At 41.7% G+C, this 288358-nt stretch overlaps 1 protein-coding gene across 3 annotated transcripts; it reads left to right on the top strand.

Annotated features, from left to right (window-relative positions):
* The first annotated feature begins 95610 nt into the window (after positions 1-95610).
* On the top strand, positions 95611-269502 carry runx3 (RUNX family transcription factor 3). Of its 3 annotated transcripts, XM_055656319.1 has the most exons (7): positions 95615-96136; positions 96354-96478; positions 197795-198048; positions 199627-199783; positions 205932-206036; positions 246922-247095; positions 264224-269502. In XM_055656319.1, exons 2-7 carry the CDS (start codon positions 96421-96423, stop codon positions 264745-264747), a joined length of 1272 nt encoding a protein of 423 aa, XP_055512294.1. In that variant the 5' UTR covers positions 95615-96136; positions 96354-96420; the 3' UTR covers positions 264748-269502. The 3 variants fall into 3 exon arrangements, with proteins under 3 accessions (XP_055512297.1, XP_055512294.1, XP_055512295.1); XM_055656322.1 differs by lacking the exon at positions 246922-247095 and having other exon boundaries at positions 95611-96136; XM_055656320.1 differs by lacking the exon at positions 95615-96136 and having other exon boundaries at positions 96171-96478.
* The last annotated feature ends 18856 nt before the right edge of the window (positions 269503-288358 follow it).

Here is a 288358-nt window from a genome sequence, read left to right as displayed (position 1 = left end):
ATTGCCCACCATTCTCAAAAGCCGCTGTGCCTCCCTGTCCCTCCAACTCCAGAGGAATCCGCTCCCCGATGGGCCGCTACGGCGACAAGTGGCAGTTCGCCCACAGCCCGAGCTGTGCCATCCCAAGAACAAGACGTACCTTGCACACCATCAGCTTCTGCCCCTACAGGGAGCGTGTTCCTCTGGATTTGGAGCGGGGATGGGCTGAAGTTGCTGATCTGGGATCTCCGTGCTTGCAGTGGGCCTGGGGTTCAGTGTCCCGATGAGGGGGCGCAGCTCGGGCTGTGGGCGAACTGCCACTTGTCGCCGTAGCGGCCCATCGGGGAGCGGCTTCTGGTGGTCATGACGTCTCTCAGCTCCTGTCCAGGGGGGTGGCCAGAGATGTCAGGACCAACAGGAACCCGCTCCCCGATGGGCCGCTACAGCGACAAGTGGCAGTTCGCCCACAGCCCAAGTTGCGCCCCCTCATCCGCAACCCGGGTTCCTCTGGAGTTGGAACGGGGCTGGGCTAGAGTTGTTGCTGGCTGTGGGTCTCTGGGATCTCCGTGCTTGCAGTGGGCCTGGGGGTCGGTGTCCCGTTGGTCCTGACGTCTCCGGTGACTGGCACTGACCTGCTGGCATCGCCGACGTGAAGACAGTGCAAAGCCCCCGCGCCAGTGCAATGGACGGGGAGCTGGAGATGGGAGGGAAGGAGTCACACACATGGCCGGGAAGCAGAGGGGTGTAGGTGGGGTGAAACTGAAGGGAGCGACAATCTGCTGCTGCCTGCCCGCTGAGTTAAAAAGTTCCCACGCAAGACTCACGATACACTGTGTATCGTGAGGCTACCGTGGGAACTTTTTAACTCAGCGGGCAGGCAGCAGCAGATTGTCAATTATTAACCCTCCCGCGCAATATACCCTCACCTTCTCTTTTATGAATGGGGATTTAGTTTCCCTTTCTTCGAGGACCGACCGGAGGTTCCGCTGTCACCTCTGCGGGCCGCCCTCGGTGAACGTCTTCAAGGACCTTTCTTCAAGGACCGAAAAAATATCCGCTATTCGGAGCTTTTCGTTACTTGGAATTGCGGATAAAAGGTTGTGCACCTGTAGTGGCAAAAATACTTCACCACTTCTTGACTTTTGAATGATTATTTCACAATAAATTGAATGTAAATAAGTCAGGGTATGCCTGTAATTGACATGTACACACTTTTCAGCTAAGTTCAATGCAGAGCAATTTACAACTGGGATCTTAGCTATGTTGTGCTTTTATCCTCCTGACATCTCCTCAATTTCCCCAATCATCACCCCACTAACGTCTGGTTCTTCCCTTTTTTGCATTTGGGGTACAAATGGCACAACAACAAGAGTCGATGGTGAGGGGCCCGAGCACAGCACAAACCGAAGGTCAAAGCTAGTCTCTTTTATTTAGTAAGGTTTATCACTAGAGCCAGGACTTTGCCATAAATGCCATTAGTGCCTTTTCATGCCTTTTTTGATGATTTCAAGAAGATAATGCCTTTTTCACAATCGAGTGCCTATCAACCTTTTTTGTCGTTTTAATGTAATTTACAAGAAAATTTACACCACCGGGGTGAATCGCGGCTGTAAGTGGGTGCGAAGTGGTGATTGAAGAGAGGTGTGTGGGGAAGGGTCCAGTCTTTGCAAACTGGAGTCATGCTTTAAGTAGGTAAGAAGTGGTGATTGAGGAGGAGTAGGTGAAGGGTCCAGTCTTTTCAAACTGGAATCAAGCTGTGAGTAGGTGTGAAGTGTTGGTTGGGGTTACCAGAGTTAAGCTTCTGTTTATCGAAACTGCAGTTGAACTCGTTCAGGTCGTTGGTCAGCTGACAATTGTCCAAGGAGCGGGGGTTTTTCCTCTTGTAGCTTGTGATTTCTTGCAAACCTTGCACAGTGAAAAAGAGTAATTTGCTGAGAACTTGTTCCTCAACTTCTCAGAGTACCTTTCCTTGGCAGCTCCGATTCCTCTTCTCAGCTTGTACTTGACCTGCCTGTAGAGGTCTGCATACCCGCTCCTGTAGGATCTACCCTTGCAAGCGTCAAAAATACCTAAAGTCAAGTCAACACCTTGTAAAAAACGGAACGATTTGGTGAGGGTGTACGGGAGTGATATATTTCATTCCCCTTACATGTTTTTCCTCCACCTGCTAAATTTTTGTAAGGTGTCCTTGAGACTCTTGAAAGGCGCCCATAAATAAAATGTATTATTATTATTATTATTATATTCTCTACTGACAACTGTGTGCTGTTTTGCAATGCATGTGAGAAAACAGTGAATCATGAGAAAAAATATTTCATCTCCATGCATGCATAGACAGCTAAACACAAATTAATGGCAGAGAAACAGAAGGTAGGAAATACGCAAGCTTGTCTCCTCACAACATTTATTGCTGGCTCCAATCGCATATCTGAGCTTTCGATTGATCTGTGCAATGCATTCTTTGATGCTGGATTTGCACTGTAGAACTTGGAAAGCAAATCTCTGAGGTTTTTTAGGGAAATACACAGAGGAACATATACCAAGCGAGTCAGCATTACGGAAAATTTGTGTTGACAGCAACTTCAACATTGTTGTGCAGAAAATTAGAGATGAAGTTGCATGCAACAAAATATGGATCCCAATAGACGAGATAACTGATGCTGTGGGGAGATTTGTTGCCAATGAGGTCATTGGTACACTGGAGGCAGGTCAACCATCAAAGGAGTATTTCTTGACATCTGAGGTATTGGAGAAGTCAAAGATATGAACTTGCTGTACTTTATACTTAAAGTTCCTGGCGATGTAGGTGAAGACATACAAGGAAAATGTGAGAGGGTGAATATTAGCTAACAAAAATCTTGAAGAAATACAAAACCTAGCTAAAGTTCTTAAAGGTAGTTGTAATGCACAAGATATCGACATGAATGTAGAGTTTGTAGCTTGTTTCAGGTATGCATCAGTGATCCCAGCTGTGGTAGAAAGAGGTTTTTCACAACTGTAGCATATTCTGTCTGACAGGGCATAGTTTAACACCAGATAATTTGAAAAAATGCTGGTAGTTTTGTGCAATCAGGCAACTTTGGTCATTTAATGTAGTATACCTTTATAATTATCATTTTTAAACATATTCTGGTGGTGGAAATAAATGCCTTTTTTTGTCAATAAATGCCCTTTCCGTGCCTTTTTTGTAATTTTATTATGCCTTTTTGCCTGCCTATTTCAGAGATTTTTAGCGCCTAAACATCCTGGCTCTATTTATCACCATTTAACATTTGCATGACCTTCTAATTCTTATGGGGGCAGTTTTCAACTAGAGACACTCAGCACAATGACATATATGGAAGTTGCAGGAAGATTCAAAGATATTTATTTTCCATCCTCATCATCTGCGACTATCCTCCAAACTTCTTCATATTCTACAAAAAATGTTCTATCCCTTAGAACTTGAGTGTATTCTTGAATCTGAGGCAATCTCTCCTTTGGTTTTCATGTTTTTGGTTATTCGTTGGGTCAGCAAGTTTCATTCTTCTTCTCTTTGTCACATTGTTTTTCTGTCTAATTCTCCATTCAGTATCACATTGAGGATGTGGTCTTTCCAGCTGACATTTGAGGGTTTTCTGGACAGCCTTGTCAAGGACTCACCAAGCATTTTCCAGTTTCTTAACAAAATATCGACGAACAAACATATTGAACAAGTGCATAACACTAAAACCTGGTGTAAAAAAATCTGAAGGTGGTCGAAATGGAAAGGGAAGGAACTCAATCCTGGCACAAAGCTCAAGTTCTGCAATGCAGCAGTGATCGATATTCTCCGTTATAACTCTGAATCATGGATTACCGACAGTCCGCATTTCTAAGTACTGGAGATGGGCCTTCAATGGTGCCCAATTATTATCGTTTTCTCTCTTTAATAAAATTGTGCACTGAATGGTGACATGCAATAACTGACTAACATTTGGAAATTTAAACAGTGGTAATCCTTGTCCCAACTAAAACTAATGAATAGTACTGTGGCTGTAATATTTCAAACTATCGTTTTCACCGACATATACGAAGTAATAAACCTTATAATTTTGGATCACATTAGCCTTGGCAGGTATTATTACCTGTAAGTTACAACTTACAATGATATGTTTTTCAATAATCCATCAGACCTTTCACATGTTGAGGCTCCATAATGTTTCTTTTGTTATTTGCTACTTATCTATCTTAGTTCCCAAGTGTAAGGTGCCTCCATTCATGTTAGCTTACGTGATAAAAAAATAAATTCCATTCTCTACTGATTGATGTACACACCTAATGCAATTTCTGAGTCACTATTTCCTGAGAAAACCCTGAATACATAGAATGGACATAGGCTGTGGCAACTGACTCACTATGATAGTTTTCTCAGGGCTGGTGTTAAAAGCAAAATCTAGTTAACAAATTCAATCTGTATTACATTGTTTATTATACAGCAAAGAAAAATTGCACAATTTCATCTTTAAACAGGTTTTATAATTAATTGTAACAACATTTAGCCTAATGATTGTCCTATGGCTCTATAGAAATATACCACGGCTTAAATTCAGATAGCTCGGAATAATGCTCTGTTCTTAATATCTAAATCAACCAAGTCAAGTCAAGTCAAGTTTATTCGTCACATACACATACGAGATGTGCAGTGAAATGCAAAGTGGCAATGCTCGCGGACTTTGTGCAAAAAGACAAACAAACAAACAACCAAACAAACTATAAACACAATCATAAACACACACATATTCTTTTACATATTAAATATTGGAAAGAAAAACGTTCAGTAAAGTTAGTCCCTGGTGAGTTTACAGTCCGAATGGCCTCTGGGAAGAAACTCCTTCTCAACCTCGCCGTTCTCACAGCATGTCAACGGAGGCGTTTGCCTGACCGTAGCAGCTGGAACAGTCCGTTGCATGGGTGGAAGGGGTCTCCCATGATTTTATTGGCTCTGGAGTTGCACCTCCTGATGTATAGTTCCTGCAGGGGGGCGAGTGAAGTTCCCATAGTGCGTTCGGCCGAACGCACTACTCTCTGCAGAGCCTTCTTGTCCTGGGCAGAGCAATTCCCAAACTAGATGGTAATATTTCCGGACAAGATGCTTTCCACAGCCGCTGAGTAGAAGCACTGGAGGATCCTTGGAGACACTCTGAATTTCCTCAATTGCCTGAGGTGGTAAAGGCGCTGCCTTGCCTTACTCAACCAGTTAATCGTCTAACATTAATATTGTACATAATGCATTTTACACAATGCCTTTTCTGCTAGTTTAGTTTAATTTAGTTTAGTTTAGTTTAGTTTAGTTTAGTTTAGTTTAGTTTAGTTTAGTTTAGAGATACAGTCCGTGGTGACCAGCGACCCCGCACATTAGCACTATTCTACACGTAAGGACAATTTATATTTATATCAAGCCAATTAGCCTACAGACCTGTACGTCTTTGTGTGGGGGGAAACTGAAGGTCTTAGAGAAAACCAACATTAGTCACGGGGAGAACGTACAAACGCTGTATGTTCTTTGAATGTGGTAGCCTGAAAGTTATTGATTGGATTTCAATACAGCAGCCTAATTAAAATGATCTTGTAATCCATAGCATAAATAGAAGATTCAAGAGCAGGAGTTCAAATTACACCACCTCTGTGAGGTCGCTAAAATTTGGTGAAATAAATTCTGGAATGAAAAAGCCTGTAATGGAGCCAGGATTTGTTATTAAAAACTCCACAGCTTATGTCCGAAAGCCCATATCTAACATGTCCTGTACACTGAACTGATTTCCTGAATTTAAGGAATTTTGGAAAGGGAAACCATCTTTCCCCCACCAACCCATTCTCATAAGACCCAAGGATAAATTATCAGAAACCAAAGACTTATCAGCCTGCAGCTGCAATCATTTGCCCAGTATCTCATCCCCGGTGATGGTAATTTACCCGACTCCCACCATTTTTTCGCTAATTCTTGATTTAAAGCTAATTCTGAGATGTAATTTGTATTCTCTATAATGAAGATTGATGTAAAATAATGCAATGCTATGCCCACGCTTGCTATTATTAATTTTCCTGACTCACTTTCTATGAGCCCAACACTCATTTTGTGAATCTTTTCTTTTTCCAAATACTCTTATTGCCTCTTTACAAATTGGCTAGCTTTGTTTGTTGCTCTGAATTGCCTTCCTTATCAATCTTCAATCATTTATTGCTGCTTTTTTAATATTCTGTATAATCTTCTGACATGCCTCCCACATTATAATATTTTTTTTCTTTAAGTTTGATATTTAACTTGTGCAGGAAGGAACTGCAGATGCTGGTTTAAACCGAAGATAGAAACAAAAAGCTGGAGTAACTCAATGGGACAGGCAGCATCTCTGGAGACATTTCGGGTCGAGACTTTTCTTCAGACTAACTTGGTTAGTTAGCCAAGGATGGTGGTTAAGGACAGGTTCTATTTCGTTGTTTGTTCTCATGGGTATGTTTCCATTCAGTGCAATCTGAATGATCCTCTTAAACATCTGCAAATGCATCTTGACTGGATGGTGGGTATGTGAAACGAGCTTCAGAGGAGATAGTTGAGGCAGGTACTTTAACAATATTAAAAAGGTATTCAGACAGGTACATGGATAGGAATGGTTTAGAAGAATATGAGGAAAATGTGGGCAGGTAGGACCATCATAGAAGGGCATGTTGGTCGGCATGTGCATGTTGGGTCAACGGGCATGTTCCCGTGCTGCTGACTCCATGATTCTTTGACTGACAAATCCCTTAAGCTAATGTAGCAATATACTTTAGCCAACTCTTCCTGTATGCCTTATAGTTGTACGTATTTAAAGCTAAAATAGTAGAGTTGGAGCCTTTCTTCTCCTCCTCAACTGAATGTAAAATGAAATTTAATTATGGAAAGTTCATTTATTAATCATATCTCTGTGTAATATCATCTCAAGTAAAGCCTGCTCCGTGTTGGGCCTAGAATTGGCTGTTCTTGTCTTGTACTAATTCACAGAAATTACAATTTGAGAAAATGTTGCTAAGGAGACAAATATAACATCTGGTTATGCAAATAGTTCTGGTGTTTTATTTTTTCATTCAAGAAATCTGCTACTTAATGATGTTCTTTGAGAATATCACATGACTAAAAAGAGAAGGGAAGGAATGGTTGGTTCAAGAAATAAATAGTCATTCCTGCATGAAAGTTAGAGAGGGAATCGCAACTAAGCTCTCGTGATTATGTATAAATGCTGACCTCGTCCATTTGTGTGATGTGATCTATAAAATGTTGAAAATACCCAACTTCAATGAAAGCATTAGTACCAGTAATATTGCTGCAAATGAATTGATAATTCCCTTTTGCTCACCACAGATGCTGCCTGACCTGCAGAGTATTTCCAACATCCTCTGAAACCCATGCACATAGTAAGTAAGATAGGTGGAGGCCATTTACATTGATGGTGACAGGATTCTTACATGATGGATCATGATGGTTAGCAAGAAAATGGGAAGCTGCCCAGTGAGAATTAGAACTGCCCAACTTAATAACCTAAATTGTAAATGTGTCTTCCTAGCACCATATTATTTTCTCCACAATTCATGGGAGTTTCAATATAGCATACATTTCACATCTACAATAAAAACCATCACGATGATCCCCAACCATCTCAACAATTTTAACAGCTATGTGTGGTTTTCCAATACTGAAACTATGTACCCCTCATCAAAATATAGATCTAAGTTTTCCTGCAGCATACCAGAACCAATCAATTGAAAGTGGCTTCATGAATTACAATCGGTGCAATTATATTTATTTTTCTTTCTGTCTGCTTTTCCTACCACCTGTACAAAATTCTGGTTTGCATTAGGAAGTTCTCTGAACAGCAACATTTTTGCTGAATGGTTTATTGAGCTTGTTAAGTAGCTGTGAAAAGCAAATAAAGGCCCCTTTTCTACACTGGTGTCAGGTACTGTTGGAGAAATACTTCCAGTAAAAAATGAAATAAGACCTGGAGAAGGTAATTTCACAGGACAAGAAACTTGCATGGCAATTGTAGAGGGACCAGTGGTAATCTGATGTCAGGTGTGGACAACACAACTCTACAGCCTGTTGAACTCAACACAAAGTGCTGGAGGAACCCAACGTGTCAGGCAGCATCTGTGAGGGGGAACGGACAAACTATGTTTCGGGTTGGTATCCTTCTTCAGACGGATCAGTGTCAATTCCCTCCACAGTTGTTGCCTGAATGGCTGAGTTCAAGATTCCAGCATCTGCAGTTCCTTCTTCTTGAGTATGCTGTGCACAGCTTAAAGTTGTAGGACAACTATTTGATCTTATTTGATTGTGCACACCGGGTTGATTGCATTCATCGAAACAGGGCGGACAACGTGAAGGTTGCAATCTTCCACCCCTGCAGTTCCTTGTGTTGGCTACATTAACTCATTAGGTATTACTCTGCTCTTCCCCTGTTAAGCCCACCACTGCCCTGACACTTGTTGAGACTGAAAATAAACGCATTTTCTCACTTCCTCAGATCCAAAATTGGGTCTTGGACCTGCAATGTTATCTCTGCTTTTCTTTCCACAAAAGCTTCCTGACTTTGAGATTTTTCCAACACTTTTTAAATTTCGTATTTCCGGCATTGGTGTGTTTTTTTTAAAAAACATTGGTGTGTTTTTTTTAAAAAACATTTCACCTCAATCCCCCATTCATTTCTTTGTAACCTATTCTCTTTTATGTGCTAACCAACTCTCCACTGACTTTTTGACCACTCATCCATTCCGGGGATAACTTACAGTAGCTAAACACAAAGTGCTGGAGGTTTGCATTGAGTCAGGCAGCACCTGGGAAGAGAATGGACAGCTGCTGTTTTGGGTCAGGAGCATTTTTCAGGCTCTTTGGCTACTTACAGCAGCTAATTGACTTACTGACATGTTTGGGATGTTGGAGGATACCAGAGCAATCGCGGTTTCCCAAGGGGAATGTGGAATGTGGAACATCACATAAACGGCACCAGAGGTCAGGATCATATCTGAGTTGCTGAGTTGCTGGAAGCAGCACTACCTGCTGCGCCACCATACCACATCTTTCTCCTTGAGTTGCAAGCTCCTGAAATCTTAAAGTCTTTCTACAAGTAATCTATCTATTTAAAACTTTTGCATGATAGATCTTAAAGAATATACTTTATGCTCGAGACAAACACCCTAGGCCACACAGTGGTAGATTTGTTGCCTCATGGCCCTGTCCCACTTAGGAAACCTGAACTGAAACCCCGGGAGACTTTGCGCCCCACCCAAGGTTTCCGTGCGGCTCCCCAAGGTTTTTGTCGGTCTCCCTACCTGGTTCCACTACCTGCAACCTCCGGCAACCACCTGCAACCTCCGGGACCGCACGGAAACCTTGGGTGGGGCGCAAAGTCTCCAGAGATTTCCTTTCAGGTTTCCTAAGTGGGACAGGGGCATTTCTGCGTCAGAGAGCCAGGTTCGATCCTGACTACGGGAGCTGTCTGTATGGAGTAAGTGTGTTCTCCCTGTGACCTGTGTGGGTTTTCTTCGGGAGCTCCAGTTTCCTCTCACACTCCATAGACGAACAGGTTTGTAGGATAATTCGCCTGGTAAAATAGCAAATTGCCTTCAGTGTGTGTAGTATGGTGCTAGCACGTGGGGATCGCTGGTCGGCGCAGACTCGTTGGGCCGAAGGGCCTGTTGCTGCACTGTATCTCTGAACTATACTAAAACTGAACAAAAACTTGACATGAAGATCCTTCCTCTCTCTGGATGGTTGTAAATTTAGAGTGTGGTGGGGGGGGGGGGGGGGGGGGGGGGGGGGGGGGTAGAAATGGTCCTTTAGTACGTGGTAAACGTTTTAAAACCTACTCGGTTATCAGTAAGAGAAATACTTTTAATAGGCAGCATCCGTTATGCTGGGTATGTGGAGACACTTGTAACCCTCCATTCTGTCTGATCCTTTTCCTTCCTATTGAGATGTTATCACACTATCCACGCTATCTCTAACTGACAACTGCTTATCCTTTTGCTTCCGTTTTGCCCGGTGTGAGAGTTAGAAAGGGTATATTAATCTCCTCATTACATTACACAGGAATCATTCATCATTGTTTGTGAGTGTCTATTGATGACCAAAAGTAATTGGGCTTCCAAAGTTTATCTTGTGATAATGCTGATTGTCTATCAGTAACGCAATCATTTATATTCAATTCATCCTATATTATATCTAACAATATCTCCAGCATTATATATGCAGTATTATTCACTTCTACCATACTACATTAATGATATTATTTTATATGTTTTATTATTATGATCTTATGAGCTTATTCACTGTAATGAACTATGATGCACTTTAACACAGCTAAAAATGGCATAGTTCAATTACCTTGTAATAGTTGAAGAGGAATTCGCAAACGTATTACTTTAAATGCAAAGATATATATGCCTTTTATCACATTTGCAACCATCGGGATATGTAACCAGGATGTAATCCGATCAAATCAATGGGACTTTGGAGCATAGAAGAATTATAAGAATATTTGCACTAAGCCCAAGTTACCGTGAACTTTTCATCAGCCCATCAAACTCTTCATCCATACAAGGTTGTGCCACATACCCAACTCTTAAAAGCAAGTTTCTTGGAAGTTCTTTTGTCCGGTAGATTCTCTTAATATTTGACTAGATTTTCAGTCACTGTGCCATTTTTCTGGAATTTTAATTGAAAGTTCTCCAGTTTTATTTTAACTCACCTCTACAAATCTTGCTCTGTATATTTCCTTTCTTCAAATGGATTTTGTGTGAAATAGCATGCCACATTAAAAATCAAAGAAGCTTGCAAAATTCACTATTTTTAATCATGGTGTGTGGATTATGTGCATGAGTAAAGGTTAAATGAGCTGAAACCTAAATATTCACAGTTAAGATTCTTCTGAATTTGAAATTTACATTGGCCCCAGTTCTTTCCCATTCACGCCTGTTTGTGTTGAGACTGAAGGGACAACTTGTGGATAAATCCACCTCCTACGTAGACTGCTTTGGGATAACTTCTGGGTCTAACTTTCAGGAATGCATCCAAGGAAGTTAACTCAGATAAAGCATTGCAGAGGCATAATTTCAGTTTTTAGGATGTTCACATGTTTATTCCTATTTTCATACCGTCAAAACCATTTTCTTCATGATGGAAATGTCAAAGACTAGAGGGCATGGCTTTAAGGTAAGAGAGGCAAAGTTTATAGGAGATGTGCAGGGTGAATGTATTTCACAGAGGGTGGTGGATGCCTAGAATGCGCTGCCAGGTTGGTGGTGGAGGCAGATACAATAGTAAGATTAAATGAGAACTTACCAGTTTGAAGTTTGATCTTTATTTTATGAGGAGTAACATTGAGGGATTACGTGAAGAACCCGCCATGCGTGTCAATCTTCAAAGCAGTGGTGTGAAATCACAGATAACAGTAAATTAACTGGACATAGTAAGATTAGAGAAATAGGATACCAGTTGAACTTTGTGATCGAGGGTGGGCGTGGAGGGCACGTAATCCCTCAACGTTACTCCTCATAAAATAAAGATCAAACTTCAAACTGGTAAGTTCTCGTTTAATCTTACTATTTTACTTCGGAGTCACGTGAGTGACTACGTGACGGTTTTAAAGCTCTGTGATTTCATGCCGTCGGAAACGAGTCCAGGCATCATACACAGCATCAGTGGGCCAATGATGAGTGAACATTAATACAGCATTCAGACATGACATAGATATAGACATGTTAATGCTATTGATGAACAATAGTGGGAATCGTAACCTCCCTCAACCTGGAGGAAGTATGAACCATACCTAACATAGGGTTGGCAAATACCCCCCAATCTGGCAATGGGTTTATTCTGAATATTTGTACAGGTTAATAGTTTGACCATCCTGCAGCCACTAGGATGTGGTCCATATGCCTGCTGCTGAGGTATAGCAGTCCTGGTAGAATGAGATTCAATTTCAATGCACACTCCTGTATATGCCAGACCCATTTAACCCTCTGGAGAAGGTTAACAACCCATATCTCTGCGTCCCTAGGCCTAGGAGGTTTTTAGTTGATGATACCCTTCATAATCTAGACATCAGAGGGTGAGACCGGAAAGTGGTTTATATACTCCGCAGCCAAATGATGAGGAGATACTTCAGGCACAGTAAATTGAATTTTAACTTGATGTTATAATCCCATAAAACTGAATTTCAATGTGTCAGTCATCCTTGCCGAGTTAAACGTAAAGAAGAATAAACAATACTTCCCATCTCCTATTCGGTTTGCTGCTATTTGGTGCTATCCCTGCAATCTGCAGTGGGCACCCCTAATGCTTATGGTTAGACAAACCAAGCCACAGGAAACGGTCTCTCAGAGTCTGTAAGTCTATGAATTGATTAATCATGCAGAGGATGGTTTCAACATCACAACTGAACCAGCATCTTTTTTATCCGGAAATAACCATGTACAGTTTTATGTTCATTCCCCACATCAGCGGGAATCATGGGTATATAACCCAGGCAGGGACTATGAAACCCGGAAGCGGGAATCTTGCTGAATTTTGCAAGGCCCGTCTATTGAGGCCAAATGGAGGAAGACATAAAGAACATTCCTCCCTTGTGTAGCGAGAATGCACCCTTCGCCACTAATATGCCTTGTATTTTTTGCAACTGTTGATTGAGCCTGGATGCAAGCATCTCAATCGTTAGTGTTCCATCGATCCACAATGTTATTAAATGCTTTGTGATCACTCATTCATAGAAACATAGAAACATAGAAATTAGGTGCAGGAGTAGGCCATTCGGCCCTTCGAGCCTGCACCACCATTCAATATGATCATGGCTGATCATCCAACTCAGTATCCCGTACCTGCCTTCTCTCCATACCCCCTGATCCCCTTAGCCACAAGGGCCACATCTAACTCCCTCTTAAATATAGCCAATGAACTGGCCTCAACTACCCTCTGTGGCAGAGAGTTCCAGAGATTCACCACTCTCTGTGTGAAAAAAGTTTTTCTCATCTCGGTTTTAAAAGATTTCCACCTTATCCTTAAGCTGTGACCCCTTGTCCTGGACTTCCCTAACATCGGAACAATCTTCCTGCATCTAGCCTGTCCAACCCCTTAAGAATTTTGTAGGTTTCTATAAGATCCCCTCTCAATCTCCTAAATTCTAGAGAGTATAAACCAAGTCTATCCAGTCTTTCTTCATAAGATAGTCCTGGCATCCCAGGAATCAGTCTGGTGAACCGTCTCTGCACTCCCTCTATGGCAATAATGTCCTTCCTCAGATTTGGAGACCAAAACTGTACGCAATACTCCAGGTGTGGTCTCACCAAGACCCTGTACAACTGCAGTAGAACCTCAGTAGAACAATCATTCTGTGTTGTCATTGATTTTGCATGATTATACACCAGTGCTAAATGCGGTTAGGTAAAACTATCACTGGATACTTTGATTTGATTGTACCTTTGTGATTAACATATACCACCACCAAAGTGTATCACCTTGGACTTGTGCTTGCAGGTTATGCATATCCACATGCCCTTTAATGCACAGAATGCACCTGGTGTCCATTGGCAGTTGATACCATAACTGAACACTTGATAACTCATGCTAATCCCATCTGCCTCCGTAATTAGAGATGGTATTAGTAGATTCCCATCTTTGGGCAATAGCATCAGTTTGGAAATGACTGAAGATTTACAGATGAGAGATTTTTAGTGGAACAACGCTGAATACTGTTCGTCCATCATTGTGACTTTGTTAGTTTCAGCTGAGAATAGCAGAGGTCTAATCTTTTGTCTCAGAGCTGATCCCAGACAAATAAATGGTTTGATTGTATCCCAATAATCAATAGTTGCAGTTGGAATCAACTAAATTTGAATTTAACTGAACGGGTGAGAACCTCAATTTCTCAAATATAGCTAAGTAGCTGATAAGGCTAATTTAGTAAAATACAGTATGTTCAATATCATCCAGATTGGCCATGCCACTTAATTGTTAGCTCTGTGCAGTCGAAGCACTGATCGTAGTGATTTGGTAATAATCTGGAAACTGACGTTAGCCCATTTTACAATGGCGCTGAGTGTATCATTGCCTCATCCAGTTACATTTCAAATATCTTCTGTGAAAGGAAATGATCACATGGAAGTTATTCAGAAATGTCTATACTGCACATGCGGGTTAAGGCTGTTGACATTGATCAGTCCATATCCCATATTGTGAGCCTGCCTTGAAAGGCAAACTCCACCATACCCGTTGTGCAGTATAAACTAATCTTATGTTATCCCAAACCAGTGTAAATATTCAAACCAGTTGAAGTATTACCAACTTGTATCCATGACGGGAGACGTCATCGATGTGGCTCCATACCTTTATCCGAATGGGAGGACTTATGCAACCCGACCCAGGAGCTGCCTCAACCATGTGTGCATGATTTTGCACTTCTGCTCCTGGGAGGTAGAGGAGCTCGAGTACGGCATTGGCGCATCTTCCAGGAAGGCCGTTCTGGGCTATGGCCTAAAAAAGACCTCTGTCCTGGTTGTACGGCCTTCAAGCTTTCACCAGCTTCAGTGCATCGTGGTTTGCTGGTCGGCGTGTAGGGGTGCTGCCGCCGGAGATGTGAGGTCTTGTGTGATGATGTGGCTTTCCTGAGCCTGATGGCCCTCGTCGAGCTCCTGCTGCTGGTTGTGTTATTCCTGCACCCTCTGCACACTTGTGGTATCTTCAGCCAAAAACCCCTGGCTTCAGAGTCAGCCCAGAAGTGACTCCTAATGCTCCCCTCTGTCAAGGGAGATGCACTATGCAGCCCTCAATAAGGTGCTGCCTTGGGCATCCTAGGGCCCCATGGTGACTAGACTCCATACACCAGAGCATGTCACGTTGGAGCATCTGCCCCATCAACCGCTCCATGCAGGATATGCGATCACAGTGCTCCCGCCGGCGGTGAGTCTTCACAGCCCGACTTGTCCAAGTCTTTGGCCTGTCCGACTTTGCTTCGCCTTCCCGTCAGTCTGAGGTGTCGATTCCGACTGTGCAGATGCCAGGTCGGAGACTGATGACCGATTAGCGATCCAGGTGTAGCCAACCACTGCTGACTGCCCGCACTCCCGCGGTCCTCCGCAGTCAGTCTCCATTTGGACTTAGTCCATGGTTCCTTTCCTGTAACACATCCTCACAGAAATAGAACTAAACAACCTGAGAGTAAAGAATTTCCCTGCAGGTCCTGTTTTAAACCTTCTGCTGCGGGGGCAATGCTCCATCCCCCTTCGAGCTTGGTCTGGAGGTCGTTGTTTGCAACCGGGGTTCCCTAGTAGACGGGCCTTCCCCCCCCGCCGTGTTGGGTATCCCCGCGGTCACTGTGAAAGGGATAGCCAAGATATACATTTTCGGGTGGTATCCCCGCTGTATAGGTACCACTGGCACCAGTATGAAGCCGCTGGCTCCAACGCCAACGGCCGGAGAGACGACTTCTCCGCCGCCCTCTACCCATATTTCGTGGTCTTTCAAGCGGCTGTGTGTCGGGGTATTCCCGCTGTGTTTCCCAGGTGCTGGTAATATGAGGCTGCTGGCTCCAACACCAGCGGCCCTAGAGGTGAATTCACCGCCGCCCGCTCCTGCATTCCACGGTCTTTAATGCGGCTATATGTCGGGTATGCCCGAGGTCGTGACCGATATTCCCTTGACTGGGTCCTCCGGACTTCGCCCCGGGCTTTAACAGGACCTCTAGGTAGAGGTTCCTGTAGGAAGATAAAACCTGGAAAAAGTTTTAAGAAAAACATACTTACCTTCAGGTCTGACTGTTGGCAGGAGAATCACGTTCACCCTGCCAGTCGTACACAATGCGTTAGACGATATGACACGCATGTGTCCTGGCATGTTCTTCACTTAGTCACTCACGTGACTCCGAAGTAAAATAGTGGTGTCAAAGCCACATGGATAGTCAGGGGAATGGGGGGATATGGATCATGTGCAAGCAGATTATATTAGTTGACCTTGGTATTACGTTCAACACAGACATTGTGGGGCAAAGTGCCTGTTCCTGTGCTGTACCTTTTCTGTGTTTGATATTACATTTCATTTTGATCACAGCAGGTTTATTTGAACTCTTTTTGCTTTCTCGAGTTCTCTTTCTCAACCCTGTTTTGATTGCATCTCCGAATAATTGTCAGGTCTGGTTTCCTATTTGCATAGCTATTGAAAATGAAAGACACGATTGTGTAAATAAAAGGTTGCTCCAGTTTGCAATTGAGCTGCGTAAATTCTTCTGCGCTAAATTAGGTCCAGGTGGGGGGTTGAGTAGAGGGACTGAAAACAACCTGGAAGGCACATGGAAGGAAAATCAGCGCCTTTCTTGGCTACTAAATCATTTCTGCTGGAGAGTGTCAAGGGAAGACGGAAACAAATGCATTTGTGATGCATACCATGATTGGATTATTTGCCAACATTCAACACCCACAGTGGCACAGCGGTAGCACAGTGGTGGAGTTGCTGTCCAACAGCGCTTGCAGAGCCCGAGACCCAGGTTCGATTCCGACTACAGGTGCAGCCTGTACGGAGTTTGTACATTCTCCCGTAGACCGCATGGGTTTTCTCTGAGATCTTCGGTTTACTCCCACACTCCAAAGACGTACAGGTTTATATGTTAATTGGCTGGTCTATGTGTAAAATTGTAAATTGTCCCTCGTGTGTGTAGGATAGTCTTAATGTGCGGGGATCGCTGGTCGGTGCAGACTCGGAGGGACAAAGGGCCTGTTTCCTAGTTGTATCTCCAAACTAAACTAAACAAATACATAACTATATATATTTGTGAGCAATATGGGAATCAAGAACCAGAGGGCATAGGTTTCAGGGGAAGGGGGAATCGTTTTATAGGAATCTGAGGAATAACTTTTTCACACAAAGGGTGATGGGTGTACGTAAGGACCTGCTGGAGGAGGTAGTTGAGGCAGGGACTATCACAATGTTTAAGAAGCAATTGGATAGGTACATGGATAGGACAGGTTTAGAGGTGTATGGGCCAAATGCAGGCAAGTGGGATGAGTGTGGATGGGACATGGTGGTTGGTGTGGGCAAGTTGGGATGAAGGGTCTGTTGCCACACTGTATGACTCTGTGACTATGATTATAACCAATTATAATATTTCAAGCATTATTGCTGAAGCAAACCATCTGATTGGCATCACAAGGCTGTTTGCGGGACTTTGCTGTCCACAAGTCAGGTGCTGCATTTTCCACATTACAACACTGACTGCGCTCTGAATGCACTTCATTTGTGTGGAGCTTTAGGACATCTTGAAATCATGAAAAATGCTAAATAAAGTGTTGAACAAAATTTCTGCTCATTCTATGTGAGGAATAATATTTCTTAATAAAATCAATGAGGTGCTTTAAGGGTCTGCCAAATTTATTATTTGACAGCAATCCTTTAAGACGAACTCACAGATATTATTAATGTTAATATCAACGTTATTAAGATCACTTAATTTGAGTTGCCTCTCTAGTCTATCAAGAATAAAAGCAAGCATCTTTCCAAATCATATAGAAATATGTTACAAATCCAAGTTTAGTTGTATTCTGAGTTATCTCTCCTCAACCACCATGGACTAATAGGAGGGTGGATTAACCAAATTCCCAGTTCCTTGAGCAATCTTTGTTACAGAAGAAAACTTTGGCTTCACTAGAGAGATATTTGGGAAAGTTTATCCTGGGATGAAATGACACCTTTTGGAATGGAGGAGTGTGGAGAAGACTGGTTAAAAAACCAAACCTAAGGCAGACAAAATTCAACAGCAGGAACACTATCGTCATTTTGAAGAAACAAGGGGTTTTCTTGACCAAGCATTTAATAATTTAAAATCACACCACAAAGTTCCGAAGGAATTCAGCAGGCCAGGCAGCATCTGTGGAGGGAATGGACAGGTGACGTTTTGGGTAGGGACACTTCTTCTGAAGAAATGCCCTGGGCTGAAACGTCCCCTGCCCATTTCATCCACAGATGCTGCCTGACCAGTTGAGTTCCTCCAGTCACTTGTGTTTTGATCAAATTCCAACATCTGCAGTTTCCTGTATAGCTAGCTTAGTTTAGTTTAGAGATACAGTGTGAAAAGTGGCCACTGAGTCCGCATCGACCAGCGATCCCCACACACTAACATTATCCTGCACATAGGATAGAGTCTTTGGAGTGTGGGAGGAAATCGAAGATCTCAGAGAAAAGCTACACAGGTCATGTGGAGAATGTACAAACTCCATACAGACAAGCACCCGTAGTCAGGATCGAACCCAGATCTCTGGCGTTGTAAGTCAGTAGCTCCACCGCTACACTACCGTTTATTATTTAAAATACTTGACTTACTATTGCTTACAAAGAAATCCACTAGCTTATGGCCCAGTTGCAGTTAGAAGACATCTTTAGCAGAGCGTAGGCAACTGAACCATTCTATCAACAACTAGAGAATGGTCACGAGTTACTATCCACCTCATTGGCGACCGTCGGACTATTTTTAATTGAACTTTACTGGATATTATCTTGAACTATACGCTATTCCCTTTATCTTGTATCTGCACCTGTGGCTGTACCAATGGGTGGCTCAATTGTAATCATATATTCTGCTGACTGGTTAGCACGCAACAAATGCTTTTCACTGTACCTCGGTGCACGTGACAATAAACCAAACTAAACTAAACTATTTACCCTATCTCATATCAGAAAACGTTTCTTACCATGCAAGACTAAACCAGCTCAGACCACCAGCTTCCATAAAGACCCCTCCCCACCATCCTCCCAACTCCCATCAAGTCCCTCTCTTCAGCAGCAGTGCAGCGAGATCATTTGAAAAACCAAATGGAATAATTCCGGGTAAGATCGGATAGGAAGTAAATCCCCGCTATTTGTGTTTTTCTTTGAATACGGTTGGAGTTTGTTATATTGCTTCATCTCACTCAGATGCTTACATTTACCCCGCAAATTCTTCACTTAACTGCTTGAAGGAAAGGAAATGATCACGTTTTTCGTCTGGGTCAAATTGAGATGTAAAAGGTGAAAAGGACAGAGTGACACATTGCTCCACCCAGTTTCTTTATTAGAGAGATGTGTTATCTGTTTTTTTCTCTTGTCTGGTTTGGATGCAAAGGTGCAAAAGTGTTGTTTCAAAACAATGCACAATACTCAGAAACAGTGAACATACGGCAGAATGGGCAACAGAAAAAAATGTGCTATGATTTGCTTGAGAACATTGCTCACGCACCCAGTTTTGCCAGGCAGCTGAGGATAATTAGGGAAAGTAGATCAAATTATTGTTGGCAGTTACTGAAACCTACACACAGACCAACAGAGAGTGCATTGTATTTCAAATAAAACGCAGACCATTGCAATACATCAACTTTCGATCTTTATTGAAGTCACGTGGCTTATGTTGGGGTCGGTGGTAAACATTTTAAAGGTGAATTCGGAAAGCAGAATACTGACAAGAAGAAGAACTTTGGCATTAATAGAAACACTGAAAATCAAGTCAAGTACCCAGAGTTGGAATACAAATAGATAATGTAGGGTATATCCAGCAGTTCAGGCAGGATTTATGTAGAGACAAATAGTTAACGTTTCAGTCCATGATCTTTCAACACGGTGGCGCAGTGGTAGAGTTGCTGCCTTACAATGCATGCAGCGTCGGAGACCTAGGTTTGATCCCGACTACGGGTGCTGTCTGTACGGAGTTTGTACGTTCTCCCCGTGACCGCGTGGGGTTTTACTGAGATCTTCGGTTTCCTCCCACACGCCGAAGACGTTCAGGTTTGTAGGTTATTTAGCTCGGTAGAAATGTAAATTGTCCCTAGTGTGTGTAAGATAGTGTTACTGTGCAGAGATCGCTAGTTGGTGAGGACCCAGTAGGCCAAAGGGCCTGTTTCTGCACTGTATCTCTAAACTAAACTAAACGGAACTAAACAGAAATGTCCTGCTCCGTTTTTTCCCTACATAATGTCTGACCTGTTGACTATCTCCAGAGGATTCTAGTTTTAGTTCAGATTTTTGACATCTGCAGTCTTTTCGTCGAGTAGACAAGAACACAAACACCAAGTCAGTGATACTCTGAAAAGGAGGAAAGAGAAAAGAGCGGAATTGTCATAATTTGGACATTCCTGGAAGATAAATGATGTGATTTACAGAACAGCATTTTTCCTCTTTCACCTTTGTTGATCAGATAAAATCATTCCATTTAACCATTCATTCCTTCGCCAGCTTTGCTCTGCATTTTACAACTTGTTTGCTCTCTAATTTTTCCACGAAGATTTAATGAAAGATTATTGACCAAAACGTTAACTGTTTCTCCATGGATGCTAGATGAATAGTTGAGCAGCCCTTATATTTGTAAGCTTCTACATTTCAATTCATAATTCTTTCTCTCGAGGAATGTCACAGTTCCAATGATAGATTTATAGCATTGGACAATCACTCTGGCATATCACATTAGATAACCATTCCATTCAGTCGGGTAAATTTGGAAGTTTGGGCCATCTACAGGAAGCCCTTGATAAAAGGGCCTACCACCATCTGCTCTAAATTTCTATAATCCTCAACCCCAGTTCTCATCGGCCATTGATCAAAGTCCTTTTCCTCAGGAAGAACATATCCCTGATCACAAGCCTTGTTTTTTTAACCACTAAATTAAGTTTCCAAATAATTTGTTCAACTAAAAGGAGTTTCAGAAGTAACATCATCAAACACCTTTTAACATTTTCAATAGCATTGAATAAATCCACAATGCCCGCTTCTTAGCTCCCCTTGAGATATTCATCTATTTTTCCTTCCCATGGACTCAGACGAAGCAGTATCTGAAAATCCTGGTGATTTATCTTCGATTTCAAACAAAACATTTTTTGGAACTGATACTCAATGGGATGTTTTTTTAATTACGTTAACCACATCATAAAGTGGCTGATTAATAACTTTGATTTATTGCTGATTGGTCCCTAGTGGCGCTCAGTGAGACTGTGAGAATCGCTGTCATCATTATGTATTTGTACCTGAAAATTCATTTCCCATTGCCAGAACTAATTGTGCTGTGTTATGTTGTACTCTGCCTCGAAAATTCAGTTCTGTTGATTTCAATGGAATCACATTCCCTGGCAGTGAATTCCTGGCACCCACCCGCTCTGTGTATAAAACTTAAATCAAATCAAATCAAATAAACCTTTATTGTCATCTTGCAAACCAACAATTGTACAGAGCAAGATATGCTCTGCATATCTCAATTATATATACTTCTGTTAGGTCTCCCCTCAGCCTCCGACACTCCAGAGAACGCAATCCAATCTCTCCATTAAGCTGAAGCGTTGTAATCCAGGTAGAATGCTGGTAATTGCTGGTAATTGAAGGGAGATCAATGATATAAGTAACTGAAGATATTATGAGGTAGAACCATGCACTGAGGAACTCCTGCAATGATAGCCTGGGACTAACATAATTGACCTCCACAATCATCTTGCTGTGCTATGACCCCAGTCTTTGAAGCTTATTCCCTCTGTTGCCCTCAGTAAAGCTGCTGAGATGTCCCGGAAGATCTCTCTCCTCACCTCTAGCATTCGGTTCGTGGACCAAGGTTAAACTGTAGTCTGGAGCTACATGGCCCAGGAGCATTCTCAACTGGTCGTTGGTGAGTAGGTTCCTGGTGAGTAAGTGCAACTGGAGAGCACTGTTAATGACAGCTTCCATTACTTTATTACTGATGATTGAGGATAGACCGATCTGAAGGCAATTAGCCAGATTGAATCTTTCCAGCTTCTATGGACATACCTGAGAAGCTTTCCACATGTTTGGCTAGATTCCGTCTGGATTAGCTCAGCTAGAGGTACAGCTTATTTTGGAACACAGCCCTTCAGTACGTGGTTGGGATGTTGTCTTTGCTGCAACTAATGTCTTCAGACATTTCCTGATATCATGCAGAGTGAATTGATTTGCTACAGACTGGCTTCTGTGCTACTGGGGATCTCAGGAGGCAGCAACATCTGGCCGAACATGTTTGTGAATTCTTCAACTTTTCGTACCAGCTAACATTTACCTAGTCCTGTATTACGGCTTTACTAAGTTGGCACCCCACCCACCATCTTTAGGTATGTCTGGTGCTCCTCTTAGAAAGCACTCTCTGTGTCTCACTGGGTCAGGGTTGGTCCACTAACTTGATAACAAGGAGGAGTATGTTGAGCCGTGAGGTTACAGGTCTTGGTGGTGTACATGTCTTCCACTGTCCACAGGGATTAATGGAAGCCAGCTTTGAGCTGCTATAACTGTTCTGAGATTTAGTTTAGTTTAGTTTAGAAATACAGCGTGGAAGCAGGTCCTTCAGCCCACCGAGTCCACGCTGACCAGCGATCGATCACCTGTACACTAGTTCCATACAACACACTATGGATAACTTACCGCCAATTAACCTACAAGCTTGCACATCTTTGGAATTCTGGAGGAAACCAGAGCACCCTAAGGAAACCCTTGTGGTCACAGGGAGAACGTACAAACTCCTTACAGACAGCACCCAACAGTCAGGGTCAAACCCAGGTCTGTAAGGCAGCAACTCTACCGCTACGCCACAACGCCACTCTGCATTGTCTGAGTGTTGGATACATTTTGTCGGTTCCAAACAACCCCTCAAGAACCATTCCATCTGTAATGCATAAAGCGACTTTTGCAACAAGTTTCCACAATGAGTCAGTTGTTGTCTGTCACATTACTTTGTGCACATAGTAGTTTAGTTTAGTTTAGTTTAGTTTAGTTTAGTTTAGTTTAGTTTAGTTTAGTTTAGTTTAGAGATGCAGCGTGGAAACAAGCCCACAGAGTCCACGCTGACCATCCATCGCCTATTTACTAGTTCCATGTGATCCCACTTTCCCACTCCCAATGCACTATGGGGAATTTACAGAGACCAATTAACCTGCAAACCACACTTCTTTGGGATGCGAGAGGAAACTGGAGGACCCGGAGGAAATCCATGCAGTCACAGGGAGAACATGCAAACTCCACATAGACAGCACCCAAGTCATAGAGACATAGAGTGATACAGTGTGGAAACAGGCCCTTCGGCCCAACTTGCCCACACTGGCCAACATGTCCCAGCTGCCACCTGCCAGCATTTGGTCCATATCTCCCCAAACCTGTCCTATGCATGTACCTGTCTAACTGTTTTGTAAATGTTGGGATATTCCCTGCCTCAACTACCTCCTCTGGCAGCTTGTTCCATACATCCACCCCCCTTTGTACGAAAAAGTTACCCCTCAGATTCCTATGAAATCTTTTCCACTTCACCTTAAACTTATGTTCTCGATTCTTATCCTCGATTCACCTACTCTGTGCATCTTCCCGATCCATTCCTCTCATGATTTATACACCTCTATAAGATCACCGCTCATCTTCCTGCGCTCCAAGGAATAGAGTCCCAGCCTACTCAACCTCTGACTATAGCTCACACCCTCTAGTCCTGGCAACAGGTCTGACCCGAGGCCAGGATCCAACCCAGTTCTCTGGAGCCTGGGTCTCTGGTGCTGGGAGGCAGCAGCTCCACCTGCTGCGCCATTATGCCGCATCTCTAAGCCACACTAAAACTAACCTAAAAGTTGAATCTCTGTGCACTGCATTTACATGTGAAGCAACCTACCTCCTTTTCCCAACTTCATGTTACATGTAAATAACTCCAGACAATTTTACCGCAGTGCTTTCCCTCAGTGCTGATATATCACGAACATTATCTGACCCTCTAACTTCTTCTTAGTAAATCCTCAATGGAAACTGTAAGATAGGTTTGTTGGCTGCATGGGTTTTCACCACATCTGAAACTCCTTGGTTAGTTTACCTTACCCACTTTCTGGTACATCTTATTTGCTTGCAAAGAACTGTACATATCTTCGCATTGACTGGAAGCAGTCTATTCAGCCCAGACGTCACTGGCATCTACTGGTACCAATTCTTCATTGTATGCTGATCTGCAAAGTTTGTGGGTTTGTCACCTGGAAAAGGCAGTTTCCTGTAATTTAGAGTGCAAATCCTTCATAACAACTGACTTGAGTTAAGAGTTGTGCCAGAAAGGGCTAGGTTGCAGATATCTCTGATCTTATTATGCACAGTAATAAGAACATGAGCAATAGGAGCAGGAATAGGTCATACATTCTCAGTAAACTCTTTGACAAGGTCCCACACATTAGTAGTTTAGTTTTTAGTTCAGAAATACAGTGCGGAAACAGGCCCTTCGGCCCACTGAGTCTGCACCAACCAGCGATTCTCACACACTAACACTATCCTACACACACTAAGGACAATTTACATTTATACCAAGCACATTAACATACAAACCTGTACGTCTTTGCAGTGTGGGGGGAAACTAAAGATCTCGGGGATCTTTCTAGGGGAGAACGTACAAACTCAATACAGATAAGCATCCATAATCGGGATTGAACCCAGGTCTTTGGCGCTGTAGGTGCTGTAAGGCAGCAACTTTACCGCTGGACCACCGTGCTGCCCCAGTGTATCCCGAGTAACAGGACCAAACAGTAAGAGCCCAATGAATCCAGCACAGGTTGGCAATTTGAATCGTAAATTGGCTTGGTAATAGAAGGGAGAGATAGTGGAGGGTTTATATATTGTTATTGAAAATCTGTAACCTCTGGTGGACCAGGAATTTAACCCTGGGACCTTTACTATTTGTAATGGACGTTAATGACCTGGATCTGACTGTAGAAGGGTCGGTTAGGACGTTTGTAGATCACGTGATGTTGCTGTTGCTAGTGAGAGAACTAGTTGTAGGCTATGGGATTATATTGATTATAGGAATTATATGGCACAAGACACTTGGACAGACTAAAGATGGGTCTCAACCCGCTAAGAACATGTGCTACGGTATTCTGATGCAGTACATGAGACTTGTCCAAAATAGTGAGCAACTGGATTTCCAACCAACTGTTAGTTATAAAAGTGCAACAGATATAAAATAAAACAGGTTAACCAGTTTAAAACAGGCTTCCAATGTGGGTAAGTTTGAAGAAATGTTTTTTACAAGTAATCAGAAAATGTTTTATGATCAAGTTTTAACTTCTGAGTTGTCAGATCTGAATCATTCACATGAAAATAACGTGGGACAGTTCCAACAGCAAGTTGTCCCATTCTGTAGTGGGACATGTGCATGTCCTTTAACACTTGATGTTTGAATTTGTTGGTGTCAGTGTTTATAAAGAATTGTTATTTTTGAATGCAACTTTATAGAACTTCTAATTAAAGGTAATCGGATATCACGAATGAAGCTAACACCAATTAGCAATAAATCAATTAAGCGACTAGTTTCTTCCCTTATCCCCACAACATGTGGGTTGGCAGGTGAATCAACCACAATGAACTGTGCAGCGAGTGGCAGAATCTGGGGAGAGGTTAATCGGAAATGTGGCAAGAATAAAATGGAATTAGTATAAAATAGGTTCTCGATGGTTCGTGAAGTCTCAGCGGGCTAAAGAGTTCATTTCTGTGCTGTATGACTCTACATCAGTTTATGATCTAAATGATTCATTTGTTGCTTTTGTTTCACCAGTACATTCTAAAAATTGTGAAAAATGTATTTGGTTGGTTTTCTAAAGTTTTATTACCACTGATTTGTAAAATATCTATTCTTCAGCAAACCAACATCATTCATTAGCAACTGCCAATAATTGACTCAAAACTGTAAGGCATGTTATATTGTTTTAAATGCTACATGGAGTTATAAAGGGTGATGTGTGATGTGCCCACCTGTCAAGACCTTTAGCAACATCTTTCGAATACTGATAGGTTTCACGTGCCATCCATGATCATCATCATTCCAACCCGATACGTCTCCTGTTCTTTATCTCAGAGATGCTGCCTGGCCCGCTGAGTTACTCCAGGATTTTGTGTTTTTCTTCAGTATAAACCAGCACCTGCAATTCCTTCCTACACATGATTGTTGTCGGGGTGGTACAGTAGCGCAGCACAATGTCAGAGAGCAAAGCTCAAGCATGATCAACACTGTCTGTTTGAAGTTTGCACCTTCTCCCAGCATTGGCTTCCTCTGGGTGTTCCAGTTTTCCCCATATCTCAACGACATGTGGGTTCGAAAGGATAATTGTTCACTATAAATCGCCCCAGTGTGCAGACGGATAGTAGAATCTCAGGTGAGCCTAGGAAAAATAGGAAAAATGTTAATAGAGATGAATGTAACATTAGTGTAAATGGGTGGTTATGTTTGGTGTGGGCTCGGTGGAAAGGACTATTTCTATATGATTCATTGACCATGTAGATGCGTCTCATAACAACTCAGGTTATGAATCATGGAACATTAAAGAACTAGGAAAACATGAATTCCATGTCAAATGCAATTAACTGTCAGATGTTAAATGATCATCCAGAAACATGGGTCCAAATTATTTCTGGTTTGGGAATTGCTCTGCCAAGGACAAGAAGGCTCTGCAGAGAGTAGTGCGTTCGGCCGAACGCACTATGGGAACTTCACTTGCCCCCCTGCAGGAACTATACATCAGGAGGTGCAACTCCAGAGCCAACAATATCATGAGAGACCCCTTCCACCCCTGCAACGGACTGTTCTAGCTGCTACGGTCAGGCAAACGCCTCCGTTGCCATGCGGTGAGAACAGAGAGGTTGAGAAGGAGTTTCTTCCCAGAGGCCATTCGGACTGTAAATACCTATCTCACCAGGGACTAACTCTACTGAACGTTTTTCCTTCCATTATTTATTATGTACAGGTATATGTGTGTTATGATTGTGTTTATAGGTTGTTTGTCTTTTTGCACAAAAGTCCGCGAGCATTGCCATTTTCTCTTCACTGCACATCTCGTATGTGTATGTGACAAATAAACTTGACTTGACTTGACTTGACTTGAAACAGCTTACACCCTGCAAACATTTATACGTACAAGGCTTGCAACTGGCAGACTGGCTGGAGTTTCAGGTAAGAAGAAAGAGAACAGGCCATCAAAAACTATCCAAACATACACAAAACACACAACTGGGAAAAAAAAACTTTTGTTGCACTCTCGGTTAAACTTTTTCTGCATAATTTGACAATTAGCGACATTGTTCTCAGGCAATTTCCTGCCCTGCTTATCTTGCTCATCTCTGGCTATCTGTGTGCTTATACAGCTGCCTGGTTTCACATAAATCATATGCGTACCAGCGCTGCTCAGATCTGAGTGACTAGCTCCGCACGTTCTCCCATTTTTATCATCTTGCTACAAGCTGAGAATCATGCACGTTATTTTGTGCTTTCAACTCTTTGAATTCTGCAGCCTGTTTGCAGCTACACGAAGATATACTTGGAGGCATATTCTGAGTAAACTGTAGCAGTACTGAGCTTGAAGCTATGCTTCTATTCAACGTTTCCACAAGGTGAAGACAAAGTGCGAAGGAAGATCAAACTATGTTTGTAGCTGTGACCTTGCCACAAACTATGTGCAATTCCCACCAGTACAGTCATTGCACTTCAAATTGATTCAGAGTATTTATTTTTATTTGTTAGGACTATATGCAAATCCAAATGTTATCTCCTTATCTATGAGTTTGTGACCATCGTTAATCTATGGACTAATATTGCTTGCTTATTTTGGTGGTCATTGAACAGCTTTGATATGGAAGAACACATTGTGATCAACTGAAAAACAATTTAATAAAACTGTCTGTTTCACCCAATACACACAACCATACACCAATACATATGCATCCACACAGCACTTAAGATTAGCCACTCTGTTTAGGTTGCAATTATGCTTTTCAAATCATTTGTTATTGTCTTTATTTCACTGGGCTCTTAATTACGTTTTCCCTTTTGCAATTAAGGACAAAACAGGGCCAGCCCAAGTGATTAGAATAAAGACAGATTCAAGAAGGGTCTCGACCCGAAATGTCGCCCATTCCTTCTCTACAGAGATGCTACCTGTCCCACTGAGTTACTACAGCTTTTTGTGTCTGTCTTCGGTTTAAACCAGCATCTGCAGTTTCTTCCTACACATTAAAGTTTACTTGCAGTGAAACATTGATTGGAAGCACAAATCTGAATACAAAGCTTTCTTTATTGATCACGTGAGTAGCAAAGGAGTGTACGTCAAATCACTATTGAAGTGCAGCTATCTGATGCCATTTCATGCTTGCACATGAAAAGCGAACGTTGGTTATAATTTTGGCTGCACAACAACCAAGGCAGAAAGGATGATCAATAAACAGTTAACAACATGCAGAAGAGATGAAGTATCTTTGCCCCAGATCAAACTGTTCACAGCCTTGGTGTTGCATTTGTCTCAGAAATGATCTGCAAAGGCATTATCAGCATGTCATCAAGCGGAGAAGCTGAAGAAACTGCTTGTTTTCACACTACTAACCTCTAACCTAGCTGAGAGTCAGCCTTTTACCTTAAACATAACCTTTTAAGGTGAGGTGGGAAAGATTTAATCGGAACCTGAGGGGCAACTTTTTACACAATATATGATAGGTATGTGGAATGAGCAGCCAGAGCAGGTGGTTGATGCAGGTACTATCATAACATTTAAAAACACATTTGGACAGGTACATGGATAGGACCGATTTAGAAAGATATGGGCCAAAATTAGGCAGGTGGGACTAGTGTAAATGGGGTGGGCATGGACAAGTTGGGCTGAAGGGCCTGTTTCCACACTGTATGACTCCATATCTCTATTTTCCTGATTCAGCAAGCTGGAGAAATAACAGCCTTTTGTGCTTTCATTGTGGCCACCAGGTGAAGTGGAACAGGGGAAGCCAACAGGTGTAGGGTGGAATTAGAAAAAGAGCAAGGATCCATTACTTGGGCCCTTGCTCCCATTTCATTGCTTCAGAGATTTCTAGGCTCCCTCATAAGGGGAAATGGGGCTCTCACCAACTGCGGGCAAAGGCTGTGTTGACAAGGTTGTGAAGGTGAAGGTGCAAGAGGCATTGGCACCCAATTGCTTTTAGAATACTTGTGGGACACCAACTACAAAAATGTACGTGGAAACCTGCCATTAAGGATTGCGTTTAGACCTGTTATTTGCAGGACTTCAGGAGGACACAAGGCCAAGCCAAAGAAATGGAGGCCCCTACATGGTCATTTATATGAGCCCACACTACACATCCCCCTTGACCTCTGGGTGATATGAGGCACCAAGTAACAATAGGAGCATACGCAAGGACAAGAGGGCACAGCCTTGGAATAAATTGACATATATCTTTAGAAAGAAGATGAGGAGACATTTATTTAGTCGGAGGGTGGTGAATCTGTGGAATTCATTGCCATAGATGGCTGTGGTGGTCAAATTTATGGATATTATGGATAAAGTGGAGATTTACAGATTCTTGATTAGTAAGGGTGTCAAAGATCATGGAGAGAAGGCAAGAGAATGGGGTTGAGAAGGAAAGGTAGATCAGCCATGATTGAATGGTGGAGTAGACTTGATGGGTTGAAAAGTCCAATTCTGCCCATATGACATGAACATGAAATCAGTTGGCCACTAATAACCATCAGCATGCAGTTGACCTCAATAACGGTGACAACATTTTGTGACTGACTTAAAAGCTTGTTGCTATTCTCTGATGTCTTTCCAATTCAATTGGTTTTCTTCCATGTAGAAATAGTGAACTGCAGATGCTGGTTTACAAAAGATGACACAAAATGCTTGAGTAACTCAGTGAGTCAAGCAGCATTTCTGGAGAACGTGGATATGTGACGTTTCAGGTTGCGACTTTTCTTTAGACTACCATATCAGTGTCATGAGTGAGTTTGGGTATACAAGACAACCTAGGCAGCAGATGCTGGAATAGGTGATGTTTTGGATCGGAACCCTTCTTCAGATTCTGAAGATTATTTTTCTCCAGAGATGCTACCTGACCCGTTGAGTTACTCCAACATTTTGTATCTATCTTCAATATTATTCTATGCTGGATGCACTTATGGAAGTAAAAGTATTGTTTTGACATTCAAATTAAATGCGCTCATAATCAAATTGTGTAAGACTTTCTTTATTCTTAAGAGGGGATACAGGGAACTGCAGATGCTGGAAACTTGAGAAAAACTCAAAGTGCTGGAGTAACTTCAATGGGTCAGACAGCATCTGTGGAAGGAATTGATAGTTGACGTTTTGGGTCGGTACCCTTCTTAAGACTGGATTTGTTTATGATTTATCAGACATTATTATTAAATTAATTTTAAACACCTTTCAAAATGTCATGTGGTAAATTCCCAGAAGGAATATTTAACCAGAAATCTCCGGATTGCCCATAATGCTCAGGCAAGGGGACATTGGAACACATCCTGAACTGCGGCCCAAAGGCTCTTGGGCAGGGCTGGTACACCTGGCATCATGACCAGGTTCTTAAACCCATTGCAGAAGCCATCAGCATGGGAATCAGCAGCTTCAGACGAGCACATCCCTCCACCCAGATGATCACCTTCGTGAAGGCCGGAGTGCAACTGCCAAGAACCACAGCAGCCAGGAATCCGTCAGGAATCCTGGTGACTGCGCAGGACTGGCAGCTTTCTGTAGGACCTGGTGAAACAGCTGAAGTTCCCACAACACATTGCCACGGCTACCCTGAGGCCAGATATCCTCCTGGTCTCAGAGGCGACCTAACACATTGTCTTGTTGGAATTGACAATGCCGTGGGAGGACTGACTAGAGGAGGCCCACGAGAGGAGGAAGACCAAGTACGAAGAGCTGATCATAGGCTGCCGTAAGCAGGGCTGGAAGGCAAGGTGTATGCCCATCGAGGTTGGCTGCAGAGGTTTTGCAGGGCAATCACTCGACAAAGGCTTCAGTGCGCTGGGCATCAATGGAATGGAGAGGAGAAGATCCATCAAGAATACCACAGAGGCAGCGGAGAAGGCCTCGAGATGGCTCTGGGTCAGGAGAGGAGGTCCATGGGGAGGAGTTAATGCCACTTGAACTCAAGTCGTGGTCTGATCAACCACGGCTGGGTCGCCTGGGTGAGGGTGTCTGATGTTGAAAGACCTGAAACACCCAATGACCCTCTCCCTGCACGGGAGACCCGACCTTTTCTTGTCGGGTCTCCGTTGTCGTTGGGGCTGCAACGAGGAGCGGCCTCCAACAGGAGAAGACCGGGGACTCTGGTGCCGACGACTCACCTCACCTCACCGTCGCGGAGCTGGCCGAGTCCAGAGCGGGTGGAGCGGTGGTGGAGCGCTGCTGCTGCTGCGGCCCGACCTCCGGAGATTCGGCGGTTGCAACTGCGGGTCTGGCGGACGGCGGCACCGGGAGCCTGCGGGTCCCTGGAGGGAGACCGCTTTTCAGGGCTCTCACAACGGCGACTTCTCCCGCCCGAGTTGCGAGGTCGAAGAGCTCCTGGAGCGGGGCCTACATCACCGCCCCGCGCGGCTTGGAATGGCCGCGGGACTCTGCGGGCGCACGCCGGGGGCTTTAACACCAAGACCCGGTGTGCGACCTTGCATCACCCGGCGTGGCTTTAATGGCAGCGGGACAATCGCCATCGCCAGCCGGGGGCTTTGACTTTGACTCTGACATCGGGGGGGGGGGGGGGGGGGGGGGGGGGGGGGGGGGGGGGAGAGTGAGAGTGGAGAGATAAGATTTTTTTTTTGGCCTTCCATCACAGCGATGTGATGAATGTTTATGTAAATTATGTTGTGTCTTGAGTCTATTTGTTTGTAATGTATGGCTGCAGAAACGGCATTTCGTTTGGACCTCAAGGGGTCCAAATGACAATTAAATTGAATCTTGAATCTTGAATCTTGACCCCAGGTTACGTCACTGATGATGTGTTCAGGAGCATCAAGAGATGTTAGCCCTAAGAAAAAAATGAACTCAAAAGAAATCTGTCTAGGTATTTTCACAGAAATGAGAACTGAGACCTTTCATGACCTCTTATTCAAGCTCCTGAATTCTCCAAAACAACCAAATAGTTCCACAACATTCTTAATGAACATGGTTTATTCTTGGGGTGAACTAGTATCTCCACTCGTTTACTGCTTTTCAAAATCAATTTTCAATGACAGAGTTGTGCTAAGAACTTTGCGCTGCCTCAAATCAGCGGGTCTAGCTGGCAACCATGAACTCCTTGATAATTCCATAGCCAGGAAAATAGTTTACATTTCCAGCCAGTTTATTCTCACTATTGTTAATAAGTCACATATTTGAGATCAGTAGCTATCACTAAATTAAACTGATGGAAAATTTTGCAAACACTGACAATTGCACTAAACTGCACATTTTAGTGACGTACAAGGTGTGAAACTGACACATTTGAGAAGGGTTGCATTTGCAAAGGTGCAAATGGACTCATTAAGCTGTCATACACTGACACTTTCTTTGCATGACTGGGTTCCCTTTGAAACCAATGAGGAGTCTAATGGAGATATTTAATTTCAGGAAGGATCTAGGCCAAAGATCTTTGATCTAGGCTGGGTAAATAGAACAAATCAGTTCCCATTGATGGAAGGTTCAGTAACCAAAGGACATGAAATGAAGGTAATTTGCAAAAAGAACAAAAGGTGACATGTGGAAAAAGTTTTTTTAACACAGTTGGTGGTTGGAATCCAATGAGTAGTGGAGGCAGCTTTAATTGTGGCATTGAAAAGTGAAGGAGATGAGTACTTGAAAGGACAGAAGTGCGGGGCTAATGGGGAAAGGATGGGGAAAGTGGATCCAGTTGAATGCTTTTATACATTGCAGCATAGACATGATGGGATGAATGACTACAAATGACTAAAATAATAAGGCTGTGTTTAAGAGGGAACTGCAGATGCTGGAGAATCGAAGGTTACACAGAAAAGCTGGAGAAACTCAGCGGGTGCAGCAGCATCTATGGAGCGAAGGAAATAGGCAACGTTTCGGGCCGAAACCCTTCTTCAGGCTGTTGATTTTCCATTGCAGGCTTCACACTACTCCATTGAACCAAACTCACTTCAATGAAAAGATTTTAAAAATACAGCGCTGGAAAACTGAAATAAAAACTGAAAACTCTGGATAAACTCTGCAAGTAAGGCAGCACTCGTGGAAAGAGGAATGGTTAATATTTCAGATCTTCGACCCGTCATCGGAACTGGAAAAGAGAGAAAAACTTAGTTTTAGATAGCAAAGAAAGTAGGGGAGAGGAGAGGTGGGACAAAGGGAATATTAGTGTGAGAGGAGGTGATCGAATGAGGTGATTGAGAGGCAGTTAAAATCAGTTTAAGATTCTCTGTCTGGAATTTACTTCAATGGATTTCTCTCAATTATGGACCTTCTACTGACATGAAAAGTCACCTATCCATGTTCTCCGGGGATGCAACCAGACCCGCTGAGTTACTCTCGCACTTTATGTTCTTATTGTAAACCAGCATCCTTGTTTCTACTCTCATTTATGTTCGTTGATGACTGTATAGGCATGGACACAAGGAAATCATTTAATTTCAAATGCTGTGCTCCATTAAATAACTTTCAGAATAACTAGGCCCAAGAGACTGCCGATGTTGAAATCGTGAGCAAAGAACAGACTGCTGAACAGTGGACCAGGCAGCATTCTGTTGAGGGAAATGGGAAGAGGAGTTTTCGGGACGGTACCCTTTTTCAGACTCATTGAGGAGATTTTGCAGTAAATCCTCTCGCTATTAAGGCCAACATGCCATTAACTTTCTTCACTGCCAGCTGTACCTGCATGCTTACTTTCAGTGATTGATGTGCAAGGACACTCAGGTCTTGTTGCACCTCCCCTTCTCTTAATGTGACACCATTCAGATAATAATCTGCCTTCTTGTCTTGTCACCAAAGTGGATAACCTCATATTTATCCTCATTATACTGCATCTGCACTCTCACCCGACCTATCCAAGTCACACTGTAGTCTCATAGCATCCTCATCGCAGCTCACATTGCCACCCAGCTTTGTTTCATCCGCAAACTTGGAGATGTTACATTTAATTCCCTTGTCTAAATCGTTAATATATATATTGTAAATAACTGAGGTCCCAGCACTGAGCGTTGCGGCACCCATATAATAATAACCATATAACAATTACAGCACGGAAACAGGCCATCTCGGCCCTACAAGTCCATGCCGAACAAATTTTTTTCCCCTTAGTCCCACCTGCCTGCACTCGTACCATAACCCTCCATTCCCTTCTCATCCATATGCCTATCCAATTTATTTTTAAATGATACCAATGAACCTGCCTCCACCACTTCCACTGGGAGCTCATTCCACACCGCCACCACTCTCTGCGTAAAGAAGTTCCCCCTCATATTACCCCTAAACTTCTGTCCCTTAATTCTGAAGTCATGTCCTCTTGTTTGAATCTTCCCTATTCTCAAAGGGAAAAGCTTGTCCACATCAACTCTGTCTATCCCTCTCATCATTTTAAAGACCTCTATCAGGTCCCCCCCTTAACCTTCTGCGCTCCAGAGAATAAGGAACTAACTTATTCAACCTATCTCTGTAACTTAGTTGTTGAAACCCAGGCAACATTCTAGTAAATCTCCTCTGTACTCTCTCTATTTTGTTGACATCCTTCCTATAATTTGGCGACCAAAATTGTACCCCATACTCCAGATTTGGTCTCACCAATGCCTTGTACAATTTTAACATTACATCCCAGCTTCTATACTCAATGCTCTGATTTATAAAGGCTAGCATACCAAAAGCTTTCTTTACCACCCTATCTATATGAGATTCCACCTTCAAGGAACTATGCACGGTTATACCCAGATCCCTCTGTTCAACTGTATTCTTCAATTCCCTACCATTTACCATGTACGTCCTATTTTGATTTGTCCTGCCAAGGTGTAGCACCTCACATTTATCAGCATTAAACTCCATCTGCCATCTTTCAGCCCATTTTTCCAAATGGCCTAAATCACTCTGTAGACTTTGGAAATCCTCTTCATTATCCATAACACCCCCTATCTTGGTATCATCTGCATACTTACTAATCCAATTTACCGATTCATCCAGATCATTGATGTACATGACAAACAACAAAGGACCCAACACAGATCCCTGAGGCACCCCACTAGTCACCTGCCTCCAACCCGATAAACAGCCATCCACCATTACCCTCTGGCTTCTCCCATTCAGCCACTGTTGAATCCATCTTGCTATTCCTGCATTTATACCCAACAGTTGAACCTTCTTAACCAACCTTCCATGAGGAACCTTGTCAAAGGCCTTACTAAAGTCCATATAGGCAACATCCACTGCTTTACCCTCGTCAATTTCCCTAGTAACCTCTTCAAAAAATTCAAGAAGATTAGTCAAACATGACCTTCCAGGCACAAATCCATGTTGACTGTTCCTAATCAGACCCTGTTTATCTAGATGCTTATATATATTGTCTCTAAGTATCTTTTCCATTAATTTGCCCACCACTGAAGTCAAACTAACAGGTCTATAATTGCTAGGTTTACTCTTAGATCTGCTAGAATTGCTAGGTTTACTCTTACCCCACTAGTCACGGCCTGCCATTCTGAAAAGGGCTACTCTTTACTTCCTGTCTGCCAACCAGTTCTCTATCCATGTCAATACCCTACCCCTAAAACTATGTGCTCTAATTTTGCACACTAATTTATTGTTTGGGACCTTGTCAAAGGCTTTTTGAAAGTCCAGATACACCACATCCACTGGCTCCCCCTTATCCATTCTACTTGTTACATCCTCAAAATATTCCAGAAGATAAGTCAAGCATGATTTCTCCTTCATAAATCCATGCTGACTTTAACCGATCCTGTCACTGCTTTCCAAATGCGCTGCTATAACATCTTTAATAATCGACTCAAGCATCTTCCCCACTATCGATGTTAGGCTAACTGGTCTATAATTCCCAGTTTTCTCTCTCCTTCCTTTCTTAAAAAGTGGGGTTACATTAGCTACCCTCCAGTCCAGAGGAACTGATCCACAGTCTATAGAATATTGGAAAATGTTGGGAGGATTCACATTAACTATTCCAGTCACCATTACAAAAAGGGCTACCTAACTATTGGGTGTTAGTTTAGTTTAACTTAAATTTACAGCCTGGAAACAGGCCCTTCGGCCCACCGACTCCATGCTGACCAGTAACACTATCCCACACACACTAGAGACAATTTACATTTATACCCAGCCAATTAACCTCCAAACCCGTATGTCTTTGAAGTGTGGGAGGAAACCGAACATTTCAGAGAAAACCCACGCAGGTCACGGTGAGAACGTGCAAACTCCATACAGACAGTATCCGTAGTTGGGATCGAACCCGGGTATCTGGGGCTGTAAGCGCTCAACTCCACTGCTGTGCCACCTTGCCGCGCTAACTAGTGAGGGAGCAATCTGAAGGAAATCCAGGGGAGTAAAGTTCTTGCAAAAGTGAACCAGAGTAATCTGATTTCTTGAAAGATAAGATTCACCCATAAACAGGAAACTATATTGACATCAATTATTGAGTAGGTTGCTGAACAAGATACCAATCAGTCTCACATAAATCAAATGTGCAGCCTCAATGGCACCTCTGCCACAAGACGGGTTGCAGCAGTAACAAGATATGATGCACGGAGCATGTTTCCCTCGTTAATAATGTTGTTTTATGAGAAAGTTGTAGGTCGCATACCATTAAGTGGCTAGCCAGGGAACCTGACAAAACCACCTGCTTAAACCATGCAGAGCAGAGCAGGGATTGGAGCTGTGTCAAACACCTCATCGTGGTTCTGAAGTTGGTTTTCTGTAATGACAGAGGATTGAGGTTGAAGATTTAGTGGCTTGGACACTGGTATTGAGATATTAAGGGTTACAAACCAAATGAAAAGCACATTCCCACAAAAAAACCACTCACCTCCACCCATCAAAGCCAGTAAATTATGCAGTAAGAGCTTAAATGCTGCAAACTGTTTCATTTCAAGATGTTTTCTCTAGATAATATTAAAGGAAGTTAGTAAAGCACTAGGGCACCACATTTTGTTTCAATCACACTAATATTACAATGTTCGTTTCTGTTTTTCACCATTTAATATGTCACTAGACTAAGTGGGACCCGGAGGGCTGGTCCCCAACTCAATATTCCACCTCTCCACCAGTTCCAATATTGGTGGCCAATGGGGGGGGGGGGGCTTTCTGCAGCGTTAGTATGGGTGTTGTGAGCCAAATGGACTGGTTTCCAGAGGGTTAGCATGGACATTGTGGGCCGAATGGATTCTGGGGCTCAGTCACTCAGACCTGGTGGGCTGGCAAATCAGTCACAGAGATACAGCGCAGAAGCAGACCCTTCAGCCTGACCAAGTCAGCATCGACCAGCGATCCTCATACACCAACACTATCCTACACACTAGGGACAATTTACAATTTTTACCAAAGACAATTAATCTACAAACCTGTACATCTTTAGAGTGTGGGAGGTAACAGGAGCACCCGGAGAGAACTCATGCGGTCACGGGGAGAACGTACAAACTCTGTGCAGACAGCACCTGTAGTCAGGATTGAACCCGGGTCTCTGGCGCTGTAATGCCCCTGCCCCACTTAGGAAACCTGAACGGAAACCTTTGGAGACTTTGCGCCCCACCCAAAGTTTCCGTGCAGTTCCCGGAGGTTTTTATCAGTCTCCCTACCTGCTTTCACTACCTGCAACCTCCAGCAACCACCTGCAACCTCCGGGAACTGCACAGAAACCTTGGGTGGGGCGCAACGTTTCCAGAGGTTTCCGTTCAGGTTTCCTAAGTGGGACAGGGGCATAAAGAGGCAGCAAATCTGAAGGTTCATGGTGCCAGGAGTGAAGTGCTACAGATGAAGAGATAGTGATTCTTTATTTATTCATTCTGTGGACATGGAGGGCACTGGAATCGGCAGTATTTGATCCCTGTCATGAACTGATCCTGATTTAAGGTGTGAGCCGAGAGTAAATTGAGCGATGCTCATGAGGCTGAAGAATGTGGAGCACAAGGCGTGGCGGATGTGGAGCTCGCAACGGGCAAACTGATAACAAGTTGTCACAGGGGTCACAGAGGAAGGAAGCCCAGAAGTGTATATACGGAGAGTCAGGACATCGGTTGATGAAGACACAAAATGTTGTGGAGCAAAAAATGAGCCACTGGAGGAGCTCGATGAGTCAGGCGGCATCTGTGGAAGGAACTGGTTCGAACCCTTCATCAGGACTGACAGAGTAGAAGGGAAATTCCATCCAAATTGGATGATAGACGTGGTGGGTGTGACAGGAGCAGCACAGATTAGCTGTAGGAGAGATGGGGAAAGAGCAGAAGCATTGACCTGATATCAGATACATTAATGTTCACTGGCTTCATGTTGGAGACTACCCAGGTAGAATAGGAGGTGCTATTCCTCTAGTTTGCATTTGGCCTCACCCTGGCAGTGGGGAGGGTCGAGAAGCAGCATGTTTACTTTGGGAATGGGGAGAGGAATTAAAATGGCTTGCACCTGCGAGCTCCGGACAGAGAGTAAGTGGTCGGCAAAGCAGTAAATAAAATCAATCAGTCAATAAAGATCAGGATCCGGAGAGGAGTTATATGGAAGGATTTGCTACTGGGTGGTGAGGTTGTGGGGGATGCGAGGGTGCGCTGAGGGTGTGTCTAGCTTGTAGGCAGAGGTGGGGTGAGGAGGAAATGGTGAGGCACATGACTAGGAGTTGAGATACCTGGGGGATGAACACAGCCCTATGTATGTGTGTTATTTTATTTATAAAAGTATGTACTTTATTTGGAAAAATCCCCAACTGTGGTCGGTTCCAAGCGATAGATTCCACCTCTGGACATCGGTTCAGTCCAGTACCCTTGAACTAATAACACAGCAAAAATCACAAGCCGTGTCTGCAAGACTCACATCAATGGACTATATTGACAGAGGTGGCAAACATGCACATCAGGTCTGTTTAGAAGAAAGGTCTCGACCCGAAACGTCACCCATTCCTTCTCTCCAGAGATGCTGCAAGTCCCGCAGAGTTACTCCAGCATTTTGTGTCTAAAAGCAGGTTTGTTCCTCTCTTGAAAAATGCTGCTTGGTGCTGTATTTTTCCAGTTCTTCCATGTTTTTGCTTCAGTTTTCCACCATCTGTTTTTCATACGCACCTTGCGTTGCCTGTTAATAAGCATGTTAGCGGAATATTGGGAACCTGCAAAATAAATATCACTAACTTTGTCCTGTTATGTCGAGGGCTATCCTTTATTATTGAATCTCTTCCTCAAAACGGAATTGTACATCACAACAAATACATTGAATAGTCTTAGAGAATACAATACTGATTCTGACAAATTCCGACTGATTCTGATGCTGCCTCACCCGCTGAGTTTCTCCAGCATTTTTGTCTACCTTCGATTTTTACAGCATCTGCAGTTCTTTCTTAAACATACTGATTCTGACAACTCCCATAGAATCTACCGGTCCCCACGTGACAGAGGGTGATTCACAACTAAAGATTGATTGCTACAATGTCCCTGTCTTGTATTTGTGACAGTGAGTTTGATGAACAACAGTAAAATATCCACAATATGGACCATTAGCTTAAGTACCTTTTAACATTTACAATTGCAACACAAAAATATATATATTTTAAATCAGAAAACATATTCTGCAAGTTTTGCATTTTGCATTTTGCAAAATGTTGCCACTCTTATTTATATTGCCACTGTTTTTGTATCTGTAAAAAACAAGTTCAAAGATGGAACTTTAATGATTTCATTGCTCAAGCAGGGACAGATAGTCATTCATTAAAATGTTTCAACTTAGCAAGAACTTAAGTTCAGTAATTATAGACCATCTCTTTTGCTAAGCCAAACCCATCATCTTGGTTTGCAGCCATGGTGAGGTGCTCTGGTTATATGTCTCAGCAACTCAGAAATCAAATGTGTGCCAGCAGGTCTGTGAAACAGCCTTAACTGCTGCACAAGTCAAGCCGCCACTGAAAACAGACTGCTTGGGCACTTGCCACATAACAGTAGGATTCCAGCATCTAGTCCCTACTTTCTTGCAAGCCAAATTGGGCCATGGAGGGAGATACAGAGGTTGTTTCACCTACAATCTTCATTATGTTTTAATTCCAGACTATTATTATTTTAAACCGTGCTTTCCCAAGCTGGAGTGGAGTGGTTACTTTAGATTACAGATTTCATTTTTTTTTTTGTGTTTTTTTTGTTGTTTATTTTATTAGAAGTTAATACAGTACAAAACAGTACAGTGGAACCTAATTTTAGGTTCCAACTATGTCATACCATAATCCATTCTATGTACAACCTCTACTTTTATGTTTTGAGAAGGAAGTATGCAAGACAAGAAAAAGAAAACAGTAGAAAGGGGGAAAAGAGGAAAAATAGATGGTAGAGGATAGAAAAAAGTGAAGTGTGTATATATAAAAAAAAGAAAAAGTAGAAAGTAGAAATAGGAGAGAAGGCCCCTTAAAAGAGAAATTTTCAAATCTTTATTCGGAGATGTAGATCTATCCGCGGCATGAACTGAAATCAGCAATCTTTACGGTACCGCTGCATCACATGATTCCAAAAAGTCGAAGACACCAACTCCTTAAGAATTGGTCATATTTATCTATTAGTCGGAGTTCAGATTTCATTTTTTTTAATTGGCTTTCTCCATCATCAGAGAGAGGGACTGAAGTATTAGCTCAATTTAATAGCCCAAGCTGGTTTATTGATCAAATGCAGCTCAGATATTGTCCATTGCTTCTTCTTGTGCATTCACTATTATAGAATTAAGATTTGTTTCACGGTTTTTCATTACCAGTTTTTTTTTCAAATCTGTAGAATTACTTCAAGGTTTCAAGGTCAGTTTATTGTCACATGTACCAATTAAGGTACAGTGAAAATTCAGATACCATACAGCCATACTAAGTGAAAAGCAACAAGACACACAACCACATAAAAGTTCCCATAAACATCCACCACAGTGGATTCCACATTCCTCACTGTGATGGAAGGCAATAAAGTTCAATCTTCTTCCTCTCTGTTCTCCCGCGGTCGGGGGAGTCAAACGACCCGCAGCCGACGATCGAAGCCCCCGTCGGGGTGATCAAAACTCCACAGACCCCGCGGTTAGAGCTTCGCTCCCCAGCAAAGGGATTGCAAGCTCCGCGATGTTAAAATTCCCGCGACTTGGAGCGCCAGGTCGGCCTCCAGGAAAGGCCGCCAACTCCATGATGTTAGGCCGCAGTGGGGACGGAGTTACGATCACATCTCTGTCAAGGTTAGAGTTTGAAAAAAAAGTTTTCTCCCAACCGACTCCTCCTGGCGATCCCCAGGAAACGACGACACGATGCACTCTGTGACCAATTCGATCAACATGTTGGATGATGACAGAAGCCGGCAGTGAGCTATACGTTGGCTGACACACGAGCGACAAAGTACCTTAGCCTTTCACACAGGTTTCTCAGTACGTGAGTATAGAGGGTAGGAAATCCAAAACGACTATCGTATAGACATGGAAAAATCATAACTAAATTAAAAATTATGAATGAAAATCTAGGAAAACTTGCTTTCTCACTATTTTAGTTCTGATGAAAGATCTATGATCCGAAATGTTAAATGTAGCCACAAATAATCTGTTGGCGAAACTCATTGGGTTGAACAGTATATATGAGGGAAAGGAACTATCAATGTTTAATGGTCAAAATCGTGAGAATGGAGAGAGAAGAAAGCCAGTGTAAAGAGAAGAGGGAGAATGGTAGGATAGGTGGCGGGGATGATTGGTGGACCAAGGAATGGTAAAGGATATAGGCAGGTTGAGCCAGGTAGGAGAAGGAGAGGGTTGCTGTTGGGAGACAGAGGCAGGTGGACAATAGATGAGGCAGACAATCAAAATAAAGATGGGGCCAAGTGGGGGAGAGGGGAGGATGAAGGTGGGTGGTAAACAGGGACACAAAGAATACTAGTCAGGGCCGTCTGTGGCCATTTTCTTACTGATGATGCCTTCCCAATCTGATGAACGACCATGACCCCAGGTCAGAATGGGATGATTCTGAACCCTGATTTCCCCAAGGATTGGCAGAAGAGAATCCACGTATGGTTCAGGCAGCAGGCCAGAAAAATACACAGAAGGAAGTCGCGGCAAGCTAAAGCAAGTTGCATTTCTCCAGGACCACTTGCTGGTCTACTGGGAGCAGTTGTTAGGTGGCCTACTGTCAGACCTGACAGTGGGATGTGCTGGATGTGTCTTCAACCTGGAGATGTTACAGACAGTAAATAGTAACAGGAGCATGACACTTACTATTGGTATTGAAGATTATAGGCAACCCAACAAGTCACAACACTCCAAATGCAGCCTAACCAAACTCCTATAGAGCTGTATCATAACATCCTGACTCTTATATTTAATGCCCCTAACAATGAAGGCAAGCAGATCATATGCCTTCTTAACCACCTTTTCTACTTGTGCAGCCTCCTTTAGAGAGCTATGAACTCCTTGCAGAAAGGTACGTTTAAAAAAAAAATATCTATGAATAAGAAAGCCTTTTGAAGGGATTCTCAAAAATCTCCTCAGTTCACACCACCTTAATGCTGATGGGAGGTTAGGTGGAACTCCTATTTATGTACATATACAAAATTATTTCCAGAGTTTGGTTAGCAGAGAAGGTCAACCATGAATGTACGGAAGCATGCCGGTTTAAAAGGTCAACATCAGAAGATATGATGCCCCTATTAGTCATTTCAAGAGGAATGCATATATAGCAGCCCAGGTCATGGGTTGTCATCTTCTGGAAATGTCAGGAGTGCCTATGTTGTTTAGGGAAGCCACACTGCTAGCTTTGATACTCAATTTAACACAGATGAATGTGGAGAATATCCATTTCCAAGTAAATGGTTTGTCATCCAGCTCATCTCATCTCCATTTCATTCTGACCACATTGAATGTAAGAAATATTCTACATTGAAAAAACCAACTCTTTTTACACTCTCATGCTGGGGAACATTATGTAAATATTCCTCTGGCTGTCAGCTTTCAAGAACATTCCAGAACTTTGAATTAAACATTCTGCAGGCCGGTGCTGGATATCATTTAATTATTGACTTGTGTAATATTCATCTTTACATTTGTTTCATTAGTCATCTAGTTGCATATTCATTTGGGAGTTTTAGTCCATATGAAGTAAATGTTATATTTGTTCACACGCTGATTTAAAGGGAGATTGGTGGAAATGTGAAAAGAATATCAGTCAGTAATGGACAGTGATTGGGATAATTAGTAGATCCAGCTTTGATAACTTGTTGCACTTGGAGCTGAAATCAACGTTTCATGATATCTTTTACCATTGAAGGGGGAATGCCAGTAGCCCATCTTGCCCATTCCCCCAGTTTGAGCAAGAAATGCAACCAGCTACACTGTCCTTGATCCCTGTTTAAACAAACAATGCAAGTAACTACACGTGCTCGGTCTTTTCCCATTTTTCAGACCATCGGTGGTGCAGCTTTCTAGAGAAAAATATCAAAACAGATAATGTTTTGCAAGGAAATTATGAACACAATGCTTGAAACATTGGCAGACGTCCTTCATGCAACAGTGAAGGAATCTCACTCACTTACACTCACTTCCTTTGATGGGAAACAGGTAGATTCGCAATAACTTTACCTACTGCCTGGACTTCAACACTGCAGTCATAAAGTCATAGACATATACAACACAGACAGAGGCTCTTCAACCCACTGAGACAATGCTGACCATCAAGCAGCCACCTTTATAACAACCTATTTTATACCCCCCACATTCTCACCTACTCCCCCCCCCCACCCAATTCCACCACTCATGTAAGCATCAATGGGAAATTCACAGTAACCCAATCAACCTACCTGTCTGCATATTTTTGGCGTGTGGGAGGAAACCGAAGAACCCAATGGAAACCTGCATGATCACAGGAAGAACGTGCAAACTCCCCAGAGAGAGCACCAGATGTTAGGATTAAATCCATGTCAAAGGAAGTATGAGGCAGCAGCATTACCAGTGCACCATACTCCAGCACTCTACGCCCTACACACCTACGGACACACCCTCAGTATAAATCGAATGCATGCATTGTGGAGGGACAGTCATTTTCAGTGAGATACTGTTAGAGCACAACTAGAGAACAGAGCAGGTCAGACATTAACCGTCGGATATCCTCGTCTACGTTTGTTCCCGTGATGACTGAAACTGCTGTAACCTTGGCAACCTTGAGTGTTGATAACCTCACTATTGTTCTTACCACAATCCAGCTCAGTATCTCTATATAAATCAGAAAGCTAGAGACAAAGACAAAATCTGGGTTTGCTTCTGACCCTGGCATTGAAATTTTCTTTAACCGTTGCTCATCTATGCAGACAATGATTTGAATTATTGTGAAGCTGTTTCACACCACACAAGTCCCACTAGTATTGCCCTAGGCACAACCAATTATTGCCCTTGGCACAACCAAGTAAGAGAGAATACAATTGGGGGAAATTCATCAGTTGGTCACTATCCAATGACTCCTGGTGGAAGACTGCATGAGAGGATCTCGTCATAGAGTCACAGTCCCTTCAGCCCAACTTCCCATTCTAACCAGGATGTCCCATCTCCACTAGTCCTACCTACCCGCGTTTGGCCCACATCCCAATAAACCTTTCCTATTATAGAGAAAGGCCTGTCCTTGAAAGAAAATGGCCAGAGCCTCAAAATAAGTCTTGTCAAGCTTGTCCTTTCACAAACAATAAAGATAACTGATAGACCCGTCCCAAAAGCATTAACATTTCTATCTCCATTTACCAACCATTTACATTTTCATGCTCATATTATTCAGATCAAAGAATAGTAAAGAAAAATCAAGTCAAGTTGAGTTCATTGTCATATGCAGGAGAATGGTGAAGTAAGGGTATAGTGACAGGTACAAAAAAATGCTGGAGAAACTCAGCGGGTGCAGCAGCATCTATGGAGCGAAGGAAATAGGCAACGTTTTGGGCCGAAACCCTTCTTCAGACTGAATTCAGATCAGTCTAAAGAAGGGTTTTGTGCCAAAACCTTGCCTATTTCCTTCGCTCCATAGATGCTTCTGCACCCGCTGCGTTTCTCCAGCATTTTTGTATCCCTTCGATTTTCCAGCATCTGCAGTTCCTTCTTAAACACAAGGTATGGTGACAAGTTAATATCAGGAACTGAACCATCCGACCACAACTATAGAGCAGTCCTGAACTACTGTCTACCTCATTGGAGACCCTCGGACTATCTTTGATCGGACGTTACAGGCTTTATCTTGCACTAAACTTTATTTATTATTCCCTTTATCATGTATCTATACACCATGGATGGCTCGGTTGTAATCATGTATTGTCTTTCCGCTGACTAGTTAGCACGCAACAAAAGTTTTTCACTCTACCTCGGTACGTGTGAAAATAAACAAAACTAAACTCAACTCAATTAATTTGCACTTGGTGCCATCAGAAAGCATTGAGCATTGAATGAGTGAAGGGTGGTGGCCCTGTTAAATGTATTCTGTCCACTGTGTGCAATCTGCTTTGGTCGGGAGAGAAAAAGTTGCCGCACATTACGCAATGTTGATCATAAGCACTGCCACATTCAACCTGTCCGATTTACTGAGCTCAATATTATTTATCCAAGGTGGTCAGTCAAAGTCAAGTTTAGATCCCTTACATATGTCAGTGATATGCAACTAGTGCCTGTGAAATTGGTTCAGGTCAGCAGAAGAGCAGGAATAGGTTATTTAGTGTTTAAGAGGGAACTGCAGATGCTGGAGAATCGAAGGTTATACAGAAAAGCTGGAGAAACTCAGCGGGTGCAGCAGCATCTATGGAGCGAAGGAAATAGGCAACGTTTCGGGCCGAAACCCTTCTTCAGACTGATCGGGGGGGGGGGTGGGTCGGGACAAGAAAGGGAAAAGGAGGAGTAGCCAGAAGGCTGGAGGGTGGGAGGAGATAGTAGGGGAGCTGAGGAAGGGGAGGAGACAGCAAGGACTAACAGAATTGGGAGAATTCGATGTTCATGCCCCGGGGGTGTAGACTCCCCAAACGGAATATGAGGTGCTGTTCCTCCAATTTCCGGTGCTGCTCGCTGTGGCCATGGAGGAGACCCAGGACAGAGAGGTCGGAGGCGGAGTGGGAGGGGGAGTTGAAGTGCTGAGCCACCGGGAGGTCAGCTTGGTTATTGTGGACCGAGCGGAGGTGTTCGGCGAAACGATCGCCCAACCTCCGCTTGGTCTCACCGATATAGATCTGCTGGCATCTAGAGCAGCGGACGCAATAGATGAGGTTGGAAGAGATGCAGGTAAACCTCTGTCGCACCTGGAACGACTGCTTGGGTCCTTGAACGGAGTCGAGGGGGGAGGCAAAGGGACAAGTGTTGCATCTCCTGCGGCCGCAAGGGAAAGTGCCCGGGGAGGGGGTGGACCGAGAGGGAAGGGAAGAATTGACAAGGGAGTTATGGAGGGAGCGGTCTTTGCGGAAGGCAGATATGGGGGGAGATGGGAAGATGTGGCGAGTAGTGGGGTCACGTTGGAGGTGGCGAAACTGACGGAGGATTATTTTTTGTATGTGACGGCTGGTGGGGTGAAAGGTGAGGACTAGGGGGACTCGGCCCTTGTTGCGAGTGCGGGGATGGGGAGAGAGAGCAGTGTTGCGGGGTATGGAAGAGACCCTGGTGCGAGCCTCATTTATGGTGGAGGAGGGGAACCCCCGTTCCCTGAATAGTGAGGACATTTCAGATGTCCTGGTGTGGAACGCCTCATCCGTGGAGCAGATGCGGCGTAGACGGAGGAATTGGGAGTAGGGGATGGAGTCCTTGCAGGAAGCAGGGTGGGAAGAAGTGTAGTCCAGATAGCCATGGGAGTCAGTGGGTTTATAGTGTATGTCGGTTAGAAGTCTATCACCTGCAATGGAGATAGTGAGGTCAAGGAATGGTAGGGAAGTGTCGGAAATGGTCCAGGTGTATTTCAGTGCCGGATGGAAATTAGTGGTGAAGTGGATGAAGTCAGTCAGTTGTGTGCGGGTGCAGGAGGTGGCACCAAAGCAGTCGTCGATGTAGCGGAGGTAGAGGTTGGGGATGGGGCCCTGGTATGTATTGAACAAGGATTGCTCGACGTAACCTACAAATAGGCAGGCATAGCTGGGGCCCATGCGTGTGCCCATAGCTACGCCTTGTATTTGGAGGAAGTGGGAGGAGTCGAACGCGAAGTTATTGAGGGTAAGGACCAGCTCCGCTAGGCGGAGGAGAGTGTCAGTGGCTGGGTATGGGTTGCTTCTCTGGTCGAGGAAGAACCGGAGGGCTGTGAGACCATTGTGGTGGGGGATGGAGGTGTATAGTGATTGGACGTCCATGGTGAAGATGAGGGGGTGAGGGCCTAGAGAATTGAATGCGCGGAGACGACGGAGAGTGTCTGAGGTGTCTTGGACATAGGTAGGGAGGGATTTAACCAAGGGTGATAGGATGGAGTCAAGGTATTTGGAAATGAGTTCGGTGGGGCACGAACAGGCGGAGACAATGGGTCTTCCGGGACACTCCGCCTGTTCGTGCCCCACCGAACTCATTTCCAAATACCTTGACTCCATCCTATCACCCTTGGTTAAATCCCTCCCTACCTATGTCCAAGACACCTCAGACACTCTCCGTCGTCTCCGCGCATTCAATTCTCTAGGCCCTCACCCCCTCATCTTCACCATGGACGTCCAATCACTATACACCTCCATCCCCCACCACGATGGTCTCACAGCCCTCCGGTTCTTCCTCGACCAGAGAAGCAACCCATACCCAGCCACTGACACTCTCCTCCGCCTAGCGGAGCTGGTCCTTACCCTCAATAACTTCGCGTTCGACTCCTCCCACTTCCTCCAAATACAAGGCGTAGCTATGGGCACACGCATGGGCCCCAGCTATGCCTGCCTATTTGTAGGTTACGTCGAGCAATCCTTGTTCAATACATACCAGGGCCCCATCCCCAACCTCTACCTCCGCTACATCGACGACTGCTTTGGTGCCACCTCCTGCACCCGCACACAACTGACTGACTTCATCCACTTCACCACTAATTTCCATCCGGCACTGAAATACACCTGGACCATTTCCGACACTTCCCTACCATTCCTTGACCTCACTATCTCCATTGCAGGTGATAGACTTCTAACCGACATACACTATAAACCCACTGACTCCCATGGCTATCTGGACTACACTTCTTCCCACCCTGCTTCCTGCAAGGACTCCATCCCCTACTCCCAATTCCTCCGTCTACGCCGCATCTGCTCCACGGATGAGGCGTTCCACACCAGGACATCTGAAATGTCCTCACTATTCAGGGAACGGGGGTTCCCCTCCTCCACCATAAATGAGGCTCGCACCAGGGTCTCTTCCATACCCCGCAACACTGCTCTCTCTCCCCATCCCCGCACTCGCAACAAGGGCCGAGTCCCCCTAGTCCTCACCTTTCACCCCACCAGCCGTCACATACAAAAAAAATCCTCCGTCAGTTTCGCCACCTCCAACGTGACCCCACTACTCGCCACATCTTCCCATCTCCCCCCATATCTGCCTTCCGCAAAGACCGCTCCCTCCATAACTCCCTTGTCAATTCTTCCCTTCCCTCTCGGTCCACCCCCTCCCCGGGCACTTTCCCTTGCGGCCGCAGGAGATGCAACACTTGTCCCTTTGCCTCCCCCCTCGACTCCGTTCAAGGACCCAAGCAGTCGTTCCAGGTGCGACAGAGGTTTACCTGCATCTCTTCCAACCTCATCTATTGCGTCCGCTGCTCTAGATGCCAGCAGATCTATATCGGTGAGACCAAGCGGAGGTTGGGCGATCGTTTCGCCGAACACCTCCGCTCGGTCCGCAATAACCAAGCTGACCTCCCGGTGGCTCAGCACTTCAACTCCCCCTCCCACTCCGCCTCCGACCTCTCTGTCCTGGGTCTCCTCCATGGCCACAGCGAGCAGCACCGGAAATTGGAGGAACAGCACCTCATATTCCGTTTGGGGAGACTACACCCCCAGGGCATGAACATCGAATTCTCCCAATTCTGTTAGTCCTTGCTGTCTCCTCCCCTTCCTCAGCTCCCCTACTATCTCCTCCCACCCTCCAGCCTTCTGGCTACTCCTCCTTTTCCCTTTCTTGTCCCGACCCACCCCCCCCCCCGATCAGTCTGAAGAAGGGTTTCGGCCCGAAACGTTGCCTATTTCCTTTGCTCCATAGATGCTGCTGCACCCGCTGAGTTTCTCCAGCTTTTCTGTATAACCAGCAGGAATAGGTTATCTTTGTTCAATAATGGTCACAGTGGCAACAAAGACACTGTCACCAACAGCTTAGTTTGAAAAACAAAATGCTTTCAAGCCTGCTGTGGAACCGTCATTTCACCAAATTAATATGAATGACTCAGACTTCCTGGTTCAGAGGCACGTTGTAGCCTTTACATTGAAACTAAAGGTGATAAATCCCACCCTTCATTTTCACCCACCATCTCTGCAATAGTTCTCACAGATCTCCAAAAGTAAACCTAGAAAACTGTAGAACAGTCTTTCATTTACAATTACAGGCTTAATCACTGCTTCTTTGAAAATCACTGCCTGGAAGTGATGCGAAAAAGGGATCTTTTTCTGTATTTCACAGAGCATACAGCTATTTTGCTCTGTGTTTGTCCATAAAATCTAAGGTTCATTCCTAACCAAACCCTTTTAAAAGGCGTTAATTGCCTTGTAATTAACAAAGGAATTTAATAAAATGCAATGGAAGAAAGGCCAGAGACACACAAAACTGGCAAATCGTGAGCAAATACCATCTGTTTTATGGTGCCAAGAAAGAGTTGGGAATGAGAAGTTGGTCTTTGATCAAATGATGGTGGTAAAGTCACTGTGCTCAGGATAAATTAAGGAAAGGGAATCAATAGAGACACATTCGAAGGCAGGGCAACTGCGCGGGAACTTTATGAGAAAGCAGAGAGGCAAAGTGTCATGCACATAATTGCCGAAATGTCTTCTTCTTGGAAAGTCCTTTTGTACTTTCTCCAGGATGTCCTTTCAACAACAACAACAAGATCACCCTGGAGAAAGTACAACGCCGAGCAGCTCGCTTTGTATGTAATGACTACAAGCGCAAATCAAGCCTGAATAATATGCTGTCTTCCCTCAGATGGGATACATTAGAGCTCCACAGAATCAGTCTAAGACTTATTGCAATTTACAAGGAGATTCACAAAATCACGCCATCAAATCTCCCGTCATCCCAGAGCACCAACTGCCATGAAACAAGACAAAATAACGGTCCCTACTCGCTAAATTTCAATAAACTTTGCTAACAATATTCCCTTTGCCCCAGGACGAAAAGGGAAATGAATAGGTTACCACCCAACACACGTGCTGCTCCTGATGTTAAGTCATTTAAAAAGGGGATTGAGCAACTAGATCTCCTCAACTTGGTCAAAAAGGCCCACTTCAAAATTTAATCACTACTCTACTCACTCCGACCTGCGCAAGATAACCACTGATGAGGTGTTTGCGCAGTAATCAACCAGAACCAGAACCAGATGACATATTGTCATTTTAGTTTAGAATGACCTGTATATTCTGTTTAGGCAGCTTGCAACTTAATGTATGCATTAAATTCTCCAATTTTACGCAACTAACCTACAAACAACCCATTTATTTATCTAAGTGTTTAAGAAGGAACTGCAGATGCTGGAAAATCGAAGGTACACAAAAATGCTGGAGAAACTTAGCGGCTGCAGCAACATCTATGGAGATAGGAAATAGGCAACGTTTCGGGCCAAGACTACTATCTATCTCTATCTATCTATCTGTCTATCTATACATCTATCTATCTGTCTATCTATACATCTGTCTATCTATCTGTCTATCTATCTATCTGTCTATCTATCTATCTATCTATCTATCTATCTATCTATCTATCTATCTATCTATCTATCTATCTATCTGTCTATCTATCTATCTATCTATCTATCTATCTGTCTATCTATCTATCTATCTATCTATCTATCTATCTATCTATCTATCTATCTATCTATATCTATCTATCTATCTATCTATCTATCTATCTGTCTCTGTCTGTCTGTCTGTCTGTTGATTAATGTATCTATCTATTTGTTTGTTTGTTTATCTGGTAATATTTTATCTTGCAGTACGAAAGAAATAAGCTTATGGCTATTAAAAATATCAGTTCTTGAAAATCCTGCAGAAAAAAATATTTAGAAAACAGTTGATTTTTTTAATGTTACAGGAATCAAGAACAAGTGGATGGAGTAGGAAAATGGTGAAGGCTGAGGCAGCTAAATTACTTTTTCTTCCTCCTAGTTTCCATGGTCTTATATTACAATCTTACAGCAGATTTATATTGAGACATATTCCTGCGGACATATTTGAGAGAAATGCTCCACAGTTCCTATTGATTGACAGAATCAAAAGTGCCTACAAGGTCACAAAACATCCATGCATGGGTGGTGGTGCTTTTGCTGCATTTCTCTTGGAGTTGACATGAGGTGCAGATCATAAGGACGACAGATAGCACAATGGGCTAAGAGTTCGGCTGGCGACCGGAAGGTAGCCGGTTCAAATCCCGCTTGGAGTGCATACTGTCGTTGTGTCCTTGGGCAAGACACTTCACCCACCTTTGCCTGTAATGGAATGTTACGGCGGCAGGCGCGGGCACACCGCGACGCCCTGTGTCTCCCTTTCCAGGGAGATGCTAAAAATGCATTTCGTTGTCTCTGTACTGTACACTGACAATGACAATAAATCCAGTCTGAAGAAGGGTTTCGGCCCGAAACGTTGCCTATTTCCCTCGCTCCATAGATGCTGCTGCACCCGCTGAGTTTCTCCAGCTTTTCTGTGTAACCTTCGATTCTCCAGCATCTGCAGTTCCCTCTTAAACAAAATGACAATAAATTGAATCATTTCATTTCATTTTCATTTCATTTCATTTCATTTCATTTCATTTCATAAGCATCCTGTGTGTAGATGGACAGAATACAGTCTGCAGTTAAGGAGAAGCTGGACACAAGCAGCTGGAGTAACTCAGCGGGCCAGGCAGCATCTCTGGAGAAAAAAAGAATGGGTGGCGTTTAGTGTCGAGACCCTTCTACTCTTTGGCCATTGGGAGGAGGCAATTGTAAAAGATTCTGGTGATGATCTCCCATGACAGACAGTAAGGAGACTTCTCTGTAGTTCCCACAATCAGATTGGCCTCCATTCCTGAAGATGCCATCACAATGGCATCTTTGACATTCTTTTACATGTTTTCCTTTACCCAGACATGGTTATGAATTGTCACTGAAGTTCCACTACACTGAATTTAAGGATTTCACCAGGGATACCAATCTGCTCCCAAAGCATTGGTATGTTTCAGTTGGTATGTGGCCTTTCCATCTTATTGTTGATCTGAGGTAGTGGTGGTGTTGAACTGGATAGTTTTTTGTGGGCTGAAGTCAATGAAGATCATGTCAAGGACAGAGTCACAGTTGAGATCTTCAAAGTCTTCTTTTCAGTGAGGCTGTTGGCCTCTCTGTCTTTGATAACCTCTAATATGTAATGGGAATTTGGATGCTTGGCTCAATATTAAAGTGCTAAACAAGACATACATTTCATGATCATTTAAGTGTTGCTGGACCTCCTGTATTCGTCACACCCACCATTTTGTTTTAGGCCATGCATTCTGTTACACTTTAGCTTTTAAGTTCCTTTTGCACTGTTTCTTTTTAGAAACAAGGAGGAGTTTCAAATCCAAGAATGTCTTATAATGTATGGTTCATTAGCTCCTAAATCTTCTGGTGATTCTTATCATGGTCATTTGTGGTCGAGAAGTGAAGGTTTCTGTACTCAGGTGCCATTGATGATGGACCTCAGGGTAGCCACGCTCTACTGTCTGAGGATTGTCAAGATATATCTGGGGTACTTTCTGAGAAGACTATTCTTTGTGCGGTCCTAGAGACCTTCAACATTGATGGTTGCAGAAAACTAAGCTGAAAAATTGTGTTTTTTTTAAAATAGTTTAATTGTTCTTGCTTTGCCCCATGGCAATTATGAATCAACATGGGCACCCAACCGATCATTGGTATGATGCGGTTAGTTTGGACCATGTCCTAATTTTAGTGTCTCCCTCCAATGTTATAATTACAAACATCTAAGTAATGTGGATAAATCTTCGTCTATGTCAGGCACATGTCAGGCACATATCTAAATGCAGAACAGCATGATAGTTAAGATACTTACATGTATACCTGAGAGTATTTTCTCACAAAGCACCTGAAATTTAGCTGCTTAAATTAAAATTTTGTTTCGCATTTGATTTTGTGGGGTTTTTCACAGGTATTAGATTGGCTGAAGGATCATTAGTAAATCAATTGTAATGTTATAATTATACCTTTATAGATCTCTTCCCATCTCCGTGAAAGGTCCCACCTATTTATAATTTGCTTAACCACAGACGAGACAAACAATTAAGTGAACTATTAATTTTAAAAGTTGGCACATCAGTGTTTACCATTGTTTTGTTTTGGCACCAGTTAAATGACAGACAAAGAAGCCTTCAGGACACATCATTGCCTCTAAATACTGCCAAACATTCCAACGACAAAAACAACTGCATACTTGCACAATATCAAATGTGCAAATCTACAAAATTGCGTCTTCTGGATTTGATAATTGGTACAGATCATATGCAGGCCATAAAGTTCAAGACTCCCTGCTGTATTCAATACCTTGTGGCTGTTGTCTTTGTGCTGTACTTATTCTCCTTAGTAAAAATAATCTTCACATTTAATGTAATTCCAATCTATATTGGTTGTGATTTCACAAATCTTCAAAATCTTCACACCCCTTTCATGTCTTCATTTCATGGCTTTGTCTTTCCATCCAGTTATCAAAAAAATGTTTTACAATTTCATCTAATATTACACAAAAAAAGACCATTCATTCCATTTGGGTCTATACCAGCTGACAAGGGAGCAACCCCATTAATTTTGTTGTTCCTCTCCTTATGTATCTGCACCACTGGAATGTATCGATATTCACACTTGCTCATCAATATGCCCACAAACTCCCCGTTGATTATTTTTGCCATCTGAGGGGTGGTTTAGAGCAGCTAATTGACCTACTATCATGTCTTTGGGATGTGGGAGAAAACCAGAGCACCCAGAAGAAACCCCAAAGTGTCCCAGAGAAAACATGCAAACTCCAAATAGGCAGCACTCGAGATCGGGATTGACAACAAGTCTCTGAAGCTAGGAGTCTGTAGCACTAATGTCACCATGTCACCCTTGCTCTTCTCATATATGCCATGTACATATGCAAACACCTCCTGCAATGCCCTTAATGTGTGGTGCATACTATGTTTAGGGCATGTATGAATATTTAAGTTGCAATAACCGTTGGCTTTTAGGGATCTGCATGCTCTTAATGGTGATTCTAGATAAGTGACAATAGAATCTCTTATGACACCTTTTAAAATAATTATGATTGTGCCAAAAATAGTTTAAAAAAATTGTTTGCTTCTTTTATTTCTGTTAATTTTTCAGCTAATTTTTTAATGATATTGATGCATGTTAATGATATTTCTGGGAAACCTTTAGGTATGTTGGGTGCATTAGTAGTACAAAGCAAAGTAAACCTATTACAGAATAATACCAACTCTTTATAGAATGAAATGACTGTCGTTTAGTGTGCTGTACATTTCCCCATCAAATAATCCTTTAATTGCAGGCGCGGGATTAAAGAATGCATTTGGGCAGTTCTCTATTTCACACATAGATAATAGGGATAGTTATAGCTAATAGCTATAGGGAGAGGTTGGGCAGCTAGGACTTTATTCCTTGGAGTGCAGTCCGCGGAGGGGTGATTATGTAGAGGTGTATAAAATCATGAGGGGAATATATAGGATGTATGCCCAGTCTTTTTCCCAAGGTAGGGGAACCAAGAACTAGAGTACATAGCCTTAAGGTGAGAGGCGAACAATTTAAGAGGAAAATAAAAGATACACAATGCTGGTGCAATTCAGCAGGTCAGGCAGCATCTCTGGGGAAAATAGATAGGTGACATTTTTTAGTCTGGACCCTTATTCAGACAGATTGTAGCAGAGGATGAGAAAGTGGGAAGAGAGGTGTGGGTGGGATAAAGCCAGGCAAATTATGTGGACACAGGTTAGGGAGAGGGGGGAGGGTAATGGGCAGATGTTGCACAAAGACCAGAGATTGAAAATGCAAAAGACAAAAGGATTGAAGAGGCACGGAATGTAAAGCCAGAGGGTGGTGGGTATATGGAGTTGCCAGAGGAACTGCCAGAGAGCAGATGGGCCTAACCTGGGAGGGACATTTTTGGGCAAGTTGGGCTGAAGCACCTGTAGCTGGAGGACTACCTTGGATTTCCACAGTGTGTGGTTTGATCCAGGAAGCACTGAGGAAAAGAGATTTACTTATCTAAAGATCAGACATTAGCGTGGATAGATAAGAAAGCATATTTGATACGTCTTCATTAGCCAGAGCCTAGAATAAGAGAGTGAGGAGATTATGGTACAATCGTTAGTTAAGCTGCAGATGGAGTATTGAAGTGTTTAAGAAAGAACTGCAAATCAAAGGTACACAAAAATGCTGGAGAAACTCAGCTGGAGCAGCAGCATCTATAGAGCGAAGGAAATAGGCAACGTTTCGGGCCGAATCCCATCTTCAGACTGATCAGTCCAGCATTTTTGTGCACCACCGATGGAGTATTGAATACAGATTTGGTTGCCACGTTATAGGAAAGATATGATTTAGTCTGGATGGGGCAGAGGAAATTCATTGGGATGTTCCCTGGGATGAAGCATGTCATCGATGAGGAGAGACTGGATTTGTTTGCAGAAGAATGCAATCTTATGAGATAAATGGAAGACCTTTTTCCCTAGGCAGAGGTAAATAAAACCAAAGGTACAGGAAATTTAGAGGGGACTTCAAGAAGAATCTTTTCACCTAGATTAAATCTGGAACATTCTACTTGAGGGGATGGTAAAGGCAGATACGTTTAAGTAATATTTTGAAGAACACTTGAGACACCATGGCATAGACAGCAAAGTGTGAGATTGGTCTGGATAGGTACTTGATAACTGGACCAGCTTTTTCCTCTCTCGCCATCCCCTCCCCTTTCCCAGTTCTCCGACCAGTCTTACTGTCTCTGACTACATTTTATCTCTGTTTGCTTTGTTGTTGCCCTCTCCCAACTAACAATGATCCGTTCTACGTGTTCCAGGATCAACATTCCCTTTGTCCTGTTTTCATACCTTACACTTCCTTATCTATACATTTCCTTATCTGTGCACCTCCCACTCCCCTGACATCAGTCTGAAGAAGGGTCTCGACTCGAAACGTCACCCATTCCTTCTCTCCAGAGATGCATGCTGCCTGCACTGCTGAGTTACTCCAGCATTTTGTGTCTAAGGTGCACCAAAGGTCCTGTTTCTGTGTTGTATGACTCTATGACTCCAGTGATGGGGTACAATGTATCCTTCTGTCAAAGTCAAATTCCCTTAAAGCCGTAGGACCAAACAGTATAGGCGTTACTACATTATGTATTTAGAGTGCAGGTCAAAAGAAATCAATTATTCTCAATTCACTCCAAGTCTAATTGGAAATGTTAGGCATAGCAGTTAAGGGAAGAAAGTGTGGGAGAACATTTAGTGAATAGTGATCACAATATTATGACAAATGTCTTTGACTGTCTACAGGCATGTTGCCAAACAAACTGCCGCAAAATAATGTGTTTCAGCAGCACAAATTGCTCCATAAATACCCCAGGCTTTTCTCTTTCAAAAACTCCTTACTTACTGCATGCCAGAAGCTACCTAGCCTGACTACACCTTATGATTCTCAAAGGAACATTGGAGTAAGAAAGTCAGAACTTCATGCCAAAGGCCTTATTATAATTTATATTAACAGGTTAATCGGTATTTGGCAGCCCAATCATGGGAAAGTGCAAGGGAATTTGTGAGGAGTAATTTTGTGTAGGAACTTAGGTTGATTGGCGTCTATCCAAGTTTACGTCTGAGAAAAAGTTGTGCATTATTTATGCAATGCTAATACACCTAAAATGGAGAGTAAATTCATCCTCAACACTATTAACCCTGTTCGATAATGCTTTCCACCTCAAAAAGTTTACATATATGCCCTGGGTATTTCACAATATAGATTCTGTCTGATGTTGTTAGTGAATAATGAATTAAAAGATGTCGATTCATTTATATGTTCACGCATCTTCATAATATTTTAGGATAGAGACATTATTGAAGGAGCCATTTTCAAAATGGGAGCTAGCTTGGATCATTAGAGAATCATTGGTACATATCTCCAATGGGTAGAGCAAATCTGTTCCATTGAATTAATTGTATTTGCTAAGGTTTAAGCAAAGATTTACAGATTGTGAAGATAAAATAATAAATGAAAGAATTAGGAGAACATAGGTGAAGGATGGGAAATTTTACTGGCATTGAAAAAAGCGAGAGAAGCTGATATTTATGAAGTTGGTAAGTTTCTGTGGGGAGAAGACATTCTCAGAAAGTTGGGAATCATCTGTGGGAGTGGAATAGAGTTAATTTTTCAGTCAATAACTTTATGCATCTCTCTTCACAGATGCTGCCTGACTTGCTGAATAATTGCAGCACATTCAGATTTCAAAAGTGCACCATATTTTTCTTCTGAGCACTCATGTTGCTTTGGCTAATATTCCTTCCAAAGTGATACAAAACTGATTGTTCACCTTGTCATTGTAGGTAAGACAATGTTCTGCCTTAAATAAAGGGCCTGTCCCACTTTCATGACCTAATTCACGACCTTTTTTACTCGTGGACATTTTTCATCATGCTAGAAAAACGCCCCGATCTACTTGATGCCAGGTGTACCTACGACTAGCATCACGACCTACCTACGACCTCCTACGGCCTCCTACGACCTTGTGGCGACCATGCTGCGAGTATGAGTCAAGGGCAAACTCGGCAGGGGTCGTGAATTAGGTTGTGAAAGTGGGACAGGCCCTTAACTGTTGTATTTTACATCCAAGTAAATCAATATGTGCAAAGCACTTTCAGATGTTCCTAGAAGATTGGACTACATACAGGCTAGAACCTTTCTTCCTGACCCACCGTCGCATCGTGAAATTCATGTTCGTGACTAACAAATTACTGGAGAGGTTTTCCCATTTTGGTTTCCTATTTGCTAACTGTGCTATAGTGTGGACAAAACATTACGAAGGATTTTGTCTAGAAATGTAACAAATAATATAGCAGTGGAAGGTATCACGAATTACAACCCATTTCACAAGTTTCCCTTGTTGCATTTCTGATCACTGTTAGCTCCTCCATGGGGATTGAGTGATCACCAAGATGTGAAGAAATGCCTCTGGACACTGGAACAAGTGGACAGAAACACATCATTCAGTTACTATTCCACTGCTTGATCAGGTCTTGTCTGATCTAACTTTTAACTCAATTATTCTGCCATTTACCTTGACAACTTAATCAAGCACAATTCTATAAATATCAGTACTGAAAATCTAAATTGACCAACCATCCCTGATCTTGTGGGTAGAAATATTTCAACTTCATTCTCCTGGTCCGCTTGATCTATTTTTTTCCTTTCATTTGATCAAGAGTCAAGTGTGTTTTATTGTCATATTGTCCTACGGAACAATGAAATTCTTATTAGCAGTAACACATCAGGTATGTAATCATTGTGCTCAGTTGGTACCATAATAAATAACAAAAAGAAGTTCAATAAATTAAAAAAACAATATAGGGCAAAAATAAAAAACAAATCCCTATGTCCCTAGTGCAATTATTAGTTTAGAGTTTAGTTGGAGTTTGGAGTTCAGGTGTCAAGTCTTTTCTCTGAGTTTGCAAGATAACATAGTCGAACATGTAACAGGTAGGAGCAGGGGTTTACTGCAATGCTACATCTGATCATCAATGTATAAAGATATCAATTCTCCTGTGCTGTGCTTCCTAGCATGGGTGTACCGGTGACTTTATAATCACATGGATGGGTTGACTTCATTTTGTTCTGTTTATATAAATTACATTTTCCTTTCTCTTGAAAAAAGGTTGGTGTCCATAACTGTCGCAGAATGAGTAGCTCAGGGGCTTGTTTGAGGAAGACGGTGTAGGATTCTCTGTTGCTGCTTGCAACACCATCCCCATAATGACATTACAAAACCACAATGTCATTCTGAGCACAGTGCACGTTCCCAGGAGCCCGGACATGATGGTAATATGATCGTGGATAATAACACTGCTAAATCTGGGCAGGCCCACTTTCAACAGAATTCTACCGACCTTTCATTTCTATGGTTTTGCCAGGAGTGAGCATAGCAGTCATTGTCATAGGAAGCTCATGTAGTGTTTCCATTCTTCATGTGATTTATATACTGATCCATTAAAGAGAACAGTCTGACAAAGGGTCTCGACCCAAAACGTCATCCACTCCTATCCAGAGATGCTGCCATTCCGCCGAGTTACTCCAGCATTTTGTATCTATCTAAAGTGAATAGCAGTCAGGTCAAAAGTTACTGATTAGATCTGATCAACCCCATTTTGGATATGAAACATTGAATCCATCTGCAGAATTGGCCGTCTACATTCCTAGTTTAAAGCGTTAACGACAGAAAGAAAAAAATCATGAATCAATCAGGACATTCCAGAGACAGAGTTATACAAGAGACCGTTGGAATCTTGCAGAACAAAGAATCCGCCAGAGGAACTCAATGGATCAGGCAGAATCTGGGCAGGGAAATGGACAGACAACATTTGTCTCTGCTTCAGACCTTTCTAGGTGCAGCGGCCAAGATGAACCAACTTTCTGACTGAGACATGCTAAAGGTGAACAGGGCTCACCAAAGCTTTGATATTAGACTTTAAATAGTTGCCATTGGAATATTGTAGCTTTGTTTTGAATAAAGGGAATTTGTCAATTCAAATTTAAGTTTGTATGTTCAGATGAAAATATCAGACAATTATTTAAACAGCCAGTCGTGATGCTATGCAGACATCAAAGTGAAACATATTTATGAATGAGAAACATAGAACCAAAAACACATTTTCTTGCCTCCGCCTGTCTAAAGTTATGACTATTGTCTGATCGATGTGTCTCCAACACTTCATAATTGATTTCATTCCTGACGAACAACAATCATGGTAACCTCCATTTCACATGCAGCCAATAGTGCATTATACAGAAATAATAAGAAATAGCAAGCCACATGATTTTACACCCCTCAGTAGGATCAAACATGATGTAATATTGGGCTTCAACTTCCCCTTCACCGTCTAACCTCAACAACACTTGATTGCTCTGTAGTCCCAAAAACACGATCTCAACTTTGATTAGATTTGGTGACCCAGCATTCACAACTTTCCACATAGAGAACTCCAAAGATTCCCAAGTCTCTTGAGAAACAATTGCTCCTCACCTCTGTTTTATGGCCAGCTCTTGTCCATAGGTTGTCCCTCTCATTCTATACTCACTCTGTCCAGAGGAAATGCCCATACCAACATTTACTCTATTTACCACACTATTGGAAAGATGTGACAATGCTGGGGAGGGCAAAGTGGCGATCTACCAAGGTGCTAATTGGCATTAAGCATTTTAGATATGAAGAGAGTCTGAAGAGGCTGGGGCTTTGAATGAAAGGGAAGCCAGGTTTTGGCTGATCTGAACTGATCATAGACATCATTTTGTAATAGCAATTCCAAATTTGCTCTGGATACAAATCCTGATATATTGGTGGTTTGGATTATTGTCCGTGTTGGAGTCATCTAAGGAATCTTCCACATGACTAAATTTAGAAAGAGATTGTGATTGGTAGGATTCTGTAAAGAGCCATGCAAATGCTCCAAATGATAGTAGAAATAAGCTATTATTTTCAGAAAGTAAAGTTCCCTCAGCCTTCATTAAGTTTGGGTCCATTGTGTGAATGGGATTGCAAGTGGTTTCCATTGCATAAAGTTGCTGCAATTTTTTGACTGACCAGTATGTAAGGGACCAATGATGATGTTAGTGTCCCAAGTAGCAATTGTCATGTGCTTTGTCATCCCTCAAAATGTCAGGATATACCACTGGTTGATGGGGCTGCACTGCCTTGAGTTGACTGGAAATAGCTCTGCATCTTATGATAAATGATAACATATTTATGATTGCAAGGAAACATAATGAAACATGGAGAGTTCATGCACTGGACAAATACATGAATCAAAATAACCTCTCCCATATCAGTGCCATGAGTGAATCTTGCAGCCAGTGAGTATTAGAATCATTGCTGCACCATTCTTTTCTGGCTACAGCTGATATCCTACTGTGATGAAGGCCTTTGATCTCCATACAAATATATCTTAGTTATTCTTCAGCAAAGATGTACTCCAATAAAGACCACGAAGATCAAAGGCTTCCATCACAGTGGGAGAGCAGGTAGTTCCAATAAAAACCAGGCAATAATAAATCTCCTGCTGTTACACCATTCTTTCAATGGCTGTGGAATTAATTCATGGCACTGTGATATGGGAGAATTTGTCTTGATTTACGCATTTCTGTATCTCTTATTACTTCCTGCCCTCAGGCAATCAGAAAGATGCCATCATATATAGTTCAACAACAAAATCATTTCCCATCAGCACCAAACTATGCAACTCTCTTATCAAATTCTGAATTTTTAAGTGACCTACTTTCATTCCATCTGCTGGATGGAGCATTAACATTATCAATGGGACACATCAGTGATGTTTGACATTATGGACATTCAAAACTAAATGGGGCCATGTCTTGTATGGGAGGATCAACTACAGAGTGGGCCCGAGTCTGACTTTACAGTAATTGTCATTATATCTACAGCCATTGCAATAATTTAACTCCCATTGCAGGCTGCTTCACAAGTGATCAAGTTAGTTTAATTGCAACTTCCACTGGTCAATGGTGGCAATTGTTGCTTGATCAAGTCATTCTGTCGGCCACAGGTGCCCACAGCCGTTAATGTGATGATATGTAAGAACTGGGCAGCCCAGTGGTGCAGCAGTAGAGCTGCTGCCTTACAATGCTTACAGTGCCAGAGACCCGGGTTAGATCCCGACTACAGGTGCTGCCTGTACGGAGTTTGTACATTCTCCCCGTGACCGTGTGGGTTTTCTCCGGTTTCCTCCCACACTCCAAAGATGTAGAGGCTTGTTGGTTATTTGGCTTGGTATAAATGTAAATCGTCCCTAGTGTGTGTAGGATGGTGTTAATGTGCGGGTGCCATTAGTCGGTGCGGACTAGGTAGGCCGAAGAGCCTGTTTCTGCATTGTATCTCTAAACTAAACTAAACGGGTGTGAGGCTGAGTCAGCACAAATAAAATATGAATGATAGACACAGAGCAATTGAAAACATGTCAGTATTTACACCCGCCTGATCAAGAATGGATGGATGCTCCATCAACTGCCAGCAATCACCCTTGGGCATTGAAATGGGGCTGGTGATGAACCGATAGAAAACAGAGCCAAATGCAAATCTTCGCTGGATGTTTGTACAAGTAAAGGCATCTTACCTATTCCTATTGGTGTTATGATAATCTATTACATCATGTAAAAAAAAATCGTCATATTAGTCGTCCTCCAAATAACTTGCAGAAGGAAAAGTAAATCACCTCTTAGAAATGTTAATAAATTAATAAGACAAACATACCTGAATGTCACATAATTCTTAGTGTACCAATCACTCCACATCAACCCGTGTGTCCATTTTTCATGGGTACGATTATTCATTGGTTTCTGGCATGCAGATACTAGTCTCCTTCAACATTTTTATTTTATATACATCATAAATCTTTGATTGTTTTTTGGAGGCAATCTCAGATGAGGAACAGCTCATCATGTAAAGCCTCTTGGATCTTTTTTCAAATGGGATTACCTGATTTAAGAGCATAAATTATGCAAAATCATTCAGCAAATCCCCCGTCAGTCCACTTGCAATATTCATGCAATACTTAGTGGGTGATAGCATTATTTCTGATCAGGGGTGTGAAGTTGTAACTCTACAGGGACAACCTGTTGTAGCAGATGAGAACGTAGAGATCTTTAGAGAATAATATGAAATGTTTCAGTTACTCCCAGTTGGGCTCAGTAATGAATGCTTTATGACTAATGCGAACAATCACTTTTAATGCATATCAATGTTTTATGAGCAACAAAGCAAACTGCAGGGAGAAATTAGCTAATATGTCCTCGCATCTATAACATAATGCATATGTGGTTGAGTTAGTTATACTCAGTTTTATACTGAAATAATGATGTATGATATCACAAATTAAAGATAAGATTTTATGCAACAATGGTGTTAAAAGGATAAAGAGTTACCCAGAAGTAAATGACTTGCAAGAACAATGCAAACGTCACTGCCTGCGTTATTTTCCCCCATCATCTACCTGTGGTTCAATGGTTCTTTATTATTTCAGATACAGTACAGTGAAATTATTTTTTTGGAAAACAGTTCAGTAAAGTATTGCCAATCCTAAACACAATTAGTTCAAGATCAAGTTCAAGTGAGTTTATTGTCATGTCTCCCTGTATAGGGCAATGAAATTCTTGCTTTGCTTAAGCACACAGAACATAGTAGGCATTTACTAGGCAAGGAAGCAATTACTTGCATAGTAGGCAATTACCGTTAGTTAGTACAAAGAGCATAGAAATAGTCCACTAAAACCGTATGCAAGGGTCGCCAGGTTTTGGCGTTATTTTTAAAGTCCAGTCTGGTCCGTGCGTTCGGTTTTCTGGAACGGTACCTGATCCAGGCGAGCCCCAGGCTGCTGCAGGGCTTCCAGTCGCCACCCTTCGTTGGGATCATCTAGCGAACTGTGGTCCCGCACTTCGCCCGACCACCTTTAGCTTTTGTGCCTTGGGGGCACCTCCCGCACCTGACCTTGAGGATGCGCAAGGTAAGACCCCGGCTCACTCTCTTCACAATTTCACATCCTCCCACGGTACTTTGCATGCCCCTGGAAGCCAAGGACTTCCCTTATTTTTACAGGGAATGTTATTCACAGGTTGTTGAGGGAAGGGAAGTAAAGATAATGTGTAATCCATTAGAGGAACGAGAAAGAGAGACATAAAGAAGGAAACTGTTTAGGGAATAAGGTGGAAATTGGTCAGCTGGCATGTGTTCAGATTTTAAATGATTCATACATTTGCATAAAATAAGTCATTCCGCCCATTAAGTCTATGCCAGCTCAGAGCATTTCTACCAGTCCCAATTATGGCCCTGAAATCTCTTCCCTCTCACATACATGCCAGTCCCCTTGATTCTCCCGTCTGCTAGAAATCATTTGTAGCAACTCATTAGCCTCCTGTGAGATGTGGGATGAAATACTGGGGGGGAACCCACACGGTCACGTTACAAAAATGCAAAGTCCACTCATTCAGCAACCAAGGTCAGGATTAAACCTGGTTGCCAGAGCTGTATAATACCAGCACTTCCTGCTATGCCACAGTGCTGCCATTGCAAACCCAGTTCCTCAAAGCAAGTGAATGTTAAATTCGCATTTTACAATGATGTAATCATTGTTTCTTGATAAACAGCAGATAAACAGCAGTAACAAAAACACAAAGTTAGCTTAGCTTAGATTAGAGATACAATGTGGAAACAGGTCCTACGACCCTCCTTTAGCAGTGGTCTGAGTTGGGAGCTCACTGATTCTTCATATTAAGTTGAAAGAGTTGGAAGAGGTGTTGGATGTAGAGCATTACCCAGAGCCAGAACTGGAAGAGTACAGCAGCATCATTGAGTTGTGAATCTGTGCAATTCTCTGCCACAGAAGGCAGTGGAGGCCAAATCACTGGATGTTTTCAAGAGAGAGTTAGATATAGCTCTTGGGGCTAATGGAATCAAGAGCTATGGGGAGAAAGCAGGAACGGGGTACTGATTCTGGATGATCAGCCATGATCATATTGAATTGTGGTCCTGCCTCGAATAGCCCGAATGGCCTACTCCTGCACCTATTTTCTTTGTTTCTATGACCCACCAAGTCCACGCTGACCGTCAGTCACCCATACACTAGTTCTATCCTACACACTAGGGGCAATTTACAAAGCCAATTAACCTGCAAACCTGCATGTCTTTGGAGTGTGGGACAAAACCAGAGCACTCGGAGAAAACCCATGTGGTCACAGGGAGAATGTACGGACTCTGCACAGAAAGCACCCGTTGTCAGGATCGAACCAGGATGAGCTACATTGAAGCAATGGGCAAGAAAACACACCAAAGCCTCCACTTCCTTAGAAGGTTAAGAAGTTTGGCATGTCCCCAACACCCTTCCCAACTTCTACAAATGCTCTGTAGAAAGCATTTTATCGGGATGCATCACAGCATGGTTTGGGAACAGCTCCATCCGTGACCTCAAGAAATTGCAGAGAGTGAAATTGCATATTCCAGACCGTCACGCAAACCAATCTCCTTTCCATGGACTCTGTCTACACTTCATGCAGCCTTGGCGAGGCCACCAGGATAATCAAGGACAGGTCTCACCCCAGTCACTCCCTCTTCTCCTCTCACCCATCAGGCAAGAGTTACAGAAATGTGAAATCGCATACCTCCAGATTCAGGGACAGTTTCTCCCGAGTTATTATTAGGCATCTGAACTGTCCTCTCACCAGCTAGTGTGGCCCTGACCTCCGATCTGCATCATCCGAGACCTTTGAATTATCTTTAATCTTGCACTAAATGATATACCCTTTATTCTGTATCTGTATACTGTGGATGGCTTGACTGTAATCATCGTGTATAGTCTTTTCATTGACTGGATAGCACGCAACAAAAAAGCTATTCACTGTACCTCGGTACACGTGGCAATAATAAGCTAAGCTCAGGTCTCTGGTGCTGTGAGGCAGCAGTTCTACTGCTGTGCCACTGTGCTGTAGTGCTTTTTAAATACATTTTCTTGGGGCATATAAAGAAAGAAACAAAAGGTTACAATGGAACCTCACAGCAAAGGTCAATCTATGACAATTGTGCTATAAATTAGTCCATTCCTTCATTGAATCCTACAATTAATGGGAAGAGGGTGCATTTGTATTACTAATGCAGGATGATATTGCTAGAGGCAAACATTCCAATCTATGCCGATTAACCGAAAGCATTTATATACATCATGTCCCGTTGTGATAAAAGATTTTGGTTTCATCATGTCAACATGTTTTCCTGTTTAGGAGCATCACTGGAGATACTTAAAATGAACACAGCCTTTCTCCGTACTGTTACTTGATAAATGCGCCACACTTACTGTTTGAAGTTTCAAAGTTTACATCTTTTAAGATACCCTTTCATGTTCCAGTTTTGTTTCCTTTACTTTGCAAAGATTAGTGAAGTGGCATACTTGGGAAAGATCTTCATTTTTGTTTTTCAGATGGAAAACCATAAGATATATATTATGGTAAATTATCATAAGGAAATTTCTATGAGCTCGGCTGGTGAAGATTTCGTAGTAACAGCTGTCTGGATTTCCTTAACCTGAAATTCAAGCTAGCAACCTGGGGTGTTATGATGTCTCATTCACTTCCCTTTGAATTCAATTTTAACTTGTATCTCTGGGTAAAGGAGGGCAATGGGCAGTGGCGGACTGTCAGCTTGCCCAATGGCATGTGGAAGTGGGCCCCCTGATGAAGTGGGCCCCTATATCAAGTGGGCCCCCTTTGTCTCCTGGCAACCAATATTTTTAGACCCAGTCCGCCACTGGCAATGGGAGCAACCTGGGAGTCTTTCTTTAAATATTCAAGATTCAAGATTCAATTTAATGGTCATATCTACCAATTAAGGTACAGTGAAATTTGAGTTACCAGACAGCCATACTAAGTAAAAAAGCAAAAATACACACAGCACATAACATAATGTTTAACATAAACATCCACCACAGTGGAATCAACATTCCTCATTGTGATAGAAGGCAATAAAGTCCAGTCATCTTCCTCCTTTGTTCACCCATGGTTGGGGTCTTTGAACGGGGCTGACGGTCTGCTGCTCAAGCCCTCTCGTCGGGATCATTGAAACTCTGGGGTCGGGACGAATCGGGACACTCCGCGGCATGGAGCTCTCGAGCCGGCCGCTTCTTACCGGAGACCGCTGCTTCACAGTGTTAAAGGAGCTCCAACACTGGCGATCCTCGGCAAAAGATCCGAGGTTCCGCGATGGTAAGTCCGCGCCGCACCCGTGGCTTGAAGCTCCGGGCCGGTCTCCAGAAAAGGCCGCACCACTCCACGTTGTAGGCCGCGGGGGGGGGGGGGGGGGGGGACAGAGATGCGACATGGAGGAAAATCGCATCTCCGTCGAGGTAAGTGACAGGAAAAAGTTTCCCCCGATCCCCCCCCCCACATAAAACATATCAAGAGACATTAAAACAAACATTCAAGACATACTTAATAAAAACAGAGAAGAGACGAGACAGACTGCTGGTGAGGTGGCCATTACGGGCGCCACCCTGTGGTGATATGGACTCCAGCTACACTTTCTCCGTTCATCCGTTACTTTAGCACATGTCTGAGGTGGGAACTCACTGATTTTTCACACCATGTCAGCTGAGTTGGAAGGGGAGTTGGATCTAGAGCATAATACAGAGCCAGAACTGGAAGAGGACAGCAAAATCAATCATCCTTGCAATTTTTCTTGTTACTGTTACATTGGGCTCAAGGGAAATCTGGAACCGTATATATCCAAAACACAAAGTGCTGGAGGAACTCAGCGGATGTCTTCTTTCTTTAGGGAATGGGGGTTCCCCTCTCCCATCATAGATGAGGCCCTCACTCGTGTCTCCTCGATACTCCTAGTCCTTAACTTCCACCCCATCAGCTGTCCCATACAATATATAATCCCATGAAATTTTAGCCAACTCCAACGAGATCCCACCACCAGCCACATTTTCCCATTTCCACCCCTTTCTGTCTTCCACGGAGACCGATCCCTCCACATAGATGGTTAACTCATCCCTTCCCACCCCAACCACTCCCTCCCCAGGTACCTTCCCCTGCAACCGCAGAAGATGCAACACCTGTCCCTATACCTCCTCCCTCGACTCTGTCCAGGGACCCCCCAACAGTCCTTTCAGGTTAGGTGGAGTTTCACTTGCACCTCCTCCAACCTCATCTACTGAATCCGTTGTTCAAGATGTTCAAGGGCATCTTACCTAAGTTTTTGAATAATAGGAATCTTCAGGCTGCATTTGCATCAAGAACAATAACTACTGAACATTGATACAGCACCATTCATGTAGTAAGCTCTCTCAGCGTAGAGGAAAGAACCGGGATAATATTTTAGTCTGGGAAGGAAGGGCATAGAGGAAAGAGGAAATTCTTTTATTTTCCTTTTTTTTCTACTCCAAGGTCTTGTTACAAATAGATTTGTTACCTCTGAATAAAATATTGTCCTAGCAACAGCCTCACAGGAACTCATTAGTTTGCGTCTCCTTCATTTTTTAGCGGCTTGATGACGTTTGTAACCGGCAATTGCTTCCACATGTATCAAAGATTCAATTCACCACAAAAAGTCCCAACCTTCATCTTGTCCAGGAACATGATTCAGATTCAATGACCCTACAAGTACAATCGCTAGACACTATTGTATGCATCATATAGATGAGAGGGTGGGTATTTTCAATCCCTTATGGGCCTGTCCCACTTAGGTGATTTTTTGAGCGACTACAGCCGACTGCCGCAAAATTTTCAACATGTTGAAAGATTTTCGGCAACATTATCGAATATTTTTGCTGTCGGAGGTTGTCATAGGTGCTGTCGTAGGTTGTCGCCAGGTGTCGTTGATGAATTCCTAGTCCCTAAAGTGTCGCCTAAGTGGGACAGGCCCATTAATGTTTTAATAAGAGGCATTTTTAATAAATTTTGGTTTCTTAATATGATCACTTACATTAAGGTTTAGGACAATAATTAATTGGACACACACTGCCTCCATCCTAATATTAAAAGAACTAGATGCAGATGTTCTGTGAAGGAAGGAGGTTACTTCCTAATATCTGACTGTGCTTTTGGCCACGCTAACTCTAGTTTTGTTTAGTTTAGAGATACAGCGCGGAAACAGTTCTTTCGGCTCACTGAGTCCGCACCGACCAGCGATTCCCGCACACTAACACTATCCAACACAAAATAGGGATAATTTACAATTTTACCAAGCCAATTAGCCTACAAACCAATACGTCTTTGGAGTGTGGGAGGAAACCAAAGCTCCCAGAGAAAATCTCATGGGGAGAACGTACAAACTACGTCCAGTCAGCACCAATAGTCAGGATCGAACCCGGGTCTCCGGCACTGTAAAGTACCAGCTTTACCACTGTTCCACTGTGTCATAGTTGTGTTCATTCAGAACAGGGGCCAATAAATTTCTCGGCATTAAGGGAATCAAGGGGATATGGGGACATTGCTGGAAAATGGCATTGAGACAGAAGATAAGCCATGATCAAACATGGTCGAAGGGCTGTGTGGCTTACTCTGAGTCTCATTTTGTGTCCACATTTTTTTATAGATGTATAAAGAAATCAGCGATTGATTATTATGAAATCTGTGGCCAATTATCATCTAGGAATCGAAAAGAACTGTCATATTTTCATATTGGAATTTAAAGTCGTAACAAAATTCACATCGAGAAATGTGACATTACGAAAAGTGGTCGAATTTTCAGAACCTGCCAAAGGTTAACAACACGTTCATGGGGACAGCAGGGAATAAATGAGCAGCTTTGTAAGTACCGAATGGCTACTGGGATATGCAGTCCAGAATGATACTAGGGAATGAACAGCAGTTCCTTGGTTTTAGTGCATGTGTTTTTAATGGAGTTGTAATTTCCTATCCATTACTTTGCGAAACGCCCCCTCTCCATTGCACAACATGTCCTCGATTTATGAGCATCACAATCTGCGTAAACCGTCAATTTTGATCTTATTTTTGCCACATGAACAATATTCTAAATGTTTAATTTTACCACCATATGTGGAGTTTGAGCCACACCCTAGGTAGAGATGGGTGAAGGGTTAGTAAACTGCTGAATGGATGAAACTTTTTTTTTTGCAGCAGCAGGGATGATAAAGAATGTTTAAAAAAGAGATCATAAACAAGCACAATTTGGCGTGCATTCAATTAGATTAACCCTTAGAAAGGCATCAGATACGAACATAAATATCTCCACATCTTCATGGGCTGATTCATTTTATGAGAGGGATAAATATGTACTTGTATCATTAAATAACTAAAGAACAAAATTAATAAGAATTGAAAATATTTCTCTTTCCACTCCAGTTTTATTAATGTAATTAAACGTTAATCTAACTTGCTAGGCTATTATTCTTTATTTTCTGTTATGTTGTTACATCTTTCTTCTTCTCATCTTGTATTTTTTGTGTTGAAAGTTACCTTTCCAAAAAATTCAGAGTTTCCATTCTTTGGACAAAATTTAGTGGTCATGTTGAAACAAAGCTATTCTGTGAATAAGACCATAAGACATAAGATCAGAATTAGGTCATTTGGCCTGTTGATTCTACTCCACCATTCAGTCATGGCTGATCAATTTTTCCCTCTCAACTCCACTATCCAGCTTTCTCCACATAACCTTTGACGCCCTCACTAATCAGGAATCTATCAATCTCGGCTTTAAAAATACCCAATAATTTGGCCTCCACAGCCGTCTGTTGCAATGAATCACGCAAAAATGGGTCCTGAGCCGAAACATTGCCTGCCCATTCCCTCCACAGATGCTGCTTGACCCTTTAGATCTTGGAGAGGTACAGCGTGGAAGCAGGTGGTACGGCCCACTGAGTCCATGCCAACACATCACCATCCTACACATTAGAGAGAATTCACACTTTCATCCAAAGCCAATTAACCTACAAACCTGTACGTCTTTGGAGTGTGGGAGGAAACCAGAGTGCGCAGACCAAACCCACAGAGACATTGGGAGAACGTGCAAAATCCGTACAGCCAGCATCTATAGTCAGGATTCAATTCCGGTTTCTGGCGCTTTAAGGCAGCAACTCTACCGCTGCTCCACTGTGCCAACCAGATGAGTTCCTTCAGCATTTTTCAGCACAGGTATTTGCACCACATTGCCTATTCCTTTCTTGATATCATTAGATATGCCATTCTTCTAAGCTGCTTCTTTAAATTATTTTTATACAAATCTCCCCAAATTCTGAAAATAATGTTTTTTTATTTACCAATAATGGTAGCAGCTGCAAAGCAGGGTCTAAAGTGTTCTGTTTCTTATTGTGAATTAATAGTAAGATTAAACGAGAACTTACCAGTTTGAAGTTTGATCTGTATTTTATGAGGAGTTACGATGAGGGATTACGTGAAGAACCCTGCCAGGACGCATGCGTGTCATTCTTCAAAGCAGCGGTGTGAAATCACAGACAACTGTAGTGATTAGAGAAGAGATACCAGTTAAGTATATGATCAAGGGTGGGAGCGGAGGGCACGTAATCCCTCATCGTAACTCCTCATAAAATACAGATCAAACTTCAAACTGGTAAGTTCTCGTTTAATCTTACTATTTTACTTCGGAGTCACGTGAGTGACTACGTGAAGATTTTAAAGCTCTGTGATTTCATGCCGTGGAAACGAGTCCATGCATCACGTCTGCCTTGACTGTAGGAGGAATAGTGTTAACATAATTCGGACATGAATTCGATATTGAAATCATAAAATTTATTAACACAAATTATGACCCTTTTATGGGTTTGAATTAATTTACAGAACTTAAAATTTTTTCTGCAAATGTTCCAGGTTTCATTACTGGTTTATTGTAAAATAATTGGAATGTTCGTTCCCCTGACCATCCTGCTGCTTCGAGGACTTGGTCCATGGGCACATCCAATTGTATTGCTGCCGATGTAGCTGCAGCCCTGGTGGAATGAGATTAAAAAATGTTAGTATCCACCCCAGCCTGTGTAAGCACCTGTTTCAGCCATCTGGAGATGGTCTGGACCGTCACTCTTTTGTGAGGTTGCTTGTGGCTGATCAGAAGTCCCTTCTCATTGCCTCTTAGGATTTTAGTTTTCTCTATGTATAATGACAGGTGTCTAACTATAGAGAGACGGTCATCTGTAGGGTATGACCTAAATAGTATATTGAGGCCTGCTGATCCCTGTCTGTTCTGCTTTACTAGCTCGTAGATGTGGAACGTAATATTGTCAGGTGAGGAAGTCATGTTGTCCAGTCTGAGTTTATGCAGTGACTGTACCCTCTGTGCCGTGACTAATGCCATTAACATGACTGTTTTTAAAGTCAGTCTGTGTAGAGACAGAGCTGATGCTGGAGACCAGTTCCTGAGTGTCTTTAGGACAATGCTTACATCCCAAATTTGGGAGTACCTGGTTTTTGGGGGATTAGTATTAAAAATTCCCCTCATGAGCTTTGTTACCAGTGGGTGAGTCCCTACAGAGTAACGCTCTGTCCCTTGCCATAGGTAAGTCGACAGGGCACTTCTGGCGCTGTTGATGGCACTGTAACTGAGCCCCTCATCATAGTGGAGGCCTGCCAGATATTCCAGAACAGACGGGATGTTCATGTTTCTGTTGGTGATGTTGTTTTTATGGCAGTACATTTCCCACTTCCTGATATAGACCAGATATTGTTTTTTAGTCGATTGTCTTTGGGCCGCCGAGATCATGTTCGCTGTTCAGTCCATTAGTCCCAGTTGTAGAAGTGGTGTTTTTAAACTCTACAAATTAATAGGTTCAAATATTTATGGCATGGGTGGCTATCCCCTGTTACGGGATGTAGCAATAAGTCTGGTCTATGTGGGATGGTAATACATGGTTCTAACACCATGTTTTGTACCACTGGGAACCATGGTTGTGTAGGCCAATCGGGTACTACCAAAATACCAGACGCAGAGTCTTGTTGTATTTTCCTTAATACCCGACTGATGAGGCAGAAAGGAGGGAATGCGTAAATAAACAATTTCCCCCAATGCAGCGAAAATGCATCTGTCGCTGCTGCCCCAGGGTCTGGTTCCCATGAAACATAGTTTGGTATCTGGTTGTTTAGTCTGGATGCGAATAGATCGATATCTGGTGTTCCATATTTTGCTGTAATATCAGCAAATACTATTTTGTTCAACATCCATTCGGTGTTTTCATTAAATTTGCGTGACCTGGTGTCTGCCACTAAATTTAGTCTCCCTGGTAGGTAAGTGGCTGATATCCAAATATCTCTTTGGATGCACCATTGCCAAATTGAGTTAGCCAGATTGTCACATGATATCGATTTGTTTCCACCCATGTGGTTAATGTATGCTACCACGGTGGTATTGTCTATTTGTAGTCAAACATGCTGGTGATATGACCCAGTACAATATGACTTTAGGCCATGGAATGCACCCAACATTTCCAAGTAGTTTATGCCCAGTGTGAGTAAGAAAGATGCCTCCTGTGCAGTCCATCTCCCTCCACAGCTGGTGATGGTATTGGTGGCTCCCCACCCAAGTGCACTGGCATCAGATTGTAGTACCATGGAAGGGTTACTGACAATGATTGGGTTTGAACAAAGCCAAATGTTGTCTATCCACCATATTAGTTCCGTTTTGGCTTGGATTGGTAGTCTCATAGGTCTGTCAAAGTGACCTGCATTAATTTTGAGCGCTTGTATTTTTGCTCTCTGTAAGTTTTGGTAATGTAAAGGTCCAAATTGTGTGGCTGGGAAAGCAGCCACTATTTTACCAATTACTTTTGCTACCAATCTGATGGATGGTTTTCTGATGTCAATGAGGTTATTGCAAGCCTCTATTAAATCTCTAGCCTTTCCCTTAGGTAGTGTCACCGTCATGTGAACTGAGTCAATGGTGAACCCCAAATAGTCCATAGTGGTGGACGGCGTTAGTTTAGATTTAACTGGATGGATGATAAATCCCAGTTTTTCAAATAGCTGTTTTGTGGCTGTTACAGTCTGTATGGCCAATTCCAAAGTTTTGCCCACAATGAGTATGTCATCTAAATATGCCATAACCATGTGTTTACGTTTCCGTAGAAATGCTAGGGCTGGTTTTAAAATTTTTGTGAACAGCCTGGGGGCTGATGATAGCCCATTTGGCAGTGCTTTATACTGCCAGGGTTGTCCCATCCAGTTGAATTTTAAGTAACATCTGTGGTCACCTCATATAGGCACTGTATAGTAAGCATCTTTTAAATCGATGCTGGCCATGAAGTAACCTTTGGAAATTAATTGTTTAGCAGTAACAAAGGTTTCCATTTTAAAGTGAATATATTGTACAAATGTATTCAATTTTGTTAGATCGATGATGATGCGACAACCACCATCTTTTTTGATTTTGGTAAAAATATTGGACACGAATTCTAATGGTTCGTGTTGTGTTATCTCAATTACACCTTTTATGTAGAGCCGCTCCAGTTCAGCTTGTGCCTCTGATTTTTCTTTATCAGAGAGCACGAACACTCGGTTCGGTATATGTTGAACTGGAGGGCTGTACTTGTGTATAAACTCTATTGTATATCCTTGGATACTGCTTAAGATGTAAGTATCGGTTGTTAATATGCTCCATGCATTCAAAAACCAGTGTAGTCTCCCCCCAACCTCCATGCTCTCCATATTTTTTAGGGAACCAGACCCACCTACCTCCATTGTTACCAGTGGCAGGTTTACTTCTTTTTGTAGTTTTTCCGCTGTTGTTGTTGCGCTGGTGCCTGGTTTTTCGGTTTGGTTGGCGTTGGGGTTCCCCGCATCTTCCAAGAAGGCCAGCCTGGGCCATGGCCTAAAAATGACTCATGTTTGAAATACCGTGCCTTCGAGCTTTCACCAGTTCTGCTGGTGGGTGCGTAGGGGATGCTGTCTTTGGCTGTAGTGGGTTTTTGTTGGTGTTCCTTTTATTAATCCCAAGGTTTTGGCTTCCTCATCGAGCTCTTTTACCTGCTTTGATAGGTTGCCTCCGAACAAGAGTATGGGTGGTTTCGTGGTCCCAGGTTTGCACAGTCCCGCGAACTTTGGGTTCAGTGTGGGTTGAATGGCACTTTTCCTGATGTTATTTATTTCATGCTGGGTGTTGCAGAATAGTGCCAGTGCATCTTTTTGATCTGGGACATGTCCCTGTCGTCCACTGTACGGGCAAATGCTGTTATCCCTGCGGTCAGTACTTTCAGTACTTTTTGCAATTTTACATCCATACTCCTGACTCCTGTTCCAATGTGTTTCCATATACAGTTGTTAACTATTGGAACGTTCAGAGATATGCAATTGCCCGGTGCCATGTGTCTTCCTGTGGTGTCCAGTACAGCCTGCTCTTGTAACTGGTTTAGAGACATGTAGTCTATACTGGCAGAAAGCTTTGGCTCCAGAATTTGTCCAGTCTGTTCCGGCTGTATAAAATTGGCCACCATGTCCAGTAAGTTCTCTTTTTCCTGCACCCCATGCACACTTGTCTTTTCTTCTGCGGACCCCTCTTCCAGGCAGCCCAGCACTGACCCGCAGTGCTCCCCTCCGATGAGGTAGAAGCACTGTGCAGCCCTTGAAAAGGTACTGCGGTGGGTTTACCATAGGGCCCACTGTGACCCGACTCCATATCCCGGAGTCTGTCACGTTGGAGCAAATGCTCCATACACCGCTCCATTCGGGTCCAGCGCTCTCGGTCGCTGGCCGCCAGCGGTGGTTCAAAGTCGGACTCCTCTGAGTCCACGACCTTGTTAGTTTTGTGTCTAGCCTTGCCGCCCGGCCGCGTGAATTTGGCTGGTGCGGAGGCGACATCGGGCAAAGCTGATCCCACTACGGGTGATTCAAGTGCCATTAGCTGCTGTTGCTGGCTTCCCGCTACTCCGTGGTCCTCCCTCACCAGCTTTGTCGCAGCCCTTGTCTTCCTTGTTTTCTCCATTTTCCTACCTGTAGTTGGAAATGGGAACAAAAAAGACCGCAGAGTAAACTCTTACCTGCAATTAGCGGCTTTTAAACTGCCGACGCGGGGGAACGTCCTTCCACCGCGTCTGACGTTTCGCAATGCGTGTAGCGATATGGCACGTATCCCTCCTGGCGGGGTTTTTCACGTAGTCACTCACGTGACTCCGAAGTAAAATTTAGCAAAGTTCCTGTTCTCTGAATGTGGTTTCCACAGCACCTTGGTTTTGTAGGTAATTTTCCTGCGTTGATCAGCACAGAGTTAGAAGCCACAATCATTAGCGAGGTTTGATGGTTCATCGCTGTTTGAAATCCATAATGTGTGCGTTAGTGGAAGTTGTATTTCATTTGAAGGCTTAACTTATCGTTGGCAGTTATTTACCTTGGCGGATTTTGCAAAAGTGCTGTTTTTATAACCCAATGCATCAATGCATATACATGCAGAGTTACACCAGAGGTAACGCACACGTGGGCACAAGATGATTTAATCCAATATCACTGTAGTGTGAACCATATGGTACAATGTTTTGTTAGATGTAATGCAGGGTACAATATCACTGCAGTTTATGCAACAAGCATGTCTTATCTTTTATTGTCATTTCTGAGAGGCACTGTAAAAGATTTGAAACCAAATAGCCCATCACTCCTTTGAATCATACTGAATCCTTAACACATCAGCACAACTCAACCTGTTGATAGATGTGAATAAACTGCTTGAAGTGCTCTTTCTCTAATGTCTAGGTCTTGATATTTTCCTGTGTTGTAACATGCTGCTAGCTATACACTATTTTGCATCTGTTGATAATTATACCCTTTCGTACGTCAAGGCGGTGAGACATTAACTGCAATCAACCACATTCCTGGTTCTGTGATCACACTGCAGAAGCAGAAGACATCTAATGTTTCAGTGGGAAGGAGAAACCTCCAGAAAAGGGGAAGGGCAGTTTTACACCCCTTGTTCTCACAGTCTGCTTCCTCCTTAAATGCATGCATTAATGTTACATTCAGTTTACATTGTCTGGAATCTTTACATAAGAGCTCAATCGTTAAAGGAAGAAGAGTTAAAGTGGTCGTGGGGCAAAAATGCCATTTATTATAGTTTGAAAACTATTCCAGTCTGAAGAAGGGTCTCGACCCCGAACGTCACCTATTCTTTTTCTCCAGAGATGCTGGCCGACCCGCTGAGTTTAGTTTAATTCAATTTAGAGTTACAGTACAGAAACAGGCCCTTTGGCCCATCAAGTCTGCACTGACCAACGATCCCCACACATTAACGCTATCCCAGACACACTAGGGACAATTTACACTTATACCAAGCCAACTAACTGACAAACCTCTACGTCCTTGGAGTGTGGGAGGAAACCGAAGATCTCGGAGAAAACCCACGGGGTCACGAAGAGAATATACAAACTCCGTCTGCAAGCGCTTTAAGGCAGCAGCTCTACCGTGAGCCACCGTGACACCCTTTACTTACACCAGCTTTTGTGTCTACCTTCCGTGTAAACCAGCATCTGCAGTTCCTTCCTACACTTTGTATAGTTGTTGTTCAGTTGTTTCCATTTTGTGTTTTCTGGTTGAGATTCGCCAGGTGTACACAAACCTGTATGTCTTTGGGACGTGTGGGAGGAAACTGGAGCACTCGGAGAAAACCCACGCAGTCACAGGGAGAAGGTACAATCTCCGTACAGACAGCATCCATAGTCAGTATCGAACACGGGTCTATGGTGCTGTAAGGCAGCAGCTCTAACACTACATCACAGTGCTGCTCTTGTTCTCTCCTTGCTTAAAAACCCTTAAAAGTTGTTTATCTCTAAATCTTCCCAACCGGATGAAAGGACATAAAATATTAGTTGGCAGGTATTTCATCCTGGTCAGTAATTCCTCAAATACAAAATATATCACGTCTCTGAAATTTCATTCGATTAACATTGATTGATGAAATTATATTTTGGAAGCAGGTGCAAGATTTTGGAGTTCATAATCATTTTAAAAAACACTTGCTAAATAGCTATAACAAGAATGGATCGACTGGGCTTATGTTCACAAGAATTTAGAAGGATGAGAGGGTATCTTATAGAAACATACACAATTCTTAAGGGATTGGACAGGCTAGATGCAGGAAAAAAATTCCCGAAGTTGGGGGAGTCCAGAACTAGGGGTCATAGTGTAAGAATAAGTGGTATGCCATTTAGGACTGAGATGAGGAAAAACATTTTCACCCAGAGAGTTGTGAATCTGTGGAATTCTCTGCCATAGAAGGCAGTGGAGGACAATTCACTGGATGTTTTCAAGAGAGAGTTAGATATAGCTCTTAGGGCTAACGGAATCAAGGGGTATGGGGAGAAAGCAGGAACGGGGTACTGATTTTGGATGGTTAGCCATGATCATATTGAATGGCGGTGCTGGCTAGAAAGGCCGAATGGCCTACTCCTGCACCTATTTTCTCAAGAGTATCAAGAGTATCAAGAGTATCAAGAGTATATTTAATTGTCATTTGGACCCCTGGAGGTCCAAATGAAATGCCGTTTTCTGCAGCCATACATTACACACAAATAGACCCCAGACACAACATAATTACATTTTACATAAACATCCATCACATAGCTGTGATGGAAGGCCAAATAAACTTATCTCTCCACTGCACTCTCTCCCCCCCGATGTCAGAGTCAAAGTCAAAGCCCCCGGCTGGCGATGGCGATTGTCCCGCGGCCATTAAAGCCACGCCGGGTGGTGCGAGGTCGCACACCGGGTCTTGATGTTGGAGCCCCCGGCGTGCGCTCGCAAAGTCCCGCATTCCAGCCGCGCGGGGCAGTGGTGTCAGGCCCCGCTCCAGGAGCTCTTCGACCCCGCAACTCGGGCGGGAGAAGTCGCCGTTGCAGGAGCCCCGAAAAGCGGTCTCCCTCCAGGGAGCCGCGGGCTCCCGGTGCCGCCGTCCGCAGACCCGCAGCAGCAGCCTCCGACTCAGCAGCAGCAGCAGCAGCGGCAGCGGCAACGCTCCTCCACCGCTCCACCCGCTCCGGTCTCGGCCAGCTCCGCGACGGTGAGGTGAGTCGGCACCTGAGTCCCCGGCTTCTTCCTGTTGGAGGCCGCTCCTCGTTGCGGCCCCAACGACAGCTGAGACCCGACGAGAAAAGGTCGGGTCTCCAGTGCAGGGAGAGATTCAAAAGTTTTCCCCCCCACCCACACCCCCCAACATAAAATAACAAAAACTACATAAAAACACAGACAAAAAATAATAAAAACGCGGACAGGCTGCAGAGGCCGCTGCTGACCAGAGTCGCGCCGCCTACCGCCTATCTATGTTTCTAATTAAGGAAAGTAGGGCCACAGCACACAAATGTATGCATTGAAAACTAGCAATTCCTAAAGGAGATGAATGTAACATTTTCAGTTGGAAGTGAGTCAGTGCTTAAAGAATTCCCTCCGTGGCTGTTACTGCAGTGTGATGGGAAAGACTGGTGTGAAGATGGATCAAGATACGGATGAGGGCAGGAACATGGAACTCTGCAGCACACTCAGCACTCTTCTCATGATGCATAGGTCCATGTCTCTAGTGTGCTCATTGATGTAAGCTTATCATTGGGCTTATCTTTATCATTTATCTTGGTTGTGAACTGCAAAATGTGAGGGTGGCGGATGCTGAGTGCAGAGCATCAATGAGCGGTGGAGAAAGTGTAGCTGATGTCTTTTTCTCAAAGTTTGGGCAAAGTCTCCTCGGTTTTTTGTGTCCATGCTGAAGGTCAAACAACGTTCCCACAGCCCCACTTCAGGGAATGTGAAACACGCTAGGACGTCATTACTTGAGCAACCAAAGCTGGGTGAATAGCTTATGTGCTGCAACAAATTGTTCCGAGAAAGAGTCTGGGCAAATTTCCCAGTGATTGGGAAATTAATCTGGAACTGGTCACTATTGCAATGTAATGATTTCTAAAAAGCCTTTGCACATATATTTAAAAAAACAGGTATAGCCAGATCAATTGCCACTACAATACAAGGTTTAGCAGGAGTGAATGAATGAATGGAATAAATCGCAACAATTTTCTTCCCACAGATGCTGCCTGACTCACTGAACATCCACAGTAATTTCTGTTTTTTGTTCGGGTTCTCATTATACGCGGCAATTTTGCTGGTGAAAGACAATTCACTGGACTTTTCTGCACATAATGCACAGTCTAAACACATCATTTTATGATCTCCACCCATTTGTATTTACATTTTTCATAATACATGGGGCTAACAAGCCGATGCAATCAAGAGGTACAGTAATTGTGGAGTGGGATGCATGAAGCAATTATTCACGAGTGTTTATGCACAGGTTCTGACCCTCCAGATTGCCTTGATTTTCCAAGACAATTCGACAGCTGCCAAGGACCTCTTAGCAATTGTTAACAGAGACATTTAAAAGCTGTTAAAATTGATTCTAGCAATTATAACAATATATAAGATTGAAGTTTCTTAAAATTAACAAATCAATGTTGACCACATTAAAATACTATCCAAATAATTTAAATCATTAATATAAAGTAAAATAATTAAAACTTCTTGATACACTTACCTTTTTCCACAGATTGGAAATTCTATTCATATAAATATTTAGGCCACAGACAAAGTGCTGGAAAATGGGATTAGTATAGTTAGATATTGGTGATTGACTTGGCTTTGGAGGGCCAATGCTGTGTAATATGGCTTTGTGGCTATATAGACTCCATTACCTGGTGTATTTAATTTAGTTTAGAGATACAGCATGGAAACTGGCCTTTCGGCCCACTTGAGTCCGCGCTGATCATCGATCACCCGTTTACATTAGTTCTCTCCCATTTTCCCATCCACTACCTACATACGAGGGGCCATTTGCACAGGCCCTAACCTACAAACGTGCACATCTCTGAAACCAGTGTACCTGGAGGAAACCAACACAGTCACAAGGAGAACATGCAAACTCCACATGACAGCAACCCAGGTCAGCAACAGACCCGGTTCTCTGGCACTATGATGCAGCAGCTCTCGTGGCTGTGCCATTGTGCTGCAGCAGATATAAATGAGTGAGAATGGTAACATTTCCTGGCATCTGATCTTCAGGGTATTTCAGATGTGCATGTTTAGCGGTGCAAGTGGGACAGCACAGGGATGCAGCAGTAGAGCTGCTGACTTTCAGCACCAGAGGCCCGTGTTCGATCCTGGCTACGTATGCTGTCTGCACAGAGTTTGTACTTTCTCCCTGTGACCGCATGGGTTGTTTTTTTCAGGTTTCCTCCCACACTCCAAAGATGTACAGGTTTGTAGGTTTATTGGCTTCTGTAAATGTAACTTGTCCCTGGTGAGTTAGATAGTGCTAGTGTATGGGATGATCACGGTCCGCATGGACTCGGTGGGCCGAAGGACCTGTTTCCACACTGTATCTCTAACATCGCTATTCTAAAGTAAAGTGCAGATGTCTTGGACATTCTCAGATGCAACCAGCTGATAGCTGACAGTTCCCCATGGAACTGCAACCTATAAGGCAGCAAAATGTAACCTAGTAAATAGTCTTGTAGATAATGCATAAATCCCTGATAATTAATGTACAAATGGAAATAGCCATCCTCCTCCTGAGCTGTTCTATTACATTATTGCATAGATTAATATCAATTTTATCCACCCACTGTTTTCCATTCCACATAACACTAGTCCCTGTCTTCTGCCTCTGATTAATAACTAACCCAACTAACAAGACTATCTATGATTTGTTTTTATACTGATCTAAATCTCACTGTGTTTTGCCATCAGATCCACCAATAATTTGCTGGTGCTCAGCAGCTTAACTGACTGATTCATAGAGTCTCATACATCATGGAAACAGGCCCTTCGGCCCAACTTGCCGATGCCGACCAACATGCCCCATCTACACTCGTCCCACCTGCCTGCGTTTGGTTGATATCTCTCTAAACCTATCCTATCCGTGTACCTGCCCAAATGATTCGTAAACGTTGTAATAGTACCTGCATCAACAACTTCTTCCAGCAGCACGTTCCATATACCTACCACCCTTTGTGTAAAAGAATTGCCCCTCAGGTTCCTTTTAAATCTTTTCCCCCTCACCTTAAACCTATGTCCGCTGGTTCTTGATTCCGCGACTCTGCGTAAAAGACTCTGTGCATTTACGATATCTATTCCTCTCAAATCCTCTGTGCAGTTACTTTATAATTTCCTCTGAAATGTGCATTTACCCTTTAAATCCAGATTTTCATGCATGTTCCTTGGGAGAGATGATGTTTCATCTATCACTATGCTCTGTTGTGGGTTTCTATGTGGGGTCCAACAGTGGGTGGCAGTCTGTTGAGAATTTTCCATCATGATGCCAAGAATTTCTTCTCATATCTTGCTCCAGATCCCACTTCCAATAGACTGCACTGTAGACTTCTTCAGACTTGGTGTTGCTGCAGAGTGAGCGGAGGGCTCTATGTTCAGAGTGGGTGAGGTTAGAGTTGGTAAAGGGGCTGTCCCACTGCGGCGACCTAATCCGCGAGTTAAGAAGAGTGTCTTCGACCTTCAAGCTCGAGAGCACTCGCCTGGAAAACCTCGAGCTGGATCAACCGTCAGCGTTGAAACCGCGAGCTGGATCGACTGACCGTACACACACATTCACAAACACATCGCAAAGGTAGGGGCCAGGGAAAGCGGGGGAGCACTGTTTGAAATTCAGACCCGCGATGAAGAGGAAGGTAAACGATGGCTGCACAGTGTACGGTAAGTCCTTTGCGGGGGGGGGGGGGGGGGGGGGGGGGGGAGAAGGGGAGAGAAGGGGAGAGAAGGGGAGAGAAGGGGAGAGAAGGGGAGAGAAGGGGAGAGAAGGGGAGAGAAGTGGAGAGAAGAGAGAGAGAAGGGGAGAGAAGTGGAGAGAAGGGGGGTAGAAGGAGTGGAGACACTTATAATAAAGTTTAATGGTAGAAGGAGTGGAGAAGTATAATAACGTTTAGTGGGCATTTTGCCTGCCGGTCGGTTTTCCTTGGTCCTGAAAATTCCAATGAGCCAATCAAAATGCCTGGTCAGCGAAGGAGATTGCCTATGGCTGCCCTCGACTGCCTGTAACTAAATAGCGACCCCACTCCACTGCACTACGAGTTAAAAAGAACCATGCCGACCAAATTTTACTCACGGAAAATCTTCAACATGCTGAAAATTTTTCTATGACCTAGCTGAGGCTGCGAGTATTCGGGAACGTCCCACAAACATGAAGGAGAGTTCCAGTGACCTCATAGGACCTCCTAGGACCACGTGTCGACCATGCTGCGAGTTTGAGTCGAGGGCAGACTTGTCTAAACTCGCAGATTAGGCGCCGCAGTGGGACAGCCCCTTTACGGGGAGTGGGAAAGTCGAGGCGAATGATGTCACAAGTGTCTGAAGAAGGGTCTCAACCCAAAACATCACTCATTCCTTCTCTCCAGAGATGATGCCTGTCCCGCTGAGTTACTCCTGCTTTTTGAGTCTATCTTCCCCTTTTCTCTAGCTATTGTACTTGAGTTTGGGTTGATCGTACAGTATAATGATTTGATCGGACTTCATGCAAAACAAAGCTTTTGACTATACCTCAGGAAGAGTGACAATAATAAAGGTAAAGCTAAACCTAAACTTAAACCTATTCAGGGGCCTACTGAATTCAAGATCGATCCTGGGCTGGAGGTTGAGGGGGAAAGGGGAAGATCAGATATTTGATTTTGTTATAGTTCAATATTTCAATGTTATTCAATTTTAATTTAATTTAATTTTCATTGTTTTAAATGTCTTTTGAATGTCAGAGCATGTCCATTCTCCGCTTGTGACTTCAAAGATAGTAAGTGGAAGCAAGATTGGGCTCCATATCCAGTGTGGATAATGTGGTCAGCAACTGTGGCCAGTGATTCGATGCAGATGATTTTGAACATCATCCAGTCCCCAGATTAGTGTTGGGGGACCTTATCAAAAACCTTCCAAAAACCTAACTAAACGGCATGCATATCCATTTCCTTATTCACCAGACTGGTGGACACTTGTAGAAATACGATTAGATGAATCAGACACAATCTACCCTTTAGAAATATTTGCTGACTTGTCCAAGTGTTGAATTAGGGTAAATTCCAAAAGCTTCCCAGCACCGGATAACACATCTGTAGTTGGTTGGTTTCTTCCTGATTCCATTCAATATATTTGCAATGTTATGAGGTAAAGGATTAACTCTTCGAATCTAGGTAGATTTGGAATATCATTTATAATGGATCTAAAATGGCACACAGTATTTTCTAGGGAGCATGGAAAATAGGGCCCTGATGAATTTCAAGGAAGGATATGAAATTGGATCTGTTAAATGACAAGGGTGTGGAAACCCAGTGTTTTTCAAAGGAGTACAGGAAGTTGATCCCAGCAAGTTTAGAGGAAGCATCAGCAAACAGAATCTGATGAGTTGAAAGTATCTGGTGTAGCAAATAGAACCCAGTTCAACAACAGGGAGACAAGCCCTTCAGCCCAACTTGTACACGCCGAGCAATTTGCCCAACTGAGTTACACCCATTAAACTTCAACTCTTTGGCAGAACATCAATCCTATCCCTAATTATCCCTATATACATCGTTAGTTACAACATGAGGCATGGCCATTGAATGCTCATCTTCCAGATTACTAACCTGTGTTTGCACAATTCTTGACTAGTTTATCCATGTCTCCAGGCTGCACATTAGCTAACTTTGTCTTTAGGAAAATGCTTCAGACAAATGTTGTAATAGTTGGCATACAGAGGTGCAGATGTGTTGGAATTTCAAACATTATATAAATACAGCTGTTGGATTATAACAACAAAATGAGTAGGTTTATTTTTGATCCTCGCGATGAGCATATTATAAACCTGGGGATTAATCACCTCAGCTAAACGTGTCCCGATGATGGAAATATAAAATCATTGTTTCCATCCCACGCTGCCTCTAACAGTGGGTTCCTTTCACATTGGAAATGCTGCATTCACATTGAAGAGTGAATGAGAGAAAAGCTCAACAATGGTGGCAACTAACACAACTTTCAAGCAATTGGTTCTTGCAGCTAAATATTTCCATGGCAGAAGTATGGCAGTAAAATGCATACAAAGCTCTCAAGGATTAATGCTTCATTCAAGTCGGGTAGAGAGTCAGAAGCCTTTTCCCCAGAGTGGAAATGTCAAAGACTAGAGAGCATAGTTTTAGGGTGGAAGAGGGAAAGTTCAAAAGAGATGGTCAATGGTGCTTTATTGTCACGTGCGCATGCACAGTGACATTACTTTTTTACATACAGTAGTTCAGTAAAGTATTGCCATGCCTAAGCACAAAGCCCGAATAGCAAAGTGTACAGAAATAGTCCACTGAGACCGCAGGCAAGAGACGCCAGGTTTTGGCACCATTTTCAAAGTTCAGTCCGCGCTCGGGGTCTTATGCACAGCACCTGATCCAGGCAAACCCCAGGCTGCTGCAGGGCCTTCAGCCGTCGCCTTCCCTTGGATGTCTGGATCGTCCAGTGAACCACGTCCCTCTCCACTCCCATCCACTTTGTACCACAGGGGCACCTCCCCCACAGCAGACCCCGAGGGTGCAGAGCAAAACATTTCCACAGAGGGTGGTGGGTGCCTGGAACACGCTGCCAGGGATGGTGGTGGAGGCAGATATGATAGTGGAGTTTAAGAAGCTTTTAGATAGGCACATGGAGATGCAGAGAACTGAATTAGGCAAGTGACATTATTTGTCTTGCCTTCATAATCGGCACAGACATTGTGGGCCCGCTTTAGTGCTGCACATTTCTGTGTTCTACGTTCTAAATTGATGATGTGACAGCAAAACAAAACATATTCACATGTAAGTGATGTGAATGCAATGAGTGTACCTTTACTAAATAATTGCAACTTTTTTTACAACTTAGGTGAAACAAGGTTTTTAAAATAAATTTCCAATGGTGAGTAAATGTGCATGAATATGGAAAAGTGCAATAACTGTACAATAAGGGCAGCTTCTGCAGTATATTTACAAGACTTGGAAAGATTTGAAGCATGGTATAATTGCCATTCCATTGATAGAATGAACTAAAACACACTGTCTTGATAAATTACACTACACAAAGGATCAATTGTAAGAGTAATGAGAAAATCTATAATGGGTTAAACATAGTCTCTGTGGGGTAATAATTTAGATGCCAAGTACCTGTAAACAGGTGGCTACATATAAGCGGCTGGTTATAGTCCTTGCTTGTTTTTGATTCATTGATTGAATTGATTGAAAGATACACCATGGAAACAGGCCCTTTGGCCCGCTGAGACCACCCTGGCCATTGATCACCCGTTCACACAAGCTTCATATTATCCCACTTTTGTATCTACTCCTAGTGACCAACTGACCTACAAATCCGCTCGTGTTTGGGGTGTGGGAGGAAACCAAGGCACCTGAAGGCAACCCACAAATGTGAAAATCCCACGCAGCCAGAATCCGAGGTCAGGATCGAACCTGTGTCTCTGGCACTGTAAGGCAGCAGCTCCACCAGCTGTGTTACTGTGCTGCCAAATTTTGAATTCTTCTGACAGCCAAAAAAACTGAACATCAACCAGCAACCAGTGAAATATCAAAGGCCCAGCCTAAAATGTTACTGTAAGGTTTTTGAATCTTCTACTTAAAAATAATGAAAAGACAGCCATCTTTCCCAGTACATTTATTGCCAAATGAAACTATATGACGTGGTCTTAAAACCGATACTCAAATAAACTCTACTTAATAATTGTAGTGTAGAACATAATATTGATTCTTTTGGAATCAAAGAGTGGGGATAATAGAAAGTTATTCTGATTGATGGAGTGCTATAACATCATCTATGATGGAAACTCAACTGCTCACTGCATGTAGTACTTAGATTATGGGATTGAAGCTGCATATCTGACTATGCTAGCAACACATACACCGATAACATTGTAAGTAGTCTAGTTCGAAGCATAAAATTCCAAAGATATTGATAAGAATGGACAAAAATACAGCAAATGGATTTCAGTGTAGGCAAATGGATGATTATCCACATTGTAACTCAAAAATGTCGAACAGAAAACTTTGTAAAGGGCCTGTCCCAGTTTCACGACTTAATTCAAAACCTCTGCCGAGTTTAAAGGACCTAAAAAACCATCAAAGACCGCGGTAATCTATGAACTCCTACGACCTTCCACGACTATGGTCACAAACTCCTACGACTCCTACGAGTATGTCTACGAATTCCCATGACTATTTCGATGCCCTCCTTATGAATGAAAAGTTGCAATTTCTTTCATCCCGACCATTTTTTTACTCGTGGACATTTTTTATCGGACTGGAAAAAATGTCCCAACTTACCTGATGCCACGAGTACCTACGGCTGGCATAACGAGCCACTACGATATATCTATGAACTCCGACGGACTCGTTACGAACATTCTGCGAGTTTGAATCAAGGGGAAAACTCGGGAGAATTTGTGAATAACTCGTGAAAGTGGGACGGGCCCTTTAATTGTTAAAAGTTAGAAGCAGTGGGAGTGAGGTGATTCATTGTTTCATGTAAATGATCATTAAGAACTCATTGACTCATACAGAAAAATGATCAAAAGGACAAATGGAATGCTGCCCTTGATATTCCATAGAACTACAGTGGAAGCTGTTTTTAAATATTCCATATCCTGATTAAATCAAAGCTGGAAAAGTACTTTGACTAGTTCTGGACATCGTGCCTTGGGAAAGATCTGTTGGTCTGGGTGAAAATACAGCATAAATTAATCAGAATTATACCAGACCTCCAAAGCTTCAATTACAATGTGAGATAACACAAAGTGATGTGACTTGGAATATTAAGAGCTGATTTTTTTAAAAGATATAATTGAAAACAGATGGGGTTGATGGAGAGAAATCATGCCCAGTGGATGGAGAAAAGGCAAAAGAAAAATGATTTGGGACTTCCATCAGTGATATTAAGAAGCTGGATTCTACAACGAGATAAAGGAAAAAGAAGAATGTGCCATTCAGCCCATCATTCCTGCTTTAGTATTCAATATTATAATGACTGATAAGGAATGGGGCAATTGTTATTAAATTGTTAGTCTGTGCGTTGCATTCTGGTCAAAAATTAGTCAAATGTTGACATCTCCTTACGGTTCAAAAGATCTACTAGTTGAAAGGAATGATGATCAAGCTACTAGTTGCTTGAGAGTTTTGCCTTCAATATTTTTTGTTACTTCCTGCCTTCAACAGCCTGTCTGCTTTCAAAATTAATGATATCCTCCAAGACTGTTCAAAACACTTAAAGCTCCCCTATTGCAAAAACAGCTAAACACCTGGTATGAGTTTGAACTGGTTACCTTGTGCTGGCAAGGCGAAAGGCAAGCTGTACTGAATTTTGCAATGAGGCACTCTCTCCCTAATTTGAATAGGTTACTTAAAGTCATAAAGGGGAAGTCTGTGCTGGTGATAGAACAGGGGGTGAAATTCTCTCAACAGTAAAGCATCAGGAAAGAACATCCCTTGATTCTGGAGTTGCTATTTCAAGCAGGTGCCCCAAAGAAGGGTGAGTGTGTGTGTAAGACATTCTCCTACTGATCATACTGATGGGAGCGAGATCCATTATTTATATCTAAATTAGTCTGACCAAAACTGAAAATCATTAGTTGGCATTAGGATTCATGTAATGGTACGTATAATTCTCAGCTCTACAGGCATTCCTTGCAGATCTGATCATTCTGGGTACAAAGCAAAAAATACTGAAGTCCTTTGTAATGCTGGGAGATATCATGTAAAGCTGTGTACATAAAGCTTCCGTTGCATTAAACCTTTCAGATGGCACGCCTTCTTGGAGCTGAACTTGGCAGCCAAGAACGCACAAACAAAAACGGAAAGAAAATGTTGGAAATGCTTGGCAGGTCAGGCTGCATCAGTGAAGGGAGAAGCAGAGGTATTGCTTGAAGCCAAAGATCTTTCAACAGAACAGTGAAAACCTGTGACAGGTTAATGTTCCGCATCGATGAATATTAACTCTGTTTTTCTTTCTGCCAAGACAGATGCAGATTACAGATGCTGAATAAACGAGTGGTATGGTGGTATTACAGTATAACTGCTGGACTTACATTGCCAGTGATCCTGGGTCAATCCTGCCTACAGGTGCTGTCTGTATGGAGTTTGTACGTTCTCCCCATGACTTGCATGGGTTTTTCCCGGGAGCTCCAGTTTCCTCCCACACTCCGAAGACGTAGAGGTTTGCAGGTTAATTGGCTTGGTATAAATGTAAATTGTTCCTAGTGTGTGTAGGACAGCATTAATGTGTGGAGATTGTTGGTTGGCGTAGACTCAGTGGGCCGAAGGGCCTGTTTCCACGCTGCATCTTTAAATTAAACTAAACTAAATGTTTAAATGAACAGCCCAACAAGCCAACAATCATGGGCCATTGCTTAGTAGGATGTATTACAAGGATCTGGTTGCATAACATTCCCAATTGTTCCGTTACGAATATATACATTATTCACAAATTTTGCAGGTACGTACTCCAGCATTTCCATGTTCACAGAGGATTCCATTTACAACAAGATTCACAGTACACCAGTGTGATATCCATTTATTTTTCACATGAGTGCTGACAAAGGGTCTTTGATCTGAAATGTCAACTATTTTTCTTTCCACAGATGCTGCCTGACTTGCTGACTGTTTCCTGTATTTTCTGTTTTTATTTTAATGATTTGCACCTCATTCCGGACCTTCAAGGCAAATGAAAATGGGATGAGATGAATGATAGTCTCATTCCCAGCACAGTTGCACAACACTAAGTCTGACTGTGCATGAGGCATCTAACGTCTCCCAGCATCTTTCAAACAAGGTCTGGATGTTTGTTTGAACATTTTGCTGATGAGGCGTCCTGCCAAAAGATTCAAAAGCTTGGAACCTTTTGTCTCCTTCTTCTGGGATGAACTGGGATCGGGAGAGTGGCACCTTATGTCAGTTGTGGGAAAGAACCTGGTCATCGGGTGGATAGTGCTCTCAATGTTGTTGTGTGTTGCCATTATAGCCAGCTTCTGCACTGCAGCAGTTTAGCCGAGGCCATCTGGAGATCAGAAATAGATCATATCTGGAATTTCACACTGTAAAAATCTCGAAGATGGAGAAGAACTGTATCCAATATGGCCATCATCTTGATTGATCCATTTATGTATGGGTGCATCAAGGCACGTGCAGAACCTGGATAAACAATGTTAAGTGTCACTCTGTACTGACTTCTATCTGTTCATTCCTATTTAAAGCGTGAAGCCTATTTTAGATGCCTCCAACCATTCTGACAAAATCTAACAAATACTAAATATCCTGACACAAATAACTAAATCCTGTAGTAAATTGCAGTGAAATGTACATGCCAACTTCTACCACTTATAGGAACTTACCTCTGGGAGCCAGGTCTCAGTAATTCCAGATGACCAATTTGGATGGACACGGGGAATTTTGAGGGATGTCCCATAACCAAGTTCCGAATATCCAACATTTGGCCAGATTGAAAAATTGAATCCATTTAGCAGAATATATGTGTTTGCATTAGTTAGAACTTAAGATTTAGATCTTCCTTTTTTGAAAAGTTGACAACCCGTGCAAGTGTGGGAGATCTAGACAAATAGGTGCCATATCAATGTATCTCAGCTAAAGATGAGAGAACCTAAAACAGGAACAGTGGTGAGATATAGTGGTATTTGGTGAACTTGTGTCTTGAAGCCGCCATTTCCTCCCACCATCCCCATCACCACTTTGGTCCTACAACATCCCACTATATTATTTATGAATGATTCAAATTCACCTCTCAAGTCCAGGACCTCTACTACCCAAGTAGGGCAAAGGCGTTGGGTGCATGGGAACACCACCACCTGCAGGTTCCTCTCTAAATAACGCACCATCTTGACTTGGAAATACATTGCTGCTCCTTCATCATCATCATTCGTCTTAATCTTGAAACTCATTATAGAAGAACATTAAAAGAATAGTTCCACCAGATGTGTTCCAGTAGTTCAAGAAGATGGCTCACCATCAGCTTCTCAGAGGATGTTGCAGATGGACAATAAATGCTGGACAGGTACATGGATAGGAAAGGTTTAGACGAATATGAGCCAAATGCAGGCAGGTAGGACTATAGAAGATGGGGCATCTTGGTCAGCGTGGGCAAGTAGGGCTGAAGGGCCTGTTTCCGTGTTGTATGACTAAATAATGCTGGTCTTGCCAGATCCTCACAGATCGCTAATTATGAATGAACAAGAAAACATTTTTCTAATCTACATCCAAATCTCGCTTGTGTTCCAACACAAAATCATATATTTCAACTGCTGGGAAGTATTTTCTTTGCACTTCTGTTCCAATTTAGCGAACTGAGAACTTGGCTAGAGAGTGGAATATTTTGAGCAATTTGCAGTTGTTTTGCCAAGCTATTGTCTCAGTGAGTAGAAAGGTCCGACCTCCCCAGATAGCAAGACCTTTATAAACATTTTGGGCAAGGAGGTTGCACATCGATGTACATTTTTTGATCTTCAGTTTTGGTTCTTCATGCCCATCTTCAGATTTGTAGGGATCAGTAAGTGAGCTGAAGGCTGTACATCCTGTAAATGCAAGCCACAAAGCCCTTCTGGAAATCCGTCTACAAGTTTTAAATGTGTCTGTGCTTCTACCAATAGCAAGTTGAAGGAAAAGGAATGCTTATTCAGCGTTAATTTATTACTAAAATGTTATTGTTAATAATGTAAGTAATTTGTAGAATGGAAAGGTAACTCGGAAGGGAGGTAATTCAGATTCTTCAGGCAGAATAGAAAAATGGCATCAAGACATAATGTGGCCAATGCTCTAACTGAGAGGATAAGTCGTACTTTTGGGGATGTGAGAGAGACCAGAAAACACTTGAGTGGAGAACCAATGAGATCAAAGGGCAGAGATAGAAAAGTAGAAGTAATTTTGGAAATACCCCCAAATGTATTGTTAAATTATATGGATGTCATTGCTCATGGTTTAGTGTAATGAGCTTGTCTAGCAAATAATAGTGTCACCTTTACCTAAAGGATTTGACTTGATCACATTGTTCACTGCATCAATATAATTCTCCCACATTCCTCGCACATCCATCTCACTTAAGTTAAACTGCTGAAGTGCAATGTTGACATTTCTAATTAGACTAATGATAGACACTCATGGTTAAGATAGTTCAGGGGCAAACCATGTGTATTCCTTTAAAAAAGTTTAAGCATCCAAGGCAAAGCATCTTGAATGGTAAAGAAAATGATGACATGAAAATGACACTAATAAAGAAGAGGAAGACTATGATCTTGGAACGGTATAGTAGCGAGGGGCTGCTCAATGGCGTAGCGTTAGAGTTGCTTCCTTACTGCACCAGAGACCTGGGTTCGATCCTGATTACGGGTCATGTCTGTACACATTTTGTACATTTTCCCTGTGCCTGCGTGGGGTTTTTTTCCAGGTGCTCCAGTTTCCACCCAAATTACAAAGATGTGCAGGTTTGTAGGTTAATTAACTTCTGCAAAATAGGCCCTAGTGTGTTGGTTAGAACTAGTGATCACTGATTGGTGTGGAATTGGTGGTCCGAAGTGCCTGTCTCCACACTGTATCTCTCAACTAGACCAAGACAAATTGTAGTAGATCAAGCAGTGTTGAAATATGATTGAAAGTTGATATCTCATATTATCCAGATGAAATGCATCATTGGTTGTTGAAGGAAGCAAAGGTAGAATGAATAGAGGCATTATATTTGTCATTAATGAAGAAAGAAGAAATGAATAAGTTACAGGCATGGAACAACAGGTTTGTCAGCTTAACATCAGCGCAATGAAGTTAATTGAAAATAATCAGGGATAGAATACACTTTCACTGGGAATGCAAAATCCTGCAATGAGACCTCGGGCTGAATAGCTTCTAACTGTGGTTCTCTATGATCATTTACACACTTCTGGTTTAAATGAAATTTATTTGACTTTCACACTACCATTGATAAAATCATGTAATCAGCAAAATCTCTCTTTACACCCACATAACTCAGGAAGATACAGGTAATAAATTGTTAGCTCTGTTCATTTCGGACATTGCTACTCATTTTAAATACACCAAGGTGAGGTTTAGTGCCCAATTGTAAGTCTAATTATAATTGTCATTCTATACGTGCAACTTACTGTGGAAACAAATCTGCATCAATTCCTATAAGGCTGCACAACACCAACTGCTTGTTTGGTCCATCCTTGGATGATTGAAATGGCATGAAGCAATGCTATTATTATATTCTGAGGTTACATTATCAGACATGCAGCAACTCCTATGAAAAAGGGGCAGGTCAGAGCATGAACAAAAGTGATTAATGTCACAAAACCAAGATGATGTCCACATTGACACCGTTCTCTCACTGATGTACGTAAGGCTGTATTGTGAAGGGAAATTGGCCAGGTCTCCAGAGCCAGTACGGAATGGGCAAAGAAAGAACAATAATGGGCCTGTCTCACTTGCCGATTCTTTAGGCAACTGCCGGCGACTGTCATAGTTGTAGCAGGTCGCCAAAAAACCGGGTACGAACTACGTCATCCTGGCGACAACCTACGACAGCACCTAGTTCAGGAGAAGTCAAGCTACGCTCATTGGCGTCAAACCCACTGTCACCAAAAAGTTTGCAACATGTTGAAAATTTAGCTGCGACAAGAAAGACGCTACGACTTTTTGCGCGATTGAGGAGACTACTCCCGGCGACCACTGTGGCGACAAACTGGTCGTCTGTAGTTGCCTAAAAAATCGCCTAAGTGGGACAGGCCCATAAGGCTTTCATTTCCACAAACAGCACACTCAAATGAAACAGACAATCTACTTCTCAACACAACCTCGAAAATGGAGTCCCTAGATACAAGTTTAATGAATCATTTTAGGGAACGTAGTCATTAAATGTTTTATATTTATGCAATCCAGTTTAATATTGAGGGTTTCCCAGAGGGCTAATCAGCCATTAAGGCATTACTCATGCTGTAGTCACTGTTTTGCTGCAGGAACCCAGCAAAAATAATATTCATTCAGCAACAACACTTCAAACCTAGGGTTTAGTGAGCTGGACATTCATCTTTTAAACAGTACGCATGTTCATCAGTTTCCTGTTTTAGTATGCATTTGGTGTATGCAACAGGGTATAAATATAAACCCACTAATCTTCCTGCACAACAGAAGCATAGAATTCAAAAACTGAATTAGTGAAACAAGTCTTCTGATTCAATTGATATTTAATACAAATCATTTTGAGTTAAAAACATATATTTGTGATATACTATACATGATGAATATGTTTCCAAAAAGTTTCTGATATGGTGAGGTATTGAAGCAACAGCTGAAAAAAAAATTAAAAGATATAGTAATTAATTTTTTGAAGAAAGACATTTTTGCTGCAAAAAGGGTTTGATCAATGATCAATTTGATCAACTGTGTATCCCTGCCCATCTCCAATTAAGATATTAATGAAGGCACGAGAAATGGATCATCATCTTTACATTTGGTATATATTCATTACAAAAACATAATATCCCGAAGTAACGACTCCCCACCCAGCTACAAATACATCAGAAGGCAATATCTCCAAGTTTGCGGATACACAGGCTCAGTGTTAGCTGTGAGGAGGATGCTAGGAGACTGCAGACTTGGATAGGCTGGGTGAGTGGGCAAATGTTTGGCAAAGTGGATAAATGTGAGGTTATCCACCAGGAAAGCAGACTATTATCTAAATGGTTCAATGCAGCGAGACCCACACCAGTCTTGAAGGTAGGCATGCAGCAGCAGGCAGTAAAGAAGAAGCGTGGTATGTTAGCTTTCATTGCAAAAATGATTTGAGTATAGGAGCAGAGGGGTTTCTACTGCAGTTGTACAGGGTCTTGGTGAGACAACACCTTGAGTATTGCGTACAGTTTTGGTCTCCAAATCTGAGGAAGGACATTATTGCCATAGAGGGAGTGCAGAGAAGGTTCACCAGACTGATTCCTGGGATGTCAGGACTGTCTTATGAAGAGAGACTGGATAGACTTGGTTTATACTCTCTAGAATTTAGAAGATTGAGAGGGGATCTTATAGAAACTTACAAAATTCTTAAGGGGTTGGACAGGCTAGATGCAGGAAGATTGTTCCCGATGTTGGGGAAGTCCAGGACAAGGGGTCACAGCTTAAGGATAGAAGGGGAAATCCTTTAGGACCAAGATGAGAAAAATATTTTTCACACAGAGAGTGGTGTATCTCTGGAACTCTCTACCACAGAAGGTAGTTGAGGTCAGTTCATTGGCTATATTTAAGAGGGAGTTAGATGTGGCCCTTGTGGCTAAAGGGATCAGGGGGTATGGAGAGAAGGCAGGAACAGGATACTGAGTTGGATGATCAGCCATGATCATATTGAATGGCGGTGCAGGCTCGAAGGGCCGAATGGCCTACTCCTGCACCTATTTTCTATGTTTCTATGTTTCTATGTTTGTACAGCTCTGCCTGAGTTTGTTTGGGTTTCCTCTGGGTGCTCCGGTTTCCTCCCACATCCTTAAAACATGCAGGTTGGCCATTTAATTGGCCACTGTAAATTCCCTTGGAGCGTAGTTAAGTGGTTGAATCTAGGGGGGAAGTAGTTGAGAACGTGTGGGGAGAATCAGAAAAATTGGGTTAAGGTAGGATTAGTGTAAATGAGTAGTTGATGGTCAAAGGGAGCGTTACTGTGCTGTATGTGTCTTGGACTCGGAAACAAAATCACCATGGAGGTGTAACGCTGGGAAACAGCCATATGGTTAGCAGAACGAATAAACATATGAATTGGTAGACTCAAGCCATACACAGATGAATTCTGAGAAGATCAACTGTTTCTCTGGGGTAGGGACTGAAACCACGACAGCTCACTGCTACACACATTCCCAGCCACAAAGTCAGAAGAGCTCACACACAGAGTGAAACTAACCAGTACAGAGTCGAAGTCTCAGATCAAAACGGAGCATCGTTATTATCTGATAATATCATAGCAGCTACAGTATTGGATGCATGTGTTTCTTTCACAACTCGTTAGCCACAAGAAATTCCCAGTGATTCAACCAGTTTTTGAAGAGCTTAACCACGGGCTTACCAATCTGCTCGGAGCCAATAGCAAGGGCCACATACTTACAAAAAAGTGTGATGACCTCACGCACCATGTGAGATGCTTTTCCAATGAGCAAGTGACTAGCTGAAGATTCTTCAGGCGCAGAGCTCTGGTTGAGCTGACACTCTCTCGGGCCTCACTTTGAACCACAGAACCACAAGTGCGGTGCAGCCTACATCTCAAGACTGCACCTGAACCTCAACAGGTTTATTTTTTTTAAGCCAGGATACCCCTCAGCTGGACCTCAACTAGTTTACGGTAAGCAGTAACCTCCCCTCATTGAGGGGTTTCTCAGCGATGTCGCATTCCCACTGCTGCTGCTTCTTCATAATCGTTCCTTATATTGAATGCCTGCATATAGCTCTTGCTAAGCTTGTGGCTAAGCATTCCTGTGGCAGTATAAACCCAGATTCTTGGTTACAAACAGACACTCAATTTCCTTTGGGATTTTTCTGCTTTCTCTTGGTTATTCCAGTCTAACGTTGCGAAAAGTGACAAAAACAACTCTCCCCAAGGACTGAGAGTATCAACTGGAACGGACCATGGCATCCAACAGCATATTCGATTCATTTCCAGCCTATCCACAGACCTTCTTGCGAGGTGAGTACAAGCCTCTTTTGTCTTTCAAGGCAGGAAACCTCAGTGTATATGAGTAATCTTTTTGAAGGTGTATCACTGGGTTCTAGTAAGTTTGGTTCAATGTGGCTCTCCAATAAATGACTACAAGTTATATGACAATGAAGTGAGATGGAGAATGTTGAAATCCTGTGTATTGCTTTCTAATTCACCAAATACATTATTTCAAAAGCTTTGGTTATTTCAGTGTGTACTTGTACCTAAAAGGGTGGAAGCTGGGCGGTTGTGATCAACAGAAGAGCAACTATATCTTAACTATTTCAACAAATTTCTTTGAAATAGATGAATGGATCTTCAAGCACGGTATGATGTCAGCACAGACCACAAAAATTAATCACCTTTTTTTAAGTTGATTTACCGACCAAAGTTATCTGTTTGCAGGAAGGTTTTAACATTTTCCAAGACAACCAGAGTGTCCACTCTCACCATAAGCAACCCCACTACTAGGCTCTATTCACTCCACTGCAGCCAATATCTACCAGGAAAGCCAAAAGCATAGGGTTCACAAATATTAAAGGTAGAACAGTTCCTTCCTGCACGGTTTAAAGGTGGAATAGGTCAGCTGAACCATAGTTTAAATTTTGCTCATGCTCTCTGTAATACAATATTAAATATGGCTTTTGACCGAAAAAGTTATATCGCAACGTTTCTTCAAATTGTACTGGTGATTTCTTTGTTTCAGTCAGTACCAGTAGATCTGTCTTCAGAACTACAACTGGTCAGGCCACAATTATTTTCTATATTAGTAGAAATATAAAAGCTTGATAAATTCCTTAATGACCAAATAATTACATTTATTATTTGGTATGCTTGACACACCTCTCAATACGGTTTTATTCCAGTGACGTACATTAAAGTGTGCTATTTTTGATACATTTCTGAACATATATGGAACCTTACTTTTACAGGTTCTCGTTTAATCCTGAATATACTGAATTTCAGTAGAAATACTGAAATACCAAATCAAGAATTGGAATGAAACTTACCTTAACAAAAAGCTAGATATTGAAGAGTAATTCAAATGTAAACTTTAGACTAGTATCACTAAAGTCAACTCGTACATTTTTGAATATTTGATCTTGTTTAGCTGAGTACATCACATATAGTACCATAGTACTTATATAGTACATAGTATAAACTTCATTTTCAACTACTAACAGTATTACAGAGTTCTATTGAGAGTGTCTGCCTGGGAGTGCTGAGGCTCATATCAATTCCTTATGTTCCTCATGAAATTCTGGCAGTGACACCTTATGAAATTAGTCATAGTGAGTATTTTGCAGTGTTAGTGAATATAACTGTAAGAGATCTTTTCAATTCATTTTTTCTAAAAATTAAATTTCTCTGTGAACAACTCGTGCATTTGTGTAATTATTTTACTCAACAGGCCAGTTACAATGTTGGTAGGCTTAACTCTGCAAATTGAGTAGGAACCATTTCATCGTAGTACTAGGTTGCAATATTCTAACTCTCCCCATTTGGATGCATTTTATTTTGAGATTGAGAATTTCTACAACGTGAATACAAAATTGCAAAGAGTAAAGAATTATGAAGACCTATCACTGGTTCGGGCAGTTTCAGGATCATCATGTTATATATATATATATATATAACAGGTATTTCATGCTATGTAATATTCTATCTGAATAGTATTCACTTCATGTATTGTGTAAGAAGGAACTGCAGATGCTGGTTTAAACAGAAGATAGACACAAAAAGCTGGAGTAACTCAGCGGGACAGGCAGCATCTCTGGAGAGAAGGAATGGGTAATGTTTTGGGTCGAGACCCTTCTTCCTGAATGGGTGATCCGAAACGTCACCCGTTCCTTTTCTCCAGAGATGCTGCCTGAGCCACTGAGTTACTCCAGCTTTTTGTGTCTATCCCCACTTTGAGTATTGCCTTTCTGCTGCATGGTTAGCACGCAGCAAAAAGCTTCACCCTGTACCCCGAAACACGCGACAATAAACTGAACTTCACCAGTATTTGAAAGTCTATTTCTCTCTTAGTCATTTCAGTTGTAAGTGATGATCTGGACTTAAAAGTTTGTTCAAGTGTTTACTTCACAAAGGGATACGTACAGTATTTCTCCATGCTTATTTCTGATGTAATATTTGAATTACAAAGATGTGTCTGTGCCAAGGTTGGTTGCCAGTGACCATGGAGAAGTCTGCAGCCTCAATCGCCCAACACTCCTGGCAAAAAGAGGAAGCAATGTAGTGGTAGGCACTGCTGGTAACATCTAAAAAAAGGAAATAGGGAAAAAACTGTGAAGTTATTGAGGAGTTTCACTTAAAATTAAATATCAGTTTATATTGCAAACTTTTCTTGAAAAATGCTTTGATTTCCGATTGGATAAATGCTTAAATTATTGCTAATTTATATATGTATATAATATATATATTATTTTTACTAAATAATATATATTATTATATTTTATATAATATTATATTTTAAAATATAAATATGTATACAAATACACACACACACACACACACACACACACACACACATTGCTCGCCGAATGCACCCTGTTCCCCACGGGAGGCGTGGTCCTCCAATGTAAGCCATTCCCGAACGTAAGATTCCAGCACTTCCCCTTGCCTTCCTCAGCCGTGATCTTTAAAATAAATTCCAATTGCATTTGCCCTGCGTGTTGCAATAGCAATTCGCCTTCTCCCTGCTAGTTGAGACATTGTGTTGACATCAGTTGAATCTAGTTGGTTTGAAATTCAAAGATGTCATCATTTGAAGCAGGTCAGTTTGAAATTCAAGGTAATTAATCAGTAATAAGTCAAGAAATAAAGCATAAAATGTTCAGTGAAAGTGATCTTTGCCTTGAGGGGGAATATGTTGAATCAGAATATGTAAAAATCTTGTGAAAGTTGCCATTTTTAAAGCTTTAATTGCGAATAACGTGTCAAATATAGGATGAAATCTTCATTGACGCTGGTCTCTGCTAGCAGAGCCATTGTGACGTCATCATTTGAAGTTGGTGGTTTGAAAGGAGGAAGTGGCCTTTTCGGAACTCCAAGCTGCTGAGTGCGTTCTTCCGACGCCCGAGCTCCATCATTCCGGCGAGAGGGCCTGAAACATCGGGCTGCCGTAGTGACGACTGTGGAGGCCTCAATAGGCCCTGACCACAGGTGAACATAGAGGAAGTGGACTGAACTTTGCTGCCTTCCCTCACAGTGGGAAACGTTGATCCCACTGTGGGGGGATTTGTTTTTTATGTTTAATGTTAAATTCCATAATGTTATGTTCAGTTTATTTGTGTGCTGCAATGGCAACTCAAATTTCATTGCACCAGTTGGTGTATGTGACAATAAATGTCCTTTGTCCTTTGGTTTCAATTTCAAAGTCTTTTGACTTTTTAAGACTTTAAATCTGTAATGAGTCGAGAATAAGTCAAGATTAAAGCATGAAATGTTCAGATAAGGTGATCCCTTCCTCGACGGGAAAAATGTTAATCGGAATATGTAAAAATGTTATCGTTACTGCATAGTGTTTTTGCGACCATGTAAAGACAACCACATATACGCACACACACACACACTAACAAGATCAGACTTTTAATAAGTATATGATATATTAATATAAATGAATTAATACGTTTATTGGCCAAGTATTCACATACAAGGTATTTGCCTTGGTGCTCCACCCGCTAATGACAACATGACATACGGTGACAGTTAGGAATTACATAAAACATTAAACATTAATAATAACGCATTAACATCAATAATCATTTATTATTAATGTTTAATATATATATATATAAAAGCAACAAATGGAATTTAGGAGTTATAATAGTGAATTTGAAGATAACAAGTAAGTTGGTGATGGTGTGAATAGGGAGGAAAGTTGAGTAAGGCTCCAACAGGATGTAGGTCAGGTGGAAAGTTGACCATTGCATTGACAAATGGAACTTAATCCAAACAAGCGTGAGGTAAATTGGATATCCAGACATATTAAAAATTCCATGGTTTTGCAGGATTTGCAGGTGTTTAAATACCATGTGCATGCACAACTCCAGATCAGATTCCAGATACCTGCTGTCTCCTACTTTCATAAGGCTATAAGTTATAGGAGCAGAATTAGGTCTATGACGCCATTCAATCCTTTCCCATTCTCCTACCTTCTCCCCATAATGCCTGACACTCTTACTAATCAAGAATTTGTTAATCTCCGACTTAAAAATATCCATTGACGGACTCCACAGCCTTCTGTGGCAATAATTCCACAGATTCACCACCCTATGACTAAAGAAATTCCTCCTCATCTCCTTTTTAAAGGTATGTTGTCAACATGAGCAACATGTTGCCTGCTAATAGACACCCTGTTGGAAGGACCGTTCATTTCAACTAAATCTTTTCAATTTTCTGTATGTAGAATAAAAATCACACATGCTTCTGTTCCATTCAAAGGCGATCGACAGCTCATCGCAAAAAGATGATTAGTTGAAATTTAATGAAAGCCCTTAACATTAGAAGTTTAACAAAGTTTTAGATGACACTTTTTAGAAAGGCATTGTGCGGCTCAGCAGATATCGTAGCAAAATATCGCAGGACAGCTCATAAACAACTTCTTGGATTTAAGTATTTAAAGCAAAAGGGGGGCATCTGCTCCATGAAGAACAGTCAAGCTCTAAATGTGGTCTGCAGGCCTAATGTTCTTAATTAAAGGCAACCTTTGCCAAAATAAGTTACAGACTATTTAAGAAAAAAAATGTATAATCATTTTCAAAACCTCTGACTTTTCCTCTGATCCAGATGTGTGTTTGAGGAAGGTTCTAGAATATTCATTTAATTCCAATTGGCAAAAAGACTACAATTTACGAAACACTTGGATTATTCATCGCAGCTGTTGGGCACTTTGAAACACAGAAAGAACATTCAGTTTAACATTGTACATCATTTTCTAAGGGGCATAAAGAAAGGTAAATAACTGTGGAAAAGTAATATTTTTTTCCCATATGTACATTCTGGATGTGAGGATACGTAATTCCATCTTGTTTGCCTTTTTTCCAGGAGAGAAATAAATCTGCAACATATCAATTTTTAGCAGAAATTGTATGCAACCAAAGTGGACAAAATTGGTGTGGACACTTTTTTGTCGGGTTCTAGTCACTTGCCTATAGTAAGCCAATTATAGCAGATTTTTGTCAGTATCTTTACACTGGTGTAACTCACGGACAAGGACCCTCCCAAAGAAATCATGGACAGACAAAGATGTACAAAGATGCCTTCAAATATACCGTTTATATATTTGATATATTTGACGGCCAATAGACCAGTTGTCTGCTAAGGCAGGTCTTTAGTAAGTCATGTTAGATTGCTTATTTGCAACAGTTTAGATTATCTTTAGTTTAGTACTTTGTAATATCTTTAATCTGGTACAGGGATAGGAAAGGTGTGGAGGGATATGGGCCAAATGCAGGCAAATGGGATTAACTTGGTGGATATTGTAGTCGGCATGGTTGAACTGGGCTGAAGGACCTGTTTCCATGCGGTATGAATCTATATTGCAGGAGAAGCACCTTCCCCCAACCTCCATTAAGACCCTTAGTTCAGAAGCTAAAAAAACAGGGTTCTTATCACAATAATAATAATAATAATAATAATTTTATTTATAGAGCACTTTAAAAACAAATATAGTTGCAACAAAGTGCTGTACATCACTAATCATTGACAAAAAAAAAGTTAATACACACCAAAAATAACAATCAAAAGAAATAGTAGGAAAAGACATGTAAAATAAAGAAACATCAAAAACACCAAAAACAGAAGCAAAGTCTCAGGCACGGTCAAAAGCCAGGGAGTACAAATGTGTTTTAACACTGGATTTGAAGATGGACAGTGAGGGGGCCTGTCTGATGTGCAACGGCAGGGTGTTCCAGAGTGCCGGAGCAGCAACAGAGAAGGCTCTATCCCCCTGAGCCTCCGACTAGACCTCGGTACCTCCAGGAGCAGCTGACCAGCTGACCTGAGGGACCGGGCAGGAGTGTATGGGTGGAGCAGCTCAGAGAGGTAAGGCGGGTCGAGCCCATTCAGAGATTTAAAAACAAATAACAGTATCTTAAAATGAACTCGAAAGTGAACAATCATTCAGGCCTGTCCAAAGTGAATGCAGGAAATGCAATGTTCAATTGCTAAAGTCAACCTTCTCATTAAAAAATATCAGGATGTCTTCAAACGTCATCTTGGGCTTGTGGTTTTCAAAAAGCCTCACTAGGTTATTCTGGTCATCTGCTTGTTCAATATTGATGAGAGAAGGAAGTCATTTCAAATGAACATCAACCTGTGATGCTGATACAAAGGATGAGTGCATCAGACCCACTCAATGGCAAAAGATGAGTTTAGGCCAATTTTTACCCAAGGAGTCGGAAACACTACAGATTCACCAACTTCCAGTAATTCTTCATTTTGTTTCAGGATCGACCCAGTTGTGGTTATATTATCTGCTAGTAGTTCACAAACAAATGACTCACCAAGTTCGTCCCAATGGTCAGCAAATATATCCAATGCATTTATTTGCATAGGAGTGAGACATAAACTTAGTATGAACAGAAGATTGAAACTTCCTACCTTGCACAGCATTGCAACTATGAGTGACTGTTACCCAGACGGCAGAAAATGCTCTTGTCTGAAAGCAAGCCCATGTTGAGCTCGCAGGAAGATGTCAAATTCTCCTTCACATTGGTTAGTAAAAAGAGCAAATAATTAACTTTACAATAAGAGCCATTCCATTAGCAGCACAGTAGCACAGCAGCAGAGTTGCTGCCTTATGGTGCCACAGTCCCAGGTTCGATCCTGACGATGGATGCTATCTGTAAGGAGTTTGTATGCTCTCCCCGTGAACTGCGTGGGTTTTCTCTGGGTGCTCTGGTTTCCTCTCACACTCCAGACTTACAGGTTTGTAGGCTAATTGGCTTGGTAAAATTGTAAATCGTCCCTAGTGTGTGTAGGATAGTGTTAGTGTGTGTGGATTGCTGGTTGGCGCAGACGCAGTTGGCCGAAGGGCATATTTCTGCACTGCATCTCCAAACTAAACAAAAAGTAAAATTAAAGTGAAAGCTAGAATACCTGCTGATCAACAGGTAAATGCTGCTGTTTGATTCTTCTAATTAGGCCATTTGCATTGCATGAAAGTAATATGATCAGTCACTCAGTCACGGAATATTAGTCAAATACTTCACTCATAAATCTTTGATTCAGAATGCTAATAATATCACGTCAAATCTCCACGTGGATATACTGTAAAATGATAACTGAATCATTATCTGATGCTAACTACCTGAAAGCAAATTATTATGTGTACTTGTCAAATGCTGGATATACTAACCACAATTAAAATAATTAAAAGTAGAATTGTTACTTTGTGCAAATTTATGAAAAAATCTGTTCTTGACAGGTAAATATATTTTTATGGCAAAATAATGAAATCATTTTCAAAATTGGTGGCTCATTATGTTCAACTCAGATTGCAATCTCTAATTCAGATGATATTGAACTGTGATGTAAATTGTTGTTTTATTTAATTTAGATAATAATCATTGGTTAGAGGCTGTTGGAGTATCGTGAATGGGCTGTGCCATAGTTTGAATGTTTATATCTGTAGCAACAAGTTCTTATTGTAAACCACCAAACTGATAGAAGAGCAAAGGTCTGATTCTAATTAGTATGTATCTGTCAGAAATTGGCTCTCAGAGTTTGTCGTGTTTAATATGCCAAACTAAGACAGATGAATGAATATAAGTAACATGGCTAGGCGTATATTTTAAACAATGAGGAAATTAACGTCAGTATATTTGTAACTAGTAAATTGCTTCAAATCATCGTCAAGGGAAATTTTCACTTTGGTATTTGATTCTAAATACCCCAGAGACATTTTGCCATCTTACAATCTTTATGCTATTTGTAAAGTGAAATGGATATACTCTGCTTCTGAAATTCACTTCAATGGAGCCCATTGGAGCCAAATTTGGGAAGTGAAATTCAATGCAAAACCTCTATTGCATTACACGATCAGTCCGTGTGACTAAGGGCAAATGGGTTCTGCAGGTTCAATAACTTTTCCTATATTTTATTTTAATCAATGTGTTCTCTTAACAACTAGGACTTAAAGATACTTTTAGCACTAGAAATTCCACTGAGGGCTCTCATAGAGGTAGGGATGTATATTTCAAGGCGAGGAAGAATGGAGGAAAGAGGAATTGACATACTATATAGTTGAAGGACAGTTAATATGACCATAAGAACTAACTAAATATATTAATAAAGGTAGTGCAGTTGGCGTGTTTTACATGACTTTGTGACATCCAATTCCTGGTTCATAGAAATTTAGATTATGAGCTTCAGAATCTTATTCAAATTGTGCATCTATTTTTGCAAATTTAGGTAAAACTCCAGCCATGATAGAAAAACAAGCTACCCTACTTAATTAGGGTGCTTGACGTCAGATTATCATCACAAATTATATTGCACAGTTGTCATTAAAAATATTTTTGATATTTAAAATTGTACAATTCGAGTTTGGATCTTTGGTCCACAGCACAAAACTGATGCTGTTATCTTTTATTGCACAATGTTTGAACATTCCTTTTGTGTGACTTTATGGCACACCAGCTGGACACCTTAAGCAGATTTACAGTTAATCAGACTAAATAAAAATTTACTGGAGAAAGAATAAAACTGAAATGGTGTCCCAATGGCATAATTGCCTCTTAATTTGGTCAAATAGTAACCAAAGTCTGTATTCTGTATGCAGGAGTTTACAGAATTTGCCAATTCATTATAGATGACGTCAAGGGCACCCCAGGCATTTGTAGTTTGTGTAATCCATAAAATCAAATTTAAGTGACTGTGAGATGGTGGTTAGATGTCAGTCCTCAATCAGGTTCTTATCAATTATTGGCAACTGCGTGGTAAATTATAATAGCAAGAGTTTTAACCAAGGTGTTAAACCAGCAACCTATTTAAAGCATAATGAAGTCACCATCTGATAATCTTAATTTTCAAGAAGAGCAACTTCAATACATTCTCAAAAAATGGTGTTCAGAAATCAATTTCTGGTATCAAAATAATCTAATCTACATTCCTGTAGGATTCCTAAATCTACAAAACATTGTAATCAACATTTTTTTTTAAAACTATCATAACATTGTTTTAAGTGTTCCTTAAACTCCCTCCAACAAGTGTCTTGCCATTGTATTAAAGACTGGATAGGCTCGGCTTGTACTCACTCTCACTAGAATTTAGAAGATTGAGGGGGGATCTTATAGAAACTTACAAAATTCTTAAGGGGTTGGACAGGCTAGATACAGGAAGATTATTCCCGATGTTGGGAAAATCCAGAACAAGGGGTCACAGTTTAAGGATAAGGGGGAAATCTTTTAGAACCGAGATGCGAAAATCATTTTTTACACAGAGAGTGGTGAATCTGTGGAAATCTCTGCCACAGAAGGTAGTTGAGGCCAGTTCATTGGCTATATTTAAGAGGGAGTTAGATGTGGCCCTTGTGGCTAAAGGGATCAGGGGGTATGGAGAGAAGGCAGGTACAGGATACTGAGTTGGATGATCAGCCATGATCATATTGAATGGCGGTGCAGGCTCGAAGAGCCGAATGGCCTACTCCTGCACCTATTTTCTATGTTTCTATGTTTCTGAAGGTGGATGTCTGCTCACCCAGGACACAAGCTCACTTTCATACAACATGGAAAAAGAAAGTAAAGGATTTTTGAAGCAAGGCAATGTATCTCAATGCACTTGTCCTTTTTCTTTAACTTTGCTTTTTGTTATCAAAACAAACCAACCTAAAACATTCACCCCGTTTCTCTTCGCATAGATGTGGTCTGACCTGCTTAGCATTTCCAGCAGTTGCAGTTTTTGTTTTAGATTTTCAGCATCTGCAGTTTTTTTGTTAAATCGTTTTTAGCTTTCTCTTATCTTTCAATTCTTTGTCTGTGAAAATATGCTACTCTATCTACTCTGATGATTTTCTCTGTTAACAAATGTAATAATTATTTTGTCCTTTGAAGAGAAAACCTGCATAAACCTCTACGTTGAAGTCCTGATTCCAGTCCTGTACTTGGGTCTCCTGCAACTCAAACACATTCATAATTAGACAAATTTTCTCAATATTTTTTCAAAGTATTGGAAATTTCAATTGGGTGACATTGCAGTTCTTTACTTGTAAAGAGAACAAACCCAACATTCATTCCTTAAAATATAAACTCTCTAGGAATTTACAGTGGCTTGCAAAAGTATTCATACCCCTTGAACTTTTCCACATTTTGTCACGTTACAACCACAAACGTAAATGTATTTTATTGGGATTTTATGTGATAGACCAACACAAAGTGGCGCATAATTGTGAAGTGGAAGGAAAATGATACATGGTTTTCAAATTTTTTTACAAATAAAAAACTAAAAAGTGTGGCGTGCAAAAGTATTCAGCCCCCCCTGATTCAATACTTTGTAGAACCACCTTTCGCTGCAATTACAGCTGCAAGTCTTTTGGGGTATGTCTGTGTATTCACTCTATCTATTGCAATACAGTGACCTATCATTCAATGATATGATTTTTATGCACAACTTATGATACAATTTCTCCACAACCAAATGGCTACACTTTGATGATATTTGAACCAATCTGCAAATGTGTGATACCAAATATTTTTTATTTTTGATTTATGAAGTCTGCATTGGCCCAAGTAATATCTCACTCAAATAATGAAATTCCCGACATTGCCACTGTCTCTCAGTGCTACAAACAAGAGCTTCAAATCTTGGCTGGAGCATAGGTTGGCCTATGGAATAAGGATGCTGCATCCTTAGCCAAACTAATAAAAAGTTTGTCCACAAAGCCTTGAGGTCAAGAAGATTTCCATTCTTTGATCTTGGTGAGTCACAAACCCGTTCGTTATGTACAATGAGGATGAGTTCCGCAGAGGTCGGTGCCAGGGCTGCTACCCTTCATGTTGTATATTAGTGTTTTCGACAAGAGGATTGAAGGCTTTGTGGCTAAGTTTGCAGATGATACGGAAATAGGTGGAAGAGCAAGGACTCTGCAGAAGGACTTGGACAGGATGGGAGAATGGGCAGAGAAGTGGCAGATGGAATATAGTGTAGCAAAGTTGTGTCGGCATGCATTTTGGTAGCAGGAATAAAGGCCGTAGACTATTTTCTAAATGGGGAGAGAATAGTAAGATTAAACGAGAACTTACCAGTTTGAAGTTTGATCTTTATTTTATGAGGAGTAACGTTGAGGGAATACGTGAAGAACCCCGCTAGGACGCATGCGTGTCATTCTTCAAAGCAGCAGTGTGAAATCACAGATAACTGTAATGGCTAAACATAGTAAGATTAGAGAAGAGATATCAGTTGAGTATATGATCAAAGGTGGGAGCGGAGGGCACGTATTCCCTCAAAGTTACTCCTCATAAAATAAAGATCAAACTTCAAACTGGTAAGTTCTCGTTTAATCTTACAGCGAGTGACTACGTGAAGAATTTAAAGCTGTGATTTCATGCCGTGGAAACGAGTCCATGCATCACATCAGCCTTGATTATGGGAAGAATAGTGTTAACATCATTAGATATCAATACAATATTGAAACAACGAAAATTTTATTAACACCAAATTATAGCCCCTATTTATGGGTAAAATCATATTACAGAACTTAAAAGTGTTTCTGCAAATGTTCCAGGTTCAATGACTGGTTTATTATAAAACCGTTGGAACGTTCTTTCCGTTGACCATCCTGCAGTCTTGAGGATTTGGCCCATCGGAACATCCAACTGCATTGCTGCTGATGTAGCTGCAGCCTTGGTGGAGTGAGATTTAAAAATGTTAGTATCTACTCCCGCCTTTATTAGGACCTATTTTAGCCATCTTGAGATGGTCTGGACTGTCACTTTTTTGTGTGGCTGTTTGTGACTGATTAACAGTGCCATTTCTTTCCCTCTGATGATTCTTGTATGTTCCATGTATAATAGTAAGTGAGTTACTATACAGAGGCGATCATCCGTCGGGTAGGCCCTGAACTCTATTTTTTGCCCTGCTGATCCCTGTATGTTCTGTTTAATTAATTAATGGATATGAAAAATCAAATTCCCAGATGAAATAGTCAAGTTGTCCAGCCTTAGTTTTTGTAGCGACTGGACCCTTTGTGCCGTGACCAAAGCCATCAGCATGACCGTTTTCTTTGTTAGTTTCTGTAGGGACAGAGCTGTAGGTGGAGACCAGTTTCTCAACATGGTCAATACAATGCTCACATCCCAAATTTGGGTGTACCTGGTTCTTGGGGGATTAGTATTGAAAATGCCCCTCATGAGTTTGGTTACCAGGGGGTGTGTCCCTACAGAATGCCGCTCTGTTCCTTGCCACAGGTAGTTTGACAGAGCACTTCTGGTGCAGTTGATGGCACTATAGCTGAGCCCCTCATCGTAGAGGAGGCTGGCCAGAAATTCCAGAACAGACGGAATGTTGTTTGATCTGTGGTTGAGGTTATTGTCATGACAGTACTTCCCCCATTTCTTGATGTGCACCAAGTACTGTTTTTTGGTGGACTGTCTGTGGGCCGATGCAATCATGTCCATTGTTCGGTCCGTCAGTCCCAGGTGTTGTAGTGGCGCTTTCAAACTCTACAAATTAATAGGTTTGTATGATTATGACAGGGGTGACTTTCCTGTGTTTCCGGATGGACCAGTAAATTTGGTCTATGATGGATGGTGATGCATGGTTCTAATACCATGTCTAGTATCACCGGGAACCATGGTTGGGTAGGCCAATCGGGTACTATCAAAATACCAGACGCAGAGTCTTGTTGTATTTTCCTTAATACCCGACTGATGAGGCAGAAAGGAGGGAATGCATAAATAAACAATTTCCCCCAATGCAGCAAAAATGCATCTGTTGCTGATGCCCCAGGGTCTGGTTCCCATGAAACATAATTTGATAACTGGTGATTGAACCTGGATGCGAAAAGATCGATATCTGGTGTTCCATATGGTGCTGTAATTTCAGCAAATACATTTTTATCCAACATCCATTCAGTGTTTTCATTGAATTTGCGTGACCTGGTGTCTGCCACTAAATTTAGTTTACCTGGTAAGTAGGTAGCTGATATCCAAATATTTCTCTGGATACACCATTGCCAAATTGTGTTGGCCAGATTGTCACATGATGTCGATTTATTTCCACCCATATGGTTGATATATGCTACCACGGTGGTGTTGTCAATCTGTAGTCTAACATGCTGGTGATTTAACCCAGAACAATATGACTTAAGGCCATGGAATGCACTCAACATTTCCAGGTAGTTTATGCCCAGTGTTTTTAATAATGATGCCTCCTGTGCATTCCATTTCCCTCCACAGCTGGAGATGGAATTGGTAGCTCCCCAACCAAGTGCACTGGTATCAGTTTGTAGTACCATAGACGGGTTGCTGATAATTATTGGATTGGAACAATACTTGATGTTATGTTCCCACCATTTTAGTTCCATTATGGCCTCTGTTGGTAGCTTCATTGGTCTGTCAAAATGGCCACCATTAATTTTGAGTGCTCTTATTTTTGCTCTCTGTAAATTTCGATAGTGTAAAGGTCCGAATTGTGTGGCTGGAAATGCAGCCACTATTTTCCCAATTATTCTAGCTACCAGTCTAATGGATGGTTTGGTGATGTCAATGATTTTGCTGCAAGCCTCTTTTAAGGCTGTAACCTTTTCTTTCGGCAAAGTCACTGACATGAGAACTGAGTTAATGGTGGACCCCAGATAATCCATTTTTGTTGAAGGCGTTAATTTAGACTTAACTGGATGGATGATAAACCCCAGTTCTTCAAACAATTGTTTTGTGGCTGTTACTGCTTGTTTAGTCAATTCCAAAGTTTTGCCAACAATAAATATGTCATCCAGATATGCCATTACCATGTGTTTTTGTTTTCGCAGTAAAGCCAGGGCTGGTTTCAAAAATTTTCTGAATAGCCTGGGGGCTGATGTTAGCCCATTGAAGGCGTTAATTTAGACTTAACTGGATGGATGATAAACCCCAGTTCTTCAAACAATTGTTTTGTGGCTGTTACTGCTTGTTTAGTCAATTCCAAAGTTTTGACAACAATAATATGTCATCTAGATATGCCATTACCATGTGTTTTTGTTTTCGCAGTAACGCCAGGGCTGGTTTCAAAACTTTTGTGAATAGCCTGGGGGCTGATGTTAGCCCATTGGGTAGTGCCCTGTATTGTCAAAGCTGACCCATCCAGTTGAATTTTAAATAACATCTGTGGTCACCTCTTATGGGTACTGTATAGTAAGCATCTTTTAAATCGATGCTTGCCATGTAGTAGTCTTCGGAAATCAATTGCTTAGCAGTGACAAAGGTTTCCATCTTGAAATGAATATATTGTACAAAGGTATTTAAAGTAGTCAAATCGATAATGATGCGGCAACCACCATCTTTCTTGTTTTTTATAAAGATATTGGACACAAATTCCTGTGATTCGTGTTGGGTGTGTTCAATGACTCCTTTTTTTATATAACCGTTGTAGTTCAGCATGTGCTTTAGATTTTTCTATGCCTGTGAGCACAAACATTCGATTCGGTACATGCTGTACTGGAGGGTTATGTTTCCGTATAAATTTTATGGTATAACCCTGGATACTGCTTAGAATGTAAGTGTCGGTAGTTATCTTATTCCATGCATCCAAATAATACCGTAATCTCCCACCAACTTTCATGCTCCCTTTAATTCTTAAGGAACCAGACCCACCTACCTCCATGGTTACCAGTGGTGGGTGTGTTATTTCTTCGGCATCCTCCGTGGACGTTGAGGCGCCGTTGTCTGGTTCTGTTGTTGGGTTTGTGTTGAAAGCTTGCGCATTTTCCAGGACGGTCGGTCTGGGCCATGGCCTAAAAAAGACCGATGTTGGGTGTTCCTGGTTTTTGCGCTTGCTCCGGTTTGTGTTGGCTGACTGGGGGGTCCGTAGGGTTGATATTTTTGGCCGTAGTAACTTTTGGTTGCTGCTTTTATGAGCCCCAGTGTTTTCGCCTCTTCATCAAGTTCTTTGACTTGTTTTGGTAAATCCCCATCAAATAGTACAATTGGCGGTTTGGAGGTTCCTGGTTTACAGAGGCCGGAAATTTGGGGTCTAAAGCTGGTTGGATAGCACTTTTCCTGATGTTGTTCAACTCATATTGTGAGTTGCAGAGTAAACCCAGTGCATCTTGGTGGTCTTGGGTCATGTTTTGCTCCTTCAATGTGCGGGCAAAAGCTGTAATTCCTGCCGTTAGGACTTTTAAGACTTTCTGAATTTTTAAGTCCCTGGTTCGAATTGATGACCCCACACGTTTCCAGATGCACTGGTTTACACTGGGAACATTAAGCGACTTGCAGATCCCTGGAGGTAAATGTCGTGCCGTGGTGTCTGATAGTGTCAGTGCCTGCAGTTGGTTAAATGACATATAATCAATGCTTGCCGCTATTTTCAGCTCCAGGTCTTGGCCAATTTGGTCTGGTTGGAAAAACTGGGACACCATGTCCAGCATGTTTTCTTTCACCCCAGGTATACTGGGGGTATGTTGTTCATTGCCCACTGTGGCTAGGCTCCATCTCCCGGAGCCTGCCACTGGAGTATTTCCTCCAGCAGCCGCTCCAACTGGCTCTTATGCTCTCGGGCATAGGCCACTCGCGGCTGCTCCTGATCCTGCAGCCGCTCCAACCGGCTCCAATGCTCACGGGCACTAGCCGCTCGCGGCTGCTCCTGTTCTCCCAGCCGCTCCAACCGGCCCCAATGCACACGGGCACTGGCCGCTAGCGGCTGTTCCTGGTCCTGCAGCCGCTCCAACCGGCTCCAATGCTCACGGGCACGGCTGTTACTGGTCCTGCAGCCGCTCCAACCGGCTGGCCGCTCGCGGCTGCTCGTCATCCTGCAGCCGCTCCAACCGACCCCAGTGCTCACGGGCACTGGCCGCTCGCGGCTGCTCATCATCCTGCAGCCGCTCCAACTGACCCCGGTGCTCACGGGCACTGGCCGCTCGCGGCTGCTCAAAGTCAGACTCATCGGAGTCTGGCATTCGGTCCGTTTTTTGCTTTGCTTTCCCGCCTGGCCGAGGTGTAGATTTGGCTGGTGCGGGAGCAAAGTCGGGCACAGCTCTTCCCATTTCCGGAGATTGGCGTGCCGTCGGCTGCTGCTGCTGGCTGCCCGCAACTCAGCGGTTCTCCCCCTCCAGCTTTTTCGCAGCCTTCCTTCTCGTGGCTCTGTCCATCTTTCCACCTGCAAGGTAAGTGGGAAAAACGCAGAGTCTCCTTACCTGCTGTTCTTGGCTTTTAAATTCTGCCGCTAAAGGGGAACGTCCTTCCCCCTGCTGTGACTCGTTGCAATGCGTGTAGCGATATGACACGCATGCGTCCTAGCAGGGTTCTTCACGTAGTCACTCACGTGACTCCGAAGTAAAATCCTGACATCAGAGGTACAAAGGGGCTTGGGAGTGCTGGTGCACGACTCCCCAAAAAGTTAATCTGCAAGTTGAATCGATAGTAAAGAAAGCAAACTCAATTCTAGCATTTATTTCAAGAGGGATGTAATACTGAGGCTCTATAAGGTGCTTGTAAGGCCGCATTTGGAATATTGTGAGCAATTTTGGGCACCATATCTGAGGAAGGATGTGCTGGCTCTGGAGAGTGTCCAGAGGCGATTTACAAGAGTGATCCCAAGAATGAGAGGGTGGTGAATCTGTGTATTTCTTTGCCACAGAAGGCTGTGGAGCCCAGGTCAGTGGATATATTAGATAGATTCTTGATTAGTACAGATGTCAGAAGTTATGGGGAGAAGGCAGGAGAATGGGGTTCAAAGGGAGAGATAGATCAGCCATGAATGGCGGAGTAGACTGGACTCCAGCACAGTACCGAAGGAGAGCTGTACTGCCAGAGGTCCGGACTTTTGGACGTGGAGAAGATGTTTCCACTAGTGGGAGAGTCTAGGACCAGAGGGCACAGCTTCAGATTAAAAGGACCTTTCTTTAGAAAAGAGATGAGGGGGAAATTATTTAGTCAGAGAGTGGCGAATCTGTGGAGTTCATTGCTATGGAAGGATGTGGAGGCCAAGTCATTGGGTATTTTTAAGGTGACGGTTGACAGATTGTTGAATAGTAAGGGTGTCAAGCATTATGGGGTGAAGGCAGGAGAATGGAGTTGAGAGGGAAAGGTAGATCAGCCATGATTGAATGGCAGAGCAGATGTAATGGGCCTCATGGTCTAATTCTGCTCCTATGACTTATGAACTTATGATTTATGAAAGTATTTATTGGTGAGATGTTACTGATGCACAAATTGAATGCTGGTGGTGTCCACAGAACAGAAGTTTCATTCGCAGACAGTCAGTCAGGAACAAGGATGCCTGACATCCACTCACGTTTTGTGGGTTCTGAGTTATCTAATGAGGCCAAAGTGAGAACTGTAGACTCTTCCTTAAACAGGGCATGAAAGTGTAGGGATTGCAAAATACAGGTAGTTGTGCTGTGGCACGTGTTTTCATAATGCAAGTTAGATTTAATGCGATTGATGGATTTGGGATTGTTATTTATATTGCAATTTATAATATGCAATTTCTATTGGGAACTCGAGAAGCACTTAAAAGTTACTTTGGAAATTGATAAGCTAGAGAAAAGCTGTCTTGGGGAAAATAAACTCAATGTAACCTCCCCACAGGAATCAGACACTAACGTCTTTTAACACCGACTGTCAGTTTCACCGTGGGTGACTATTGAAAATGACAAGCTATCACTTCTATTCACACTTGTGCAACGATGCTCTATTAAACAATGTAACATAAAGCCTTTAGTATTTTTAGCTTGCAGTAAAAAAAGTAATCTTGCCGCTATTAAAATGACCTTTATTTGTGAAATGGTGTGAAATGTTGCTTTTGTAAATCTGTAATTATCCAGCCCCAAACTCCTTTCCAGATTGAGATAATTGTTTTTATAACACTATCTTCTATAACACTCGATTTCTTTGGAACACAACAATCGAATTATAGCAGAGCTAACTGTACTGCATTCTTTCATACGCCACTTACATGAGGTCTCTGCATACTCCAATGTACAGAATCGAGGTTCTCAATACCATTCCTAATGCTTTCTGAACAGTCAAGGACCCTGGATATTATTCATGAATTGGGGTGAGGCCAAAACAAAGAACTGCAGTTGTTTGCTTACAAAAAAAAAGATACAAAGTACAGGAGTAACTCAGCAGGTCAGGCAGCATCCCTGAAGAACATGGATGGGTGATGTTTCAGGATTGGACACTTCTTCAGACTGCTATTGGGGATTTACATTACAAAACTATTTTGTTGGTTGTAAACCTCTTTGAGATGTCTTGGGCCACAAAATGCTTTACCTTTCTTTATTTATTGCAAGCAGTATTTAAGAATGTAAATGACACCATGGATTAAGGCAGGGGCACTATACTAGCAATCGTAAAGCTGCCAAAAGTGGTCAAGCAATGCTGTTTCATAACATCACAAAGAACTTGGATGGGTTTGTGGGCATGTGCCCGGAGCAATTAGTGAGAGAGGCTGGTAATAAGGATAATGTGAGAGATGCCAAAAGAATGTATTATCAAGATGGTTTTCATGTTCACAAAGTGTACGCATCTCCCACCATTTCAATAATAAGCTATAAAAACAGGGGTGTGACTTGAATGCCGAATCTAGCAGTCACCCAGCTGCCAACCACCAAAATGAACATTTCAGTTGCTGTCTTCCTGGGTGTGTCACAGTGCAAAAACTGCCATTCTCGAGACCCCTGTGTCAATATCCACTCTTAGGCACAAAGTGCAAAAACAAACATCAAAATGCACCATTCTTTAACTGTAGCTTTATCTGATAATAAGATCAGCCTTTGCAGAAGCATTTCTGTCCGTACTGAGAGAAAAAAAACGATCAACATCTTTTTGTTCAGAGTGAAGCATGCAGGAGAAGCCATCGTTTTTACAATTCCGTCTTGTAACATTTAACATTTAAGATGAACGGGAATTGTTTCAGTGTCATCAGCAATAAGCACAAAACCTTCTGGAAAAATGGATGCAAGTTAATTAGCAGTGATTTATTAAACTCATTGCCAGGACACTGAAGAGCTTAAATCCTCTCTCTTCTCCGAAAGCAATGTTACATTTACTCCCTTCCAATCTGTTGGGACCATTTTGAAATCTGGGAAACTTTGTCAAATCACAGCTAATGCATCCACTCTCTTCATAGTCACCCCTTTTTTTTGGATGTTGGCCATCAGGGCCAAGGATTTTGTCAAGCTCTATGGACTTACACTTTTAAGCTTTTGTTAATATTGCTGGTGAAGTTAATTCTAACATATTTTGGTTTGCATTGCCTTCAACTGAAATAGTTTATTATTGTGGTGGAGCATATGGAGCTGTGGGTGGATGTGGGTTAAACTGCAAGCTGAATTTTCAAGGTAAGAAGGTCAAGTGCAATTTATGCCTTTGGCTTTTACTGGTTTAATCTCAAACTAACCACAACTAAAGCAAGATAGAAAATATTCCACGACAATTCCCAGAATAAATTTCTTTCTGCGTATAATATAAAATCAAGAGTCAAGAGAATCAAGAGTGCTTAATTATCATATGTACCGACAACAGAATACAAAATTCTTACTTGCAAGACTCACATTGTTACAACCTCCTATCCATGAAGTTCTATGTTGCCATGTTTTTAAGCCATTAGGTACATTTGGCACAATTATTAGGCATACCTTTGTATCATTTTTGAGCAGAGTCAGTTGTCACAGATGCAGATCAAAAATGATTCCCTGAATGTCTCTACAAACTATGTCTGGTAACATCAGAGATATATGTTATGTTTGAGTTCACATCAGACAGACTTTATTACCGATTTGAGCATTTCAATAAGCAAACTTAGACGGTGATCAGGTTAAAATTGGATTGGTTTTAACTGTATTCTGATTTCTGAATTATTATACTTTGGTCAGATTATAGTTTCAAATGAAATGCATTGCAGATGTTCTATATACTGCAAATCAAATATAATAGGAAATCTGCTTTGCATCATATTTAGAAGGATTAGGTGTGAGCAACAATTTATAATTTAAAACATGATCCTTTACAAAAAAAACACTCAGAAATTCAATTTAGGTTCCTCATAGCTCATTGGAAACACGAAATGGGAGGCAGCCTGCTTGTGTCTGCAATTCGATGAGATCATGGCCAATATGCAGTCTATCTTATACCTACCTTTTCTTCAAAAGAGATGCACCAACAGAACAGAAACAGAAAACAAGCTCAAATTTAAATGAACAATTAGCTGAACATCAATTCCCATTTGAAGGAGAGAAGGGAGGTTTGGGGAGGGGGTTACTGAGAGGTTACCTAAAATTGGAGAACCCAATGTTCAAACCGTTAGGTTGTAAACTACCCAAGCGGAATATTAACCCATGATGAGCAGTTGTTAACCTATGATGTGAGTTTGTCGGCACAGGGCTTGTGCTCACTAGAGTTTAGAAGAATGAGGAAGGACCTCATTTAAACGTACCGAGTATTGAAAGGCTTGGATAGAGTGGATGTGGAGAGGATGTTTACACTAATGGGAGAGTCTAGGACTAGAGGTCATAGCCTCAGAAATAAAGGGTGTTTTAGGAAGGAGATGGGGAGAAATTTCTTTAGTCAGATGGTGGTGAATCTGTGGAATTCTTTGCTACAGAAGGATGTGGAGGCCAAGTCAGTGGATATCTTTAAGGAAGAGATAGATAGATTTTTGCTTAATACAGGAGTTAGAGGTTATGGGGAGAAGGCATGAGAATGGGGTTAGGAGGGAGAGATAGATCAGCCATGATTGAAAGGCGGAGTAGACTTGATGGGTCAAATGGCCTTATTCTACTGCCATCACATGACCTTATGACCTTAATATGAGGTGCTGTTCCTCCAGTATGGCAATGGAGGAGGCTCAGGACAGAAAGGTCAGTGTGGGAATGGGAGTTAAAATGTTTAGCAACCGGGAGCTCCATCTAAAATAGGAGAATTCAATTTTCATACCCTAAAATTGGAGACTGCCATGGTGGTACCCATATATATATATAGTGTATTTTAATAAGGATGGCGTCAATAAGCATTTAAGGAAAAATAAAGGTTCAAACATCAAGTGGTCCAAATATCTCAACAGTTTTAAACAATGAGGTGATTGAAAATCAAAAAGCTGCAGATGCGGTAAACCTGAATAAAATCAGAAAATGCTGGAAAAAACTCAGCAAGTCAAGCAGCATTTGAGAATCAGTCTGAAGAAGGGTTTCGGCCCGAAACGTTGCCCATTTCCTTCGCTCCATAGATGATGCTGCACCCGCTGAGTTTCTCCAGCATTTTTGTCTACCTTTGAGAAGCCGAGTTAAGATGAAGGATATTCAATCTCGAATGCTAACTTTGTTTCTCCTTTCACAGATGGTTCCTCACCTGCAGAGTATTTCCAGCAGTTTCTGTTTCATTTTTGCAAGATTAGGTTCTGATTTATGCTTCCATCAGAGTCATCATTCTACCTCTTTCTGAGCTGGCCTGCTGGTAATTTACAGCACGTCTATTTGTATGTCAAATGCTTATATCAGTTTGTAACTTAAAACAATAGAATCCTTAAGTACACAAGGAAGACACTTGGTCTATGTGTAGGAAAGAACTGCAGATGCTGGTTTAAATTGAAGATAGACTCAAAATGCTGGAGTAACTCAGTTGGCCAGGCAGCATCTCTGGAGAGAAGGAATGGGGAGTCCCTTCTTCAGACCTGAAACGTCACCCGTTCCTTCTCTGCAGAGATGTTGTCTGCCCCGTTGAGTTACTCCAGCATTTTGTGACACTTGTAACATACCACAATTCCACTCCATTCCCCTGTTTCCTTTACAAATAAATGTCCAATGTCTCTTTTGAAAGTTCCCATTGAAGTTGTGTTTCAATTACAGTTCATAGAAACATAGAAACTATGGTACAGATACCCTTGTGCTCACTGCCCTAAAAGTCTTATATTGTAACAGTGTCATTTTTTGAACTGGTAAATTGAATGCAGTCCATATTTAAACATGCTCCTTCAATGGGTCCTTTCTGCAAAAATTCACAACGTTATTTTACTCTGTTTCATTTGAAAGTAGAAGAGGTATTCCGATACATATCCTGGCCTAGAATAGACCAATTTGCTGCAGTATCGAAGCAAATATTCAAGGCGTAGACTTTGCGACCTTTTCGCTAAAAACTTGCGCTCAGTCCGCCTTGGCTTACGGGATCTCTCGGTTGCTAACAACTTTAACACCCCTTCCAATTCCCATATTAACTTTAGGGCCCTGTGCCTCCTCCATTGCCAGAGTGAGGCCACATTCAAATTTGAGGAATAACATCTCATGTTCCGATTGGGTAGCTTACAAGCCAGCAGTATGAATGTTGAATTAATTAATTTTTAGTAACTTCTACCACCATCATCCTCCACCTTCCCTATCCACCTTTAACTCCTCTTCATCTTCCTCCACTAAAAGTCCGTGAACCAGTTCTACAGTTCACTATGATGTATTCCTCTTGGGCTCTCACTGTCACCGGCCAATAATCAGCCTATCGGGGAATCTCCTTCCCCGAGGACATCTATTGCCTACCCAATTTGTCCTTGTTCATTTTTCTTCCTTCCAGTTTCACCGCGCCAATCCCCCCCCCCCCCACTATAATCGGTCTGAAGAAGGGTCTTAACATGAAACATCACTTATCCATATTCTCCAGCGATGCTGCCGGAACCCTTGAGTTACTCCACAACTTTGTGTCTATCAGATGGCTTGTAATATTCTATCCGTGTCACTCTCCCTAGATGTGTTGTAGATCCATTCAGCATTCCTATTTCCACATCCACTATTTGATTATCCTGTGTGTATGGTACCCCAGCAGAGCTGTTCCTTACATTTGCCCCCAGGTGTCTGAGACACACAAGGACCATAATCTTTTTCAACTATTACTTTTTTCAGTAGTACAAACCTCTCCATCCAAGACAATCAGGCCACCCTGAATGGATATTCTGATGCTTGGTGACCCTTAATGGGATGACTTTCAGAGGCCAAGCACAAAACATTTACCACTGCAGGACTTTTAGCACGGCCAGTGCGGGTTGAATTTCAATTGGCAATACATACTGGAAATGATCCTTTAAAAAAAACATAGAAATAATTGATGCAAAAATGGGAAGCATTTCTCTATCTCGTGTGCTGCCTTGAAGTGATATCCATGATAAGACCCTCAAAACTTTTCACCCATGTAATCTACAGTTTCTCCAACTTTTGCCTTCGTATATCTACCAATTTCTCGTCAAACCCACGTCACTCATCCATGATGAGGTAGCTCATCATTACCATCTCTGTAAACTTCTTCCCTCGTCTCCACATTGCAATTATGCCCTGAACCACTGTCTCACTTTATTTAGTTCAACTTTCTTATAAAAGGCCTTTTTACACATTCGTTCAAACATTAGGCTGGCATTCAGTCATCTGGCTAATGGTACACTAGTTGATCCTGGAATGCTTGATCTAAAAAGATCCAGAAAATGCACATTTTTCTCTATGACTTTAGCCTAATCATGTATTTGCCAATTGTTTTACTGGTCTGTGAATGGATGTGCCAAATCTGTATATTATGAAAATTCATAACATCATTTTCTTGGAAACCTAAACCTAAGCACCCTCTTCAAACTTTCCAAAGTGTTCTGCAATGATATTTCTTTGGTAGTGTGTTGCTTAATAACTATTTTGTTGCCAACCCAGAGCCAACGGCAATAGTGCTTTCCTCTACTTGTTTCGCTGTGTTCCGTCTTCCCTCAAGATCCTGAAAATGCTTTTATCTTCAGAAATATTTCTACATTTTCCATAAACATATCTGTGTTTGCTTATAACTCTCTCATTCATTACCATATTTGACATATCTTTTTTACCTGCCATCACCCCATTTCTCTATTCGGTGTTACTCTTCTGCTTCACAAGAAGCAGTATCCCAAACATGTCATAAAAGTAGTGCATGTGTTCTGACTGATAAAGGCTAGCATGCCAAATGCTTATTCAGCCACATGATGTTGTGATTTGAATTGTCACATTGAGTTCCAAAATGCTACTTTGGTCTCAAATCAGAGTTGTATGCCGAATGAATCACAACTTGCCTCTACTGCACACTTTCTGCTGGCCCAGTCTGATGTGTGGCAGAACTGTGCACATGTCAGACAGCATTTTTGGTCTCCAAACAACAGTGGTTTCATCCAAATAAAACTACCAATTCTGATTAAGTGTCCCTATAGTCTCCAAATGGATTTGGAGAATAGATTCAGATTCAGATTCAGATTCAATTTTAATTGTCATTGTCAGTGTACAGTACAGAGACAACGAAATGCATTTAGACAACGAAATAAGGAATAATAAGGTTTCCACCGAACCCTTATGAAATGATTCACATTTAAGTGAAGAAAAAGTACACATTTCATAAAACATCTACCCAGTTATTATCAAGGGGAAGAAGGGATGAAAGATTGTCAGAAAAAATAAAAATAAATCTAAGGGGGCAGAAATAAAGGAAATAATTGCTAGCAGCAAAATATCACCTACTCTACACAAACTCTGCTAAAACAGTAGCTTCTTTGAAAGATTACATAACCTAGATTTTCAAACCACCATTAATCACACTGAAAGTTCCAGCAGTTCGCAGCTCATGTGAAAAGGTGATACTGATATTTTACATATTTAGGCAGAAAGAAAGCAGTGGTACTCAGAATATATCTTTGATTATGGTATTGAATTGGTGCAAATCATGAATAACAAAGAAACTGCAGAGATTTTTGTTCTGTAGCTTTACACATTACTATTCAAATTAAACAAAAAAATGTACAGATTTATACCAATCAGCACCTTAGGGATGAATGGATATTGTGAAGTATGAGTCTGGATCAACAGAGCTTTTAAAAATACTTCTAATTTTACATCTAGCAAGTATATATTGAAGTAACCTGAATAACACAAATGTATCCGTTTTTAATTATCGTTTATTACAAGAAAAATCTATACCCCCTCTTTCTTGCAATAAAATGTGCCTATCATAAACAGATTAAGCAAAGTTCATGCCAAGGAATTAAGTATTTCTTTTCTGCTGTAAACAATATTCGGGTCAATTTTTTACCCGACACGATTTCTGTTCTTCCTGATCTGCACCTGAAATAACATCTAATTAAATGATTTATTTTTCTAAAGTCAACCATGATTGACCAATCTAAGTCTTTATTTACTGTGTTCGGTGGCATGGAAGAAAAAATATCATCCAACGTGTGAAATTGCTCTTAGCTCCAAACCATTGCATCTCCTACACTTTCGCAAGTGTGGGGCAAGAGTTGGCAAGCACTACAATTGCCTCAGCTGTGTAGCATTTGGCTCATTGTGAGTCACATAATATTACAGATGCAGAAAAGGCATTGGGTGTGATACCTTTCAGCACTTTTCAGAACTCCGTTTAGTTCTGAAGTCATCAAAGATCTGATGAATGTAGAGATGATCTAGTCCCAAGAAGGTCTGAGACTGACTAAAAATGTTCCGTGGATTTGATTGTCCAGCACATTCAATGACTCGCCACACGCCACATGTAAAACATGAATCCGTACCCATCAAAAGACAATTATGTGGCAAAAGGAGCAAGGAACCAGGCAACTAATTCACAGCAAAATCAAAACATGTCAGAAAATATATTCCTCTTAATTGAACCAGAACTAGTTGTTCGTAATGGGTCAAGTCGTACTGGGGTGCAGTATGTGGCTGTCTCTTTGGAGATCAAGGTGCTGTAGTGGGTAATTTCAAGGCACCGGACAGTTATTGTCTCAATGCATTGTTCCGCATGTGGCAAAATTCATGGTTATCACATTATATCTGATATTACTTATTTAGAATCAGAATTCCGAAACACATTGAATATGATTATTAGGAAAGGATGAAGATCTAGGGGTAAGTGTAATGTATATCTCAAATGTTGGATTGATAGCTGCAAGATCTATAATGGTGACACAGATTGGAACACAGAAAAATTGTGAACTCTGGAGATTCCATGTGAAGGGCTGAATTTAACTTGTCAAACTTGTCTATAATGCAATCAGTAGACTTAGCGTTCAATAAATCCCACCAGCTTTCAATTGCCATTTTAAAACACGGAAAATAGTGGCATTTTAGATCTAACTTTGTGGTTCTCTGTTCTTGGAAATATCGTTCCTCAAAATGTGTAAACTATGTTCCTCCTAGACCCACAGAATAACTTTATCCACTGTTTCGCTGGGCTAATCGTATCTACCTTCTCCCTCCACCATGAAACCCTCACTTAGGCTTAAATTAATGCAGCCCAATATTGGGCAAAAATGAATCGCAAACTGAATCAACATCCAGTTGTGGTTTCTGCTTTTTATGGGACCTATATAAATAAGGCAATGGCCACGTGTTGTCGCTAATCAATGCGCCAAGGGTTGGGTGCACTTCATTGTCCAAAGCTTTCATATAAACATCATGCAGAGGAACGGATGCATGGAGTAACGGTTACTAAAGTTGTTATCTAGAGAGCGGGATATCTGGAGGAATTCATAGAATATTGGATAATGTAGAGAGCATTGAATACCTGGAGCAAATAATTGAAGAAAAATAGTTAGCCAGAGTGAATATACAGCAATTACTGGTTACCTGTAGTAATTATATAGAGAGTAATGAATACCTGTGGTAATTACATGGAGAATGAGGGCTACTTAGAGTAATTATATAGAGGATGACTTTAGATTACTCATTATGCAGAGAGTACTGGTTGCCAGAAGTAATTATATACAGTGTAATGGATACTTAGGTTTGTTTTGTTTAGACCATGTGCATACACAATATTGACCCTCTGCTACATTTCTATGAATATATTAAGGAGGTGGTTTAGGTTTCAAAACAAGCCTTGATCAGTTCAAATTTGTACTTCACTAAAAACTAAATGTGCATATTTGGTCAAAAATAACTCATATTCAAATAAAACCAACCAGAAATTGTTAAATAATAAGCTGCTCAGCTATCAATGGAGAGAAAAGCAGTATTAATAGTTCAGGTTCAAAACTAATGCATCAGGCAACATTTGTAGAGGAGGAGGGATGATGATAGAGTTATGAGGTGATAGAGTTGTTGCCTTACAGTGATAGAGACTCGGGTTTGATCCTGACTATGGGTGCTCCGGTTTCCTCCCACACTACAAATATGTACAGGTTTGTAGGTTAATTGACTTCAGTAAAATTGTAAATTGTCCATAATGTGTAGATAATTGTGGTGTATGGGATGGTTGCTAGTCAGCGCAGATATGGTGGGCCGAAGTGTATGTTTCTGTGCTGTGTCTCTAAAATCTAAAGTAACTGCCTACACAGAAGATGCCTGACCTGCAGAGTTCTTTCAGTCGTTTATTCCTTTTGGTCCAGATTCCAGCATCTGCGGTCTCTTGTGTCTGTATTTGATGGTTCATGTTAATGAGTTTTCATCAGAAGTGAGAAACGTTAGAAGTTGCAGGAAAGGGAGAGAATGAAAGGGATGTCTGCGATGGAGTAGAATCCCAGGAAGCTCTTGCACGGCCAAACTCAAGACTCGGACCAGCGGATTGCAGCTTCAGGGGGAGCCTACCGAACTGGTAGGTCCCTTGCTCGGTGAACCTGGATAGGGGGAGCCCACTGAACCAGTCCCTGCTAGTTCCCCGAAGACCAGAAACCTAGAGGAGGGAGCCGGTGGTGACGATGAGGGGCAAAGAGTGAGGCCGATAGGAGAGGGGAGGAAACCGGGGTCTGGCCTACCATGCCCTCCGAGTCACCGGTGACCAGGCACCTCCGGGGACCAAAGGTGGATGGCCGAGGAGAGGGACTTGGTGTACTAGAAAGGATGTGGCTGGAAGCTCACAATAGCCTGGGACTTATCTGGAATAGGCTATGTTCATAAGAACTTTAGACTTCTAAAAGGTGCCAAAAAGCGGCACCTCTTGCATTCGGGCTCAGTAGGGTCAAGAGTCAAGATAGTCAAGAGTGTTTATTGTCATATAGGTCCCAGATAGAACAATAAAATTCTTAATTGCAGCAGCACAACAGAATATGTAAACATGGTACACTGTAAATAATATAATAAACGAGAGAGCAAAAAAAGGTTCAGAAGGCTGCGTGTTCGGATCACGTCGGGGTCACCAGTGTTGCGGGTCCATGAGAGGCTCCTCGCCTTCATTCCGGGCTCTCTCATGCACCCACTACATGTGTGTGTATATATACACACATACTCATAATGTATATATATATGTGTGTGTGTATGTATACACGCACACATATGCACACACAAAAAAAAAACAATAATAACAATAATAGTCTATGTAGTTCAGAGTTTATTCAAGGTTGCAGTGTTTAATAGCCAAATGGCTGTAGGAAATAGTAGGCTATTTCTGTACAATTGTTAATCGAGGATTGAAGGTATGGCAATACTCTATTGGACTGTTAGGGAGAAAAATAATTTCACTGTGTTATCACTTCACACATGTGACAATAAAAGCACCATTGAACCATTGAATTTATGAGAGATCGAACATCCTGAGCGGTGGTGGTGCAGGCTAAGTTAAGGCAGCGAAAGCTTGTTAACCACAGCTAGGCTGAATTGAGGAGATGTAAGGAGAAGATAAATGAAAACAGAAAGGGAGAGGAGTAAAACATCAATGTTGGGACTAGGAGGTACAAACCAACTCCAGCTGTTTGAAATCCACAACAAATCCACATGGGAATGCTGGGAACAATTAGCATATCTGTCAGAAGTTGTAGAGAGAAGAAAATCGGAGTTTACTTTACAGGTTGATGAGCTTTCATCGAATCTAGCCACTTGTGTCAGAGTCTGGTGATTTAAAATTGTTGAATTCTACGTTAATAACTGAGGGCTATCCTTTGAGGAACTTTAAGAATGATGTGATACTTTTCATTGATCTAACATTGGGCAAAGAGGGAACGGCATAAAAACACAAGTTAGGAAGTTGAGAGTGGAAGTTCAAGGTCATCCTTGCGGATTAAATGAGGTGTTCGGCAAAGTGTTCACCACTTGGCTACACTCGGTTACTTCAATGTACAGGAGACAACATTGCGAACAATAAATATAGTGCACTCCTATGGCAAAGTAGAAATGAATAGCTCTTTCTACCAGGGGTGTGTGCCTCCTAAATGAAGGGAAGAAGTGGAGGGGCATAAAATGGCAGTTGTTTAAGAAGGAACTGCAGATGCTGGAAAATGAAAGGTAGACAAAAATGCTGGAGAAACTCAGCGGGTGAGGCAGCATCTATGGAGCGAAGGAAATAGGCAACGTTTCGGGTCGAAACCTTTCTTCAGACTAAGGTGAAGGTGGGGGGGTGGGGCGGGAGGAAGAAAGGAAGAGCTGGAGCCAGAGGGCTGAGGGAGAGCTGAGAAGGGGAGGAGAAAGTAAGGACTGCCTGAAATTAGAGGTCAATGTTCATACCGCTGGGGTGCAGACTGCCCAAGCGAAATATGAGGTGCTGCCCCTCCAATTTACGGTGGTCCTCACTCTGGCCATGGAGGATGCCCACGACTGAAAGTTCGGATTCGGAATGGGAGGGGGAGTTCAAGTGCTGAGCCAGTGGGAGATCAGGTGTTCGAACCGAGCGGAGGTGTTCGGCGAAGCGATCGCCAAGCCTACCGATGTAGAGCAACTGACATCTCGAGCAGCGGATGCAATAGATGAGGTGGAGGAGGTGCTGGTGAACCTCTGCCACACCTGGAAAGACTGCTTGGGTCCTTGAATGGAGTCAAGCGGGGAGGTAAAGCAACAAGTGTAGCTGTTGTTATTTTCCCTACAGTTGCATGTGAAAACGAATGGGTTTTGGTGATGGGGGAAGAGCAATCTGAGGGATGTCAAAAGGAATGATGCATTTGAAATGCTGAAAGTGGAGGAGAGGGCCAAATGTGTCTGGTTTTAGTATCACATTGTAGATGGGAAATCTTTATAGATGATTAATCCATTGTGAAGACTGCTGGTCTGAACTGTTTGGGATAAACATATTTCCTTTGAGAGGGAGGAGATAGGGTGAGATGGGGTGAGAACAGAAAATAAAATGTGTTGTGAATACGATGTGTTGAGAACTCTGTAAACTGTAATAGAGGAGGGCGGCACAGTGGCACTCTGGTAGAGGTGCTACCTTAGAGTGGCAGAGACCCTCGTTCGACCCTGACCTTGGGTGCTGCCTGTACAGAGTTTGTATGTTCTCCCTGTGACTATCTGGGCTTTCTCTGGATGCTCTGGCTTCCTCCTGCACTCCAAACACAGGTTAATTGTCTTTTGTGAATGGTTGGTAGTGTGCAGAATGTGAAACTAGAATAACATAGAAGTAGTGTACAGGCGATCGCTGGCTGACATGGACTCAGTGAGCCGAGGGCCTCTTTCCATGCTGTGTCTCTCTAAACTAAACTAAACTAAACTAAACTAAACTAAAGAAGTCAGAGATAATGGAAAAGTAAGACATCTTGCAAGCAGTAGGATGTGATAGACCAAGAGAAACTAAGAGAATAGAATAGGATCTTTGCACAACACAGGGGAGGACATTAGTCAAGGTAGGAGAACATTGTTGGCATGTAATGGATTTTAAATGCTCATCTATCCCCTGAAATGGAAAGAGAGAAGTTATGAAAGTGACTTATGATGGACCAGGTGATAATGGAAGTGGTAGACGGAAACTGGCAGCAACAGGGATGAAATGATCCACGTTCTCCATGAGAGGAGGATGAGCACCAAAATAATTATCAATGTAAGAGAAAAATAAACAAAGAAAGGAAGACTGACACAAAGAGACTGATATAACGTGAAGTCCCATGGTTACAATTTTAACTTGGAGAGTGAGTGGAGTTAAAGAAGCTATTCAAAGTGAGAACGGGTTCAGCTAGATGAAGGAGGATGGTGGTGGTGGAGACTAATCAAATCTTTACTCATGGAAAAACCAACGAGTCCTTTGGCCATTCCGTGACTGTAGGCAAGTTGGTCATCAATCACAAAATTAACTCCATGGGATTGGCACAGATGCGAGTGAGTGGAGATTAGACGAGATGAAAAAGAGCAAAGCCAACATCGGAAAAAAATACTTCCTATGCGCCCAGAACAAGCTCAAATATTGGCACGACCAAGGCAATAGTTCTAGTGGAGCTGAGGAAGCAGGTGTGGACGAGGCTGGTAGTTATGCAGGAAAGATTTCCTGAGCAAATGATATCAGTAACTGGAAATAATGGCCTAATATTTAGTGGTGGGATTGTAGAAGGCACGAGGAACCTTGAGAGACCTGGTGTTTTCCCTCTGTAAGGTAAAGGTTGGTTTCCAAATAGCAGTACAGGCCTTGCTAGCTAGTTTAATAATAATGGTGGTAATAGTCTTTACTGAGTGGAGTGAGTTAGTGGAAATAGTCAATGTCCTTTTCTGTACATTGATGATTATATGATAGACATAAAATGCTGCAGTAACTCGGCAGGCCTTACAGCATCTCTGGAGATGCTGCCTGACCCGTTGAGTTACTCCAGAAATTTGTGACCATCTTCGATTATATGATTATATGATCCAGCTCTTGAACAGAACAACCTTTTTTTCATTTACGGCCCTCAGCTGTAAATGATGAAATGGTTATTGATGTACAGCTAGCAGCAAGAACATGAGAATGTTCATATAATTAAAATGGAATTCCCCAATTTTAGGTCACAACATAATATCCCGTCCATCTTTCCCGCCTACCCTCATAAAACCTGCCCTCTTCTTTCCCACCGCCCCTTATCCCCTGTGCCCCACCTGCACATGCCTATTTCTCCTCTCCCTCTCCTCTTCCACCAACATTCCTTCCTGCACCTTCACAATTTGCAGCTCTTCAATCCTTTTGTCTCACACCTTCTGTCTTTTCATCTACGGGCTCGGTCCAACCATCTACCTATCAAAGAACCTTCCTCATAATCGAATGGTGCAGTAGACGTGAAGGGCCGAATAGCCTATATGAGCTAATCTGTATCAACATTACCTGCCGCGCTTTGTCCTGCCACTTCTCTCTTTCACACCCCCCCCCCCCTACAATCAGTCTGAGGGTGGGACCTGATCTGAAATTTGCCTATCCATGTTCTCTTGAGATGCAGTTGGACCCACTGGGCTACTCCAGCACTCTGTGTCTTCTTTTATAAACCAGCATCTGCAGTTCCTTGTTTCTACAAGAACATGAGAGTGTTACCCATTTCCATCTTGAATATTAATAAATATTAACCATTTACATCATGAAATGGTATAAATGATTAATATTGAATTTAACAAATTGAGACGAGCAACCTGGTCAGTCCATCCCTTCCAGCTGCTGTGTGATCTGCTCAGTATTTCAGGCATTCTCTTTTCTATTTTTGATTTCTAGCAGTGCTTTTTTTTAATTTCAGGGTTTCTGGATTGTTTCTTTTATCTCGGTCTTGCCAATTTCCCCTACAGACATTAACTGTGATCATACAGCCTTCACAACACTTGTTCGGCCAGCACCACCACCATTTGCTGAAGATGTGTCCTGACCCGAAACGTCACCCATCCATTTTCTCCAGAGATGCCGCCTCCACCCATTGCGTTACTCCAGCATTTTGTGTCAATCTTTGATGTAAACCAGCATCTGCAGATCCTTCTTATTGTCGCCGTTTGCTATTTTGTTCCTTTAGGTCCCCACCCGCCCACACTCGCCCCCGCAATGTTTCTGATACTTTCAGTTCTGATAAAAGATTATCAACCTGAAATGTTTGCTGCGCCCCCCCACAGAAAATGTCTGATTGCCGAGTATTTCAAAGAGTTTCTCTTTTTCATTCAAATTTCTAGTAGCCGGAGATTTCTGCTTTTCACCAGTTAAGTTTCACTTAATTCTTTTGCTTCTCATGCTATTCAACCTACAATTGGTGAAGAAGTCTCGCATAATACTTTTTCGCATTGAACAATTACTAATTCTCCTGCGCTTGCTGCTAGTTCTACATTTATAATCTGAATTGATTAACAGACCACAATCTTGTAAATGAAGTACTGACTGTTAAATCTATCGCGTGGTTTTATTTGGTTGCCAGCCTCACAATGACGGTATAAAGTGTTTCAACATTTAGCCTCAGTGACACAGACAAGGTTTGTAAACACCAGAGAGAACAAAGGAAAAGAACATTGAAGAGATCTGCTCACAGCATGGGCTGATCGAGGTGACAAATGATCCAGGAATTTCTTGGGTTACTCAAAATCAGACAGTAACTATTGCGATGTACTTTTGCTTCATACTTCATGCTATTGTTGTATAAAAATATCCACAAGAAAAAGTTAGCATTTTCTAAAGTAACATTTGTTTAAAAAAAAGTTGATTCGTTCAATACTATAAAAGGGCAGAATTTGAATAGAATTGAAGAAACAAGATCTGTGAATAATGGAACATTCCTTGCATAATAAGTTCTTACAAATTTTATCTGGAACATAATTTAAATATTTTAACATGGAATTATGTTAATAATACGTCACAAAGCTATCGTGAGAACTGCAATCTTAAAAGTGTGTGATTTGCACGTGTTTTAAAAAATATATTTAGTACAATGCTGGAGGAGAAACATAAAATGGCAAGAACATATAATAAGTATCTAGAGGTCTGAAGCTATATGTCGCATTGTACGCTTGATGCATTATTAATATTGTTAAGGAAATCATACTTTCAAGTTACCTCACCATAAACCTTTGGTAGCTGAAATGCCTCCATTTTCAATATTATCATCTATTCTAATCATTCTTAAAGATTATTCCAGCCCATTGACCCTGAAGATTCTGTTCTACCATTTTTCTCCAGTGGTTAAACTGTCCAAATATTGTTCGTGAGAGATTATTTCCAAAAGATCCTGGACATATTACAAAATTGTTTCATGGTTTGGATTTAAAAAAAAACATACTTAAATACACATTATCAATCAAAATTACTGCACAGCCATTTTACATCATCTTTTCTCAGAGGTAAATTGATGTTGGAAGAAAGAAAGAGAAGATACAAATGTGCCTGATTTCCTTCTGAAGTCCAGGTCTACTTCATCAACTGTTCAGCAAAGGAGATTAATGTGCAACTGCTTATGGAGTTTATCTGCAGTTAACCTGCAGAACCTGGTGTATTTAGTATTATATTGACATTTTTGCAATGCTGATGTTTAGGATTAAGTAACGCCTCGGTGCATTATGCCACCATGTATAAATTTAAGGGAAGTATAACAGATAAAATGTCAAATAGAGTAATGACATTTAGATGGGGAATTCCAGAGTTTAAAAACTCAGACCACTGAAGGATCTACCTTTTGTATGAGGGGATCACACTGAGTCAGATACAGATTCTCTCTTGCCTGAAGGAATTCAATAAATCAGTACCTTAAGTCTGAAGCCACATGGACTCATGAAGCTTTACTGCACAGAAAATGGAAATTGGATTAAGCAAGTCTGCAGCAGTGTACATAGTGAAAACCTTCCAATTAACCTTCCTTTACATCCGTGGTAGGAAAGCTATTGGAGAAGATTCTTTTGAGTGGGATTTGCCCACATTTGGAAGAGAATGGGCTAAACCGGGACAGTTTAGCATGGTTTTGTCAACAAATGATTGCATTTTTTGATAGGGTGATAAAGGTGATCCTTGAGGGTAGGACAAGTCTACACGGATTTCTAAAACGATTTTTGATGAAGTCCCTCATGGTAGGCTGGCCCAGAAGATTATGGGATGCATGGGACTCATGGTGACTTGATCATTTGGATACAGAAGTGGCTCACTTGTAGAAGGCAGAGGGCTGTGATAAAAGGGAGTTATTGGCTGGAGGTCTTTAACCATTGGAGTTCTACTTCAATCAGTGCTGGGTGCTCTATTGTTTTGTTTGATATTTTTAAATGACTTGGACATAAATTGTATGTTGGTTGCTGAATAAGTTTGCAGACGACAACAAAATTGGTTGAGCAGTGAAAAGTGATGAACACTCTCAAAGCATACAGCACCATATAGATCAGCAACAGAAATGGGTGGAGAAATGGCAAATGGAATTTAATTCAAGCGCGTATGAGGTGGTGGACTTTGGGAGGGTGAATGCAAGAGAATGTATACAAGTACCTTCCATACACCCACCACCCTTTGTGTGAAAAAAGTTACCCTTCAGAAACGTATTAAATCTATTCCTCTTCACCTTAAACCCATTGGTCTCACCAATGTACGAGGCATTGGTGAGACCAATTATGGAGTATGGTTTACAATTTTGGTCGCCCAATTATAGGAAGGATGTCAACAAGATAGAGAGAGTACAGAGGAGATTTACTAGAATGTTGCCTGGGTTTCAGCAACTAAGTTACAGAGAAAGGTTGAACAAGTTAGGTCTTTATTCTTTGGAGCGCAGAAGGTTAAGGGGGGACTTGATAGAGGTCTTTAAAATGATGAGAGGGATAGACAGAGTTGACGTGGACAAGCTTTTCCCATTGAGAGTAGGGAAGATTCAAACAAGAGGACATGACTTCAGAATTAAGGGACAGAAGTTTAGGGGTAACATGAGGGGGAACTTCTTTACTCAGAGAGAGGTAGCTGTGTGGAATGAGCTTCCAGTGGAAGTGGTGGAGGCAGGTTCGATTTTATATTTTAAAAATAAATTGGATAGGTATATGGATGGGAAACGAATGGAGGGTTATGGTTTGAGTGCAGGTAGATGGGACTAGGGGAAAATAATTGTTCGGCACGGACTTGTAGGGCCGAGATGGCCTGTTTCCGTGCTGTAATTGTTATATGGTTATATGTTTAAACGTATGTCCACTCGTCCTCGATTCACCTACTCTGGACAAGAGACTCTGTGCATCTACCTGATTATTCCTCTCATGATTTTATACACTGATACACTGATTTAATGACAAAACCCTGCAGAGCTTTAGTGTACAGAAGGATCTTGGTGATCAAGTTCAAAACTTGGCCACAGAAGTAGATGGCATTGGGTAAAGAAGACATTGGGTATGGTAGGTCAGTGCAGTGAGTAGAAGAGCCAGGGTGTCATGATGCAACTCTATAGGACTTTGGTTAGACTGCATTTGGAGTATTGTGCACAGTTCTAGTCGCCCCATTACAGGAAGGCTGTGAAGTTTTCAGAGAGGGCGTATGAGAGATTTATCACAATGGTGCCTGGATTAGAGGTTATTAGCTCGAACTATAATGAGAGGTTGGACAAACTTGGATTGTTTTCTCTGAAGTGACAGAGGCTGAGGGGAGACTTGATAGAAGTATATAAAATTATGAGAGGCATAGATAGGGTAGACCGTCAGAACCTTTTTTTCCCAGGGTGGGGAAATGTCAAAGACTAGAGGGTATAGCTTTAACTCGAAAAGGGGTAAAATTTAAAGGAGATGTGCAGGGGGTAAGTTTTTTTACACAGAAGGTGGTGGATGCCTGGAACTTGTTGCCAGAGATGGGTGTGAATGCAGATACTGTATGATAGTGGCATTTAAGAGATTTTTAGATGGGTACCTGGATATGCAGAGAATGGAGGGATGTACAGTACATCATGTGCTAGCAGAGGAGATCAGTTTAACTTGACATCATGTTCGGTGTGGATATTTTGGGCCGTGCTGTACTATTCTATGTTCTATGTTTTCTAAATTACTTTTGTGACTTCCAGCCTTCCCTAAACTGGTTGGGTGAACCAAATTGTCTGTTCAAGTGGAATATACTCTATTCATTATCTCGTAAGACAGAATCATATCACTCATAAATCTTTCCTTTGTCAAAGTGTAGAGATCCAGTTCTTTTGGTCTATTTTAGTAACTGAAATAATTGATTCTAAATGGTTGTCACAGTTTACCTCAAGGCTTGTGCCACCAGCCACATAACCAGCTGCCTTTTCCAATATTCGTATCATTTAAGGTTTGGTTACATTTGTTTCTGTCCCAGCTTCTGCAAACATAGCAGCAACCGACACATAATTTGGGGGGGGGGGGGTTGGAGAAACTCATGAGGTCTTACACTGAATTTAACATCCCGTGAATGTGCAGATAGAAAATCACTTAATGTTCTCACCAAATGGAAGCCAAATCATGTAGGGGTTAAAGATGAAATGAATCATCTTTAATGTGTATGTATTATACATGCATCATTCCCCTAATTAAGTCTAAGGTACTAAGATAGGATTGTTTTTTTCCTATCAATTTTTCCCCTTTGGATATGAATGGTTTGTCATTAAAGTGTGGCTGAATTGGGTCTATTTATACATGTGTGCACATTACACGTTGCATTTTGCTGCCACAATGAAAAGCAAAACCAGCAATGCAATCTGCTTCTGCAAGTCAAATAACCTGCAAAGCTGTGCTCACAGATAAGCTTGAAACTTTACCACAAGTGCTCTAGTGCTCACGCTATGCTGAACACAAAACTGCCATTTTGTCTGGCAAGTTCTGCATTTCTAGCAGGCTTCCAGTCTAAAAAAAACAATTCTCCTGCTGTAAAGTAGACACTTTTTTTTCTCTCTCTCCCCAATGTCTGAAGTTTAAGTTTCAGTCCTGTCCACAGACAAACAGCTGACCAAGTCAGACAGACATCCTCTCTGTGGCCACAAACTCCCAATAAGGAACTGCTGCAGACTTCTCAAGAGCATAAAAGATTGTGGCGGCAATTGTTACTCAACCATCTGCTTCAAATCAGCTCACAGAAAAATGCTTAAATCATTATAATAGAAATTATAAAGTAGCAAAATATGGCTTTAGCGGGAAGAAGGGGGGAAGGCTTACACATATTTGGTTCTCCACAGGCGGAGAGGTTTGTGCAACTTTTGTAGACAGTGTGCTTTCAGTTTGAACTATTTTAAAGTTAATCGCAACATTCAACATTTCGAAGGTCTTGCCTCACTTTAAAGGAGAAGTTGAACAGAGTGTAGTCTTGTCCATGAAGCTCGAAGCTGAATGATGAGATGAGTCGAGATGAATAGTCCTTGGAATGGGGAGACAGTCTACCTTCGATTTTAAAGGTTGTTGGTTGGTACGTTCAGGTCAGTAACAGGCAGTGAAACCAGCCAAACCATTTGTGTGGAGGTATTATTGATTTCCCAGCATTTCAGCTGACACCCAGCAAAATCCAACACCTGGGTACAATTGGGATTGGGAATTTGGATGCAGGAAGCCTAGCCTGGGAATGCTTGTCGGCTGCCCCCAGCAGTCTGTGGAAGGTGAAGGGGCAATTCATTAAATGGCAAGCCATTTTCAAAGGAAATAAATGTCATGGGCAATGACCCCTTTTGCGCTCATAGGCAGGACCAGCCTGAGGATTCCGTCTCCCTGTTGCACACAGAATGTCAATGCGATCTGTTTGAAATCTGCCTTGGTCTCTCCTGAACACTGACTCCTCTCACCATGCCAAAAGCTAGGCAATGAATTATACATGACTGCTGTTGCTTTGCTGTTAATGTTAGTAGACCTCGATGCAATTTTGTCGCTGGGCAGCAGCATCTACTGTATGTTTTAAGTGCTTTATACAATGGACTGACTCAATACAGTTAGCATCACGGCAACCAGGAAATAATGCACTATAGGAGGTGACAATATTAGACAAAGTTAGAATCAAGGCTTCTCCATTTCCAAAATTACCCGACCAATGCGATCCTCTGCAGTTCACAATTCATCAAGTAAACCTCATGGGTAACAATTAATGAAAGCAGTTCAATGAGATACTAATCATTTGGAAATAGCTAAGATGGAATTAAGTTCTTGCAACAGTAAAAAGAGATGTGTTTTTCAAAAACTGCTATGTACACAATCAGATTATAATTTTACCCATTACTGTAGGCGGCAAATTTTCATAATAAGCTGCAGTTCTTTCTCAAACTAATAATTATAACACGTTTTAATTATTTATATTTATAAAATTGTTCAAATTATAAAATTAATTATCACTTCCTTGTAATTTCAATGCCTGTCAACCTTTGCCATGAGTTTATCCAATCGCTCTGCTTCCACAGCTGTCTCTGGTAGAAAACTCCAAGGAGTTACAATGTGTTGAAAGAAGAAATTCCACGTCACCTGCTTAAAATGATGACCGCTTCTTCTGAACCTACATCCCCCTATGTCGCCTTGTCCCCTCTGTCAATCCCCCTTTGTTTTTCTATTCTTCCTTCCAACGTAGTAACCTCATAATTTACCACATTTGACTTAATTTCTTTGCTTAGCAGATATTCTTTCAGATTATTTCTTTTTCGGATGCCTTGTCCAAAGCAATGCCAGGTGTATTGCAGTTTCTATATGTATAGGATATGTAGTACATTGGAAGCTGCTCCAAAAGCGATCCATCGTCCACCCTTCTTCCTTGTACACTTATTTACATGTTCTGAGATTCAAGATCGTTTGTAGGCAAGTTTAAAGAAATACGGTCAATATTCAAAAAACCAGACGGTGTCACCACAGTAATGTCCACCTAACCGCCACAACAGCAATGATCAATCAGCACAAGGGCATAACATTGGGCAAAAATCTATAATCAATGGAGGACTTTTTCCAGTTAAGATGCATTGTTGTTATTTCTCAAAAGAATATATCAGAGGTGCCAGGGGTTATGGGGAGATGTCAGGAGAATTAATTTGAGAGGGAAAGATAGATCAGCCATGATGGAATGGCAGAGTAGAGTTGATGGGCCGAATGGACCAATTCTACTCCTGTAATTTATGAAATTATGAATATACAGTTGTTCAAAATTATGAAATATGTTCTGAAATATTTGTCCATGCCCATCTGACATACTCTATCCCCATTATCCAAGTTATATGTTCATATTTTTTTATAATTGTCTTTAATGAAGCTAAAGAAACTAGTTTTGGGCTAAAATTTCACACTCTTATTTTCCGCAAAGCAAATTCTCCTGCCCTCCCTTCCGAGGTTGAATGATCAGCTGAGTATTTCCAACATTTACGATTTTCATTCGGCGGTGCAGCGTTAGAATTGCTGCCTTACAGCGTTTGCAACATCGGAGACCCGGGTTCGATCCTGCCTATGGGTGCTGTCTGTACGGAGTTTTTATGTTCTCGCCGTGCATGTGGGTTTACCCCGAGATCTTCGGTTTCCTCCCTCACTCCAAAGACGTACAGGTTTATAGGTTAATTGGCTTGGTATAATGTCCCTCATGTGTGTAGGATTTTGTTAACTGCAGGGATTGCTGGTCGGTGTGGACTCGGTGGGTCGAAGGGCCCGTTTCCGTTCTGTATTTCTAAACTAAACTAAATTCATTTCCATAGGTTCCATATTCCTATGAAATATAATTTTAAATTATATTATTCAATCTGCAGTTGGGCCACTTTCAAATTGAGAGCTCCTGTTTTATTCACATTTTATTTTTTAGACACAAATGAAGTAGGAAATATAACATTCCAATTATAGAAATTCCTTGTTGCAATACATTCCATTTCCCATAAAGGCATGTATAAGGAAATCATTCTAATTTGTCTCTTTCACATATAATATCCTAATCTTGGTGCATACAGTATTTCTCTGTATTGGTTTAAAATCCTTCCTCCACTTACATTCAAAATGAGCATTCATTTTATAATTACCATCATGCTTTTTCTCTGTGTAATTCTTGAGACCAACAACTTTGTTGACCTTCCAGATAGGTCAGTGAGAGAGACTAAGTCAGAGTGCCTACCGTCAACATTGCTGCACTACAGAGTCCTTTGTACAATTGAGTCAGGCAGCATCTCTGGAGAAAATGGATAAGGTGATGTTTCGGGTGTCCTTCTTCAGTTCAAAGAAGGATCCTGAGCCGAAACATTGCCTATCCATGTTCTTCAGCGTTGCTGCATGACCAGCTGAATTACTCCAGCACTTTTTGTCTTTTTTTGTCACACCAGCACCTGCAGTTCCTTGTTTCCCCTTAATTGTTGGGTAGTCCCTTCCACCGTTAAATGGGCTTGCAAGATCTCTGCATTAAAGTTTGATTTCCTCATTTCTCAATTAATTATAAAAACTGTACACTTCACACCCAAAGTAATGAGTCTTTGGATATTTACATCTAGAAATCGACCCACCTGCTCATTGAATGGTGTGTAGCATCACGAGTATTCCCACCTGTACCAACATTCCAGGGACGTATGTGCCCTTAACAAGCAGAGGTAAATGCAGGAAGATCAGCTCACAGACCAATTTACAACATGAAGACTATCACTGTTAAGAGTATTGGTCAGTATGGATTAATAGTTTTCATTATCTTATTATTTATACAAGAAAAGGCATTTATCTTGGTTTATTTAAAAATAGTGGTGTGGATTATGCTTGTCTTGCAATGAGACCCTACATGTCCATTGGAAGTACATTGACAATGCTATCGTGCAAGATGATTTTTAGAAAGTGATCAATATGTTCCTCATGGGGCTGCTTTTTATTATTACTCATTCTTGGTCACAATTACTTCTGTTGATCAGGAGCCACGTTCCACATGTCTGGCTGCTATTCATGAGCTTGCTGATTGTAAACTGTCAGAATGTATGACTCAATCAGTCACTTCGAGAGACTAAGAAGCAGACTAAACACATAGTCACTTCCAAGTCAAACTCCAGTTGCATCTTCATCCTGCCTACTGGCCTGCCCTCTACAGCTCATTTGATGGTTTCAACATGGAATTCCAGATCATGGGTCTCATGCACAACTGAGCCACGACTTGCATAATCAATCTGTTGTTCCTTCAGGGCATAGGGCCATGAATCTGCCCTATGTCAGTTGCATATTCAATCTATTTGAAATATGCAATAACAATTATTCTAAAATAGCATTTAGATAAATTAAAGATCCAATTCTTATTCATTCACTCTTTTCATAAGTCAAAAGAAAAATCGATTCAGATATTTTAGCCTTGATCTATAATTGCACTCAAAAACCTACAGGATTATTTGTGGTATTGGGGATGTGGGGGTGGGTACATTAGTAGCCTAGAAAGCACAGTCACTCTGAGTTTACGAAGAAGCAACAGGGTCTCTTAAGAGGAAATACGTGCTGGCTGTAAATCTGGGATTTACAGCCAGCTCCTGATTGAGGAGCTCTAATGAGCATATTCAGGTTATTCAGTGCCAAATTTACAGTCCCACTACAAGCAGTGGTCAGGAGAAGGGAGATCCTTTCCTGCCTGATGCCATTCCCGGGACCTATGTGCCACCAACAAGCAGATCAGCTCTCAGGCCATGTTAAGCCTGTGACGTAACTGCAATGTTTCTCTATTACTCACTCCATTACTCTTTGGCCACATCTCCTTGGACTCCAGCCACTACAATACTTGGCTTCCATTTTTACTTGACACTTCTTTGGGAACTCTGCCACACTTCTATCCCTTCCCACTTTGTTCAGACTCACTGGTGTGACTCCTCTCTTTCCGTACCTCATGGCTTGCCAACTATTTACAAACCTATTAGTCAAAGTGTTAAACAGTGTGGAAACAGGCCCTTTGGCCCAACTTACCCATGCCAACCAATATGTCCAATCTACACAAGTCCCACCTGCATGCATTTGACCCATACCCCTCTAAACCTGCCCCATCCATGTACCTGTTTAAATGTTTTGTAAACGTCGCGATAGTACCTGCCTCAACTATCTCCTCCGGCAGCTCATTCCACGCACCCACCACCCATTGTGTAAAAAGGTTACCCCTCAGGTTCCTATTAAATCTTTCCCCTCTCTATAATTGGGCCAACATAGTTACAATCTCCAAGCATCTCACGTTGTTTGTCAACTGGATGGATTTAAGAGAGAGTTAGATAGAGCTCTAGGGGCTAGTGGAGTCAAGGGATATGGGGAGAAGGCAGGCACGGGTTATTGACAGGGGACGATCAGCCATGATTACAATGAATGGCGGTGCTGGCTCGAAAGGCCCGAATGGCCACCTCCTGCACCTATTTTCTATGTTTCTAAGTATACCTTCCACTACTAGTGTAGGGGAAGTTCATACACAATTCTGGGCAGGAGTTTATCATTGCAGGAGGTAGAAACTGTCATTACATGAGGAGATGTCAATGAAAGAGCACAGATTTGGGAATTGTAATATAATCATAATAGTCCTTTGGGTTTGCGAAACAGTATTGACACAGTCTACCAATGTGTTGTGTTCTTGTGTTCTTGCACTAATCTGTCACACCCCCTTCCTACTCTCTTCCTCCCCAGGAGAGTGGTCTTGTTGGCTGCACAGAGAAGTGCCTTGTCTCCTTAGTTTACATTAGAGATACAATGTGGAAACAGTTCTCTCAACCGAGTCTGCGCTGACCAACGATCACCCATACACTAGTTCCATATCTTTGGAATGTAGGATGAAACCGGAGCAGCAGTAAAACATAAAATAAAAATAACAAAATATCAAGGATGTTGTCACTGTATGACTCATTAGTTTAGTTTAGAGATACAATGTGGGAACAGGCCCTTCGGCACACAGAGTCCACACTAACCAGCGATCCCCGCATACTAACACTGTCCTACACACACAAGGGACAATGTACAATTTTAACCAAGCCAATTAGCCTACAAACCTGTACACCTTGGGAGGAAAACAGAGCTCCCGAGAAAACCAACGCAGGACACGTACAAACGTACAAACTGCGTACAGACAGTACCCGTAGTCAGGATCGAACTCGGGTCCCTGGAGCTGTAAGGCAGCAATTCTACCACTGCGCCGCCGTGCCGCCCTTATCTTTTATATCAAGGATGTTGTCACCGCATGCACGTTGTCACTTTGGCACATGTTTGGCCAGATTGGTTGACTGACTGCTTTTCCACATCTGGTCCTTTGCCTGTTACGATGTGGCTAACGTCATCTGATCTGGAATGTGATGTGCCTTTTGTCACCACTGCCTTGTGCCACGTTTGTTGTTCATCTGACATGAGCCTCATCCTCGCTGTTTCTCCAGCTCATGGCAGCAACAGTCCCTTGGTGCTTGTGTGACGGCAGTGGGCCTGTTTTCTCCCCGTCAACTCCAGTTATCTTTATGGATCATTTTGCCCTACTCCATGGAAGACATCAGCGTATTCATCTACAAGTTGTGTAGCTGAAGTGAGTGTTTGCTTTGAAGAAATCTTCACAATGCGCACCAGTCCCATGTGGCGTATAGTACTACATACGACATCTTTCTGAGCAACTACAATGAAATAATTGGTCTCTTGATTCTTTGGGTTCAAAGAATATCTCCCAGCTGGGTCCAAGATGGCTTCCAGGCAAGTGATTGTTTTTGTTGCCTTCCCACTCTCATTTGCCTGTTCTCCTGCAACTGAACGCAACATCTCTGTCACCTTAGGGCAGCACGGTGATACAGCTGGTGGAGTTGCTGCCTCAAAATCCCAGAGCCAAGACCTCAGGTGCTGTCTGCATGGAGTTTGCAAGTTTTCCCTATGACCACATGGCCTTCCTCTGGGTGTTCTGGCATCTTCCCAAACCCCAAACATGTGCAGGTTTTTGTAGGTTAATTGGCCTCTGTATATTACTACAATATACTACTATCACCTTGGGGTACCACAGTAGCTCTGCTGGTCGCCCTGCTGCCGATAGTGGATGAGTGGATGCGATAGTGAGATAACATTGAACAAGTGTGAACGGATGATCGATGGACGTTGACTCGTTGGGCCAAAGAGCCTGTTTTCGTCCTGTATCTCTAAGCTAAACGAGATCAACCCTTCCCTGAACTTTCCTTGTTCTATCTTTGTTTCATGCATCACCACTGTTTGCTATCCAATATTTCTAGTCTGGTATTGTGCAGCTCCATAGTTCTGAATGTTTGTTTGCATTTTTTTGGAATGAATCCTGTCCCATTTCATACTTCCACAAATTATCCGATCTTCGATGAACACGTACTAGATTCCTAGAATCACACAGCATGGAAACAGGCCCTTCGGCCCAACCTGCCCACGCCGACCAACATGCCCCATCTACACTAGCCCCACCTGCCTGCATTTGGTCCATATCCCTCTAAACCTGTCCTATCCATGTACCTGTCCAACTGCTTCTTAAACGTTGTGATAGTACCTACCTCAACTACCTCCTCCGGCAGCTCGTTCCATACACCCACCATCTTATGTGTCATAAAGTTACCCCTCAGATTCCTATTAAATCTTTCCTCCCCTTAAACCTATGTCCTCTGGTTGTTGATTCCCCTACTCTGGGCAAGAGACTCTGTGCATGTACGCGATCTATTCCTCTAAAATCCTTTTCTGCAGCATCAGTCAAGGTTTTTTCTTGGAATTTGAAAAAAGGACACATAAGCTTCTGTTAGTTAGATAGACGCATGAAGATTGAAGCCAGCAACCAACACTATGCTGTGGGTATGATCTATAAGATCTATAAATGTAAATTGCTGAAGAGTTCTTTCTAACTCCAAGCATGGATTGTGGCTGAGAATGTTTATCACATGTTGTGACAACGGCAACCATAATTGACTATTCCAATCCATGTACAATGCATTTTCAACTTATGCCTCACCACCTCCCCACCTCCCCAGTCCATTACAGCAGGTGAATGACTTTTGATATTGAATGTGAGCCCATACTGCATGTAGAGTGTGGTAGGTCAAACAAATTGTATCTTTGAAATAAATGCTGAACCAACTAACTTTTAGGCCACTGAATCCTTTGCCACGCCACAACCTGCAATCATATCATGGTGCACTATATAACCGATACTCCACACAGCCACAAAAATGCAAGAAATTGCAACAAAAACACCACACCCCATAAAAACACCCTGGAACGAATCTCCGCCCCAAAGATAGTCCCAAAAACACAGCCCCACCTGTAAACAACATTAATAGCAAAGCCTGACCCCCTAATGATATCCTGGATATAAAGTGCCTTCACTGGCCTTGTTGGGTGCAAAAGCTATAATGATTCCAGAGACATTGTGAAACTGTTAACATTGAAATAAGACATAAAAGAAAATCAAGGATTATGCAATGGTTCTAACTGGTATATAACAATGAATTTATCTAAAAATACAGTATTAAAAAGATTCAACTACAACAAAGGAATTTTATAATGGTAGATTATAGTCTCAGTCATCGTCACAGAGCGGGGGGGGGAACTGGTCCTTTGGCCCACTGAGTCCATGTCATCAACTCAATACCCATTTGCACTAATCGTATACTAATCTCATTTTATTCTCCTTGCAGTCCCTTCTACTCCCCCTGGAATCTACCACTCACCTACACATTAGAGGCAATTGAATGTGGCCAATTATACTGCTAACCCTCATGTTAGACGAGAAAGGAAATCAGAGTACCCAGAGGAAATTCATGCAGTCACGGAGAGAATGTGCAAACTTCAGATAGATAGCATTGGAAGGGCAGCACGGTGACACAGCGGTAGAGTTACTGCCTTACAGCACCAGAGACCCGGGTTCGATCTTGACTATGGATGCTGCCTGTACAGGGTTTGTAGCACTGGTTTCCTCCCACACTCCAAAGACATACAGGTTTGTAGGTTAATTGTCTTTGGTAAAAAAATTGTAAATTGTTAGTGTACGGGGTGATTGCCGGTTGGCATGCACTCAGTGAGCCTGTTTTTGTGCTGTATCTATAAAGTCTAAAGTTAGCATTGAACCTGTTTTACTGGAGCAATGTGAGGTGGCAGTTCTATCAGCAGCACCAGTGTGTCAACCAATAACTTCTCCTTTGACTTCTAATCCACGTCCCAAACTCCCACCAAAGTCAACGGGATCTGACCAAATCTGACCTGTTGCGGGATCTACGTGACAGTACAGTGCAAAAGCTGGTAATCGGAGTGAGACTGGGTTCCACCATTGGATTTTGTGATGCAGTCTAGCAGGAAAGTGAGCAGATAGATTGAACATTGATCATTTGGTATGGTATGGCATTGGTTTATTTGTCATGTGCACCAAAATGCAATGAAAAGCTTTTGTTTGCATGCTATCTGATCAAATCTGATAATACTATACATGAATACAATCTAGTCATACACAAGTAGAACAGGTAGAGTAAAGATAAAAAAACACCACAGTGCAGAATATAGAATCCCAGTATTGCAGCATGAGAGTTCCAGAGAGAAAGTCCAATGTCCGCAGGAGTTATGTTGGAAATTTGGGACTGTATCCAAGCTTATGGAAGGATTGTTCAGAAGCCTGAAGCCAGAGGAGAAGAGCTGCTCCCAAGTCTGGTGGCACATCCTTCTAAGCTACTGCATCTTTTTCTTGATGCGAGCAGAGAGAGGAAGGAGTGACTAGGGTAGAAAAGGACCTTGATTGTGATGGCTGTTTTCATGAGGCTGCATGCAGTGCAGATGGAGTCAATGATTGGTGGGGAATCTGGTCTTTGTGATGGACAGAGCTGTTCTCAAACCAGGCTGTGATACGATCGGACAGTGTGCTTTCTAAGGTGCATCGGTAGAAGTGGATAAAAGTCGTCGGAGACACGCTGAATTCCCTAAGTCCCCTGAGGAAGTAGAGGCAAAGGTGTGTTTTTTTTGGTCATAGCTTCAATGTGGTTTGTCCAGGTTTAGCTGGAGGTAATATTTAAGCCTAGTTGATAACTGTGTGTTTAGCAATGCATGGCAAATGTATAGGACTTACTGCTAAACAATGGTGATTCTGTTTCATACTACTGGCATTAGCAATTGAAATCTGCCTCAATATCTTTCTATCAGCCACAATTGTACACAAAATGTGGCCCAGTTAATGTGGGTTGTACATAAACAATATCCCCAGTGACCCCAACATAATACTCAGGCTTGCATTTGTATTTATGTCATGTTTTGCATGCACTCCCTCTGTTGAAGTTTTATGTATCTGCACCCTGAGGCTGTCTTATTTTCTATTCTGTTGATCATGTCGTTTCTTCATTGATCGCACAGTACAGTTCCCATCATTTTCCTCCCTTAAATAGACTGTTTCACCTTTCCCCACATTTAACCGCATCAGGCACCTGTCTCTCCCTCACTCTTCCTCATTATTTACCACAGTTTAAGAAAAAAATGTGAACAACAGCATAGAAAAAGCGAACCTATATGCTGCAGGTGGATAATCCTCAGGAAACGTACCCATTTCTGGCATAAACAAGGAAAAACAAGTCATCTGAAAAGGTTGAATTTCATATCAGACCTCAATTGCTGCAGAGTTGGTAATCGGAAGTTGAGGTGCTGTTCCTCAAGTTTACTTTATTGGAACGGTGTAGCCAAAGAAAGCCAGGCCAGAATAAGAGTAAGATGGAGAATTATAATCAATACAAGGCACTAACGTGGAAGCATATGGAAGTTCAGGGTCTTCTTTTTGGACTGAACAGAGTGCTCCGCCAAGCAGAGATAGATAGATTCTTGATTAGTACGGGGATCAGGGGTTATGGGGAGAAGGCAGGAAAATGGGGTTAGGAGGGAGTGATAGATCAGCCGTGATTGAATGGCGGAGTTGACTTGATGGGCCGAATGGCCTAAATCTGCTCCTATCACTCATGTACTTATGAATCATCCAATTTGTGCTTGGCTTTTCCACAGTAACGAGGGTTTGGGTGGGCACAAATTCATGCTCCCTGGACATTATTGTGTGATTGATTGTCAGTTCATGGCACAATCGTCACATGCACAATGCATGTACTGGTCCTGGAATTAGATGCATTTCACAAGTGCCTCAATGCTCATTTTGAAATCAAAATAAATACATTATAAGGCACTGTTGCATCTATGGTTTTCAGTTCCATGACTCTTCTCTCCAAAATGATTGTGAACAAGCATTAAGGTGTAGAAGATCTGACAAAAATCAGATGCTGCATTGAAAGATATTCAGAAAAAAACAAATTACGTTTTGAAATGTTATTTTGATTCCTCACATTAAAGTAGGTGGCAAATTTTCCTGCTCTTGTCTTAGCCTATCTACATCCAACTGGACACCCAAATATATCATCTTGTGCTCCAATTACTTTATTTCACAACATTGCAACTTAAGCACTGATTTGAAGATTTTCAAGAGGTGATGCTTGATGTGTAGGAACGAACGGCAGATGCTGGTTTACGCCGAAGATAGACACAAAATGCTTCTATCCAGAGATGCTGCATTTCCTGCTGAGCCAGCATTTTGTGTCAAGCCAGGCGTTTCACGGCAATATTTTGTGTCTATCGTAGATGCTGCTTGATGCTTGTTACGATCAATTTTTCATTCTTATTACACAGCCAGTAAAGATCCCCTGTAATATTACTACATTACACTAAGAAATATTGTCAGGACCAATTGTACCTTGTGTGTCTACTTTCTCAGGTTAGGTCCTTGTGTGGGGGGTTATCCAGATAACACAATGAATTTTAAACACAATCTGTGCTGTTTCACCTTTGTAACTACTGTCCATCAGAATATATCATGGATCTGGGCCACCAAAATGTGGACTTGGCTTCTTGGTGGATTTGGTTTTGGGCTGTGTGTCCAATCATACCACTGTATGAATCTTTAAAACAATCCACAAACTACATGAACAGTTGCATTGTGCTCAAATACGGACTCATTCCCTATTGATTCAATGCCTCTGTATGCAATATTTAATGTTGGTCAAACTACATAGTTCTCTGCAACCACCAGCAACATTATTATGGGCTTTATTATGGGCAATATTTAGCCCAAAAGTTTCAATACCATTCGTTCACAACATTATATTGCTAATAATCAATGATAGCTTGATGCATCTGTTCTGAGATTTATCAGGCCTTTGCAGGATCCAAGGGCAATTATAGCAATATTCAATTTTCATCTGAGACTATTTTGTGTTTTGATGGTTTTAAGGACATTACCACCCTGCACTCGACTGTAATTATTGCAGCAATCATATTCACCTCGTGAGCTACTTGTGTCACCATAATAGCTGAAGTGGTCATTTGCTCTGAACGCCATGGTAGGCTTCCCCAATCTTCAAGTGCCACGCGACTTCTGTACTCTAACCAGCACCATCTTCTGTACTCACATGACCAGGTCCCAGCAAATCTGTGGAAATATTTGCCACAGAAGGCTGTGGAAGCCAAATCATTGGATATTTTTTAAGGTTGAGATTGATAGATTTGTGATTAATATGGGGGCCAGGGGTTGTGGGGAGAAGGAAGGAGAATGGGGTTAGGATGGAGAGATAGATCAGCCATGATTGAATGGTGGCGTAGACTTGATAGGATAAATGGCCTAATTCTGCTCCTATCACTTATGAACTTATGAAGATCATCATCATTGTATCTACATCACAAAGTCATGAGTTGACCAAATTTACTTCCGTCGTAACCATGACTTCCATTTCAACAGCAATACCCAAATGCTTTGGCAGTGATCACTGGTGCACCTGGAAACTCCACCTAAATGTTTCTTTGTTGTTAAAGTAATGACTCTCAGATTTTATGTTGGGGGGGGGGGGGGGGGGGTCTAGTCGCAGTTTTTCGGCGACGTGCTACAACTATGACAGTCGCTATCAGTCGCCTAAAAATAGCCCAAGTGGGACAGGTCCTTTAAGATCATGACTAGAATGTTTCCCTTGTGACATTTTTTTTTTTAAAAAGAACCTTTTTACAAATACTATCTCTATTATCTGTAGAGTCTGCAATTTCCTTTTGAAGTTGAAACTCAAATAAGCACAATCTGACCATTACAAAATCATTTTAATGTTTGGATGTTCCTGCATCTTTCTTGGTGATCATTGGTACCTTTCTCTCTGTGAATTCTTACAGTTGATTCACAACTCAATGACTTGTAATTAGATTGTAGGAAAACATCCCATATGATTTGTATTTACCATCAAGGATCACCCTCTGGTGGCCCATAATAAAGGATGATTTACTGTAATTGGTGCTATACCTTGCTTTTATGACAGTTCTCTACAAAGGAAATTGTGTCCCTCTCCGCATTGGCACCCTGCTCATGAGGAAAACAAAGATGACAGAAATATTTTCTAATCAGGGACTGCATGGAGATTGAAATGGTCTCATTCAAATCATCATTGCTACCTTCCTTTCTGTTCAAACATGTATATTTATTTTTTTATATACATCTGAAATGTTGGGGGTTTCCATCATTGTCAGTCAAGGTATCGCTTTCTTCAGAACAGCTCAAACGTACTAATCTTGAGATTTCAGCAAAGATTTGTGAAAACATTGTGTTTTGATAAATACTTTCAGTTTTCTTTGTCGTTCAATAAACAATTTGATCGAAACAAGTGATAAAGTTCTGGGAAAAAGCCGAGGTAAAGTTTCCATTATAGAAGTTCAACGTAGAGAAAAGGAGATTAGTATTTTATGGGTAAATGTACAGTCCACTATTCTGTGGCGATTGCATTTTTGGAAATCACAATTGTGGAGGTGTTGGAGAGGTCGGACAAACTTGGATTGTTCTTTCTGGAGCGCTGGAAGCCGATGGGATAATTTAGACTTTACTTTAGATTTTAGAGATACGGCGTGGAAACAGGCCCTTCAGCCCACTAAGTCCAGCGATCACACTACACACGAGCACTATCCTACACATCAAAGATAATGTTACTGAACACAATTAACCTACAAACCTGTACATCTTTGGAGTGTGGGAGAAAACTGGAGCACCCAGAGAAACCCACATGGTCACAGGGAGAAAGTACAAACTCTGTCCAGACAGCGCCTGTAGTCAGGATCAAACCTAGGCTTCCGGAGCTATAAGGTAACAACACTACTGCTTCGCAACTGTGCTGACCTAATAAAAATGTATAACATTATGAGAGGTTATTATAGGGTAGACAGCCATACATTCTCCCAGAGTGAATATCTCAAGTAAAAGAAGGTATGTCTACAAGGTCAGAGGGTGGAGGTTTAAATGAGATGTGCAGACGCGCTTGGAATGCACTGCCGGGACTGGTGGTGGAAGCAGATATGAGAGCGGCATTTAAAATGCTTTTAGATAGCCACGTGAAAATGCAGGAAATGGCAGGATATTGATCATCTACAGACATAAGAGATTAGTTTAAGTAAGCACTAGATTAAGTGGGACCCATTGGGGCGCTAGCATGGGTGTTGTGGGTCAAGTCAAGTCAAGAACAGGGAGTGCAGGGCCAACAATCCATTTCAATCCATTTCGTGTCAAGTCAAGCACAGGGCAGGGGGGGGGCAGCCAACAATACAATCCATTTGCTTTCATTTTAGGTGAGGTCAAGCAAAGCAAAGGCAAAGCAAAAGCAAAAGCACGGCAAATGGTAGATGGGGCCAGCCAACAATACAATCCATTTGCTTTCATTTCAGGTGAGCTCAAGCAAAGCAAAGCCAAAGCAAAAGCAAAAGCACAGGGCAGGCCAAACAACTCATTTCATTTCATTTCCATTTCCATTTCAATTTCAAGCACAGGGCAGGCCAAACAACTAATTTCATTTCATTAAGGGCTAACAAATCATTTATTGCAAGCACATTAAGGGTTAACAAATCATCATTCATTGCAAGCACATTGCTGGCTAACAAATCATTTATTACAAGCATTATAAGGGTTAACAAATCATCGTTCATTGCAAGCACATTGCTGGCTAACAAATCATTTATTGCAAGCACATTAAGGGTTAACAAATCATCATTCATTGCAAGCACATTGCTGGCTAACAAATCATTTATTGCAAGCACATGAAGGGTTAACCCCATAAAGCACATAACCACATAAAGCACATAAAGGGCAAAGACTCACGGTTCCGTAGACTCACAGTTCAGTAGACTCACAGCAGAATCAGAGTTGTGGCCTCTCCCCGGAAGGGGCATTACTTTCATCATGTGATTGGCAGGTGAGAGGACCAATCAGCTGATCTCAAGATTTTTTAAACACTCATAACTTTTTTATTTTTCATCGATCGGAAAAATCCTCGGAGCTGCCTCAGTGGAGGAGGACTGTGAGCCAAAAATCATAAGCGATATAGGGTAGTGTTTTTTTCTAAAATCAATACACAGTGCAGACAGGAAGTGGTCAAGATGAGACTTTTAGTTATATAGATTATAGACATTGTGGGCCGTAGGGCATGTTCTTCTGCTGTAGTTTTATGTTCTAAGTTCCATATTTGTGTGTTGTTTAACATATTAATAATATAGAAATAGGAGTCAGCCAATCAGCCCTTCTACTCTGGTCCAATTGATGATACTTCAGACCTGCAGATTTTATATGGAAACTGTTAATGGATGTCCTAAAACTACTTATTTCATATTTCAGTCCATTTTATGATGTTATCAAGTTCCAATGAGATACATTGGTCACTGAATCCTATTTTAGTTGAATTAATGGGAGTGAATAAGATTGGACAAGCTAACCTATACATTTAGAAATAATTAACCATAATCAGATCAACACCCGGTACTCTGATAGATTACCAAAGTTAGACTTGAACTATTACCACAAGGAAAACATGGAGCATTGTTTCCTCTGGAATAGGAGTTATTCAATTGATTGGAAAATCCTATTGATGCCACCATGAATAGGATAATGCTTATCAGATTACGAGGAATAACACAGGGTATTAAGAGGAAGATCCTCCTGTAAATATACCTGTGCACAGACAGCTAGCCAAACTCACCCAATATCGGCAGTGGATATACATAGTGGTGCCTTGCGTATAGAGAGTTTGCTTTAATACATGAAGCCATCTCCAATCTAAAGCGAATGGGGGAACCAAACGTGGGAAACAAACATGACTTCACCATGTTCATTGATAAAAATTACATCTATTGATGCTGCTGAACACATCATCAGTGATGTAATCTGGGGTCATTGGGTGTTTCAGGTCTTTCAACATCAGACACCCTCACCCAGCCATGGTGGATCGGACCACGACTTGTGTTCAGGTGGCATTCGCTCCCCCCCATGGACTTTCTCTCCTGATCCAGAGCCATCTCGAGGCCTTCTCCACTGCCTCTGTGGTGTTCTTGATGGCTCTTCTCCTCGCCATTCCGTTGATGCCCAGTGCACTCAAGGCTTTAACCATATAACCATATAACAATTACAGCACGGAAACAGGCCATCTCGGCCCTACAAGTCCGTGCCGAACAAATTTTTTTTCCCCTTAGTCCCACCTGCCTGCACTCATACCATAACCCTCCATCCCTTCTCATCCATATGCCTATCCAATTTATTTTTAAATGATACCAATGAACCTGCCTCCACCACTTCCACTGGAAGCTCATTCCACACCGCGCACCACTCTCTGAGTAAAGAAGTTCCCCCTCATATTACCCCTAAACTTCTGTCCCTTAATTCTGAAGTCATGTCCTCTTGTTTGAATCTTCCCTATTCTCAAAGGGAAAAGCTTGTCCACATCAACTCTGTCTATCCCTCTCATTATTTTAAAGACCTCGTCAAAGACCTCGTCTTTTAAAGACTTCGTCACTCGACAAAGCCTTTTAAAGGCTTTGTCGAGTGATTGCCCTGCAAAACCTCTGCAGCCAACCTTGATGGGCATACACCTTGCCTTCCAGCCCTGCTTACGGCAGTCTATGACCAGCTCTTTGTACTTGGTCATCTTCCTCTCGTGGGCCTCCTCCAGACGGTCCTCCCACGGCACTGTCAGTTCCAATGTTTTTGGTCGCCTCTGAGATCAGGAGGATATCAGAATCCACATTGGAGAATATTTTCACATCACTTCAAGTCATGAATGTATTTGGAAATCTTCCAAGTAGCATCATGAACCACCACATTCACAACCATGTTACTGCATAAGGTCAATGACTCATGCTAAATGTGACTTGTGCAGGTTCACCGTCACCACCAGAATCCACCCAGCCTCTTCTTTTCAATTTTAGGAAGCCTAAGGCTACATTGTAGATGGAAAGCTCTAATGTACAAGTAAATAAGCAAGTAAGGAAAAGTTCCTCAGCCAAGCAAATAATTCCAGATAATGTTGTAACCTGGGGAAATGCAGCTGCCATTTAGTGCATTGAAAAATCACATGGGGAGCAGTGAGATAAATGAACTGGCAGCTTCCTTAATTCAGGAGAGATATTGGTAAAGTTGCTCTCTCCATGTAAATCGCTATCTGTGCTACTTTAACATCTTTTAACCCATCTATTTAACAACCAAATGCAAACAGTAGAATTTAATTCAGGTTCAACATGAACAGCTATAACTTCTATTTCAATAGTCATTTTAATGCGGCAAAATTAGCACAGAACCTTCATAGCAAGATGACACCAATATTTTCACTGTATCAGTATGCATCGATGGTGTAGGTCTGGCTGCCCACTGTCCTGGCCAAGGCCTTGGTGTCTGCTATATGAATGGCCTCTTAAAATGTGCAGATTGCGACATTGGTCAGTATTCAGTATTTATTGCCAGCTCTACAATAACAGAGCTCAGTATGTGCAAGAGCTGGAAGGTCACCCAACAGTGCTATTTAAAGGAGTCACCCACCACTAACAATGAGCAGTTGTTGCTTTTCGTAAACTGCCCATATTAGTCTACATGTGGTGGAAGGAACTGTAGATGCTGGTTAATCCTTGCATTAATATTGATTTATCTAATTTCAAGAAACTCCTTGTTTTCCCTCTCTCTCTTTCTCTCCCCTACCCTAGACGTCTGCTAGATTCACTGTTTGTATCACTTCATTATCACCTTGCCCACAGCCAACAATGGACCATTGTGGGCTCCACCATTTCCGAGTCATCGGTGCCGGCTCTGATTTGTTCTGCACCTTTCATACCTCTAGTTTCATTCGCCCCTGACTCTCAGTCTGAAGAAGGGTCTCAACCCGAGATGTCACCTATTCCTTTTCTCCAGAGAAGCTGTCTGACCCGCTGAGTTACTCCAACATTTTGTATCTATCTTCGATGTCAACCAGCATCTGCATTTCCTTCCTGCGCACTCTTACATCGGTTCTATAGCTTGCAGGTCACCCCATCAGTGCTATTTATAGGAGTCATCGACTACTCACAACAAGCAGTTGTTGCTTTTTGTGAACTGTCCATATTGTTCTACAGATGTCTGGAGCACTTTAAAGTTGCCAAATCCTGTAGAGTTGTCACCTTCTGAACAACTTTAAGTTTAGGTTTAAGTTCATTCTAATTTCCGGTTTTCTACACAAATAATTTATTCCGAGACATGGGTGCACTATAAGAATTTATTTTCAACTTCAGCAAGAAAAGTAAAATAATCTGTTTTCTTATTTCTGGATCAATTGGAAGGAGTTCGGAAAAGGTTCAGCAGACCGATGCCCAGAATGGGTGGGTTATCTTATAGAGAAGAGCTGGATAGACATTGGAAGAGCTGCACCCATTGACATTTGGAAGAGTGAGAGATGACTTGATTGAATGATTCAAATATTGAAAGTGACAACATGAAAAATGACCCTTCGGCCCATCAAGTCCACTCTGACCACCTGTTCACACTAGTTCTATGTTATCCTATTTTCGTATCCACTCACCACACACTAGGTGTGATTTACAGAGGCCAATTAACCTACAAACCCGCATGTCTTTGAGATGCTGGTGGAAAACGGAGGACACAGAGATAACATTGCAAACTCCACATGGACAGCACCCTAGATCAGGATCGAACCCAGGTCTCTGGCGCTGTGAGGCAACGCTCTACTGTCCCACCCCTAATAGATTGAAATATTCAAGATGCTGAGAGACAGAATAAATAGTGTCTGTTTAAAACTAAAAGGTCACCCAAGATAGACAAAAATCAGTCATTATTACTCCCGCAAAGGGTCCCAATCCTTTAGAAACGCTCTTCGTTGGAATCTGAGTCTTTACATATGGATTGATACATGATAAGTAATAGGATGAAGGGTTACGTTGAATAGAGGAGAATGTGTTAAGGTTACAATCAGATCAGCTGATTGATCTTATTAAATGGTGAAGCTGATTGATGAAGCTGTGGCCTGCTCCTGCTACTAATTCATATGTCTATATGCCCATAGAGAGCAAACTGGATGAACTGAGTGGAGGAGTATTCTCACCTGTAATCCACCAAAACCCCAGCAAAAAAGTCCCTTAACCATCTTTATCTCTGTTAGGATGTCTTCACTGAAATACACCACCTGTTGCGGCTACAACTCTACCCTTACAGCTGAGTGCTTGACAAGGTAACCACACTGAGGAACTATATTTGGAACTTCACCGTAATGTTCAGTCCATGGTTAAATAAGGAATGTCACCGAAACTTGCTCAAAGGGAGATAACTATATTTCATTTCATCTTGCAAGAATTGCTTGCTTTGACACAGTGTAGGGTGCCATTGGATGTATGTGTGTAGCTTTCAGGAGCCAAATGCCAACATACTGTGGTTCTCCAATTTACAACATTTCCATCACCTCAGTATTAAGCAGTGATATAACCAGTCACTGGGAACTGTACACTTTAATGGTCATTATGCAGGCAATGGCCTTGATGGTTTCATTTTGTGACGGCTCACTATACCACATGAATGTGAGGCACTGTAAGTACAAGAAACGTGGGAGATATTGGCTAAAAAGGCCACAAAGGGATTAGTGGAGATGGGGCATGTAGGTTGGCATGGGCAAATTGTGCCAAAACGCCTATTTCCATAGAGACTCAATGACTCTATAACTCTATGACTAAGTGCTGGAGCAACTCAACGAGTCAGGCAGCATCTCCAGAGAAAATGGATAGGCGATGTTTCAGGGTAGGAACCTTCTTCAGACTGGGATAGGTGACGTCTCAGGTCAGGACCCTTCCTCAGACTGGAGTAGGCGAGGTTTTGATTCGGGACCTTTCCTCAGACTGGAGTTGGCGAGGTTTTGGTTCGGGACCTTACCTCAGACTGGAGTAGGCGAGGTTTTGGTTCGGGACCTTACCTCAGACTGGAGTAGGTGAGGTTTTGGTCCGGGACCTTACCTCAGACTGATAGTGGCTTCTCGCTCTCACACAACTCATGACCAAAGTCTGTGACCCATGCACATGTTGGGAAGTTGGATAGCACCAACACTATTGCGCAAAAGAGTGCAGCCAAATAATCTCGGTGCTGAATAACATTCTGTCATTTGGACTATTCTGGAGAATTTCTGAGAACTCAGCAGGATGGACACAAAATATTTGTGGTGCTCCGCAGCATGCTACATTGTCTTGCCTACTGCTAGGTCTACATTTTGCTATGAATTCTATGGTGAGCAACTGCTGGCAGGAGGAGAATGAAGACAAAGAGAGTGAGTGCCCTACATCATCAATTTCTGATCGTGAATAAGATATTCACCAGTGATTCCATTACAAAGAACCCCAGATCCCCGTTCAGTTTCATTTTAATTTCCACTTTTTGCTAACTTTCACAGCGACAGTTTGGCCACAGCCAACTGGAATACAACACACATTATCAAAACATGCCAAACCAATTTGTAATGTCATTTATAATAACATTAGGAAACATGGCAGCCAATATGCAAAAGCAATCTTCAACACCAGTAATCTGATAATAACCAGATTGCTTCCTTTTCTCAAGCATTGAAAGATAAATAAACTTCAGTACAATAGATCAACGTATTTGCTGTAGTCCAAGTGGATCATTGGATTTTTTGCACCAAATGAGTACTGTTATACCCAAATGTGTACCAGAAAAGCTACATTACCATACGGCATTGTCAGTTTAGATGTTTATACTCATGTCGAAGGTAGACACAAAATACTGGAGTAACTCAGCGGGACAGGCAGCTTCTCTGGAGGTTGACGCTTCTGGTCGAGACCCTTCTTCAGTCTGACTAGTCGAGGTTTGAAGAAGTCAGTCTGAAGAAGGGTCTCGAACCCGAAACGCCACTCATTCCTTCTCTCCAGAAATGCTGCCTGTCCCGCTGAGTTACTATAGTATTTTGTGTCTATCTTCGATGTAAACCAACATCTGCAGTTCCTTCCAACACATTTATGCTCAGGTCTCCGGAGTGAGACTTGAATCAAATTCCTTCTGAATCAAGGTCAAGTGTGTCACTATATGGCAGCTCGTAATTGACATAATGCCTACATTGCATTTAATGATCACTGTTTATTTTTGTATACTGCAATTCCTTGGTCTGTTTCTGGGATTGTCAAATATTTTTGAAAAATAATTATGTTGATTAAATCTCGCCTGTTTGTTACATGTTACCACCAATGTAATTTTCAACCTCAGCGGAGAGTAAACATCACAATCCTATATCAATCCTATATCAATGGGAGAGAAAATACAGAGTTAATATTCCTTGACTTTATCTGCAAACGTGTGAAAATCAGTTTGAGATTGAAATGGGTTTTCCCCAAACCAGCAAATTAAACAAAATAAGACCTATTTCATGTCATTGTCAGACTCATTTCATACACAATGACCTTTACTTAATCTGAGTAGTCACACGTTTCTCATGGTGTTGGATTGTTACCTGTTGGCTGTAGAAAGCCTCAATTATGCATTGTGCAGTGTTAGTGATGAAATAAACTTGATATTGTTATCTACACCATTAAACTGAAACAAATATATCTTGTCTATACACAGAGTATGCTCTCCTATTTAAGACTAGATATAGTTCTAAAATGTTCTCAGTGAATTAAAGTGTGGTTTCTTGCTAATTCATTTTCTAGGAGTTATAATACCACATTCCTCAGATTTCTTCTTTGACCCTTGTAAAATAGACTATTATTTTACTGCTAAAGGGACACCAGAGTATTACTAAAACTACTCTGAATATCTCCAAGGCTGGACTCTACAAACCTTTAATGTTCCATCCATACCATTGTACACATAAAGGTATTATTATACTGTGTCAATTCAACCAACCAGCTTCACTGAGTTTGAACCTATCGAGTTCCAGAGATCATTATCGTTTAAATATGTTGATTCAAGCAATCAGGTCCTAAATCCAGCAAGCAAATCATTAACATAATTGTGTCGAGGGATATCTGATCTCAAGATCACTTCTGATGCATCAGAAAGCTGCAATTTGTTTCTTCAGTGTTATCCTTCCTCGTGTATACACTATAAGAAAGTCCATGGCATACCAACAATTAATGAAATGGGGAACAATTATACACATTTTTTTTCCCCCATTGGTGTGAAGTTCACCAAAAACCCTGAAGAGGACATTCAGAACATTAAAAATACCCGATTTCCATTGTGTCTTGCCTGCCTATAAATAGCGGTGGCACGGTGGAGCAGCGGTAGAGTTGCTGCCTTACAGCGCCAGAGACCTGGGTTTGATCCTGACTACCTGTGATGTCTGTATGGAGTTTGTACCTTTTCCCTGTGACCACGTGGGTTTTGCTCCAGGTGCTCTTGTAAATTGCTCGTTACTAAGCTCCCCCCAGTCTAGTTTCAGTTAAAACACTGAATCAAGCACTTGAAACAACTAATCTTTATTTTAACAAAAGCGCATTACAGTTCAACTACTGTACCTATCCCACCGCGGGTTCGATCCTCGTATCTGCCTGCTCAAGACCTCCGGGCCTCGCTCAGACAGAGACACTCCAGAAAATCACGCAGTCCCAAGCGCTCTCCCAGAAGATCGACCCTGGACCTCGTGGTAGTGGACTTTTATATGTCCCGGGACCTCGAGGGGCCGAACCACATGGGGGTGGTCTCTTAATAATCCAATTACAGATATCGATTAACCCCATACATAACAGACATTTCCCTAACCCAATAATACAGCAGCTCAATACATTGTATTCAAACCGGACTTCGCAAGGAAGCCAACTTAGAAACATTTACCCTGATCTGCCAGAAACCCAGACAAGGCTCAATACCTCATCCAATCAACACTCGGCAAAGTCGAAATCTGCAACATTATTTACAATTATTTACAAGGTGTATGTCTGGTTTGCAGCCATCCAATCCATTCTATGCATTTTGCACCTAATTGACAGGGTCTGCAGATGTTCTTATTCTTTTCTTGCAAATTGTATCTAGGCTCTAGACACACTGGCACCACTCCACAGCTTGTCCCAGCTCTGCAGAGAGCAATTCCAAATTGACCAAATCTCCCAGCAGCCCTGAAGCAAGAAGAGTTTCGGCTTGAAACGTTGCCTATTTAATTTGCTCCATAGATGCTGCCACACCCGCTGAGTTTCTCCAGCATTTTTGTCTACCCCATTTTAAAGTCCTAGCCTCTCCAATTTGGCCAGGGTTAACACTCTGGTTAACACTCCAAAGACATACAGATTTGTAGGTTGATTTGCTTTGGTAAAAATTGTAAATTGTCCCTAGTGTGTGTAGGATAGTGTTAGTGTGTGGGGATCACTGGTTGGCACGGACTCGGTGGGACAAAAGGCCGGTTTCCATACTGTATCACTAAACCAAACTAAACTATTAGTATCATAGAGTCATACAGCACAAAATCAGATCCTTCAGCACACCGAGTCCTTACCAATCATCAACCATCTATTTATACAAATTCTATATTAATTCATTTATTTTTATTCTCCCTACATTTGTACAAATTGCCCCCTAGATTCAATCACTCACCTACACATCAAGGACAATATTGAGTTGCCAATTAACCTACCAACCTACATGCCCTTTGAATGTGGCAGGAAACCAGACCACCCAATGGAAACACACATGGTCACAGGGAGAACAATGCAAACTCCATACAGATAGGGCCTGAGGTCAGATTGAAGCCATGTATCTGGCGCTGTGAGAAACTGTTCCACTAGTTCTGCCACTATGCCACCCAATGACAAACTTTTAAAGTGTAGTTGCTGTTGTAACGTAGAAAACACAGCGGTCAATTTGTATTTGGTCAGCACCCACAAACAATGTACCCACGAGCAAATCATGACCAGTTCATTCAAAATTAACTGGAAAAAATAAAACGTATAAAATTGTTAACTGTTAGTATGCCATGGACTTTCTTATAGTGTTTACATGAGGAAGGCTAACACCGAAGAAATAGAATGCAGATTTGTCCAGTACACTGACTCAACAATAAGCGCCTACCATACTTTTGTTTAGACACATTAAATTGCTTCTGGTTCTCAAATTAATAAGGAAAACATACACAAACTCTCTCTCTACGCCCTTTAACATTGCTTCATATGGCTCCCAAAGGGAGTGTTATAGAGACAGGCTGCTGTAATTTTCAAACATTAGAAATTTATAGAAAATCCAATACCGTTGACCCTAATGATAATGAAGTCCTCAGGAGCCAGACGTTGACTGTGTTATAGTGAGGTGCATGCATAAAGCAAGAGGCGCTGAAATTCTGCTCCCCCAGCTGCTTAACTTTCAGCATGTCTCCATTACTTAACAGAAGACTGCAGTCTTGCCAGTCTGAGTGTCTCAGTCACAGTAATTGCTGAGGACTATTAATGTTGTTCTGTATATCTTCCAAAACCAGATTGTACAAAGAAAAAAAATTAAGGACTGTGTGGAATTCTCATTTGGTATTGTTAGACTATAATTAAGGCATAATTAAGGACAGGGTCAGCAATAAGTGTTCCCCTTTATGTAATCCAGTGTTCTATGTTGGCTCAAAACTATTTGCTAGTTATTTCAATGATTTAGGTACGGGGAGGAGGGACTTGTTGAGTCGATTGATTCTTACGGAGAAGGTTACTTTACTTTTAAAGGGAGAAGATGGTATAGCTGTTTCCTTGTTCTCCTGTTTTCCAAATAAATCGACTCTTTAGTCTGTGAACTGCCAGTCACATGGCCAGCCCTGTTCCACCTGCAATGTGTTGACAACAATGCATCTAGTAATAAGAACTTTGTAATAAATAGCTGTCTTTTTCCCCACAATTCTTCCTGCTTTTGCTGGTAAGAAACCTTGACATTTGCACAGCATTTTCTAAAACCTCAGTACACCGCTGTTGGACAGCAGGAAAATTTGTTGGCCAATCTGTACAGAGCAAAACCTCACAATGGTATTGCAATGGTGTACAGATAATCTATACCCAGGGTTATGGTTAAAGGGAAAGTATTGATCACTTGAATGCATCCCCCTGCTTATCATTGAACAGTGTCTTGATACCTTTATGTCCACCTCAGAAGGTGAATAGAACATTGGTTTAACATCTTATGCATAAACCAACACCGCTGCAGGTGAAATGCTCCCTCAGTAATGAGACCAGATAATGTGCTCGAAAACCCCTGCTGTGACACTTGAATCAAGAATCTTTTGACCTAGAAGTAAGAGCACTTCCATTGAGGCAAGGATGAAATCTTGTGTAAAGTTGAAATGCACACATTTTTCTAATCAGAATGTTTAACCATTTATATCTGAGACATTGAATGATAATAATCCAGTTCATTGGTAAAATATGTTTGAAAATGTAATATTTTTAAAAATTGTTAATCCTATATTGAAATATATTCTTGAACACAAGCATTACAATAATGTTATGAGTCTAATGCTATGATAGGTGTCTCATGTAACATCTCCATCACATTACACCACTTACTAGTAACTACTGCTTACAGTGGAATGTGGAAGTCCCCAATTCTCTGTATCCATTCTCTGTCCCTTTGTTGGGCTGATGATCCCTGTCTCTGCAAATCCCATTCCAACTCCTTGTCCTCATCCACTTACCATGACACGAGGGGGAGCAATCACCCCATTGTGTCCAGTCCGGCTACAAGAACATCGCCTGGCCTAGTGGCGCCGCTGGGACAATGAACCTTATGGCAAAGATAAGACTCTGGGTTGTTAACGCCTTTGGACATGAATCACACGGAATTGCACCAGAAACATAGTGACTCTTGTGTACAGTTTCAGTGTAATCTACCGTACCTACGCTCTTGTACTTCAGTGTGGCTGCACCTATGAAAATTAAGATTTTTACTGAACTGTATATAAAAGAAGGAATTTCACATAGCTAGGTACATGTAACAATAAAGTATCATTGAACTATTCCTAATAAATGGAATGTAATACAACACACATTCCCAAAGGACATCTGATGCAAACACTCCATTCATATATATGCATCTTTCATACAACACTGTCTCCATCATAATTTATTTGTGCCACATTATTTTACAATTTTGACACATTTTCTCATTTTTGAGTATTCTCTTGTATCAGTATTATTATTTACCTATTGTAGATTCACCAACATCTGGAGTTGTTGTCAACCAAATAATCATAAGCATTCCTAGGTAGATCCACCAGGAGTATGATACATACTGCTAGAATGATCTTCAGTTCACCCAACCAAGTACTGAGATTGTTAGCTGTGATATGTACTGTATTAACCACTTGTACATGGTTGCAGGAGGTATGGTTACTAAGTCTGTGGATGACATAAATGTTGGCGCATTGTGCATTGTGAGAAAGGTTGTCTATGGCTATAGCAGGGTAGAGGTCAGATAGAAATTTGGGCAGAACATTGGCAAGGAATTTAATCCTGATTAGTGTGAGATGATGCAGTTTTGGAAGTCAAATGAGGGTAGGGCATATACAGTAAATGGAACGGTGAAAAGGGATATGCATGTCCATAGTTCCTGGAGAGTGACAATACATGAAGGAAGATGATGAAGAAACATATGACATCCTTACCATCATAGATTAGGGTATAGAATGTAAACGTTGGGATGTTGTTTTGATATTTTGCAAAACACTGGTTGGCTGCACTTAGTGTATTATGTGCAGTTTTGGTCACCACACTATAGCAAGAATGAGATTGTTCTGGAGAAAGTGCAAAGCAGATTCATCAGTACGTCACCTGGAATGGAGACCACTCATTATGCAGAGAGATTGGATAGGCTGAGGTTATTTACCCAAGAGGAAGGAGGTTGAAGGTCGACCTGAAAGAGGCGTTTGTTTATAAGGGGCATAAGTAGGAAAGATAGGCCAAATGATTTCCTCTGGTAGGTGTATCCAAAACAAGACATTTAAGGTAAAAGAAAGGTATTTCAAAGAAGATTTAAGAGGAAAATGGTTTACTAATGGAGTGGTTGGAATCTGGAACTTGCTGTCAGGGGAGGTGATGAAGTCACATACAATTAAATGTTCAAGAAATATTTAGGCAGAAACTTAAAAAGGCATGGCACATGATATGATCCTTGTTCATGCACATAGATTAGCGTAGATGGGAAAAAATGCCAGCATGGATGTGGTGGGCCGAAGAATTAACTTCTGTGCTCGATAACTCTAGGATAGTGAATATTAGGCTATTTGAGTTATCTCCTGTTGAACTGATGGTGTTATCTTTTGACTTTTGTGTCATCTTATCCCTAACCTCTCCGTCGTTCTGTTTCCAAATCTAGTTGCAGTTCCATTATTTCTGCACAATCCAATCAGTCTAAAGTGTGAAGCCATGTACTTTGTGTTTTTACGGCCCTGTAATGCATTGAATATTGCTTTTGCTTTCTGAATTACATTGAGGGTTGGAAGGGAGTTAATGTGGGATACAAACACTGGTTCTTGTATTACTAACACAGTATAATTGCAAACTCTTATCAGTGAATGCTACTTATGAGTGTGCATTGCCGCAAACCGTTTTAACTTCTCATCAATCCACATTATGCTGTGCGATTTAGGTGTGAGGTCAGCTGCAGTGCACTTATGCAAGGAGAACAAAACAACCCCAGTAAGTGACGTCTTCCAGCTCAAACACATTGCAGCTGAGGTATAACAGTGGCCAAATGTAGAAAGTTCATGAAACCCTATTTCACTATCTGTGAATTGTAACTCCTTTTTCCAATTTTGCATATTATAAAGAACCAATAAGATAGGCAACCTTATAAGACTGTGTAGTAAGGAACTGCATATGCTGGTTTACACCAAAGATAGCCACAAAAAGCTGGAGTGACTCAGCGGGACAGGCAGCATCTTTGGAGAGACGGAATAGGTGACGTTTCGGGTTGAGACATACCTGAGCCTCATTCCTCGTGTTGAGTTCGGCTCTGATCACGGAGACCCCCCTTTGAATCATACATCTGCAGAGCCAGTAGGGTCATAAAAACCTATTTTGCTTACGAGTGACGAAAGGTAAATGTAACGTGGGTCAATTTGATCTCATTTTTACCATCAGATTGCTGTGCTAATTCACAATTTCCAAGGGACCTCGGGCTGCCTGGCTGTGGGAACATGAAGCCAGCCTTAGATGTGCTTTCCCCCCAGGAATTGTGTCATTAAATACTTATTGAAAATAGCTGATCGGCACAACCACTACTGACACAAAGCAGCCGGTCAAGTTTCTGGTGTGGCAGGATTTGAGGATGGAAAGTATGTAATTGCACTGTGCATCAGGAAACATCGGTTTATAGACACGTGACGCTGGAACAGACAATGCTAAGTGACAGAACTCCTGCGCAATGAAAACACACTCACGCACACACACACATACGCACGCTATCACTCTAATGCTGTACTCAGTACGAACACACAGTGCTTTCATTCAGCAATTCCTTATGCACAATGTTTCCGTTTGCTCCCACTCTCTCTCACACACAGACAACACTCACATTAAGTCAGTCAGAGGTAAACACAGGGCTCTCATCACTCAGTGGCACACTCACTCTACAACCAGTTCCAGCCCCCAGCTATTCACTTGCTCTCAAACACACACAAACACACACAACACTCCTACGACCTGAATCAAAGATGGAAATAGATGTGAGGCACTCTCCAATAACTGCACCATTCGAGATCCAAAATCTGTCACCCACTCCTGGATTCTGCTATGAGGCACTTAAAAAGCCCCGAGCATGAATGCTGGCATTTAGTCCATCTCACAACACCGTGGAGGGCTGGGATAGAAAAGCAGACAGTGGAAAAGGACCCTCCACAGTGCAGCATGCCTGTACAAAGGGCCTGCTATGCCTGCTCCCAGCAGCACTCGAAACGCCAAACTTTTGATAGATTGCAAAGTCCTTTGGATCATTTTAATGGATCTGGGATTTGGGAGGCAGCTTGAAAGGAGAATACAACTTGGAATCAAAATACAAAATCTCCATTCCTTTGACTGCATTCCAATTTTGAAATAATACCTTCCAACTCTAATAGTGGTGGGTTTCTATGCCTGCAACATCAAAAGCAGTTCAATCCCTTCAAGATCTATAATGTATCTAACTGAAACGGATACAAATACTCAGCAAGTCAGGCAGCATCTGTGGTGGGGTGGGTGGGGTGGGGGGGGGGGGGGGGGGGGGGGGAAGAATCAGGGTTCATGGGTCGGCTCAATTACTTCTTTAACGTTGGTCATAATCATACTCAGGATTTCCCGACTGACTGACCCAACTGAACCTCTTGTAGCTATTTCACATCGGTACGCTCAGTACTTCTCCATACATTGAAAAACGTCATATATGGTAGCAGGCTGCTTAGCCTTTGTCTCTGCAACTGAGGTGGCATCGTTGTTGACGTACTTGATCTTTAGTTTCCCTCGGGCTAGGTTCAAGTTTAAGTTCAAGTGAGTTTATCGTCATGTGTCCCTGATAGGACAATGAAATTCTTGCTTTGCTTCAGCACAACAGAACACAGTAGGCATTGACTACAAAACAGATCAGTGTGTCCATATACCATTATATAAATATATACACACATGAATAAATAAACTGATAAAGTGCAAATAACAGGTAATGGGTTATTAATGTTCAGAGTTTTGTCCGAGCCAGGTTTAATAGCTTGATGGGGAAGTAGCTATTCCTGAACCTGGTCGTTGCAGTCTTCAGGCTCCTGTACCTTCTACCTGAAGGTAGCAGGGAGATGAGTGTGTGGCCAGGATGGTGTGGGTCTTTGATGATACTGACAGCCTTTTTGAGGCAGCGACTGCGATAGACTGGATAGACCCCATAGACTGGATACCTGTGCTATTCCGCAGTTCAAGCATTATTACACCACTCAGGATTGCACTGTCCTGCTGCCCTGACTCTGTGGTATTGCACCTTCAGCCAAGAGGCTGCACCTTAAAAGTTATGTTTTAGATTTGAAAGATACAGCATGGAAACAGGCCCGTCAGCCCACGTTGACCACCGATCACCCCCATTCACACAAGTTCTATGTTATCCCACTTTCCCATCCACTCCCTACACACGAGGGACAATTTTACACAGGCCAATCAACCTACAAACCCACCCATCTTTGGGATATGTGAGGAAATTGGAGAACCTGGTGGAACCCCAGGGTCACTGTGAGAATGTGAAAACTCTACGCAGACAACACCTGAGGTCAGGATCGAACCCGGGTCTCTGGCGCTGTGAGGCACCAACTCTACAACTATGTCTCCCTCAGAGCAGATAGCATTTCAGGGGGCGCAGAACAACCAAAAATTCTAACTGTCTCCCCTATCTATTTATCTCATAATTTTATATACTGCTATTAGAGCTCTCTTCAGCCTCTGACACTCCATAGAAAAAAATCTAAATTCGTCCAACCTCTCCTTTTAAGTAATACCTTCTAATCCAGGTAGAATTCTGGTAAATCTCTTCTGTTCCGTCTCCAAAGCCTCCACATTTTTCCTTTAATGGGGTGACGAAAACTGCACACAATACTACAAATGTGGCCTAACTAAAGTCCTATAAAGCTGCGATATGAATTCCTGACACATATAACTCAATTCACCAACTGATGAAGGCAAGCACACCATGCATCTTTACAACTCTGTCTACTTGTGTTACCCCTTTCAGGACTTAAATCCTAAGATTCCTGTGCATTGTATTGTATATCTTTATTGTCATTTCCTGAGTATTCGCATACCCAGAGGAAACAAAAAAACGTTGCTCAACCAGTGTCCATTCAGTGTGCATGAAAAAATAAATAGAAATGAAAATAAAAAATACATGTCATGAACAAATTTAACACTCTACTAAACATTCAACAGCCGTTCCGACCGGCAGTGGCACAACAGTGGCTCTGCTGCAGTGTGGGGGTTTGTGCGCGATACTTGGCAGGGGGCAAAGTCCATTTAACAGTCTTATAGCCTGTGGGAAGAAGCTGAGGAGCATCCTGCTGGTTTTGCAGCTAATGCTCCTGTACCTCTTCCCAGATGGGAGGATGGAGAAAATGTCATGCGATGGGTGGTAAGGGTCTTTGATGATGGAGATGGCTCTGTTGATACATCTCTTCCTGTATATGTCCAGCAGGAAGGGGAGTGGAGCACCAATAATCCTGCTTGCGGTCTTCACTATCCTGTCCAGTTGGTGCCGTTCGTACGCCTTGCAGCTCCCGAACCAGGAAGTGATGCCGTATGTCAGTGTGCTCTCGACAGTCCCCCTATAAAAAGTCCGTAGGTGTGTGGTGGGGAGGCCTGCTTTACGTAGTCTTCGGAGAGGATGAAGTCGCTGCTGGGCTCTCTTGACCAGAGCTGTGGTGCATATCAAAGCTGTTAAGATTCTTGCTATTAACATCAGTGCTATTAAGATTCTTGCCTGAGTTCTTGTCCATAATCGCACAACTTAATTTGAAGTCATTTACATGATTTAGCACCACCTTATTTGATATCAATTCAAAGTTAGTGTTGTTGCATAAAAATAAAGCTGCCATTCCAGAACCTACAGAAGTTGAGATGGTGCAAATTATCCTCAAAAAGGAGGGACTGCTTAAAAGGGAGAAGTATGAAAAGTATGATTGGTGCACTTTTATTGGGTTTGTAAACCTGTTACTATTTAGCTGAAACATGAAAATGCATGCATTTTTTCTTGGAATTGCAAAAGAAATATGATTGTCCATAAACACTTAGTGTTCAGGGTTTATTTCTAGATAATTGCATTGTATGAATAGATATATTCTACAATCCATGTTAAATGAGTGTTTAAAACGTGTTAATTACTGGAAATCTGTGGATAATCACGTCTGTGAAAGCAGTATGGAGCCAACTTTCTGTTCTGAGAGCAGCTTGTTAAGGTTTGCGTTGGGTAAACAGCCGATCATACAACTGTCCTCGGAGAATCTCTGATGAAAACTCAGGGTTATGTTTCATTTTCATCACCACATATTAATACCATTGACATAAGATGGGAATGTTATGGCTGAAATAGGGGCAGAGTGGCACTGCGGCCTTAGCGCCAGAGACCCGGGTTCGATCCTGACCACGGGTGCAGTCTGTACGGAGTTTGTACATTCTCCCTGTGACAGCGTGGGTTTTCAGTTTCCTCCCACACTCCAAACACGTGCAGGCAGGTTAATTGTAGGTTAATTGGCTTCCGTAAATTGTCCCTAGTGTGTTGGATGGAACTTGTCCACGGGTGACCGTTGGTCAGCACGGATCCAGTGGGCCGAAGGGCCTGTTTCCACACTGTACCTCTAAACTAAACTCTACTCTAATCTAATCATATTTGGACTGGCACTGCATATAACATTTTGCTTTGATTTTGCGAGCAAGAATCATCTTTATTATTTAATATATCAGGGAAGTTACAGAATATAAAACATATCTTGTTAAACAAAATATCGTTTGTCACTTGTCTGTTAGGAATAACACTATTTATTGATTCTAAACCCAGGTCAGGTTGTAACAAGAAGTGGGAGAAAATCAATTCACTTTCCAATGCAGAGAATCACATGGAATCTACTCTCCAATAATTACAGCACAATCTTACATTTCTTTATTTCAATCTCAATGTTTCACTGATATTTAGTTAAATATCGGGTAGAAAAAGGCACAATCCAGATTATGGGGAATATGAGGTCTCTCCACAGAAGTGACCAATAATGCTGAAATTAGGCAAATATTTAGCAGAAACCTCCCCTGATATGTTGAAACCTATGTACTTTGTTGCCAAGATTCAAGGATCCACAGAGAACTCTTCTGCAAGCAATTATGTTTAACAACCCAGTCTGTACAAACTAGGACAGTTGGCATTAAAAGCTAATCCGTGGCTTTCAGAATCCATCAAATTTCCCACACATTTTACCTGATTCATCCAGAATAAAAGACATCAGTGATGTTCGAATAACTTTGGCAGGTTTGGGTACATTAAGTGTTTGGCCCGCAGCCTAACCAGATAGCTGAGCCTTAATTGTATGTTAGTGTCAAAGCACGTTACAGAAAATATATTATTATTGAGTAAAGTTGTGTGATCTTGCGGGTGCATTAAACAAAACTGTAGTAAAAATGAACATTAATGCACCATCAAGGTGCTATAAGTGAATTAAAACCATATGTCTGGATTTATAGCATTAGATTTTTTTGTTTAAAAAGTGGTTTTTGCTGCTTTATAAACATTCTTGAATCACTGTGTACATTCTTAAATCACTGTTCAGTCTCAGAGTTTTAAGTTTCCAGGAGGTTCAAAATGAACTATGAAATTGTTTAATTTTGATCTCTTTGCATTTCAGGACTTTGACTGCGGTAGCAATGTGCTTCGTGAGAGAAGGTTAGGCCCAGGGCGTAGGTGTGGGGGAAATGCTAAAGTTAGTCTCAGTTAAGATGTTATTCTATGGTTGGGCTCAATATAAACATTTTTTTTAATTCCCTGGGGTATGGGCAATATGAATAGCTCAAGAAGCAAATAGTTACAGGTCTACATTGAGAATTGAAATGCTGCTCTGTACAATAACATCATTTTCAACAGTGGCAGCAAATCATATAGCTGTTTTTCAAATCTATACGTTGTTAATACCAAGGCATGAATACAAAATGCTGGAGTAACTCAGCGGGACAGGCAGCATCTCTGTATAGAAGGAATGGGTGACGTTTCCCATTTCTTCCATTCAGTTGCTGCCTGTCCCGCTGAGTTACTCAAGCATTTTGTGTCTATGTTGGGTGTAAACTAGCATCTACGGTTCCTTCCTACATGTTAACACCAAGGCAATTTCTTTAGCAAATTTCTGTTTTTGAGTTGAAAGTTATATTGGCCCATCATTGTTGTTTTCTAACCTCAGATTTGATGGGGATAAACATAGACAAAGATAACCCTTGGCTAGGAAATTGAATTTCAGCAACCCTGAACAGATATAGCATGTGTACAAATGTTAGGTGATAAATAAAAGATTGGGTTTAGCTGTGTTTCATCCAAAGTCAAATAGCCTACTAAACACTACACAAAATGCCAGTGCATCTCCCCACAAAATATAAGCATCTCTCTTTTCACTCAGAAAAGCAAAGGTATGGAGAAAATGAATGGTATGAATATTCACAGCAGGAGACAATGGCTTCAGAATGGGTGAGAGAATGCAACAACCAAAGATCTTAGAGCAGAGGCAGGAACGGAGGTACACAGAGATAAGCAATTAATATGAGAAATGTATAGACCTGGAGAACTTTACAATACTTTTTAGTGAATATACTCTCAAACTTACCAAACTTTTTCCTTCCATTATTTTTCCTTCCATAATTTATTATGTAAAAGAATATGTGTGTCATGGTTGTGTTTATAAATTGTTTGGTTGTTTTGTTGTTTGTCTTTTGCACAAAAGTCCGCGAGCATTGCCACTTTCATTTCACTGCACATCTCGTATGTGTATGTGACAAATAAACTTGACTTGACTTGACTTGACTTGACTTGACGAACAACTTGGAAGCTGTCCAACAATTCCTCACTACAATCCAATCCAAACCAACCTATTCACAATCAGCCTGCTTACTACCCCATTGCAACTCCTAAATAAGAACATACCAACACATACACACACACACACAGTATGGATGGATTAACCATTTTGTGAAGAAATAAAAGTTTTGTGACGACGAATCATTTGAATTAATTTTGGAAGTTCTTATCAGTATCAGAAATCTCACCAAATCTCTAGCCAGTAGGAAGCCTCTTGGCTAATTGTGGCTGTATTAATTTTTCAATGAACTACTCTTTCTGTCTATATTTATTTTTATTCTAAAGTATATTTCAAATTTTCAGTCAGAAAATTCCACTTCCGCCCCCTACCCCATCAACAGAATTCCTTTCAAATTTTGATATTAAATCAGGAAGCAATAATACCACAGCGAACAGTAGTGTCTCTGCTTTAAGTTTCCCACCTTCCAACGAATGACCGGTAGAGATTTAATGTTGTTAATAAAAATTCAAACTCATTCCTGAAGTTTGGAGACTGGAACTTTTAAATTGTTTTTTTTTTATCTGCTCTGAATCAAATCAATGAGTTACTTTTATGTGACAATGTTTTGTGATTTCCATTCTTTGATTCACAAGTGCACATCATGACCTGCCATACAATTAGTAATCATTTACAGACATATTGTATTATAATTATTTGAACCCTTAAAAGTGACAAAGATGGATAAAGGGACAAATGAGGAAAGTTTGATGTGTACCTTATTGTTTTAATTCTTCTGTGAGCTAAGGATTCTATATCATTTTGGGGTATATTTCCAATATGCCCTACCCCATTGTGGACATTGGACTTGGTCTATGGAACTGATGTGCTACAATGTTGAGAACTATATTCTGCGCTCTGTATCTTCCCCTTTGCTCTACTTAATGTACGAGTTTGACTTCATTTACATATAGTGTTATCTGACCTTTTTGGACAGCATGCAAAACAAAGCTTTCATTGTGTACCTCGGTACACGTTGCAATAACATTAAAAACTAAATGTAAACCTAATAATTCGAGTTGCCCTTCCATCTCCATCTACTCTGTCATTACCGAGATCATACGGAGAGCATCAAGCGATTATTTTGGTATCTGGAGTCAGACCTTCACCTGATGATGTCCAAACAAGTACATTTTCCTGAAAATGTCGCCAGACAATGATCAGGACCCAGAAACCTTATTTAACATTTACACCTTCCTTCCTAGAACTGTTGAGGTCTAATTTACTGTTCTGATGGTCAGAAAATGGGACCAGCTAAATCTGCAATCATTTAAGAGCCCGGTGCATTGATTCCTACATCCCAAGAAGGAACTTTATTGAAAATGTACATTATTTCTTGAAGGATTGCCTCATAGAAGCTTTTATAGAAGGACTACTGTCACCCCAATGGATATTTTGCCATGCGATTATAGAAATTTGCAACACAACTTCCTTAGAATTTGTGGAAAGCATCAGAATTCTTGCTTCACTGCCAAAAACAATACACCTTGTTCCAAAGAAATCCAAATAGAGCTCTCCAGCACAAAACTACTGCTTCATTGAAATTCAATTTATTAGGAATTCACCTTTCCATTCACTGCTCCAAAGCAGTAGGGGAAATTGCTCTTAAATCACTCGCTGTCAGACCAACCCATAGAAACCGATGCATTGAACTTCAAAAATAAAGCATTTGTTTGATAGCTGGCAATAAGACCTCTACTGGGAAATCCCTTGACACCTACTGACTGACGTATCCTAACACGTCACCGTTTGAACCTTTCACAAAATGAGCGCTTGACATGATTTTGTCGTGGGTCACAGTAAGAAAGAAAGGCTTTTATTAAATAACACAATTGACATCAGTCACGGAACATCCCTATGCCTTTTACATGGCTAAATAGGTATTTCTGGATTTAAAAAACAAGGACACCAGGTACTGGAGTAACTCAGCAGGTCAGGCAGCATCCATGGAGAACATGATAAGAGACATCTCGGGTTGAGACCTTCTTCAGATGAACTGTACAATGGTATTTCTTCTGAAACAACATTGTTGCAATGTTAAAAACAATGGTAGTCAATTATCATCCCACCGACTCTAATTGTCCGGTAAAGTTAATTAAATAATTTATGTTGACTAAACCACCAGGGTAACTTCCCTGCCTTCTTCAAAAACTACCATGGCATCTTGAGTGTTTAGCAAAGAAATTAGACAAAACATAATTTTAACACATCACCTGAAGGATGACACTTCCAAAATTACAGCAACCCTTCCAGTTACACTCGAATATCTCTATTGATCTCTGGTGTAACTCACTTAAACCACAAGCCTTCTGACTCATTGGCAATAGTAGTAATATCAAAGCCTGCAAAATGGCAGAAGATCACCAACAACAGCAAACAACCTTGTGTTCTCCGATCCTCTCTGCATAGCCCAATTACTATTCCAATTCTTGATTTTATTATTCTATGAATATGGACCTTCCCAGTTGGGGCAACATTTATTGGCTATAGAGTGGGTTTCAATAAAAGATCAAATATGTTGTTCTCCCACAGATGCTGCTAAACATCCTGAGTATTTCTAGTATTTCCAGTTTTATTTCAAATTCCTAAAGTCTGCATGTAGGTGGTGTATGGCTGCCTCGCCAACAGTCTATCCGTCCCTTCTTTCTTAGTGTTTTAATGGTATGTGATAAATGTATGTTTTTAGTGTTCTTTAGCTTGTTTTATGGGGTGAGGAGTATGGAGGTGAAACTTTTTTCGAAGCTAATTACCTCCACGGAGATGCAATATTTTCCCGAGGAGTTGGCGACCTTTGCTGGAGACTTTTGAGAGCCTACGGGACTATAACATCGCGAAGATTGGATGTTTTTGCCTTCCATCACAGTGAGGAATGTGGGGAATCTGCTGTGGTGGCTGTTTATGTTAACTTTTATGTAGTTGTGTGTCTTGTTGGGTTTTTTTGTATGGTGAATCACATATCACTGTACCTTAATTGATACATGTGACAATAAAAGATCTTTGAAACCTTTGAAACCTTTGAAACTTCTCTAGATTTGGGAGAAATGCCCAAGCTGGTGATCTGTTGCTATATGTCGCATCCCCTCAGGTGTGCTTTATGGTCCATAAGACCATAAGACATAGGAGCAGATTTAGGCCATCCAGCCCATCGAGTTCACTCTGCCATTCAATCATGGCTGATCTATTTTTCATTCTTAACTCCATTTTCCAGCCTTCTCCCCATAACCTTTGACACCCAAACTAATCTATCTCCACTGGGAAAAAATACCCAATGCCTTGGCCTTCGCAGACATCGGTGGCAGTGAATTCCACAGATTTACCGCCCTCTGGTTAAGAAATTATTCCTCATCTCCACTTATTTGGTCAATGTTGTATTGCACAAGAGTGCAATTAATTCTCTACACCTTTGACTCAGGGATTTTGCGAACAGTAAGTTACCTTCTTTTTATGCAATGCTGGTGAGAAACCAACCAAAGTTTACAACCAGACAACTTTGCAGTTTCCAAGCATTGTGGGCAGTAATTTGTACTGCTGGTCAATGACTTGGCCTTTGCAGTGAAACCGTTTTTCCTCAACGAAAAAGTAGCTCCACAAACAAAGACTGGGAAGTTCTCCCTTTGATCAAACGTCCTCATCTTGGTTTACCGTAAGTGAATTTATACTAAAGCCTTTGCTCAAGCACCATCAATAACATAGTAAGACCATTTCTTCCCATTGTATCTCTTACAGAATTATTGAAAAAACATAAACATTTGCTTGTGACATTAAATATGTTATTCCACAATATTTGCAATATCTTTGGCCTGCAATGGAAAATGGGCATCTTCCCCAAGTTGAATTTGCAAGTCAGGCCTCCACGCACAACAAACATTTTTCTTTGACTGCCCACTTCAACATTGTAACGTGTGCTAAGCTGTTTCATAAACAGCATTAAGTTAAAGAGAAAGTAAGAAAGTCAGGTGACCCAAACCTTAGTGAAAAGCGTCACTGTCTTCAAGGAGAGAAGCTAAATCCTAAACTCAGAACCGAAACAGCTGAAAGAACAGCTGCCAATGTTGGAACAAAAGTTTTGGAACATACGAAAGGCCAGAACTATACAGATGTGGAATATTTGGATGATTTTGAGCTGGATGAAGTCACAGAAAGAGGAAAGGAGAGGCTATGGAACATATCAACAGAATCCTTAATCCTATATGTTGGTGGATTAAGCTTTTATATATTTACTCAACACATTCTTATAGTTCTGTACTAGTCTTGAATGAAATCTAGAAATTTGTTTGTCGTGTTCTTTATCAGTTCAAATACATTTTTACATTCCGTTTTTTAGTTTGTCTCTCTGTGCAGGAGAGTGACAGCATTGTGAAATCACGGGCTAAGGATAGGAAATCAAACCCGACAGCGTATAAAAAGGGTGGTGTCCCCAATATGGTCAGAATCCAATCATCTTACTTATTAAAATAACCGCGCCGGCTTCACTGGGGAATAGCCATGAGACAAACGCCAATAAATCTGTCAGTGGCCATTCAGATAAAAAGCAGAAAAATTCTTCTTCTGTAATTCAAAAGCTTTGCGCTGTAACATGAAGAAGAGCCAACTTCGTAAACTGATCCAAACAAAACTCTCAGCATTAAATTCCACTGTACCATCCATTTCCACTTCTTCCTCTTGGACAGAATCTTGGTCCAAGCATAATATTTAAATACAAAATCCTGAACTGGGCATAAAGTATTACCCAACCACTTGTTCTGTTATATCTACAGGCAAAAAAGAATCAACAGAGTCACCTTGAAGACTGCAGCATATTATAGAAACGTATTGTCCTTTAACTAAATCTGGTTTATACCCAATATCTCCACCCCTTTTTAAAATTTAGCTGATACAAAATGGATAATTAGGTGAATTTAGCATAACATTTGATAATTGCTGGTTTTTATCTGGAGGTTGTACAAATCGCAATTTGGGCATTGCATTTATTAGCAAAGTAGCTGAGCCTTTATAATGCAATACCTTTCTGTAATGCAAATTGATCTTTGAATTTGTGAAATATTAATTAGAATGAGCAATGAGTAAGACCTAACCCTGCCTCCCCACTCGTTCCCCCCGCATTCATTCATGCATTAATAAGAATGGGCTCCATTAAAGGGCTCAACCTTTATCTATTCTGTTGAGGATTATAAGGTTTCTATCGATCACAAATGGAACAATCGAATCAGTCAGAAGGTCAGCAGTGATTTCAAACACAGCTGCTGAAAGAAACGGTCACAAGGAGGAAAGTATTTTCTCAAGAAGTAAAATCAAAATTTTAAAGCGTTCATTCAGAATCTGAGCTGGCACTGAAACAGTCAGGCCATGTTAATGAGGTAATTTGAGGATAACCCCTTTGGTTAAAACTCCCACTCCTAATGTGAGGAAGTGGGCTGTTAATTCATGACCATTGAGCAGAACGGTACAGGAAATGCATGAGTCACATAGGACTCAACTAAACAAAATAAACAAATGTGGATAATGTTCATTCACGTTAGCTTTTTCTATGCCCTCAAAAATATTGTTCCTAGTAAGATTAGTTTGCAGTTTTTGCTATTCTAGCTTAGTTTTGAACCCCATTTGTTCTCCTTCTCCAACATTGGTTACTCTGCTCCATTAGGTACTTACACCAATACTAGACCCTTCGATGCTGATTTGCTTTGAACTGCCCTTTTCACTACAGGTGTCATCAAATCTAATGTTCACCTTGCTGGTTCGCCACTTTCCATAAAGTTGAAGAAATGGGGTTGTCCAGTTTCAATGCTTCAATTCTAAGAGTGAAACATTATCGAAACAGGTTGTGTGGGAAAACCAGAGCTCAAAACCAGAAAACCCTCAACCATCCATTTACACTAATTCTATAATAACCCAATTTTATTCTCCCCGTATGCCCACCAGACCCACTAGATTCTACCACTCACCTGCACCGTAGGGACAATTCACAGTTACCGAGTAATCGACTGATCTGCACCTCCTTGTAGTATGGGAGGAAACCAGAGCTCCCAGGGGAAACCCGACACAAGCGCAGGGAAATTGTGGTGGCTGGAGGTCAATCTTCTGAGCCACAAAACATCTCAGCAAGAGTTCCTCGGGGTACTATCCAAGCCCCCATCCATCTGCAGCTGCCGCATCAAAGAACTTCCTTCAGACGTAAAGTCAGACGCGGGGAGGTTCACCGATAATCGCACAATGTTCAGCACCATTGATGACTTTTCAGATAAAGAAGCAGCTCATATCCAATTGCAGAGGTCAGGATCAAATCTAAGGTTGCTGGAGCTATGAGGTAGCAGATCTATTTGCTGTGCCACTGTGGTTTTCTGGGGATTTTTCTTCAATCCTGCCATGGTCTTTTGGCAAAACAATCTTCATAATTTCTTAAGGTCTACTTCAATTTACTTTTTCTTTTGAAGTTAAACCCTTGAACAGCACCTTTTCCAATACCGATTCAGATTCAGATTCAATTTTAATTGTCATTGTCAGTGTACAGTACAGAGACAACGAAATGCATTTAGCATCTAAATATCATCCATTTCACCCCACTGTCCTGGCGTCTATTCAGTTTTCTTGCTCCTATCCTGCAATTCTTTCCATAAAACTTCTGCCCCTGTTACTTTTATTCTCTCTTCTCGTCTTCTGAGTTTTACTCAGCATTATTTGGCCTGTATCCATTCACTGCATTTCCTGTGATGTGCGTAGGAAGATCTTTAGTATTCTCTGATTTAGAGGACAAATCAGAGAATATTTTTAACCTATTAATCATATTTTTTGAAATGTAACAATCCTTGGATGACCACAAAAGAATATTCTGTCTTTTGACATCAAGACGGGGAAGGGTTGTATGTTTATTGAACATTGATAATTTTGGGGTAGAATTGTGATGGGTGTGTATTGATCATTTATTGATCATTTATAAGATCATACCTTATGGAGATTGCTGAGTATCTTATTCGGATTGATATGAATTGTTTGTTTTTTAACCAATTTTTGAGCAGTGATGAGGATTATAGCAATTATAATAGTATTGACTGCAGTCAATTTAAGTACAAAAAATAAGTTAAAAAGGTAAGATTGATAGTGGAAAAGATTAACTGATTAGAAGCATGGGGAGAGAGGGTGACAGGAATAAGCAAGAATTAAAAAAATTCATGAGTAAATTGTGGTCAGTCACTCCAGTGGAAATAAAAATTTCACACACAAGTGATATTTCACTCAGCTGCACTTGCTCTGCTGCGACAGATTTCAAGATCAGCTCACCTTTTAAGTCCGTGAATGTACCATGAATCATGGAGCATTAGTCTCAACAAGTGAAATACAGCAAGTCTAGAAATGAATGAGGTATTTTCACAACCTGCTAAGCCACGAGTGTCATAATTCAAAATAAAACACAAGGCAACAAACGCACCGTTATTTATGGGACCATTTGGTTTTGATAATGGGAAAATGTAGAAGGTATTGAAAAGGAAAATGATTGTACAACCGACCAAGTGTAACAAGTAATGAAAGAGGTGGCACTGAGGGGTAGGTCTTAAACACACAGGACTGCCACGATGAACAAGACCACATAGGTGAATGCTTTGCACACAGGCATTGGACTTGACTGCATGCGCTTATGTAAAATGACTAACAGTAGGTCATAGGTCCTCTCACATCTCACCCAATTCTTATTTCTGTTTGACTTTGATGTAAATCAACATTGAGAGAAATGTAAGCCAGATCTGTTATCACCCAACTTCACGACGGCAGAGTCATGATCTACCCAACAATGGTTGAATTATATTAGCTGCTGATTGAGGTAGGGACGGATTAATATAATTTATGAGCCATTAAAAATGTCACGTGTGATTAGGACACTAACTGGTGTAAATTGTGCTGGTGATGCATTTGTTAAATGCTCCCAGTAACATCAGCTCCTGAGTGGTTCATTTGGCGGGTAAATAATGTGGTGATATTGAGTCAGAAACTATAATGAACTGCAGAATTCATTTCTATATTTTTGATATTTTCCTCCAAGCTATTTTTTGTTTCCCTCTCAACGCTCTCAGTATTTTCAACTGTGAGTTGTAGATATCGACAGACACAATGGGTTAGCAACTGGTTGATTCTATTAATTATATTATTTTGTTAGTTGGATGCCTGCAAAATATTTATGTCAGAACTTCATGTAGTTTATAAAGAGACATTTTTTCTAATTTGAGAATAGCAATGATGTATATATGCGCGACACTGTGCATATAAATAAATGTAACATTACATATGCGTGCATACATGAATTCGCTTATTTAGAAAATGCCAAAGGTTGTGTGGTATTGAATAAAAGCAATAATTTCTGATCCAACGCATTAATAATGTTATATAAAGTATGTTATAAATAGATATTTTGATATACTTTTAATGCATGCTTCAGGTAGACAAGGTGTCTTTAACAGTGTATCTTCGACATGTCGTCCAATAAATTCAGTGCAGTTCCGAGCGCCATATCCTTATGCCCCTGTCCCACTTAGGAAACCTGAACGGAAACCTCTGGAGACTTCGTACCCCACCCAAGGTTTCCATGCGGTTCCCGGAGGTTTTAGTCAGTCTTCCTACCTGCTTCCACTACCTGCAACCTCCGGCAACCACCTGCAACCTCCCGGAACCGCACGGAAACCTTGGGTGGGGCGCAAAATCTCCAGAGGTTTCCGTTCATGTTTCCTAAGTGGGACAGGGGCATAATGCCCCTGTCCCACTTAGGAAACCTGAACGGAAACCTCTGGAGACAGGGGCATAACTTCTCCTCTTTCTACTTGGTAAGGCAATAGTTGTCTGGCCTCCTCTGTAGAAATGTGTTGATGATATTTTTCTCCATTTGGCCTCTTTCAGTAAGGGGAGCATTTTCCTCCTGGTCACGCTCCTCCTAGCAGGAGAGCAAGTGAGGAAGCAACCTGCCACCCATAAGGTCCTCCACCTGTAAGGCCAAGAATGCCAGGAAAGTTGGTGAGGGGGTAAGGACCTCCAAACATCAACTATTAACTCAAGCTGTTTCATAGATATAATTTGGATAAAAGTCAGGCATCTAGTATCGAAAAAGTAACACTTTCATACAATCTACAGAAATGAGAGATAGTTAGTAAGATGTCTTCATACATTCATTGTAAATGCTGATCTGTAGTTGGATGGCAGTGTACGCACTTGGTCTGTCACCATCAGACATGACTTAGACTGGCATCCTCAATGAAGGCAACCTGATTTGGTGCCATGAAACATACAGCTTAATGGTCGAATCATTGAATGACAAACAAGATTGGTACAAATAAGAATTTAACTCTGGATTGAAACTTTTCATTCAGGACTGTACCACACTGTATCACTCTATGATTCTATGACACTAATATAAAAGGCTTATCTTAATTTTGATTAGGATAATTTGGAAGTATGAATTTCCTTGGGCCAAGCAGTTTAATAATAAAATTAATCCAATTAACAAAGGCCAGAAAATATCATTTGCAGACAAACCCAAGTTGTTTGTGAAAACATGTACCATATAACAATTACAGCACGGAAACAGGCCATCTCGGCCCTACAAGTCCGTGCCGAACAACTTTTTTCCCTTAGTCCCACCTGCCTGCACTCATACCATAACCCTCCATTCCCTTCTCATCCATATGCCTATCCAATTTATTTTTAAATGATACCAACGAACCTGCCGCCACCACTTCCACTGGAAGCTCATTCCACACCGCTACCACTCTCTGAGTAAAGAAGTTCCCCCTCATGTTACCCCTAAACTTCTGTCCCTTCATTCTGAAGTCATGTCCTCTTGTTTGAATCTTCCCTATTCTCAAAGGGAAAAGCTTGTCCACATCAACTCTGTCTATCCCTCTCATCATTTTAAAGACCTCTATCAAGTCCCCCCTTAACCTTCTGCGCTCCAGAGAATAAATACCTAACTTATTCAACCTATCTCTGTAACTTAGTTGTTGAAACCCAGGCAACATTCTAGTAAATCCTCCTCTGTACTCTCTCTATTTTGTTGACATCCTTCCTATAATTGGGCGACCAAAATTGTACACAATGCTCCAGATTTGGTCCCACCAATGCCTTGTACAATTTTAACATTACATCCCAGCTTCTATACTCAATGCTCTGATTTATAAAGGCTAGCATACCAAAAGCTTTCTTTACTACCCTTGAGATTCCACCTTCAAGGAACTATGCACGGTTATTCCCAGATCCCTCTCTTCAACTGTATTCTTCAATTCACTACCATTTACCATGTACGTCCTATTTTGATTTGTCCTGCCAAGGTGTAACACCTCACATTGAGAGAAAATAAATATATATTCAGTACTGGCAACTGCGATCTATGCATTTAGAAATGGGAGAGGCACAAAACAAATGAACTGCATTACAAAGTTTGAGTGTACATGTATTAAGCCAATGTGTTTGTAGTGTTACAGCTAATATCAAAATGTCTCTGCTGCAGGAGGAAGAAGCATCAACAGTGCATGCTAACGTGTGTAATATCAGTCCTCATTTGATAAAGTGCTTTGTACCTCAGAGACTAGGTGAAAGTATCAGCTTGGGAGAGGGGTAAGATAAACAATTAATGGTGAGAAATGACACGTAGAATTGCGGAAAGTCAACTCCTTAAGATGCAAAGTGAAATGTGTTATCAACAGGGCTCTAATGATCCACATGCATTTTACATGTTGAGCCCTATGTTACGCCACATTTAGATATACACTTGTTCACCATCTTACATGCAAGCAACTGCATTCTCCAACAATGCTGTTGCACAGTTAACAGCATCAACTGCCTTGGTTAATTTTATTTCTTCTTCCTATGGTTATATGTGCACCTGCATATGGCTAAAATAAAATGCTCAGCTGTCTCATGCATTCGTTAAATAAGACCAGAGGTGTGCTATGGGGCCAAGATGCAACATGCCTCATTCTTGGCCTTGGAGTCCTTCACAATCCAGGGGGTGGTGGTGGAGACAGATACAATAGTGGCGTTTAAGAGTCTTTTAGATAGGTGCATGGATATGCTGGGAATGGAGGGCATGGATCACGTGCAGACGGATGACATTAAGTTATATTCTGATCATGTTTGGCACAGATATTGTGTGTCAAAGGGCCTGTCCCTGTGTAGTGTAGTATTCTATGTTCTGTGTTTATCACCTTCCAATCCAACACCTGCCCCATGGAGCAGGTTGAGCCATGTTCATGCTTTGTCTTCCAAGGGGTCTACAGAGGGAGCTCTGAGAGTAGGCCATTCGGCCCTTCGAGCCTGCACCGCCATTCAATATGATCATGGCTGATCATCCAACTCAATATCCTGTACCTGCCTTCTCTCCACACCCCCTGATCCCTTTAGCCACAAGGGCTACGTCAAACTTGGTAATGTCTTCACTGAAGAGCATATTAAGGATTTATAACGTCAGCTGCATGATTGGTAGGCCACAGAAAATACAGACCCCCCCCCCGGGGACTCCTTGTCCTTTATCTTGAAAGTTTTCGGCAATGGCATCTGGAAAAATTCCAGATCACTGATCCTGGAAGAACTGACAAGCCCAACACATTCCTTTGAGATTAATAAAGTTCCCAGAGCGATGGTTTGCAGTAAAGTTGCACTTGGCTGAATGGGCCCAAACTTGCAGCAAGCATACAGCTGGCTGTAGGATGTCAGTATCCATGAAAAGGGGAATTGTCAGCATTATCAACAAGATGAGGGAGTGAGAGAGAGATCAAAAATCACAGACCAATATCTCTGTTGAATGTGGAGTGCAAGATTTTGCCCAAACCATTGCCCATTGAGTCAAGTCTGCTCTGAGGCAATATATCCTCCCAGGGATTTGAGTGGAAATTATTTTACACAGACAGTGGTTGGTACTTAGGGTGGTACGATGGCACAGCGATAGTGTTGATGCCATACAACACTAGAGACCCGGCCTGGATCCTGTTCGCCTCGTGACTAGCGTGAGATCTCCGGTTTCTTCCCACACTCCAAAGACGTAGAGGTTTGTAGGATAATCGGCTTGGTATAATTCTACATGCAAGGCTGTCATCTCTCCTCTATCCTCAATGCATGTGTGACGTGTGTGTGTGTGATGTGTGATGTATTGAGCGTTCAATCAGAAAGCAGGTTAAATCTCTGGAGAAAAGGTATGGGTGACATTTCGGGTCAGGACCCTTCTTCAGTCTGATGAAGAGTTACATCACCTAGTCCTATTCTCCAGAGATGTTGCCTATCCCGATGAGCTACTCCAGGATTTTGTGTCTACGTTCATCTTTGGGTGTGGTCCTGTCAGATTTCCCAAGGCTCTGGGAACACAAACACCAAGGTTCCTTGAATGCTGAGGGGTGCACTAAACTTTGAAGCAACTAACAGTGGATACTGGACTGTGCCTTGAGCTATAGTGTATCAAACATTTCACTGCTACAGTGTTTAAGGATGAAATATTAGTGATATTGACATAAGTGAATGTATTGAATTGCTTGATATAGTGAATGGAGATAATGACATCCACCAAATGTTCTGACTCCATGTATAATGAATAATACTATGGGGAAAGGAAGAAATCTGGCCAAGATCCATAGCTCAATATAAACCTATTGAGTCCAATTATTCCTTTATTAAAATAATGCACAATATTAGTTTTAATCCACAGAATATTTCCACTTCTGAATATGTATTGTTTGATTTGCTTCTGCCCTTGGACTGTGAAATTAGTGAATTGATTTTGCAGGCTCACGTAGGAAGTCAGATGAGTGGCAATGACAGTTTCCTCCCAGTATTAACCATATAACCATATAACAATTTACAGCACGGAAACAGGCCATCTCGACCCTTCTAGTCCATGCCGACACATATTCTCCCCTAGTCCCATATACCTGCGCTCAGACCCTAACCTTCCATTCCCTTCCCGTCCATATAACTATCCAATTTATTATCAGACAACTGAACAATTCTACCAACAACTAGAGCAGTCCTGAGCTACTACCTGTCTCATTGTAGACCCTCGGACGATATTTGATCAGACTTTATCTTGCACTAAACATTATTTACTTTATCATGTATCTGTACACTGTGGAAGGCTCGATTGTAATCGTGTATTGCCAGCACGCAACAAAAGTTTTTCCCTGTACTTCTGCACATGTGACAATCAACTAGATTAGATTAGATTAGATTAGATTAGATTAGATTTTGGTCTGAACAAAATTTCGTTTCCCTGCAGTCATACATATAATAAAAAATGACAAAAACACACAATCAACACAAATTTAACGTCCACCACAGTGAGTTCACCAAACACCTCCTCACTGTGGCGGAAGGCATAATCTTAAAGTCTCTGTCTCTTTCCTCTTTGTTCTCCCTCTGCGCCGAGGCGATCCAGGCTCCAGATGTTGTGACCCCACCGGGTGACGGTAAATCCCGCGGCTCAACCGTGCTCCACGAACGGGCCGGTTCAAACTCCGCGGGTGGTCGCTGCCGCCGCCACAGCTCCGAGCACAACTAATCTCCTCAGAATACAGATGAAGGATCTTTGCTCTGAAATCCAACTTTCTTTCATTTTCAGAAGCTGAATCCTAGCAAAATCTGACTTGAAAACATATTTAACTAAATCCGTTTATTCAGAATTCAGCCCTGACCATTCCTGTAAGTTAGAATTCAAATTATTTATTTATCTCCTTCTAAGCCAAAGCCTACCATATTTTGTAGGATATTCTCAACCCAACACCCAGAATTTGGAGCAAAATACTCCAATAGGCAACAATTCAGACAACAGTCAACGTAGGGAGAAATGTATTTTATTGTTGGAGTTTTTTTTGTAAGAGCAATTTCAGAGGAAAATGATCTCTGTTGCATGTGGTTTGTTCTTTGAGATGGAATGTCTCAAACAGCGTTCCTTTCTAACCACAGTAAAAGACAGATCGAGGGCTGGCTGTGCATAAGGGCAGTGCCTTCTCTCTTTTCTCATGGAAACTAATTGTATCTGAAAAAGGGATTAAGCCATGCATGATGTTTCATATAGCCCCGTTGGTCTTTGTAAAAACACACAGATATAGTCACAGGGCAAAGGCTTTGGGTCTGTGTGTGTTTGACATACTTTAGTCATGTTTCTCACACTGCCTGCTGTTTGAAATCAGAGATGTTGGTGAGCAGTAGTTTGCAGGTAGTGGTAATCTTGGAGCTTATTATTCTGAGATGCACAAGAGTGAGAACATCCTCTTTAAGGTCATGGTCATGTTGTTTTAAACCATTATGGTTTGCTTTGTATTTGATGACACTAAACACCGAACAGTGGAGAAACTCAGTGGGTCAAGCATCATCTGGAGAGGGAATGGACAGGCAATGTTTCAAGTAGGGACCCTTCATCAGACTTCAGCCTTGAGTTTGAAGAAGGGTCCCAACCCAAACATTGCCCATCCATTCCTCCACAGATGCTGCCTGACCCGTTGAGTTCCTCTTGTACTTTCTGTTTTGGTCAAGTTGCCAGCATCTGCAGTCTGTTCTCTCTACAAAAACAGTGTAGGCCACAGTGGTGCATTGTGCCCAGTTCAGGAAGGATATGAAGGTTTTGGCAAACTATGGAGAAATTTACCAGATGCTGGAAAAATCGAAGGTAGCCAAAATTGCTGGAGAAACTCAGCGGGTGAGGCAGCATCTATGGAGCGAAGGAATAGGCGACATTTCGGGTCGAGACCGGGTCGTCTATTCCTTCGCTCCATAGATGCGGCCTCACCCGCTCAGTTTCTCCAGCATTTTTGTTTACCTGAGAAATTTACCAGGATCGCTCCAAAATAAAGAATTACATTTATATGGATAGAACGGCGAGATTGTGATTGATCTCATAAAGCGTAGAAAGCTGAGTTGTTTAAGATCATGAATGGTGTAGACAGTGTAAATGGGGAAAAAAAAAACATGGTTTCCAGTGTGTGCAGAGTTGGTTACCAAATGGAATGGGTTTAGATGAATTTAAGATGAATGGGTAAAGAGTACGAGGTGGCATGGACATAAATATGTTTACCCAACTGATTATATTTGGAATGACAATTGCCGATGTAGGTGCAGCATTAGTTTTCTGAAACGAGAAGAGGTCGCAGGGATGCTGGTAAAGAGGAAGTGAAGCTACTTGGAAGAGTTGGCATAAATATCTTCCTTTTGAGCTGTGCAGTTCTTCAATTCAAAAATATATTTGGACTCCTATCGTCTGGCTCACATCCTTCAACATCCTGTTGATAAAAAATAACGTCACATTTTGCTGCAGAGGCAAATAAGTATTAAACAATGAAGGGAAAGTCAATAATTTACTACTGGAGTTTTAGAAGCCTGAAACTTGTAAGCTATTACTGCTGTTTTCAAATTAGTATCAGAGGCTGAATATCCATTAACCAATGCATGGCACCTCCCATCCTCTGTGCAATGAAACAATGAGTGTACAGATACCAAATCTCTGCAATGTGACACCCGCTAGTTCCTCACAATCTTCAAAATCTTTTAATCAGACCCATGAAGAACACAGATCCCTTTCTGTTTTAACTGGTATTAACTGAGTGTGAGGCAGAGGCTAAGGGCATCTGTGCCTGAGCCCACCCATGTGCACGTGAGAGTGTGTATGTGTTAGCAAGGACCTTGCTAACATATAGCTATATTTGTGTGTGAGCATGTGGGTGTGTGTGTATGCGCGAATGTCCATACAGCAGAGCCTGCTAAACTGCAACATAGGATGCATTTGCTACTGAACTAAGGCCCTGCATTATAGCTGATGTGTAAGACTATCTCACCTTAATTATGCACAGGGAACTTCCACTCAATTTGAAGGTTGGGATCTGGAATGTCACAATTTTCCTGTGCAATCCCAACAGTGCCAAATCTAAGCAATCTAAGCACTCTTGACTCAAACCATCGGCCAATTTACCTGCACAATTATCCGGTTAAGCACTTTCTGCCCACTTTGGAAAATCTTCAAGTCCCACATTGGCCTCACCTGCCACCCCAGAAGTCACAGAAACATAGAAACATAGAAAATAGGTGCAGAAGTAGGCAATTCAGCCCTTCGAGCCTGCACCTCCATTCAACATGATCATGGCTGATCATCCAACTCAGTATCCCATACCTGCCTTCTCTCCATACCCCCTGATCCCTTTAGCCACAAGGGCCACTAACTCCCTCTTAAATATAGCCAATGAACTGGCCTCAACTACCTTCTGTGGCAGAGAATTCCAGAGATTCATCACTCTCTGTGTGAAAGACTCATTTCATCTACAAATATCTAACCAAGCTCCACTTGGAAGGTACTGGTAATTGTCAAATTAATAAAATTCAATGATTCAATGATACTTTATTGTCACATGTGCCTAGGTGCAGTGAAATGCTTTGTTTTGCATACAACCCAGACAAATCGTGTAGCAGACGTCAGCTAGGCAGGACGCGAGTGTCTGCAGGTTTTGGCACCGACAGAGGACACTGAATATTCACCGCATGTGGCAATAGGCCATCTCCTTTACAAAAACCAGACTAATTCAAATATAGGTAATCTATCTATATGGCCTCATTTTCATTGGGCATGGAAGAATACAGCACAGGAACAGTGTCTGTGCCAAACATGATGCCAAGTCCAATGCTTATCCGCCTGCACATAATCCATATCCCTCCATTCCCTGCATATCCATATGCCTATCCAAAATTCTCTTAAATGCCACTATGGTATCTGCCTCAACCACCTTTGGCTGCACGTTCCAGGCATCCTCTGTGTATAAAACTCACCCCCCACATCTATTTTCAAGTTTGCCCCTCGCTCAATACAGCTAGGCCCATTAGTATTTGAGTTTTCCATTCAAGGAAAAAAGATTCTCAGCCTGTCATGATTTCTATGCCTTGTCATAATTTTATATACTTCTATCATGTCCCCTCGCAACGTCAGGCATTCCAGAGAAAACAATCCAAGTCTGTTCAGCCTCTTCCTGTAGCTAATACCCTCTAATCCAAGCATAATTCTGTTAAACTCCCTCTGCACACTTTCCAATGTCTCCACATCCTTCCTGTAATGGGGTGACCAGAACTGCACACAATACTCCAAATGCAGCTTGACCAAATCCTAAAAAGTTGCATCATGACCTCCTCTCCTTCTCCCTCTCACTTTTGGTATTGATTGATTTAATGCTTATTCCTAATTATATTTAAGAAGTTGCTTTCTTGGGATGGGCCACCTTCGTGAACAGCAATGCTCCTTCTGATGGAGGTGTTCTGGCAATGCTGTTTGACAGATAGTTCCAGGATTTAAACCTAATAATGATCTTGTAGTCTGGGAAGGAACTCTACTTTGGCCTCAGCACTAGATGAGGAACAAAATAGCAGGTGCACATTGTAGTCTGCTTCCAAAGTTCACTTCTATTGCAGTTGATGGATCTGGGTGTCAGAAGCAGTTTACAATGTGCATCTGCCAATATATATCATGTTTGCCGGAAGCAACTGGTGAAGAATTGCTGCTCCACCTTTGTACCCCATTGTGTAAAGATCGTTGTCATTGAGAATGTGGATATCTCACATTAATTCAAGTAATTTTTGTCAAGGGGAAATGTATTCATTGCTATGGACCATTGTGTAGAGCAGATGATTTGTTGCAAGTATCTGTTATGCAACCTTTATTTGCATTGTTGTCAAGGTTGATGTTGGAAGTAATTAGATCTTCAGTTACACATTAAAAGAATAAAGTGAAAGGCTGCTGCATTACATTTCCACATTAATAATTACATACATTTAATAACTAATTAATAATTATATTAATGATAATGCAACTGTCAGTCAACATCATTGGCTGTAATATTATCCTGATTTTCACAATGATGTGAATGTTTTCCAAATAATCTTTTAATTATTATGCAAGCAGTCAATAATGCAAACAAACAGATAGCTGTTCAGGGGGAAGAAATTAGAGTATTTTGTGTTCTGAGGATCACACATGTACAAGTACTTCAAATGTACTTCATCCATAAACATTAATCAATTTGTTTTTTGTTCTCAAGTATTGGAAAAATTCCACCTAACACTTGTCGGACGACTGAATATTTTAACAAAGTCTGTTTGTAATGCTTTCACTGATAATTGTGTGTGAACCAGAGAAAGAAAAATACAATGTAAGGCATTTCTACTGCTCTAGTTAATAACCTCATTAAAGGTGCTCATATAATCCCCCCCAAATGTAACACCTACATAGAATGGCATCGAACTAGGCTCATAAATTCTTGGTTGTAGAATAACTAGCCCAGACATGGGACACTTTGTTTACAGAGGAATGGCCCAGATGGTTATGTAAAACAAACTTCTTGAACAGGGCCACCTTCTTGAACAGCAATAGTTCTTCTGATGAAGGTGCTCTGGCAATGCTGTTGGACAAGAAGTTCCAGGATTTAAACCTCTCCCCTTGGTATATATTTTAACGTTTTAGTTGGAAGCTCAATTGGTCTCTTGCTCCTTATTTTTTTACATGGTTTATTCTTTATTTGGCGTGCTTCAGTGTTAGGCTAAAGTAAAGTAAACTCCAAGCCACAGTAACACAGTATACACACGTTTAGCTCAGATGTAAAGCTTTTCACTGTACCTCTGTACACGTGGCAATAACCAATACACTAAGATCACGCCCATGTTGAAATCTGAAACAGGATTTGGTCAAGTGTCTCCTACTTTTACAACCTCCAACACTCTAGAAATGTCTCCCTTTCTCTGTCACAAACAGAGAACCACACCCTCAGTACATCAGAAACAAAATACCTGACTGTTTAAACCACACCATTGGACTCAGGGCAAACTTTAGCAGTGGTTGCTGTTCTTACACTTTAGTTCTGATTTTTTTTTTAAAGTATAACAAAAATGTATACTCAGATAATGAAAGGATTATTTCAGAGGAACATTGAGATTGAAAATCTAAATTAGTTGGGAATTTGGGATTCTAAGATCTATTAGTAAAGCATAAGGTAGCCCAATAACAGGCTGACCTCCAGCATCCAAGCATCATATTGTCATATTGTCCTTTTGTGAACTTGTGTAACAGAGGGAGGAATCAGGATTTCCTGCAATATCCTATTAAATACTAGGATAAAGAAAAGGCTTTACATAAATAAACCAGACTTCAACCTCATAGATTTTCATTTTAGTGGGTCATATTGGAGAATGTACTGAGTGAGTGAAGGACCCCTATTGTTCTACTGTGGAATCTGCACTGTTCATAACTCTATCTTAACCTCTCCTTTAGATTATAACGTAACTTGTGTTTGGTAAATGCAGGATCTTTTTTCGCCTGTGAAGTAGGTTTACATTTCAATGTCGATTCTTTGATCATATTGTGGACCACCGTGAGATGTGGGGAATGATATTGTTCCACTGCTGAATATTCAAAACCTGATATGTTCCATAACGCTCGGCAGATTGCACAATAATTTTTACAACTGTTCCTTTGCCATGTTTGAAATCAAATGGTGATTTATTGCAATTATGCACTTTATAAATAATTAACAGTCTAGTAGCAAGCTACTCGGCCAAACTAGGCACTGACATTGTTTATATGTCCCACAAGATTTGTCCCACCCCATCTCATCTCATGCAGTTTAGTTTTGTGCTTCTGTCCCTTTCTCCTTCCCTCACTTAGCAAGCTAGCCTTTAATTGCCTCATGTGGTAGATAGATCCATGCTCTAATCACACTCTGGGTTAAGAATATGCCAATTATGTTTTTATTTGACCTATAAATTACCAACTTCGATCTATGACACTTTTTTAAAAAATTCCATTATTCTCCACATAAACCTCTGTAATTTTAGAAACCAATGTCATCACTTTGGCTTTTATTTTTAATGTAACCCTGTAGGTTTCCTCTTGTGTTCCTTTTTCCTCCCACAGCCTCTGAACATTCCCAAAATATGAGGGTTGGGAGGTTAATTGGCCATTGGAAAATGCTTCTCGTGTGTGGGTGAATGATAGAATTGGGGGGGAATTGACTGCGATACATTAAAAATAAAATGGGATTTGTGTGTGTGCTTGATGATCAGCATGGATGTGGAGGGCTGAAAGGCCTGTTTCTGTGATGTACAAATATACAACACTATTAAATTGGTTCTAACCACTCAATTCCAGTATAATCCTTGTCGAGCTTTTCAACCTTCTTTGCCGCCATAAATGTTTTGGAGCCCAAAACTGAACACAATACTCTGTGCTGTCTAACAATGCAATTGGCACATAAATTCCCAACTTTCCTATTCTAAAACACTATGTTTGTATTACTTACAACTCCCGAAACGTGTTTTTTAACTAGTAATAATTTGTGGATGTGTACTCTTCCTTTTTGCCCCTCTATCCCCTTTAGGCCCTTGTTGTTCTTATTGCTACGCCAAAAACATATCATCTTGTCTACATGTGTCTTCAAAAAATAGCAATTCCACAAAAGTATTTTTGAGTTTCCTTGGGCGTAATTGCAACCCCAATATGATACGAGTTGGAAATATAAATTTGGAAATAGCCCCAGTCAAAATAATTTCCAAAATGTGGACAAAGTAATCCTTGCACAATCGTTGTAATTCACTATTTGCATTTATTAGTTTAGTTTAGTTTAGTTTAGAGACAGCACGGAAACAGGCCCTTTGGCCCACCGAGTCCAGGTCGACCAGCGATCCCCATATATTAGCACTATCCTACACACACCAAGGATAATTTAAATATATACCAAGCCAGTTAGCCTACAAACCTGTACATCTTCATTCTGGTCTGCTTAACCCATGTTCTCTTTTTTGTAACTAGTTAGCTATCATTCAGCCACTAGATCCCTGACCTCAGCATGCCTCTAGTATATGGCAGCATATCAAATGAAAATATCAGTTTCAATCACTTTGCTTTATTCTCTGATACCTGCAGGAGCACCTCGGGTGATGCTCTTTATGAAGCTTCTTCATTCATCACTTTTAACCAAGGCTGTCAGCAGCGTAATGCTGTGGACATCTCTAATTGCTGCTCCATGGAGAATGAGAGCTCCCTTTAGATGCAGCACATAGATCAAAACTGAAAGGGTGGAACTGAAGTTCTATTCTGAAGTGCAAATTGGTGGTTGAATAGATAGACACAAAGTGCAGGAGCAACTCAATGGGTCAAGCAGCATCTCTAGAGAAAATGGATGGTTTCAGGTCGGGACTCGGGACCCTTCAGACATTCTCAGTCTGAAGAAGGGTCCCGACCCGAAACGTCACCCATCTTTTTTCTCTTGGGATGCTGCCTGACCAGCTAAATTATCCAGTACATTGTGTCTAACTTTCGTACAAGCCAGCATTTGCAGTTCTTTGTTTCTATAGATTGTTGAATGTGGTTTATCTGACATCTAGCGTTTGATGAACAGAAACGTCTTCCAATTAAGTTTTGGAAGGTGAAGTCATTATCTCTGGCCCATTACAAAATCTCTTCTCTAACTACCAACTGCATCATTTCCCACAACTATTGTCTGCCTCAGAGGGCGGTGGAGGCAGGTTCTCTGGATGCTTTCAAGAGAGAGCTAGATGGGGCTCTTAAAAATAGCAGAGTCAGGGATAAGGGGAGAAGGCAGGAACGGGGTACTGATTGGGGATGATCAGCCATGATCACATTGAATGGCGCTGCTGGCTCAAAGGGCCAAATGGCCTACTCCTGCACCTATTGTCTATTGTCTAAGACGTGTAAGGTAGTTAACAAATTTGGTGTCTATTTGAGCTCACATCCTCTTCATTATAGAAGTTCACAATCATTTATGTCTCCACATCATTGTCCCGTTCTGCCTCTGCTGTTGGACCAGGCCTTTACTGGTTCATCTAAAACCCTTCTGTGCATATCCTAAAACACCAAGTCTCATTCAAACATCACCTTTACGATCATTGACATTCATTAGCACCTGATCAAATAACGCTTATATTTAAAAATTCTCGATTTTATTGTCAAAACTATCTGAGTTAATCCATATCGTCCTTCAATATCACTTCATTTGTGCCAAATAAAGAATATTTTTTCATATTTTAAATCTCTTTATGACATATAAGGAGGTCATTTGGCCCATTAAGTCCATACCAATGACTGAGTTACATCCCTAATCTATTTGCATTATTATTAGCAGCCGTATCTTCAAAGTTTTCTCAAAGACTCTCCCTAAATAGCCTTGCATCTTCACTGCTTTCACACTGTCTTAGAAGTTACCTTTAACTAAGTTTTTATTTGCTTGCTGTAATATCTCCTTACATGACTCAGCCTATGCATGTTTCGATTTAAAGAAAAGCACTTGAAGCACACCTTTTATGGGCTAAATGCAACTATGTTGTTATTGGAGTCTTAGCAAGAATTGGTACAACAATGAATATATTTGGTCCATTAAATTATTCAACATTAGAGGAGCATATAATTTATACAAATAATAATCAATACTCTTTTCACTTTTGCCAACTTTTCCATATTCTAGTATGTTTCTGAATGTGCAGGTGGATTTGAAATGCAAACATGGTGGACAATAACATGCTCAGAACACTCCATAAGTGGTTCAATAACACATCATCACTCATTTCAATTTTATCATGAGAATATTCTATTGACTGGATTGCCTTTAGAGCTTCAGTGCGACTAGGTTGTTTAAGATACTTCACATTGAAAATGTTCCTTAAACGTTACCACTGCTCATATTTCTTATATACTGCCGCTCCTCTGTCGGTTTAATTGATCTGGTGGCGAAGGGGGGGGGGGGGGGTTTGATGGAGTTTAATTGCAGACTTTCCACTTTTTTCTTTCGACAAAGACAAATTTAAAAAATGAACCCAGTTCCCCGCCTCTCTAGACAATGCCCGGCAATAGTCAGTATCTGTCGAGTCCTCCTAATGTCCCGACATTCCCATCGAGGGACTATCTAGCTCGAGCCAACATCAGGGCCTCTGCTGGACAATCACCGAAGTTACAAGAGGGACAACAATCCCACATCCATTCTCGACGCGAAATTCAATTCCGAAACGCTTGCCTTTATATAAGCGTGTGCGGAGATTGCAAATACGTTAATTTAGTTCAAGTGTGCACAGTGCAACACAGACAAGCGCTTCGACCCATCATATCCATGCCGAGCTTCAAGCCACACTCTACACTAACCCCTATTTACCTGTTTTGGGTCCCAATACGTGTTTCTTGTCAATCCTTTAATCTAAATTGTGTTGTATTTAACACTCTGGCTGTAAGGAGGAGAGGTCAAGTTGGTCTCTGTAGTCGCGTGAATTTCGATATCACTCACTCGAATAAAATTGACCATCAATCAACGCCCACAAATTAAACTTAGAAGTAAAAAGTGTCGATGAATGAGTGAATTGTGTTTATTGGCACTGCAAGCATGCTGATTGTTTCGATGTTTCCGCACTTCTGGTAACATCTACATGTCGCGTACATAAGATACGAGAGTCACGGTGTCGATTTATATTCACGTACAGAAGTTTAATGCACAACTGATATACAAGGCGAAGGTAGACACAAAAAGTAACTCAGCGGGTTAGGCGGCATCTCTGGAGACAAGGAATGGGCGACGTTTCGGGTCGAGACCCTTCTTCAGACTGATAGAATGTAGTCTTAGACAGTGAAGACTAGTAGGAGAACTGGGAAGGGGAAGGAGATGGAGAGAGAAATCTGAAGTTAGAGAAGTAAATGTTCATGCCGCTAGGGTGTAAACTACCTAAGCGAAATATGAGATGCCGTTCCTCCAATTTGCAAATACAAGGCGTATGTGAATCTTAACTGCTTGTGTGAATTTCGAATATATATATATATATATATATATATATATATATCTTGATTAGGCAGTAAGTTCTAGAACAGACAGTAAGTTATAAAACGGCCATTATAAAAGTTGAATTGCCCGAAATATCGATAGTAGCATCGAATTTCCAAATGTACTAAGTCTGAAGAAGGGTTTCGGCCCGAAACGTTGCCTATTTCCTTCGCTCCATAGATGCTGCTGCACCCGCTAAGTTTCTCCAGCACTTTTGTCTACCTTGTACTAATTCCGCGTTTGAGCTGCAGTAATTTGTAGATTCAACTAGGATTGCCTGGCAGAGAGTTTTGCAGACAGAGTTCGCATCTGTACAACGGAGGCGCCAACCAGTGGCAACAGCGCGTCATTCCAGACGGACAATTCAACACCCGAGGATACCATCCCACTTGGGAAACACACTCCTGAACACGGCCACGTCCTCCTAGTGCGGGCAAACTAGTCTTTTTTTTGTCGCAAATAATTTCGCATTGAATATTTCAAGGGAATATGTGTCATTGCGGCTGCACTGGTATTATGGAATATCTTTTTGAAAATGTTTCAATTATATATATTCAATTGATATATTAAATTATATATATATATATTTAATTTGAATTGGAACATTTTCAAAAATATGTTACATGATTAAAACAGCAAAAATATGTTGAACTCCAAAGGCGTAAAATCCAAAAGAGTGTTACTGCAGGGGGTGCATTTACCGTTGGCGTGGCCGGTTCTAAATCGCTACCGGCTCCGGTGAAACTAATCCTTGCCGGGGCGCAACCCCGATATAATTTGCAGATTCATCCCACGCCCAGCGGATGAGAAAAACAGAATTAATGTAGATTTACCTGTCGAGCGTGGCGAAATACTTCAGACCTTCGTGGTTTTGTAAAGGACTTAACTGTCCAGTGCAAAGCACACATTTATTAAATAGTAACGGGTACAAAAAATGCTATTCCTGGTATGTTTGAATTGTTCTGGAAGAGGGTTGATGAAACGCGTCTACATTTTCAAAATGCATAGGCTGGTCTGTGCGGAATTAATTCACATTCGATCATGAGTTTAAAAACAAATATTTTAAATTTGAAATGCAAAAAAAAGTTGTTGTTTTTTTAATTGAAATTCAAAATCGCATTCCCAGACAGCAACAATATTCACAAACCAGCTACATTATCCGAAACATCGAGGAATGCTCATAGCTCCACATCAAATCCCACCACTAAAAAAAATTCTAAACAGGGGGCGTGGAGATCGGGTTTTCAGGGATGTTTTGTGGAAGTTGCAGGGAAACTGATGCGAGGTGTTAATTTCACAACACTGAAATATTGACATCTATCGGGGTGTGTGACTTCTAGCAGGGAGAGTTGCTTTCGTTAAATCCACACTTTGGATCTCTTGGGCTGAAAATCACGAGGTGGGTCGTGGCTGAACAGAGGTCCTGTAAACAGCCAAACACAGGCAACCGAACACCAAAGTCTTGAAGTAACTCGCGTCCCACCGCCTCACTTCAGTTTACCTTATTAATAATAGGTCGGCTTAGATATTTCGTTTGGCCGTCTTGTACAGGAATTCTGCAAAGAGAAATAAATAACTTTAAAAAATACGCCGCTGTTGTTCCTTATACACGGGGTTTGATGAAATATAGACACTTCTGTTTCCTGTCTGAACACTAGTGTAAGCAGCTCTGGCGGAGTGTGAGAATCTCGCCTTAGAACTGGGCGCGGACTTGTTAGAGTGTAGAAATTGTTTGGCGGAAACGGTCCGTTATTTCAATGTTGAGACGAACAGCGGATTCGGTTCCATATGTTGTCATTTTCAGTAAAAGCGCTATTAAAACAAAAGTCGCGTTGTAGTCAGAGAGAGCCCTACAAATAACACACAGAACGAGAACAATATCAGACCCGGGCAGTGCACACGGTGTGTCACAAGAGTGACCGGCCGTTTTTGGATTCAGCGCCACTGCAGGTATCACCACAGTGAGAGAGAGATAGAGAGAGAGGGGGAGGGAGAGAGAGTTAGAGAGAGAGAGAACAAATACTGACAACACGCGGCTTATGGCAAATTCTTGTGGGCATTTTTATGATGAAAGTTATTGACAGGTCTTACACCGCACTTAACAGACAATCTGTCACCATTCTACATCCCTGTCATTTCAAACAAGGAGCTATATATTCTGCAAAGCCAGTATCGGTTGAAAGGGTCAGGGTGCCCTGAGTGGATGGACTGAGCGAAACTCACAGAAAGAAATCACAGTGAATATTCACCGCCACCGCAAAGCAGAACATGTCAGGGAGTTCATTGAACAGAATAAACCGTGTATTCAAGGATTGATTCTGAACTGCAAGAATGCAGGCGGACTCTTTCAATAACCCACTTTTTATGACACGCGCCTCCCGGTTGCCCAGTAAAAATAGAAACAGGGAGTTTGTTTTATTTTGATGAACAGTTTCACCAATTATTTTACCACTACCATCATTTCAATTTACATGGGGAGATATCTGACATTCTAAATATTCGGATCCCCTGGCTTTCTAAAATTATGTGTAATTGGTGGGGGAAAAGAGTGAAGTAAAGTCAAATAGTTGTCGTGATAAACTTCCTGGTTATTTTTGTTTGCAGAATAGTTTTATCTAAAGGAGGCTTCTTTTTAAGGGATGTCAATGGTATTTTATGAAAGTTGATTTGAAACAGTAATGCTGTCTAATTTGTGTCAGGGGTATTCCCATAGACAAGCTGATTCTGCGGGTAAACAAATAAAGCCAACCCTTTTATTTGAAAGGGACGAATACCTGATCGCCGACCTTCTGCTGAAGCACGATACGAATTTCTGTAACAAATGGTTTCGAACGACACGGATGGGAAGGAATTGCCTTTAATTAGAAAACAAGCGCGCAGTGAAATCAGCGAGGAATTTGTAGGAAGGAACTGGTTTAAATCGAAGATAGACACAAAAAGCTGGAGTAACAGTGATTCCTTTTCTCCAAAGCTGCTGCCTGGCCCGCTGAGTTACTCCAGATTTGTGTGTCTTTCTTCAGTGAAGAATTTGTATGATGCCGAAGAAATCACAAAAGAAGAATTGACTGCCACAGTTAATTCAATGCGCCACGAACAACAGTGAACGCGTTCTTCCTAACGGACGTTGATAGAATTGTTCTTGCCTGATTCCTGGAAAGATGCTAATAATCATTTCTCTCTCTCCCGTTATCTCCCTCCCTATCTCTCCACTTCGCTTTTTTTTTAATCTGTCGTCGTCTGGTTGAAATTACGGCACTTTACGATCTCCTTAAATAATGGAGTGGGCGGCTGTGCCATTATTGAAGTTCCACCCAGAATCATGTTCGCTTATTCAGATGAAAAACACTAAGCTGCACACAGAATGTATCCAAGCGCGTGCAGGTTAACATTTATCATCTGGTGTATTTATAGTTGAATGGTATGATGAACTATCACGATAAATATATATGTAAAATGCAAGGTTAATCATAAGCACAAGACTTCTGTCAGTTATAAGATTTATGAACGTGTGTGCATCCTTGCAACATATCCAATTGTCAACGTCCACCAAGATCCACGTATGAAATGATCCCACCTATACGTTGGATGGAAGATAGACACAAAAAGCTGGAGTAACTCCAGACTTTCTGTGTCCATCTTCGGTTTAAACCAGTATCTGTAATTCCTTCTTATATGTTGAATGGCCATGAGCTCCCAGTCTGACCTGACCTTCAGGTTAGACACTAAATGCTGGTGTAACTCAGCGGATCTGGCAGCATCTCCGGAGAAAAGGCATAGGTAAAGACCTTTCCTTCAGTCTGAGAGTCAGGAGAGAGGGAATCCAGGGATAGGGGTTCTTAGTTATTGTGTAAGAAGGAACTGCAGCTGCTGGTTTACACCGAAGATAGACATATAACACTGGAGTAACTCAGCGGGTCAGGCAGCATCTCCCGTTGTTCCCCAAGTTGTCGTGGTCTCATTCAGGCTAGTTGTTTACATTATAGTCGAGAAAAAAAAATCCCACAATAAAGGCTTGTCGAGCTTTAACCTAGGAAAACAACGTTTGTATTTTGCCATGAAGCTATGTCAGCTATGTAAACATATTAATAAAATGCAAAAATGCAGAAGATTCTGAATGGGGTTGGGCTCGGTGGCGGTACGGCCTCCTTCAGGGCCAGGCCCTGCCTTCATTGGCAGCAGGCGTATCGAGTGGGACATCGCAGGACGAGAGTGGCTGCCAGCGAAGTCACTCAGCGGCAGCGCCTCTCAGGTTAGCTGACGGAGACCGTATATTGGCAGCTCACAGCGCACTTCCTTGCTTTAATCACCCAGCAAGCAAACTTTCTGAAAGAGACCCAGGGATTTCAGCAATTTGCCTGGATGTTCCTCTAGCAGACAGCAACCTTTGGGGAGGGGAGAAAAGCAGCAAAAATCCTTTCCTTTCTGTATTTTACTTTGGAAACGCTGCACAACCGCCTGGTTTTTTTTTTTGGGGTGTTGTTGTTGCTGCTGTTAAGTTTGCGCGCGTTTGGAGGTGCCCACCAGATCTGTTTGAGGACAGAGTTTGAAGGAGCAGCAGTGATACCGAAAGTGATCGTCGGCTCTCGGGGTTGGCTCAGTGCGTGGACTTAGATGTGAAGAATTGGCGATGTGCTCGCGGCGACTAACATGAGAGGAAATGGTGCTCGGCCGCTTTGAAGTTGAAGAACTCTTGGCTTGAAGGGTTCTCAGACACTGAAGTCAGTCGGCTGTCGAAAGTCGGCAGCGAACGCGGATATCCACACACTTCCGAGTGATATGTGAGCAGGAGGGATGGACTATTCAGTATCTCAATAACTAGGAAGGAAGCCAGTTGAGGGTATCGGGACTGCAAGGACATTTCGATTGGCGATCTGTGTGCCGAAACATAAAAGTTGTTCGTGGGAGTTGAGTTTGTGTGTGTGGTTTTTTTTAAAGTTTGAGAGAAAAGACTTATTCCAAATTAAGGCTAAGCCCAGGGGTTGTTAAGCCACACATACACCGTTTGAGGCGGTTGCCTGCCCGCCGTTGTGTGAACTCTTCGTTGCTATCCTCTAACCGGGCGTTGTGATGCGTATTCCCGTAGATCCCAGCACTAGCAGGCGCTTCACTCCTCCCTCCACAACGCTGACGTCCAGCTCGGGGAAGATGAGCGAACCGGTGTCACTGACTCAACCCAACCCGCCAGGTCTGTCACGGATCCGGACCGAGTCCCGCACGGTGGTCGATGTTCTGCAGGACCACGCTGGCGAACTAGTCCGAACTGACAGCCCCAACTTCCTCTGCTCGGTCCTTCCTTCACACTGGAGGTGCAACAAGACACTGCCCGTGGCGTTTAAGGTCAGTATTTTTCAAACGTGTGTGTGTTTTTTTTTGTTTTTTTTTTTTTTTAATTTTGGTCAAATTGGGCAAGTTTCTGCCGCACTATCACCACAACCGCAGTATTTATAGATAGGTCAGCGTGAGTGTTTGCAGGAATACAATAATGACAATACCATGATCCACAGATGTCACTTAAAACTCTGCAATAGCGCTAGAAGACATAATCAAATAATTATGTATGTGGCATTTCCATCGTTCCTGCTAATAGAGTTTCAATTAACACATGGTCTTGCAGCGAAAATGAGATTAAAAAAAAACATTGCACAACAATATTCTGTAATAAATAGTCACTGATGCAATAGAAACGTTAATAATTTGACAATCCAATAATATATAATTGAACTACACACACATATAGGTAACACTGGAATATAAAGTGCCTCTGGTCTCTATGGATTGAATATAATTTATACACTGGCACAAGGACGCCACAAACCCTAATGTTTGAGATACTCCTTCAATGTAGAGAAATGTCCCAAAATGCTTATAGGAGGTTAATCAAAGTTTGACTCCCACATATAAAAGGGGGGAAAGTGATGGTGCGGGGTTGTTCATTCAGTTCCAGCGACGCTGCATAGCCTGAACCGAATGCCCACAATCAATATAAAATTGGCGGGCAGGACGCCCACAGCAGAATTTCAGTATTTTAAAGATTTGTTAGATTCCTTAAGATTGAAACACGCGTTACAAATGACAGGACTATTATGCAAGATTAGACACCAAGCAGGACGTCCCATTAAGTATTAGATTCAGAAAGCCACTCTGAGCGACGTTAAACATCATCCCGAAAGCAATATTCAACGCACGATGCGAGAAAGGTTGAAATTTGTCTGTGAACAATTTATCGTCGGTGCAGCCAGTACAGAAAAAAACACACATTCGAATGTTGCTAACATCTTGAAATAACGAAAAAGAGAAAAAAAACATTGCATCATGTGGCGCCTTTATATTGAGGTTTACTTCAAAACGTTGATGTAGAATTGCCAGATCCATGGTGCAAGCAATTGTCCTTTTTGTATTTTGTTCAATCCGTTAAAATGATGAGAGACAATACAGGAGACAAGTTGTTTAAGCAACGCTTTTTGCAAATCTATTCTGGGCTCTTCACTTATGTCGAAAAATGATCATAATGATGGCCTTCCCGCTAAATTCAAGATTAAAATTTCAGGCAATACACTAAAACCATTAATAGTATTCGAGTGGACGGGCAAGGAACTCACGTATTTGAATTTGAAATACTTATAACATTTAAAATCACATAATTGTGTATAGTCCATAATAAATGACACATTGAGCCGTGGATACACCTGGCATAACAAGGCGCAATTCGCCGCAAATACTGTTAGAATTATATTATCTGCGTTGGTTTGTAATTGGTGTGAATTTAATTTCATTGTAACTGTATGGATGTTGAGTGGGGGGGGTGGGGGGGGGGGGGGGGGGGGGGGGGGGGGGGTAGTTTCCGATCTGTTTGGGGTTTGAGTGTGGGTCTCCTTCTTTTCGACGTGCTTCAGCCCCAATGATTCGCTTTTGCAGATCGTGGCTCTTGGAGATGTTCCTGATGGAACCATGGTCACTGTAATGGCTGGGAACGATGAGAATTATTCAGCAGAACTCCGCAACGCCTCGGCGGTCATGAAGAACACTGTGGCCCGATTTAACGACCTCAGATTTGTGGGAAGAAGCGGACGAGGTATTTACACCATCACCACCAAATGCTTTGCGGTTTCTGGGGGTTCGGGGTTACCGTAACCTCTTTTTCCTCAACCCTAGTTGAACACCGCAATAGGGAATTGTATTCAGTCGCTTGTGTTTTCTCATCAATAGCTGGCTATTTTCTTCCTAGTTTAGAAGATTTAAACCCAGGTGGCAATATTTCATAACATCATTTGATTTTAAAACATCTATTCTCTGGTTCGAAGATCTGCCTCGACTGAAGGTTTAGAAAAAATATCTCCTAACCACTAATATTTTAATTCTTCCAATTGTCGTCATTGTTTTAATTTGCTTTCTTGAACAAAACAAGAAAAACAACTTTGACATTAACACATTCACCGTAGAACTGATTAAAGCATCTCATGTTTTCGTCACAATTGATAACCTTTATAATTTCTCCTATTATATATATATTTTTTTAAACAAAATATTCACTACAAACCAACATATCGCATTTGAATTGAAATCGATCGTTATTTGACTGTTTTGTCGATCACTGCGTATTTTCTTGGCGGGTTAAATTGATCAGAAACAGCGAGTCAGTCGGCCTTTGTTGAGCTTGAGCAGCGCCAGGACCACTTGCATTTTTCAACTTAAACCCGACCACTTTTGCCCACTCCCCCGGCAACGTAGTCAGTCGTCTCCTCTTCACCCTCACCTGGGCTACTCGTTTTCTGTCTGCTGAACTGACGGAGAAGATGTCCTTCTTCGATCTTGTATCAACATACGCCGCTGAACCACCCCCCTCGTAATTACAGATAACCCAAAGGTTATTGTGCGTTTAAAGTGCCAAATTGTAGTGAGGGTGTTCAGATGACCATTCAACAACCCGATTTCCGATTTAAACACAAGTCTGTTCAATCCGGGACAGTTTAAAAAAAATGGTTTTATTCAAATATTCTCCATCTCGCTCGATCATCAGTTAAATTAACGGATTGCAACGCGATCTATAAAGTATATCCATATATATATTTATTCAACACAAATATAGAATTTATATATACAACTCATCCTACAAAAATATTAGAGTTGAACCAATTTCAGTGTGACCCAAAATCAATATACAAAGGCCATTAAAAAAAAAGTATGTTTATCTTTAACGATTATCAGACAACACCACAAATTGTTGATTTAAAAAAATAACGTTTCCATTTCTTTTGTTCCCCTTGTTAATCTTTACACTTAAAACAGCCAAACACGTCCAATCACACTTACATATTAGCAGGGCCTCAAGCAGTATCTTTTAACTAATGCACACCGTCACCGCTGGTGCAGAGATACACATGATATGTCGGTCAGACATTACGGATTTACTGCCCTTAACACGCAAAAACGTGAAAAAAAAATGCCTTTAATTGTCTTGACCCTGTTGCCATGCGTATGCATGTGAGGCGATGATTTTCAGCATAAAGCATGTACAAATGCAAGAAGAATTAAGGTTGTTAACAGAAGAAAATTGGCATTGAACTAGAGTCGTAAATATAGTTCAGAAAGTAATTAAGCAGGAAAAGCAATATTTTATTAACTGCAAACCACGTTGGCTGGAGAGGTTAGGAACAATGTGCAACCAATAGTCTTTCATTCTTGCTGGTGAAGATATTTTTATCATACAGTTCTCTGGCAAAAACTGAAGCTGACCTTGCATGTTGCTTTTTAATTACCAGTAATACTTGACAATATTCCTGCTGCACTTCTGCCGTTCATCAGCGTCATTCAAAGAATCACTTTGAAATGTGACCATCGTTTTATTTTCCCATTCACATAATGAGAAACACCTGGTTAAAACGTTATTTTTTTAATAATCGGGGTTTTCATTTTTAACAATTATATTTTAATTCTGGGAACAATTATAGAAAAAGGCAATTAAAAAATAAATTCATTGCATAATATTCTAAATATGAAAAAAATAAGACTATCATTGATCATTAACATTTCTTTAAATTTTCTTGACAAAATATCAAAAAAATAATTTTAACAACCTACCCATCTGCAAGAGATGGCATGAAATAAAACCACGAAGATAATTTTGTTCAAACTATTTGTCACTTTTTGATAAAGGCTGTAATACACCAATGTACGTTAATTGTGGCTGATCACTTTAAACATGTAGTGGAAATAGGGCTTCTTTCACAAAATCTTTAGCCAATTCTGCAAGTCCCACAAATGTGCCCGTAATCTTTTCTTTTAAAAAAAGAACATGATATACCATGGTTTTGCAAACAAGATTTTTTCTAATGAGCTGGTAAGGATCGGCAGGTGTTATTCATCCAATGATTGGGAAACATTATTTTATGCCAAAGGGAATTTTATTTATTTATTTAATTGCCTGTTTGAACAAAATGGGAAACAACTATTAGCTTGGCTTAAAAAGCGCCTTCAGGGAAGACCGTATTATAAACTCATAATCTGCAATTGCTTATCATAAAATTATATACACTAGCAAAGTTTAAATGGATCTGTATATTTTCATCAATTAAAATTATTTGTAACGACTCTTAATTTCTTGGCTTGAGAGTAGGTTTCATTTTGCAAAGTTCAAATTGATTAAACAAGGCTTGCAGATGGAAAACAAAATGAAATATTTGTGCTCTGTTCAGCTCTGACAATGAAAAAGTCTTGCATTTCTTGAAGTTCCGGTTTCTTTTACATTAAATTCTAAATGAAGATGATTTTACACATTATATAAACAATTAAAAATTGCACTCATTTAAAATTAGACTAATAAATTGTGGCCTAACAAATTCCACCCACCCAGTATTATGGCACTGTGGTAAATTTTGGCAGTGTCATTTCTTAGCTCAAGGCTCTGATATTCTTTTATTACTTTAATAAGGCACTGTTTACAGAGGCCTTGCCAGGAGGATCATCCTCTTAGAATACATCTATCTCCCGTTTACACAACACTCCAAGTACCACTACAATCTGATATATTAGCATACACTTTGTAGTGATACCTGAAACTTTACAATCATGACAATGAACAAATGCCTTTGTGGAACCTATCCTATTTTTTTTAGGTAATAACAAAACTCCTCCAAAATGTTTTTTGAATGAATCTTGAGATAATTACTTGCACGCTTTAATGAACCATGTTATGTGGGTTTAGGCTGATGATTATATGTGACATATAATGCACTGTAACAAAAATAAAAGCCAACTCTTACTGAATGTTACCCCTATTTACCACAAGTTAACACAAGCATTGTTGCACAGTTGAGTTCAATACAAGTAAATAAATGGACGAGTGATTATTTCTAGCTGTAACATTGAAAGTGGCAACAGATATATATTATTCTATGAAATCTGCTAATTAACCAAATTTGAACCACATCACAGGGCAGGATTGAGTACGGTGTCACCAACAATAGAATTAAATACCCACAGGAAAATTTAAATTTGACTATTTTAAGAAATGGTTTCTTTAAACATGAAAATGCAAATTCACCCATATTTTACTTATTTTTCACTTGCTACCTGGTGTGCCTATAAAACTGTTCTATTTGTCTAAAGTAGCATATGGTGTGATGCAAAGCATGAGAAAGGACATCTGAATATGGTTAAACAGGAGGCAAGCTGGGCTATGGCCTCACACACTACCGATTACACAAGTGACTAATACTCATGCGATTTTTTTAAATGTATTTAGGAATAGGAATATGAATATTTTACTATCACATGTGACTAGGCACAGTGAAATTATTTGCTTGCATACACAATGTATACATATTTTATATTACCGGCATGAAATTTTACTGAATCAGTATTAAGTTAACTTTGTCCCATTATTTGGTTACTACTTACTGTTCTCATCTGCAGTGACAGCTCAGTGATGAGTCTTTCCAGCATATTGATTATTTAAATTCCAATGTATAATCTTTTGTCATTACGCCTTTAACCCTGTGGGCTTTGTTATAAAAGCTGGGTGAGATTGACGTATGTCTCCTCACCCCCCAAATACCCTGTTTGGAAAAGTTTGCCTGATTTTCTCTTGCTTTGTATCCCAGGGGTTTATGGTATAATGCCATTTTATTCTCCTAACCTATTTGTCAGCTCTCAAAGATCTGCAAAATCTGATCTATAATAATGATCTATTATAATTAATTATTCCCCCAATTGATAATTCCATTCATGTTTTTTGGAGTCAATGTTCAGTAAAGATGAGGTAGAGAGTTAAATAAAAGGAATAGTATTCGAAATATTATTGTGTTTGCAGTGTAATCTTAATTCGTAAGAATATTTAGATTATTCTTTGAGCAAAAATAGTCCACACTCAAAGATCTTCGAACAATATTGTTTGATTAATGTGTACCCCTATAGAAAACTTGTAGAATTCACATCCATCTGCAGTGTATTATACTGCCCTGTTACATTGGTATGAAATCTTTCAAAGATTTTCTTATGAGGTGAGAATGTCACAGGAAAGGTCAGAATATATAGGCAACCCTAATTCCCCTTGAGAAGGTGATGGTGAGCCACCGTGAACCTCTACATTCATCCGGTGAAGGTACACTCTCAGACCTATTGGGTAGGGAGTGGTAGGAGTTTGACCCAGTGAGGATGACAGGTAAGATATATGGGAAAACAAGGAATTACTTCAGGACACCCCTGATCTACAATTAGTTTGATACGTAAGATGTTTCAAACCACAATATAAATTTATGAGTAGGAAGGAACTGCAGGTGCTGGTTTACACCGAAGATAGAAACAAAATGCTGAAGTAACTCAGCAGGTCAAGCAGCATCTCTGGAGAAAAGGAATAGGCGGCGTTTCAGGTCTGAAGAAGGGGTTTGTCACCTATTCTCTTTCTCCAAAGATGCTGCCTGCCCCACTGAGTTACTCCATCATTTTGTGTCTATCTTTAAACTACTTTTATGAGTCTGACTAGAAGATTTACTTTTGTTCCTCTGGTTGCTGGGGACTCCCAGTCATCGATCTTACCTGGGTAATGTAATTAATTTTTATCGCTGGTTTAGATTTAGGTTTATGTTCATTATCGTCACATATACCGAGGTACAGTGAAAAGCTTTGTTTTGCATGCTATACTAACATATCAGACAACGTGCTGCATAAACACAATCCAGTGAAACTGAAGTACATTATTAGACCAAAGGGAAAGATACACAGTGCAGAATATAGCTTTCAGCATTGTAGCACAACAAAATGTGCAGGAAGGAACTGCAGATGCTGGTTTACATGGCAGATAAACACAAAATGCTAGGGTAACTCAGTGGATCAGACAGCATCTCTGGAGTAAAGGAATAGGTGATGTTTTGGCTTGAAACCCTTCAAAGGGTCATCTACCTCTTTTCTCCAGAGATGCTGCCTGACCCGTTGAGTTACTCCAGCATTTTGTGTCTATCTTCATTGTAGTGCAACAGTTCCAGAGACAATGTCCAATGTCCACAATGAGGTAGACATTGTACCCCAGCTTATCGAAGAACTGTTCAGAATCCTTATAAGGCCTAGTCCTTCTTTGGACACCCCCGCTAGTGGAAGCACACATTCAGCTAACGTTGCTCTGTTTGCATCTGTCCTCCCAGTAACAGATTGTGGAGTGGTAGTGATGGCAGGCAAGGGACCAGAGCTCATGTAGCTTCCACCTTATTGATGGGGCAAGAACGACATAGCGGAGAACATGTATTTGATAAAAGTAAGCTCTGTAATTAATCATTTTGTCCAAAACAAAAATTGAGCTGATACAGTTAGTCAGGACACAAGCTAGGACACTGGGGATGCTTTGGAATAAAAAGCTCCAGAGGTCTGTTGCTGATGCCAAGGGAGGAGTTTCGGAAGCAGCTGCTATAAGCCAATTTCAATACTCCTTAACTCAGTGGAGGTATTCCCAGAGAGATAAACCCTGGAGCGCATGCAATCCACCCTTAATGTCGGAGGCTGATAAACACAACAGCAAGGTTTATTTCATAATAAACTCGATTTTTTTTCGCTTTAAAAAAAAACCCAGCAGTACATGGTTAGGTTCTGCAGCATCAAGGAAGTTGTTGCCACTCCTTTCCACCCCCTCCCCACCCCCCCTCCTAGTCCTTTTCCTTCCCAGTCTGCAATGTTTGACAAGTCTGGCAGAAACATGGTAAAATAAACAATATTTTCTATTTCTTCCCTTGTAGGTAAAAGCTTCACACTGACAATCACTGTATTCACCAGCCCTCCTCAAGTTGCCACCTACCACAGAGCCATTAAAGTCACAGTGGACGGACCCAGAGAGCCACGCAGTAAGTCAAAACTCATATTATAAATATCAAACACAGAATACATTCATTCAGCATTAATTATCATCTGAGATTGGTGCTTTAATCAGTGGCAATTACTTCTCATGAATAGGTTTATTCACTGCTTTCAACGTAATTGCGGAGTTGTGCAGTACAGTGATATCGATTAGTATATGCTTGCACTGAAAAGTTAAATACATGGTGAAAAGATATCATGGAGGGTATTCATGTATGATTAACAAACATTCCAAAGCAGTATTAATTGATTGCAGTATTTAACGGTCTGTTCTCCAGAGTAGAGGATTCTAAAACTAAAGGGGAAGCTTAAGGTGAGAGGGAAGAGATTTAAGGGCCTGTCCCACTATACAAGTTTACCCAAGAGCTCTCCCAAGTTTAAAAAAATAATCAAACTGGTGGTAAGTATGTAGAATGTACCAAGCGGGTACGTCGGAGCTCGGGACGTCGCTTAGTGGCTCGTAACGCTAACGGCAGGTCCCTAGGAAACGCGGTAAGCTCGAGAAGTTTTTTGAAAAATGTCCACGAGAGCCCCGAGTAGCTACGAGCGGCTATTACCGTAATCCTCCGAGTTCGAATCAGGGGAAACTCCGGAGAACTCTTGAATTACCTTGTACAGTGGGACAGGCCCTTTAAGAGCAATCTTAGGGGCCACTCAGAGGCACCTTAGGGGCAACTTTTTCTGGAACATGCTGCCAGGGGAAGTTAAAGAAATGGATACAATTACAACTTACATGAGACATTTAGACAGATATATGGAGAGAAAGGGTTTAGAGGGATAGGAGCAGGCAAATGAGACTAGCGTTAAATACCAGCTTGGTCAGCATGGACAAGTTGGGCTGAAGGGCTTGTTTCCCTGCTGCAAAAATTAACTCATAAATGGCAAACAGGATAAAATTGCAACAGATGACGTGTTATTGAATAAATTGAAAAAATATTATTTATGAAAGATATGAACCTGTAAATATTTAATAGCTAAAGGAGACTTCCATCTGGAAAAACAATACACCAACCAACGTGCTGCACAATTTGTAGTCTTGGCCATGTTGCTTTGAAGAGATCCTAATGTTACTGAAATCAGAGCATGTGAGACATGGAATGCACCACACCACTAGTATTCACACTCCAAATATTCAGATCCTTTAGCTGAGTAATTTACTTACTATCAATAAGTAATTAGAAGCAAATGAAATGGAAGGTTTTATTTTGCTTTAGCCAGCTTGTATCTCTGCAAACTATACTCTTGGAAATGCCATGCACTATGCTTATACCGTGAGGTCAGGGTTTAGAAGTTCATGTGCATTTCAGGCTTGGTTTCTGTTCCAAGGATGGGATAGAAACAGGTTTTAAATCACACTGCAGATATGGTAAACCACAGAAATGTTCCACAGCTTCTGTAAGGATATGAACTGTAGAAACATGTCGTTTGTTTGCTAACTGGGCTGTACGCTTCTTTTTATTGATAGTTCCTAATAATCAAAGAACCAGGAAGGGACTACTTTGAAGTATTATTAGAAACCAAAGGGGGAGTGTAACCTCCCCTGGATGTAGTTTAGTTTAGTTTAGAGATAAAGTACGGAAACAGGCCCTTCGGCCCTCCAAGTCCACACCAACCAACGATCCCCACACATTACCACATACAAGGGACAATGTACAATTATACCAAGCCAATTAACCTACAAACCTGTACATCTTTGGCGTGTATGAGGAAAACAAAGATCTTAGAGAAAACCCACGCAGGTCAAAACTCCGTAGAGACAGCACCCGTAGTTGGGATTGAACCCGGGTTTCCGGCATTGCATGCGCTGTAAGGCAGCAACTCTACCATTCCGCCACCGTGCCACCCGTGGAAGAGATAGATCTAGGGGTTTTAGATCACTTTTGAAGTAACATCTTGTTTTGAAGATAACAAATAAATGTGTGACCGTTCCACATGGAGTGATGTGCAACAGAAATTAGTAGCAAACATTTGGCAATTGTCACATTTTATGTTGTCAGCTATGCACAGGCAAATTTTTTAAATCAAATTAGAATAAGTAAAATAAAACTCCAAAGAAATGTGCATGGCCCAAACTTTAGCTGCATCGATCGTTCATGAGAGAAACTTGTAAAGAATGAGAAAAATGTTCCATTCATAATTTTTAAAAATCAAACCTGAACAAAATGTATCCGTATGAAGAAGGGTCCCGACTTGAAATGTCGCCCATCCTTTTCCTCCAGAGATGTTGCCTGACCCGCTGAGTTACACCAGCATTCTGTGTCTTATCTTCTGAACAAAAAATAAGTTGGCAAGGAATAGGATGAAAGCTTAGGAAATGTACATCCCCGTATCAACAGAGAGGAGGTTCTGAAGAAGATTGGTCTTCGTGAGTCCTACCATCATGTGAGATTTACGAAGAGGTTTGTTTTACTGTGCTAAACAATGATAGGAGCTGACAACCACTGATGGGAATTTATCTTTAGTTTATTCCCTTCACTTGTGATGGCAGTGCATAACCTGGAATGTTTACTGCAGGTTCACTCACTGAGATGTGAAGCCTTGACTTAAGGCATCTGATTTAACCCAAGTGAGTTATTCCTTGGCCTGCCAAGCAATAACTCACTTGACTTAAGGCATCTGATTTAACCCAAGTGAGTTATTGCTTGGCAGGCCAAGGAAAATAGCACTCAATCCCTGAAGAATTGAAATTTCCTCTGTTATATTGTGGAATGTTAGAGAAATACTGAGCGATTTGTTAGGTTGTGCAGGCAGAACAATGCTTTTCCACATATGATCCTACATAAATGACATTGTAACTATTGGGCAGGTGTTCATTCCTGTCTAATTGCCACATAAGATCAACTCTGCAATTAGCATTAATTATTTAACCCAGGGTTCCCTATGAATGGGTATATTCAAATAGCAAGATCCCCTCTGCGTGACTTAAGTTCCAGCCATGGAAAGGGAACATGAGAAAACTATCAGACCGTCAGATGTGTATTCGGTGTCCAATGTGAGGATAAGTAAGTTTCATGCTAGGCCAGGCTACAACTGTGAACAGTACTTTTTAATGATCACCAGATTAAAAAAATATATCATTGCTTTATAAGATGAAAGGACATTTGGGCAGTTGGGAGCTATAGGATGTGTTTGAATCAGTGTTATGAAATAATATTCAATATGAAACATTAAATCACGCAGAAACTGACCCTTCCGCCCAACTCAACCCAAAGTCAACACCAACCAAGGTGCCTTCCTGAGTGCCCCACGTTAGCCCTATCGATATAAACCTTTCCTATCCATGTACCTGGCCAAATGTTTTTCTAATATATCGTAATTGTACATCTCCACCACTTTGTTTGGCAGCTCGTTACAAAGACCCATGATCCTCTTTGTCGAAAGAATTGCCCATCAGGCTTCCTTTAAATATTTCTATCTCTATAGAAGGCCATAGGCTTCTACTAGACTGCTATAGCGGGAGCCTATGGCCTCTACTTTATACCCCTAGTCCAGTTTTGGATTCCCCACCGCTGGGAAAAAGACTGTGACTGTCCACCTTATCTAGGTCTCTGAAGAAACAAGGAGTTGCAGATGCTGTTTTGCACAAAAGGACACAAAGTGCTGGAGTAAATCAGCGGGTCAGGCAGCATCTCTGGAAAACGTAGATAGGTGACGTTTCTTCAGAATGACCCGAAACGTCATCTCTATGTTCTCCAGAGAAGCTGCCAGACCTGCTGAGTTACTCTGACACTTTGTGTTCTTTTATCTATGTTTTTCATGATTTTAGAAACCTCTCAGGCCCCTTTGCTCCGTGGAAAACAGTCCCAGACTAATGAGTCTCCTTATAACTCAGGCCCTTCTGACCCAGCAACATCCTTCTGAATCTTTTCTTGCTTCATACAACAACCCGAAACAAGGCAGAAATACTCTTTAATTTTCCATTATAAACGCATTAACTCTTAATCTGACGTTTCAGAGTACATTAATTATAGATTTTGATAAAGTGCAGTTATTATGTCAAAAGGTCTGTCTATTTACTTTTAATTGAGAAACCTCAGGTGAAAGTCCAAGGCTTATAGCTCAGACCTCAAAGAGTAGGGAAGAAGATGAGAAGTATTGATTCAGTGACACTAAGATTGTGTTTTAAATGCCTGCAGATTGTTAATGTGAGGAATGATGAAGAAGGTAAGACATTTTGCACTTGTGGCTTTAAGATTTGAGTCAAATAGAGACTGTTGAATCCAGTCTAGGCAGATATCGTTAGGCTACCTGGGACTAGGAATGCTCCAAAAAATACTGAGGACAGTCCCGGCTACAGTTGCTACACCATCTTGCCCATGGCCTGTTGCAGGGCCACCACTGACCTTTAGGCGATTTCAGTAGGGAGACTGAAGCCCTATTAACATCATGCCAGCATTGCTAGTACAGGGTGCTCCTAAAGGTGTGTGTTTCATTTCGTTTAGTTTAGTTTAGCGATACGCCACGGAAACAGGCATTTCGGCCCACCAAGTCCGTGCCGACACTCTCCTACACACACTAGGGTCAATTAACCTACAAACCTGCACGCATTTGGTTTGTGAAGGAAACTGGAGCACCCTAGAAAACCCACGCATGTCACGGAGAGAACGTACAAACGCCGTACAGACAGCACCCGTAGTCAGGATCGAACCCAAGTCTCAGGCACTGTAAGACAGTAGCTCTACCGCTGCGCCACCATGCCGCCCTGCATGTTATGCAGGTCTAACCCAGTTTCATCTGCGTTCTGCAAAGTTGCAGGAACTGAGCAGGTAAGATGCTTGGTTGTTTTGTGGGATCTACAGGAGAAGTAATGTGAGCTTTCCCGGCCGCTCCAAAGGCTCGACTTCCATTTTTCACCTGCAACCAATCCGTTTTAATTTCATTAAGACCCGAGCATCCGAAAACACATGGAGCAAAGATCTCAGCCCAGATTTCAAGACCTAGAGTATAGATGGGAAGGGGTGGTGGAGGTGGGGGGGTGCATTGGATTCTACATGTGGTCCAGATGGACTCCTGTGTTTTAATGCTCCATACCATTTCTCCTCCCACTAAACACATTTAAAGTTATTTAGAAAACTGTATTTAAGATAAGGAATTGGAAGGAAAAAATAACTACAGCAGTAGCAGTAAAATGGATAAAATAAATGTAATCTAAATCCAAATCTAAATAGCCTTTCTTTCGCACCTTTTCGAACTCATGATTAAATGGCAAGACATAAGCACAACGTCCCCGCACGCAGAGTTGTACAGAAACACGTCTCGTTAAACACACAGAACAATGCAGTAGAGAAGGCCCTTCGGCCCACAATATCCATGCTGAACATGATGCCAGATCAAACTAATCTCTTTGAGCTGCATGTGATCCATATCCCTCCATTCCCTGCACAGACATGTGCCTATCTAAAATCCACTTAAATGCCTATCACTATGATATCTGCATCCACCGTCGCCCCTGGCAGCGCTTTCCAGGCACCGGCCACTCTGTGTAAAAATCATGTCTTGCACATCTCTTTTAAACTTTGCCCCTCTCATCTTAAAGCTATGCCCTTTAGTCTTTGACATTTCCATCCTGGGAGAAAGGCTCTGACTGTCAACCTTATCTATGTCAATCATAAATTTATATACTTCATTCAGGTCTCCAATGCTCCAAAGAAAACTGTACAGGTTTGGCCAACTTGTCTTCATAGCTAGTACCCTGTAACCAAAGCAGCATTCTGGTAAACCTCTTCTGCACCCTATCCACATCTTTTCTGTAATGGGGTGTCCAGAACTGTATAGTCTTCTCCAACTGTGGCCTAACTAAAATCTTCTAAAGCTGTAACGTTACTTCCTGACTCTTATACTCAATGCCCTGACTGATGAAGGCAAGTGTTGTGTACGCCTTCTCTACCACTCTATCTAGTTGTGTTCCCACTTTCAAGGAGCTATACACTTAAATGCCAAGATCCCTCTGTGCATCAATGCTGTTATTTAAGGGTCTTGCCATTAACTGTGTACTTTCCCCTTATTGTTGACCTCCCAAAGTGCAACATCTAACAATTGCTCGGGTGAAACTCCATCTGCCATTTCGCTACCTATTTCTGTAGCAGATCTTTCTCCGGTTGTACACTTTGGCAGTCTTTAACAGCCCTCCTCACTCCACCAATGTTGACAGCACTTGCAAACTCACTAACCAACCCATCAACATTGACAAACAATAGAGATTCCAGCACAGATCCCGGCAGAAGTCCACTGTTCATAGACCTCCTGCTAGAATAACGTCCTTCATCAAACACGGCATGATGGCAATTATGGAGTCTGTCCTTCAATGAATCGTTACTCATCTTTCAATCCTGATTGTGAATCTCAACTGCATTTGTGCTCACCTGCCATCACATCTATGTACTTCCACATTTGGCTGTTAACTTCCACCCACTGGCTCATCACAATTGCACAGCAGACATTAAACAAAGCTGAGACTGATCAAAAGATAATCAGAAAACAGTGTACAATGAAAGAAAGCTTGTGGTTTGCCTCTGTCCGGTGATGTATTTCTCCAATAGTATTCAGTGGGGAATTCCAGGAGCCTGCCACCGCAATGGTGGAGGTACAGGATTATTTGTCTAGCTCACCACACTGAGTGTTATTTGTCAGAGTGGTTTAGTTACATGCTGACAGCTCACTGAGGTACCATTGGAGCAGTCGAAATCTTCTGGACAACTCTGATCCAAGCAGAAGGTGTCTTGTCTAACTGGCTGTCAGGGTTTAAGAGAACAGATCAATTACTTGCAATTGATTGAGTTAAGCATTTAATTCCCAGTTCATATGTTTAAAGGTAGACATTATGACAAATAAGTATGGATCAGAAGTAATCAGTATTTTTAGAGGTATATTAAAGGGAAGTAAATTATTAATGGCTATAATGTCTTTCCTTCTTTATCTGAACAAATGGAGATATACTGTTCTTAAAAATGAATGCTACAGATTTAAAAATAAATTGTGTATTAGAAATGTTGATTAAAAAAAGGTTCACAAAACCAAAAATAAATTGTTTATTAGAAATGTTGATTAAAAAAACTCAGCTCAGCGGGTGCGGCAGCATCTATGGAGCGAAGGAAATAGGCAAAGTTTCGGGCCGAAACCCTTCTTCAGACTGAAGGAGGGTTTCAGCCCGAAACGTTGCCTATTTCCTTTGCTCCATAGATGCTGCCGCACCTGCTGTGTTTCTTCAGCACTCTATATATAGTTGTCTTTGTGCACTACCTTGTTGAAGTGAGACTGTATTAAATAAGGCCCACTGATTTGAGATGAATTTATGAGATGGGTAAAATGCATTAGCTCTCTGCCTATGTGCATGGTCATTGTAAGTTAATTTTTTAAATGTTATGATTTCAAATATCCAAATTGATAATGCCAACTGCTTTCACTGTTGTGGTATTTACATAGCTCACCAGACTTACATCGCTCCATCTTTTGGTAACTTTGATGTTCATTTCTCTTTGCTACAACCATTTATATCCATTTTACATTTGTGGACTTGCTCCAGCAAATTTAGAAGCAAGCTACTCAAGGAGAGTTAAGAAATTATTAACAGAAGGAGAACAGATGGAAAATCATTCTTTAGTTGACAGGATAGGTTTTTATTTTATCTTTGCTAAGGCTGAATAATTCATTTCAGAAATATTCCCAATAAAGGTCGGCACGGTGGCGCAGTGGTAGTGTTGCTGCCTTACAGCGCCAGAGACCCGTGTTCGATCCTGACTACGGGTGCTCTGTACGGAGTTTGTACGTTCTCCCCGTGAACTGCGTGGGTTTTCTCTGGGATCTCCAGTTTCCTCCCTCACTCCAAAGGCATACAGGTTTCTAAGTTAATTGACATTGTAAATTTACAAAATGTCCCTCTTGTGTGTAAGATAGTGTTAATGTGCGGAGGTCGCTGGTTGGCACGGACTCAGTGAGCCGAAGGGCCGGTTTCTGATTGGTATCCCTATACTAAACTAAACTGAATTTGTTGCAAATCCTGGTATGGGTATCTTCTTTATATTGTTCATTTGTTGAGTGCTTACCTTGAAATAATGCTGCTATCAGAATGCCTCTTGGTAAGAGAGTGTTCGAAAGGCTGATTTTGCAGCAAAATAATAATGTGAAAATAGGGTATGCAGTAGTCAACGTTAATATTTAAATGAAAGACATATTATTCCCCATGAAACAAACCAGAAAATGAATGTGCAAGTCTCATATTTATTCACGTGCTCTTGCATTCAGTTAACTAGACAATTGGATGGGTTTTCAATTAGTGGAAGACAAGAAGTTTATAGACTTGTGTGATGAGAACTATGAACTGATGGTCTTATCCTTAATTGAAGTCAACAGAAGTTTGGGTTAACAATGACCATCTGAGAGTCAGAAATTGCAACATTGCCTGAGCAGGTTCATATCTTTGCTGCATTGTATAATTTTGTGGATCTATAAAGACCAAACCCTCTTCCATTGATCATGAATTAAAGTTACAAAACGACATGTACTATCTGTGTAGGAAGATTCCTCCTATCCTTCTCTCCAGAGATGCTGCCTGTCCCACTGAGTTACTCCAGCATTTTGTGTCTATCTTGCATGTACTATCTACTGCACAGACCTGAAAACTGATACAACTCTGCCTTTTCAAAACGTGGCTGCATACTGGCTTAGCTACATTTAGTATAGTTAGGTCACTTATGTTTGGTTTAATTTAGAGATGTGGCAGGATACCAGGCCTTTGGTCCACTGAGTCCACGTTGACCATTGATCACCCGTTCAACAGAACTCACACTAGTTATCTCACTTTTTCATCCACTCCCTACACGATAGGGGCTATTTACAGAGGCCAAATAACCTGCAACCACGTATGCCTTTGGGATGTGGGAGGAAACCAGAGCACTGGGAAGAAGCCCATGCAAATAGCACCCAAGGTCAACGCTAGGGGAGAACGTGTAAAATCCATGCAAATAGCACCCAAGGTCAGGATCGAACCCAGGTCTCTGGTGGTGTGAGAAACCTTCTGCACCACTGTAATATGGCGCTGTCCCTATTTAATGCAAAATAATATTTTGCTGGAGTTATAGAAAGCATCTATAAATGTTGGTGATCACAAGTAAGCAGGTGTAGAATGTTCACCATTTATGTGACTTATTTCTAGTGTAATTTATGGCAAAAACCCCCACTCCAGTTTTACTAATTATAAGAAGTGGATATTTAAAAGTCGGTCCTGGTATGTGACCGAGCAGAGCGTGAGAATATTTTTTAAAGTTGCCAATCACACCTCGTGGTAAAGTGTTTCCACATAGATAGAAAATAAATGTGACTGTGAATGTGATATATCAGTTAGAAGAGATGATTATCAGCTACGTTTTTCCGTTAAGAAACAGTAGCTGCTAATAAAAAAAAATACTGAAATACTACAAAGCAGCAGTGGGAAACTTAACCCTTCGAGTACTGTAGAACCTTTTGCACTGGAAAGGCACTCCAGTAAAGAAACGGATCTGTTAATGGTGTACACCATACAAATGAAACATCATCCATGTGCAAATATAGCTGATTTCAAACTATTATTTTCAGTGTTGTGCAAGGGAAAATATCAATGATCACCCACTGCACAGGGTTTGCATACTCAACATGTTGAAATCATTCTTGGAGTCTTGGTACACTGTGAGATCACACTATTACAGCATTAAGGAAACTGGATTTCAACCAACATATAAAAATAGCCATTAAAGCAAAATGAAAATGAGCCCTTTGAGGCTGTCATTTCTGCAGCAGCACTTTTATTTAGAAGCTGCTTGAATAGATGGTGATTGGTGGAAGCAAGTACAAATGCAAACTTCTGTGAATGCTGGAAGCACATACATAGAAACGGCAGATACTGGAGACTTAGGCAAGACGTGGGGAGGGAGAAATGGCAATGTTTCCAATGACTAACAAGGTCATCACGGGGAAAAACAGCAACGATTTTTTTTGTCTCTCATCCCAGTAGATACCGCTCGACCTGCTGAGCATTTCCAAATCTTTCTCTTTTTGTTTTCATTTTTGGAGCGTTGAGAGAATGGTCAGAATAGAGAAAACTCAGAGGTGGTTAATCAAAGTGTTTAGGCCGAGAGTTAAAGACTCCGATTTGTGACTTTTCATTAGAACTGTGAAAAGTGTTGAGCTTTAAAACAAAACTGTTTTAAGTTACAGGGAGGTGGAAGGGGGGAGGGGCAGAGAGAACAAAAGGCAAGTTCTATGATAGGTGGCTACTGGGGAGATTGAGTAACACTAGTGGTGATGGTCTTGGTTGTGGAGACTGGTGAATAACGTTACAGACCTTTACTTTGCTCCTCTTGCTTAAAAATCATTTACTTTTTCTAGGTTCGTCAACATTTGTTACATTTTTGCAGTCTTGTCTGTTTTAATTTCCATTTTCCAGTATCCACAATATATTTGGCAGATGATCTAAGAACTGACTAGGACTGAGATCCATAAAATCACCTGGCAGGGGAGTTGGAAAACAAGCAGTATATCCCCAAAACTGGGTGCAGGGGACTCAGCTGATAGCAACAAACATGTTCACACAAAGGACAAGTGGAATCAGGAAATCACTCCTCAAAGACGGTTGAAACTAGGTCAATTGGTTTAGGGTCTTTAGATAGTATTAAGGGCAGATGGAAAGTATGAAAATAGAAATAACACTTGATCAGAATGAAAGGTTCAATAAGCTGAATGGCTAATACTAGGAGCAAATTGTGATTTGTGACTTAACGATGATGAGTTTATTGCTGCACTATGTTTATATACTATTTATGAACAATTACTTTGATACTTAGAAGGGCGGCAAGGTGGCGCAGCGATAGAGTTGCAGCCTTACAGCGCTCAGATTGCCAGAGACCAGGTTCAATCCCGACTACGGATGCTGTCTGTACGGAGTTTGTATGTTCTCCCCGTGACCGTGTGGATTTTCTCTGAGATTTTTGGTTTGCTCCCACACTCCAAAGACGTACAGGTTTGTAGGTTAGTGGGCTTGGTATAAATGCAAATTGCCCCTAGTGTGTGGAGGAACAATCATGTGCAGGGATCGCTGGTCGGTGCGGACTCGGCGGGCTGAGGGGCCTGTTTCCGCTCTGTATCTCCAAACTAGACGAAAGTCTCTACAGTATTAAAATTATTTGGTGATCAAAGGAAAAGTAGCCAGGACAGGGTCATGAAACCAGAACCATGCACAATACTCTAATTGCAGCTTTACCAAAGTCCTATACTGACATCATACCTGCTCTGTGAGAGTTGTTTAAACTTCAGATTTGGTTAACAAAAACAGAGTGATGCAGTGTAAATGAAAGTAAAGAATGCAGATGCTAGTTTACACCGAAGAGAGACTCAAAATGCTGGAGTAACTCAGCGGGCCAGGCAGCATCCCTGGAGAGAAGAAATGGGTGATGTTTCGGGCCGAGACCTTCTTCAAATGTTGCATAAACATGGCTTTTGTCATACAGTGCATGCTTCTCACTTACACATATTTCATATAAAATAAATGTATCATTCATGCAGTTATAAATAATGCATACCTGATCCATTCTCATTATTATGCATTATGAATTTTGAGATATTGTTTTGAATTTTATTTTTCAGAATTCATAAATGCCAAAAAATTCAGTTGAATAACTTTTTTTCCTGTTGCAAACATTATTTATTCTGAAATGAATGTCAAATTTAATAATTTCTGGTTTGGAAATTCAGCTGTGCATTTTCAGACATGAGCCAACCTTGCAACCTAATATATTCTCCATATTAGAGATACAAGGAATAAGGGGATTTTCTATGCAATGCTTCGAATGGATCTTTGCTGGAAATTTGGGTTAATGTCCTCAGAACTTTGGCAACCTTGCCCCTTCCACTGCATATCTCATCCCTTTTCCTGCCTTGCCACTTCCACTTCCACACCATAAGCACCATCCTTCAACTCCTCCATCCTAGACCTCACAATTCCCAGAGTCCAGGTTTCAAATCTCCTGTAGGCCACCCGTGATCTCCACCCACCGTTCTCCAACATACATATCCAAACACAGACATGCATAAACGCACAGTCAAGATGCACACGCATGCATACACATACACACACCAGATGAACATGCGCATATGTGCATGTACATGCATAGGTACACATGCATAAACACTCACTATATCATAAAGCATGCACATGCATATAAACATACACTCATGCATACAGACATGAACATAGACATATGCTGCACAAACATGCATGTGCACACAGAGACCCACACACATGCACAGTCAGCTTGAGCAGGCTTATTTCTGGGAGATGGGAGCTTTTTTTTGCTCACAAATATACATCACCCAGTCAGTTGCATCTCAGGGACAAATGAAGACTGATTATGGATTTATGAAATTTTTCTCAGTGAGGTAGAATACCTAGTTTTTTTTTCAAAGACTCTAGACAAAAAGTGAATGCTGCAAACAGTGTGGATGACCTCTCTGCCTGTACAAGGCCACATAACCTGTCCGTGGGAGCCGCAGCCCACATTGTGTGCTATCATTCACAGGTTAAAATCCAACCCAAATCCGATGGAGAATTGATGATGAGATCTTTTTCGTTTTTTTCAAAATGAATGTGTGATTCTATGCGGCATCCATTAGCTTCTCTTTCCACAGGTGCTGCCAGACCTGCTGGCATTTTCTGTATTTATTTCACAATTCCAGTAATTTTTAAAAAATTTCAATGATTCTATGTCATTGAATAAAATCTCATAAATCCAGAATCCATCTTAACATGTGATATTCTGAACGATATCCAGTGGCGGACTGGGTCTAAACATATTGGTTGCCAGGAGACAAAGGGGGCCCACCCACAACTACAATGCTATCATTTAACAGGGGCCCACTTGCCATCACGTGCTATCACTTCATCAGGGGCACACTTGCCATCGGGCAAGCTGACCCCCTGGCCAGTCCGCCTCTGATGATATCTAAACTCTCATTCTGTTCCACAGCCATGTTTCTGGAATGCTGCCACTCTTTCCCTTTCCTACTTGTGTTCCTATAAAGAGTGAGTGTGTGTGAGAATGTGCGTGTAAGAGTGAGTGTGTGTGCGAACGATTGTGTGTGTTTATGGGTGTGTGTGTGTGTGTGTGTGTGTGTGTGTGTGAGAGAGAGTGCGTGTGAGAGAGTGTGTGAGAACATGTGAGTGTGTGAATGAGAGAGTATGCATGTGTGTGAGCGTGTGTGTGTGTGAGAGAGCGTGTGTGAGAGAGCGTATGTAAGAGAGGGTGTGTGTGTGAGCGTGAGAGATTGTGTGTGTGTGTGTGAGCGTGAGAGATTGTGTGTGCGGAAGAGTATGAGTGTGAGAGTGCGTAAATGGCTTGCAGATGGAACTTAGATATCTGCTCTTAGATATCTGATCTTTGTTCACGTTTGTGAGGGGAAACAAAGACTGGAGGTAGACCAATTCTGTTATCATCACCCTGATGATGGGGTCAGAATGTGGCCGGCGGTCCTGAAATATATACACCACCATCACTATTTTTAAAATATGTCTGAATATCAGAGACACTTAAATACAGTGAAGAGAAGCCTTGCATGAGGTAAGGCATCATTCCCCACTGCACCATCCACCAGTAGCTGTGACAATGCCTTAGCATTGCACCACATACGTGCTGCTGAGCTCTTACCATCCCTTCTGCTGCACAACTGTAGGCAGGTGGAGGTTGTTGTCCCAGACAGCAGATCACACTTACAGTGATCCCACCCACCTTTTAGAGAGAGAGAGTTTGTTTTGAAATCAGTTAATTGGGTTTAAGCAAGATAGTATAATTTGGGTTGGCTTACTGATGCTGAAAAAGCATTTCTTTACAAGTAAAATCATTAATACCTGAACATTCTCATTTACGCCAAAGCTGCAAATTTTACTTGCTATTACTCCATCTGCTTGCTCTGTAAGAAGTGTGAGGGAGCAAGTCACATGTGCCTCTGTGGGTTATAAAGTGAAAATGCACTTGGTTAATAATTTAGTCTTCGCAGTGAGAGAAAATTAACCCAGCCCAAATACATATGGAAAGCACTATATTGCTGGGGTATCAACGGTTCTTCTATCATTGGCTTTGCCAACTTATATGCTTCATTTGAATAGCAACCAAATTGGACACCAGACTATGTTGGTGGTGAATGGAAATATGGCTAGATGCACAGACAAGGCTTCTGATTCAACCGAGCAAACTCCACCCTCAGTTAAATGACATCGGCTGCAACTATATGCCACAGTGGGCATGAACAGATTTTAGTGGTTTCAAAGTATAAAACACAACAAAATGGCTTTGGGGAAACAAAACAAATGAGTAATCACCCATTCACATTTAATACTCTGGCCTAGAAATTCAAACGATTAACACTGTTTATCTCTAAGTCATTTTATATCACTCCAGAATTTCTTAGAGTGATTCACTTTGTACCTGGCTAAAGCTATTTCTGTTCCAGTCACACAAGGGATCATGACATTTCCTGTGTGGTGCCCTGTTTCTGAACATTAAAGATGGGATTGGACTGGGAACAACTATCTAAGTAATTCCATCATCATGCTGAATTAGGGCATCTGAGAGTTTGTTCCCTACCATCCACAACTTTTGGTTTTTGGACCCTCAAATCTGCCGCTTGCCGCCCCAACCATGGCGTTGGTTCTGACTGCTGACCAAGAATATGTCAATTTCCTCCATTAAAAATATCCATTGACTAGGTCTCCGCAGCCATCAGTCTTCTCCCGTCTAGTCTTTAGCCTTCCCCTCAGCCAACCAGGCAAATGGAGGTAATGGGTGGCAAAGGCGGGGAAACAGTTAGGCCTCTGACTAAGGAAGTGTGAAGGCCCTCAGATCACCATGTGGAGCATCAGCACTGTTGAGAGAGGTGATGAACACCAAAGATCCTATAGTGGAGCAAGATAGACCTAAATGCAATGGGCTGACGTGTAGTACGCATCGAAGCGGAACGTGGGCCTTTTTTTCATCCATTGCAGTAACCCGACCCGACCCGACTCACAGTGTAATCAACGTTGCAAGGGAACAGTTTGTGTTAATAAATTATATTTCTGAAAATGAGAAGATTTTTACCAACTAACTTTTATTTTTACGAGGATGTTTCCATAACCGGCTTCCGTCTCCGCACTAGTATCTTTGCTCCGCTATGGGATCTTTGGTGCGGAGAGGGAAGCCGGTTACGGAAATGGGGCCGAAAATTACACATGAATCTGCCCATGACCGTACTACGTCTTTTTCGTCGAGTGATCTATCTTGCTAGCTATAGGATCTTTGATGAACACTGCCTGATATCCACCCCCAGGGGAAGTTGCTTTTGTGTGCCCTTCAGTTTGCAAGTTGACTTTCAGTTTAACACCTCGCCACCTAGCAATGCGTGGCCGCCTTGTTAATGCACTGGAGTGTCGGCCCAGATTACACACACAAGTTCGGGTGTGGTGTTAGAGCACACAAAGTCCCGGCTCAGAGCCAAGCAGACCAGACTAGTTAAAACACTCGTCGAAATGTGTTTCAAAACACCTCCGTTGCGCAAATGTTGTGCACATTCTAGCATTGCATGCTTACAAGTTGAAGAACTAATCAAAACTGTGCAACCTCTAACCCAGATTCTCAAGAGAAAATCAACTTTCACTGGTAAGGTTGAAAGATGTGCCTTCAGGCAAAAGCCTCCACTGTCATGCTGGTAAAGCTTGTTTTTCCCAACAAAACAGATGATGTCACTGCGAAGGGAAGTTGTTTTGCTGTAAGATTCCCTCACTCTTACATCCATATTGTGGCTGAGGAAAAAGGTTAAAATTATGGGATATGGGAGAGATTTCAGCCTCTTATCAAAAATGCAAATGCAGAAATCGACAAGCAAACTATAATTATCCATTCCTTCTCAAGTTACTTTGAAAAAATTTAATGGCATCTATTTTTTTTGCCAAGAAGGCTCGAGTGAATTTGAGGAGGTAATTTGCAATCTGAAAGGCCCTTTGGCCTCCAGTGAATTAATACATCAGAAAACAAATAATTTTGAAAAAAGATAATTAGAAAAAAAATCAATTTTAGAACATTTTCTCCTACATGGTCTAATGTGATTCATTTCAGACTCCACAGTCCTCTTGCAAGGGCGGCACGGTGGCGCAGCGGTAGAGTTGCTGCCTTACAGCGCCAGAGACCCAAGCTCGTTCCTGACTACGGGTGCAGTCTGTATGTAGTTTATACGTTCTCCCTGTGACCGCATGGGTTTTCCTCGGGTGCTCCGGTGTCCTCCTACATTCCAAAGACGTGCAGGTTTGTAGGTTAATTGGCTTTGGTAAAAATTGTAAATTGTCCATAGTGTGTAGGATAGTGTTAGTGTACGGGGATCGCTGGTCGGCGTGGACTCAGTGGGCCGAAGGGCCTGTTTCCACGCTGTATCTTTAAACTAGACTACACTAAACACTGATTTAGCCAGGACACAGGAAGATACTGAAAAAAAGACATCCATAGTGTAACACAGGTGCACTCAGCACTTAATAAAATCCAACTATCCACATCACATCTTTCGTGAAGGATGATTTGCACATTGATTTCTGACTGCTATCCATGTCTGTGTGTATGCTTAGAGGTCTTAGAGTTCAGGATATGTACATTATGAAAACTGTGTAAGTGTGTGTGTGTGTGTTCTGAGAGTGTAAGTGTGTGTTGACACATATATTCAATCCACTCTATATGCACAAGCCTGAATAATCTATATGTGGACTTACTGAGAGCTCTATAAGTGTAAACACTGAGATATCTGCATATGCATCTACTGGGACTGCTGTACCTGTACATACTGTTGATGAAGAACATTGAAGCTAGTAAATATGTCAGTGTGAATAGAATTTCCATCTTATTCCCCTCATTCTCACCTTCTTTACCAAGTATGCTGAGTTACTTAGTAGATGGAAGCATGAAAGACGAAAGGTGGCCGCATGTTCAGCACAGACATTGTGGGCCGAAGGGCACATTCCCTTGCTGCAATGTTCAATGTTCTATGTATTACCCAATTGTTCAATAAAGCAATCTAATGAGCTTCAACAACAAACAACTTACATTTATACAGCAACTTTTTAAAGTCGTAAAACGTTGCATAGCACACAACTCGTGTGAAAATGAATGCCAATCCATGTGATGAGCTACTAAGGCAGAGCGGCAGGTTTGAAAGAAGGTAGGGAGGTGCAAGAGTTTAAGTCAGGATTTCCAGAGGTTAATGACTAGCCAGTCGCTACTAATGGTGGAGCAATTTCAATCAAGCATGATCAAATGTCCAGGATTTGAGACGTGCAAGTGTCTTGGAAGGTTATAGCACCAGATAAAATTTACAGGCACTGGGAGCGACAAGGCCATTTAAGGGGTTTCAAAAGAAGAATAAGAATATTAAAATTGAAGTTAATATGTGATGAGAATTGGATTAGTGTAGATGCGTAGATAATGGTCAGCATGCACTCCATGTTCTTTTGGATATTTGCTATCCAATTTGGTTAGCAAATTGGCTTCATGGAAGGAAGGAGAGGGTGATGGTGGAAGGTTGCTTCTCAGAATGGAGGCCTGTGACTAGTGGTGTGCCACAATGTTCGGTGCTGGGCCTGTTACTATTTGTCATCTACATCAATGATTTGGATGAGAACATACAGGGCAAGATTAGCAAGTTTGCTGATGATACAAAAGTTGGTGGTTTTGCAGAGAGTGAAGATGGTCGTGAACAATTGCAGTAGATTTGGATCGATTGGCCAGGTGGGCGGAGGATTGGTTGATGGAATTTAATACAGAGAAGTGTGAGGTATTGCATTTTGGGACATCGAACAAGGGCACGATCTACAAAGTAAATGGTAGGCCTTTGGCTAGTGTTGTGGAGCAGAGGGTTCTAGGAGTACTAGTGCATGGTTCCTTGAAGGTCGAGTCGCAGCTACATAAGGTGGTCAAAAAGGCTTTTGGCACTTTGGCCTTCATCAGTGAGACTGCATTTAGAATATTGTGTTCAGTTCTGGGCACCATGTTATAGGAAAGATATTGTCAAGCTTGAAAGGGTTCGGAAAAGATTTGCGAGGATGTTGCCAGGACTAGATGGTGTGAGCTATAGGGAAAGGTTGAGTAGGCTGGGTCTCTATTACATGGAGCGTAGGAGGATGAGGGGAGATCTTATAGAGGTATACAAAATCATGAGAGGAATAGATCAGGTAGTTGCACAGAGTATTTTACCCAGAGTATGGGAATCGAGGACCAGAGGACATAGGTTCAAAGTGAAGGGGAAAAGATTTAACAGGAATCCGAGGGGTAAGTTTTTCACACAGAGGGTGGTGGGTGTATGGAGCAAGCTGCCAAAGAAGGTAGTTGAGGCTGGGACGATCCCATCGTTTAAGAAACAGTTGGACAGGTACATGGATAGAACACATTTGGAATGTTATGGTCCAAGTGCAGGCAAGTGGGACTAGTGTAGGTGGGACATTGTTGGGCGGTGTGGGCAAGTTGGGCCGAAGGGCCTGTTTCCACACTGTATCACGGTATGACTCGGAGAGCTGAAGAATATGTTTCTATGCTGTTTGACTCTGTTACTCTGTGTCAAATGTAGCCAATAAATAACATGGAACAGCACAACACTGTTCAATAACTATCACCAACCATTGGATGGTGGGCGAAGAATATGTGGTTAGATAGCACATGGTTAACAGATATTGGGAAGTCCTCATTTAAGGAAGGTAGAACAATAGAGGCTGACACCAGTCTAAAGGGGGGTCTCAACCCGAAACATCACCTATCCACGTTCTCCAGGGATGCTGCCTGATCCTCTGGGTTACTCCAGCACTTTGTGCCCTTTTCTGACACTAGATGAGATTGGAATAGTCAGGGTTCGAGGTAACAAACGGATAGTTTAGGCTTTCAAAAGTAGTTGAGCTAAAACGGGAACAAAGTCTTGCATTTTAACCAAGGTGAAAATGAGTGGTCTTTGGCCTGGAATTCCATTCAGGGTCAGCGCGAGGCAGGGATCGGGAAGTTAACTTCAGGCAGTTGCCAGAGAAGAGGATGGAGCTACCACTGATAAACAGCTCAGAAACAGCAATTTCTTGGTATAATTAGTGCATTTACTGCTCGCGCAAAATCAACCAGGGAAGCGGGGGAGATCAGTGAAAGGTACAACAAAGTTTTCATGACATTTTCAATTCAGGAGATTTATTTTCATTCCTGGTGTCAGCATTAAAGCCTTTTAACATAAAGTAGAGAACTTTAAGGTGTCAAACTTTGATTTTGCAATTCAGAACAACACTGGCAATCCCCTCCTTTTATTCAAAGTCCTGCTCCAAGCCAACAATTTCTTCTTTGAATTCAGGGTACAGTTTCAGCGTTGACACTCCTATTTAATTCAAAGTACACCCAACCCCCTCCATTCACCAGTCTGCGCATGCTTTTATTCTCACTGCGTGTTTCTGTGCTTTGTATGTCGACAAAGTAAACAGTTTGCAGACATACGGAATCAGGTTAATTGTTGTACTTTATTTTAATGCAAATACCAGGGTAGCTAGTGAACTTGGGGAGTCTTCATAACAAGAGACGCGATGCACGTAAATAATGTCTAGACTGCAGGAGTCAAGTAAAATTCTATTTACAGCCAGAAGCATGTTGGGTAGTAATGTTGGTCCTTAGGCCAGTATCTAAATGTTCTTAACTGTGATTAGAAGGCAAGCTTTGATACCACTGGCTATTTATTACTGTACTTTTTGGAGGCGTGTAACTGGTTAGTCACACAATAGAAAGAAGCATTTCTTTGGTGTTGGGTTAAAAAAAAAGATTTCTCTTTTGGTGCTAATTCATCTGGTTAGCCGGATTCCACAGTTCAGCCCCTTTGATTCTTTAACGCTGATGAGATGATAATCATGGCTCCTTAACATTAACTCTTTGGTTACTGAATGCTTTGAAGAGTGCATCGGCTTTATGTGCGAATGTAATAAAGTTAGAGTAACAAGAATATCCTTTCATTGATGCAGGTGGCATTTCGAGTAACTTGGGACTCTAATATCTGTACTGAGGCAGGTAATTGGTGTTAATTCAATGTAATTAAACACCCTACACTTCAGGCAACCTATGTCAGATATTAGCAGAATACAGCTTAATGTTGGGCGGCACAGTGGCGCAGCTGTAGAATTGTTGCCTTACAGCACCAGAGGCTCAAGTTCGATCCTGACTATGGGTGCAGTCTGTACGGAGTTTGTACGTTCTCCCTGTGGTCATGTGGGTTTTCTCTGGATGCTCCAGTTTCCTTCCACATTCCAAAGACGTGCAGGCTTGTAGGTTAATTGTAGGTAAGTTGTCCCTGGTGTATATGATAGAACTAGTGTACTGGTGATTGTTGGTCTGCGTGAATTTGGTGGACCAAAGGGCCTGTTTCAACGGTATATCTCTGAACTAACCTAATCTATCGCCAGAGCAAACTTGACTGCACAAGTGTGGTTCTCTCTGCACTTTGCACTCCCATCATTTTTATGCCAAATGTCTATCCCAAGTAGGTTTAGCAAAAAACACAAAGTACTGGACGAACTCAGCAAGTCAGGAAGCATCTAGGGAGACCAAATGGACAGGCAACATTTCAGGTCAAAACCTTTCTGAAAAAGAGTCTTGACCTGAAACGTCGCCTGTCCACTCCTTCCCCAGATGCTGCCTGACCCGCTGAGTTCCTCCAGCAAAATTTGATTTGCTCAAGATTCCAGCATTTGCAGTCTCTTCTGTGTCTAGGTTTAATGGTGTTGACTTGTTCAAGCTAGGAATCCAACCTTGCCCAAACTCATTCCCCAGTGGATGTTATAGATAGTAGTCAAACAAAACCATTATTTCCCATATTTTGGTGTTCTATTTGTTCTATTCAGGCCTTAGAATTGAACATCTGATATCTCTATCCAGTTCTCTTAGTTTTAATTTTCTTTCAGTGCAGGAATTTTACTAATGGCCAAAAGGTAATTCATAAATTTACAAACATTCCCAAGGGCGTTAATGCACCACAGCACCTCATGTGTTCCTCAAACTCCATGTTTAAAGCTAGTTGATGGGGGGGCACAGAAAACAATGGGGGACCCAGCGGTGGGGTGGGAGGGGAGATGGCCTAGTGCCACATGCAGTGGCAGGCAGGCAGTAGCTCGGAATATTCAGTGCCCTCTGTCGGTGCCAAAACCTGCAGACACTCGTGTTCTGCCTAGCTGACGTCTGCTACACGATGTGTCTGGGTTGTATGCAAAACAAAGCATTACACTGTACCTAGGCACATGTGACAATAAAGTATCATTGAATCATTGAATTTTATTAATTTGACAATTACCAGTACTTTCCAAGTGGAGCTTGGATAGATATTTGTAGATGAGATGAGTCTTTCATACAGAGAGTGGTGAATCTCTGGAATTCTCTGCCACAGAAGGTAGTTGAGGCCAGTTCATTGGCTACATTTAAGAGGGAGTTAGATGCGGCCCTTGTGGCTAAAGGGATCAGGGGGTATGGAGAGAAGGCAGGTACGGGGTACTGAGTTGGTTGATCAGCCATGATCATATTGAATGGCGGTGCAGGCTCGAAGGGCCGAATGGCCTACTCCTGCACCTATTTTCTATGTTTCTATGAGAGACTCGAGGATGACATTTGGAGTGGAAAGAAGGCAAGGAAAAAATATGATTTATTTTCCCTTCCCTTTAGTTCCCCTGCCATAACCCTTCTGTTTCAGGTCATCAATTTCAATCAAGAAACGTATGACCACAATCCAATGTACAACATCCCCGTTGTGCAAGAAAAACAAACAAGGACAGCCACAATGCCCAGTGTCAAGTACTGCATCATGCTCTTGTGACATGTCTTTATGTCACACACAATTATCTGGAATGATTTTTATCTGAAATAATTCTATCTCCACAAACAGTAACGGTCAGATTGGAAGTTATTATCTGTGTCTGCATCAGTTTGCTTTTCTGGTGAACAGTGTTTTCAAAGGGTGAACTTTTAAATGCTGTTAAACTTTCTACACTTTCTATTAGATAAGCAAAGGAGCTTTATCGCCCAATAAAACGGGAAGGTATTGCAAACATTTTACCTGTTTGAAAATGACTTCAAATGATTCTCAGTGTAATTGTAGCAATGTAAACTCCTCAGTTGCATATGTGAAGGTCAGTGTATATTTTGTAGCAGGCACAGTAAAACTGAAGGTAGATCCGATCATAGATGACTTAAGGATGCATTTTTAAGCAGAGCTTTCTCTACTTCATTTGCGGAACGTTTAACGCTGGTGACTAGGCCAGCATTGATCACCCATCTCTAATAGTTCTTACTAAGGTGAGTCATCTACTTGATCACTTGCAGACTTTGTGGTAAAGTGCTGCCACATAAGGAGTTCCAGGGTCTAGTGCCAGTGAAGGTGCTACAATAAATCTCTATGTCAGGATGGTGTAGAGCTTGGAGGATGATCTGATGATGGTGGTCACATGCATCTACTGCTCTTGTCCTTCTTGTTGGTGGAGTTCATTTGCTTGGGCATGCAAATACAGCACCTTTTGTGGATGGTATCTACCCTCCAGCCTCAATGCACTGGTCGTGGAGGAAGGGAAATGGTCAGATGGTTAGGTGGAAAACGAGCCAAGTGGGCCACTTTAGAAACAAGGAACTGCGGATTCTGGTTTACAAAAAAAAAGACACAAAGTGCTGGAGTAACTCAGCGGTTCAGGCAGCATCTCATGAGAACATGGATAGGTGATGTTTCCGGTTGGGACCCTACTGCACTCTTTTTTAAAGTGGACTATTTTGGTCAGATTCGTGTCTTTATGGGAATTGTGTTCATACAAGCAAGAAGAGAATATTACATATCACTCCTGGCGTGTCTTATTAGTGGTTAAAGGGATTGGGGCTATCAGGAGTTAGGCCATGGTAACCAAAGATAGACACTAAAGGCTGGAGTAAATCAGAAGCGTCTGAAGAAGGGCCTCGACCCAAAACTTCTATTCTTAATCCATTCCTTCCATGCAGAGATGCTGCCTGTCCCGCTGAGTTACTACAGTCTTTTGTGTCTATCTTCGGTTTAAACCAGCATCTGCAGTTCCTTCCTACAACAATCGTTCATGCTAACCATCTTTACTGTGAATTTGAACTCCATTTAATACATTGGTCAAATTCAAGGCAACGAGTAGGGTCATAGAATCAAACAGCATGTAAACAGGCCCCTGGGCCTAGGTTGCCCACAATGACCAACATGTGCCATCTACACTAGTCCCACCTGCCTGCATTTGGCCCATATCCCTCTAAACCTGTCTTATCCATGGACCTGTCCAAATGTTTCTTACACATTGCGATGCTACCTGCCACAACTACCTCCTCCGGCAGCTCATTTCATACACGCTGTGTGTGAACATGTTACCCCTCCTATTAAATATTTTCCCCTCACCTTAAACTTATATCCTCTGGTTCTTAATTCCCTTATTCGGGGCAAGAGACTCTGTGCGTCTACCCGATCTATTCCTCTCATGAGTTCTCGAATAGAGCAAAATTGAATGCTAGCCGTCTGGCTGGGATAGGTGTTTACTGCTGTGCTGCAGAATTAGCTGGAGCATGGTGGAAAAATAGGTTGGACAAATAGGAAGAAGGCCAAAAAATATCTCTGTTTTAAAACTCCTTCCTCTGGCATCAGCGGGAAAAAAAATCTGTCTCTCTTTATTCATGTTATGTGACTTTTCAAATATCGACAATAATTCATTTTTGTGTCAAGAGCCATAACTATATTAAAACAAAGATGGTGTTTGGGTGGGCAGGGGTAGAAAGGGTGCGTTCACAACTGACAAGGGCCACAATGCAGGATAAATGAGAAGGGGCAGCATAGTGGTGCAACGGTAGAGTTGCTGCCCTGAGACCAGGGTTCATTCCTGACTACGGGTGCTGTCTGTACAGGGATTGTACGTTCTACCCGTGATCACGTGCGTTTCTCCAGGTGCTCTGGTTTCCTACCACACTCCAACGATGTGCAGGCTTTTAGGTTAATTTGCTTCGGTAAAGATTGTAAATTGTCCCTCGTATGTGTAGGATAGTGCTAGTTTACGAAGATCGCTGGTCGGCACGGACTCGTTGGGCTGAAGGGCCTGTTTCTGCGCTGTATCTCCAAACAAAAAAAACTAAAGGGTCTGGTTTCACAGTGTGTGGAAAACTGAATACATACTTGAATGAGATAAGAATAGAAGCATGTGGTGTTAGGGAGAGATGAAGGCAGTAGGAAGGAAATCATAAATACTGTTACGATCCCTCAAGCCCGGCGCTTGATTCTAAGGCTTTTAATTCCACACAATTTCATGGGCTGGGGACTGGAGTTATTTTAACTTTTTCCAGCCAGTTATGCTTTGCCACCTCTACAAATAAATCTATACTGTTTACCAGCCAAGGCAGTCGGCTGTGGCATGTCTAATGGCTACAGGCCAGATCCTAGTTGACAAAGAAACCTCATTCTTGGAGTTCTTGTTAACTAGTTTGCTCTGCACATACAGAGACAAACAACAGGAAGAAAACCAGCAGCTGTAATTTTATTTTACAGGTGCATCCTTGCTTAACATTATTTACCTTGCAGCTCTCAATGTCTTTGGGCCCATAGTGCTGAATCTAAAGCAAAGGGATTTGCGCCATAGGAGACTCATCAATCATACCCAGCAAAGAGCCTTCACTACCTCAAAATGACTAAAGATGCTGTTATTTAGGCCAGCTCAATAGTAAGCTGTCAAACGGATATCCTGAGGCAAGTAAACTATGGGGAGGGGGTGATGTGATGAATTCTTATCCATTTTAATTTCTCACCTGTTGTTTCCCTTTTGACAAAACTCGCCGTTGCTGCCTTTCACCTGCTTCATTGAACACTCATTATAGTGATAGTGCCAGTGGAACTGCCCAGGGCTCTTGTGCATTGGGTTGGACCAAGCAGGTAGCAGCCAAGGCAAATGAAGAACTAGCGATGGGATGATGTCAAACCTGAATTCTAAGAGATTGGCCACTTGCAGGGAGAAGTTAAAACTGGGGAAAGGACAGCAATCCGGACCTTTGTAATCAGCAATAAGTCAGAGATCAGTGGGTGTAGCTTTGAGGAGAGAGGGGCAATGTTTAAAGGAGATGTGCAGGGCATGTTTATTACACAGAGAGGGTGGTGAGTGACTAGAATGCGCTGTTCGGGGTGGTGGTTCGGGCAGATATCATAGTGGCATTTGAGAGACATTTGGATAGGCATTTAGATATGCAGGGAATGGAGAAATGTGATGAAATGCAGACGGATAAGAGTTGATCTTGGTATTGTGTTTGGTGCAGACCTTGTGGGCCGAAGTGCCTTTTTTATCGTGGTGCACTATTCTGTAATATGAGCAAAGGGGGCTATGCAAATGCGGCTGATACATAATGTGAATGTGAAACATCTGTACAATCCATGCCACACCCACTAAGATAGATATAGATATAGATATAGATATAGATATAGATATAGATATAGATATAGATATAGATAGATATGCCATTTATTGTCACTATACATGTACAGTAAAATTGAAAGCTGCTCGTGCATACATATAATTTAGTACAAAAAACAAGAAACAGAAAAACAAAAACAGAAGGGAGAAGGGGGGGGGGGGGGGGGATAGGTGCACAATTCTGCGGCGCTATATACATATATACAGATGGAAGTCCGGGTGTTGGGCTGTGAAGTCAGTGCATGTGTGAATTTGAATTAAGAGTAGTTATAATTTTCGGAAAGCAACTATTTCTGAATAGATGCCCACTTCTTGGTGAACAATGCTGCCTGGAAGATCTAGCGTGGCAAACGAGGCGGCTGTCCACTGTGCAAGAGTTCGGCCGGACATTTGAAACATGGATGATGATGGACACGAAAGAAGAAGACTGTTCGCTCGTGTGGCAGACGTCGTATTGCTCGCTGTTGGCTTCTGTCGTGGTCCAACATGTTGACAGAATTGGTCACCTGATGCGTGCATCGTGTCGTCGTTTCCGGGGATCACCACGAGGAGGCTTTTGTCATGATCCCCGTTCTGTACTAGAAGAATACTTTAAAGCGAGGCTGCATCAACACAACTCCTCTCTTCCTCCGCATTTTGATTTACAAAACAGAAATGGGCACTTCAGCCCATCAGTCCATGCTGAACACTAACCTCCCCATTTACACTAATACTACATTAATCCCATTTAGTTTCCGCTCATTGCAAGTTCTTAATTTACCTCATCTTCTACCTGCGTTTATCCTAGCCAGTCAAGAGAGGAACATGACCTGTTCCTCTTGTTTAGAGGCATATTCACAGCTTCCTGGGAAGAAAAGGGAAGTGTTGAGAAGAATACCGACCTGATGTATATTGCTAGAGAGCAGGAGAGAGTCATGTGTAGCACCTATGCATGATATTTTCCTAGTTTGTTCTCTGGTTAGCCTTTTGGAGGTGCACATTTACAGAATGGAAATGGACTTCCAGGCTATACTATATTATATGATTTGTCCATTTTTATCCCCACTCTCCCTATCAGTCTGAAGAAAGGACCCGACCTGAAACGTCACCTATCCATTTTCTCCAGAGATGCTGCCTGACCCACTGAATTACTCCAGCATTTTGTGTCAATCTTTGGTATAAACCAACATCTGTAGTTCCCTTTTATTACATTCTATTTACAGGCCACACTGTTCCTTGTTGTATTTACTTAGCAAATGGCTTGACCATGGCCAATCTAATTTCCCCACGGCAGGAGAATCTAAGCGTTACTCCAGACTTGCGTTTGGGTTAATCCCCGTGGGTGTTTTTTTGATTCTTCACCTTAGAATAAGCTTGTTATCAGCACCTGCAATTGGGCATCTGAGACATGTTGCATTGGACTTTTGCTTGAACTAATAACTTTAGACTGTAACCAATATAATAGAATAATTGTACAGGCCAGTTTTTGATATGTTAAACCTCCAGCAATCTTTCAAAGGGTAACAGCATCACTTCCTGCTCATTTACCATATAATCTTTCCTCTTCAAGTGTTTGCACACTATTCTTCTGAGTCTTAACACTGATTCTCTATCCTTCCGCCTATTGCAAATCTTAGCCACTCAGTCTGAAAAAAGTCTTCTTGATTTTTGTACTTTATTCCTCCATTTACAAAGCACAGAAAGGAAAATTCTTTATTAACCACTTTCGTAAAAGATTTGTGAAAAAATACCTACTTTAAAATTGTCCATATTCACTTATCTCTCGTCAAGATATTTCACTTTTCTGCATTAAGCCCATAGATATTTGTTTGCAATTAAATCATGATCCCTATTACACATGGCAAGCAAATGACCGAGCCAAAATCTTGTTTTTACAAATGGGCTGGAGCTTAATGTTTGAGTTTAGTTTATTGTCATGTGCACCAAGGTACAATGAAAAGCTTGTTGCTGCCTGCTAACCAGTCAGCAGAAAGTCAAGACATGATTACAATAGAGCCATCGAGTCATAATGTGGATGCCATTACAGGTCTGTAAATGTCCAGTAATTTGCATAAACAAACACCTCATGCATTGCATATTGTCATAAAGTTGGGTTGCAATTGGTGCCACTCCACCTTTAGTGTTGCATGAATGGCAACTAACCATCGGTATTCCCACCAGTTATCAGGAATTGCTGCCTATGTCCATTAATGCCCCATTGAGCTCTTCACAGCAAGCCAGGGCTGGTGTGCGACAACTTATATATGTTATTTAATAAGAATTATATTCGTGCAGTGCTCTTTGGCCACTGGACAGGATAGTGAATGATTAAAACCACGCAATCTCAATCCTGCAGGTAGCAATTTAAGGGGACTTCATCAAGTAAAAATTATTTATGTCATAATGGTTGGGAGCAGCATTAGGCCTTTTAGCTCATCAAGTCCACTCTACCATTCAATCATGCCTGATCTATCTCTCCCTCCTAACCCAATTTTCCTGCTTCCCTATAATCTCTAACACCGGTACTAATCAAGAATATATCTATCTCTGCCTTAAAATTATCCACTGACTTGACCTCCATAGCCTTCTGTGTCAAAGAATTCCACAGATTCACCACCTCCTGACTCAACCAATTCCTCCTCATCTCCGACCTGAAAGAATGTTCCTTAATTCTGAGGCTATCCCCTCTAGTCCTAGACTCTCCCTCTAGTAGAAATGTCCACTATCTATCATTCTTCAAAGCATTTAATCCGATTTTCCCTTTTTGATATGCAATTTGATATTCAGTTCCTCCTACTTCCTTTCCCTCATTCTTTAGTTACTTTCTCCACCTCTAAATCTCATTTATGAAGGACATGTACAGTAAACCACGTGGGGGAGGATGGTGTCCATTGTTGCTGATTCTCCGCTATAACTGAGTGACAGGGGTAAAGTTTAACCCTAGGTGGGGGAGGTGTTAAACAGGTGGGAATTCACAGGTCTGGAATCCCCTGTCCACACACGTGGTGCACCAGGGACGGATCCGGTACTCATGCCACCTTCATGCTGCCCGCACTCTCTGCTCCCGCAACCAGAGGTACGCCACGTGATGCCAGCTCATTAGGTAATTGTCAGAAGTGGGGGAGGAAGGGGGAGTGGGGGGCGGGGGGTGCAACGGGAGCCTCAGTCTGCTGTAACCAAAATCCATTATATAGCGGAAAGTTATTGTGAGAATAGACACAAAGGGCTGGAGTAACTCAGCGGGACAGGCAGCATCTCTGAAGAGAAAGAACGGGTGACGTTTCATGTCGAGACACATCATCAGACTTGTCATTATGAGCGTTCACTGTACTGTGATCTTGCCATTTATTATGATCCCAAGATTGCCCTCTCTAGCCTCTTCCAACAATTCACAGTGCATAAACTTTTAATTTCAATAAGAGTAAATAGGGTACGCTACCTTGCCCCAGAATATGTTGTGTGGTGCACTTACGTTCAACATGGGCAGATATGGGAGATTGATTTCAATTTTTACTTCTAAGGGTTTGTGAATGCGTACTCCTTGCTTTGTCCCTCCGTCCCCTTTAGCCTCATGTTTTCCTTATTCTTCCTCTCAAAATGTACCAAGTAAGCACTTTCATCGATTACTTCTGGAATTTGCCTCACATATCTCAATATGAATTTCCCCCGATTTCCATCTGTGTGAGCAGTGAGTTTATTCGTTGAACATTCACGATGAGATCAGAATAATGTCGGGGACCATGGTCTGTGCCAATCTCTGTTAGGAAGGGACAGTCTTCTTGCTGTTGATACCCATCATTGAGCCATACAGCTAGGAAACAGACCCTCTGGTCCATTGTGTCCCCATCAACCACCTGCCTACACTAATTCTACATTAACTATTTTATTCCACCCACATTCCCACAAGGTCCCTTCAGATCAGCTACACACTTGTGGCAATGTACGTTGGCTTATTAACCCACACTTGGGTTGTGGGAGGAAACCAAGGTATTTGGTAAGAATCCCTGCAGTCAAAGGCAGAACATGTAGATTCCACCAAGGCCGCCTTGGAGGTCAGGACTAAACCCTGTGGCCAAAAGGTGTGAAGCATCAACCACTAACTGTGCCACCTAGAATCACTTTGACTCTGATGAGTGAAGATAGAGCTAGGAGTGATACCTCAACAGTCCAATATCCTGCAAATGCCCGATTAAGGGCGGACTGGTGTAGTAGGCCGTTTGGGAAAGGTATCAGATGTCGTGTACAAATGAATTTCCAATGAAGTTAATGCTGCCAGGTGTTGTGAAAGAAACTGGTGGAGCAGGAATATTTGTATTAACATATTACGAGGAAAGGGGGAGGGAATGCTTGCAGCAACCTTTTGCTCAGGGATAAGGAACATTGGAAAAATAAAAAGAACAAATCTGAGTTTAAATAATCAGTCATCTATTTACATATATGACGTGGATCACTAGAAGTGTGTTGCTAAGATTTAATAGAGTTATCTCAAACCACACCCAAATGCAGACCTGTTTCCAAAACTGTGCTCCTCTGTAACTTTTATTATCTACAGCGCTGCACAGCTTTTGAAATCTAAAAATAATTACTTTTAACTCAGGAATTGCTTTCATTAAAGAAAGAACACTCATGGGATTCTTAGACCTTTTGCAAAAACACTTTTTCAAAATTACATTTTACACTTAACTATTAGGTCATGTAGTAATGAGGACTATGTTGCTCATGTTAAAATACTGGATAGTCAACAATCAAAGGAATATAAATGATCTTTTGCATTAAAGCAAGAACCCTGTTCATCACTCTAACCCACTCCAACTTGAAGAATTGGGGAAAAGACTCGACTCACTGATGTGTGTGGAACGTTTGTCGGCACTGGGCCTGCACCTGCTGGAGTTTAGAAGAATGAGGGGTGACCTCATTGAAACTTACCGAATAGTGAAAAGCTTGGATAGAGTGGATGTGGAGAGGATGTTTCCACTAGTGGGAGCATCTAGGACTAGAGGTCATAGCCTCAGAATTAAAGGACGTTCCTTTAGGGAGGAGATGAGGAGGAATTTCTTTACTAAGAGGGTGGTGAACCTGTGCAATTCTTTGCCACAGAAGGCTGTGGAAGCCAAGTCAGTGGATATTTTTAAGGCAGAGATAGATTATTGTTTAGTAGGTGCAGGAGCTATAGGGAAAAGGCAGGAGAATGGGATTAGGAAGGAGGGATAGAACAGCCATGATTGAATGGCAGAGTAGACTTGATGAGCCTAATGGTCTGATTCTGTTCCTATCATGTATGACCTTATGACATGTTGCATTTAGCACACACTAGCTGATCTCGAAGTAGGAAACCAAATGGTACAAGTATCACAATGAATCTCAGCACTACCTCCTGTAAACATAATAACTTCAATCATAATGAGGAACATCTGATTTTTTGCCTTTTCCTAACCCCCACTTCTGCATCTCATGATATTGTTGCCATATTCCCTACAATTTAGCAGCATGAATATAAATACACTTGAACACAAAGGTTTAAATCTCCTAAATAAGGCCTACTAAATACACATCTGTATCAATTGTTAAAAAGGACATCTGAACCCTTATAGCTTAAAAAGATTATGATAATATTGGGGTCAACTGGTGAATGAGTTTTAACATATAATCGGTTAGCTGTTCTCAAAAGTTGGTTGAAAGAAACAGGGCCCTTTTCTGTGCCCACTTTCTCTCATGCAACCTCATCTAAGTGTACCCTTCAGATATGCAGGAGTAAACTTGGCCCCTCTTTTTGAAGTTTACACAATCACATCTGGAAAAGCATTGGAAAACTTGTTGGGAGGAGAAACTTCACAACCAGAAGTTATTCTGTTCTTCATTGTGGTGAGATATGTGCTTGGTTTCTGACTCGTATTCCCACGGTCTCAGTTAGTGACAAATGGAGAATAGCAGTATCATTTTGGTACTAGTTTTAGTTTTTAATTTTAGAGATACAGCGCAGAATCAGGCCCTTCGGCCCACACCGACCAGCTATCCCGCACATTAACACTACCCTGCGCACACACACTAGGGACAATTTACAGGATGGGTAGGAAGAAGCTGCAGATGCTGGTTTAAACCCAAAATAGACACAAAATGCTGGAGTAACTCAGCAGGACAGGTAGCATTTCTGGAGAGAAGGAATTGGTGATGTTTCGGGTCGAGACCCTTCTTCAGACTATTCCGGCATTTTGTGTCAATCTAAGGACAATTTACACTTATACCAAGCCAATTAACCTACAAACCTGTACGTGTGGAGTGTGGGAGGAAAGCGAAGATCTCGGAAGAATCTCACGCGGTCATGGGGAGAATGTACAAACTCCATACAGAGCATCAATAGACAGGATCGAACCCGGGACTCTTGCTCTGCAAGTGCTGTGAGGCAGCAACTCTACTGCTGCGCCACCATGCCGCCCTACCACCAGAGGCAGATAGGCCATTGGGCAAAAAGAAGACATAAGTTGATATCAGGCATGCCCTGAATCTCAGGCGCACTCTAGCACGATACAGGTGTCCAATGTGTCAATATCCATTAAATAACCAGCCCTTATTACATAGAACACATAGTATATAGATAAATGCAGCACAGAAATTGGCCCTTCAGATCACTATGTCTGCATTGACCATGATGCCAAATTTCATGAATATTATTTGTCTGTACATGGTCTGTACTTTTCTCGTCTCTGCCTCTTCATGTGTCCATGCAAAAGCCATGTAAATGTCGCTATTATATTTGCTTCTGCCACCTCACCTGGCAGTATATTCCAGGCACACACCTTGTCTCTCAAATCCCCATTAAACCACTCCCTTCTCACAAACCTATGCCCTCTGGTATTTGAAATTTCCACCCTGGCAAAAAAGACTCTGACTGTCCACACTATCTATGCCTTTCAGAATTCTGTATACTTCTATCAGGCCATCCCTCAGCCTTCAATGCTGCAGAGAAAACAATCCGTTTGTACCACCTTTCTAATCCAGGGAACATCCTGGTAAACCTCTGCACCCTCTCCAAAGTCCCTATATCCTTTCTATTGAGTGGTGTCCAGAATTGTACTCCATATGTGGCCAAACCAAAGAATTATAAGCTGCAACGTGACTTCCCAACTTTTATCGTCAGTGTTTGACCAACCTAGATCTAAGCATATCACATATCTTTTATAGCACTCTATCCACTTGCAGGGAACTCTGAACTTGTACCTCGATCCCTTTGTATATCATTACTCTGAAGAGTCTTGCTATTTACGTACACTTGCCTCTTGCATTTGATTTCCCAAACTGCACTACTTCACATTTATCCAAATTAAATTCCATCTGCCATTTCTACGCCCAACTTTTCAACTTATCCCATTGTATCCTTTGAAACCTTCCTCACTTATTAATAGTAGTTCCATTATTCAGCACTTGTTGACATTAAGAAAAAGTAGCAGTGGGTGTTACCTCCAGTATTTACTTGGTTTGCACATACTAATGTACATAGAAAGACTGCACCACAGGAAAGTAAAGTTACAGCTCATGGTTGTGTTACCACGTGTAAGAAACTGCCCCAGGCATCAGGCTGTAAGATGTATGCTATTAAATAGGAATTGTTCAACTGCAATGAAGGAGATTCACATAGCAATGAGATTCACTTTGCGTCGTTTCACTCCTCAGTATTTCTTCCTTTTTTCAAAACTCAAAATTCTATACACTTGAAAGAATAGATGTGGAGGTGGTCATTTTGCCAGCTGCGATGCTGAGAAACACAGTCTCAACAACCAGGGTAAAGCTGAGAAGAAAATTCTTCGGAGAATAGTGAAGCTTTGGAATATTCCATTTGAGAGTTTCAACCACTGAATATATTCAAACAGGAATTATTTTTTTTTTAAATGATTTGGGAATTCAAGGAATATTGGGTTTGTGCAGGAAAGTGATATTGAGGTAAAGAAATGGCCATGATCTTATTGAAAGGTATGTAGTCATTAGAGTCATCAAAAGCAAGCTTCTGCTTTGATATCTTACATGCTTGTGCTCACCACAAATGTTGCCTGACCTGCTGAGTATATGTAGTCATATACTCAGGTACTCATATTTTCAGGTTTCCAGCATCTGCAGTGCTTTGCATTTGTTTGCGGTACATATGGCTGATGTTTGCTATGGGACAAGTTACCACAGGCGTGCTACATGACTGCAACATGTGGCTTGGAAACAGTTAAGCAACTCCATGCACATTCTTAAAGCGTGCAGTGGCTGTTTATGGGGAAGCATGTAATGGGTAGGCTCTAAGAACATAGCAGTGTGCTATTAGCCATTCAGCTGCTTGAAGCAGGTTCCTTTTTTTCCTCAGCATGAAAAAACCCATTACGACTATGATATAAATAGTTCATCTGGCTGCCACAGACTCTCAACAGAACAGAATGTAATCGGTGCGTTATAAAACTGACTATTATGCTTCCGCCTTTGCCTTCTGTGTAGTTCTGGACTTGTGGAAACTTTACCTTTACATAATCAACATCAGGCCTTTAATGAACATTTCTCCCACTGTTCTGACTAAAGGGAGTCCAAATCTCTCAGACTTCAGCAGTTGACATCCTTCTGCCAACTGGATGCCAGCCAGCCTATTTCCCTTTAAATGGATATTTTCTTTGCGCCTTTAGAGGCAGCCAATTTATCACAAGTGTAATTCAACCTTAAGCAATATGAATTATTGTAGTGTTGGAGCAATTCTTTTTTTTTTCTTGCCCTATTTTTGTTAAAGCTGGTAAAAAATTACTGACTGAAGCGCAGACACTTTGGCTTTGGGCGGGTTTCGTTTTAAACGTTGATATTTGGAACATTGTGCGGAGCAGACAGTAGCTACAGTGTTTAAGCAGTGCAGGGAGCAGCCAAGGCGAAGACTTGGCGTGACTGGATCCTTTTCCAAATGGCGCAAGCAGGCCAACTTCAAACATGTGAATAATAATCTATCTGTGACTGCCTCTGTTAGTCGCTGGAAGAGTCTGTTCCCTCCTAAATATTTCTCTGGCTGTTTATGCTGGGTCTTGTGGCTTTTGCTTGTGTTCAATTATGAGCTGGGCATCTGTGTTTGCAGCATTTTTATTTCTAAAACTGAACTGAAAAAACTCCCGAATACATTTAAAAAAAAAACAATGCACTAATGGTGCAAAGTTACAAAAAATGGCCAAGTGGAAGGGTGCAACTGTTAACATATTGGTTAGAATTTGGCAATAGAAGTCAGAACACTTTTTTTAATCTACTTTTTCTATTTGCTGCATATACACAGCTTCTTGCTGCTGTGCAAATATGACCTCATCCCTATTTTAGGTGAGGCTACTCCTCCTCGGTGCTGGAAATACGGGCATGTGTCAGAAATGAGTTGACTTCTATTTTAGATTGAGGAACCAAAAGGTTTTCTTTGTTGTTGGGGTGGTGGCTACACTCACTGGAAAGCAAGTCTTCATACTAAGATTCCTGATATCCTGTCACGAAATCAAGTGCAATAAAAAAGGGCCAATTTCTATTAATAGTGGACCAAAGAACAACTGTTGTTGAATCTTGAATCAAACCACACACACTGTGCTTTATGGAGAGTCCTGGTGCCAATGCAGTGGGCGTCTGACTGAGGATATAACGTCCCGACTGGAGAACTGCAGTTTTCAAATCCATCTCAGCTAGACCATTGAATGGAAGGATATAATGGAGACAAGGCATTTTCCTCCAGACACAGTCATCACTCCACGTCACTCTCCTGGAATAGCAGAAATAGTGCCAGGTGGAAACATTTCCTTATACACACACACACACACACCAGAAGTGTCCTGCAGCCTTGTACCTCTGTGAACTTCTGCAGTTCTGCACAGTTGATTAGCCTTCAGGATCTGCTCTTCATTAGAATAGTCTGTCTTATTAGGTGTCTTTGTTGCTATTGTTTTCAAGCTTTAGCCCAGTGATATCAAGGCTGTAGCTTCAGCCCAGTGATATCAAGGCTGCAGCTTTGATTCTGTGTTTAGACCAATGTACACCTCAGTGTGTATTTTTTATGGTTAATGTTGTTGCTGGTTGTTTTGAAGGTAATTAAATGTAAATGTCATTACCACTTTGCTAAAGCACAATCGTCCCAGATAAAACAAAATAAAACCCCAACTATGAGCTTTGTTTGGGAGGGAACTGCAGATGTTGGTTTATAGACACAAAGTGCTGAAGTAGCTCATTCAGGCAGCATCTCTGGAGAAAAGGATGGGTGATGTTTCAGGTCGGGACCGTTTGGCACCCATCCTTTTTCTCCAGAGATGCTGCCTGACACACTGAGTTACGCCAGCACTTTATGTCTATCCATAAGCTATATTACTTTATTGCAACAAAGTAATGCATGAAGGGTTAATTCAGGGAACAAACTGATTGCCTGTATTTTACACTGCTCTTCTCTGTGCTTAATGGTTCCAGTCAAAGACTGTTCTTTGTGCCTTTTGTGCTTACGATCTTCAAAGCAAAATGACCAAGAAGCACCAGCCCACTGTATCCACAAAACGGTGTGAAGTTGCACTCGCTGTATATTCTCAGATCTCTAGAACCTGTTGCTTGATAATAGAAAATGAAATACAGGTTCAGTTCAGTTTGGAGACACAGCGTGGAAACAGGCCCTTGGGGCTCACAGAGTCCACGCCAACCAACGATCACCCATGCACTAGTTGTACGTTATCTCAGTCTTGCATCCTACACACTAGGAGCTGTTTACGGAATTCTAATAGCCTACAAACTTGCAGGTCTTCGGAATGTGGGAGAAATCCAGATCACCCAGAGAAAGCCCATGTGGCAACAGGGAGAACGTACACACAGTTTCGAACCCGGATCTCTGGCGTTGTAATAGCAGCAACTCTACCGCAGCACCACTGTTACATTTCTAAGATGACCTTAAAGCACAGAGCACGATGCATGCTGTGATATGAGAAGACAAATAAAAACAGATCCACAGGAGACTGTAGCTGCTGTAATTCTGAGCAAAAAAAACTCTTGGCGGAACACAGGAGGTCAGGGAGCATCTTTGAAGGGAAATGGACCAAAGACGTTTCAGATCTGTGCCCTTCTTCAAGATTTAAAGAAGTGTTCTGACCTGAAATGGTGCTGTCCATTTCCCTCCAGAGATGCTGCTTGATCCACCGAGTTCTTCCAGAAATTTGTATTTTGCTCAAGTTCCTCCAGCAGTTTGCTTTTCTCCCAAATAAAAACCGAGATTCTATTCGATACGATACGATATGATAAAACTTTATTGATCCCAGGAGGGAAATTGACTGCCAACAGTCATAAAACACAAAGTGCATGAAACATGGAATTAAAGTGACGAGGGGAAAGGATTGGGGAGGAGGGTTGGGGGAAGGGGAGTCAGCCACAGTCTCAGTCTACTCCACGACAGAAGGGGGAGGAGTTGTACAGTTTGATAGCCACGGGGAAGATGGATCTCCTGTGGCATTCTGTCCTGCATCTTGGAACATCTGTCCTGCATGCTGCATCCTCGGGATGCAGTCAGAAATTCATCACATTAGCATTTATAACATTTGCAGTTATGTCGCATCATGTCATATGAGGAACTTTCAAGCATCCCGCACAATGAATTACTTTGAATTGCAAGGAGCGTTGCATAGGCAAATACTGTGACCTGTCAGATAAAGAGTTACTCCACTTTACTTGTGAATATAGCCATTACATAGAAACATAAAACATAGAAAATAGGTGCATGAGGAGGCCATTTGGCCCTTCGAGCCAGCACCGCCATTCATTGTGATCATGGCTGATCATCCACAATCAGTAACCCGTGCCTGCCTTCTCCCCATATCCTTTGATTCCACTAGCCCTTAGAGCTCTATCTAGCTCTCTTTTAAATTCATCCAGTGAATTGGCCTCCGCTGCCTTCTGTGGCGGAGAATTCCACAAATTCACAACTCTCTGCATGAAAAAGTTTGTTCTCATCTCAGTTTTAAATGGCCTCCCCTTTATTCTTAGACTGTGGCCCTTGGTTCTGGACTCCCCCAAATTTGGGGGCATTTTTCCTGCATCTAGTTTGTCCAGTCCTTTTATAATTTTATACATTTCTATAAGATCCTCTCTAATCCTTCCAAACTCCAGTGAATACAAGCCCAGTCTTTCCAATCTATCCTCATATGACAGTCCTGCCATCCCAGGGATTAACCTCGTGAACCTACGCTGAACTCCCTCAATAGCAAGGATGTACTTCCTCAAATTATGAGACCAAAACTACACACAATACTCCAGATGTGGTTTCACCAGGGCCCTGCACAACTGCAGAAGTTGTTTATATTTCTGAACTCTTACTGCTGAAGCCTTACTGTCACTTAGAAGAAGCATTTTTTCTTAAATTGATATGTAACATTTCAAATCACTACTGGCAGAGCCAATTCAAATGAAACGATGTTATGATTGCCAATATATTAAGGCTTGCAAGTTTGGATTAGTATAAATACTTAATTTCATCTCATGCCCAGACTGATTCGTCTGAACATTAATTATCAATTTACACTTTCCTCTGGCTGTTCCCTTGCTTAACTTTAAGGATGGGCAGGAAAGTACAGTGAGATTCGAGCAGATTGTTTAAAGGCTGTCAATGAAAGCTTTTATTGCACACACTGGCGCCCATTTACAGTACAATAATTTTTTGAAGACATTTCTGTTGCTTTTCATCTCTCAGCCACGTAAAGATAAGACACAGCTTTTGCCAGCAATGATCCTGGCGTAACAGCTTCACTGCTGCCAAATATGTTCAAACCCAGGCAATATTGTGCCCGGCATCTATGGTATGTGCTGCAGCGTTTAGTTTAGTTTATTTAGTTTATCGTCATGTCACCGAGGCACAGTGAAATCTTGCATGCTAACCAGTCAGCGAAAAGACAATACGTGATTACAATCAAGCTATTTACTTGTGTTTCGGTACATGATAAGGGAATAACATTTAGTGCAAGGTAAAGCCAGTAAAGTCCAATCAAAGATAGTCCGAGGGTTACCAATGAGGTAGATCATAGTTCAGGATTACTCTCTAGTTGTGGTAGATTGAATCAGTTGCCTGATAACAGCTGGGAAGAAACTGCCCCTGAATCTGAAGGTGTGCCTTTTCACACTTAGTGGAGCAAAGTCTAGCTCCTTCAGGATCGAGTCTATTTCTAGGATAGATTGAATGATGCAGGTCCAGTTGTTCGGAAGGCACTGCTTTTGGAATAATCCCTGCATTGAGCAGCATGTAGCATTCATGTTGCTATCTCCATTTTGCCCATAACTCAGATTAGCTAAGCCATGAACAACCAACTGGGAACAACTGATGGGCATCTTCCCGAATGTGAGGGCAAATAAGTAACTTTTTTTAAGGGTAGTAAGGGTATGGAACAAGCTGCCAGAGGAGGTAGTTGAGGCAGGTATTATCGCAATGTTTAAAAAACATTTAGACGGGTACCTGGATAGGATGGGTTTAGAGCGATATGGGACTACAGCAGCCAGGCTGGGACTAGTGGACGTGGGCCATTTTGGTCAGCATGGGCGAAGTGGGCCAAAGGGCCTGTTTCCAGGCCAGATGACTCGATGACTCTATGAGGGGAAAAGGGCTTGAAAAGCTTTGTTTGCATCCATTTCCAGGTCAAAGTGGGTCACTCTGGAAATTCAACCAAGTACTTCCAGTTATGAATCATTCTTTAGTTGGTGACATCAATACAATGATAATCAATACAATCCACTACTCAATAACTAAAACCGAAGCACTAATTGGTAACTCTGGACGATGCTCGACTGCTCTTAGTCTTCTTGTTAAGCTCCAAAGTATGTAGGCCTGATCCAAATGTTTTGTGGTTGATTCTGCAGCTTTAACTTACCAGCGGGCCTAACAGAATAGGCTTTATGGAAAGTTTACAAAACTAGAGAATCTATCAGTGGTTTCGGGAGATGGGGTATTATATTGTTCTCAGGCGCTGTGACTTATGAACAGTCATGGAAAAACAGGAAACATATTTAGACTTGGGTATCTCATGAGAATGGTTTACTATGTTGTACAATGGGATATATGGGAAGCTTAGCTATGGGATATAACAATTGTTGCCTTTTAGAAGAAAACACTTTCTGTGGGCAACGAGGTATCTCAGAGGATTTTTGTCCAAAATTAGACCAGTTTGTACCTCCTCCTTTAGTGTGCACATGCTGTGCAATTTTTCCCTTTTAACATCCGTACAGATGCCGATTATTTGTATTGGTAATTATTTAAAACTAAAAGCAAGTAAAACACTTTTCTACAATGCATTTAAGAAATTGGATACAATTTTCATTTGATCTAAAAATACAGCCTACAAAGCCAACATAATATTGGGACTTAGAGAATTGAAGAAAATAATTCCTGATTGGGTAATCACAGTTATGTTGATTGAATGTTACATGTACATAGATCTTTATTTAAGAAATCAGTTATGTTGAGAAGTGCTGATCAAAGATAGATAGAAGAGTATAAACAGTGTTTAGTTTGTGTAGAATCATCATGCCAGTCCTGAGGTGCTCATAACCAACATGTTATAAACTGCACATCACAATGTTCTGAAGCCACTTGGTTCTGAAGTCACATGGAAGGGCTTTGTCAGCCTTCGTTGTAAAGTTGCATCAGTGCTCTCCTTAACCAGCAGAGGGAGGTGTTTGTTAATGCCACACCAACCTCAGTCTCCACCCTACCACAGACAGTACTGTCGCAAAGAACTATAGCAAAGTAGCCATTTTAAATGGTAAGATTGTCACACACTGCAGAATGAAGCCAGATCAATTTTGTGTAGGAAAGAACTGCAGATGCTGGTTTAAATTGAAGACAGACTCAAAAATGCTGGAGTAACTCAGCGGGACAGGCAGCATCAATCTTGTTTTGTTCTAATGAATGCAACAAAACCTCTGTTATTTATATCTCTGATATCTAGTGCACCAAGGGATGGATCATAATTGACTCACTCAATCTCCACCTACAACCCTGCCCTTTAACCAATTATAACTATATATCCTTTCCTTTCCAAAGATGTATTTATTAACGTGTTCATAACTAAAGGGATATTCAATAGATGAGACAAAGGACAGTTGGACACACTGGAACGAAAAGTGAAAAAGCTAAAACAGTTTTCATTTATTATTAAAAAGACAAAGTGCTGGGATTATTCAGCGGGTCAGGCAGCATCTCTGGAGGGCATGGATAGGTGACGTTTCGGGTCAAGATCCTTCTGCAACTCTTTATTCGTTAGAAGAAGGGACCCGACCCAAAACAACACCTGTCCATGGTCTCCATAGATGTTGCCTGACCCGCTGTGTCGATCCAACACTTTTAAAAATCTTTTTTTTGAAAACCAGCATCCGCAGTTCCTTGTGTCTACATCTTTCATTTACAATATTTTCTTTGATTGCAGGGCACAGGCAAAAGCTTGAAGACCAGGCAAAACCTGGCACCATTTTCTCAGACCGCTTGAGCGAATTGGAACGCTATCGGCAAACGGCAATGAGGGTCGGTCCATCTAATCCCAGTCCCCGTCCTCTGAGTGTTCCCACCCACTTCAGCTCACCAACACAAACACAGATTCAGGGTGAGTGGAATATGATGTCCAGAGAATTTGCACCAGCATAAAAAATATACGCCTTCTCTGCTGTATTTTGTAAAATCAATTACATTTGTATGGAATAGGAGTATGATCCCTGCAGAGAGAGCAGGGGAGATTCATCAGCATATTGCCTGGATTGGAGGACTTCTGTTATAGGGAGAAATTATATAAACCTGCCTTGTTAACCTGATAGAGGTATGAAAAAAACTATGGCGTGCGGCATGGTGGCACAGCGGTAGAGTTACTGCCTTGCAGCGCCAGAGACCCGGGTTCGATCCTGACTACGGGCGCTTGTCCGTAGGGAATTTATATGTTCTCCCCCCTGCGTAGGTTTTCTCCGCGATCTCCGGTTTCCTCCCACACTCCAATGATGTGTCGATTCGTCGGTTAATTGGCTTGGTATAATTGCGAATTGTCCCTAGTGCATGTAGGATAGTGTTGGTGTACGGGGATCGCTAGTCGGCGCGGACACGGCGGGCCTATTTCCGTGCTGTGTCTCTGAACCTAAAAAGATTGCAGTCAGGAATGATTGTCGGAATCTTTTTTCCTATGGGAGCGGTATCAAAAACAAAAGAGTTTCGATTCAAGACAAGAGGAAAGAGTTTTAATGGGGATCAGAAGAGAATAACTTTTATGCAGTGAGTAGCGGATAGCTGGAAGTCGCTGCCGGTCGGGGTGGTGAGATATCTACATACCAGAGGCGTGCAGGCAGGCACTTGAATAGGCCAGACATAAAAGGATATGGACTTAATGTGGGCAATTGGGATTGGTATAGATGGGGAAAAAGGCTGGCATGGACCTGGAAGGCCAAAGAACCCAAGGATTTCTGGTTTATTTGTCACATTCACCAGAAACGAACTGGAACAATGAAAGTCTTGCTCGCTGCAGCCTTACAGGCACATTCGGGCAAGCTTTGCGCTGATATCTCCAGTTCATTAGTTCAGGTCTCTGGATGATTTGCCAGTTAACGTAACCTTGCTGACATTATACCCCTCATTTGCAGAGGCATAGAGCACAAAAGCAGGGAGTTGTGCTGAACTGTTATTACAGCCGAAGTACTGAGCTCAATTTAGACAACCACATTGTAAGGAGGTGGTGAAGGTGCTAGCAAGGCTGCAGAACAGATTTCCTGGAATGGTTCCAGGGTTGATGGATTGCTATAGTAGTTGGTGAAGTTGGGAGGTATTATCCTTTAAGCAAAGGAGGATGAGAGATTTGATAAAGGCGATGGGTTCAAATAGAGGAAGATTGTTCCCATTAGTGAATGGTTTCACACCAATGTTCACAGATTTAAACAGAGGATACAGGGAACTTTTACACTGTAAGTGGTTATGGTAAAGATGGTGGAAACAAAATGAATTGGGTTTTTCAAAATGACGTTGATTGGCATGGGGGGGGGGGGGGGGGGGGGGGGGGGGGGGGGGGGGGTTAGGGGGGGGGGGGGAATAGTTTAAAAGTCCAAGTGCAAAAGCATGGGAATAGGACAGCTTAAAGTGTTCTACAGAGTGCTGAGAGGATGTAAACAAACTGCTTGGGCTGAAATTGTTCCACGAGTTTATGATAAATCTGTTTTTGATAGACAGAAATATTTGACATTCCTGGATTGAGATCTTTGAATGAATTGATTGAAAGATAAAGCATGGAAACAGGCCTTTCGGCCCATTGATTCCACACCGACCATCGATCATTCGTTCACACTAACACGTTCTATGTTATCCCACTTTCACATACATTCCCGACACACTAGAGGCAATTTACGGAGGCCAATTAACCTACAAACCGGCATGCCATATCCATTGGGATGTGGGAGGAATCCTGACCATCTGGAGAAAACCCACGCGGTCACAGGGGGAGCATGTAAATGGCAGCACCCGAAGTCAGGATCAAACTGGGGTCTCTGGCACTTTTAGGCAGCTGCTTTACCAGCTGTGCCACTGTGCTGCCCAAAGAGATCTTTCACCTTTTATCCGTTTCCCAAATCCACCGTTTGCAACGAGTTGCAACTAAACTCATCTTTGGGTTCACATTTGGGGTACCATTTGAACCGCCTTTGTTGAGCTTGTGCAACAAAAATGCTTCTGATACAACTGTATTTGCAAGCCACCCCTGCTAAGTACGCCAGGTACTGAAAGCAAGGCAGAATCACCAACTGTATATGTACTCTCCTTAAGATTCTTCAGACCAGTACTTACTGAACTATGTCAGACTGGGTTTCAGAAGCTATGTATAGTACGCCCATTGTTCAGGCTCTGTCTGATACACATCAGCAATAGATCACTTGTAATTGATGACTCTCAGGCATCCTTGCTACAATCCAGCTATGTTGTCAGTTATGGAACAATATACTGTACATCATTTATGGTTCTCTGAGTATTACAAAAATAACATAAATTAAGTTCATTATAATGTACCATCTAACTCTGCATTCATGTTACTTGCAAGACACATTGCCGTTCAGTGGCCGATCATTTGATTATATTCATGTAGTCAGTACCTCAATAATACCTTGGAGCAGCATAAATGAAGCAATATAATACAATAGAGTCTTATTTACTTTTTTTTTTACTTGTATGGATTTGGAAAATTAACTAAACTAAGCAATGGTTGAAAATGATCAGCTTTTACTTAACTTTGTATTTCCATCCAGAAATTAACAAAGCATTTTCAGGAATAACCTTGAAAAAGATTTATGTCTTACGAATCTGATTGAGTCTTTTTAAGGAGTAACCAAAAATGTTGATGAGAGTAAAGCTATAGGCATCGTCTATATGGGCTTCAGCAAGGTATTTGATAAGGTTCTGCATGGTAGGCTGCTCTGGAACGTTTGATTGTATGGGATACAGGGAGAGCTAGCCGACTGGACAGAGAAATGGCTTCATGGAAGGAAGCAGAGGGTGTTGGTGGAAGGTTGTTTTTTGGATGGATTGGAGGCCTGTGACTAGTGATGTGCCTCAGGGATCATGTGCTGGGCCCATTGCTGCTTGTGGTTTATATCAATGATTTGACCTAGATCGTCCAAGGTATGGTTAATAAGTTTGCAGATGATTCTAATGTAGGTGGTATTGCAGATAGCGAAGATGGTTGTCACATTACAAATTACAGCACAATCTTGATCTGTTGGGCAAGTAAGTAGAGGAATGTTTTTAATTAAGTTTTATGCAGAGGTGCGGTATGTTGCATTTTGGGAAATCAATCCAGGGCAGGATCACAGTGAATGGAAAGGCCCTGTGAAGTGTGTAGAGCAGAGGGATCTAGTAGTGTAGGTACATAACACCTTGAAAGTTGCCTCACAGGTGGCAAAGGTGGTCATGAAGGCTTTCAGTACATTGGCCATCATCAGTCAGAGTACTGAGTATAGAAGTTGGGATGTTATGTTACATTTTTCCAAGATGTTGGTGAGGCCGCATTTGGAGTTGTGTGTTCAATTTTATTCACCCTGCCAACGGAACAATGGTGTTCAGCTGGTAAGAGGGCAGAGCAGATTTATCAGGATGTTGCCAGGACTTGACTGCCTGAGCTACAGAGAGTTCTTGGGCAGGTTAGGACTCTATTCCTTGGAGCACAGGAGACTGGGGGGTGATCTTATCGAGCTGTATAAGACCGTAAGGGAAATAGATAAGGTAGATGCAGTCTTTTACCCACAGGAAGAAATCAAGGCAGAATATCTCTTCAAGCACACAACCTGGAATCACGAGTTCTTAAATAATAAACTGCTTACAAACTCAGACTATGTTACAACCCACTAATGCAGCTTAAATATACATAATGAGGCTGTTTCATTATTCAGGAACAGCGAACATCTTTGCCTTTTCCTGTGTACCTATCCAACATGCAACAATATGTAAACAGTGTGAGACTTTAATGACAGCAAGGACATCAGAGGACACTGATGTCTTTGCTGTCCTCCCGTTGCGACGTCGGAGTGCCATCATCTCGGCGAGCGGGCCTGAGCAGCGGGCCGCCCATAGCGGCAACTGCGGAGGGCTCGGGAGGCCCCGACCAGGGGAGAACATCAAGAACATCAGAGGAAGAGGACTGACTTTGGTGCCTTCCCTCACAGTGAGAAACTTTGATTCTGCTGTGTGGGGATGTTTTATGTTGGAGTCTATCGTGTGTTGTGTTCTTTTTTTATTTGAATAGCTGCATGGTGACCTCACATTTCACTGTACCAACTGGTGCATGTGACAAATAAATGTATCTTGTATCTTTATTCTAAAGTGCCTCCCAAATTGGCCTTGATATAAAAAGCTTGAAAACCATTCTCAGATGGTTATTTTACAATCTCCACCTGTTTTCTAGTGCGAGATTTTATAAAGTCTCGATATTCATGATACAAATCCCCTCTCACAATTATAAAATGCCCAAATAACTGGAAGAATAAGAAAAGCAGCATTAGTGCACCGTGGAAGATGTAGTGTTAGTACTGGAATGCTTGCCTAACTGTTCATTCCCTTGTTACTCTTCTCATCTTGCCAGTAATACACTCCCACGCATGCATTTTTACTTAACGACAAGTACACCTCCTCTATTGCTTTTCCAGTCAAAACAATTAAACAGAAGGTGGGGATCAGACCAATTCATTTTTCACATTAAAAATCAAACACACGACATTCCTTTCGTGAAGCAATCCAAACCCAGGAAATAAAAAGGAAGGATTGTTGCACAAGCTAAACCGTCTCAGGCAGAGTCACAAGAGACTGCAGACGCTGGAATATTTTGCAAGACCTACCTGCAACCTCAGCATTTCAGGCAGCATCTATGGAGGCGATGGCGTTTCAAGTCGGGACCCTTCTTCAAGGTCATCTTCCAGTCTTGAAGAAGGGTTACAATTTGTTAATTTCCCTCCACAGATTCTCTCAGACCCGCTGAGTTCCCCCAGCAGATCTAAGGCAGAGATTGCTGCCATATTCCTCGCAATTAGCCTTTTTTTGTGGTATTATGAAAACAGCAATTACATGCCGTTATAATGAGGCTTCTAATTTCATGGAAATAAGAAATCAACTAAATGACTCCCAATAGGGTCCTTTACACAGAATGCTTGTTAACATGCTGTTTAGATGTTGGCTGAAACCCTTTGGCTGCTTGGTTCCTGAGTGTAATTGAAACTGTGCCTCCTCATACAGTAGAGTCATACAGCAGAGGAGCAGGCCCTTCGGTCCAACTTGTTCATGCTGACCAAGATGCCCCATGCAAGCTAGTCGCATTTACCCACCTATGGCCAATATCCCTCTAAACCTATTCTATTCATGTCCAGGTGTCTTTTAATGTTGTCACACCTGCCCTAAAAAAAATCCTTCATAAGTTCATGTTTATGTGATAGGAGCAGAATTAGGCCATTTGCCCCATCAAGTCTACTCCACCATTCAATCATGGCTGTTCTATCTATCTCTCCCTCCTAACCCCATTCTCCTGCCTTCTCCCCATAACCCCTGACACCCGTACTAATCAAAAATCTATCTCTGCCTTGAAACTATCCATTGACCTGGCCTCTGTCCTCTGGAAGTTCATTTCCATCTACTCACCACCTCTGAGTGAAAAGTTTGCCCCTCTGTTCATATTAAATCTTTCCTCTCTGAGATTAAACAGGTCTTGATTTTCCCTATCCTGGGAAAAAAGTATATGTGCCCCCAGATGGGGCCTGATCTGAAAAGGATTGCACACTGTTAGACCAGACTGGGTTATGTGTTGCATCTTACAATATTCCACCTCGCCACCAGCGTAAATAGGATGACATTTGAGGTGGAACAAGGAGCTGGTATCTATATAATGTTACAACAAATGAGAATGGCATTGCTCACTGTATCCTGGTTTTTGACCACAAACGGGGAAGTTATTCTGGGCTGACCAAGATTTACAGCATCCCCCAAAAAACAAATCAATTCTCTAATTCTGGATACGGTGTGATTCCACAGCTTTATCCCTGTTGCATATAAAAGCTTGTCTGGAACACAGCCCAGTGAAATTGGTGTGGGCTGAGGGTGGGGCATGCTCCTGCCCACAGGAGTTACTTTGTGCAGTCACTCAGAGTAATGACTGTAGCTGGTGCTGATAATAGACTACAGATCCCTTAGATCACTAACCATCACGAGTGGTGAATCTCTGGAACTCTCTGCCACAGAGGGTAGTTGAGGCCAGTTCATTGGCTATATTTAAGAGGGAGTTAGGTGTGGCACGTGTGGCTAAGGGGATCAGGGGGTATGGAGAGAAGGCAGGTACGGGATACTGAGTTGGATGATCAGCCATGATCATATTGAATGTCGGTGCAGGCTCGAAGGGCCGAATGGCCTACTCCTGCACCTAATTTCTATGTTTCTATGATCCCAAACAGACCTCTGTAACTCTGAACATCTGAATAAACGGAGAGGGATTCTTTGCAAACATCTCCATAGTGCCTGCACCTTTACATGTCCCAATTACAAACACTCCTCACCTACATAAGGGTCTGAAGAAGGGTTTTGGCCCGAAACGTTGCCCATTTCCTTCACTCCATAGATGCTGCTGCACCCGCTGAGTTTCTCCAGCTTTTTTGTGTACCTTAGATTTTCCAGCATCTGCAGTTCCTTCTTGAATACATAAGGGTTACATTCTGTGAAACCCTGCGTAAGCCAGATCTTACATGAATCAGAATCACCATCCCCTGCCCAAAATAACCCACTGAGAGTATTAACTGCCTTGCAGTGGCGTCCAACTGCATCCAGGGCACTTTATGCAGCGCATGGCCCTGTGGGTAAAGCAACACCACCATTGCCAGCTTGTTCCCAATGTAAACTTGGATTGACAAACTGCCTTGTCTGCCCTGCACGAGGGTCTGAGTACAGAATTGTTTATGTAAGTGCGAGTTAACGCAAGTCGCCTACAGCATAAGTCATGGAGTGTCTACAGTAAAATGCAAAAATGTTCAAAGTTAAATGTAGGAAATGCATAAACCTCTTTGTGTGTCTGCTTCCATCAAGATTCACAATGCCCATGTGATCCATTGTAGCACACAGTAGCGCCACACAGTAATGACTTGGCCTTCACAGCTGTTTGCGACAATGAATTCCGCAGATTCATCACCCGCTGATTAAAGAAATTCCTCCAAATCTCCTTTTTAAAGCTACGTCCTTTTATTCTGAGGTTTTGGCCTCTGGTCCTATATTCTCCGTCTTCGTATCATCCTCTACATCTTCTTCTGCGAGATTCGTCAACCGGGCCAAGCAGCTGAAGGGAAGTGTGCAGTTTATTTAAGGAGTGGGTGTAAGAACAGGGAGGTTGAGTATGTGGCAATGTAGAAGAAAGCTGCTGCTTCAGTGTGAGTGCCAGTGTGAAGGCCTGTGTGTGTAAGTTAAGAATGGAGACCAGTGTAGAAGTTCCAGTGAAAGGAGATATCCTGTTGCTGACATCAGCTGTAGAAATGCAGATCATAGTGTCCAAAGGTGAGACCAGGGGGAATGTCCTAACAGATTGCCTTCCGCTCCACAAACAGATGAGAATTCCATATTTCCTTATGATGTAGCAGTCCGTTCAGCCCATTGTGTCACTGCTAGCTCGTATAGCAATCCCTTTCTCCCCCCGCTAATCGTCCTTGTAAAGTATTCCTTCCACTTTCCTCCAAACTCCCCCAACCCCTCCAAATTCTACCACTTACCTGCACATCAGAGGCAATTTACAGTGGCCCATTATCCTGCAAATCCATACACCTTTCAGATTGGGAGCAAATTTGGAAATCTGAGCCATCAGCTTGCTATTAACGAACGGCTTACAATCTACTGCCCAGCAGGACAGACAGGAATCGCACAACGTAGTTAGAGATGCGCAGATTTGGGCAAACCTTATTCAGCGAGGATAGGTTGAGTTAGTGTTTCCGGTGTAACTAATTGTAGCTTTTAGAATTTTCCATTCTCCGAATTCCGGCTGCACAGAGCAACAGCTGAGGTTTGTTACATCTGTAACCAGTAGTACAGTCACAGACACGTGCAGAACATATCTCTCCAGGGAGGCTCCCACACTAAATCATGTATGGAATAAACAGTAAAATCACTGTGCCTGCTGTGCACATGTATAGTTCTGTGCACACAGACTCAATCTCAAAGCAGGCAGTTTAGAGAATTCACTAGAGAATTTTAACCCTCTCCACCCCAGTAAACTCTAAAGGAATAGAGTCATAGAATCATGCAGCGTGGAAACAGGCCCTTCGGCCCAACTAGCCCACATCGGCCAACATGTCCCATCTTCGCTAGTCCCACCTCCTGCGTTTGGCCCATATCCCTCCAAGCCTGTCCTCTCCATGTATCTGTCTAATTGTTTCCTAAACATTGAGATAGTCTGAATCTGAAATCAAAATGGAACAGGTCCATTTCCAAATTGCCTCCATCCTGAGCCAGCTTTAACTCCATTTTCACTGCAGAAGATGAGGGAATGGAGAGAACATAATGGGTCTCTGAGCAGGTTAGGCAAGTCATAGAGTGATACAGTATGGAAACAAACCCTTCAGCCCAACTTGCCGATGCCGGGCAACATGTCCCAGCTACACTAGTCCCACTTGCCAACATTTGGTCCATATCCCTCCAAACCTGTCCTATCCATGGACCTGTCTAACTTTTTCTTAAATGTTGGGATAGTCTCTGCCTTCAATTTCTCCTCTGTTTCTGCTTGTTCCATACATCCGCCAACCTTAATGTGAAAAAGTTACCCCCCCCAAGATCCTATTAAATTTTTCCCCCTTCACCTTAAACCTATGTCCTCTGGTCTTCAATTCACCTACTATGGGCAAGAGACCCTGTGCATCTACCCAATCTATTTCTCTGATGATCTTATACACCTCTATAAGATCACTCCTCATCCTCCTGCGCTCCAAGGAATAGAGTCCCAGCCTCCTCAACCTCTCCCTGTAGCTCAGACCCTCTAGTCCTGGCAACATCGCAGTAAATCTTCTCTGTACACTTCCCAGCTTGGCAACCTCTTTCTTATTACACAGTGCCCAGAACTGAACACAACACACTAAATGTGGCCTGACCAACATCTTATACAACTGTGATACTCAATACTCTGGCTGATGAAGGTCAATGTGCCAAAAGCCTTTTTGAGTCCTTCTTGAACGAGCTCAGGTTGAAACATTTCTTCATGGGGCCATAGGATCAGCGTCGCAGTTCTCCATCCCAGCAAAGAAACGTTGAGGCTCTCTGCCCCATTCCCACGCAAAAAAATTCCACCATATCCAAGCAGCAAACCAATCTACAAAGTTCATTGTCATTGTCATTGCACATTGTTCCTGAGATGTTTGACTGGGTGAATGGGAGGTGAATAGAATGAGTTATCTGTCTAAAACATCTCAGCAAGGTGGTTTCCCCTAAATGGTAACTGGCCAGTGTGGTTAGCCTGTAGTCACCATTATGTCAATAATCCCAAATGAGATATTTATCTGGGATGTGTGTTGTGTTCCATTCACATACTCTGCCAATACCAGGATTTAACTCATCACATTGATCCTTCGAACAGCTATTTGTTCCAACCTACCCTATGTTAACTTTCTCCTAACCCAGGCTACTTATGTATTTATATTCACTGTTAAAAACAAATACTCTAGCAAGCTAAAGTCAGTCTCTAGTTTTTATTTCTATTTTTCAGCTGTTCCCAACTGTACAATCACATGAGATTAGTGCATTTAAAGCAAAGAGCAGCTCTGTTTTTCAAAAGTTATCTCTGATCGTATATTTCCAAATTCGGAAGCGATGAGCCACTTGGTCGAAATGCAGCAAAGTTCAATGAACTGCCATAACGTGATTTATTTACAAATTGGTTTTGCATTCTTGCTCCTGTCAGTGGTTTCCACAGTTGCTTACAGTTGAATGAATAGCTCCCCGTGGAATGATGGTGGGTGTGCTTAGATCATTGAAGATTGCTTCATTAAATGCAAGCAAAAGCTGGAAACTTATAAAATTTTCAGGATTTTCCTAAGTAACATAGCTAAAAAAAAGTGGTGAACACAGCCCAGTCCATAGCTGATACTGACCACTCCACCATATAAACGATCTACAGGTGTCACTGCCTCAAAAAGGTAGCCAACATCATCAGTCCCACTCCACCCTTGCCATCGGGAAGAAGTATAGGAGCCTGAAAACTGTAACGGCAGGTTCATGAGCAGCTTCTTGCCAACACCCATCATGCTATTAAGCACTACAATCTCCAAATAAGCTCAGAACTGCACATACTTGGAAACATTTTTATATTTGCATTATTATTGTTTGTTTGAATTTTTTCTCAAAGTGTTGGAGTAACTCAACGGGTCAGGCAGCAACTCTGGAGAACATGCATAGATGATGTTTCGAGTCTGGACGCTTCCTCAGGTTTCCAATTCAATCTGGATTGTCCACCAACACAATCCTTGCAAAATATAGAATTAAAACTTTTATATAAATCCTACTTCCCCAGTAACTAAAACAGCTGAAGGTCATATCAAATCTGCTGGAAAATGACAACAGCATTGCAGTACTGTGGAATCCTCTTATTTGAATGGCCAATATAAAATGCACAACATTCTGCTAATGACAATCTTGCTTCTACCCTGATGGTTCCACTATAATTAGGTATGGAATTTAGCGCAGTCTGCCTTTTACATGGAAAACTTAGTCATGATGACTATGGTGGGAATAGTAGTGAACAAGTCAATGCTTAAATAATAAATCCAACACATGACGGAGGAATCTAATGTATCTTTATGTATTGCATTCACGTAGTGTGGAGGAATTTGTGAGCGAGTTATAGCAGGTTGCTTTGGTACAGTTACCGTCCACACTGCCGGGGAAATGCCTCCTTGTATTATCAGCGCTGAAAATAATTGTGATATTGGGAAGGAGGACAAAAATGTACATAAAAATAAGCAATCCTGCTCGTTTGCCTACATGTGACAGTTTAACCCAAAGGGGAAAAAAGCTTCACTCTAAAAGGGTGGTGGGTGTATGGAATGAGCGTCCAGAGGTGGTAGTTGAGGCCGGAACTATCCCAACGTTTAATAAACAGTTAGACAGGTACATGGATAGGACAGGTTTTGGAGGGATATGCACCAAGCGCAGGTAGGTGGGACTAGTCTAGCTCGGACATGTTGGCCCATGTGGGCAAGTTGGGACAGTTTCCACACTGATGACTATATGATGCTGTAAAAGAAATTGTTGTTTCTGGCAGTTTAGTTTTCTCTGAATTCTGGGAAAAGTTTTTTTATTTTTTTAATTATTGACTCACACCTGCAGTGTAACCAAAAATGCAGACTTGATATCATTTAATTATACTATTGTAAGTTATCTCAAATGCACCGACTTACAGTCTGCCCTGTTGCATCTTGCCTGAGCCCCAGAAGAGTCAGTCTGAGCTGGCGACACACTCATCAGCGATCACCACTCTATCTCAAAACACCCCTCAGGAGTTCTATTTAGTTTAGTTTTTTAGTTTAGTGATACATCGTGGAAACACGCCCTATGGCTCGCCAAATCCATGCCAACCATCGATCACCAGTGCTCATCATCACTCCTACACACGCGGGGAAGTTTTCCGACGCCAATTAACCTACAAACCTGCATGTCTTTGGGATGCGGGAGGAAACTGGAACACCCGGAGAAAACCCATGCGGTCACAGGGAGAACGTGCAAACTCCGCACAGACAGTACCGGTAGTCAGGATCGTATCCGGATCTCTGGCGCTGTAAGGCAGCAACTCTACCGCTGCTCCAGTATGCCACCCATAAAATTTCTTACAATGCATTATCAGCCTCTTCCTTTTTAGCTCATCAAGATGAGTTACTATCCCTCTTTTCAAATGTGCATCTTATATTTTTGTAAGCCTTGCTAAAAACATTAATTTGTTGAGCTGCCGCTTTAATTTATGTTTTATCTTCAGATCTATCTAACTTGTTATCTAAAACATCCCTCTACAAAAACGTTTTGGTAGGGAATTATTTAGTCTGGCATTACCATGAGTCGACTTGTCATTCTGCAAGGATCTGCTGGCTCCAAAGTAACTATCAATATTGCAAACTAGTTGCCCAACTCTCAACTCTCACCCTTCCCCAGTTGTGCAATAATGTCAAACAAATGACAAATTATTTAAAATAACCGAAAAATCGAAAAAATCAGCATTGTCATTGGGGAGGTGGGGGCGGAAGAGATACTAGCAACAATAGTCTCGCTCCTCTTCACTCATTGCACATGTGTCAACCTGCTTCAAAACAGAGTAGTTACTCCAATAGTTTTACTCTCTTAGCAGGAAGGAATTGCAGATGCTGGTTTATTCCAAAGATAGACACAAAATGCTGGAGTAACTCAGCGGGTCAGGCAGCACCTCTGGAAAAGCGGAATTGGTGGCGTTTCAGGTCGGAACCCTTCTTCAGACTCTTCTTCAGTCCGGAAAAGGGCTCCGACCCAAAACGTCACAGATTCAATTTTCTCCAGAGATGCTACCTGACCCTCTGAGTTACTTCTGCATTTTGTGTCTATCTGCATTTTACTCTCTTACCCAGATGTGGAACCTTCAACTTGACTTGAATGTATAGTGTACAAAACATAAAGGGCCTGTCCCATTTACGTGTCCTTGGCATACAAATTATGCAACCTCGTGGTCGCGTTGAGGCGCACGGGCAGCGTATGGCCGCACGCGGATGGTCCCACTTAGAAGCGTGGAGGGATATGTAGTTGTGGGCGACCATTTTTGTAGTGAACTAAATCTTCGCGCGCCAACGGCCATTGATCTGATGTAGGCGTAGGATTTCCTCCACATGATGGAGTTCAGAAGAAAACATCTTGGACATCATTTTAGCCCAATATAGTGAGTAGTAAACCGATGGATTAGACAGAGTGGTAGTTTATGTCCTATCCGTTGACATTAGGGAGAGCCAAAGCAGGCAGACCATGAACTCAATATCACAGATTTCCTTGAGGTGTCACAGGTTAAATCTACCTCCTTCGACTCAGTACAGGAACAGAACATAATTTTACTCTTTAGTTAAGGAATTGCAGATACTGTGTCTGTATTCCAGGTGTAATAGACAGTGTCAATGCTGGAGTAACTCAGCGGGTGAGAGGCAGCACCTCTGGAAAAGCGGAATTGGTGGCGTTTCAGGTCGGACTCTCTTCTTCAGACTTTTCTTCATGTCCGGAGAAGGGCTCCGACCCAAAATGCTCACAGATTTCACGATTTTCTCCAGAGATGCCACCTGACCCTGTGAGTTACTTCTGCACTTTTGTGTCTATTCTGCATTTTACTCTCTTACCCAGATGTGGAACCTTCAACTTGACTTGAATGTATAGTGTACAAAACATAAAGGCCCTGTCCCATTTACGTGTCCTTGGCATACAAATTATGCAACCTCGTGGTCGCGTTGAGGTGCACGGGCAGCGTATGGCCGCACGCGGATGGTCCCACTTAGAAGCATGGAGGGATATGTAGTTGTGGGCGACCATTTTTGTAGTGAACGAAATCTTCGCGCGCCAACGGCCATTGATCTGATGTAGGCGTAGGATTTCCTCCACATGATGGAGTTCAGAAGAAAACAGCTTGGACATCATTTTAGCCCAATATAGTGAGTAGTAAACCGATGGATTAGACGGAGTGGTAGTTTATGTCCTATCCGTTGACATTAGGGAGAGCCAAAACAGGCAGACCATGAACTCAATATCACAGATTTCCTTGAGGTGTCACAGGTTAAATCTACCTCCTTCGACTCTTACAGGAACAGCACATAATTCAAAATTCAGTTATGCTGTTTTGCATCCATACATCTGTAATGAAGGTGTAATTACAGTGTCTGCTCGGAAATGTACTCAGCTGGGTGGAACAGAGATGTTGCAATCCCTGCTTTGTTTTTTTCATGTAACGTGGGTGACGAACGTTGAATGCTATAGATTACTCACGATCTGAAGATGCCACAGACACAGAGGCCAGTGTGGCCACTGCCAAAGTTATTCTGTAGTGTATTTTAGTGTTGCTGCAACTCCTTCTGGTAGGAAAAAAAAATGGCAGTCTGCGTTAGTGCCTGAAATTGGCCACTCCCAATGAAGGGATGTAATGCTAGTTGCCTCTCTGAATGAATATCACGTTCTGGGGTTGACTGTGGGAGGCCTGTTGGCATATTAAATAGATCTACTGCCTACTGAACCTACACATTGCTGTCAGGTTGGCAGCTTTAGACTCGAGAAATACAACGCAAAACAGGCTCTCCAGCTCACCGAGTCCTGACAGACCAGCAATCACCCATACACAAACACTATCCTACCCACGAGGGACAATTTACAACTTTCACCAAAGCCAATTAACCTACAAACCTGCACATCCTTGGAGTGTGGGAGGAAACTGGAGGACATGGAGAAAATCCACGCAGTCACTGGGAGAATGTATAAACTCCGTACAGACCTGTACAAACCTGTAACCAGGATCGAACCTGGGTCTCTGGCTCTGTGGCAGCAGCTGCACCACTATGCCGCCCTATTGAATGGCAGGGAGCATGAAACGGAAATGTTCTCTGGGCAGCCGGCTTTGGAGAGGTGACCAATAAAGGTGAAGCTGCCTGTTCCCTTTCACCTGGGGCAACTTCAAACCCAGAATTTATCAATTAGATGTCCAACCAGCACTTGATGTTAGAAGTTGATTGGGAAAGTGCACAGCTATTAATGCACTCTCCCTGGAGGCGAAGAGGTAACCAAATCAGTTTATACCAAACACGAGACTAAGATGGAAGCACAATGGCACGGCTGGTGGAGCTGCTGATTCTGCCAGACATAGAAACATAGAAAATAGGTGCGGGAGTAGGCCATTCGGCCCTTCGAGCCTGCACCACCATTCAATATGATCATGACTGATCATCCAACTCAGTATCCTGTACCTGCCTTCTCTCCATACCCCCTGATCCCTTCAGCCAGAAGGGCCACATCTAACTCCCTCTTAAATATAGCCAATGAACTGGCCTCAACTACCTTCTGTGGCAGAGAATTCCACAGATTCACCACTCTCTGTGTAAAAAATGATTTTCTCATCTCGGTCCTAAAAGACTTCCCCCTTATCCTTAAACTGTGACCCCTTGTTCTGGACTTCTCAACATCGGGAACAATCATTTCTGCATCTAGCCTGTCCAACCTCCTTAAGAATTTTGTAAGTTTCTCGTAAGACCCCCCCTCAATCTTCTAAATTGTAGCGAGTACAAATTCAAGTGCTGTCCCGAGTCTTCCTTCAAACAAACTCGTCCTAAGCCGGAGAAAGAATCGTTCTGAGTGACGTCCTTCTCGGGGACTCCCTCTAGCGGCAAGAACGTCTTTCCTTAGTACTCGGGAAATGCGGTAAACTGTACGAAGACCTGGAGATTTTTCAACATGTTTGAAAAGTGTACACGACCCCGAATACACGAGCGGCCCAGTAAATCTCCGAGTTCAAATCAGGGCAAAATCGGGAGAACTCTTTGAATGAATTCGCACAGTGGGACAGGGCTTTAACAATGGCCTGTTTCATTTATCATCGTCACTTTTTTTGCATCTTTCATTCATTGTTCTTTATCTCTCCGCACCATCGTCTATATCTCTCATTTCCCTTATCCCTAACTAGCCTGAAGAAGGGTCTCGACCTGAAAGGTCACCCATTCCTTGCCTCCAGAGATGCTGCCTGGTCCCGCTGAGTTACTCCAGCATTTTGTGTCTACCTTCTGTAGAATGACATGTCTGGTTGTAGTAGTGTGAGCTACACCACATGGAAAATTGTTAGTCATGGATTTTCCAGCAGTCCGGAGTCTGTTGCCTGGCGTTGTGACTCAGCGCTTCGGATGAGTACCTTCCTGTTTGGGTTGAGCAGGTCTTCATTGACCAGTAGTACTGCTCGCAGTCTCCGATTGTTTACGCAGAGTCCTGTGCTCACAAGGCTTTTATTCAGCAGCAGCTTAGAATACGAGCAAGTTTGTATTTTTTAGAATGATGCAGCTGGATTTTACAATCACGTCCAAACGGGGCTGCTCTGAACACAAACAATTCCAGTTTTTCAAAAAAGCAATAATTTGCAACACATTCCGAATCCAGTGAATTGATCATTTATCCAAATTTAATTTCATCTTGTTCTGATTTAACCCTTTATTGGGCATGCGTGTTTGTTCTAATTCCTGTAGCATTAACATGAAACTTCCTTGTTTCCTGAAAAGTTAGTCACTGTCGTTAGGAGATGTGACAACGAAAATACAAAGAGCAAGATTTCCCGGTAACAGGAGAGAGATAGAATGGAAACAGACCCTTTGGCCCAATTCGTCCATGATAATCTAGGCACCGCATTTAAATTAGTCCCATTTGCCCACATTTGGTTCACATCCCTTTTAACTTTTCCCTATCCATATACCTGTCCAAGTGTCCCTTATATGCTGTTATAAAACCTGGCACAACTATCTCTTCAGGCAGTTCGTTCCAAATACCTCCACCCTCTGAGTGAAAAAGTTACCTATCACATTTCCATTCAATCTTTCATCTCTCATCTTAAACCTATATTCTCTGGTTCTTGATTCCCTATCCTGGGTAAAGAACTATGTGCATTCACCCTATCTATACTCTTCATTATTTCATACACCTATAAGATCACCCTTCAGTCTATTTTGGTCCAAGAAATGAAATTCTAGCCTGCCCAACCCTGCACCAAAGCGCAGGCCCTTGTGTACTGACAGCATCCTCGTAAAAGCGAGTGGTAAATTGACTAAGGGACAGTGGGCGGAACGTACTCTAATTAATTGCACAATGGAACCTTTTCAGTGGAGGAGGCTCAATTTAAGTGTAAATCAATATAGAATACAGCTTCTCTAAACTAATCATGAAGAACCTCTGACTTAATTTTGAAGTGTTGAACAACATCCCATCAAATGTTAACTTTGGTCAGACACAAAATGCTGAAGCAACTCAGCGGGACAGGCAGTATCTCTGGGGAGAAGGAATGTTCGACGTGGCGGGTCGAGACCCTTCTTCTAACTGAGGAGGATTCGACCCGAAACGTCACTCATTCCTTCTCTCCAGAGATGCTGCCAGCCCCGCTGAGTTACTCCAGCTTTTTGTGTCAGTTGTTGGCGTAAACCAGCATCTGCAGTTCCTTCCGACACAAATGTTTAAAATCTTTCCTTTGTTTTTCTCCACAGGCTCCTCGGACATCAGCCCGTTCACAGATCCTCGCCAGTTTGAGCGCCAGTTTCCTGGACTGTCTTCACTTACAGAGTCCCGCTTCTCAGATCCCCGCATGCACTATCCCGGTGCTATGTCCGCAGCCGCCTTCACCTACTCCTCCGCTCCGTCCACCACGGGCATTGGTGGCATCAGCATGACAGGCATGGCAGCCACAGCTCGCTACCACACCTACTTGCCGCCACCTTATCCTGGATCAGCCCAGAACCAAAGTGGACCCTTCCAGACCAGCGCCTCACCCTATCATCTCTACTATGGCACCTCTGCTGGATCGTACCAATTCTCCATGGTTGCTGGAGGAGAACGCTCACCTACTAGAATGTTGCCTTCCTGCACCAGTGTGTCTACTGGAAGCTCACTCATGAATCCCAATTTGGCTCATCAGAATGATGTTGTGGATGCTGACGGCAGTCAAAGCAATTCTCCAACAGCAATGACAACCACGGGACGGATGGACGAGTCAGTCTGGAGGCCTTACTAGACAACCAAAGATGTACGAGCAGCAGTAATTGTTCAAACCAATCCATGATATCTTTCCTCTATGCACTATAAAGAATTATAGCTGTAATAGAGGGAATGAAAATATCCAAAAATGTCCATGTTTCAAGTATGACTTTTGGCTAAAGGCACCTATTGTATATACCTTCACTTAAGAGATGAGCCATCGTGGAAAATAATCGGCCCACCTTGCAATGGTCAAATGGCCATCAGGACAGAATGACTTCCAACCAAAGATGACTATCATCACATTTCACAAGTAACAGGCAGGTTGGCATAGGTTGGATAGAATTAATGTTTTGGCCTTTTACAACAATCATTTATTGGTCGTTTGTGGTTATGTAGTTGGCAATGGCCGTATGGATACTGGATTATTTTCTGCTATGGTGTAACCATAGTATTTCCGCACTTGTGTTTAAAAAAAAAACCTTTATCAAGGGGACAATAGATGGAGAGAATTTCTGCGACCATTAAAATAAAGGTCACTCAGTGGACAGAGGTACAAAGGTTAGAAAATCTCATAGTCTGCACATTATTAGTCTATTTAATCAGGGGTTCAAACAAGCCATGTTAAATTTGTTATAAAGACCTATAACAGAAAATAAGGGCCACAAGACATTATCTAATGACTGTTGAAATAACCATAGAAAGTTATGTTTGAAAGTTATATTCTTTTTTTACAAACGAGATGATGGTGCAAAAGCCAACTGAATTATCAAAGCATTAGATATTCCCATTCTGAGATCATCCAGGATGTCTGCAGTCTTGCCACAGTACACAAGGACCAAATCAATGTCTTAGAGACCTACTTCAGGGCACACTTGGAAACGTTCCTGATCTCCTCGTTTTTTTTGCTCTATGAGCACACAATATAATTTAGAATAATAATTTGGCATACTTAATTTTGCTTCCCCGTTGTGTGGGGCTGCAGCTGTGACCAAACTCCCTAGTGCCAAGCCACATAAGTCGATTTCGGACACTGTCTACTTAGCTGAAATACTGCACAATATACTTGCAGATGAAAGTTATTTTTGTGTTAGTTGATCTCCGCCAATGAGCTGCAAATGTCTTGATGTCCCGACTACATCTATAAAAAAAAACCTAAACATGTCTTCATGTTTACCAGTGAATCGACACAAACTAGGTAGGTGGCCAGATGAATCAGATTACCATTATTTAGATCACTGTGGACTGTAACATAAAATGCACTGAGACACAGTGCCACTGATCAGCCAGTGAAATTCTATAGATGCTTGGTGGATATGTGATAAGTATGTGTTCTTATGGATATAGCTGGATGACAATTCAATGGCACATTAGTAGAGATTGCCTCTGTCCTTGCTATATGAGCCTTGCATGGCTGATATGCATGTGTAGTATTTATTCTGAAAACAATGTTCTATTGAAGCTTTTTCTTGTTCTTCTTTACTTTACATTTAATAGCCAGTGAGTTGCTGCACCTAGCTAAATTAAAACATAAATTGACCAAAACGCTACTACTTTTTCAAATAATGGCATAGCTTTGTGGCGATTTTTTTTTGGATTGTTTACATAAAAGTGTGGGATGATGAATTACTATTCGCTTAAGTAACAGCAATACCTCCGATTACAATGATTGGAAAAATAAAGTTACATTGCTGTCTCGGTTATCAAAATTACCCATATTGAGCAGACAGGTAAATGACCAATGCATAGATTTCTTGAAAGGTATCTTTAGATTTTCTCTTATCATTGTTTGTTTAATTCTTGTTGCGATCTGCAAAGTTCCACGTTCCAAAGGGTATTCCACCGTATTCATTTTGCACTCAGTTTATAATTTGGTAACAAGACCAAGTCCCTCACGAGTTAGTGTTCCTCTTCCAGCAGCTTTCCCACACCCCAAGAAGAAATGTTCTGGTTCCTTCATCCTCAGGAGTATATTTTGTTTCAGATCTATGAAGTGGTGTTAATATTTCTATTTGTGAAAACAGGGTTGGGGGGGGGGGGGGGGGGGTGTTAAATTATTAACCTGATGTACAGTGGCTACCCAAATCTCCTCTGCAAAACACTCATGCCTATATTGGTTAATTGGAATTAGTTGTTACTAACCAGTGACAATTTACAAAATGTAATTATTATAACTTTGGTGAAGCCCAAGTTCCTTTGCATTAATAGGTTACCTGGAGGTCTGTTCTACCAGGGAATATATGAATAATTCATTCGTAATATTGGAAGCTCTTTTATTTTGACCAGTCATAGTTGGGAAATTAAAATTTAACAAAATCACATGTAGTATCTTGATTCCAACGTTATGATCGTTTTGATTCGCAGTGAGGTTGTACACTATGATTTAAATTTTCTTTATTGATATCCAACTTAAAATCCAAGTTGAAGAAGTAAATATTTCTCTATCTACGTGAACAGTTGCCAAGGTTAATTATAATTCAGCAAAACTATTTTCAATCTGATCACAATTTCTTATAAAGAGATCATTTAAAGAAAATTCCTTGGAGAGGTTGGATTTAACGTTACCAAGTATAAAACACACGAGTGTTATAATGGTATTATTTCCCAGGGCAGTCAAAGATGATGTCTCAACAACTCAGTAAGATATAGTTCACTCTGAGCATTCAGGTAGGACACAGATACCACTACAAAGTCTTTCTGCATACTACGGATGCTGCTGCTTTATGTCAAAACAGCCTAGGCTGGGATACTTGGTCAAATTTCAAGGCAGAGGAAGGTGGTCACTTAAGTGTCCTCACTTGAGTGCACAGTACTAAAGTATCCCATTGTTCCACAGGTACGGGTCGAGACTATGATTATGTTTTTTGCAAGGTACATTTCAATCATATGAATACTATTCTGACATCCAAGACATTTTAATTAAATTGTTCACCCACAGATTCTATTTGGTTGACATAAAGCAATGCGTTTAGCCAACGGCTTGTATTACACACCTTTGGTATTAATATATTTATTTTCCAAAAGAAATGCAAAAGATAATCCTGTTGATTGCAGTCTTTTAGCTTCACTATAGCCTTAGAAGGCCTGTGTCTTTAAAAAAATGTCAGCTTCACTTCTTTCCAGCTTATCTCTCCTGAGCGTTAAATCTCCTTTGTAATTTATTTATTAAGAGTGGGAGCTGGAAGCTGTTCACATACAAACGTTTATATTTCTGTACAAATGTATCTGGATTAAGCAGTTGCACTTATACAAGGGTGTCGGGTTACACGCTTTTTAAGTTTGTTTCCGTGCAAAATTCCATCCTATTTAATAATTGAATATATTTGTTGTTTTTTTTCAAAATATTAATTATCTGCCAAGCTGGGCTTTTTTAAAGATTGGAATATTATTTCTTTTTCTTATTTGAGAGAGATGACAGTTCTATTTGTAAGCTGTGAGTTTGGGCTGCTGGCAGCATCCTGGAAAGCAAAATACAACCACAATTTGTTCTGATGCATCAGTAGTATAAGCTTCATCCTCACCAGGGTTTTTCCCATTTACCACAACACAGCAAATCACACTGGGGACACGGGGCAGGAAATCTCTTATTTGTTCCACAGCCAACAAACGACTGAGCCAAAATGAAACCTGGTAGCCAAAGACATGGCAGTATAACAATCAGAAGCATATATAAAGCAACGGACATTCCTGGCCATTTTCTATTATCTCTACTTGGTGACCAGTACTTACAGTAAAGGTTGCTATTAGCTGCATGGCCACAATTCTTTGCCCTCTTTGCACCACTGTGATTGAACGTCTAATCTAACCGGCCACAATTATGCAGAATTATTTGGACTAGAAGCCACAAGACAGGGGTTCAGTTGACTCCAAAGGTCTTTCGTACTTGACACTTGTGCTGACCGATACGGTCTCAAGGGGGGGAGGGTTGGGATGAAGTTAATGTTTTCTTTAGTTGCTGAGTTCCACTTGAACAAGATGGACAATCTCATAAGACCCAGCACCAAACTAAGTCAGTAAAGGAACACAATTCTATATACAATGGAAAATGTCATGCACATGCCCATTTCTAGACCCCCCCCCCCCCCATCTGAGTTTATATTTGTTTTTTTGATACCCTGAATATTTGCTTAGAACTCACTATTATCTTGAGCCAAAAGAAGAGGTTTCACCCAAAAACACCCATATCGGGTTTGTTTCTGAGGCTTGGTTTCCATGACCAGCCCTACTGGATATCAGATCATTGCATTTATTGGTATCTTGTTTTCTAGGGGAGGAGAAGTAATAAAGTGTAATTCAGAGATTTTTTTTCCCCTAAGAAATCTTTATTTCTTGCCTATGCTTTCATGCTGAAGATAACAGCCTAAAAGATTAAAAGTAATTGAGGAATATTCAATTTTGTAAGATAAACATTTTTCATGCATAAATGTACATGATATAAACATAGTAAAATAATGAATGCTTGCCATATATTTACCATATGCATCTAAACTACTGCCTAATTTGTTTTAAAATATACTTTCCCAAGCCATTTCTGTCACTGCTGTATGCTTTGGCTGTATCAAATAGCTGCTTCTAACATTAACAAAATAAAAATAATTCTGCCTTTAAAGCCGTGTTTGATGGTTTGACATTGTAAAATAACAATAATATTGTTGAAATGGAATTACTGTACTTCAAACTCCTGTACAACATAGATTATATTCTATTGTCAAGATGTTTTTCATGTTGTGCTCGAGTAATCACTGGAGTTAAGTCTTGTGCTTCAATAAAAAATGGCCTTTTTCTGATGTAACATTGCCAGTGCAAGTGTTTGTATTTACAACGTTATCTTTACTAGTTTGTGTGATTTCCTTTATTTTTTTTCCTGGAGCTGCCTTTTCTAAAATAATTTTTTTTTTTTTTTTTTATTTATTGAATGCCAGTGGCACTGGTAAGCCCTGAACTTATTACCCATCCTTAGTTGCCTCATGAACTGAAGACTAAACGCAAATTGGAGGAACAGCATCTCATATTTTGCTTGGGCAGCCTTCAGCCCAGTAGTATGAATATTGATTTATCTAACTTCAGGTAGCCCCAGCATTCCCCGTCTCTCTATCCCTCCCCCACCCAAGTCATACTAGCTTCTAATTTTCACCCAACAAACAGCTAACATCTGTTTTCTTTATCATCGTTACTTTTTTGCACATCTTTCATTCATTGTTCTTTATCTCTCCACATCATCGTCTACATCTCTTGTTTCCCTAATCCCTAACCAGGCTGAAGAATGGTTTAGTCCCGAAACGTCACCCATTCCTTCCCTCCAGAGATGCTGCCTGTCCCGCTGAGTTACTCCAGCTTTTTGCGTCTATCTTTAACCTGAAGGACTTGATGGGCATTTCAAAGAGAAATTACAGTTAACTGTCCGAAAGGTGCCCTTAAACACAAACAAAATTAAGGTGCTTTGTCATTTATGCAACTGCAGATTTAAATTTTGAAATAGAAAAATTTGGACATATTACACACGCAATTTTGGCGACATTATTCAAAGTCCAAAGCCCTTTGGTCCACCTGCGTGCTGGAGGTACAGGAGTAGTTCCTGCAAACTAACATCCCACTTGCAATGTAATTCAGAAGCAAGTGACAACATGCTATTGCCGTCATGTTTAGCATCACCAATGGGGATAGTTCTAGATGTCCCATTACAGGATGTAGAGGATTTTGAGAGGGTGACGAAGGCATTTACCAAAAGGCTGCCTTTGGTATTAACAAGGAAGGTTGGACAAACCTGGATTGTGTTCTCTGGTGCACCAGGGAATCAGGGGAAAACTGATAGCAGGATATAAAATTATGAGAGGCATAGATAGGGTAGACAGTCAGAAACATTTTCCGAGGATGGAAATAGCAAAGACTAGAGGGCATAGCTTTAAGGAGATAAGGGCAAAGTTTTAAAGGAGATGTGCTGGGCAAGTTTATTTTTCCACAGAGGATGGTGGGTGCCTGGCACATGCTGGAACAGAATGCAGATATGAAGCAGCAGTTAAGAAGCTTTTAGATGGGCACATGGATATACAGAGAATGGAAGGATATGGATCATGTGCAGTCAGATGAGAATAGTTTATTCAGACATTGTGAGCTGAAGAGCCTCATGGTTGTCCAGGAAACACCTGACTGGATAAGGATGGCAATTTCTTCACCTAAAGAGCATTAGTGAGACTAATCTAATAATTTCATAGTTACCAGCAATGATCCACATTTATTCAATTAACCATGTAGATTCCATAAATGATCCAGTCAGAGCTGAATTCCTGCCTCATTTTTCAAGTCCCAGTATCGCCATTAGTGTAACCACAATACTACCTTTGCTTAAAATTGCGCAAACTCTGTTATAACTATGATGTCTTGAATAACACCTCCCAATGAATCCGGAAAATTTTCTCGCTACAAACTATGTCATTGACACTTTGGCCAGAGATTAGTTCTCTGTCAGATGGCTGTGGAAACCAGTTTTGATTCATGACTTTCACATCTCGAGGAACACTTTATCTTAAATATATTTGCTGTTGATTAGCAACCCGCTAGATGATCTGGTCATAAACTTTATGTTCATCAGTGATAGGAGCAGAATGCGGCCATTCGGCCCATCAAGTCAACGCCATTCAATCATGGCTGATCTATCCTTCCCTCTTAAACCCATTCTCCTGCCCATAACCCCCAACATCTGTTCTAATCAGGAATCTATCTACCTCTGTCTTAGAAATATCAATTGACTTGGCCTCCGCAGCCTTCTATGCAATCAATTTCACAGATTCACCACCCATTTACTCAATCAGAGATTTTGAGCCCAGAATGAGATTCCAAACTTTGTTGGGTTTTTGGGTGATTATTACCATAATGAACTCTCCTGAAGTTTGGCACTTCAAAGAGCAAATAATATTTCATACCAATTTCAAACTAATTGTTAAATTTTCAAAAGTATGTTCAAATCTTTCAAGACTTTAAAACAAACTTAGGATGACAATAGTTTTGTGTTTCAATAAAAATTGTCTTTATTCGTATGTAATAGTGCCAGTGCAACTGTTTGTACTTACACCTTTATCAAGAACGAAGCAAAGTTTGAATAATCAAAATTTAAACTTCAAATTAAGCATGAATTATAAAAGGAAAAAAAACTTGCAAAGAAATTACATATACCCTCATGAGATAACTATAAATATATACACAAGGCTTCACTCTGCTTCATTTTATGTGATTACCAGTGAATTTAAACACAGTTTTTCTTTAATTACCAGGGGTCACTATACCAGTCTCTATAATCCACTTAGTTTTGTTACTGCTTAAATGATGGCATGTTGAAGAAGCTGCAAAAAATGCTGTCCACTGTACCCACTTAATGTTTTGTACATCACAAAATTCACAGTCCAAAGACAAATCCATTATTATTTTTGCACTTGAAATACAAATTTTAGCCAAATCTGGAATATTGCAAGGGCAAACACTTCCCATGACACCAAATTCATATTTTGTTAATTAAGTAAGCAGTTAAAAGTGCCAAAGAACAATATTCATATATTAACTCAATGTAATTTGTGTTTATGCAACAAGATAAAGGTGAAACCACTAATTGCAGCAAGCATTATACAAATTGAAACATTGAGCAGAAGGTAAAGTTCAGTTATTTAATGTTCTATCCCTTATTATTGGAACATACGATAAGGGACTTTTGGCAACCTGAGCCTTTTCTGCCATTTGGCAAGATCATGGATAATCTTGTATCTAAAAAAACAATTTTCCTACATTATTGGATTCATTAAATATCCAGATATCTGCAAATTCAGAGCTCAATATGAATGTTCTATCTTTTGGTAACTCACTTGATCTCTTATCCCCTGGTTTAGAATTGTCCTTTTCTACATGTCATGCCATTCATTTGTTATTTGTGTAGACTGGCCTTCTGGGCACGTCACACAGCGTTGTCATTTGCAATGCATTACACAAGCATAAACTGATCTTGAATGAGGAGTAATTCAGTAGACCTGGCTTGTGTTTTGTGGAGTTATGATAATTGAAAGAATCTCATTGAAATGTGCAAATTTATTTTAGAATACAATAGGATGGATGCAGGATGGATGAGATGGTTCTGCTGGTTCTTCACTCCTGCATGTCAAGATAATGGAAATGTGAGATAGGAAGAACTACAAGTTTACCAGAAAAGAGACAAACTGCTGGAGTAACTCTGCAGGTCGGGCAGCATCTCTGGAGAACATGGATAGGTGACGTTTTACGTCAGGACCCTTCTCCAGATATTGAGTCTTTTTTGTAAACCAGCATCTGTTATTCCTTTTGCCTTATTTTCAATGTGTTTCATTATTACAGCCTTCACTGTAGATTCCACCATTTTAATTACTGCTGACACTAGGTCATCATATATGCACAAGAACATTGGAGAAGAGTAAGGGTTAGTACAAAGAAAACTTGGTAGCTTAGTTGCTTGACAAACCTCATGAGGACATCTAAAACCTCTTTAGCTTGACAAACCTTATGACATCAGTCAATTTATACTGGATGCATTGAGTGCCACGCAGCCCCATGTTTTCTACATATTGCCTGTTCAAGAACATAGAACTTGAGGGCCACATGTCCACATTAGCCTGTGGACCGAATGGCCTACTCCTGCACCTATTTCCTATGTTTCTATGAATGTTAAATTAGCCCACTGGCAAACAAAAAAAAAACTTACAGCAACAATGGAATGAGCTCACAGCAGTCAATACTAACATCTAGTTATTAAACCTCTGGCTTGGTTTAACTTTAATAAGCCCTAATAAAGCTTTACTCAACAATAAAGTGAAGTTGAAACAGAAGATGGCTGTGCATTAAAATTAGAACCAAAAACTACATTGTGTACTGTCTCGGAGTTTGAAAGATTACTCTGATTACACTGGACCAGGGTTGCCGAGTTAAAAACAAGACATTAAGTTGCCAGAAATCTGACGCAGTTCAGGCAGCATCTGAAAGTGAAATGGACACAAGAGCTTTGAAAAGTCTCTCATTTAACTGGCCAAGTACTAAATGCTTCAAGTGTGCACATACTTCAGTAAGCAGCAACACAGCTCTGGAGTAACTCAACGGGCCGGGCAGCATTTCCAACTTCTCCACAGGTGCTGCCTGACCCGCTGGGTTACTCCAGCACTTTGTGTCGGTTTTTATATATCAGCATCTGCAATTCCAGTGAACAGCAGTTAGCCAAGCTGTAGTAGGCCCTGAAAAAATGCATCAAGGACATTGTGAGGAATATAAGTCTCCATTTTCTAGCTTTCAAAAACCTTTCAATTCAACGATCTCTCTTAGACCTCAATATCGATAATTCCGAAATGTGAGAGGAAACTTTAGTTTTCATTTTCCAGTTCGCGCTTATTCACAGCTGTTCAAAGGGCTCTGGGCTACATTGTGTGGGATTCCAGCAGCAGTAAGGCATAAACTGATGTATATTCACATGTCGGCAGCTGCATTAAGTTGGTGCCCACATTTTGTTGTAACACTCCCCCACTCTTGTGTGTCTTACTTCCAGTAGGTGTCAAAGTTGCCTTTTATCCTCCTGATGGTATAACATGGTTATCTATGGCAGATTATACAATGGGCAACCCTAGAAGTGCTACTGCATCCCCCATTATCTCACAGACCATTGCTCGGTATACAAGCATGATAAAGAACTTTAAGACAGCCTCAAAGCACTATTAGACAAGTAAATATATTAATAGTAATATAAAATAAAATGAAAGCTTGCCCTTCTAACTTCCTACGTCAAATGACAGATTTAATATATCACTAAGATGGCACGTTGGCACAGCTGGTAGAGCTGCTGCCTCACAGGGCCAGAGACTTGCGTTCGATCCTAAGCCCAGGTGATGGCCATGTGGAATTTCCATCTTCTCCCTGCAACCATGTGGGTTTCCTCACACTACTATGTTTTCCTCCAATACCCCAAAGTCCTGCAGGTGTGTTGGTCTGTTTAAAATTGCCACTAATGTGTAGGGAGTGGATGAGAAAGTGAGATAATAATAATAATAATAATAATATTTATTTATATAGCACTTTTCAACAAAACCAGTATTTGAACCAAAGTGCTTTACAGAGATTGATTAAATTAATTGAACAGATCAATGCAATAAATCCATACAAATCAAAAAAAGAGAAAAAAGAGAAAAAGAAAAAAGACACAGAAACAGTACACTATAGAAATCAACATGAAACGTCCCCCCACAGCAGAATTCACTGTGAGGGAAGGCACCAAAAATATCCAGTTCTCCCCCTCATAGTCCACCCGAGGTCGGGGCCTATATCTGGCCTCCTCAGCCAGCCCGGTATCTTCAGGCCCTCCTGCCGTGAAGCTGGACCATCGGCGTCGGTGAACATCCATCAGCGGCCAGGACTGAAGCGGCCGCTTCCCCCCCGAAGACTGCAACGACCAAAGTTCACAGGCCGCGCCGGCCGAACCCCCGACACTGGCGATCTCGGATCCCAGGCTCCGCGGTGCCGTCAACGGTCACAGTGCCCCGGAGATTACCCGGAGATAACATAGAACTCGGACTCGGAGGCTTGAGCTAGGACTCGGGTCCCTGAGCAATCAGGTTGAGCAGACTAGAACTTTATCCCTTGGATCGTAGGAGGCTGAGAGGGTGATCTTATAGAGAGTCAAGTCAAGAGAGTTTATTGTCATATGTCCCAGATAGGACAATGAAATTCTTGCTTTGCATCAGCACAACGGAATATAGTAGGCATGAATACAGAACATATCATATCAGTGTGTCCATACACCATTATATAAATATATACACACATCAATAAATAAGCAGATAAAGTGCAAATAAACAGATGATGGTCTATTAGTGTTCAGAGATGTGTTTCAGTTGAGTTTAATAACATGATGGCTGTGGGGAAGTAGCTATTTCTGAACCTGGATGTTGCTGTCATCAGGCTCCTGTACCTTCTACCTGAAGGTAGCAGGGAGATGAGTGTGTGGCCAGGATGGTGTGGGTCCTTGATGATGCTGCCATCCTTTTTGAGGCAGCGACTGCGATAGATCCCCTCGATGGTAGAGAGGTCAGAGCCGATGATGGACAGGGCAGTGTTTACTACTTTTTTGAGTCTTTTCCGCTCCTGGGCGGTCAAGTTGCCGAACCAAGCCACGATGCAACCGGTCAGCATGCTCTCTACTGTGTGCCAGTAGAAATTAGAGAGAGTCCTCCTTGACATACCGACTCTCCGTAATCTTCTCAGGAAGTAGAGTCGCTGATGTGCTTTCTTAATAATTGCATCAGTGTTCTCGGACCAGGAGAGATCTTCAGAAATATGCAAGCCCAGGAAATTGAAGCTCTTGTAAGATCATGAGAAGAATGGACAGTGTGTACGTGTGTAAGATCATGAGAATAGACAGGGTAAATGCACAGGGTCTTTTACTGGTATTTACGTAGGTATATGGAACGAGCTGTAGGAGGAGGACATTAAGGCAGGTATAATGACAACATTTAAGAAACATTTACACAGGTACCTGGATAGGATAGGTTTAGAGTGATATGGGCCAAACACAGACTAGTGTAGATGGGGCATGTTGGTCGGCGTGGGCAAGTTGGGCTGAAGAGCCAGTTTTCATGCTGTATGACTCTATAACTAATGTGGATGGGTGTTTGATCGCCAATGTGGATGTGGTTGACGGCATCCGGGAAAGGCTGGGTTAGCATCCCAGTCTGTGTCTTTCGTGAGAAAGTCACCCAATAAAGCTACGGAAAGGCCTAATGAAAGACCATGGCCTAAAAAGCCATCAGGCGAGAATGAAATGCTCGTAGAAGGAGAAAGAGGTGCAGCGCACAGCACAGGCCTTGAACCTGGTGAGACGCAGGAGGAGCCCAGCCAGGACTCACCACACAGAGCCCAGTCCCACCACACACTAGGGTCTCCCAATCCCTGCAGAGTAGTTATTACGATGGCTGATACGTAGGCGGTAGTTGCTGGCACGCAAGTCGGGGCCTGATCAACCCCGACTGGGTCACCTGGGTGAGGGCGTCTAATGTTGTGAGACTCGAAACACCCGATGACCCAGATCACATCACTGAGGATCAGGCACGTGCCGTGAGTAATTACTCAAGGTAGACAAGTCAGTCTGTTTAAAAAAATAAAATCTTAAACCACGCATGCGCAGATTGTTCTCTCCGTAAAAATAAAAAATAAAAGTAACAATTCAATTTCCCCAAGGTTTCTAAATCTCCTTAATTTTTAATTACTGAATGGGTGGGGAATGGAGGATGACGGCAGGTGGAGAGATGGTGGGAAAAACGGGACAAGTTGAATCAGTTGTCATCATTTTGAATGACAATACTAATTCAGGGGACCAATTGGAGGGAGAGTTCCTTTCACAGCGTGTGGAGTCTTTGCCAGGGGTTAAAGATGCGGGGAAGGCAGAAGTGTTGAGAAGGAGGGTGTTGGAGATCATAGAAACATAGAAATATAGAAAATAGGTGCAGGGGTAGGCCATTTGGCCCTTCGAGCCTGCACCACCATTCAATATGATCATGGCTGATCATCCAACTCAGTATCCCGTACCTGCCTTCTCTCCATACCCTCTGATCCCTTTAGCCACAAGGGCTACATCTAACTCCCTCTTAAATATAGCCAATGAACTGGCTTCAACTACCTTCTGTGGCAGAGAATTCCAGAGATTCACCACTCCCTGTGTGAAAAATATTTTCCTCATCTCGGTCCTAAAAGATTTCCCCCTTATCCTTAAACTGTGACCCTTTGTTCTGGACTTCCCCAACATCGAGAAGAATCTTCCTGCATCTAGCCTGTCCAACCCCTTAAGAATTTTGTAAGTTTCTATAAGATCCCCCCCTCAATCTGCTAAATTCTAGCGAGTACAAACCGAGTCTATCCAGCCTTTCTTCATATGAAAGTCCTGACATCCCAGGAATCAGTCTGGCGAACCTTCTCTGTACTCCCTCTATGGCAAGAATGTCCTTCCTCAGATTAGGAGACCAAAACTGTACGCAATACTCCAGGTGTGGTCTCACCAAGACCCTGTACAACTGCAGTAGAACCTCCCTGCTCCTATACTCAAATCCTTTTGCTATGAATGCTAACGTACCATTCGCTTTCTTCACTGCCTGCTGCACCTGCATGCCTATTTTCAATGACTGGTGTGTATTGACAACCGTTGCATCTCCCCTTTTCCTAATTTGCGGAAAGCAGCTAACATGAGTGAGGCCGGCGAGCAGCAGGAGAGAGGTTTTCAGACGGAGAGCACTGACAGAGGTGTGCGCGGACCCCAGCAGCCACTCGCAGCCACCAGAGCTAATTAATTCCACGGCCACAATGCAGTGGCTCCATGCCCGGAGCGTCGCAATTGGGTTACTGGCCCCGATCCCCTCCTTCACAACGCTCCTGCCCTCCCCGCAACTTTAACCTGGGCCAGACTCCTCAAACGCTGTGAAAGGAGCTCTCCCCCCCCACCCCAGGAAATACGGTATTTAAAAACATATAGCAACAAGAAATGTACTTACCACATTATTGGTACACAAACTCCATTCTTCTCTCTTTGTTTCCTAAGTTACTCTTAAAATAATGACAATCCATATTGGAAAGACCTGCCAAGAAACTTGTGCTGCATATGCGCAGTAGGCTGCTGCGCATGCACAGTACTGCAAAGGCAGAATTTCAGCTGCCTTCAGCCCCGCTTGTCATTGATGGCTTGAAGCAGCGCTGACGGCACGTGGGCTGCACAGACCTTCACGTGTTGCAAGTGCTGCGGTTGAAAGGCACGGAGAATTATGCCTACCTAAGAGATCGATCTCTCAGATAGGCATAATTCTCCCATGCCTTTACTATTTATATTTAGTAATTACTATGTTATAATTTTAGTCAGGGTAGGCAGTGCCTACCTTGCCCACCCTGATGGCACGTGCCTGCTGAGGATGTGTACCAGCGCAACTAGAAGATGTATATTTTTCACACCGGTGGGCCGAAGGGCCCGTTTCCAAGTTGTATCTCTAAACTAAATACAATTACCTGGAATTATGCTGACTCGGATCCACAACCAAGTTGATTTATGCCACCCATTTACATACATTCAATTCAAATTTAATTTAAAAAAGTCAAATTAATTTGTTCTTTGTGGAATTTGAATTCATGTCCCAGACAATGTGGATCAGGGCTACATGTCCTACTTTTGTGACTTGGCTTCCATGAGAAGAATCAGCACTGGGTGAAACCAGTCTGAGAGGTCACATTTGACTTCAATCTACTCATCACCAGCAAACAATGTCCTGACAGTCTGGATGCAAATTTTAATCATCTTTACAGGAGCTTAGTTCTTAAAATTGGTTTACATTGGAGAATAATAAATGTTCAACACCAAGATGAACCAAGCCCTAACAGCTAAAACAGTCATTTCCCAAGTCTATCAAATTTCTGTATTGACAGATGGGGAAAAAACTGAACTAATAATTAGGAGCATTTAATTTCTGCTGACGCTAGTAATATAAAAATTTAGTGTTCCAGGACTGCGTCCTCATTTCCCTTCCTAATAACTTTTGGCAAGTTATCGTTATATCAAATCACACTGGGAAGGCTTGCTTGACGACTTGATTCATCAGGAAAAGACTTGCGTGCAAGGTTTAGTTTCTTTCATGCCTCTTTGGGATAACACTATGCAAAGGGCAGATACTGTATTTCCCAGAAAAAGATACAAATGTTGGAAGTAACACAATGGATCAGGCATCAGTCCTGGAGAAAATGGATAGGTGACATTTCGGGTCAGGATCCTTCTTCTGGCTTGGGTCTGAAGAAAGGTCCTGAGCTAAAACATCACCCATCCTTTTTTTTCCTCGAGAAATGCTGGCAGACACCGTGAGTTACTCCAGCATTTTGAGTCTTTGGAATCAACAAGCATCTGCAGCTCATTATTATTACTACAGGTAGGTGAAAGAGATTCAGAGTATACTTGGCTTGTAGCTCATCATTCGAGCCATGAATAGTCTGCCACACATGTAGAATCAGGCCACAGGAAAGTGTGTGAATGCCTTTAGAAATTATATAAATGAGTTAGATATATCTCTTGGGGCTAACAGAATCAAGGGATATGGGGAGAAGCAAGAACGGGGTACTGATTTTGGATGATCAGCCATAATCATATTGAATAGTGGTGCTGGCTCGAAGGGCCGAATGGCCTACCTCCTGCACCTAGTTTCTATGATGTGTCGATCAGTGTGGTGCTCACACCAGTCAGTGACAGCAAACATGGATAATTGTATCTTATGGGCTGACTTTGGATCTCAAGACCTAACATTTGGGAGTGAGAGAGCAAAGGACATAGGTTTAGGGTAAGAGGGGAAAGATTTAATAGTTATCTGAGGGGCACCTTTTCCTCAGAGAGGGTGGTGGGTAAATGGTATGTGCCAGAAGAGGTAGTTGAGGCAGAAACTATAATAACATTTGAAAGACGTTTGAACAGGCATATGGATAGGAAAGGTTTCAAGGGACATGGGTCAAATGCAGGCAGGTGGAACTAGTGCAGATAGGGCATTTTGGTCGGAATGGGGAAGTTAGACTAACACTCCTGTTTCCATGCTGTACCACTCTGTCCCTTCTTTATCTGGTTGCAGGTATCACCTAACTACCTCTATCTCTACACTTCACTCTCCCCTCCCTCACCTGGTTCCATCTGCCTGGTATCCGATTCCCAATATCCCCTACCAGCCCTGGTCACACCCTTTCCTCTCTCCTCCGTACAACAACCATCTTCCCTCTCCACACTCTGTCCAGACGCAGGGTCACAACACAAAACTTCAACCATCCCTTTACTTCCACAGTTGCTGCCCGACCCTCAGAGTTTTTCTAGCAGTTTTTTGTCCTCCACTTTCCAGCATCTGCAGTCTCTCGTGTCTCAATATTAAACAAAGAACTGATGAAAGGGCCTTTGACCCAAAACATTAACTGGTCTCCTTTTCCACAGATGCTGCTTAATTGGCTGAGTCCTTCCAGCATTTCTGGTTTTTTTTGTTTCAGATTCCAGCATCTGCAGTTTTAATTGTCTTCTTCCCGCTAAATACAACTGGTAATGTGAGGGCACAGTGAAAACATCTGGGACTTGCTGAAAGAAAAGGGGGAAGGGTGGAGTTACAGCGAAGACTTTATCTTAAAACAAAGACTTCACCATAGTCTTATCCAGCAGTCAAGCCCATGTGTTAATCCTGTGATAGTCAATTTGTAGTGACGTCTTATTTAGCACTATACAGCATGGGCATGTTTGACAGTGTAATGAAGGCTTAATGGGTGTACGGTTTCCCTTTCCCTTGGAATGCTAAATTATTGTCTCAAAGTCAAGTCAAGTCAAGTCACATTTATTTATATAGCACATTTCAAAAAACAACTCTCGTTGGCCAAAGTGCTTTACATTTGTTATAAGAATAGCACAACAAACCAGACTACATACATATAATACATGTAGCCCTCACTCAGAGGACGTCAGGAAAGGCTTGGGAGTATAGATAAGTCTTTAGTCTTGACTTAAAAGAGTCGATGGAGGGGGCAGTTCTGATGGGAAAGGGGATGCTGTTCCACAGTCTAGGGGCTGCAATCGCAAAGGCACGGTCGCCCCTGAGCTTATGCCTAGACAGTGGGATATTCAGCAACCCCAAGTCGGCCGATCTGAGGGGCCTGGAGGTGGAGTGGTGGGTGAGAAGACTTTTTAATGTAGGTGGGAGCAGGGCAAGCCCATTGAGGGCTTTGAAGACATGGAGGAGGATCTTGAAGTTTATACGGAACCGCACAGGGAGCCAGTGGAGAGAGGCCAGGATCGGGGTGATGTGGTCCCTTTTTCGGGTGCCCATCAGGAGTCTCGCTGCGGCGTTTTGGGCCAGTTGCAGGCAGGACAGGGAAGATTGGCTGATGCCAGTGTAAAGGGGGTTGCAGTAATCTAGGCGGGAGGAGATGAATGTGTGGATGATCTTTTCCAGGTCATCAAACTGGAGGAATTGTTTTATTTTAGCTATCATCTGAAGCTGAAAGAAGTGGTGCTTAGAAGGAACATCAATACTAAAAATGGCACAACCTTGCACAGGGCTACTAATGTTCCATTTGATCTGACTAACAAGTACATTCAATGCAAAGATTGACCATTTAACCGGTGCCTATTTTGTATATGTTTTGCAGTAACTCAATCAATACTTCCAAAGAAATATCCTGAAATAGGTATTTCCCACTGCAGGTGGCATCTATCAAGGAGTGTCCACCTTCTATCAAGGAGGGTGGCTCCAGAGACGATTAGTTAGCACCAGTGGATGCATGCATGGGAAAGGTTTGGAGAGACATGGGGCAGCCACAGGCAAGTAGAATTAGTTCAGTGAGGCAACTTGTTTGGCATGGGTGTGTTGGGACGAATGACCCATTTTCCTGCTGTATAGCTCTATGGATGTTACTCGAAATGGTGAAGAGTTCTTAATGACAGCAACTTCATCCCATGAAGTAAAGTTCATAAGTCATAGGAGCAGAATTATGCCATTGAGTCTGCTTCTGCCATTCAATTATGCCTCATCTATAGAAACAAAGAAACATAGAAAATAGATGCAGGAGTAGGCCATTCGGCCCTTTGATCAAGGAGGGCTATCTTTCCTTCTCAACCGCATTCTCCTGTGTTCTCCCCGTGATCTCTGACACCCTTACTAATCAAGAATCTGTCAACTTCCACCTTAATAACACCCAATGATTTGGCCTCCCCAGCCCTCTGTGGCAATGAATTTCATAGATTTACTACCCAAGTTCCTTCCTTGCTGAGCAATCCCAAATGACACCTGTGCTGTAGATCAGTGGAGAAACATCTATCTGGAAGGTTGTTCCATGTACTCCTCCTCCAGTACTTTATCTGGTACTGACCATGTCTACATCTGTCAATATATGTGCTGTTCCATTTGTCCTGTCTATTTCTCCAATTGCCTCTTAAAGGCCTCTCTGTGATTTGCCTTGATTATGCTTTGTGATAGTAAATTCCTTTCCTGTCTACCAGGTACAGTGAAGGATTCTCTCCGAGACTGTCAACCATTCTGGCCATTTATTAAAATATTTTTCACTCCATCCCGTCCAGGAACTCACTAAAAGAGAACTCAACATCCCATGAAGCAAATGCTGGCAAGCTAACTTTGCATCAAAGGCAGCTGTTAATCTGATGATCGAGAGTATTGACCAAACACTTAAACCCAGAGGCCACAGTGAAGTAAAAGCAGGAGCCGACTGGTTCTCACACATACACCAAAAATACCCAAGTAGCCAGAAAATTGTCTGCAGTCACATCATCACACACAACAAAGTCCTTTCATCAGTCAGAAAGAACATTTAAATGTCGAATTCAAATGACTGCCCTTTTTTGTTACAGCAATATGTTTTTGAATTCTTATTTGCAATAATTTTGTGCTATAGGTTATGATGCAGGCAACAAAAATATCAACTAGAGTGTGTCTAGATTTTGGCAAAATAAACAATTCTTAGTGTTGCTTCTCAGAACAACTGCAGGCAAGAAACTGCAGGCACCAGAGGCTTTTAATTGTTCATTGGTTCTGTCTGATCACAGCAGACATTAAAAGCCTGAGAGTTATGCGGTCAGTGTTACAGAAGGCACATCTGTACAGTGTGGAAAATGACACGTTTCCAGAAAGCTTTCTACCCCCCCTTAAAAAAAACCCTCTCCTACTGGCAAAAGATAAAAGCATTAGGTCCAAATGCCAATTGAGACTGGCATTCAAATATAATTCCAGTTAGGCATCGTACATGTCTGCCCCTGCACTCAGCCATTTGATCTCAGTAGCTTGGGAGTAATGTCACAATCAGCCGTAACTGTAACATTACATTGTTGACGTTTATTCCAATGTTTAGCCTGCGTTTTATCTCGATTCTATTAGTTTCAGGAAAAGTATTGAAATATTATCTAATTTAATCATCAACTAACAACAAGCTCACATGCCAAATAAGTAACTGATCTAGCTGATGACAGAGCACTAAGGGGGATGTTGTCGCCCTAATGGAGCCTGTCTATTTCTCATTCAGTACATCAAACTTTTGTACATGTGCTTAACTTTGCATTTTGGCCAATAGCCAGATTCTTCCTGGTAGGTAACAAAAAAAAAAAAAGCATAATTTATAACCCAGAGATAGTCTGCAAATCCCCGCTGCTGGCAGGACATTCTGTCGGACAATAAATTAATTGAAATTTCAGTTTAGTTTAATGTAATTTAGAGATACAGAGCGGTAACCGGTTCTTCGGAACCATAGACAAGAACTGCACACAGAACTCCAAATGTGGCCTTTGCGCAAATATGGCCTGTACTCAGTGCACTCATTGATGAAGTGTTGCAAATGTCTCCTCCTCCACCTTAGTCGTCACTTACATGGAACTATGTACCTGCACCTCCAGTTCTCTCTCTATTCTACAAGACTTCCTACTATTTACCATGCAAGGCCTACCCTGATTTGACCTTACTATAGTGAGATTAAAATCTCAAGTATATCATGTGCAACCTGAACCCACAACTTTATGACTGAATAATAATGTTGGAGATAATCGTTCTTCTACAGAGCTCAAACGACAAAGCCACTTAGCTCCAGGAAGTGCAGGACTGGTGTATATTTTTAGATTTTTAATGCAGCTTTTGATCCCACTTTCCAGCATTCCCTTCAGAAATCCAAACAAGATCTAAATTCAGCATGCTTCTGCACACTTTGCAACCACTAATTTCCCACTTAACTATCTGTAGTTTAGCGATTAAACAAATATTATTAAAAATCTTCAATTTAATTCAAGACCTGGGATATAAATGCACAGCTGGTTTGTGAGACATGACATGTTTGCTATAAATTCAGCCAATCATCATTATGTTCTCCTTGAACCTTCAAGGAAAATAAGCTACAAGAAGTAATTTCATCTGGTATATATGTTTATCACTGATATATGTCTCAAACAAAGGAGACTTAGGACACAGGGACTTAAACGTAAAGCATGGAAACAGGCACTTCGGCCCACCGAGTCCGTGCTGACCAATGATCAATCGTAAACAATGCACTAGGCGCAATTTTACAAAAGAAACTCATGCGGTCACAGCGAGAACGTGCAAACTCCACATAGACAGCACCCAAGATCAGGATCAAACCCTGGGTCTCTGTAATTGAGAGGCAGCTGCTCTACCAGCTGTGCCATTGTGTTTTCAGATAATAATTAACATAGGAGCCAGTTAATAAGACTCTAGACAGAAAATGATTCAGAGTAATAGCCACAGTCCAAATTTATGGAGCTTGTGTTTCTTTGTCTCCTGATCCTGTCAGAGACCTCCTGCTGTAGGCACAAGGGCTTAACACCACCTGGACACCAATAACACATAGTATGACCAGCAGCCATGCAAAGCATGGAAGCCATACTAGCACAGAGGCAAATAATCTGGGTCAATTTCCTTGTAAATGTGGACAACAATCAACTAGTTGTCGCTCTCCCTTATTTCTCTCCCAATGTTTATTACGCAATTCTATTTATGGGGAAGACTTCGTTCATGCCATGTTGTACATGGATGGCCAATTTGTGGGTGTTTTTATGAAAGAACAATATTGAATGCAATGAACAATGTGTTGTTACAATATCCACACCGACATGGAAAGAACTAACATTTTCAAAAGGGTACGTCAATAGATGTTAAAATTAGTGATTATTCCATGAGAGCATTGCAAAGCACTTCCGTTCTTTAAAAAAGATGAACAGACGGGTATTTGTTTTATTTTTCTTCTTTAAACAAGAATATACATTATCAGTCCAAAGAATGCAATCCATTTAGCTCATATCTCTCCAACTCAGTAATGTGATGGGTTTATTGTTCGAGATTCAGAACCCATCCTTAATAAAATAAGCAAATGGCTCACGGGCCATGAAGGATATGACAGAAGAATGTACCATGTACATCAGTATTGCATGCATTTAGTGCCGATCAAAGCTCATGACATTCAGTGCATTTCCAGATGGCATATTGTCATGTTTGTGAATATTATTGTGAAGCCAGCCCCTTGTGCAGAAATTCCTGTCCACCCTTAACGTACAAACTCCATACAGACAGCATCAGTAGTCAGGATCGAACTAGGGTCTGTAGCACTGTAAAACAGTAGCTCTACTGCTATGCCACCGTGCTGCCCTAAGAACAAGCAATGAAAATACCAAGGTTGATTTTGTCATGTAATTGAAGGGATGACACAAAGTGCTGACGGGTCAGACATCATCTCTGGAGAACATGAATAAGTGACATTACGGGTTGGGACCCTTCTTCACACTGATTGCAGAGTGGGTGGGGGGCAGGGGAGGAAGAAAGCTGGAAGAGAGGAGGGCCAGGACAAAACCTGGCTGGTAGCAGATTGGTACAGGTGAGAGGAGTTTGGAACAGGCCTGAGACAAAAAGACAGAAAGTGTGAACAAAAGGATTGTTTCGGGTCGAAATCCTTCTTCAGACAATATTACCTATTTCTGGAGCCTGGTATTGGGCATTGCAACGGTCTGTCCAAATGGAAGATTGACTGCAGCTAGTACTACAGTGCTGGGGGGACTTTGCATTGCTGGTCTCTTTCCAGTGTCTTGTGGTGTCTGCTCTTTGTAGTCCAGGGTCTGGATAACATTGGAGGGGTCATTTTGATTTTTGTTTTAATAACTGGAGTAAAACTGGTCATAAGCATGCATAAATAGTTTAGAACGCACCATAGTCCTAAGCCCATTCTCTACTAGTGTTTAAATTGTCAGAAAAACAGTGCTTTCTTTTTATGACAGTCTAAACGTTTAACATCATTATTTTGTTTTCTGGCAACATGGTGCACATTTAAGACTACAAAGAAAAGCACTGTGGAAAACGAACTCATACTTCAAGCAATCCCTTCCATCCAAATTCAAATAAAACCTACACTAAACAGAACTGCAGTTTTTGGCCATCTGAACTGCAATCTCCAATCATTTGAACACCATATTTGCCTGCAGTCCTGAAGTTATTAACAGCCAGAACAAGCAAGAAGGTATAAATTTTCTTGCATGAAGCACAAATTGGCCAGTTTGGCTTTGCACCAGCTCTGCCACTGAATTAGATCATGCCTGCTCTGATGGTAACCTCAAAGTATATGGTGATCATGGTACCGCTGTATTTAGCACAAGAGCGGCCCATAACCCCCAGCCCTACATTGTGGTTTTACCAGGCCATCTTCTGATTGATCTGGGGATCAAAATGTAACCACAATGCACGTCCCCCAACAACAGGGGAAAATGCAATCTTAATACAGCCCTTGTCCCGATGGCCAACTGTGTGTCTGTAACAGAACTCAGCAAACATCAAATGGCACTAAGTGCCGAGATTCACTTGTGAAGATTGCCATTGCCTTGCTCCCATGTAATGCTCCATTCAGCTGCACCTTGCCACGTTATCTGTCCCCAGTGGAAAATCTCTTTCAGGAAAACACCCTTGACGTCCAGTCCATCAGGCAGTGGTCAGCACAGAACATCCTGCGGGCCCTGTGGGAAATGGGCTAGATGGATCCTGTGGGATGGTTTCCAAAGCTCACTGTCAAAACTCTTCGGCAGAATGCCTCGCATCACGAGAACTCACTGACAAGCACCAATACCATGCTTGGCTGGCAGTGAGTGGGAACTTTCCCCAGCAGACACCAGACTGATTCCTGGGATGTCAGGACTGTCTTATGAAGAAAGACTGGATAGACTCGGTTTATACTCTCTAGAATTTAGGAGATTGAGAGGGGATCTTATAGAAACTTACAAAATCCTTAAGGGGTTGGACAGGCTAGATGCGGGAAGATTGTTCCCGATGTTGGGGAAGTCCAGGACAAGGGGTCACAGCTTAAGGATAAGGGGGAAATCCTTTAGAACCGAGATGAGAAGAACTTTTTTCACACAGAGAGTGGTGAATCTCTGGAACTCTCTGCCACAGAGGGTAGTTGAGGCCAGTTCATTGGCTATATTTAAGAGGGAGTTAGATGCGGCCCTTGTGGCTAAGGGGATCAGGGGGTATGGAGAGAAGGCAGGTACAGGATACTGAGTTGGATGATCAGCCATGATCATATTGAATGGCGGTGCAGGCTCGAAGGGACAAATGGCCTACTCCTGCACCTAATTTCTATGTTTCTATGATACTCCCTACATGGTCAGCATCTCACCCCCAGCACATGCTGCCCTCGAGACAGCTGTAGTGTGGATGAGGCAATTGTCTGCTTTTTGTGGGCTACAGATTTACAAAGAAGGCCTGCAACAGGATGCAAGCATTCTCATCAAGGTTTATTGTCAAGGTTTATCCCAAGCAAACATGGTACAGAGGACTGTCTGATCTACAGGCTCTCCCAGGGACACACATATCATGGCAAATATCACGTGCTGCTGGAAGATCATCAACTTGGTGAAAGATGTGCATTAGACTGCCTTAAATTTGTGCAAGAACCAATGTGCTGGAAGAAATCAGTGGGCCAGGAGACATCTGTGGAGGGAATGGACAAATGATGCTTCAGAATGGGACCCTCATTCAGACAGATGAAGTCTGAAAATGGATACCAATCTGAAACATTGTAATTTATTCCACAGATGCTGCGTAACCCTCCAGCACTTCGATTTG

The sequence above is a fragment of the Leucoraja erinacea genome, chromosome 26 (genome assembly GCF_028641065.1).
Source record: "Leucoraja erinacea ecotype New England chromosome 26, Leri_hhj_1, whole genome shotgun sequence".
Taxonomy (NCBI): Eukaryota; Metazoa; Chordata; class Chondrichthyes; order Rajiformes; family Rajidae; genus Leucoraja; species Leucoraja erinaceus.
The sequence above is the reverse complement of the archived record's forward strand: the minus strand, read 5'-3'. Positions and strand labels throughout refer to the sequence as shown.

Coding starts and splice junctions, on each gene's coding strand:
- runx3 (XM_055656319.1), top strand. CDS start 96,421: ATGGCATCCAACAGCATATTCGATTCATTTCCAGCCTATCCACAGACC. Junction 96,479..197,794: donor TCCACAGACCTTCTTGCGAG/GTGAGTACAAGC, acceptor GTATTCCCGTAG/ATCCCAGCACTAGCAGGCGC. Junction 247,096..264,223: donor AACACAAACACAGATTCAGG/GTGAGTGGAATA, acceptor TTTTCTCCACAG/GCTCCTCGGACATCAGCCCG.